General features: G+C 51.0%; 1 protein-coding gene across 1 annotated transcript; it reads left to right on the top strand.

Moving 5' to 3' along the window:
* Nucleotides 1–46,581: 46,581 nt before the first annotated feature.
* LOC134433446 (zinc finger and SCAN domain-containing protein 2-like) lies at nucleotides 46,582–257,214 on the top strand (the record flags this gene model as incomplete). The annotated part of the gene is made up of 2 exons (XM_063182297.1): nucleotides 46,582–47,083; nucleotides 256,646–257,214. Coding segments are annotated over 2 exons (981 nt in total), but the record flags the coding sequence as incomplete, so codon positions are not given.
* Between the last annotated feature and the right edge of the window lie 31,144 nt (nucleotides 257,215–288,358).

Below are 288,358 nucleotides of genomic sequence, written 5' to 3'. Positions count from 1 at the left end.
CTGATTGAAGCTCTCTGTGACTCTGTGCTGTGCCCAGGATGGCTGCAGGCAGTGTCCCAGCCCTGCTGGTCTGGCAGAAGAGCTGCTCATCAAGAGAAACGTGCTTTTGAAGCTCCTCTTTGTTACCAGGAGTTGCCTCTGAGCCAGGAGCCCAGCCCAGCTCAGCAGCACAGACACAGCACCAGGACTTGAATGAGCCTCTGGGGCTTTGTGCTCAGGCCCTGAACATCAGTCCCTGAGAGGGAGCTGAAGAAACTTCTCCAGAACTCCAAGTCAGAATCCAACTGCAAAGTTTCTTGGACTTTTAATGGGTTCCACTGAGGGACACAACTGAGAAAGTGTCCCCAGGCTCCAGGCAGAGCAGAGAACTCGAGGCAGTGATGACAGGTGGGGACAAAGAGAAGCCAAGTCTTGGTGCCCTGGGGCACAGCACGGTCTGTGCCACCAAGGCCTGGGAAGAGACACCTTGTCCTGAGGCACTGGGGCCTCCTTGCACAGCCTCAGCCTATGCCAGGCTGGGCACTGTCAGCCCCTTATCCTGCCCTCAGCAGGCTCCCCTAGCCCACATCCCAGTGGCCTCAAGGATCTGCTGGAAGGAGTCCCTGGGGAGCCTTGCTCAGCAATGGCCCTGGGGGCTCCTGAATGCTCCCAGGGACTGCAGGATTTTGAAAGAACTTTGGGTTTGGCTTTTGCCTTGAGTCTCTGAGATGTCTCTGCCATCCTGGCCTCCAAATATCTGCTGTACTTAGTCCCTGGAGAGGCTTTGTCAGTAACAACACTCAGTGGGGCTCATTAATACTACAGGGTACTTCAGTTATTTTAAGGTACTTGGTGTTTCCCTTTTAATACACATTGTGTGAGAGGTTTTACAATCATGGCCCCAATTATCTGCTTTAACAAGTCCCTTGAGAGCTTTGCACTGACACTCAGTAGGGCTCATTAGCACTTTGAGATACTCAAGGTTTTTAAGATACTTTATGGATTTAAGGATACTTTTAGGTACTTTTATGGATTTTTCTTCCAACACTGAGTCTCTGAGAGGGTTTTGTGTCATCCTGGCCTCCAATTCTCTCGTCCAAGGAGTCCATGACGATCCTGTGTTGGGTATCTTCCCCCTTTTCTCTTGTACAACAAAGATGGAACTGAAAGAATTTTGTAAGACTTTCTAAAAGCATCCAAACAAAAATGGGAAAATTAACAACACAACAACAACCACTAAGAGAATGAATAGTCCTGTTTTAGATAGACATCATCCAACCCGTTAGTCCTCAGGATTGGAAGAGTTTATTGAACCAATCTTTGTTTTCCACTTGAAGCTTCTTCAACCCTTCCTTCAGTACCTGAATGCTCTTGTGGATTGACTCGCTGTGGATGGAGAGGTTCATGCAACACATGCCCTCAGAGTCTACACAGCCATGCTTATGTGCGCAGAGTAAAAACTATCGCTCTTCTGCAAGGTGGCATGTTTGATGGTCTCTATGTCTGAGAGCAGGCCACTCAATGTGAGGGAGTAGCATTGCTTTGCTTACTTAACAGGCACCCAAGATGGTCTGATTGTCCTAAAGCTTTAGCTGCAGCCACTCAAGGCAGTCCACATTGGGAGTGCTACCATCCGATACCTGGATTAAAGCTTTCAAAGCCATCTCTTTGATATCATCCAATACTTCTCTCAGGACACCTGCTGCATGATCGTCTGGTAGGCTGTGTTGTCCTTCTCCAGCTGGATGATTGTTTGTCAATTCCGCCCTTGCCTCATTATTAGCATAGTCTGCTATTAATTGATTTAGTAAACACTTCCATCCCCCTTCCAGCAGGGTGTATTCTGTAGGAGACAACAACATGGTCCTAAGACATTTTAAATCATATGAGGTTGAGAAATGTGCTGTAAACATGGCCCTCATTAGTCCATTAAAACAAGGTAAGTCCTTCCTATGGTCTTTAGCTGCCCTACACAGATCCTTGAGTTCCCCGTAAACCAATGGCTGATACCTGGGATTCTGCCCCCTTCTTTCATAACATACCAGGGCAACAAGGAGTTTCGAGACTATTGGCCAGTCTCCTTCCTTTACTGCTTCTTTCTGGATCCTTTCCTGGGGATCTTCTGGGGTTGAGGGGCAAGGTGGCTCTGGGGAATCCAAACTGTCTTCCGGGGAGGAACAATAACTTGGAGGAGAAACATTTGGATTAGAAATAGTGTGACAGTTGGGCTTAGTATCTGTGACCATGGGGTTATATTTTTGCCGGAGGGTGAGGCAAAGGGCACTGCCATTTTGTCAGGTGTTGGGGAGGAAGGGTCTTGATTTAGGATGGCATACCCCTGGGCTGGCATTCTGGAGGCATGGCCCAGGCTGAAGGGGGAATGATTGAAAGTGGGGGCGTGACCTGCAGTTCTGGGGGTGGAGTCTGGAGGTTCATTCAGGGTGGAAGAGAAGGTTGTGGTAGCAGGAAGTGGAGGAGCCAAGATGGAGGGAGGACAGTCAGGCTCAGGGGCATCTGGAAAATTTTTAATGATCCACTTCACAATTGATATTTATTTTTTCTTTGAAGATATTTGGTCATGATCAGTGAGAATTAACTTAGAGCATCCACATGTGCACCTTTCTACTTTGGAGATTCGGATGCCCATTTTTCTCTTTCTCCACCTTAGGTGGAACAGCCACTGGAACACCCCAAATCAATAATGGGACTTGGGTGCATATTGTATAAACAGGGTGGCAAAATGGGCAATAATTGTCCTGCGTTTCCCTAAACCCACCTGCAATCCAACACAGGTGAAACTGTCATTGTCCCTGGGGATCCTGGCCGAGATCCCTCAAAACAATGATGAATCTGCCAGCCTGACACAATCCAACATCCTGGGGAGCACTGGTCTATCCATCAGCTAACCACTCTGACGAGACTAAATGTCAGGGTCTCTGTTTGGGCAGCAAAGGTCGCAATGAGGGTGGCTGTGACAAACCTTTCTGGTTCCCCAGCTTCAGGGCAAGGGTGGTGAAAACAAAAAGAAGCAGATGCTGGGGAAGATGAGACAGGAAAGCCTTATAAATATGATTGCCTGGCAAAAGATTTTGAGAATATGGAAACTATAAGTGAGATTAAAATGAAATCAAGCTTTGAGATACCAAGCCTTAGTTACCGAACAACTGGAAAAGAATGGTATGGCCAGCTGAAAGTAATCTTCCTTTGATGAAACAATACCCTCTGCTTGCAGACAGATCCAAGGGTCAGAGCAGACCCTACTAGCTTGGCAGAAGGAGTCCAAAGAGTTGTTTTTAGGGTTTAAAATGTAGCACAGTATGATAATGTAATCATTCTTATAGGCTGTATATAAATGCTATAAGATTTGTATCTTGTACTATATTGGTTAGTGAAAATTAGAATATACAGCACATAGTAATGGGAAGTCCCCTCCTCTTCTGGGCATCCATTTTGGGTGTCTCTTTCGGGCTCCTCTTTCGGGCCTGCTCCGAGCTGTGGCTGGCAGCTCCAAACAAGGCCCCTGGCAGCACCCACACCCTTTGCAATAAACCACAAGTTCCAAGACCTGCCTTCAGATATCTCTTGTCTCTGTCTGTCCCAACCGTCCTAGCCCCCAATGATCCTACATGCAGGATCAATGGAGTTGCCCAAAAAGAACTTTAGTAACAGGGTGAAAAACCATTAACATGGAGAAGTCAAGCACAGTGCAAAGGTTGGGATTCAAAGACCTGAGATAAAGGTGAAGCAACAATATAGTGACCAGTATCCTAATGGTCTATTCGTTTCCATGAAGCCTCGCTGTGTCCAATGGCCCCTTGGTTCCATTGGGGCTCAGTAGTGCAAAAATGATTCCCTTGGTTCCACAAGTTCCCAGAGTGTCACAATGGCCCCTTCCTTCCATGAGGCCCTGCAGGGTCACAATGGTCTCCATGATTCCATGGGGCCTTGCAATGCCACAATGCTCTCCATGGATCCATGGTGCCCTGCAGGATCACAATGGCCCTTTTACTCCATGAGGCCCTAAAATGCTACAATTGTCTTTTGGTTCCACAAAGCCTCATGGCTTCACACTGGCCCCTTGGGACCATGCAGCTCAACAGAGCCACAATTATGCCCATGGTTCCACAAGGCCCCACAGTGTCACCATGGCCCCCTGGATCCATGGTACCCTGCAGGATCAAAATGTTCCCCTTGGTTCCACAAGTTCCTACAGTGGATCAGGGTCCACAAGGGCCTGCAGTGTCACCATGGCCCATTGGTTCCACAATCCTCCACAGTGTCACAACAATCAACAATCTCCATAGGAAGGAAACAAGTGAGTCCCAGTGGTGCAGGGGCAGATGAGAGGCAGTCACCAGAGGCCAAGTCTAGCCAGGTTTGACTGTATGGGCAGATTTTGTCTGGGAGTAACCCTTGGATATAGAGAATTTTAGACATGGAATCCCAATTTTGGTGAAGGCACCTAGACAAGAAAGGCAGTTGTTTCCCACAGGAAGGAAAGCACAGAGCCCCCAGTGCTTCGCAGTCATATGGGAAGTGCCCCTTGACATGTCAAATTCAGTGGGACCTGCCAGACAGCTTCCAGGAGGCCAAACCAGGCAGACTTGTTCCATGTTCCTTTGATTTCATGGAGCCCCATACTGTCACAATGGTCTCATTATTCCTTGAGGTCTCACAATGTCACAATGGCGTCTTTGTATCATGAGCCCCAACAGAGTCACAAGGGTCCATTGTCTCCATGTAGCCCCGCTGTGTCACAATGGTTCCTTTTATATATTGGTCCCACAGTTTCATTATTGACCCTTCCTTCCACAGGGCCCCCTGAGTTGCACAACAGTACCCTTGATTCTTTGAGGTTCTGTAGTGTCACCATGGTGTCCTTGGACCTGCATTGTCACAACTGACCCATGAGGTTCCAGGTAGTGCCACCGTGGTCGCTGTCAGAGGCTGAATGAGATCAATGTCCCGAGACACCTTCGGATGCTCGGAACACCCATGTGGGGCCAGGGCTGGGTCAGGCCTTGGTTTGTGGTGGGACAGAACCCCACCCACAGCCCTGACCTGGCAGAGCTGTCAATCACATAGCAGATGCCGTGCCAACCCCACTCTGATTGGCTGAGCTGTCAGTCAATCACACACTACCAGCCGGTGCCTACCCTAAATCTGATTGGACAAGCAACTGGCAGTCCCACCCCAGGGGCAGGCCCATGAAGGCCCGCGGGGTTAAAAGCCAGAGCACGAGGCCAGCCCCTGGCCTGCATCCCAGTTTCTCCTGGGGTTCCTCTGTTGGTATAGCTGGAATCTGAGTAGTTGGTACCTATGTGTGTCTTTCTATGGATCTTCTGTCTTTCTGATGTTCTCTATTTGTTCTCCTTCTAATCCTACTTACCTGGAACGTTTTGGGTAACTAAACATCTTAAGGGTTGAAGGTCTTTAGGTTAAATGGGCTAAGTTAATGAAGTTAATGCTTTGATAAGAGTTTTATGTTAAAGTGGATGTTGTAATAAAGCCTTTGCCCAAGATCCTTGACTGTCGATATTTTGCCAGAAAAATTTTTTGTCATTTGGACATCTTAGCTCAGCTGGTTTTTGCATGGTGCTCGTGTCACTGAGGCGGTGGGTTCAATCCCTGTGTGGGCCATTCACTAAAGAGGTGGACTTGATGATTCTTGTGGGTCCCTTCCTACCAAGAATATTCTTTGCATCTGCCCATGTTGACAATATCTGGTTGATGTTTCTCCTGTGCACCAAACACAAGTCAAGGAACCTTTGGTTACCCCCAGCATTTCAGTGTTCTGGGGTGTTCCAGCCTTGTAGGCTCACAATGGCCTCTTGTTCCCAATAGGCCCCACAGTGTCACACTGGCCCCTTGGTTCCACGGGCCCCAACAGTGCCACAATGATCCCCTTGGTTCCACAACTTCCCACAGTGTCCCACTGGTCCCTTGGTTCCATAAGGATCTGGAGTGTCACACAGTTTTATGACATTCATCCTTGCTGCCCCTCACATGCCACTTGTGAGGGACAGGCCCTGCTGGCCCAGGCTGGGCTCAGGGCTTGGCCTTTCTGCTTTCCCCAGCCAGCCCAGGCCTTGCTCAGCATTGCAGTTCCCTGCTCAGAGCCTTTGGCTGCCTGCAATCCTGGCCTCAAGGATCTGCTCTCAGCAGTCCCTGGGGAGCCTTTGGCACTCCCTGCCCTCAGTGGGGCCCAGCGATGCTCCAAGGCACTTGGAGTTTTGCTTCTGACTCCTTGAGCAGCTTCTTCAGCCTTCTCTCAGTGCCTGAGGGTCCTGGACTCAACCCCAATTCCACTGTGGCAATCATCAAAACACAGAAAGCCCTCAGGAGCTCTTTTCCTTCCTTCCTTCCTTCCTTCCTTCCTTCCTTCCTTCCTTCCTTCCTTCCTTCCTTCCTTCCTTCCTTCCTTCCTTCCTTCCTTCCTTCCTTCCTTCCTTCCTTCCTTCCTTCCTTCCTTCCTTCCTTCCTTCCTTCCTTCCTTCCTTCCTTCCTTCCTTCCTTCCTTCCTTCCTTCCTTCCTTCCTTCCTTCCTTCCTTCCTTCCTTCCTTCCTTCCTTCCTTCCTTCCTTCCTTCCTTCCTTCCTTCCTTCCTTCCTCCCTTCCTCCCTTCCTCCCTTCCTTCCTTCCTCCCTTCCTTCCTTCCTTCCTTCCGTCTCCAGGGTTTGTGCAGCTGATTGGAGTCAGTTTGGAGTTCTGCTAAGGAGGAAGACTTCAAAATGCACCACATACTTTTTTTCTTTAATCAAGTGAGTATTTATTATTTTCCAGATCAGAGAAGAGCTGATGGAAGTATTCTCCAGGTGATCCTAATGCTGAATGTCTCCTTAGGAGGTCTGGGCCCAGAGAAGAATGAGCCCCTTGAGGGCTGACCCTGTTTGGACAAGCTGCTCCTCACCCCCAGCCTCACCATGTCTGACATGGCCCACCTGGCACAGACATCCCTGTGCCCTGCAGCAGAACCTTGTCCCCTGAGCTCTGCAGCTCCATGTCCCAGCCCATTGCACCATGTCCCACCTGCTCTCCTCAGGGCTCTACCTCCACACAGGCCCAGGAGAAGTTTTCCTTTTGGGAAAGAAAGAATGGAAAAGCCTGAGCAGGTTTCCTAAACAACAAACCCCACTCAGGAACCACCTGCTCAGTCCAGGCTGCCTGGAATGGTGTCACCTTTCTCCAAGGGACAGTGTGAGCAGAAATGATCTCTGGAAGCATAATTCTCTGAGTCTCCCAGCTGAATTCTCTGTCCCTGTCCTTTCCCTGGATCTCTGTTGCAGATGGAAGCTGCTGGTGCCATCCTCACCGTTAACATCTCTCTTGAATGCAAACAAATATTTCCAGGTGTATTAAGCAGGATTTTTCCTTGTTTCTACAAAACTTTTGTGTTCCTCAAGGAACAAAGAGGCCCTTTTTTGCAGTGAGGGGGTCACGTGGAAGCAAGGAGTCAATTGTGACACTCTAGTCCCATGGAACCAAGGGGCCATGGTGACACAGCAGAGCCACGTGGATCCAGTGGTCCATTGTGACACTGTGGATCCAAGGAGACCATGGAGACACCCCCAGAACTTCCTGGAACCAAGGAGTCCATGGTGACCCAGCGGGGCTGCATGGCGCCAATGGTCCATGGTGACACTGCCCATCCAAGGAGTCCATTGTGACACTGCAGAAGCTCATGGAGTGAGGGAGGCCATTGTGACACTGAAGAACTTCATGACACCAAATATCCATGGTGACACATCCATGGGAACCAAGGAACCACATTTGGCAGTAGGGAAACTCATGGAACCAGGGGCTGTTGTGGCACTGCAGAAGCAAAAGAGCTGCTGGGCCTTGTGCCCTGGCTCTGCACAGCTCCTTGGGAGGCACGGCAGGAGCAGCACCCTGGGAGCCTCAGGAATGCCCAGGATCCACGGCACACACTGCCAGGGGGTGGAATTCCAGTTCGCAGCCAGGAAAAGATTTTCCTGCCCTTGAAGACAAAGCTCTCAAGAAAGGGCTGAAAGCCAAGTGGAGTAAGATCCTACAGTGATATTTCACTGCCAGCCTTCATAACTTCATCCATGGTTGTTGTAGCTCGTGGATTGGAAATTAACTCAGGACAGGGTCTTTTGTGGGAGCTGCCCTTGGTCAAGGAAGACACTGGAGAGAAACAGAGCATGGAAAGAAAGGCAAGAGAGAAAGGAGTGCACAAACACAATCAGCTGAGAAGGTGGCATTCTGAAAAATAAACCAGAATTGAAGGAAAAGGAATGGGACAGAAATCAATAATTCTGGAAGTTTTATTTCCTATCAAAATAGATCACACACACCCAGGCCTACACAATCCTGATCCCACACCCTCAAATTATTATGCCACTTCTCCCAATCTCCTTCCAACCCCATCTCATCCTGGAGGCTATGGAACTGAGTGATTTTGGCATGGGACAGAGTTTTTTTGAGGTAGGAACAAGGCAATTTGAAGTTGGATTGAGCCCTTTGGGGTAAGATTGTGGTGTTTTCAGTAGGACTCAGTCGTTTTGAGGTGACAGATCAATCCATCTTGACTTTTGGAGTGCAAAGATATGGAGAACACTTCCTGAAATCCCCCAAGAACCCACAAATCTTCCAGAATATGCCCCAAAACAATTCCTGCTCAAGTAATTGTTAACTGATGGAACTTAAGATGTCTTTGATCAATATCTTTCATTTTAGTCCTATTTCAGGTGTTTTTAAGTGATAAAGAAAAATCAGAAGAAAATTTGGCCAGGGGCCAAACCAAAAGGATAACCAGCCAGGTGTCCTCCCAGTGCAAATCACAGGGAATGTAGGTCACCAGGGCTCTGCCTGACATGGATCCTCCCATGAGGGATGGAGCTGGAGCGGTGCACAAAGCTCTTCCTGCAATTGGGGCATTTGCAGGGCTTCCCTTACCGGTGCGTCCGTAGGTGTCTGGTCAAGTGAGAGCTCATGGAGAAGCTCTTCCCACACTGGGGACACTGGTAGGGCTTCTCCCCAGTGTTGATCCTTAGGTGGCAGATCAAGTGGGACTTCTGCCTGAAGCTCTACCAACATTACCCACACTCTTAGGGACATTCCCTGCTGTGGGTCCTCTGGTGGTAGATAAGGTTGGAGCTCTGGCTAAAGCTCATCCCACATTCCCGACACTCATAGGGCCTCTCCCCAGTGTGGATGCGCCACTGTCTGACAAGGTGGGATTTCTGCTTGAAGCCCATCCTGCAGTCGGGGCAGTGGAAGGGCCTCTGCTTGGTGTAAATCCGCTGGTGCAGGAGGAGATTTGAGCTGGTCGGAAACCTCTTCTGACACTTGGGACATTCATGGGTCCTGTTCCTGGTGTGGATGTGTTGATGGATGACGAGGATGGATCGGTAGCTGAAGGTCTTCCCACATTCCCCACACTCATAGGGCCATCCTCTGGTGTGGATCATCTGGTGGCTGATCAGGGTGCTGCTCTGCCTGAAGCTCTTCCCACACTCCAGGATCTTGTGGGGCTTCTCCCCATGATGAAGCTGCTCATGGACCACCAGCTTCGAGCTCTGGCTGAAGATCTCTCCACCTTCCTGGCTCAGGGTGGGTCTTTCCTCCTAAGAGCATCCTGTGCTCTGTTTGGAGCCCACCCTCATGCAGGATCTCTTTGGCTTTTCTTCCCTGTTGGATTCCGGTTCCCTGGAGTCACTCAAAATGGCCTCTTCCTTGAGGTTCTGCCATGGGGATTTGTCCTGCCTAGTCTCCACCCCCAGTTCCTTGTCTAGGGGAGGAAGGACAAGGAGACAATGGGATTTGCCTCCGTGCCAGAGGGAAGGGGAACGAGATTCCCCCAGTGCATCCCTGGGAGGACGGCATTGGCAGCAGGGTTGTCCTGCAGCTGGGGGCTGTGCTGGGCTGGGAGATGGAGCAGGAGAGAGAGGGAAAGGGGCACTGAATTCCTCCTCACCTGCCTGGGTATCCCAGGGCTCCTTCCTGTTCCTCGCATCCTCCTCCTCCATCTGGCAAAGGTTTGGGGATGGGAAATCCTGTTTAGGGAGGAAAACAAGGGATGAGCACACTGTTTTTTGTACTAGTTGTAAGGCAAACCTGGGGAGGGTCTAAACCAGAATTACAATTTAATAAAAAAATTTAGATCAAGACAATGATACAGAAACAAACACTGCCTTAAACTGACAGAGTCAGGATATAATCTGACACCCTGTTGGTCAGGGTGGTGGCAGCAGTCCCATTAAATGGTGCCTGCAGTCCTGTTGGGTGATCAAGGTGATTCTGTCAAAGCAGTGATCCTGCAGAAGGGTCTGGTCTTTCTCTCAAGGTCCAGTGGTGGTTATGGAGCTCTTGTCCTCTGGGAATCCAGTAGGCAAGCTGCTCCTGGTGCTTCAAGCCTTAGCTTATATCCAGGTAGGAATGCTTGGATCCTCCCCCTGGGTGGAGCCTCCCACAATGGGATGATGGAATTTTATCAGTCCTGCAGTGACATTCAATGGCCCATTCACAGAAGATGTCTCCCCTGGAGGGCGTTATCAGGGCTGAGTCATGGAAGAGATAAAGAACACTGCCCCACCTGTTTATAACAGTTGATGAAGATGGTGATTGAAAACATGCATTTGGTTACATCTTACATTTCAGCCTGAAACAGTGGGGTAATCCCTGCTCAGGGGGTGAACACCACCCCCCTTACCCAAACTGGCTCAGGTGTAAACCCCCACCCTGGGAAGGCCACACACACAGGGGACAATGTCACACTTGCACCCACGTCAGGGGAGTGCTCTGTCCCTCTCACTGCCTTGATCTTCCTCCTTTGCTCTTTCACAGGCTGGGGGCCTTTGTCAAATGTGACAATCATTTTTCTCTTTGTCCGTCCTTGTCCTGTCACCTTGTGACAGCTTGTCCTGGGGTGACATTATGATGCTTGTATCCCCATTCATCTGTTCGGTGCCTTTAAGACCGGCTCTGAAGAGTGGAAGTTGTTTTTGGGTTTCTCTTATCAGGGACACAGAGACTGGCAGTACACAGGGCTGTTTTTTGCTTCTTGCTTTTGGCTTGCTGCTTTGCTTGCCTCTTTCTACTCTCGCTTCTGCTCTGCTTTGGCCTCTGCTTATTAGCTAGCACTAGCTAAACAGTCCAAATTCCTTCCTGGACTCTTTCTCTTCTCCTTTTCTTCGACCATCTCGAACCTTCTCCGGACTGGGACCTGGGAACACCGAGGGTTGGCACCGTTTGGCTGCAGCAGCTGCCCCAGCGCCAGAGGGACTGAGAACAGAGCAACCACCTCCGAAAGAGACTTTCTGATTTTGACATCTTTCTCAGTGATGTCATCTGGTATTGTTCATTTTGTGTGCTGGGGGGTGCTGTGCCTGTCAATAAACAGGTTCTTTCCACCTCTCTCCAAGGAATTCTTCCCAAACCAGTTGGGGCGAGGGGCCGTGTGGGTTTGCTTTCTGGAGGGGCCCTCCTTTGCAGATTCTTTAACAAATTTGCCCTAAACCAGGACAAATATTGGCGCCCATCCTGGGGGCTCGAGAGAGTGGAAAAACCCTGTTTTGACTGCATTTTTGTTGCTATTATTCTGTGTTCATTTAAATCAGCTAATAGCCATGCTTTTTGAATTCATAATGTCTATTGGGGTGAAGGTTTGCATGCATTTCTGGTCCCTAGGGTTTTTTGAGATTTTAATACCTCTCTGGTCCCTAGGTTTATTTTCTTATCCAGAAATAGCTTTAGTATTGCCTCTAAGACATAGTTTTTACATCAGAGGGGCAGTGACCAGAGTAGCTATCCTCCTGGGCTTGGTGGCAATGATGTGCAAGAAGTTTATAAACATGCTAGGGTCTGCTCCAGGTATGAATGGTTCATGGCTGTGGTTATGCATCCAGTTTGTTGCAGGAGGAGCAGGAGGGAATGAGGTTTTTCAGCCTCTGCTTTCCTTCTCCTATGAATCTGTTGCATCACTAGTGAAGGATATTCAGTTTCCCCTCAATGTTAAAGAAACCATCTTCGTGGTATTCATTCTTGTAACCTTCCTCTATACAGCCTGCTGCTTCTCTAGAATGAGGGCTGAGATTTCTAGACAGGCTGATGAGACCCCTGACTCAGAAGTAAACCCCGGTGTGGAAAATCCTAAGTGGTGTGGGAAATGGGAGGATATGGGCCAAATCCTGAAGGAATTCTCTGACCCTATAGTCTGGGATTTTCCCCATGAACAAATTCAGGACCCACCTGGGCTGGCAAATATCTAAAAGAGAAGTACCAGGATGAGCCTAAGGAGAGGAAGGTCATTGCAGTGAGCTGGGCCCTGGCATATGCTTATCACACACTGCTAGATACTGTCAGGCAGCAGACAGAGGCAGGGGGGCAGGGAGATAAATCAGCAACTGTCCTGGTGACTCAGGCTGCAGCCAACAGCCCAGGCTCAAAGCCAGCATCTAAACCCATGGCTGTTGCTACCAGTACTAGAAGTGGGAAATGCACGGACAAGACCAATCGACCAGTGGATGATGATGATGATGATGAAGGAAAAGGAACCTCACTGCCTCCTGACACAAAATCAGGAGTCAAAGCAGCAGGTGCAAGATCAGATGCCAATATTGAATCCTTTTCCCTGAAGGACCTTGGTGGCCTACGGAAGGATTACACTCGAAGGTCTGATGAATCCATAATTAGTTGGCTCTGGGACGCTGCAGGCGAGGCTACAATTCTGGATGGCACTGAAGGCAGGCATTTGGGATCCCTGTCACAGGATCCTGTCATAGACCAAGGAATGATGAGGGGGGCTAACTCTCACAGCCTCTGGGAACGGGTCCTAAGAAGTGTAGCAGAAAGATACCTGCGTGCAGACGATCTCTATATGCAGCAAACTCAGTGGAAGACAATAGAGCAAGGGATCCAACGCCTGAGAGAAATGGCAGTGGCAGAGATTATCTTCTCAGATGATGTAATAACTAGGAACCCAGACTTGGTACCATGCACGTCTGTGATGTGGCGAAAACTCGTACGACTTGGGCCACATGACTATGCTGCTCCCTTAGCCATCATGAAGAGGGATGAGAGGGGTGAGACTGTGCTTGACATGGCAAGGAAGCTCCGAGCATATGCAGATGCTGTACATGGCCCGACACCTGCCAGAATCGCAGTGGTAGAAACACGTCTGCAGAATTTAGAGGATAAAATAGAGGATAATCATAAGAAGCTTAGAGAGGAGATTAAAGAAGACATTCTCCAAATTTCAGCCATACAGATCTGAGGTTCTGGTATCCAAGGCAGACGTTTCCCAGATGATGAGCAAAGGTACACCCCACGAGCTGAGCTGTGGTTTTACCTGCGTGATTGTGGGGAAACATGAGAAGGTGGGATAGGAGACCTACTGCTATTCTGGCATGACGGGTGCGTGAACTGAAGGAAGCCACCAGAAGGAAAGCAGCTCCAGTTGTCCGAACGGCCAGGTATGATGATGATGACATGTCTGACCCCCTCGAAGGAACATCCAAAACATACGTCCAGGGAAGGAAGGATAACCAGGCTTAGAGGGGCCCTGCCTCTAGCCAGGTAGAGGCTGGGGAAAATTGTGTTTTTTGGTCTGTGTGGTTTTGTTGGCCTGGCACATCGGAACCACAAGAGTACAAAGCTTTGGTGGATACTGCTGCACAATGCATATTGATCCCATCAAGACATGTGGTGACAGAGTCTGTTTCTATTGCTGGTGTGACAGGGGGATCCCAGGATTTCACTTTGGTGGAAGCTGATGTGAGCCTAACGAGAAATGAGTGGAAGAAGCATCCTATTGTGACTGGCCCAGAGGCCTCATGTATTTTGGGCATAGTCTACCTTTGGAGAGGGTACTTCAAAGACTCAAAAGGACTCAGATGGGCATTTGGAATAGCTTCTGTATTGACAGAGGGCATCCAGCAATTGAACACCTTGCCTGGGTTGTCTGAGAATCCATCTCCAGTAGGATGCTGATGGGAGAAGAGCAACGAGTGCCAATTGCCACTTCCATAGTGCATCGATGGCAGTATAGGACCACTCGAGATGCTGTGATCCCCATCCATAAGATGATCCGAGAGCTGGAGAGCCAAGGGGTGGTCAGCAAGACCCACTCACCCTTCAACAGCCCCATTTGGCCTGTGCGAAAATCTGAAGGAGAATGGAGATTGACTGCGGACTACCGTGCATTGAATGAAATGACTACACCAATGAGCGCTGCCGTGCCAGACATATTAGAGCTCAAGTACGAGATTGAGTCCAAGGCAGCAAAGTGGTATGCCACTATAGACATTGCCAATGCATTTTTCTCTATTCCTCTGGCAGCAGAATGCAAGCCTCATTTTGCCTTCACATGGAGGGGAGTGCAGTACACCTGGAACCGACTGCCCCAGGGGTGGAACACAGCCCCACCATCTGCCATGGACTGATCCAGACTGCACTAGAAAGGGGAGAGGCTCCAGAACATCTGCAGTATATTGATGACATCATTGTGTGGGGGAACACAGCTGCGGAAGTTTTTGAGAAAGGGAAGGAAATCATCCAGATCCTCCTGGGAGCTGGTTTCGCCATTAAAAAGAGCAAAGTAAAGGGACCAGCTCGTGAGATTCAATTCCTGGGAGTGAAGTGGCAAGATGGACGGCATAAGATTCCTACAGATGTCATCAACAAGATCACAGCAATGTCTCCACCCACCAATAAGAAAGAGACACAAGCTTTCTTGGGTGAAATAGGTTTTTGGAGGATGCATATTCCTGAGTACAGTCAGATCGTGAGCCCTCTTTACCTGGTCTCCCGCAAGAAGAACAATTTCCAGTGGGGCCCTGAGCAGCAACAAGCCTTTGTCCAGATCAAGCAGGAGATTGCTCATGCAGTAGCCCTTGGCCCAATCAGGACAGGACCAGAGGTAAAGATCATGCTCTACTCTGCAGCCGGGAACCATGGCTTGTCCTGGAGCCTTTGGCAGAAGGTGCCTGAGGAGACTCGGGGTTGACCACTGGGATTTTGGAGTCGTAGCTAGAGAGGCTCTGAAGCCAACTACACTCCAACAGAGAAAGAAATCCTGGCTGCCTATGAAGGAGTTCAGGTGCCTCAGAGGTAATAGGCACTGAAGCACAACTCCTCCTGGCACCCCGACTACCGGTGCTGGGGTGGATGTTCAAAGGCAAGGTTCCTTCCACTCACCATGCCACCAGTGCTACATGGAGCAAGTGGATTGCTCTCATCACTCAGCCCGTATAGGTAAACTGAATCACCCTGGGATTTTGGAGGTCATTACAAATTGGCCTGAAGGTGAGAATTTTGGTGTCACAGATGAAGAGGAACAAGAGCCAGTGACACGTGCTGAAGAGGCTCCTCCCTATAACCAACTGCCCCCAGAGGAAACACGCTACGCTCTTTTCACTGATGGTTCCTGTCGCATCGTAGGGATGAACCGGAAGTGGAAAGCAGCCGTATGGAGCCCCACACGACAGGTTGCACAAGCTACCGAAGGAGAAGGTGGATCAAGCCAACTTGCTGAACTCAAAGCTGTTCAACTGGCCCTGGACATTGCTGAGAGAGAGAAGTGGCCAAAGCTCTACCTCTACACTGATTCATGGATGGTAGCCAATGCTCTGTGGGGATGGCTGGAGAGGTGGAAAGAGGCTAACTGGCAACATAGAGGGAAACAAATTTGGGCTGCTGATGAGTGGAAAGACATTGCTACCAGGGTAGGGAGGCTACCTGCGAAAGTCCGCCATGTAGACGCCCATGTACCCAAGAGTAGAGCCAATGAGGAGCACCAAACCAATGAGCAGGTAGACCAAGCTGCAAAGATAGGGGTGTCCAAAATAGACTTAGATTGGGAACATAAGGGAGAGTTATTCCTAGCTTGATGGGCCCATGATGCCTCAGGCCATCAGGGCAGGGATGCCACCTATAAGTGGGCACGAGACCGAGGGGTGGATCTAACCATGGACAGTATTTCTCAGGTTATCCATGACTGTGAGACGTGTGCTGCCATCAAGCAGGCCAAGCAAGTGAAGCCCCTCTGGTACAGTGTGCAGTGGTCCGCACAAGTATGGGGAGGCCTGGCAGATTGACTACATCACACTGCCCCAGACACGCCAGGGCAAGCGCTGCATGTTGACCATGGTGGAAGCCACCACTGGATGGTTGGAAACCTACCCTGTTTCTCATGCTACAGCCTGGAACACCATCCTGGGCCTTGAAAAGCAAGTTCTGTGGAGACATGGCACTCCTGAGAGGATCAAGTCAGACAATAATTGGACTCATTTCAAGAACAGCCTTATCAACACCTGGGCTAGGGAACATGGCATTGAGTGCGTGTACCATATCCCCTACCATGCACCAGCTGCAGGAAAAGTGGAGAGGTACAACGGACTACTAAAAACCCAGTTGAAAGCTCTGGGTGGGGGATCTTTCAAGAATTGGGAGCAGCATTTAGCAAAGGCCACCTGGTTAGTTAACACCCGAGGTTCCACCAACCGAGCAGGTCCTTCCCAGTCTGAGTCCCTGAATGTAATAGAAGGAGACAAAGTCCCCGTGGTACATATCAGAGGTTTGTTAGGGAAGACTGTGTGGATCAATTCTGCCTCGAGTACAGACAAACCCATTCGTGGGGTTGTCTTTGCTCAGGGACCAGGCTGCACGTGGTGGATCATGCAAAGAGATGGAACAACACGATGTGTACCTCAGGGAGATCAGATTGTGGGGTAAGAATGATGTGCAATATCACTGTTCATTGGATGTTACTGCCATTGTCTGTACATTAAACCATACAGACATGAGATAGAGGGAAATGTGTAAGTGTTGAAGGTCTGGGCAAGTGGAAGAGGCAGAAGGAAATTTGTAAGTGTTGAAGGTCTGAGCAAGTGATAGATGGAGCTTTAAGTGACTGAAGTGAAAGAGGGGAATCCTGCAGCTCTGTAATATAGGGCCTGGATTCAGTGGTCCAGTGTGGGGATGTGATGAAGGCATGATGGGTATTGCTTGTAATTTTGGAGAAACAGATGGAAATATGAATAATGCATGATGTGTTGTAGTATGTTGATGATATGGGGATAAGGGGTGGAATGTCCTGGGGTGACGTTATGATGCTTGTATCCCCATTCATCTGTTCTGTGCCTTTAAGACCGGCTCTGAAGAGTGGAAGTTTTGTTTGGGTTTCTCTTATCAGGGACACAGAGACGGGCAGTACATAGGGCTGGTTTTTGCTTCTTGCTTTCAGCTTGCTGCTTTCCTTGCTCTCTTTTCTGCTCTTGCTTCTGCTCTGCTTTGGCCTCTGCTTATTAGCTAGTTTAGCTAAACAGTCCAAATTCCTTCCTGGACTGTTTCTCCTCTCCTGTTTCTGTGACCATCTCGAACCTGCTCCGGACTGGGACCTGGGAACACCGAAGGTTTGGCTGCAGCAGCTGCCCCAGCGCCGGAGGGACTGAGAACAGAGCAACCACCCCCGAAAGAGACTTTCTGATTTTGTCATCTTTCTCAGAGCGGTGTCATCGGGTATTGTTCATTTTGTGTGCTGGGGGGTGCTGTGCCTGAAATAAACAGGTTCTTTCCACCTCTCTTCAAGGAATTTTTTCCCAAACCAGTTGGGGCGAGGAGCCGTGTGGGTTTTACTTTCTGGATGGGCCCCCTTTGCAGCTTCTTTAACAAATTTGCCCTAAACCAGGACAGTCCCCAAGGTCCCCAATGTCCCCAGTGCCCTCAATGTCCCCAAGGTCCACAACCTCCCCAGTGCCCCCAATGTCCCCAATGTCCCCAAGGTCCCCATCACCCCAACATCTCCAATGTCCCCAGTGTCCCATCACCCCAACATCTCCAGGGTCCCCAATGTCCCCAATGTCCAAACATCTCCAATGTACCCGAGGTTTTCCAATGTCCCCAAGGTCCCTATCACACGAACATCTCCAATGTCCGCAGTGTCCCATCACCCCAACGTCTCCAAGGTCCAAACATCTCCAAGGTCCCCATCACCCCAACATCTCCAAGGTCCCCAATGTCCCCAATGGCCCCAACACCCTCCATGTTCGCAAGGTCCCCAAGGTCTCCAAGGTCCCAAACATCTCCAGTGTCCCCAAGGTCCCCATCATCCCAGTGTCCCCCAGGGTCCTAAAGGTCCCCATTGCTCCAACATCCCCAATCTCCCCAGTGTCCTCCATACTCCCAAGGTCCTCAAGGTCCCCAACATCTCCAATGTCCCCAAGGTCTCCAATGTCCTCAGTATCCCCAAGGTCCCATCACCCCAACATCTCCAGTGTCCCCAACGTTCTCCAATGTCCCCAAGGTCCCCAAGGCCCCATCACCCCAGTGCACCTGATGTTCCCAGTGCCCCCAATGTCCCCAAGGACCCACAGGTCTCTAACATCTCCGATGTCTCCAACGTTCCCAAGGTCCCCATTGCCCCAACATCTCCAATGTCCCCAGTGTTTTCCAATGTCTCCAATGTCCCATCACCCCAACATCTCCAGTGTGCCCAAGGTCCCCATCATCCCAATGTCCCCAAAGTCTCCAATGTCCCCATCACCCCAACATCTCCAATGTCTCCAACATCTCCAATGTCCCCAAGGTCCCAAAGTTCCCCAACATGTCCAATGTGCCCAACAACCTCCATATTCCCAAAGTCCCCAACGTCCTCAAGATTCCCAAGGTCTCCAACATCTCCAAGGTCCCCAAGATCCCCATCACCCCAACATCTCCAACATCTCCAAGGTCCCCAAGGTCTCCAAGGTCTCCTCACTCGTGTCCCCTCTCCCCCAGGCTCGTCCCCGGTGTCCTGCCACCCTGTCCTGGCGGGTGACGCGCTGCTCCTGGTGGTGGCCCAGCTGCCCCGGGTGTTCCCGTGGGGCACCGGTGGCTTCGCGCCGCACGCGGACATCCCGCACACGGACATCCCACACTGGGACATCCCGTCATGGGGACATCCGGCACAGGGACATCCCGCACTGGGACATGTGGTTATGGGGGTCCATCAGGGTTATGGGGTCATGTGGTTATGGGGGTCCATCAAGATCATGGGAGTAACCAGGGTCATGGTGTTATGGGGTTCCATCAGGGCCATGTGGTTATGGGGGTCCATCAGGGTCATGGGGTTATGGAGGTCCATCAAGGCTGTGGTGTTATGGGGGTCCATCAGGGTCATGGGGGTCCATCAGGGTCATGAGGGTCCATCAAGGTCATGGTGGGTCAGCAGGATCATGGGGTTATGGAGTTCCATCAGGGTCATGGGGTTATGGGGATCCACCAAGGTTATGTGGTTATGGGGGTCAATCAGGGTCATGGGGGTCCATCAAGGTCCTCAGGGTCCATCAAGGTCCTCGGGGTCCATCAAGGTCATGGGGTTATGGAGGTCCATCAAGGCCATGTGGTTATGGGGGTCCATCAGGGTGATGTGGTTATGGAGGTCCATCAAGGTTATGGGGTTATGGAGGTCCATCACGGTCATGTGGTTATGGGGTTCTGTTGCAGGAAAGAGACCAGGACACCAGGTGGTTCATCACAGGTCCAGTTTATTGAAGAAAGCATCAAACACTTATACAGCAAATAATAAGCTCATGAATATTCTGTAAGCCAAGCAATCTATTGGTTAAACTATTCCATGAACTCTTCCTCATTTCTTAGGGGTTACATCTCTCTTTTCTCATGTCTCTTTCACTATTTGTTATCCTACTACAGCCAGGCCCAAGGACACGCTATCTCACAGGTGCAGGACTTGGAATTAGCCACGGCTTTGTACTTTTCCAATCTCCAGCCTCCTAAATTTCCCAACACTTCCCCTGTTTTTATTTCTTATGAAAAGCAAAATTGTATGGGCTAACTGTGTCACACTCTTTGCAACACAAAAACAGGCAATTCTAACAACTAAACAGTATTTCAAACAGTATTCTCAGCTAGCAAGGTTTCTCCCTTACAAGGGATGTAAGCCAGGGAAACAAACAGAAAAGGCTGTCACTTTTTATAGGATATGCTATATAACAGATACAAAAAGAATTCTATGTGCTACAAGGCTCAAACCAAACTCAGGTGTGCTAATACAACCTACAAAAATAAGCTAAAGGAGTAACATGTGCGCAGGTTTCACCCGTGTCAATTGTCTGGTCAGTTTGCTTTTATTCTCAAACAGCAGATATACTTCAAACAGGAATGGCTCTACTCACAAATGTTTCTGATTGTCCTTTTTTAACTAGAGTTTCTCTGATGTTCACAACAACATTTTACACACAAGTCATAAAAATAAACGCCTATCATAAAAGGATAAATCTATCTAACATCACTTAAACTAATAGTACCTAGACTTAAAATACTTAAACTTAAAATATTTAAACTTAATAAAATTTAACATTACTTAAACCTATCTTTACTTAAACTTAACAGATTTTTAAATCAACAGAACTTACATGTAAAATCACTTAAATCTAACAAAACTTCAACAAAACTTAACTGACTTAAAATTCTACATAACTTAAACCTAATATAATTTAAACAGAATCTAGCTTTATTTAAAATTAATAACACGTAAACTTAACAGGAGATAAACTTAACAAAACTAAACCTTAACAGTATTTAACATTTAATGGCACTTAATAGATAATTTAACCTAAACTACTTAGACTCGGATAATACTTACTATAGAAATAAATTATAGCATTTACTATAACTTACTTACAGGCCTGATTCTAAAATACTAAACTAAAACAGTTTCTTCACATATTTGCTGCAGCATTTTTATACTTGAATGCACTTAAACATAAGAAGTTTGTTCAAGGTATACCTGTGGAGAAATTCTTTGAAATTCAGGCTTGCTTTTACTTTTATCACATCTAAACAAAGCTTAAAAAAAACAAAAAACACACTCATTACATCTTACTTCTATAACCACTTTAACACATTTTTAACATTTTAAATTTTTTTCAAAATATAATTTCAGAGTTTAATGTTCTACTGACTGAGTTAGTTGGGCTTCTGATATTTAAAGTCTCTTTCACAGTGTCTGCTAGGAAAAACAAAAAGTCCTTTTAACTTAGGTGAAAAACGTCTTGACCGTAATGGTCCTCGGTGTCCTTTGTTTATTATCACTGGCTTCTTAATTGCAGTAGGAATCTTTCTTTTGTTGACAAGGGTCACATTTATTATGCTGTTAGGTCTCACACTGAAACTTTTGCCGGCTGCGGGGCGGAGGGAGAGCGCTCCTGCTGGAAGAAGCGCTCCGGTCCCGCGGCGCTTGTGTCGGAGGGGGCGACCCCCCCGCGGCTGCCGCCGCTGCCGCCGCTGCAGCGCAGCATTTCAGGCGGCCGCTCGCCGCGGCTGCTCCCCATGGCGGAGCGCCCATGCCGAGTTCGGAGCAGCGCAGCCTCGCAGGCGTCCCGAGCCGCAGCTGCTGCTGTGCACTCAGAGACATGCTGAAGTGTATTGTATATCACCCGCCATGGCTTGCTCGGTTTCTTTGCTGACTTATCATCTTCTAACCCTGCTTCCCACAGTATATCCCCAGATTTTCTCCATTCCGAAAGTTCATGTGGGTTAAGGAAAGTTTCTTCAGCGTAAAGGTAGGCTAATAACAAATCTATCCCCTTTATCCCTCGCCATTCTAGATACGCGGCGGATAACTTATATGCTGCTTGCTTTTTCATACCTCTTTCGTGAGCGCTCTTGCAGCTTTCCAGGCTTCCAGCAGCACGTATGGCTCAGGTCACTGATGTGAACCCTGAGGGTGCTTCAAAATTCCGGCACCGTCCCGGCTGCTCAGGACCCAACCCCAAATCCCTCGACCGTGGCGTGTTCTCCCCCTTTTTCTTTTAGTGCGAGATGAGGGGTCAGCGTTTGAGGTCAACCATTTGTCGTAGGAAGGAGACCAGGACACCGGATGGTTCATCATAGGTCCAGTTTATTGAAGAAAGCATCAAACACTTATACAGCAAATAATAAGTTCATGAATATTCTGTAAGCCAAGCAATCTATTGGTTAAACTATACCATGAACTCTTCCTCATTCCTTAGGCATTACATCTCTCTTTTCTCATGTCTCTTTCACTATTTGTTATCCTACTACAGCTAGGCCCAAGGACACGCTATCTTACAGGTGCGGGACTTGGAATTAGCCACGGCTTTGTACTTTTCCAGTCTCCAGTCTCCTAAATTTCACAACAGGGTTCTATCAGGGTTATGGGGTCATGTGGTTATGGGGGCCGAACAAGGTCATGGAGTCATGTGGTTATGGGGTTCCATCAAGGCCATGTGGTTATGGAGGTCCATCAGGCTGATGTGGTTATGGAGGTCCATCATGGTTATGGGTTATGGGGTTCCATCAGGGTTATGGGATCCTGGGCTTATGGGGGTCCATCGTGGTTATGGGGTTATGGGGTTCCATCAAGGCCATGGGGTTGTGGAGGTCCATCATGATTATGGGATCATGGGGTTATGGGGGTCTATCAGGGTCATGGGTCCAGGGGGTTCCATCAGGGTTATGGGATCATGGGGTTCCATGAGGGTCATGTGGTTATGAAGGTCTGTCAGGGTCATGTGGTTCCATCATGGTTATGGGATCATGGGGGTCCATCAGGGTCATGAGGGTCCATCAAGGTCACGGTGGGTCAGCAGGATCATGGGGTTATGGAGGTCCATCAGGGTCATGGGGTTATGGGGGTCCATCAAGGTCATGTGGTTATGGAGGTCCATCAGGGTCATGTGGTTATGGGGTCCATCATGGTTATGGAGTTATGGGGTTCCATCAAGGTCATGGGGGTTCATCATGGTTATGGGCTTATGGGGGTCCATCAGGGTGATGTGGTTATGGAGGTCCATCAAGGTCATGGGGTCATGGGGGTTCATCAAGGTTATGGGGTTATGGAGTTCCATAATGGTTATGGGGTTATGGGGGTCCATCAGGGTGATGTGGTTATGGGGTTCCATCAGGGTCATGGGGTCATGGAGTTCCATCAAGGCCGTGTGACTATGGAGCTCCATCAGGGTCATGGGGTTATGGAGTTCCATCAAGGTCATGAGGTTATGGAGTTCCATCAAGGCCGTGTGGTTATGGAGCTCCATCAGGGTCATGGGGGTACATGGAGGTCATGGGGTTATGCAGTTCCATCAAGGTCATGGGGTCATGGGGTTCCATTAAGATCATGTGGTCAAGGGGGGTCACCAGGGCCATGCGGGTCCACCATGGTCATGATGGTCACCACATGGCCACGGGGGCCAACTGGGGTCATGTGAGCTACCTCTGATCCCCTGACCCCATGTGCAGGTAGGTGATGGTGCTGGGACGGCTCCAACCCCACCCAACCCAAACACCCCATGGTCCCACCACCCATCTCATGGGCCCACTGCTGACCCCATGGTCCCACCACCACCCCATGGTCCCACCACCACCCCATGGTCCCACCACCCATCCCATGGTCCCACCACCACCCCATGGTCCCACCACCCATCCCATGGTCCCACCACCACCCCATGGTCCCACCACCCATCCCATGGTCCCACCACCACCCCATGGTCCCACCACCCATCCCATGGTCCCACCACCACCCCATGGTCCCACCACCCATCCCATGGTCCCACCACCACCCCATGGTCCCACCACCCATCCCATGGTCCCACCACTGAGCCCAAAACCCAACCCAACCAACCCAACCCAACTCAACCCAACACAACCCAACTCAAATAAACCCAACCCAACCCAATGAACCCAACTCAATCCAACCAACCCAACCCAACCCAACTCAACTCAACCCAACCCATGCCATGGTCCCACCACCATCCCATGGTCCCACCACTGACCCTACCTTGTCCTGTTGATGCACTGGGGGCATTCCAACCCAACCCAACCCAACCAACCCAACTCAACCCAACCTGACCCAACCAAACCCAACCCAACCAACCCAACCCAACCAACCCAACTCAACCCAACTCAACCATCCCATGGTCCCACCACCCATCCCATGGTCCCACCACTGACCCTACCTTGTCCTGTTGATGCACTGGGGGCATTCCAACCCAACCAACCCAACCCAACCAACCCAACTCAACCCAACTCAACCATCCCATGGTCCCACCACCCATCCCATGACCCACCACCCATCCCATGGTCCCATCACCACCCCATGGTCCCATCACCACCCCATGACCCACCAGCACCCCATGGTCCCATGACCCACCACCCATCCCATGACCCCACCACTGATCTCATGACCCCATGGTCCCACCACCATCTCATGACCACCCTGGTGCCCAGGTGATGCTCTGGGAGGGCTCCAACCCAACCCAATGAACCCACCCCATGGTCCCACCACCCACCCCATGGTCTCACCACCATCTCGTGGTCCCACCACCATCTCGTGGTCCCACCTCATGCCCAAGTGATGCGCTGAGAGGGCTCCATGGCCACCACCAGCTTCAGGGGTGCCACGCAGATCTACACCCACGTCACCGAGGACATCGGCACCTAGGGGACCTGTGGTGGTGGCATCTGGAGGGATGTGGGGGTGGTGGCCACCATGATGTTTTGGATATGGGGACATTAAGAGACACCTGGGGACATCTGGAGGGACATAGGGATGGTGGCCACCACGGTGTTGTGGAGATGGGGACATCAGGGGACACCTGGGAACACATGGTGGCATCTGGAAGGACGTGGGGATGGTGGCCACCATGATCTTGTGGGGATGGGGACATCAGGAGACACCTGGGGACATCTGGAGGGACGTGGGCATGGTGGCCACCACGTCACCATGGAGATGGGGACATCAGGGGACATCAGGGGACACGTGGTGGTGGCATCTGGAGGGACATGGGGATGGTGGCTACCACATCACCATGGAGATGGGGACACCAGGGGACACATGGTGGTGGCTGGTGGGATGTGGGGATGGTGGCCACCACAACATCATGGAGATGGGGAGATCAGGGGACATCAGGGAACATGTGGTGGTGGCATCTGGAGGGATGTGGGGATGGTGGCCACCACATCGCCATGGAGCTGGGTACAATCAGGAGACACTTGATGGCATCTGGAGGGATGTGGGGATGGTGGCCACCAAGATCTTGTGGAGATGGGGACAGCTGGGAACACATGGTGGTGGCATCTGGTGGGATGTGGGGACAGTGGCCACCATGATATTTTGGAGATGGGGACATCAGGGGACACGTGGTGGTGGCTGGAAGGACATGGGGATGGTGGCCACCATGATCTTGTGGAGATGAGGACATCAGGGGAATCAGGAGACACGTAGTGGTGGCATCTGGAGGGACATGGGGACGGTGGCCACCACATCACCATGGAGATGGGGACATTCTGGGGACATCAGAGACATCAGGGGACACGTGGTGGCATCTGGAGGGACGTGGGGACGGTGGCCACCATGTTGTTGTGGAGATGGGGACATTCTGGGGACACCATGGGGACACCGTGGGGACGTTGCTGCCGCCACCGCGGCCTTGTGCAGCTGCAGGGACTGGGGGACGTCCCCTGGGCTCGGTCACCCAAGGGATGCGGGGACATCAGGGAGCGGACACAGCCGGACCTGGGGCCACCCTCACCCCCTGTCCCCACGGCCACCGGTGACCCGATGTCCCCAAGGCCACCCTCTCCCGGTGTCCCCAAGGCCACCAATGACCCGATGTCCCCAAGGCCACCCTCACCCGGTGTCCCCAAGGCCACCAATGACCCGATGTCCCCAAGGCCACCCTCACCCGGTTTCCCCACGGCCACCACTGACCCAATGTCCCCAAGGCCACCAATGACCCGATGTCCCCACGGCCAGCCTCACCCCAATGTCCCCAGAGCCACCCTCACTCAATGTCCCCAAGTCCACCAGTGACTCAGTTTCCTCAAAGGCACTGTCACCTTGATGTCCCCTCCTGGTGCCACCATGGCCACAATGTCCCCAAGGCCACCATTTACTCAATGTCCCCTCCTGGTGCCACCATTGTCCTGATGTCCCCAAGGCCACCACCACTGACCTGATGTCCCCACAGTCGCTGTCACCCCGATGTCACCCTTGGCTTTGTGTCCTCTCCTGGTGCCACCAATGTCCTGATGTCCCCAAGGCCACCATTGTCACCTCAGTGTCACCGCTGCTCTCGTGTCGTCTTCCGGTGCCACCATCGCCTCAGTGTCCCCAAGGCCACCACTGCTCCGATGTCCCCAAGGCCACCAATGACCCACGGTCCCCAAAGCCACTGTTATCTCAGTGTCCCCTCCTGGTTCCACCATGGCCCCCATGTCCCCAAGGCCACTGTCACCCTGTTGTCCCCAAGGCCACCATTGTCGCCTCAGTGTCACCTCTGCTCTCGTGTCCTCTTCTGGTGCCACCATCGCCTCAGTGTCCCCAAGGCCACGATGGCCCCAATGTCCCCAAGGCCACCAGTGACCTGATGCCACCTCCTGGTGCCACCATCACCCCCATGTCCCCAAGGCCACGATGGCCCCGATGTCCCCAAGGCCATGATGGCCCCGATGCCCCCTCCCGGTGCCACCGCTGTCCCCGTGTCCCCTCCCCCGGTGACCAAAATCCCATTTTTTCTTCCATTTTTATTCATTGCCTTTGCTGGGGACATTTGGGGACATTCTGGGGACATTTGGGGACATTCTGGGAATATTTGTGGCCATTTGGGGGCCATGTTGGGGATATTTTGGGACATTTAGGGATATTTGGGGGCCATTTTGGGGCCATTTGGGGACATTTGGGGCCATTTGGGGACATTTTAGGGACATTTTGGGGACATTTGGGGACATTTTGGGGACATTTTTGGGCCCTCCCAGTTTGTCCCAGTTTGTCACTCACCATACTGGAACGGACTGGAGGCACCTGGGGGGGAGGGGAGGGGTTGGAGACCAGGACGGACCAGTATGGACCAGTATGGACCAGTATAAACCAGTGTGGACCAGTATAAACCAGTATGGACCAGTATAAACCAGTACGGACCAGTACGGACCAGCATGGGCTAGTACAGACCCTCCCTCCCAGTATAAACCAGTATCCCCAGTTTGTCCCAGTCCCTCCCAGTATAAACCAGTTCCCTCCCAGTCCATCCCAGTCCCTCCCAGTAACCTCCCAGTATAAACCAGTCCCTCCCAGTTTGTCCCAGTTCATCCCAATCCATCCCAGTTCCCTCCCGGTATAACCCAAATCCCTCCCAGTTTGTCCCAGTTCCCTCCCAGTATAAACCAGTTCCATCCCAGTCCCTCCCAGTTCAATCCCAGTATAAACCAGTATCTCCCAGTCCCTCCCAATCCTCCCTCAGTTCCCTCCCAGTTCATCCCAGTTCCCTCCCAGTTTGTCCCAGTTCCTCCCAGTATCACCAGTGCCCGCAGCCGCTCTCACTTCATTCTGTGGCCTTTGAGGGAACTGGGAAAGACTGGAATGGACTGGGATGGACTGGGAGGGACTGGGATGAAACTGGGAGGGACTGGGATGCACTGGGAGGGAACTGGGACAGACTGGCGGATACTGGTTTATACTGGGAGGGACTGGGAGGGGATTGAGGGATACTGGGAGGAGGGAATGGGACAGACTGGGACAAACTGGGGGATACTGGGAGGGACTGGGATGAAACTGGGAGGGACTGGGATGCACTGGGAGGGAACTGGGACAGACTGGCGGATACTGGTTTATACTGGGAGGGACTGGGAGGGGATTGAGGGATACTGGGAGGAGGGAATGGGACAGACTGGGACAAACTGGGGGATACTGGGAGGGAACTGGGACAAACTGGGAGGGACTGGGGGGAACTGGGAGGGAACTGGGACAGACTGGCGGATACTGGTTTATACTGGGAGGGACTGGGAGGGGATTGAGGGATACTGGGAGGAGGGAATGGGACAGACTGGGACAAACTGGGGGATACTGGGAGGGAACTGGGACAAACTGGGAGGGACTGGGGGGAACTGGGAGGGACTGGGGGGGAATTGGGTGATACTGGGAGGGACTGGGATGGACTGGGAGTAACTGGGTTATACTGGGAGGGTATTGGGACAAACTGGGAGGAGACTGGTTTATACTGGGAGGGCACTGGGAGGGACTGGGTCATACTGGGAGGAAACTGGAATGGAACTGGGGTGAACTGGGAGGGACTGGGGAGGACTGGGAGGGCACTGGGTCATACTGGGAGGGGACTGGGATGGTTTTGGGGTTACTGGGACAAACTGGGAGGGAACTGGGAGGGAATTGGGATGGAGGGCTTATACTGGGAGGGGACTGGGGGATACTGGGAGGGGACTGGGATGGACTGGGAGGGAACGGGGACAGACTGGAGGGATACTGGGAGGGACTGGGGGGAACTGGGAATAGATGAAGGGGGAACTGGAGTGTCGACGGAAGGAGACCAGGACATCAATTAGATCATCACAGGCCCAATTTTATTGATCAGTACAGCAGGTTAAATAGAGTTCATAATGAGCTTCATACATATTGCAAAAGTTGAGCTCAGGATTGGTCAGTTACATATCAGCACCTACGCCTACTTCTGCATTCCTATGGTTCTACTTTTGATACTTTCTACATATTCTCAGGGAGAATCTCTCTTCCCTATCCTCATGTTGCGGCAAGGGCATTCTGTCCTTGCCTGTCATTGGTCACTGACTGCTGACTTCTCCTTTTAGCTTACTGACTGCTGACTTCCCTCTCTCAGCTTAACCAGCAGCATTATGTCAGTATGGCCTTTCTCAGCTAACCAATTATGAATAAATCTCTCCACATTTCCCCTGTTTTCTTCTTGAGCAAGGAGATTAGTTTGCCATGTTTTTGCTATTGTACGACTGACCATGTTTTGAATACAATTAAAAATACAAGGCAAAATAAGCAAAAACAGTAAAATTACACCCAGAAGTCCTATAGCATAGATCACAAGGTTCCTCAGCCATGGTCCAAGTCCTAAGCCTTTAAGCCATTCGTCAATTCCTAAACCTTCTTCCTCCTTAAGTTTGTGAAGTCCCTGTTGCAGCTCTTTTATCTTAGTGTGAATGGACACTGAATGATCAGACAGATTCATGCAAGACATTCCCTCGAACTCTTCACATCCATGCCCTAGTGCTAAGAGCAAAAAAATCTACAGCAGCCCTATTTTGCAAAACAGCATGGTTAACACTTTGCACATCTGCGGTTAGCATATCTAGAATTTGTGATGTCTTGTTCAGCTCATCCTTTGCCCAGCACCCTAATTGTTTTGCTAAATTCATGGCTTTATTGGCAGATCCTCCTGGTAAGATAGTTGAAACCACCACCTGTTTGAATGTGCCCCAAAACTGTGGATCTCCTATCTGGCTGCAGTCTAAGTCATGTATGCTGCGTCTCTTCCTGTTTGAATTTTAACTCAGCTGCATTAGCAAGGATACATTAGGGTGAAACAATGACAATTTTCCCAAAAACCAGGGTCCACCCTGTGGTTTAGCTGGTATACCATTCCACGCCCTGTCTCCACAAATCAAGAATATTCCTGTGGGTAATTTCATTGGTGCTGTGATATTTGTGCCGTTACATTGACTGTAATGCTGTGGAGAGAATTCACTCACATTCAGGGATGAATCTAGGGTGGCCCATGTTTCTTTAGGTTGGTTTAAATTCTGAGCACCCGAAGGTTTGAAGCTAAACCATCCACCAGCTGTAGTGTTAGATATGCTGGCATTTGTACTTCCAAAAAGATCCAATTCCTCAGGAGGAGAATGCAAAGAGGTGTTAAGTGATTGGATTAGTAAGCACTGACGATAGCCATCACTCTGACCTGCAGTATACCCTTGTTGCACCGGCAATGTGATGTTTGACATGTTAGACATACATAAGGTTTGATTGTTTATCAAACTGCAAAATTCTCCAGGAGACCACACCGGAAGTCCCACCAGGCATGTTCGAAATGGGTTAGTGACTCCTCCAAGACTAAGACAAAGTGATGATTGGTTAGTTTGATTAGCAAGTGTTACCCATAAATTTTCCCTTGGTTGATTAAAGTGTGTTACTCCTACTGCTTCACTTGCTACAGCATTGAGCAGTATTACAAAAACAAACCTCATTTTTCTTTCTGCTTACTTTGCTTCTCCTTTTCTTCCTTCTGCTTGCTTTGTTTTTCCTTTCTTCGCTGTCTTTTCCCTGGTTTGCTAGATTGTCTATTGTAAGGCTGAGTCAATTCTTGAATATACTGATCTAATTCTAAATCAGCATCCTTGCTCACAAGTATTGCACGAGGTAAGTTTGAAGGCAAATCAGCTTTGCAGCGAGCTGCTATGATGCGTGAGGCTTTAGTAATTTCAAATATTCTAAGGTTTTCCTGTAACTTCCACCTAAGATATGCTATAACCACTTGTTCTGCACTCTCAAAGAGCTGTAATCCTGTCCGTCCTGGCAGGCCAGTACTTTGTTCAAGAGCTCTAACCCAGATATGATTTCGAATCCACTTTCCAAAACAAGATGTACACCATAAATATCCCAATGACTTCTGTGAATACCAATAAACCTGATTACAATCTGCACAATGCAAAGCTACCCATGCATAGCATTTATCTTTATCCTTTTTGCAAACATAACAAGGAAGCGAATGTAAGTAAGGACCAGTATAAAATTCTGGTTCTTCAACCCAAAGCAACCAATTCAATGGTGGTGATCGCAAAGCCTCTTCAGCCTTTTTACTATATGAGGCTAACAGCTCAAGGTCTTTCTTTAACACAAGGTGTATCTTATTTCATAATCGTAGTTCTTGTTCGTTATCCTCCTCAACAACTATATCCTCCCGAGGGTCCCACAACAGTAAAATTGTTCTAATCATAGAAAATTAATTAGCAATCACTGATACCCCTATTCAAATGAGACCGTTCCCTTTTTTGCCTTCTTTTTCTTATCTGTCTTCAATCTTGCTGCTCCTAATTTCACTGGTCCTGCCACTTTCAAACTTAATTTTTTCAACTTATCAATGCAGCAATCTAATGCTCTATCAGGATCCCCTTGGAAGGGTCCTACAACTGAATGCTGTGTTAAAGGCACTAATTTCCTACACCTTATAGAAACTATACGTGATTTACTTTGAACCTTAATTCTATTTACAATACATTGTATTTCCCATCGATAATAAGCAAGAACCTTCTGTTCAGGAGACTCATAAAGATTTAAAGCTATATATGCGTTTTGCCCCATTTGTCTCCTTAATTCATCTTGCCAGCTTTTTCCCCACGTATGCTCGTGTTCACAAGTATGACACCACAAATCCCGTAATAATGATTGTTCTATCCAAAAAGTTCTTTTACAACCCCCACAACGTAGAGCTATCCAGGCAGCACAATGTGGATTGTGACAGTCAAGGCAATGAAGTTTTGCTGGATCTATTAAGTGAAAAGTTGATAATGAGTCAATGAAACGAATCAACTCCTGGGCTGTCCGATAGTGACGTGTCAGTGCTCTGTCCACCGCTTCCGAGTACCCCTTCAATTGAAACAGTAGTGGTTGTAGGACTAGAAGCAGTTTCTTCCCCAGTCGCTCCCTGTCCTCCTCCGTAAGGCGATCCACCGGAGGCTGCATCAAAAACAGATTTAGTCCACTTAGCAGGCACCCACAAAGGCCCTGTAGGTGAGGAAACACAAAGATACCCCCGACCCCAATATAATACCTTTGCAGGTTTTTCCCATAATCCTGTACTTGGGTTCTTATACTTAACCCAGACCTCTGTTTCCTTAGTATTTTCCTGACCTGACCTCGGATGATGTTTCATTGCAGGGGGGGTATCATCTTCCCCAAAAATGCATAAATGGTTAATCACATACAAAACCTTAGCCAAACATGCTTGTGGATCTGTCAAATCTTGATGTTTTTCAATATACTGCTTAAGGGTACCGTTTGCTCTTTCTCGTAAAGCTTTCCTTAACTGTATCAGTAACTCATACAATCGTTTATTATTCACTTCCTTAATTGCTGCTTCCTCTATTCGTTTGACTACTCCTGCAACATACATAGAGTCTGTGACCACATTTAAAGGCTCCTGTAAGTTGGACAGCGCCCATACTACTGCTAACAATTCCAAAGTTTGTAAGCTATCTGCAGGGTCTGCTGTGAGGAGTTGATGCTTCCATTGTCCTTTTTCTTGCCAGGTAACAGCAGCACGCCTTGATTTCTTTCCTGCATCTGTAAAAACTGTAATAGCTCCTTCTATGGGGTTTTCTTCTCTCAAAGGTCGAGTAATCCAGTTCCATTCTGTCATCCATTGCAAAACTCTAGGCACTAATTTACTAGTCTCTACTTTAGCAGGTGACATCAATAATGCTTCTTGTAAGTTCTTTGAATTTATCAAGTACCAGTCCAAGGTTTCTTTTTCCATAGGTAATCTAATAGTAGCAGGTTCTCTACCATCCACTTCAAGAATTCTGAGACGCCCCTTTTTGATTAATGCAGCCAATTGTTCAATTTTTGAAGATATTGTTTTCTTATGCTGTAGTGGTGGTGATAACCATTCCAACACCCGTATCTCCCCCGTTTTCTTTTGCAACTGAGAGAGAGCACCAAGCAAGTGGCAAGGGCTATTCCAAATAGTAAGGTCAATGGGGTGGTCGAGTTGTCGACGAGACACATACCCTTGCTGTACACAGTTACTAATTTGCTGCAAGGCAAGACGATGCTCCTTTGTCAGGTGTACAGGAGTAGTAGGGTCCACACCTTTTAACAAAGGCCGTAGGGCTTCTAATAAGTGATTTGGTATTCCCACAATAGGCTTCAGCCACTGTAAGTCTCCCAGCAACTTCTGTGCATCATGTAGAGTTTTAATGTCCAATTGTAATTCCAATTTTTGTGGTATCACTATTTGATCCGTCAAAGTCCATCCCAAATATTTCCAGGGCTTTGTAGTCTGAATTTTCTCTGCAGCAATAACAAGTGAATATGCAGCAAGAGTATTTATAATGGTGTTAATCTGTAAAGAGGAGAATGGCTGTTGCTGTGCAAACAAAATATCGTCCATGTAATGATATATTATAGTTGCTGGCCATTTACGACGTAGTGGCTGTAATGCTGCATCAACATAAAGCTGACATAAAGTGGGAGAGTTGCGCATGCCCTGCGGAAGAAATTTCCATTCAAATCTTTTATCTGGTTCCCCACGATTTATTGCTGGTAAAGTAAAAGCAAATCTCTTCATGTCATCAGGATGCAGGCCAATAGTGAAAAAACAATCCTTTAGGTCAATAATTAAAAGTGGCCAGTGTTCTGGAATCATAGCTGGATTTGGAAGACCAGGCTGTAAGGCCCCCATAGGTTCCATTTGGTCATTTACAGCCCTCAAATCATGTATCAAACGATATTTCCCTGATTTCTTTTTGATTACAAAAATAGGTGTATTCCAAGAGCTTGTGGACAGTCGCAGGTGTCCCTTTGTATATTGTTCCTGTACCAATTCATGGGCATGTATAAGACTCTCCCCTTTTAATGGCCATTGCTTAACCATCACCGGTGTATCCGTTTTCCAGGTGAGTGGAATGGGGAAAGTCCAAGCAATGGCAATTACCCCAAAGGGTGCTGATTAGTTAACACCACTCCCAATTGTGTTAAAATGTCCCTTCCAATTAAGCAGGAAACTGTAGGAGGCAGTTGAACAATTGAAAACACAGCAGATATTTGTTGATTCTCAATGCACACAGACAAAGACGGCGACCTGCTTGCCAATGTAAATCCTCCCACTCCTGTCAGCGTGTTTGATGAAGGAAATAGAGGCCAATGTTGTGGCCAGGCTTCTGGAGAAATGATGCTAGTATCTGCTCCTGTATCCAATAATCCATAAAGGGTTATGCTTTGATGCCCATAGGTAATTTCAACCTTTTGTTTTGGTCTATTTTGTAAATCCACAGTTAAAAGTGTAACACCAGTAGAGCCAAAACCTTTTTCATCCCGTGCTTGCCCAGTAAATGATTGTATTCCTGATGTCATTTGTGACAGTGGTACCAATTGTGCAATGTGTTGTCCTTTTGTAATTTTAATCGGAGGATAAAGGGTGTAAGCCATAATTTGTATTTCCCCTGTAAAGTCCGCATCGATAACACCAGGCAAAACAAATAATCCCAACATAGTTATAGAGGAACGTCCCAGCAATAATGCTCCACATGTTTGTCCATTTAGTATAAGAGGACCCTTTATTCCAGTGGGTATCCTCTCAGGTCGGTTTGTCATTAGTGTGACGTCTACTGCTGCTGCTAAGTCCAAGCCAAGGCTCCTGGTTGTTGCGGGTTGCAGACAGGAGGTGGCAGCGATGTCACGGCAGCAGCTGGTGTCTCCGATGTCACGGCGGCAACTTGTGTCTGTCCCTCATTGCCGCATCGGTAACACTTGATGAATGGTCTCCAGCCTCTTTACGTGACTGCCAGTGAGCCGCTTTGGAGAGGAGCAAGAGCAGCTAACACCTGATTTTGAGTAGACTATGCTTTTGCAACCCTAATCCTAATTCCTTTAAGGCTTCTGCTATAAATGCCTGTGAAGCTGTTGGCATTAATAGCATTCGCTCTAATGCTTCCTCAATAGTCTAATTTGCCCCTAAAGTAGCTAACACTCTTTGGGTTGCTGGATTGCTATTTTGCAAAGCACACCTGCTTCAATAGCGCCCTGCAACACCAGCCCGATCTATAGCAGTAGCTGTTCTATCGATAAAATTTCCAAATGATCCTTCCCTTCCTTGCTTAATACCCATATAAGCTGGTAACCCTCCTGGCTCTTTAACCATATCTATTGCAGCACGCACCAACCTCATAGACTCTCTAAGTTTATCAGCTCCCGATATCATCTGTGCCTCTGTTCGTAAATATGCCCCTAAGCCCATCAGCTCCTCTACTGTCACCCCATGTAATGGGTCTCCCTGGGCTCGTTGTACAGCAACCGATTCATTTACCAACGCGTGCCAATGGGCATTAAATAATAACTGCTGATGCTGAGTAAATATCAACCGAACTATTCCTCTTAAATCATTAGGACATAAAACCTGAGTATTAAAAAGATAATCTAACATTTGCTTAACAGGCTCACTTTTTACTCCAAACTGACTAACCGTAGAACGTAGCTGAGTTAACAGCTTCCAATCTAAGGGAGTATATTCTGCTATATTATGCGTAAGGTTCCCCTGTGCATCATACTGTGGTGTGTATGTGACCGGACATGCAAGACTAGAAGCTATTTCCACCGCCTCACCATCCCCCATTTGCATTACTTCTTTTGCCAAAGCAGCCCAAGCTTCCCTCCTCTGTTTAGCCATCTCCCCCCATGGATCACGGTGCGCCCCTGGGACGGGATCAGACTCTTTAAGGGTGCTATGCTGCTGGCCCTTCAGTGCAGACACCGAGGTTTCGCGCGGGGGGGGCAGTGAAGCAGAAGCTGGCTCGCATGGGGGAAGCGGCCCCCCCGCTGGAGCTGACAGTGAAACCGGAGCCGGCTCGAGTAGAGCCAGCTCGCGCGGGAGAATCAGCCCCCCCGCCAAAGCTGTAACCGGAGCCGGCTCACTGAGGGGAAGCGGCGGAGGCAAAGCTGGGGGCGGAGTCGAAGCTGGCTTGCTCCCACCCCCACCATCCGACCCGCCTGAAGCTGGTGGCGGAGGCAAAGCTGGTTTGCTCTTACCTCCACCATCCGACTCGCCCTCCCCCTCTGACAGGAAAGGTGCAGACGGTTCCACTGTGCCTGTAGGAAAATCCTCCACACCACTTTGCTGGGGACCCTTAGGCATAAGTATCATAGTTACAGAAGGTGCCAGGGGATCATCCTCACGACCATACCCTATATTCCTCTTATGAGCTTCTGTCGCCCTTTCTGCTGCCTTTCTCTCAGAGACCTGCTGAAGTAACGTGTTATACACCACCCGCCATAACTTCCCGAATTTCTTTGCTGACTTATCATCGTCTAACACTGTATCCCACAGTATTTCCCCAAACTTCTTCCACTCTGCTAGCTCATGAACTGTATGAGGGTTAGAAAAGATACCTTTAGCATGGCCATAGGCTAATAACCCTGGAAATTACTTTTTTAAATCTATCCCTTTTATTCCTCGCCGCTCTAAATAGGCGGTAAATAAATCATATGCCGCTGGCCTATCCATACCTATTAATCAGCGCGCGCTGTTGCAGCTCTCCAGGCTCCGGCGGCACGTATTGGCTTGAGTCACCTTTGTGAACCTTAAGGGTGCTTCAAATTCCGGCACCGTCCCAGCTGCAAGGACCCAAACCCAACTTCCTCGACCGTCGCGTAATCCCCTTTTTCTTTTAATCTGGGAAAAAAGGGCAGAGATTCGGCTTTGCCTGCATTCTCCACCATTTGTCGACGGAAGGAGACCAGGACATCAATTAGATCATCACAGGCCCAATTTTATTGATCAGTACGGCGGGTTAAATACAGTTCATAATGAGCTTCATACATATTGCAAAAGTTGAGCTCAGGATTGGTCAGTTACATATCAGCACCTACGCCTACTTCTGCATTCCTATGGTTCTACTTTTGATACTTTCTACATATTCTCAAGATATATTCAGGAATAATCTCTACTCCCTATCCTCATGTTGCAGCAAGGTCACTGCTGACCTCTCCTTTCAGCTTGCTGATTGCTGACTTTCCTCCTTCAGCTTAACCAGCGGCATTATGTCAGTGTGGCCTTTCTCAGCTAACCAATTATTAATAAATCTCTCCACATATTACAATTTACTCATTTCCATAAAACCCACCCCAAGTTCCCAGATTCAGTCCTTCAATTTTCTGTCGATACATTTTTGAGCCAGATGTCTTCTCTTCCAACCATCCTTGCTGGGAAAGCAGCCCCTGCATGCCTTGTTCCTGTACTGAAAGTTCACAGGCAGGGGAAAAATGGAATGAACCCTTTTGGTATGAGCCCCAGGCTTGTGTGGGCAGGCAGAGGCAGGCAGGAAGCAGAGCTGCCAGCGAAGGAAGGGCCCAGCCAGGTGGGGCAGCCGGGGCATGCTGAGAGCCTGCAGAGACAGAGGCGCAGGGCAGGGACACCGTGGGACAGCCTGGGCTGCACAGGGCACAGGGATGGGCAGCAGCTGCAAGACAGCCCTGCCAGAGCCGCTTTGGGCAGCACTTTGGCCATGGCTGCTGGGCCTGGGCCTGAGGCCATGAGGGGACAAGTGACCCTTGCAGGCCTGGGGCCTCATTGCCCCCTGCTCAGCAGCCTGGCAGGGGCTGCCCCATGCTCCTGCCCTTGGCATTGCACATCCCCACATGGCAGTGCCCATCGCTGGGACTGGGCAGAACCTGGGCTCAAACTGGGGGCAGCAGCAAAACACCTCTGGGCATCTGCATTTCTTGCTGCTGGGAAGGAGCAATGAAGTGAGTCGAGAAGTTCAGGTTTCTGTTTCTCCTGGTGGATTTTTCAATTTAATTCCACACTGCGGAGGCAATTTCTGTGATGGCTTCTGTCAGTTTATTCTATTTTAACAGTGCCAGCAACAGGGCTCTGTTGGAGCACTGCAAATATGGCCTGTGTGGCTTTAATTCCCCTCACTTTAGTGCTCAGGGCTGGTGGACATTCCAGTATCTGCTGATCTTTATGGCCGAGACAAAAATACTGACTTCACTGTCATGAAAGCACTGTGGGTAGCACCAACTGAAAGAGGCACTTGCATTTTTATGGATAAAATTCAGGTGGCAAGCAGAAGAGGGCCAAGAGCAGCCGTGATCTCCAATTGCGAAGGCAAAGGCACCAGCAGCCTCGTGCTGTCACCTCAGGGTGAGTCAAACAGAGCTGAAAACAGCGCTGGAACCCGATCCTTTCTTCCTCTGAGGGCTGGCTCAGGGCAGCACAGGCAGGCCCTGAGCAGTCCGGGCTCTGTGTGGGTGCTGGTTGCTCTGCTCCAGAATTGAGCTGGAAAAAGCCCTTGGGCGCCGAGGCAGGAGCAGGCGGGAAGGGGCCGGCGCTGCTGCTGCTCCTGGCCAGGAGCCCCAGCTGGGCCGGGCCGGCTGCCCCTGCGCTGCGGCTGCTGCTGCTGCCAGAGCCGGGCGGGACTCGGGGACAGGGAACAGACACGGGGGGACAGCAAAGGCCTGGCGGCTGCAGGGATGGTGGTGCTGGGGCCGGGGCCAGCACAGAGCTTCAGCCCGCAGTTAACCCTGAGGGAAATGCTGGGGAAAGGCTCCATTTCAGCCTTTCTGCACTCGTGGCTGTGAAGGGACTGAAATGAAAGCAGAACAAGCAGGGCCCGACCCCTTCTCCTTTTGGAGGAGCCCTGCACCTGGGGCTGTGAGGGACCACGAGGGGCTGTGAAGGGCCATCAGTCATGAGGCACCATGAAGGGCCTTGAGAGGCCATGAGGGGCCATGGGGAACTCTGAGAGGCCATAGGGGTCTGTGAGGGGCTGTGGGAGCCCAGGCACCTCATGCAACCAAGGGTCCATCATGTCCCAGCAGGGCCTTGTGCAACCAAAGGGACCATGGTGACACTATGGAGCCTCATGGTATCACAGGTCCATTGTTACACAGCTGCCACAGCACGACTGTAGAACCAAGGAGATCATTGTGACACTGCACAACTGTGCAAACCTGTGAGCCTACCAGGGAAAAGGCAGTAGCAATGTCCTGGAAAGACACACCACAGGCTCCAGGCACTCCTCACAGCTCAGAGTGAGAAAAAAGGCTTCCCCATGGTGCTCTGCAGCATTATGTTAATTTGTCCCAGTTCTGTCCTCTCCATTGGCCTTCTCTACCCCTTTTACACTTACATGTTCATGTTCTGGCGAGTTCTCCCTTCCCATTGGTGTGTAACCCTGTCCATCTACCCTGGATTTCCCTACTGGTCCCTTCCCACTGTACCACCCCTTAGCCCTCAGGATACCTGGTGCTCTCCCTTGCACCCTCTTTCCCTCCATTTATGCCCTGGACAATCCTTTCTCTTTGGCCTCTGGACACTTTCAGCGTTTCTCTCTCTCTCTCTCTCTCTCTCTCTCTCTCTGTGTGTGTGTGTGTGTGTGTGTGTGTGTGTGTGTGTGTCTGTGTGCTGGTGCTCTTATGGTTCCTACCCATTGCCACAAGACACTCTCGGGGAAGGTTTTGTCCAGACCAGACTGCAGCAATAACTCATTTTTTTCATTTACTCTGTGGTGTAAATAAACCATTCTGTCTAATCATGATCAGAAAAAATCAGAGCAGTATTTATGTAAATTTATCTGGTATTCTATGATTAATCCTGTGGGACAAATAGCATTAAAGTCCAATTCCAATGTCCAATCTTTTACACCTTTGAGAAAGACTGGGGGTGGGCTTCATCCAGCCACTCCCAGTCTCCTCTCTTAGAAGGAATTTTAGAAGTCTAGGGGCCCTGCACAAGTTTGAGGAACCATGATGGCTGTTGAGTGTCATTTTTCCACCTAACATCTCAGCAGGAGTTTCTCCAATAAAGAAATAAAGCTTTTGCCTGAAGCTCCCACTGTGCCCATGACAGGAACCCTGTGAGTGTCTGGGACATCCTGGCCCTTTGGCAGCCTGGAGACCCCTGGGATGTCACCATGGAGCCCCCGTGAGTGCCTGTGACAGATCGGTGCCTTTGCAGCACAAGGTCCCCTGGGATGTCACCATGGAATGGCTGAGACTACCTCTGACCACAGGGCTCTTTACCATCCCCAGAAAGCCCAGGGAGGTCTCCATGGGGCCCCTGTCTGTGCCTGTGACATTCCAGCTCTGGAACAGCCTGGAGACTCTTGGAAAGTCCCCATGGAATCCCTCTGAGGGCCTGTGACAAATCAGATCCATGGCAGGCAACGATCAGAAGCCCCTATTGCTATGGGCAGTTTCCGTTGCAACCATCCCCAGCTCCCTGTTGCTATGGTCAGTTTCCGTGGCAACAATCACCAGCCCCCTGTTGCTATGGTCAGTTTCCATGGAAACCATCACCAGTGCCCTGTTGCTATGGTCAGTCCCTCGGCAGCTCCATGGAGACGCCATGCCAGGGGTGGTTGCCATGGACACCAGCTCAGGCCTGCAGCCACAGCCCGTTGCCATGGCAACCACTGGCAGCCCCATCCCCAGGCTCATGGGATCCCAGAACCACAGAATTGGCTGAGCTGGGAGGGACCCATCAGGATCCTCCAGTCCAACTGCTGGCCCTGCACAGGACACCCCAACAATGCCAGCCTGGGCCTGGCAGTGCTGTCCAAACGCTGCTGAAGCTCAGAGAGCCCTGGAGCTGGGACCCTTCCCTGGGGAGCCTGGGCAGGGCCCCAGCAGCCTCTGGGCAAAAACCTTTTCCTGACATCCAACCGGAGCCTGCCCCGACTCAGCTGCAGCCGTTCCCTCCACTCCTGTCCCTGGGCACCAGAGGGAAGAGGTTCCCACAGCCCCAAACAGGGACCCGCTCCCAAGGCTGTTGCTATGGCCACCAGGGCTGGGACCAGCTGGGATGCTCGGTTTCCAGGGGCCGGGGTTCAGGAATGGGATTCCCCAATTTCCTGCTTTCGCTAAAACCGCACTGCCCTCGCTGCCCTCCCACCTCCCATGGAAACCACAAAAGGCAAAGATCCAGGCTGGGATAAGAACAATTTTTTGGGAACAACAATGAGATAAGGAACGAATGGAACAGAAACAATATTGATAACAGAGTGTATAAATTAAACTGTTTACAGGGAAACTAAAACACAACTTACTGGGTCTGCCTGGCCGCGTATTTCCTCCTGCCTGGAAAGGACACTCTTCTCCTCAGGGACAGAGAGAGAGAGAGAGAGAGAGAGTGTCCCTTTCCTGTCCCTGGTAATGACCTGAGGTGGGAGTGAATGTAATGACACAGTCATGGCCAGACCCTCATGTTCTTCCATCCCACATCATGTCATTGGCAGAGGCAGGAAAAGGGACAGGTGTCTTCCTAGCATGAATCAGAAGGAAAAATGGATCACCAGGGCTCTTCCCAACATGGATCCTCCAACTATGGATGAAGTTGGGGCAGTGCACAAAAGTCCTCCTGCATTGGGGCATTGGCAGAGCTTCCCTTACAGGTGCCTCCGTTGGTGTCTGGTTAAGACAGAGATCTGGGTGAAGCTTTTCCCACACTGGGGACACTCGTAGGGCCTCTCCCTCTCCCCAGTGTGGATGCGCCGGTGCCTGATGAGGTTGGAGTTGTGCTTGAAGCCCTTCCCGCACTCAGGGCAGCGCAAGGGCCTCTCATCCGTGTGAATCCGCTTGTGCCGGAGGAGACTGGAGCTGCTCTAAAACCTCTTCTGACACTGGGGACACTCGTAGGGCCTCTCCCCCGTGTGGATGCGTTGGTGTATGACAAGGGCAGAGCTGGAGCTAAAGCCCTTCCCACATTCCCCACACTCATAGGGCCATTCCCCAGCGTGGATCCTCTGGCTGATCAGGGTGCTGCTCTGCCTGAAGGTGTTCCCACACTCCAAGTACTTGTGGGGCTTCTGCCCATCATGAACCTGCCCCTGGACTACCAGCTCCGAGTTCTGGCTGAAGCTCTGTCCACCTTCCTGGCTCAGGGTGGGTCTTTCCTCCTCAGAGAACCCTGGGTTGGGTTTGGAGCCCCTCCTCCTCATGGGGGATCTCCAGGGCTTTTCCTCCCCATTGGATTCTTTTCCCATGGAGCCACTCAAACTGGTCTCTTCCATGTGGTTCTGCTGTGGGGATTTGTCGTCCCTGATCTTGATCCTCAGCTCCTTCTCTGGTAGAGGAAGGACAAGGACAGGATGGGATTTCCCTCCGTGCCAGAGGGAAGGGGAAGGAGATCCCCACAGTGCATTCCCAGCAGGATGGCGTTGGCAGCGGGGCTGTCCTGCAGCCAGGGGATTTTCTGGGCTGGGAGATGGAGCAGGAGAGAGGGGGAAAGGGGCACTGACTTCCTCCTCACCTCCCTGGGTGTCATGGGGCATCCTCATCTTCCTTGAGGTGTCTTCCGCCATCTGGCCAAGTTTTAGGAATGGGATATTCCTAAAACAAGGGAGGAAAACAAGGGATGAACACAATGAGCTTTGTACTGGTTTAAAAGCAAACCTGAGGAAGAGTCTAAGCCAGAATTCCAATTCAGTAACAAAATAAGGATCTAGGCAATGATACAGAAACACTGCCTTAAACTGATCGAGTCAGGATATAACCTGACACCCTGTTGTTCAGGGTGGTGGCAGCAGTCTCAGTAAATGGTTGTGCAGTCCTGTTGGAGAGATGAAGGTGATTCTGTTGAAGCAGTGATCCTGTAGAAGGGTCTGGTCTTCCTCTGGAGGTCCAGTGGTGGTTAGGGAGTTCTTGTCCTCTGGCAATCCAGTAGACAAACTGCTCCTGGTGTAGCAAAGTGTCAGCTTATATCCAGGTAGGAATGCTTGGATCCTCCCCCTGGGCGGAGCATCCCACAATGGGAGGATGGAATTTTATCAGTCCTGCAGTGACACTCAATGACCCATTCACAGGAGATATCTCCCCTGGAGGGCATTATCAGGGCTGAATCATGGAAGAGATAAAGAACACTGCCCCACCTGTTTATAATGGTTGTTGAAGGTGGGGATTGAAAACATGCATTTGGTTACATCTTGCATGGCAGCCTGAAACAGTGGGGTAATCCCTGCTCAGGTGGTGAACACCACCCCCTTACCCAAACTGGCTCAGCTGTAAAACCCCCACCCCAAAAAGGCCACACACACAGGGGACAATGACACACTTGGCCCCCTCCAGGGGAGGTCTGTTTCACAGGCTGGGGGACTTTTCCAAATGTTAGAATAATTTTTCTCTTTGTCCCTGTCACCTTTGTGACAGCTACGCATAGCTTCCCCTTCCTTTTCATAATCCGTATTGGGCCTATTTTCCACTTTTCTTTTTTTAGAATGTGCCAGCAGCTGAGCTGGAGCTGTGCAAGACCAAAGGAATTTGGATTTGCCACAAAATAGCTTCTATTAAAGTTTATAAAATTTTGGGATTTATTTGCCTTTCCATCACAAGTGACTTGTGGGAAGAATAAATTCAAGGCATTTTATCTAGGGTCAATTTTGATTTCTGACAAGAAACAACATTACTTTGTCCAGTGCCCAGGGGATGCTTGTGAAGCCTCTGTTCCTCTTGCCCTTGGAGATGCTTGGAGGGGTTTTTCCCTGTCCCTGTCACCCCAGGCCATTCCCCAGGGGGTCTCCATCATTCTCACCCCAGAGAATGCCTGGAGGGTCTCCCTCCCTCTCATACCCTGTGCCAGGGGTTACTCAGGGCAGTCTCTGTCCCTCTCAGCCCAGGGGATGCTCGGGGATCTCTGTCCCCTCACCCTGGGGGATGCTTGGGGGGTCTCCATCCCTCTGGCCTCAGGCAATGCCTGTGCAGGGCTGGGGACCAGGGGCTCTGTGTCCCTCTCACCGCTGAGGGTGCTCGGGGCTGGGGGGGCTCTCCGAACTTCTCACACCTGGGGAGGCCGGGGGAGTCTCTGTCCCTCTCAGCCCTGCTGTGACCCCACCCAAACATCATCGGGCTCAGAGGGACAGAGACACCCCCAAACCCCCAGAAGGGCTGAACCTGGGATTTGGTTTGGGGCTGAGGATTTAGGAAGGGGCTGGAATTTGGGCTGGGATTGGAGTTGGGGCTGAGATTTGGATTAGCGCTGGGATTGGGGTTAAGGCTAGACATGGGATTGGCTTTAGGGCTGGGGTTGGGGTTGGGTCTTGGGATAGACAAGTCTGAAACTGGGATGAGAATAAATACAGAACTGTGAGTGTGTCTAAATGTGGAGTGAGACTGAGACCAGGATCAGGGTTTGGGATTGAGCTCACCCAGAGCCCAATGATGTTTGGGTGGGGTCACAGCAGGGCTGAGAGGGACAGAGACCCCCCCGGCCTCCCCAGGTGTGAGAAAGTCGGAGAGCCCCCCCAGCCCCGAGCACTCAGCGGTGAGAGGGACACAAAGCCCCTGGTCCCCAGCCCTGCACAGGCATTGCCTGAGGCCAGAGGGATGGAGACCCTCCGAGCATCCCCCAGGGTGAGGGGACAGAGACCCCTGAGCATCCCCTGGGCTGAGAGGGACAGAGACTGCCCTGAGTAACCCCTGGCACAGGGGTGAGAGGGAGGGAGACCCTCCAGGCATTCTCTGGGGTGAGAATGATGGAGACCCCCTGGGGAATGGCCTGGGGTGACAGGGACAGGGACAACCCCCCAAACCCCTCCCAAGCATCCCCCAGGGCGAGAGGCACAGAAACCCCTCGAGCATCCCCTGGGCACTGGGAAAATAAATTTGGCAGAAATCAAACTTGACTCTGCATAAATCACTTTGATGAATATTTGATTTTCCCACAAGTCAGATGTGATGAAAATGCAAACAAATCCCAAACATTAATAAACTGACAGTACAAGTCATTTTGTGGGAATTCCAAGTTCCACTGGTTCCTGCACAGCTCCAGCTCAGCTGCTAGCACGTTCTGATAAAAGTGTAAATTCAGCCCAATACAGATATCATTAAAAGGAAAGTAAACTCTGTAACTGTCACAAAGGCGAACAGGGATGAAGAGAAAAATGATTCTCACATTTCGCAAAGCACTCAAGCCTGGGAATTCAGGAGTTATTTGGGAATTTAGCTACTTGAGCTGAGCTTCTTGTAGGACTTTTAGCAGCCTTGTGTTCCTCACCATGAGGTGAATGAACCTTGTCAGTCTCGCTGGTATCATTTGCTCCCTTTCCTCCTGTGATTTTAAAAATACATTTCAAGGAAGGATGTCACAGACATTTTTTCATAAAATCCTCTCTTTTAGGATTTGTCCTTTCTGTGAAGCTGGGGCCCCAGAAGAAAAATGCAAACAATAATTATCTGCTGATGTGGAATGTAACAGGAGCATCTGTGATTGGTCTTCTGTGAGTGTTTGGATTTGCTGACCACTCACGGGAGAGTCGGTCCTTGCTTTCTGCTGGACACAGAACTTTGTTATTCATTCTCTTCTTTCTATTCTTAGCTTAGCAAGCCTCTGCAACTTTTCTCTTTATTCCTTTTAGTATAGTTATAATGTATTATATATCATATATCAATAAATCCAGCCTTCTGATCATGAACCAAGATTCTCGTCCACTTCTCTCACCCTGAAGACCTTCATCAGGTCGCTGTAATAGAAGGATAACAAAATATTTTCTTTACACTCCGGGCCCACAAGGCGATTTACCTCATTGGTTCTCCCATAAGTCACTCAGAGGAATCTGCAGCCCAGTTTCAAAGAGTTCCTCCAGAGAGAACCAAAACTTCCTCAGAGGAGGGAACCATGCTGTTGTCAAAGGCACTTGGGGTCAGAGAACAGTGCCTAAACTCACTGTGCAAAAATAATTTCACAGTCTGGTGAGTCTGGTTAAGAAAAGTGTTAGAGAGATTCCTCTGCCCCAATTAAGGTGATAATGAGACCAAACCCAAAATGAATTTTATTGAAAAGTAAATGGGATAGAAAAGGGGGGACAGGAAGGGAATGACATGAAAAAGAGCCCTCCCCTCTCAAGTGTGACATTGTCCCCTATGTGTGTGGCCTTTTTGGAGTGAGGGTTTTACAGCTGAGCCAGTTTGGGTAAGGGGGATGGTGTTCACCCCCTGAGCAGGGATTGCCCCACTGTTTCAGGCTGCCATGCAAGATGTAACCAAATGCATGTTTTCAATCCCCACCTTCAGCAACTGTTATAAACAGGTGGGGCAATGTTCTTTATCTCTTCCATGACTCAGCCCTGATAATGCCCTCCAGGGGAGATATCTTCTGTGAATGGGCCATTGAGTGTCACTGCAGGACTGATAAAATTCCATCCTCCCATTGTGGGATGCTCCGCCCAGGGGCAGGATCCAAGCATTCCTACCTGGATATAAGCTGACACTTTGCTACACCAGGAGCAGCTTGCCTACTGGATTCCCAGAGGACAAGAGCTCCAGAACCACCACTGGGCCTCCAGAGGAAGACCAGACCCTTCTACAGGATCACTGCTTCAACAGAATCACCTTCATCTCTCCAACAGGACTGCAACCACCATTTACTGGGACTGCTGCCACCACCCTGAACAACAGGGTGTCAGGTTATATCCTGACTCTGTCCGTTTAAGGCAGTGTTTCTGTATCATTGCCTTGATCTTCATTTTCTTTTAAATTGTAATTCTGGTTTAGACCCTCCCCAGGTTTGCCTTCAAACCAGTACAAAAGACAATGTGCACACCCTTTGTTTCTTCCCAGAACAGGATTTCCCATTCCCAAACCTTGATTGGATGGAGAAGGAGGCTGTGAGGAAGAGGAAGGACACCCAGATAGGTGAGGAGGAAGTCAGTTCCTATTTCCCCCTCTCTCCTGCTCCATCTCCCAGCCCAGCACAGCCCCTGGCTGCAGGACAACCCTGCTGCCAAAGCCATCCTGCCGGGGATGCACTGGGGGAATCTCCTTCCCCTTCCCTCTGGCATGGAGGCGAATCCCATCCTGTCCTTGTCCTTCCTTCCCCAGGGAAGGAACTGAGGATGGAGACCAGGGAGGAAAAATCTGCATGGCAGAACCTCGTGAAAGAGGCCATTTTGAGTGATTTTAACGCACAGGAATCCAACAGGGAAGAAAAACCTCAGACATCCCCCATGAGGAGGGGCTCCAAACCCAGCCCAGGGTGCTCTGAAGAAGAAAGAGCCACCCTGAGCCAGGAAGGTGGGCAGAGCTTCAGCCAGAGTTCAGAGCTGGTGGTCCATGAGCAGCTTCATGATGGGGAGAAGCCCCACAAGTGCTTGGAGTGTGGGAAGAGCTTTAGGTGGAGCTCCCACCTGATCAGGCACCAGAGGATCCACACCAGGGAATGGCCCTACGAGTGTGGGGAGTGTGGGAAGGGCTTCAGCTACAGATCCAACCTTGTGACCCACCAACGCATCCACACTGGGGAGAAGCCCTACGAGTGTCCCCAGTGTCAGAAGAGGTTTCCGAGCAGCTCCGGTCTCCTCCAGCACCAGCGGATTCACACAGATGAGAGGCCCTTCCTCTGCCCTGAGCGCGGGAAGGGCTTCAAGCACAACTCGGACCTCATCAAGCACCGGCGCATCCACACTGGGGAGAGGCCCTACCAATGCGCCACATGTGGGAAGAGGTTTCAGACCAGCTCCAGTCTCCTCCAGCATCAGCGGATTCACACAGATGAGAGGCCCTTCCACTGCCCTGAGTGCGGAAAGGGCTTCAAGCACAACTTCACCCTCATCATCCACCGACGCATCCACACAGGGGAGAGGCCCTACGAGTGTCCCCAGTGTGGGAAGAGCTTCACCACCAGCTCTCACTTGACCAGTCACCAACGGAGCCACCAGTAAGCGATCCCTGCAAATGCCACAAATGCAGGAACAGCTTCATCCACCACTCCAGCTTCATCCCCCATGGGAGAACCCACATTGGGAAGAACCCTGGTGATCCATGTTCCCCATGATCCATGCTGGGAAGACACCAGTCCCTTTCCCTGCCCCTACCAGTGTCATGATGTAGCTTTCCATGGGAGCCGGGAGGGCAGTGAGGGCAGCGTGGTTTTAGCGGGGGCAGGAAATTGGGGAATCCCATTCCTGAACCCCGGCGCCTGGAAACCGAGCATCCCAGCTGGTGCCAGCCCTGGTGGCCGTGAAAACAGCCTTGGGAACGGGTCCCTGGCTGGGGCATTGGGAACCTCTTCCCTCTGGTGCCCAGGGACAGGAGTGGAGGGAACGGCTGCAGCTGAGTCGGGGCAGGCTCCGGTTGGATGTCAGGAAAAGGTTTTTGCCCAGAGGCTGCTGGGGCCCTGCCCAGGCTCCCCAGGGAAGGGTCCCAGCTCCAGGGCTCTCTGAGCTCCAGTAGCGTTTGGACAGCGCTGCCAGGCCCTGGCTGGCATTGTTGGGGTGTCCTGTGCAGGGCCAGCAGTTGGACTGGAGGATCCTGATGGGTCCCTCCCAGCTCAGCCAATTCTGTGGTTCTGGGATCCCATGAGCCTGGGGATGGGGCTGCCAGTGGTTGCCATGGCAACGGGCTGTGGCTGCAGGCCTGAGCTGGTGTCCATGGCAACCACCCCGGCATGGGGTCTCCATGGAGCTGCCGAGGGACTGACCATAGCAACAGGGGGCTGGGGATGGTTGCCATGGAAACTGACCATAGCAACAGGGAGCTGGTGATGGTTGCCATGGAAACTGACCATAGCAACAGGGGTCTGGTGATGGTTGCCACGGAAACATCCCATAGCAACAGGGGTCTGGTGATGGTTGCCATGGAAACTGACCATAGCAACAGGGGGCTGGGGATGGTTGCCATGGAAACTGACCATAGCAACAGAGGGCTGGGAATGGTTGCCATGGAAACTGACCATAGCAACAGGGGTCTGGTGATGGTTGCCACGGAAACATCCCATAGCAACAGGGGTCTGGTGATGGTTGCCATGGAAACTGACCATAGCAACAGGGGTCTGGTGATGGTTGCCATGGAAACTGACCACAGCAACAGGGGGCTGGTGATCGTTTCCTGCTTAGGATCAGATTTGTCACAGGTCCTCAGAGGGGTTCCTTGGGGACCTTCCAAGAGTCTCCAGGCTGTTCCAGAGCTGGAATGTCACAGGCACAGACAGGGGCTCCATGGAGACTTCCCAGGGCTTTCTGGGGATGGTAAAGAGCCCTGTGCTCAGAGGCAGTCACAGCCATTCCATGGTGACATCCCAGGGGACCTTGGGCTGCAAAGGCACCGATCTGTCACAGGCACTCATGGGGGCTCCACAGTGACATCCCAGGAGTCCCCAGGCTGCCAAAGGGCCAGGATGTCCCAGACACTCACAGGGGTTCCTGTCATGGGCAGATATATTTATATAAATATATTTTCTCTATTATGGTAATGATTAGACAAAATTTCCTTAATCAGAAATATTCATGCCAGGATGCAAGAGACGTAAAATATATTATACAGAGCACTAGGAAATTATTTCAAAGCAACTGTATTAAGGAAAATCTGTAATTAAGCAGAGATTTATGTCACTCCCCCAGACCAATGACCATGGGCAATTCCCTTTGGCTCAGCCTGCAGCAGTGACCTTCAGGGTGTCCCCACCACTGGGAGGAATCCTCACACCCCTCAAGAAGGGAAATGTCAGGAGATGCTGCCATTAAAATTTGGGATGGGGCTTTTCTCATCTGAAGTGCTGCCCTGTCAGTCAGATGTGCCCAGGCTGGGCCAGCTCAGCAGCGCTGCACAAGCTCTCAGTGGTGTCACTTGGTTGTTCCTTTCTCTGGGGATTTTTCCAGCTCTTCCACAGTTTCAGCTCCCTCTGAGGATGTTGAACTTTGAGATGGAGGAGTCAGGCCGGTTTCAGCATTATTCACCCCCAAAGCAGTGTGACTGCCCTCCTTCATTGCTTACTGGGGGCTTTGCAAACAGGACCTTGCTGGAATTGTTGGAGCCCATTGGAGGCAGAGCCTCCTGCTCCAGCAGGAACTGCCTTTCCTGTGCCATCAGCAGGGCAGGTCCCACTGCAGGAAAAGCCCCAGGCCAGCCCCAGCACAGGGAAGGGCTCGGGCACAAGGGCAGAGTGCCGTGCTGGGAGCTGTGCCAGGGAGAGCCTGAGGCACCAAAGGCACCTTGGCAGCAGCAGCTGCTTGCAGGCCATGGCCAGAAGCCTCCCTTGGCAGCCCAGCCTGGTGGCCACCACTGCAGAGCTGCTGCCTCAGGGCTCATTCCTGGCTGGGCTCTGAAAAGCCACTTCTGCCCCAGGAGCCTGACTGGGAAGCCATTGGCCCCAGCACCTTGGGGACAAGATATTAATGACAAAACTCTTCATGGCAGCAGAGCCAAGGCAGGGGCAGAGGAAAGGGCAGAGCCAGGCCCAGGGGACAGGGCTACCATGGTGATGGCTTTGAGGTCACTGCCCCAGCAGCAGCCTGGCTGCCCTCAGCAGACATTCTGGCCAGAAGCCTTGTGAGGGCACCCAGCACATCAGAGAACCCACAATGCAGGAATTCTGTCACTGGGGATGAGCGGGTTTCAATGGGAGAGGTTGCACAAAGCTCCTGCTCTTGGACAATTCCAGGGATGGGGAATCCACTTCTCTGGAAAAACAGCTGCAGTTTCCTGCCACTTTCTTAATTGTAAAATATTTCCTCCTTCTAACAAATGTTATTTTGTCCCCATTCAGTTTAAAGATACTGACCCATTTTCTGTCACGGTAGGATTTAGGAGAAAATAACTAAAAATGCTATTTTTCCCTTTTCACAGACCTTGGAGAGGACTCAAAAATCTCCCAGAATGGGGTTTGGAGGCCTCATCACAAAACCAGCAGGGAGAGTCTGCGGCCTCTGTGGTCAGTGGTGTAGAGACTGAGGACTGAAAGGGAATAGCCTGGGAGGGATGGATGGGTGGTTTCAGAGAGGCTGGAGCTTTTCTTCATAGTAGGAATAAGACTGAAGAAGACCTAATAGCACCAAGTGCAGCTTGGGAGGTCCAGACTGAACACCAGCAGAAAGGAATTTCCCTGTCAGGGCAGGGCTGTGGTGCAGCATGTCCCCAGCAGGAGCCTGGAGCAGCCCCAGGCTTTGTGTGGGCAGGCAGAGGCAGGCAGGAGGCAGAGCTGTCAGCAAAGGAAGGGCCCAGCCAGGTGGGGCAGCCGGGGATATTGACAGCCTGCAGGGACAGAGGCGAAGGTTTGCTCAGCAGCAGAGACACCTTTCCCTTGCTTGTCCCCTGCTGTCATCACTGCCACCAGTGTTCTTCTCTACCTGGAACCTGGGGACATTTTCTCAGTCCTGTCTCTCAGATGGATCTATTTAAAGTATGAGAAACTTCAGTGTTTCACCCTCTTTTTGAGTCCCTGAGAAGGTTTTTGGAGCACACTTTGAGGGACTGAGTCTGATGCAAAGAGCACCAAAGCCCCAGAGGCTCAATAAAGTCCCTGTGCTGTGTCTGTGCTGCTGAGCTGGGCCGGGCTCCTGGCCCAGAGGCAGCTCCTGGCAAGGGCAGCGCTGCAGAGAGACAGCTCTGGCCAGGAGCAGCTCCTGTGCACAGCCCAGCAGGGCTGGGGCACTGCCAGGGCCCCTCAGGGACACCAGCAGGGCACAGACAGAGCTCACAGGGGCTCAGCACTGGCAGGGGCTGTGGGATGGCCCAGAGGGGGCTGTGTCACAGCAGCACCTCTGTGGCTGTCTCATAGAGGCACAGAGCAGCTGCGATGTCAGCAAGGGGCTGAGTGACAGCACAGAGTGGGCTGTGTGAGGTCACAGACTGGGCTATGACATCACAGAATTTGTTGTGTGAGGTCACTGAGCAGCTACAGCGTCATAGAGGGGACTTTGTGACATCACAGAACAGGCTGTGAGATCATGGCATGGCTGCATGTCATCATTGAGCTGGCATTGAGGTCAAAGTATGTGCTGTGACCTTACAGAGTGTCAGTATGACATCACAGAGAGGGTTTTGTGACATCACTGAGGGGGGTTGTTACATCACAGAGCTGGCTGTGACATAATAGAGTGTGAGGCCATAGAGCAGATCCTGCCATCATAGAAGGTGGCTCTGTGACATCAGGGAGTGGGCTGTGACAACACTGGGTGGCTGTGTAACATCACAGAGCAGCTGTATCACATCATAGCGTGGAGTCTCAGAGTTGGCTCTGGGATATCACAGGGGCAGTGTGACATCACAGGGGCTGTGTGACATCACAGGGGCAGTGTGACATCACGGGGGCAGTGTGACATCACGGGGGTAGTGTGACATCACAGGGGCAATGTGACATCACAGGGGCTGTGTGAGGTCCCTGGGGAGGTCACTCTGCCCCAGCCCCCCTCACAGTTCCCCCCAGAGCAGTCCAACCCTGTTCGTGCACAGCAGGGTCCCCTGTCCCCCCGGGTCCCCCCGCCCCCAGTCCCACAGCCTCCCCCAGAGGATGTTCCACGAGATCGACCCCAGAGCCTGACACGGGGACGGGGGGACGGGGCCCTGAGGTGGAATAGAGGGACAGGGACCCCCCGGCAGCGTCCCCGTGTCCCCCAGGGCCAGAGCCTGGGCCAGGGCTCCTTCACCCTGTTACCAACGAGGCCTTGAGAGCGCTGAAAAAATCCCCAGCAAGGGAGCAGCAAAAACCAGACTGAATATTAAGGGACAGCAGCACAAAGTTCCTTGGCAAGAGTCACTCTGCTGGTGACTGGACACTTCAGGCACAACAATGAAACAAAGCAACAACAAAACCAAACAGAATCCAAACAATCAAACCAGAAATTTACTGAGAACTGGGGCTTTCATTCCTAAGGAAAAGAACTGTCCTTCTTATCTAGGTGCCCATGGCCAGAATTGGGATTTCACCTCCAGTATTCCCTATTGTGACAGAGTGGAGGAGTTTCTTGGCTCAAGACATTTCCTGTGTGGGGAGTGTTGCAGTGTGTTGCAATTTCCTGTTTTAAACTTCCCAGCCCCTTCCCAGGTGTGGCAATATCTCTCTTCCCCTTCCCCCTCGCCCCCTGCGGGGCTGTCAATCAGTCTTAACATTCCAGCAAGGTGGTTGCTCAGGTTCAAAAGATGCCCCTGTGCCCAGAGGTCATTGGTCTGTCTGGGTGTCATCGTTGCCTGAGACCCTGCCCCTCCCCCCTGGTTGGTGGCTCACCTGTCCCTTCCCTCCCCCTTCCCCCGGAGCCTAAAAAGTCACTCAGGCCATGCGGTGAGGATTCTGTTGGAGATGTTACCTAAGATTCAGACGTCTGTGACCATGGAATAAACTCTTGATATTAACCCTCCGGCAGAATCTGTCTCCTTTTCCTCCTCACCTTAGCCTGAAGCCTTCTCACCTGAGGCAAACTGAGTTTCTACAAGCCAGGACTTGTTTCGGTGCTCAGCTGCACCATCCAGCCAGCCAAAAGTGTCTCTGAGGTGAAACACCACAGTTGCCGCCTTTGGCCCAGGAGCAGGGGTCAGAGGAGCCCAGGCACAATCTACCTGGTAATATTGGATCTTATTCCAATAGGGGAGGAAGGGGCAGGTCCAGCCCTCCCCTGCCCTGGAACCCCAGCCCTGCCCTGCCCTGGAACCCCAATCCCCCCAGAGCCTCTATCCCAGCCCAGCAGTGGCTGCCAGTCCCTGGCACAGCACAGGCAATGCTCCACAGCCACCTCTGCAGCCCCCAGCCCAGCTCCTGAGGGACCAAATGAGCCCAAGGCCCACCTGGGGGAAGGGCCCAGGGAAACCAACGGGTATTGAAGGCTGACCACAAGGCAAGCACACATCTTGACCCTACCTCCTCTTGGAATTTCCATCTGAACGCTACTGGAATCCAGGAGTTGGTACGTCTGTGTATGCTCCTCTGTATCCTTTTTGCCTCTCTCTCTTTCTGTCCTTTTCTTCTATTTTGTTCCTTTTGCAAATTTGAGAATTGTAAAATTCAAATAGCTCAGAGTTTGTGAAGTTGAAAGGGCCAAGTCATTGCTTTAAGAAGTGTTCTGTGTTGATTGAATGTCATATTAAATATTTTGCCAAAAATTCTCTGATTTTCTAAAGTTACCAGTAAAGACTGTTTTGTTCTTTTGAGCTCCTGAGGATCTCTTGTTGGTATTTCTCCAGGAAGTCCAATTCAGAATACAGAAACAATTGTAATTCCTTTTAAATATCTCCTTGACAGAGTTTTCTACTGGATGGAATTCAAGGCTTTTGTGCCCTGCTTGGCCCAACCCAGGCAGTGCTTTCCCAGCCCCATTCCACACTCCATTTCCCAGCTGGAGCCGCTGGTGCCTCTGAGTTGTGCTGCCCCAGCCCCAGGGACGCTCTCCTTGTCTGCCCATTCCCCCACGGTCTCTGGGCAGGGATGGCCTCAGTGGGGGCTGCTGACATCCTCAGCAACTTGAAGGCTGCTGCTGAATTTTCCTGCTCCAGAGGCTTGTTCAGCCTTCAGCTCTTCAGTGCAGGAATTCAGTGTCCCAGGGCTCATTAACATTCAGAACAGCTAAACAAGCTAAGCTTCTCGGAATAATTTGATTTCATTAATAATTTGTTCAAATCAAATGTGTGGTTAATTAGTCAGATTTCAGAAGCCAATTCAATGTGAATACCCTGAATTTAAAAAAACAGCAAGAAAATATTTTTTAGGTCCTGTAATTTTTTTTTTACTAGTAATTCATTGAAATGTGCAATCTCCAATTGACATTGAATCCAAGTACCTCCTCATGCAGTTTGACTGGGTATGAAAATCAGGACCTTTCATGGCTGATAATCAATCAGACTCTGTCCCTACCCCCACCCCACCATTTTCCCCATCCAAGGCTGGCACTCAGAGCAGCCTTGTGCAAATCTGAGCTCCCTCCAGCCCACACTGGACCTAGCCAACAGACCACAGCTGAACAGGATATAACTTAGTAAAAATTACTATATTAAAATAACAATCACACAATTACAAACTCTTCCCTGAACTATGTGCAATGTCCCAGCATGTCTGATGAGTCCACTGTTCACAACTGATTTGCATACTAAAATTAATTTTTGACTATTGTGGTTCTGTGATAGATATAAACACAATTAAGTTCTTGTATCAGGATTCTTGTCCTGGACTGAGGACAGAACAGCTCAAACAATTCCTGATTTGCAAATCTATCAGTGGTGGATGGAGAAGGGAGGTCAGGCTGCTCTTGGTGTTGAGGAAATGCTGAAAGCAGCCTGACTCATTTCATCTGCTCATGCCCTGGCTGATCTCCCCTCTTTCCCCTTCCACCCATTGGCTTTTGTCTCCCCCCAGCCCCCTGTGAAGAGCCTGGCTCTGTGTTCTCCATCCCCTCCTTGCTGGCACTGCCAGGCTGGGATGAGGAGCCCCTCAGCCTTCCCTGCTCTGGGCTGCACAAGCCCAACTCCCTCAGCTTCTGCCCACAGCCCAAGGGCTCCAGCCCCACCTTGGAGGCCCTTCCCAGACCCTGCTCCAGCTGCCAGACATCTCTCCTGCCCTGGGGAACCCAACCCAGGCCCCAGTGACCTGGATAATCCCCGTCCTTGATGTCCTGGTCACACAGCCCTGGCCCCTTGTCCCCTGTCAGGCTCTGGGGTGGATCCTGTGGAACATCCTTTGGTGGAGGCTGTGGCTCCAGGTGGGCCGGGGGGATCCTGGGGGACAGGGACCCTGCTGGGCATGAACAGCATTGGAGTTGTTGGGAGAAACTGTGAGGGGGAGCTGGGGCAGAATGACCAACCCAGTGACCTGACAGAGCCCTGCTGGGATGTCACACAGTGCCTCTGTGATGTCACACAGCCCCTCTGCGAGGTCACAGCCTCCTCTGTGATGTCACAGCCCATTCTCCAATGTCACACAGCTGGTCTATGATGTCACACCAGAGTCTGTGATGTCATTGTTTGCACTGTGATGTCAGACCTCTGCCCTGTGATGTCAGAGCTGGATCTCTGATGTCACAGAGGCAGACTATGATGCCATGGCTGCTCGATGACCTCACATAACCCACTCTGTGATGTCATAGCCCACTCTGTGACCACATGGTACCAGATGATAAATTGTCTTCACCAGGTGAGCTCACACCTGGAGCTTGTTCTCCACAACCCCAGGCCTGTGGAAACCACACAATGCCCATTGTGTGAGAAGGGGAACTGGAAGTTCAGCAGCCTCAGTGTCCTGCCAGCTCAGCCAGGCCCACTGGAACATTGGGATCCACGACCACCAGGGACCACCAGGGAGACCCCCAGTACAGGAGAATGCCTGGGTAAAGGGGAGGGGAAATATATTAATGATTTCAGGGAAATGATTATCATATGTATTTTTAGTCCAGGACAATCAATTAATATGTATGCAAAATACAGAATATAAACAGAAACTTTCCTGTACTCAGCATGCACAGCTTTGGGAGGAGCTCTCCCCCATGCATCCAGCTGAATAAAGAATGCTGCTTCTTAATGCTACATTGGGGTTAAGGAATTTTCTGTTTTACTAAATTTTTGGTAACACTCCCACTGCCAAGGAAAGCTCTGTCTGCTGCTGTTCACAAACAGAGAAGGGCTGGTGGCAGATGTGTGGCTCAGAGTCTGCCTGGGGCACAGTGACCATGAAATAATGAAGTGTTCAATGTTCTGTGAAAGAGGGAGGGGCAGCAACAAAAATTCTGCACTGGAAATAGGAAGGGCAGACTTTAGCCTGTTTAAGCTGCAGATTTGGGGAATACCAAATCAGGTACTGATTGCTTTAAGGGAAACAGCCCTTAACAACAAAGGGATCCAGGAAGAATGGACACATTTCAAGAAAGTAATCATAAGGGGGAAGAAGCAGCCTGTCCCAGTGTGGCAGAAGATGAGCTAGTGAGGAAAATGACTGGCCTGGCTGCCCATGGAGCTTTTCTGGAGACTCAGGGGTGGAAAAAGGACCAGCAACTCAGGAAGTCTTTAAGGGTGTTGCTGGGTCATACAGAAAGAAAAGCTGAGAGTTGAAAACTCTAATAAAACTTAACCTGGAGGGTTCAGCAAAAAGAATAAAAATGTTTTCATAAAAAAAATAACAGCAAAAAGGAGGAGTAGGAGAACCTCTACTCTTTATTGGTTGCAGTAAAGAATATAGTAACACAAGATAAGGAAAAGGCTGAGCTACTTTACCCCTAGTTTGTTTCAATTTTCAATATTAGGGGAGGTTATCCTCAGGACAAGTGTTCTCCTGAGGTGGTAGATGGGCACAGGGAGCAGAACAGCCCCTGGAATCCAGGAGGAAGCAGTGGGTGACCTGCTGAGCCACTCAGATGTTCACAGGTGTATGGGAATGGATGGGATCCATCCTAGGGCAATGAGGGAGCTGTGGATGAGCTCCCCAGGCTGCACTCCATCATTTACCATCAGTCCTGGCTCAGCAGGGAGTTCCCAGAGGACTGGAGGTGCCAGTGTGAGCCCATCCCCAAGAAGGGCTGGAAGGAGGATCTGGGGACCTCCAGGCCTGTCAGCCTGACCTGGGTGCCCAGCAAGGTTATGGAACAGATCATCCTGAGTGCCATCACAGGGCACCCCCAGCTGATGGGAACAAACTTTATGGCTGAGTGCAGAGGCCAAGACAAACCTGGGTGGTTTCCTGCCATCCCCCAGCCCTTGCTGGCCCCAGAGCTGATGGCATTTGTGCTCCCTCAGGTTCATGTCCCACACCAACAGCATGGGGGTGCTCCCCCTGCTCTGTGCAATGCAAACAGGGGCTGCTGAGCCAGTGCTGCCGTGTCTGTGCCTGCAAGGATGGGGCACCTGTGTGAGCTGGGGGAGAGGCCAGGGCTGCAGAGGGGGGATGTTGTTGGCAGCTCCATGGGGACGCTATGGGACACTGCCCTGGGCTGTGCAGCGCACTGGGGATGGATCAGCCCCTGCTCTGCTGCTCCTTCCCATCTGCCCCAGGGCCCTTGCAGAGCACCAGCTGTTGCTGCCCTCAGCTGCATGGCAACCCTGGGACAAAGCGGTTCCAGGGCTGTTCCAGGTACAATTGCAGTGACACTCGTTGGTGCCACCAGGTGCCATGGCAACGGCCACGGGGACCCGTTCCTTGGTTTGGTGCCATGGCAACCAATGCCCGGAGCTGTTGTGATGGTTGGTGGCCATGGGAAGCTGCCCTGGCCCCTGGCTCAGGGCTGGTGTCAGTGCCCAGAGCCAGAGGGGATCCCTTGCTGGGGGCTGTGCCATGGCCACCTGCCCTGTGCCGCGCTGGCCGCTCGGGCACCAGGAACCAGCAGCCACCGGCACTGCCAGGGCCAAAGGCCAGGTCAGCCAGACAGAAAGGGGCGGGGCTGGGCACTGTTTCCATGGCAACCGGCACTGGGGGGACACCTGGGTCACCTGGCCTGGCAGTTGCCATGGAAACCCCTGGCAGGGACTGAGGGCACAGCCCCTGGCACTGAGACACTGCTGGGCCGGGTGCTGAGCACAGGGCTGGGCACGCAGAGATGGTTTTGTTCTTGCTGAGCTGCAGCACAGCCAAGGCCTGTCCTGCCCCTCGTCAGCCACGCTGGGGAGGGGCTGGGGCTGCGGGGGAGCTGGGCAGGGGACACAGCCAGGACAGGGGACGCCAACTGACCCGGGCACACCCCAGACCAGAGCACATCATGCTCAGGGTGTGAAGGGGGAAATTTTGGAGGGAGGGCTTTTGCCTTGCCAGGTAACACTTAGGCAAGAGGGGGCCCTGTGTCCCCAGTGGGCAGGGTCACTACCAAAGACACAGACACCAACTGAAGGAATTGTGTCATTTATATCATGCACAGTTGCAAAGAATTACAAAAGGATAAGCTCAGCAATCCATCATAACTCATCATTACATTTTGATGACCAATCCCTTGGTGAAACACTGGAGGTGTTTGTGACAGACAAAGATTCTGGCTGACTTTCAAGGTACACCTTACAGACATCAGGAGTACTTTAGTGACACCGTTCTTCATTCTTTTTTCTCAATCCCATTGGAGTTAGGAACAAGAATTCTGTTGTGCCTGGAGCTGGCACTTTTTTAATTCCAGAATAATGCCCCCAGGCCCTTTGCTGTTCAGCTTTCCCATGCTGTCTGTGGCTAACAAGGCCTGGGGGGCCCTTTCCCCTCTGGCTGGAAGGGGCCGGGTCCCAGTCCCTGAGGGACACCCAGGCTCCTGGATGGAATTCCTGTGCAAGTCCCTCAGTGTCACAGCAGCCTTCCCATGGAGCCCTGTGGATCAGAGCATTTTCCACAGGGGCCCTTGGGGCAAACAGGGAGATCTGGTCTGGCAGGATGTGTAAAACAGTATCCTGGCAGATCTACTTGTTCTCACACAGAATCCTTGGCTGCAGGGACACATTCCCATTGTTCCTGCCCAGGTTCCAGGACTCAGAGTTGTCTTTCCTAGGAGCTGCTCCTTCAGCTGCCTCGGAAGGGCCTTTTGGCCTCTGGACCCACAATCTGGCTCCATTATCAGGTCTGCTGCATCCAAACCCTTTATCTCCACAAACGGTGGTGACTGGAGGTGGATCTCCGTTTTTCAAAATCGTTCTTAATATTGCAAGATCAATAATTGTGCTACCCTGTCATGGGGTTGAATAATCCAATCCTGGTCACTATAGCTTAACAGAATTACTGTAATTTCTCCTTAATATTCTGCATCAATTCCTCCTGCCATGACAGGAACGCTTTGCAAGGCCAAGCTCCAAGGGAGCAGTTACCAAAGCAAAGTGTCCTGGAGGAATCTGAACTCCTGTTTCAGTACTGATAGCTCTCATTTGCTTTGAATTTCTCCTAATGAATTCCAATGCATGAAGGCCCAGCCCTGCAGCCTCTGGGCTGGCCCTGCCAGGGGCCATCACAGCCAGAACAATTTCCCAGGCAGCCCAAGTCTCACTGCCCATGGCTGGATTTGCAAACTGGGGGCAGCCGTGCACAGCCAGGGGGTTTCCATTTCCCCAGTGGGCCATTGTGAAGGGCATGGAGCACATCTGGGAGATGGGTTCTCCATGGGCAAAGGTTCCCATCTCCTCATTTTTCCAACTGCTCTTTTAACTACCCCTTCACCCGTGCAACCAATCCTGCAGCTTGTGCATAATCTGGTACATGAAAAACCCTGCAGGCTTAATCACTGTATTTTTCATAGGAACAGACAAAGCACTCTGCATCACAGTATCAGCAAACGCTGAAAAAATAGCCAGTTTCCTCCCTTCCTCCTTTTTCATTGTATACAATCTCACAAAGTTGGCAACTGACATTAAGGTCCTGGCCAATCCTGTTCTGTAGGGTATTTAGTGTTACATCCTTGAGCAGCCAAAGATACCAAATTAGTATTGTCAGCACTATTTCACATTATTCTTATTTTATATGTACATATTGTTATAGAAATATAGATATAGATATGTAGATATAGACACATATATATATAAATCCATAAATATAAACATGAAGGTCTTATTATCCTATAAATATGTATATACTTATTTATTATATTATTATTTCACTTGCACAGGTGCATATGGGCTAAGATTAAAACCTTCTTCTGTTGATCCATGTGGGAGCATTCCAACAATAATTGTTCCTTCTGAAGGTGCTGTGTCCAATGGACTCTTAACAAATTCATCTTTGTCTGCCTAAACCCACAAGGTCTTTTCCTTTTCCATTTGCAATTTTTGGGTGCATTTGAAGCCATCCAGGGGTGCAGCTTCTTTTACCCGACTGCCCCACTGCCCACACAGGGCTCCAACCTCAGCCCATTCCAGAGCCAGGGAAGTCCAGGGAAGGGCTTCCCAGCTGGGAATTTCTGATGGGACTGATTCCTCACATTTACATTGAACAAGTGACATTTTGTTGGGATCTGGCCAGACTGTGCCAGTTTTGTTTTACCAGTGGGCAAAGTCAGCACCAGAGACACTGACTCCAACTGAAGGAATCAGTGTCATTCACTGCAGTTCAGAGCAGCAAAGAATCACAAAAGGAGCAGCTCAGCAATGCACCCAACCATCCCCACCACAGATTGCCTGCAGTGATTAAGAAAGGTCCAGCAGCATTTACCCTCAGCCTTTACCATCCCCCAGACCCACACAGCAGCTGGGGAAGCTGTCACAGCCAAGGGCTGCAGAGCCACTCCTGGGCACTGGGAATCCCTGCAGGTGCCTCCAGCCCCAGGAGAGGCTCCAACCCCGCTGGGAGAGGGCCCAGCTCTGACAGTGCTGAATGAACAAACTGACAGCACTGCTAGGGTGGCAACATCTGCTTTCATCCTCCTCTTGGGTCCCTCCCAAAGCCTGGCCAGGGCTCAAGGAGGAACCAAGGGAGCTGACTTTGATCCTTCAGCCCCAAACAAGGCCAGATGTCAGATTTCATGGCCTTGTCTGGCTTCTAAATACACAAAGGTCAATACATGTCTCACTAATGAGTGGCTACATCTATTACAGGGCCTAATGACCATGCATATTTCATCAGGGAGCAGATACAAAGATAACCTTTGCTTGGAAGGTTCATCCAGAGGCCACCTTTGGCTCAGGGCCTGCTGTCCAGGCCTCACTCAGGGCTGGTGTCCAGGCCTTGGCACTTCAGGGACGTGCTTTAGTGCTGGGCTTGGCACTGCTGGGTGAGCGGCTGCACTGGGCGAGCTCAGAGGGCTTTTCCAACAGAAAGGATTCTGTGATTCCATGATTCTATCCACTGCATTCAGTAGGGGCTATTTTAGCAGCATTCCTTTGCTCCAAAAGTTCCCTCTTGCCCAGCTCCTGTGGCCTGAGGCTTCAGCTCCTTCAGCTCCTGGTGCTGAGCTGCTCATGCTGAACGAGACGGCTTGGAGAGAAGAACACAGTCCATGCAATTCCTTCTGGGATACGGAGAGGGGAGGCTGTGCAAACAGGAGCATTGTTTGCTGTGGCCTCCTCTCTGCCCTTTACGCCTTTCAGCGCTTTGAACCAGCCAAGAGTTTTCTCCAAGAGTGCAATGGAGCAGCTGCTCCTGCTCCCGGGCCTGGCTCTCTCCAGTCTCTGCCCTTGCCTGGTTCTGTCCCTCGTGCTGTGCCCTCTGTTGCCCCAGGGCTCGCTGGCTGCTGCCCAGGACTGTGGCACTGGCACAGATCCAGTGCTCCAGAGCCTCCTTTCTGTGCCCTTGCAGCTGCCTGGGCACAGCAGCGTTATCCATCTGGAAGCTCCCCATGGACAGGGAGTGCCCAGCTCCGTTCCTTGCACAGCCTCCAGGAGCCCAGGGCTGCCATCTCCAGTCCCTGCTGGCACTGGGGGCTCCCAGGTGCCTCAGGCTGCTGTGACACCGCTGCACACGGGAGGGAAGAGGGGCAGGAGCTGTGCTCAAAGTCAGCTCCATCTGCTGCTGCTGCTGCTGCTGCTGTGGGGTCATTTGTGCAGTCCTGGCCCAGAGTCAGGGATCCGATCCTGCCAGTCTCTTCCAGCCCTGGCTGCTCAGAGTTTGGGCCTTGGAGCCTCAGGTGGCCAAAGGCAGCTGCTGCTGGTCCCTCTGTGTGCCCGTGTTCAGCAGTGCTGCTCCATCAGTCTGTGCCCAGCAACGGGGAAAAGCCTCAGCCCTGCAGGGCCAGGAGCTGCCGGGCTCTGCCTGAGCAGCTCAGCCAGCAGGAAGGGAGCTGCTCCACACGGGAACCAGGAGCAAAGGACATTTCTTCTGTAGGACATGTTTTCTATTTAGAGGGAAAAAAAAGGAAAAAGGAAAAAAATAGGTAAATTGTAAAAGATAAGAATAAAATCCAAGTGTTAGTGAAAAAACATAACACAATGTTAGTGAAAAAACCAAAATATAAATGCAAAGTTACATTCTTTGCATTAAGAGGTAAATGATCTTTTTCAAAAGAGAACTCAGTTCTTTACATTGTAAATGTGCTGATGGCATGGATCCATCTTACTGACCTCAGCAGCCTCTTAAAAGATTTTGGGCTTTGTTCCCAACACTGGTATTTGAAATTGTGGTCAAAGCAAGAGGAAATCGCTTTGTGCCCTTCCAGCTCCAAGCCAGATAGGGAATGGAAACTCTGTCAAAGCCCAAATCCTTTAGAAGATGACCTTCCTTCTCAGCCTGGGAATGAGCTGCACATTCCCTTTGAAACTGCCAAGAGTTTCTTAGAGACACAAAGTCCCACTTACGGCTTTTTGCTCTGGTTTGGAAGTGCAGAAGGGCAATTCTCCATCCACCAGCTCCAGACTGCACTGCCTCAGGAGCACGGCCCACTTGCCAGCTTTGGCCCACTCGTGGCACTGCTAGAGGAGGAACAAACTGCAATTGCACAATTCCAGCCAGTCAAGAAGGAAGAATGGGACAGACAAAACACCCTGTGCAGATCCAGGCGTTCAGCTGGGACTGTGGAGAGTTTGGGTCCTTGCCAGTTGGATGTGTGTCCCCAGCTGCAATCTCTGGGCCTGCAGCAGAGTCTCACTCACCTGCCAAAGCAGAAAGCTCAGGCGCTGTGCTCACAATGGGCTCGTCTGATGCAGAGCTGTGAGAGCAATGTGAGGGCAGAGCCAGCCCAGCTGGGCCCAGGGCTGAGCCCATCAGAGCCCTGGCAGAGCCCAGAGCAGCCTCAGCACCCGCAGAGCCCGGCTGCAAGGAGAGAAAGCAGAAAGCGCCCGTCAGCTGAGGGCTCCTGTGCCCTTGTGCCAAGGTCTGCGGTGCCCAGGCCATGCTGGCTGTGCCCAGAGCTGTGCCCAGAGCTGCCCATCCCTGCTGCCTTTGGCAGCAGAGCAGGAGGGCAGCACATGTGCCCAGCCTGCAGCCAGCCACGGCACATCCAGCCCTCAGCAGCTGCCCAGAGCAGGATGTCCCTGTGCTCGCTGCCATCTCCCAAAAGCTCTGATCCCACCCTGCCAAGCACACAGGGACCCACCTCACGCCAGCCACAGCTGCAAGAAAAGCTGCTCCCAAACCATGGCCCCAGCCTTCTCCAAGGGCACGGCCCATCCACGCCACAGCTGCTCCCCAGCACTTCCCCATCCACACTGGACCACCTGGAATGCTTCCTCTGGAAAAACAAACAACACATTATTGAAAAGAGATTAGATGCAAAAAGGGAAAACAAGGAAAAATGGAAAAACTCTTATCTCTGTCAGAGCCTTGAGGAAGGCCCAACTCCTACATGGTAGGGAAAAACCCAGCCATGGCTGAGGAAATCCCACATTTTCTCTCTTCCCCCCTGCACTGCCCCCCAAAATCACAGTGATCCCAAAGCAAACAAGGGCTGCTTGTGGCCTCTGATAGCCCATTGCTCAGGGCTTGCCAGCGCCCCAGCCCCTCAGGGGCTGCCCCAGCCCGGCCAAGCTGCCCGGCAGCAGCGCCGCAGCCCCACAGCAGCTCCAGAGCAGCCCCATCCAGAGGCACCTGGGAGCCCTCAGCAAGGCAGCCAGCACCACACGGGCAGGAGGATACAGAGGGTGGTTCCTTCCTGGCACAGGGCTTGTGGCCATCTCCAGGCACCGCTCTCACAGGGATCCCCGCAGCCCCGGGCCCTGCCCAGCCGCTCTGTGGGCAGCACAAAGGCTTCAGCAGAACCACCACAGGACAAGGGGCTTCTGGCCATTTTCCCTTGACCACTGCACGCCTGGGCAGCTGGCTGAGCGCAAGCACCCTTTTCCCCCTGCAGGGCCTCAGGACCCCTCAGCCTGCTGTGCTGCTGAGCACAAGCTCCCTTTTCACCCTTTCCTGCCTCTTGCCCTGCAGACCCTGGGCAGCAAAGAAAAGCTCCTGGCAGTCTGTGTATCATAACACATTCTAGAATTGAATTATTTACAATAATCTATAATATATACAAATATATATCATGACATATACTCTATATTATTTATTTACAAACTAGATAAAAAAGGGAAAAGAAGAAAAGAAAAATCTTCAAGAAAAGGAAAATTACCCCTGGCTCAGGTTGCCCCAGCAAAGACAGCCTCCCAGATCAGCTCCCCTCCTCAGTCATCTGGCAGTGCAGCAGCCGAGCCCCGACAGGCGAGGCCGACTCCGCCATGCCCTGTGCAGCTGATCATGCAGCCTCCAGATGGTGGAATATCGCCCACGCTGTATTGCCCGGAGGACATGCAGTGTTTCAAGTGCCAGCTGCGACACGGCACTGCTCGTGTCCTCTGTCAGGGGTTCCAGGGCTGCAAGAGGGAGGAACAGAGGCACGGTCAGAGCCGGATCTGCGGGGAGCCCAGGAGAGCCCCCTGCCAAGACCATCCCAGCCGGGTCTTGCAATGGCCAGGAGGGAGCAGGGAGCAAGGGGATCAGCCCAAAGCTGCTGTCCACCAATGGCCCACGTGGCCCTGAAAGCTCCGTGTGCTCTGCCCACGGGAGCAGAGCCCTCCGCAGCTGGGGCAGGGCTTGCAGCTGCCCCGGCAGCCCCCGCTGTCAGCCGGCTGCCCTCACTCACCAGTGCAGATCAGCTGCAGCTCCTGCTGCTGCCCTCTCAGGCGCCGCCCGGCCATGCCTGTGAACACAGAGCCTGTCACGGCCCCAGCGGCACAGCTCCCTGCCAGCGGCGCTGCCGGCGCTGTGGCCACACGGGCTGCTGGCCCGGCAGGGCTCAGCCCGGCCCTGTCCGCACGCTGCCGCCCCAGGGCACAGCTGCCAGAGGGCGGAAGCAGCGATGCCCAGGCCAGGTGGGGCTGCACGGCGCCCCAGGGCACGGCTGGCGCTGCCAGGGCAGCAGGCGGGGCTGGGGCCGAGCTGCGGCGGGCCGGGGAGGGGAGGGGCAGCCCGGGCTCGGGACTCACCCATGAACCTGATGGCCGCCTCTCGCAGGGGCTCCTGTGGGCTCTCGAGGTAGCGCATGGCCTGGCGCAGGTGCTCGGCCGCTCGGCTCCTGTCCTCTGCCAGCTGCAGAGAGCGACAGGAGGGAAGGGTTGGCGCGGGCTCAGCCCCTGGGCCCGGCGCTGCCTGCACCCAGCCCCGGCCCCCCCTCCCCGCACAGCCCTGAGGCGCGGCCAGCAGCCGCTGGCCAAGGGCTCCCGAGGGGAGGGGGCAGCGGGCCGGCTGCTGCCCGGGGAGCCGCGGTGCCGCCCTGCAGCCCCGCCGGGCCGGGGCTCCGTGGGCACCCGGCTCGGGCCCACGGGAGCCTGGAGAAGAGCCCGCGCGGCCTCTGCGTGCAGCACCGGGCCGGGACACAGCTGCCAGCCCCGCACACTGAGCACCGTCCTCAGGGGCCTTCTCCAGGCTGAGGCTGGGGCTTGCAGGCCATCCTTACCAGGAGCTCAGTGAACTTGGAGAGTTTCTCTTTCTTCACAGTTTTTTCAAGAGCTTTCCTTTTCAGGAACTTGACCGCACAAAGGAGCGTTTCCCGAGAAGTCTGGAGAACAGCAGAGATGCGGAGATGGCCCCAGAGCCCAGGGCACAGGAGCTGCAGCCTGGAGGAGGCTGCAGTCCAACAGGCGCAGGGCAGGAAGCAGCCGAGCCCCCTGCCAGGGGGACAGCAGCAGCCCACGAGTCCTCACCTGTGCCACAAGCAGATTCTCATTATGGCAATGGAAGAGCAGTGGCAGCAGGCTCTCACACACTTGTGTCATCAGGAGCGTTTTTCCTTCTTCTTCTACAGCAGACATCAAGTTTTGAAAGACAGTCATGGAGAGCTGCTGCACCTGGCTGTCACCCTGTAGAACAGGAAGGCAGCAAGAGCTCTGCAGCAGCTGATTCTGGACCACATTGGCACAGGCCTGCATCTGCACAGGGCACCAAGTGTCCGGGCAGCAGCCAGTGGCCGTGGCTGGGGGCACAGAGCCTTACGTTGTCAAAGAGTGGCAGGAACACCTTAGCCAGCTGCAGGGCCATGGGGCTGGGTATTGGGGCACCATTATCCAGGAACAGATAGTCCAGTAGCATGGTGGTCACCCTGACCTGCGGGAGCTCCACGAGCCCTTCAGTCAGGCCCCGCATTCTTTCGGCCTGCGTGGAAGGCAAGTTTGTGAAAGGCCACCCTGCTGCCGCAGGGCCCAGAGGCCAAAGGCCTGTCCTGAAGCACTGGGGCAGCTGAAGCGGGAGGCAGGAGAGCTGGGGGCAGCTGCCCCAGCGCACAAAGCCCAGGCAGGGCCAAGCGACTGCGTTGCCCAGCCCCACGCTGCCTGCACGGCTTCTGCCACTGCCCCCTTCTCACCAGTGGGGAATGGTCCCTGCGCGGGAGGAGGACCCTGAGCAGCTGGCTGCCAATGTCTGCACGCTCCCTCCGCAGCTGCCATGACAAGACAACCATGATGCTGTCCCTGCAGTCCTTCAAGTCCAGGCACTCGAGGACCTGCAAGGCACAGGGCAGTGACGGGGGAGCCGGCCGGCAGGAGCCCGGAGCCGCATGGGGCTGGGCCCAGGCAGCAGCACAGGGCACGGGCACCGTCCCAGGCGGCTGAGAGGGCAGAGAGCTGGGAGGCAGCTCAGCCAGGTCATGCTGGCCTTCAGGCTCACCTCCGCAAGGAATGCCAGGGCAGGGAAATCCCAGTATGGCATCTCTTCACTGAGCATGTCAAGGAGGCAGCATAAGATGCTTTTACACAAGGGCCTGGATGCATGGCACATCTCCCTGCAAGGCAGAAAATGGCATTAAGATCCTGAGCCAGGGGGCAGGGGGGGGAAGCCTCTCCCAGCACTGACTCACATGGTTCTTGTCTTTCCCCACCACCCACTGCCAGGGGACCTGGGCCCTTTGAGGTGTGGCCGCTCCTGGGCACCCCCTTTCCCAGCCTTTTCCAGTCTGCTTGGCTGTCGCTCGTCCCTTTGGCCCCAGCCACGGGGACTGTGTGGGACAGCCCGGGCACAGGGCACAAATGCCAGGAGCAATGGGGAGAAGGGGGTTCTAACCCGGCCAGCAGAGCCACGGCAGAGTGATGGGTATCGACGCAGAGCAGCGTGTCCCAGCCACACTTGCCTTCCATTGAAACCACCACCTGCTCACACTGGAGAAGGCAGAGCAGAGACTGCAGGGTCTGCACTGCAAACCTGTGGGCAGAGAGCAAAGCCCAGGTCACACTGGCAGCACTGGCTCCTTTGCAGGCCACATGGCAGGGACAGGAGGAGTGGGATGGAGCACCTGTTGGGGCTGGTGGCAAGGCCGTGCTCTTCCTGGCATTTCTTCCAGAAGGTATCCACCTCCTCTGGCATCTCTTCTGTGCTGAAGAACACTTGGAAGAGCAGATGCACAAACAGGTGGGGGAAATACAGCATCACTACACGTGGGACACGGGGCTCCTGGAGGATCTTCCACATCACCACGGTTGCCTGCAATGGACAAAGCCCCACGAGACAGCGCTCAGTGCCCAGGTGTCTGTGTGGCAGAGCCTGAGCAGGGCAGGGAGAGACCCCGAGAGACCTTGGCAGGGGGAGCACGGGGCCTGGTGGGCCTGAAGCTGCCACTGGGGCAGGTTTCAGGCCAGCGCCTGAGGCAGGGAGATGCAGTGGGGGAAGGAGGAAGGAGAGCTGCTGGAGAGGCAGCCTTGGGGCCAGCAAAGGCCAGTGTCAGAAACTCACAGCAAGGCCAAAGACACCCGTTTCGTCCCCATCGGAGGTGCACGTGCTGCGCTCTGGCCAGCTCCCCAGCACATCCAGGAGTATCAGCTGCACTGGCTCTGCAGTCCTGGGCAAGCACAGGATGGTCTTCCACATGGTGATGGCAGCTCTGCAGGGTTAGAGCTCTGTCTCAGGGCGGGTCTCAGACACAGCACCGTGGCCTGGGCATCCCCAGGGGCCCGGGCTGACCACCGGCTCTGCCTCTGCCCACTGGCCCTGGCCAGCAGCAGCCAGGCAGCCCAGCCCTGTGGGGACAGAGCCCTGAGGGGCGGCAAGGGAGCATGGCAGCAGGCTTGGGGGCTGACATGCCAGGGCTGGGAAAGGCAGCAGCCAGAGGGCCCTGGAACTCTCTGTTGGTCACACACCTGGGCCAGGTGGTACAGGTTGATGGGCTGGGGAGGCCTGAGCCCTCTGGGCAGGTGGGCCCCATACCTGTCACAGGACGGGGCCACACGCAGGAGCGTCACCACTGCGCCATCCGGGTGTGCTCTGGTGAGATTCAGCAGGGCCTTGTCCAGCCTCTGCTCGGCAGAATCATTGGCCACAAGCCACTGGTGGATGTACCTCACCATGGCAGGCACCTGGAGAAGGCAGGGGACACTTGGAAAGCTGCCAGAGGGAGGAATGTCCCCAGCTGCCCCAGAGAAGTGCTTCCCTTGCCTCCACACTGCCATGGCCTCAAGGCTTACAGTAAGCAGCAGGCGTGGCTTGGGAGGCCAAGCAATTGTTGGGAGGATGGAAGTCAGGCCACAGGCTGCTTACTTGCTTTGCACTGGAAGGACCCTCCTCCACAAGCATATCCAGCAGGGCAGCACTGGTGTTGGTTTTGAAGATGGGAGGGTATGCTCTGAGCTCAGTGCCCATGACGCTGGTCTCTTCCTCCCGAATCCTCTTCATGAATTTGCCAACAATCTGTAGCAGAAGGGCAAGAAGCCGGGGATGTTGCATGGAGTGCTGCACACACGGTGCTGGGCTGAGCAGGGACAACAAGCCCAGCCCAGGTGGGGGTGGCTGCAGGTACCTGCGCTGTGCTGCGGAAGAGGCCACGGGTGCGTTCCTGCTCCCGTGTGCGCTCCAGGGCTGCATCTGGCAAAGAGCGAGCACAGCCAGAGCTGAGGGGCTGCAGGAGAGGCCAGAGAATACAGCCCAGCACTGTGCTACCCCGGCAGGGAGAGCCCCGGGATGCTCCAGGGCGATGGAGCACGGCCCCTGCAGGGTGTATGCCCGGCCCCTCTTCTGTCCTGTCCGTGGGCATTTGTCCAGGGGATGGGATCGGATGGGATGGGGTGGGATGGGATGGGATTGGATGGGGCCAAGTTGGCTGCAGGCTCCAGCCCTGCAGCCCAGCTCTGCCACTCACCCTCCTGCGGTGGAATGAACGGCACCACCTCTTCAATCTCCTGCGCTGGGGTAGCTCCAGGGCCTTCTTCCTCCTCCTCCACCCAGGCCAGCTTGGGCGCTCTCGGGGCTCTCTGCTCCATGGCTGTGCCTGGAGCGCGCCCCAGCAGCGAGCCCAGCCGGTGCCGCTCCTGCCGGGCCTCCTGCGCCTCACCTGCGGGCGGGACGCGGCGGTCAGCGCTCGGCCCGGGGCCAGCAACGGCCCCCGAGCGCCCCTCACCCGCCCCGGGGCGGCCATGCCCAGGCGTTCCATCTTCGGAACGCGGCACGGGAGGCTCGGGGCCGCCGGCCGCGCTGCCGAGCGGCGGAGCTCGGGCCGGGGAAGCCGCAGCGGAGGCGGCGGGAGCGGCCGCGCCGCCTGTGTCCTCCGCGGGCCCCGGGAGGAGCCGGGGCCGGGACCGGGGCCGGGACTGGAGCCTGCCTCGGGGCCGGAGCCGGGCTCGGGCCAGGCGGAGCCGAAGGGCGGCGGTGCTGCCCCGGCCCCCGGCACCGATGCCCGCCCGGCAGCGCCACCGCCAGCACGGCCAGAGCCGGACGGAGGCGAGACCGCGGTGAGACGGCCTGGGCCGGGCACGGGGCAGCCCCGCCCGGGGCCGGGGGCGGGCCGGGGGCATGGCCCAGCCCTGCAGGGGAGAGGGAGGCGGGGAGAGGAGAGGGACGCCGGGCAAGGGACCCCGAGGGAAGGGTGCCCGACAGAGGGAAAGGGAGAGAGAGGGAAAGAAAGAGAATAAGAGAAAGAAAGAGAGAAAACGAATCTGTTTTTGCTGCTTCTTCCGCTGCTGCTGCCGCCGCTGCTGCCGCCGCTGCTGCCGCCGCTGCCGCCACTGCAACTGAAGCACCGGGGCCGTTCGTCCCCGTGTCCGTTCCCCGCTCGCCCCACGAGCCCCACGTTCGAGCCCCGCGCGCCCCGGGGACAGCCCCTCCGTCTGCCCAAACACGGGAACTTTGCAGCGCTGAGCCCGGATGCAGAGCCCTGACTCCTGCACACTGGCACAGCGATCCCCTCGCTTGCTGCTGTGCATTGTCCTTGCTGAGGGTCAAACACTGTCGGGCCGCCTTCCCTTGGGGTAGGATTCCTACCTGACCCAAGCACTGCACTGACACCTCCAGTGTTGCTTTCCAGTAAAAACAGGGGAAGGAAAACTGTGTGTGGCTCATGGTATTTTAGAGTGTCTAAAAATCACTAAGTCACAGATCTTAGAGGTGCAGTGCATCTGGAATTACTGGGATGGAGAAGTAGTGCAACATGGAAAAGGGGAGCATAGAAATTAATAGAGGAAAACATCTTCGATTGTTTGTTTCATTTTCATTTCCCTTCTGGAAAGCTGTTTCAGTTTTCCAGGAATCTTCTCCTGTCTGCTCTTCCAAGAATCTCTCATGGAGAGCAATGTCGAGCTTCGGTCACAAGACTTTCCATCAGGAAATTATGCCACTGGTGAAATTTTCATTGTGACTGTTTGTGCTGGTTTAGGGCAAATTTTGGGAGGAAACCTCCAAAAGGGGTCCGTCTAGAAAGCAAGTTCAAGCGGCCTCTCCCCCTACTAGTTCAGGAAAAGACTTCCCTGGAGAAAAGGGAAAAAACCCCAGTTTATTTCACAAGTAAAGTATTCACAAGCATGAAAAATGAATAATATTAAATCAAACTTCTGACAGTGCTGAAGAGATGGCAGATTCAGAAAGTCCTTTTTGTGGGTTTTAGTTGGCTCACTCGGTCTCTCCTGAGTCCCTCTGGTGCTGGAATGCAGCGTCCCAGAGCTCGGTGGGCCACGGGTGTGAGCTGCTGCCGGTGTTTTTCTGGGTTTTCAGTCCAGAGCAGGTTTAAACAATTCCAAGAGAAAGGAAAGTCACAGTCCAAAGGAACTTCTCTGCCTAAGCTACCTAAAACCAAATTGCTAGACCTGGGCTGTGAAGGCATCGGGAAATTTCCAAATCTGGGCACTGGCAGTCCCAGCAAATACCAGAGCTGGATGGTGCTGGAGCCAGAACGTGCAAATTTCAAAATTATGGCTTTCTGTGCCAGCAAATCACTGGACTTGGGCTGTGCTGGCACCAGGTATTTTCCAAATCTGGGTACTGGGGCAGCAAACACAAGATGTAGTCGGTGCCAGACCCTGTAGCAGAAAGTTGCCGGGTTTTGGCTTTCTGTGCCAGCAAATTGCTGCACTTGGGCAATTTCCCACTTGGAAATTCCCAGATCTGGGCACTTGCGCAGCAAACACCAGATCTGGGTGGTGCTGGTGGCAGCACTGCGAAGCTGCTGGGTTCTGGCTTTCTTTGCCAGAAAATTGCTGCATTTGGGTTGTGCTGGCACTGAGAAATTGCCAAAAATTAACTTACTGTGCCAGGAAATTGCTGGAATTATGCTGTGCAGCCATCTGAAAAGTTCCAGATCTGGGCACTGACGGTGTCAGCAAACACAAGATTGGAGTAGTGTAGGCACCAGGTATTTGCCTGGTTTTGCTTTCTTTGCCAGCAAATTGCTGCACTTGGGCTGTGGCGGCACAGGGAAATGTCCAGATCTGGGCATGGGCGGTGCCATCAAACACCAGGTCTGGGTGGTGACAGTCTTGGCACCAGGAAATTGCTGCCTTTTGTCTTCTTTTTCCAAAAAATTGCTGCACTTGGGCTGTGTTGGAATAAGAAATGTCCAGACTGGGGTACGGGCAGTGGCAGCAAACACCAGATCATGGCATTGCCGGTGCCGGCAGCAGAAATTGCCAGATTTTGGCTTTCTTTACCAGAAAATTGCTGGACTTGGCTCTGCCAGAACAAGGGAATTTCCAGATCTGGGCACTGGTGGTGGCAGCAAACACCAGATCTGGGCGGTGCCAGGCCCAGTAATGTTGGAAATGAATTTGTAGAGAATTTTTAAGGTTTGATAGAAGGTTTCTATAGTATGTATACAAGTGTCACGATCCGTTCTTACAAACGGGTTTTGTGGTAGTTTGTGGGTTGATCTCACAGTGCAAAAAACACCGACATGGTGCAGGGAGTTGCTGCTATAACCAAAACAAATGTACCTTTATTGAATAACCACAGCAAAATGCATTGAGGAGGAACTGGGGGAAAAGGGAAAAATAAGGAAAAAGAGGGAGGAAGAGAAAGGAAGGTATAGAGCTACCAACTGTTTTACTAGGCCAGGACTAGACCCAGAGCTAAGCAAGCACATGCAGCCAGGTGACATTCTGTAACATCAGAAGCTGGCAACCATGAGGACTTTGCTGCCAAAAGGTTACAGTTTGCACTGGGCCCAGAAGTGTTTTTACCTAAGGCAAAGCAAATTGAAATGTGAAGTTTAAAAGCTTCAAATGACTATGAAAGGAAACTGCAGAATAATTTCTGGAAGGGCAGCATTGTCAATGATCATGCAGCCCACCAACAGCTGGAGCTGAATCCAGAATTGCTTCTTCCAGCTGTGCAGGAATTCATTCCACTGGCAAGCACTGGTCCATGGGAACAAATGATCCCCTAGCTCTGGGCTGAATGGCACCCAGGCTGCAGTGCAGCTTGGAGGAACCCTTGTCACTTGTTATTGGCCTCCCAGTGCACTCATCCTTCTGCAAACAAGGTGCAAACAACACAGCTGGAGTGCTGTCCCGGGTAAATATACATACAGGTGATTGCCAAAGCAGTGCATCATTTCCCAGTGAAATTCATGACCTCTTCTTACCTATGGAATTGTGATTGAAGACACCTGTGAGCCAGATCTGTGGGAGACTGCAAAGGAGCAAAGCTTTGGGATTTGGGCACACTTCTCTTGGTTTCTTTGCTCAGGCCGTTGGTGAGCACAGAACACACCTAGGTAGAAAACCTTTGACTAGACAGGATCTTTTGGATCCATTGTCCCCCAAACATGTCAATGTGTGGCCCTGTTACAATGACAAGTTGAAAACAGCAGCACAAATGACACAAAGAAACCATGGCCAAAGAGGAAGAGGAGAGGCCCAATGAGGAAGGGATGTGGTGAGACACTGGCACACTGAATGAGCTGCACTCCCATAATCTCTAGGCTAGCAGGTCATGGTCTCACATTCTCCTCCTGGTTTATTTAAATGTTTGTTTTTTTTGTTTTTTTTGTTTTTCATCATCAAAATAAAATATATACCATTAAAAGTATGTCATCAAAACTTAAAGACAGAATCAAAACACATTAATTCAAAACTACATCTAAAGATCAGAACATATGTATAGCTGTAGCTATCAAGCCTAACGCATCAATCCTATTCTTCAAACACTCTCCATACAGGCGGCAGCTTCTTCCTGAGCTTGGAGGAAAGAGAGCTCTTCTGGACGGGAGGCGAGGACTTGGTGGGTGAGAGAACATTGGAAGTGTCCCAAGGAAACTTCTCGGTAAGACGGTAACCAGTCAGATCTGCAAAGCGGAGACACAAAGTTTAACAGAGGCCACCATGCAAACCTAAAGCATCTGAAGCTCCATAATTCCTGGGACACATTTCCTGGAAATGTCCAAACAGCTGCACAGGGAAACATGCTCCTGCTGGCAGACACTGAGGCAGGCCAGGGCAAACCCTGAGCCACTTGCCCAGATGTGGCACAGGCACAGCCTGGCCTCTGGGCTGCCCTGGGACAGCAGGGAGCCCAGAGCCCTGTGCTCTCCAGGAATGGCTCAGCTGCACATGCACCCTCCTGCTCCTCTGCCTGCCCCACAGCTCAGCAGCCCCACAGCTCCAGGGGCACTGGCAGCAGCACAGCTCATTGCAGGGGCACGTGCAGGGCACAGCTGTTCCCTGGCAATGTGCGCAGCCTCTCTGGGCTGCCACAAGACCCTTCCTGCCAGCAGAGATTGGCCCAGCTCCCCCCTCACCTCTGTGTGAGGCTCAGCCATGATTGCCTTCACCTTGTCCTCAATCTGGAGCAGCTTCAGGCCCCCCATGCCATGAGTAGGAAGGGCAATGGAGAGAACAGGGGCAGATGCACACCACAGAGACCTGCAGCAGGACTGAGGCTCTTTTCACCCATGTATCCCGAAATCTGCAGAGTTTTGGAAAACAACAAATGCAGGGAAAACACGTGGTGGGCTGTGAAGTTGCAGAATATCCAGCAATGCAGCCTGTTTCTTCTGTGGGGCTTGGCAATGGATCCATCTGAATGTTTTACCCTATTGCAAAGCTGAGGAAAGGGTGGCAGGCAGTTTAGCCAGGCTGTCCTGTTCTAGAGAGTGTCTCTTGGGAACTATCAGGCCCAGCACCAACATTTAAGGCAGCATTTGCTTCAACTGTCCCATGGCAGTCAGCCTGTGAAGGTGCCTGTAAAGTGATTTATCATCTCAAGGCTAACATGAAACATCACTTTGAATAGAAAGTAGAGCTCTAAGGCCATGACAGTCATACAAGACTCCTTTGGCAGGAGCTGCACCTGCTGTGCAGGCTGTGCCACACCCAGCAGATTGTCCCCCATGTGCTCCATGAGGGCAAGGATGCTCTTCGTTTCCCAAGTTAGTGGCATCATGAGGAGACGTGGTTTTCCCAGGGCCTCAGTGGTTAGCACTGTGAAATACAAAACACTGCTCACAGCTGCAATTGCAATTGTCCCTCTGCCCACAAAAGCACAAGGCTCTATCCTTGGCCTTTGCAGGCACTTTCCCTTCCCCATCAGTCACCACATCTAGGAAAATCTGACAGGCTGGGAGAACTCCAGGAAGCAGCAGGAAGCTGAGTCAGAGGAGCTTTAGTTTGGATATCAGGAAAAAGGGTTTTTCACCCAGAGGGTGGCTGGGCACTGGAACAGGCTCCCCAGGGCAGTGGTCACAGCACCAAGCCTGACAGGGCTGAAGGAGCATTTGGACAGCAATCTCAGGCACTTGGTGTGACCCTTGGGCTGTTCTGGGCAAGGCCAGGAGCTGGACTCCATGGTCCTGATGGGCCCATCCAACTCCCCATATTCTACACTTCTGTAATTCTGAGAACTGATGGGCTGCAGGAGGGCAGAAATAGGTGACAAGAGGAAAGAAGTGAGGTTGGTTGGAGAATCAAGTCACTGAGTCCACAGAAGATGCAGGATACAGGACTGAAGCCCTAAAACAGATAGCCTTCCAGAAGTAATGGGTTAAAACATGGAATGAGAGGCATGTAAAGAAGGACCTAGCACTAGAACACACGGAGAAAGCACAGCACTAGGAAAACAGAGCAACAAATTAGATAAGAGGTAGAGCATCATGACAGGAGAAGAGATAGGTATAGGAGAAACTAATGGGCTAAGCAGGTTTAGAGCCAGCAATGTCGAAACGACCCTAAGGGTTTTGCCAAGCCACGGGATCTAAGCCAAATACACCGGGAATTGACCAAATTAGGAAAGGAGTTCAAAAGTTTAAAGAGGAAGACTCATCGGAAAGACCCCGTCTATGATGAAGGCAACAGGAACGACCACCTGAAAATTCCCCAAAAGAGATGTCTCCACCTACGCTCCGCCCACGCTCCACCTACATCACGCCCCATATGAATATGCATGATTATGTATCTGATCTGATGTAATCCTATACCCAAAAATGTATATAAGGCTTGCTTTTGCTATGTGAACTCAGAAATCCATTTTGTGATTTCTCCGACGCGTCGCTAATAAAAATACCTCCTGCTTAATTGACTTAAGCTGAGTCTGATTAGGCAGTCACTCTGCCTGTTTGGGGCAAAATTTGGCATCATTTCTGGCGACCCAGATGGGACCAGACAGGAGATCCAGGACTTGAGGGGTCCTCCCCGAGCCGGGTCCGGGGTCGGGACCCTCGGGCGCCCCTGACTAAGGTTTGTCAGAAGAGACTCCCCCCCGGACCAGTGCTTTCGGTGGACGAAGAGTACCCTGCATCTCCTGCTCCAATTAAGAGGTATTTAAATTCTTTATTGGTTTCGGAATAAAGCGCTTTTATTGGGAAACGGGGGTCAGACGTGACCGCCCGAAGGGAAAGCTGGGGGACGCCCCAGTAAAGAATCCCAGCTGGGTTGAAATCCTAGCATTGGTTTGCTAGCATTGGTTTGCTAGCATTGGTTTGCTAGCATTGGTTTGCTAGCATTGGTTAGCTAGCATTGGTTGGCTAGCATTGGTTTTACTGGGGTTAAAAATCCCAGCTTCGGTTAAAATTAATTGGGAGAAAACACAGGTTAAAGTCCTGCCGGAGGGAGTATTTGTTTATCTTGGTATCTTCGATCTGTTTTTACTGTGTGGGAACTGTTTTAAACATTGTGCACTGTGTTATAACACTGTGGATTGCTTTCTGAGAGGTCTGTCAGCCAGAGATCCTTTTGTGTCTGTTCTATGTGCCTGTTGCAAAATCTTACAGGAAATATCTTGTCGCTCTCTCTGTAATCTTTTAGAAAAGACTAAGTTGATAGACGTCCGGCAAGAAATTTGTCACCCCCTGCAGTTGTTATACTGTCTACAGTTGTGATTGCATGAGTCTGGCAAACCGGTATCTCGCGGTCAATAGGCGACCTCTCGTGACCAAACCTGGTAAAACAGTCTGTTCTGACATAAGACCATAAGGTAGGAGCCTTTCACTGTACGGGTGTGTGTGTGGAGTGAGTGAGACGCAGCATCGCTGCGAAACGAGAGCGGAGTCCCGATCCGCATTTTCTGGACGAAGCGAATGGAAATTGTGTGAATGAAGTGTTAAGGTATATTGGCATATAGTACTTGTGGAAAAGAGCACGAATACAGAGAATAGCCATGGGAAGCCAACAGAGTAAAGATATAAATATGAAAACCCCTTTAGGATGTATCCTAAAACACTGGAAGGACCTGGGAGGGATTCCAGGGGGAAACATAAGTAAAAAGACACTTCTTAAGTATTGCACACAATGGTGGCCCCTGTACCATCTTGATGACGGAGAAAAATGGCCACCAGAGGGGACAACTAACTATAATACCATTTTGCAACTTATGCTCTTCCTCCGGCGGCTCAATAAATGGGATGAGGTAATATACGCAGACATGTTTTTCACCCTAAGGAATAAACCTGAGTGGCAAAAGGAATGTGGAATTAATGTAGCCCCTCAGGACCCCCTAGTATTGGCTTTGGAAAGAGATAAGAAGGGTCCGAAGTCAAAGGACCGTTGCTGTGATGCATGCAGTATTGGACAGCAGTGTCTCAAGTTAACAAGGAGAGATAGTGGAAAGGAGAGCGAAATAAGCTTGTGGGAATACCATCCATTCGCTCCAGGGCGGGAAGGACCCCTTCCCAGACCAAAAGAGGAACAAGGGGATCCTAGCCCATTAAAGGAATTGGAGCAGTGGTGGAAATCTAAGTTTGGATGCAGCCTTCAGAAGCTAGACAACGGCTGGGAGGAGGGTAGCCCATCAAAATCGGGGATTAGCGAGAGGAAAGGCAGCCCTCAGGAACCAGGTAGCCCACAGGGGTCGGGGAGCTATGCTGACAGCCCACCCAGACTGGAACTCGAAAGGGAAGAAGGCAGTCCGTCGGGAGTAGAGAGCCGGGGGGAGACACGCAGCCCGCCCGAGCTTAGTCCATATGGGGATAGTAACACATCCAGAAATGGGGGTAACTGTAGAATAGAAACTAGCACACCAAGGACTGGTGTTTGCAGAATGGAAACCAGCACACCAAAGGCTGGGGACAAGAGCGGCTCATTGGGGGGCGACGTCTCTGAATTAAAATATAGTAAGGGGAGTGGTAATGTGACATGCGAAAAGGAGACAGAGAACAACTCACAGAGACTGAGTATAATAATACAGATAGAGGATAAAAGAGATGGGAAAGCAGCAGAGGACGAGAGGGGTAGTAGCCCGGGGCAGGATAGGAGCCGACAGATATTAGGGGGACGACAGACCCAGGACGGGAGTCAGACGGACTGTGTAATAGAGATAGGAGGTGAAAATGAGGAACTGGACATAGAGGCACAGGAAGAGGACCCCGGGGCAAGGACCAGTCACTCGTATTATACCAGATCTGTGGCACGAGGGGAAGCAAAGCGAAGAGAGGAGGGGAACCATACGATAGCTCCTCTCCGACAAATTATGCCAATGGTAGGGGAAAAGACTAGAGTAAAGGTGCCGTTCTCGACAAGTGATTTGAACAATTGGAGGGATGAAGCAAGAAACTTCAGGAGGAATCCAGAGGGAGTAGCAAAGAGGTTTGAGCTAATGGCGAAGAATTTAGATATTGACTGGGAAGATATAGAGGTGATGCTGTCAGAACTGACAGATACAGAAAGGGAACTCGTATTGGAAACAGGAAAACGACATGCCCAAGTATTGTCAGGGAGACTAGAGGATAATTTCCCCAGCAGTAAACCAGAATGGGACCCGGGCAACGAAGAACACTATCGACGACTGGTGCAGTATAGAAAGCTGATCGCGATGGGCCTGCGTAATGCGATCCCTAAGGCTATCAATTGGTCGATGCTATATGACATTAGGCAGGGAAAGGATGAGACCCCGTCAGAGTTTTTGGATAGACTTAGGGCAGCCATGAGACAATACACACCCCTGGACCCAGCAACGGAAGAAGGAAAACAACACCTGCTGGGATTAATGATGGGACAGAGTAACCCAGACATTAGGAAGAAATTGCAAAAACTTGAGCATCCAGAAAATAAAAACCTGGAGGCCTTGCTGAATGAGGCATGGAAGGTATATAATAACAGAGAAGTTGAGGAGAAGAAAAGAGAGGACAGGAGGATAGCTCGAGTAGTGGCTGTGGCAGTAGCAGCTCAGAAGACAGGTTACCCGGAACCTGGAGCCAGGGGTAGGGGTAGAGGTTACCCAGTGAAAGGGGGAGGGAGGTTCCAACCCCACCCAGCTAGAGTAGGGCCAGATCAATGTGCATACTGCCTACAGACTGGGCACTGGAAACAAGAATGCCCCCAATTAAAGAAAAGGCTAATGGCCACTACTACCACCACACGGCAAGAAAGTGAATGAGGGGGACCGGTGGGCCATACCCTAGCAGACCCACTGGTTAAAATGGAGCTAGGGGAAGGTAAACAGGAATTGGACTTATTGATTGATACGAGAGCGACTTTTTCGGTTTTAAATCAACAACTGGTACCTAAAAGTGATGAATTTGTACAAGTTGTGGGAGCAACAGGCCAACCAGAAAAAGCTTACTTTTTGAAACCTATCAAATACAAAATTGGGAAACAAATGGGAATTCACCAGTTCCTGTATTTGCCAAATTCACCAAAGCCTCTATTAGGGAGAGATTTATTAGAGAACTTGGGAGCCAAAATAAAATTCAATAAAGATAAATTGGAATTTCAAGTAAACGATGAACAACTGATTACAGCCCTAAGCCTAACAATCAGTTGTGTGGAACCCAAACCTGAGAACCACAACTTCGAGCGAATCCTGAGCAAGACTTATCCATTAGTATGGGCTACGGATATACCTGGAAAATCAAAACGAGCGACACCGATTGTTGTCGAACTTAAGGTCGGGGCAAGACCGGTGGTAAGAAAACAATACCCTCTGAGGATGGAAGACAGAAAGGGAATTGAGCCCATAATCAAAAGGTTTTTAGAACTGGGGTTATTGGTAGAATGTGAATCGGATTTTAATACACCGATCTTGCCAGTAAAGAAACCTAATGGAACGTATAGGCTCGTTCAGGATCTGAGGGCAGTAAACGAAATAACCAAGACATTACACCCGGTGGTTGCTAATCCATATACGCTTTTAACTAGGCTAAAGGATAGCCTGGCCTGGTTCACTGTATTAGATTTGAAAGACGCATTCTTCTGCCTTCCCTTAGCCCCCGAGAGTCAAAGGATTTTTGCCTTTGAGTGGGAATCAGTAGATAGGGGGAGAAAGACCCAACTTACCTGGACACGGTTGCCCCAAGGCTGGTCTAACTCGCCCACGATCTTTGGGAATCAGTTAGCCAAAGAATTAGAACAATGGGAAGGGCCACCGGGAGATGGCGCCCTCCTGCAGTACGTAGACGACCTCCTAATAGCGACAGTGACGGAGGAAGAATGCATTGAATGGACTATTTCCTTGTTGAATTTCCTGGGTTTAAGTGGATATCGAGTCTCTCAACAGAAAGCACAACTGGTGCAAAAGGAAGTGGTGTACCTGGGATACGAAATCTCCAGAGGACAGCGATCCCTGGGAGCAGCCAGGAAAGAGGCCATCTGCCAGATGCCCAAACCAGAGACGGTGAGAGACCTGCGCGCCTTTCTGGGGATGACAGGTTGGTGTCGGCTATGGATCTATCAGTATGGGATACTCGCTAAACCACTGTATGATTTGCTGAAGGAAACCAAGAATGTCCTAGTTTGGACTCCCGAGGCGGAAGGGGCCTTCAAGAGGCTGAAGCGGGAGCTGATGAGAGCACCAGCCTTAGGTCTCCCAGATGTGTCAAAACCATTCTGGCTATTTTCCCATGAGCGGCAAGGGATGGCCCTAGGAGTACTAGCACAACAGTTGGGACCACACAAGAGAGCTGTGGCCTACTTCTCCAAGCGATTGGATGAAGTAAGTAAAGGATGGCCAGGCTGTCTGAGGGCAGTGGCCGCAGTGATAATTAACATAGAAGAGGCCAGGAAGCTTACGCTGGGCCAAAAGGTGACTGTGTTAGTATCCCACACTGTGTCAGCTCTGCTGGAACAGAAAGGCAACCATTGGTTGTCGCCTTCCAGATTCTTAAAGTATCAGGCCATCCTGGCTGAATCAGATGATGTAACCATTCAGGTAACTAATATTGTGAACCCAGCTTCATTCTTAGAAGGAAGAGCCCCAGCAGAACCCATCGAACATGACTGCCTGGAAACAATTGAAGCCGTCTACTCCAGTCGCCCAGATCTCAAAGAAGAGCCGTTCGAAGACGCAGACAACTGGTTTTCGGATGGCAGCAGCTTCGTGAAGCAAGGGGTAAGAATGGCTGGCTATGCAGTCACCACTACAGAAAGGGTAATTGAGTCAAACCCCCTGCCTGCAGGGACTTCAGCTCAAAAGGCAGAGCTGATAGCTCTGACCCGAGCCCTGGAATTAGCAGAGAACATGCAAATTAATATATGGACAGACTCTAAATATGCCTTTTCTGTCGTACATGCTCATGGAGCCATCTGGAAAGAAAGAGGACTGTTGACTACACAAGGAAAAACAGTCAAACATGCAGAAGAGGTTCTGCGACTGCTGGAGGCGGTCCAACTCCCAACACAGGTGGCCATAATGCATTGCAAGGGGCATTTGAAAGGTAATACTATTCCAGAAATAGGGAACAGGAAGGCAGATACAGAAGCTAAATTGGCGGCCGCAAGAAATAGGGAAGCGGAAATAGCGGCCCTAATACCAGGGGAGCTGGATATCAATATCCAGCCAGATTACCAAGAATCAGATCATAGGTGGATTCAAAAGAATAAGGGCAAAATACTAGAAAATGGTTGGGGTCAATTAGAAACAGGACAGTTAGTGATACCAGGAAACGTGATGTGGCAGTTTGTGAAGGCAGAACATGAGAAGGCCCATTGGGGCCTAGATTCGCTTTACCAATATTTGCAGACCAGAATAGCAGGACCAAAATTATTTACTACTATAAAACACGTTACGTCCCAGTGTGAACGGTGTCTGAAGAACAACCCGAATACAGGGACCAAAGTACACCAAGGAGCCATAAACCGAGGTAAATTCGCAGGTGAGGTATGGCAAATTGATTTTTCTGAACTCCCAAGAAAAGGGGGGTTTCGGTACTTGTTGGTATTAACTGACACATTTTCTGGGTGGCCTGAAGCATTCCCCTGTAGGACAAATAAGGAAAGAGAGGCAACTAGACTACTGTTGAATGAAATTATTCCACGGTTTGGGGTACCGAAGAGCATTTCTTCGGATAGAGGTACACATTTCTGTGCAAAAGTAGTAAGAGCAATAAGCAAAGCATTACAAATCAAATGGCAATTGCACACACCCTACCGTCCACAGGCCAGTGGGCAAGTGGAAAAGATGAATCATCTCATCAAACAGCAAATTGCTAAAATATGCCAAGACACTAATTTGCAGTAGTATCAAGCTTTGCCTATTGTTCTGCTGAGGCTGAGAGTCAAACCAAGATCAAAGGAAAAGTTAAGTCCTTTTGAAATTCTGTATGGTAGACCTTATGCTATGCAAGTTGTAAATGGGGATGTCATAGACCAGATCGGTAATCAATACATTTACGATTATGTAATTGCGGTGGGGAAACAGTTTGATAAGAATGCTACTGTGATGATCGAGCACCAACCTAAGCAACCTGATTGTAAATTGCATCCGTTTAACCCCGGTGATTGGGTGTATGTTAAGAATCTTTTAGGAAAACCCCTACAAGAAAAGTGGGAGGGACCTTTCCAAGTGCTGCTGACTATCTTCACCGCGGTTCGGATCAAGGAACGACCTACGTGGATCCACTATTCACAGGTCAAGAGAGCTCCGGAAAACAAACAAGAGGAGCTTAAACCTGCCCTAGATGTACAGACTTCTGAGTCAGCTGTCTCCGCAGGATCACATGAGAATCCAACATAAACTAACATTGACTTTGCCAAAACCTTTATCTCTCATAGCAGAATTTAATGCCGAAGCTAGAGCTGCATTGCGTAGCACGCCAATACAGTGGATAGGGTGGGTTGAAACATACAGTCAACAAGGACCTGACCCACAGGACCCTATTCACGATCAGCCGTGTTTTGGGTGTGGGAAAAAAAATTGTGTGGGACTAATTGGATTTCTTTGTGGAGGTTGTGATAGAAAATTTTGGAACGTACAAAGTTGTTTACTGGACCTCCAATGTTACGAGTGTAGCTGCAAAGAAGCAAGGGAAAATGACGACTATTTGGCCTTAGAGAAATTCGCCAACAGACCCATTTTAGAGGCTAGGGAATTGTTTGAAGCTCCTGAACAAATTGTATTAGGGTGGTGCCATTGGAAGGTACACCGCTGGTTACAATATTGTTTGAAACTTAGTCGTTCTAAGGTTTTATCGACTCGTTGCTATTCTTCTGTCCCACGACATCCACTAACAAGTGACCAAATTGGACCCTTTAAAAAACAAAGAGATTTAGACACTGAACTAGAAAAGGTTATTTTACGGGTAGAACAAATTCACATCAAGCAACAAGAGCGCCAAAAGAAACAAAATTGACAGCCAGACATCATGACCCCGACTCCATCTCAAACCTTTACAACTCTGATCATTGGACTCTCGATAAGTATAGCTCTTCCCCAAGACCCTTCCCCAATAGACCCATGGTCTCAGGCACACCAGTGTATCCATCCAGAACTGGGAATGAGGAAACTCTATTTCGAGGTTTATGCCTTACGTAACAACCAGCCATTTCCAAGTGAAACATGGGAGCAGCTCTCCATGGTAGCGAACAAGGGAGACCAGATTCAGGTTGGGTGTCGAGAGCTTGACCCGGTAGAAGGACCGGTAGAAGGAAAAACGAGGCGACTAGTATTAACCATTCAACCCTCGAACCCAGACTCTGAAAATGACATAATCACCTATAGTCCAGTGAAGATGGGCAAGCCCACTATTTGGACCCAGCATAAGGGCCCAATTTCATGTCAGTGGGCCGATTTCAGGGGAGATCCACCCGGGTCCCAGCCCCGAACCTCAGTAATTTATAGAGAGGATTCGCTTGGGGAACTACGTCCCCAAAACATAACCTATAACCCTCACCCCCTTCTCCATCTTCCGGGAGAAATTGTAGCATCTAGTGGCCCAAAGGAAGGGAAAGCCCAGTGTGAGATGGCATTCAGATTAGATCAGGCAATGATGTTCACGTGTGAAAGGGAATCGAAGACACTGAAACAGGGTTCTTTCTTCCCTAAGCGTAATGGTGCATATGAGGTGGGCGTGATCCCATCGGATCCGGATGTAAACTCGACCCAAGAAACCACCCTACCAGTGGAATGTAAAGCAGTACATAACCTAACCCTTATAGGGCCTCAGGTGATAAGAAAATCTAACGAACTAAAATTATTGTTAGACCCCACTTATTCCCTGAAAAAGGTGCAAATGAACATTCACACCGATATTACTTATTTGCAAAAGGATTGCCGACCATTTATACAGCAAAGCCTTAAGGGATGGAATGCATAGCTAGTGACAAGGTCTCATCACAAAAGAACAAAAAGAGATCTAAGTGGGTGGATTGGCACCGGATTTGGCATAGTAAACACAATAGATCAAGAGGTATTAGTAAACAAATTAAGTACCGTCACATCAAGCTTAGGAAAGCTTAAGATGCCCCTCAGTTCATCCATGCTTACATTAGCTGAAACACAATCACTAGTGGTGAAATTACTAACCATGGTAGCAAACCATACTGCAGAAGATTTTGTAAAGCTCGCTGACTACACAGGGGAACTTAGCAGAGACATTGCACTCGCTATCCAATGCTCTCAGATGCAACAATGGGTGCAATCAGTAGCGGCAGGAATAATGAGAGAAGGAACGTCAGGTATATTACCTCAAGAAATAAGGGAAACAATATTAAAAGACAATCATACTACACAATTTGAGAGGGACCATCAGGCTTGGTGGCAATTAGTGAACTTCACTTATGAGCCTCAACAAGAACACATTGAAGCTTATGTCCTCACCATTAGTGCGGCAGAGGAAAGAGCTATCTTTCCCATTCTCACCCTAGGGACAATACACCAAGATGTCATTGTCAGGCCAATAGACCATAATGTCTGGGCCAGTTATGATTACACCAAAAATAGGTGGCAATCGGTTAGCACAGAAGCATGTATCCCTAGAGGACAATTAGGCTATGTTTGCGAAAATGCTGTGGTAGAAGCCGAAGATTTATGCTTAGATGCTGAAAATAGTGTATGTACCTTAGAAATGCTTCCGCATGATAGAACACAATCACAAGTTTACTATATAAGAAATGGGTGTGCTTGCGTAAGGACGGCTTGTGACAATGTCACTATAGATAATTGCCAAGAAGAGACTAACAATACTAACTTTTGTGTATGCAACTTTGCCAAGATCGTAGGTTGTGATTTCCATTACACTGTCCCAATAACTACCCAACAGCTAATTAATGCAAATTTCAACCTATATCAAGAGATACCGAAATTACAAATAGGGATGGACGTCAAGATTCTTAAAGCAATGCTTGCACACCCTGAAGTAAAGAAATTGGTGCAAAAGGTGAATCAAACAACTAAACGAATGGTATGGCAGATAGAACACAATTCAGAAAGAATAAAGAATGTCCTGACCGAAGTAGAACAAGTAGGCCAGCATCACTGGTGGGACATCTTTACAGGATATTCCCCAACAGCTACACAGGTCTTCCATTACCTGGTGCACCCAATGCTAGTAGTAATTGTAGCTTTGTTATTACTAACTCTTACAAACATTTGTTTGTGGTGGAGACTAAGGAGCATAATGAAAAGAACCCAAATGATTTGGGCAATGGTACGAACCTATCAGCGTCCTGTGGGACCAGAACTTGACGAAAGAATTCATAAGTTACAAGAAAAAGGGGGGAAATGAAGCCCTAAAACAGATAGCCTTCCAGAAGTAATGGGTTAAAACATGGAATGAGAGGCATGTAAAGAAGGGCCTAGCACTAGAACACACGGAGAAAGCACAGCACTAGGAAAACAGAGCAACAAATTAGATACGAGGTAGAGCATCATGACAGGAGAAGAGATAGGTATAGGAGAAACTAATGGGCTAAGCAGGTTTAGAGCCAGCAATGTCGAAACGACCTTAAGGGTTTTGCCAAGCCACGGGATCTAAGCCAAATACACCGGGAATTGACCAAATTAGGAAAGGAGTTCAAAAGTTTAAAGAGGAAGACTCATCGGAAAGACCCCGTCTATGATGAAGGCAACAGGAACGACCACCTGAAAATTCCCCAAAAGAGATGTCTCCACCTACGCTCCACCCACGCTCCGCCTACATCACGCCCCATATGAATATGCATGATTATGCATCTGATCTGATGTAATCCTATACCCAAAAATGTATATAAGGCTTGCTTTTGCTATGTGAACTCAGAAATCCATTTTGTGATTTCTCCGACGCGTCGCTAATAAAAATACCTCCTGCTTAATTGACTTAAGCTGAGTCTGATTAGGCAGTCACTCTGCCTGTTTGGGGCAAAATTTGGCATCAGGACCCTTCCCTCCAACCATTCCCATTGTCTGTCTCATCCCTTCTCCCTCCCCCACACACAAAGGTGAAGAACATCACTAAAAGAAGAAGAACCTACTTGACTCCCATGTCCATGAGTGCAGTCTTTGCTCGTGCAGGAGTCACATTCTCCACCATGATCCCCAGGGTCTGACTGGCTGCTTTCTGAACAAATTCTGGGGAGTTGGACACCATCTGGAGAAGGACCCGAGCAACCTCATCCACCTCAGAGTCCATGTCCTTCTTCAAGGTCACAGAGAGCTCTCCCAGAGTGACAATGGCAGAGCAGGACACCTTGGAACCGAGGTTGGTCACCTGGGGAAGCCATGAGGGGAAACATAAGAATCACCTTGGAAAGAAAACCAGTTGCCTTCAACAGAAGTCCCAGGAAATGACAACACTTCCCATTGTGTCCAGAGGAACATACAAGGACAGAAGAGCAGGAGAGCACAAGCACAGAAAGGCACTTACTCTGGCACCAATTTCTGGCTTCAGACCTGCTTACTGCAGGCGTAAATAAAAATTTCATTAGGTGTTCTATTTAACCCTTCTTAAATGTCCACATCTTTGTTTTTAGGCCCTTTTACTAGAAAATAAATAAAGAGCTGCTTTCAAATCATGAAGGCAAAAGTCATAAAGATAAAAGAGTCAGGTTCTCCTGTTCAAAAAATCAACACCAGCAGCTGAAGCACTCAGCCAGGAAACAGAAAACACAGGCTCAGGTCTACAGAATAATTTGCAGTGTTGAATTATAGCTTGGGCAGAGACTGGGACTCTGGAAACTAACATCATTAGTGTCTCAGTTTCTGCATTTGCACATTGCATTATGAAGGCACCACACTCAAAGATGAGTGTCAGATACCCGAGCTGCCAGTAAATACAGCTGCATGTGCCCACAGATCCTACAGACAGCTGACAGACATTGGAAATCTCAGGTCTAAAACCAGAAATTAAGGCAGACCCTGAGCACACATGGAGGTTAGCAAGCACATACCTACTCTACACACTGTGTATGAAGTATGGGGGACAATTCAGAACAATGTTCTCACCTTGCTGGCAATTGCCAAGCAAACCTCACCAAGTCTGCAAAGCAGGACCTCTGAATGGGACCCAGCCAGGTGTTGGATGGTGAAGAGTCCCTCCTCCTTCAGCTCCCTGAAAGGCAGAAGATTGATTTTTCTCTGCACCAAGGCAGCACCCTCTGAAATGACCAGGCTGGCAGCTCAGTTGAACAATGGGAGGTGCTTTTCAAGGAGCGCTTAATGAAATCATGGAATGCGTTGCCCCAGGATGCGGTGGCTGTCGAAAGCACACACAAACCCAAGAGGCAAAGAGAGGGGTTTTAGAGTGGCCATTTGAGAAGACAGCCTTTCTGAAACCTCTGGCACATGAGGCCCCTCTGTCATTGCTTCCTAGGAGCTGTGCGACCGAGCCATGCTGCTGTTTGTTGTCACCTCCCTGTACCGGTCCCTGAGACACAGTGCCACCGGGCTGTTATTGGGGCCTTTTCCTTCTTTGCCAGCCCCAGCAGGCATTTAGCAGAGAGAGTGTGCACTGCCACTCTGGAGCTGAGTTTCCACTCTATGATCTCGGCCTCTCTGTCACCCCCTCCACTCCCCCTCACACATTCCCCAAAAAAGCAGCAGGATGTCTGCTGGGACCACCTCAGCCTGCAGGAAGGCCAAGTGGGTCCTGGCCTCTCCTGACCCACAGCACAGCTTTCTTTCATCCCAGCATGGAAATATAAAAACTGTATTATCACATCACACAGAGGGCCAGGAGCTTTTTATTTTGGCTGCAAGTGTCCACAGGGGATTGGGGAAGAGAAGAAAAAGAGTGCTTTGCAGCAAGCAACCCAGCTACTCAGGCAGGATGGTAGGAAAGTGTCTGGGAGCTGCTTTTTAGGACTTTGGTTGTTCTGCTGAAGCTTCTGACAAAGCTGATGGGCAGATCCCAGAGCTGTGGAGAGTTCCTGGGAAACTGGTCCTTGGATATGCCTATGAATGCTCTCCTAGCCATGAACTGCCATCTGTGTCCTGTCCATATGTTACTGCCTTGACTGTTGAGTGTCTGAGGTGCTCTTGAGGCTGCTATGGACCTCCTTCACCAAGGAATGGATTGTGATACAACATCCCTTTCTGCTTATGTTTGGGCACTGACAGAGCCTGGACCACTCTGCCTCGAGCTTGGGCTCTGGCCAAGCAGGATTGCCAATGAGAGCAGCTCATGGTCCTCAGCTCTTCCCTGCTGCTGGGACAGACAGACATGGCCATGGGGACAGAATTGAGCTGCCCCATCTGCCAGGGCACTAAGAAGGATGTGAATTTTTCTCTGCCCTGTCACCACCAGTTCTGCCTGGGCTGCATCCTGCAGTGGGCAAAGAGAAATCCAGCGTGCCAACTCTGCAGAAGAATGATAGAAGCTTTCATGTTTTCTGAGTAGGATGAACAGGACTACATACAATTTGCCACCAGCTCCCCCAAACAACTGCTAGAGTCCAGCAGGGAGAGAGCCTGGCCACCTTGCTGAAAGCAGCCCCCCAGACCCTGTGATGGCTGCTCCATCTTCCCCACAGGGAACACTGTCCCCAGCTGAGCAGGGGGCTGCAGGACCAGAGCCTGTGGATGGTCTCCTGCCCAAGGAGTGGGCCGAATTTTTCAAATAACAATGTCATCTACTGGACCAAAGGTGGCCCTGGCTGCACCAGAAGCTGGAGGGAATATGCCAGCACCAGAGATGGCTGGTTAAGGAATTCATAGAGCAGCATCCTGCACGCCCTCTGTGCCTATGGTCAAGTTGCCAAAACCTTGGTGCCAGTACTGCAGCTTCTCCTCTGTAGCAGTCTGAATTGCTGCTAGCATAGTCCAGGGTAAAGAAGCAAAAAGGACCTTTGCATGATCTCCACAGATGTTTTATTCAGCTGTGCAGGGAGATGTTCAGCTCCCAGCAGCCACACACAGAGGGTCTCACTTTGTCTCCACAGGGGCCTGGGGGCTGACCCTGATCTCGGGGCAGTACAAAGATAAGGGGGCCAATCAGGGAATAGGGAAGGTGTGGCTCAGGAACACAGGAACAGACATAGGAACAGGGGAAGGAGCCAATGGGGTCTAACAGCTTTTTGGGGGAAGCTTCTTGTGTCTCCCTAGACCAGGGAATGCCCCCCCAGGGTCTCCACAATTTCTCCTGTTTTATATTATTAGGAAAGCTTCTCTGAAGGATCAACTGAATCAACACAAAATGACAAAAACCATCAAAAGCGCTCATAGGACAATTGTTCAAAATGCAAACAATTCTGAGCTCCCAAAGTGCCAACAGATTTCTTGGAGTGTCTTAGATCTGGCAGGAGGGATGCAGGTTTTTCTTAGCACAGTTTATCAGGAAACTGAGTCATGCATACTGAACCTCTGCTCCATGGCCTCCTCACTGCCATCATGCAGCAAGGAGGCCCAGAGGCTGCTGTGCTCTGGGCCTGCCAGGGATGAACACAGCGGCTCTGTGGCCAGCTCCAGCTCCAGCAGCTCACAAGAGGAGACTCCTTCCAGAAGCTCTGCTGGCTCCAGTGTGGCAGACCAGCAGAGCCCACTGGAAGCCACCCTGCATTGCAGCCACCCCCAGCTGCGCCCATCATCGCTGCAGAGCAGGAGCTGCCCCAGAGGAGCCGCGGCAGGAGCTCATGGCAGTGGCAGGTCCCTGTGCCCAGGGCAGAGCCACAGAACCTCTGCTCCTGGCTGGGACAGGGGCTGCTCACCCTGGTGTGCCACCGAGAGGAGGGATCCTGGGCCCCAAACTCTGCCCAGCCCTGCAAAAGGCCACCCCACCAGCAGTGCCAGCAAGGTTCCTGCAGCCATTCAGTCAAATCAGAGGAACAAATTTCTCTTCAGCTGACACAGTCTCTGCACACAGCTTTCTCCCCTTCTCCTGGTGCCTTTCCCTGACTCCAGCAAGAGCTGCAGGAAATGCTGTGTGAGCCATGATGATGGAAGAGCTACTGATAAAAACAATGGGGTGATGTTTTCAGAGGAGTCATGAATGGAAGATTGACCAACCTTCCAGGCAATGATATGCCAAAAGTTTCCATTCTTTAAATAATAGACTGCAATAAATTAGTAAAAAGAAAGATATGGAAACAAATCTCCCACAGCTGCTGGCTTTCCTCAGGCTCCATGGTCTATGTATTTCTAGACTTACTTCATCTAGGCAGAATATTAACTGCCCTGACTTGTTGGAGACTGACCACAAGGTCTCATCTGTGGTGAGCAGTCACTAAAATTAGCTCAGCAGAGGCATCTTCAGCTGTCCAAGTGTAGCAGAAATACATATTCTCTGCTTCATGGCTGTGTGGCAGCAGCTGCTGGTGTGGATTTGTCAGCGTTGCTTCATGGATTACTCCTGGGAAGGAATTGTGTGCACAGGCACAGTATGATGGCTTCCATCTCCTCTAATTACTCCAATCAGATGATGGCCAAAACTTTTAGGCAAAAAGCATCATAACAGAATAATTTACAATATTCTTCAAACTACTCCTGTGGTTTGGATTTTCTTACTGATTAGGTTCAGTGTCTGGCCTCAAGAAATCAGTCCAGAAAGAACAGGCAAACCTCAGCTTGCAAGCTAGAGTGCAAGTCTTTAATCTGCTGGTTTTGCAGCATGTACAAACAACTTTCCAGCATATTTGCAAAAAAACTCTTAGTTTTTGCTATACCTATCCAGAACCTGACTCTCTCCTCATTTTATTTTGATTTGAGATCCAAGCATGATTTTTTTATGGACAGGAAGGTAAGAACCAGCTGCAAATACAGACTACAAGTGTGCATCTATACTGCAGGAACTGAGCTGTAGCTTGGAATTAAAGGCAAGAAGTGATGCCATGGTAAATGTGAACGTTTAGTGCTGGCATAGGAGCCTTCTGCAATGCCCCACCAACCCATGGTTCACATTGCTACAAATTCTCTTTCTGATGTTACAAAGAGTGTTGAAGAGCTGGTTGTAAGTAAAAAAAAAAAAAACAGCCAGAATGTTAATTTTTGTTAATATGGCAAACAATGACTATCTAATACATCAGAGCTCATAGGAGTGAGTATTCAGATTTCCACTTAGTATGTGCTGGCAGTTTTAATTTGTAATCAACAGGTTTATCCAAATCAAGTTATCCATAGGAATTAATTTGCTCTTTGATCTACCTAAAAATGCCTCATTGTCTGATAAATTTAGTAGAAATTTGCAAAGTCAAAAGTCCACAGATTTTCATTTCTTGTTTAGTGGCTATTCTGCAGGAAGGCTTTTACAGACTAATCAGTTTGGATGTAATTAAAATGCCAGTACATTTCATCTAGCCATCTTGGTATTAGAACAAAACCATATGACTGTGCAGCCTTTTAAAAATATTTTCAAATAAATTTTCAGATCAACAGTCTTAGTAGGACTCAGAATAAAAACTCTACCAAACTTCAACTCCATTGGAAGATTCCCTTGTCACCCTGTGAATCAGCTCTACATTCAGAAGATTAAAAGTCCCAATGATGGTGGTTTTGGTATGGTTAGGAATTGGGGAAGGATCTTCCTTCTCAGCTCCATGCTGCAGTGCCTTTGGGATGTGGCCTGCTGGTCGTTGTTTGTGCAGCCCTGGTGTTTCTCCATGAGGCAGAAAGTGCAATTGCATTTCCAGCCCAGAGCCCGTGAGGAGTGGGGCGTGCAGAGCTGTGCCAGACCCAGGCCAGCAGCTGTGCCCCAGAGGGTTTTGGTTCCTGCCCAGTGCAGCTGGTGCCTCTCTGCCGTGAGTGCCTCCCCTTGCCAGGTGCCCATGGACAGCAGGTGCAGGGTTCTGCAAGGGGCATGGAACAGGGTGGGGATGTCTGCTGGCAACAGAGTGCAGCGGAGAGCAAACAGTCCAGGATGTTCCTGCAGTGTGTGACAGAGAACTCCTGACACAGCTGGTGACTGAGCCAGTGAGGGAAGGCACTGCTGGGCCTGCTGTTTGTGAGGAGAGAAGGGCTGCTGGGTGACAGGAGGGTTGGAGGCAGCCTTGGGCTCAGGGATCACAAAATGCTTGTGTTTGATTCCCAGAGAAGGAACGAGAGACATTGGGGAAGTGTTGACCTGCAACAAATTGTGAATTTGTTAAGCTTTAACAGGCAGTGCTTAGTTGTACCTTCCCTCACACCAGTGGTTAATGTGTGCAAGTGGATGTCTTAGCCTTGAGAATAAAGACAGTGGGCCTACTGAGGAGGTAGCTGCAATGCATTCAAGGAGAAGAAGGCTCTTAACCATGGAAGGAGAATTTGAGGAACAGGATGTTCACCCCGTGACCACCAGAGACCCTCAAGAGACCCCTACTCTAAATGTCAGTAATTTTGGGGAAGTGATTTAAACATGTCAAACACTTTGTGAGAATGTTTAGCCTGTGAGTTTGAGCAAAGGAATGAATAAAAGTAATGAAAGTAATGTCTTAGTTCCGTGGATACTAACACGTGGGTATGCATGTTTCAGGGAAGTGATTCCTCACGTACCCAGCACTGAAATAAAGTAATGCCTCTTTTCTCACACTGAGCTGGCAGTGTGGATCGGGCCCTGCTCGGTGACGTTCATTTTGGTCATTTCTATTGAAGCATAAGGAATGGTTCAAATGAAATCTTTTCCAGCTGTTTCCCTTTGGTTTACCTGTTTGAGGGTTAAAATTGTGTGCTGCAGGTGTGCTGGGTGTGTGCAGAGCAGTGGAGCTCCAGCAACCCCTTGGCTTGCCCAAAGGTTGTCATGCCTTGTTGCCAGGTGTGCCCAGCTGTGGCAGGAGAAGGAGCCCGCAGCGCAGTGGGCACCGTGCCCTGCCCAGCCGGGGCTCTCTGGCACAGAGCAGCAGCAGTGCCAGCACTGTTCAACCCGCTCCTGCCTTGGCTTCCCCTGGCACACAGAAGCCTCTGGAAATCAGCAGCACCAGTGGCGTTCCCAGCTTGGAGCAGCTGCTGCTGGCGGGCAGATGCTGCCATTTCAACTGCTGCCAAAGGGGAAGAAAGGCAGAGATGTGTCCGCACCGGAGCCCTGGGCATGTCCAATAACGGTGCAAATATGTGGGGAGATTTGTTAGGAAACATTTCAGCTGTGATGCCAACAGTGGCTTCTCTCCTGGTTCTGTGTGTTCTAGACGAGTAATGCAATGGTTGGCTCTGACAATTAAGAAGCAGATGTTATGTGGATGTTCAAATGTGTAGTGATGGTATTGTAATATATCCTCCCATAGTCCTCTTTCCTGTCCCCCTTGTAATAGCCTTGGTAGTCAGGGCATTTGGGGAGGGCTGGCTTGTGACCAGCAGGCAGGGTGTAACAACACCTGACCTCCAGTCAGGATGCAAGAAAGTAATCTCCACCAATGGACAGCAGAGAAAGAGTTGACTGACAAAACTTTTGGAGGGGCTAAGGGTATAAAAGGCAGAACATCCTTTTTGTAGATGAGAACGTGGCTACTAGTCACAGAGACTTCCAATGCTGCAATTTTTCCTTATTCAGTCCTTTCTTAAGGTTTACTAAACCTTTAAAATGTTAAAAGTGAGAGTCATTTCTCACATGTGCAATGCTGTGGGCCATTGTCTTGGTCTGGTTTCATTTGCTTGGGTCCCATCTGAGTGCTCAGCTGGGGTACAGGCTGTAGGTGCTTGAGGCACTCTTGGAGTTCCTCTTGGATCCCCTGAACAACAGGGTTTGGCCCATGAGGGGAATTTGTGGTGCTTTGTGACAGAGAAGAACTTCCCAGGCTCTTTTGTGTTTGCTGTAGGGAAGGTTGATTATTGCTTTGCATAAATTCACAGACCAACATGCTTTGTGATGCTTTTCTTTGTCATACTTTGCTTTGTGATGTCATGGCATGGTTGCCACATCGTTGTGGTGACATCAGAAGGTTGCCTTGTGCACAGAAGGCCTGAGTGTCAGAGCAGCCTTGCTCACATCAGGAGAACCCTCCTGGTTGGAGCATTGGTCAGTGGGTAGTTGCACTCTGAGAGGCCATTTGTTTTTCTAGTGTTGGAGAAGACTGGCACAGCTCTGGGAATATGATCCACCATGTGGCCACAGCAGCTTTTGCTGCTTATGGTGTTTGTTTTTCCGCGTATTACGTTACACACTTTGCACGTAAGTAGAGTTTTCCATTCTACTTAGGTTAGGGTGTATCCTAACCTGGCTTTTGTATGTCTTCCTGCTGGTGGCTGAGTTTCTGATTTTGAAAGAGAAAGAGCATTAGGATGCCACTGGTGTGGTAAAGCTCCTGTCATGACATTCAGCTAAAAAGGGGGGGTCTGTAGCCACAGGGGCAGCATTTGCAGGGGAACCTGCAGGGCTTCCGTTCCCTCCAGGGGAGAGTCTGTGGCAGCAGAGTCTGCCATTTCCTCAGTTTGCTGGGACAAGCAAGACACCTTTGAGATTGTAGACTGGCAGAGCTTCTTGGAAGGCCTTCTAAAAACTCTGCAGTTGTTCCCAGAATTCAGAGAAAGTTTATTTCTTTTTAAATTTTATCAGGAAAGGATTTTACTGTCTAACTTGACCTTTTTCAAAGTACTAAAATAGTAATTCCCTTTGCAAGGAAATGCAAACTCCAAAGCAGTGAGTGTCTGCCACAGCTCAGGGGGATTTTAGGGAAGCTTTTCTGAGCAACTGTTTCAAGCAAGTTAATGAGAACCGGTGCATGCAACTGATTAAAAAAAAAAAAAAGAACCTCAAGGAGAGGATTTCAGAAGCTGTTTTATGTCTTTGGTAGAACAGGAGCACTGAGTGTTAAAGAACAATTTGCATTTTCTTGGTCATATTTGTATTCATTTACTGGCAAAACAGGCCAAATTGTACGCACAGGCAAGAATATTGTCCTGATCCCTTGCTGGCTGTGTGAATGAAATGTGTCTGCTGGAGGGATGTTGTGAAACGGGAAATCATCTCTGTTTGGGTTGACTTGTTCTGTGGGATTCAGCAGCCCAGGCAGTTTTCTGACAGCATCTGGTTCATTTTCCCTTCCCACTACAGGTCACCTGAAGCGTGTATTCAGCAGTGCTGAAGATCCTGAGGTGAGTGAGAAAGGAACATTTCATGCTCCTGGTGTTTAAGAATTGTGGAGCAAGCTGAGAGCTTGGCCAGTAGCAACAGAGTGTAGAGAGCCAGCTAGGAAGGCTGAAAGAAAATCCATTTTCATGCCTGAAGAAAAATAACAAAGTGCGAAATGGATATTTTAAATTTCTATATCAGTGCCTTGAAGAACTACAAACCTAGTGTTGCAGAGAGAACCTTGCTTGCTGACGACAGATAGGGTGAAATATTTACTTAGGAGCAATTTCCTGTACAGTTGAATTAGAACATTTTAATTTAGTCAGAGTCCCTTAGAATTCTATTCCTATCAAACTTTATGATATCTACTTCGAAGATGTCGTTGTAGAACAGGAAGGCCATCTTGCAATGGTGCCTGCTGTATCTGAAGTGCAATGGGCACCTTTGTGGCTGGGGAGCTGCGTGGGCCCAAAGGACGCAGGGCTGGCGGCCGTGAGCAGCTGAAGATGAGGCAGCGTGGGGCCAGGGGGCCCAGAAGGCCAAGGGCACGGTGGCTGTGCCAGCAGCAGTGGGGCAGCAGGAGCAGGGCAGGGAGCGTGGCCCTGTGCTGGGCAGCGCTGCGGCCACAGCTGGAGTGCTGTGTGCAGCTGTGGGCCCTGGGAAGCAGAAAGTCATGGAGGGGCTGCAGCGTGGGCACAGAGGGACAGGGGAGCTGGGCAAGGGGCGCAGCACAAGGCCAGGGAGGAGGTGCTGAGGGAGCTTTAGCCTGGACAATGGGGGCTCTTGAGGGACCTTCAGGCAGACTGCCATAGATCCCTGCCTTGGATCCATAGAGCCAATGCTCAGCACGAGGGCTTTTTCCCTGCCAAACATCCCTTCACTGCATCCAAGTGCTTTAGACACTGGAGTGGGTAACACTTTCATATTTTGTTGTTTATTTGTTTGTTTGTTTGCTAGAAGGAGAAGCCTTGTGCAATTTCTCCTTCTCCAGGGAGCAAGGGAGCTTTTACTCAATCTTTCCTGCCCTTTTCCAGCACTGGCAGAAACACATCACTTTCAGGTTAATGGCTCCTGTGTCTTTTGGCAGCCCAGGGAATCAGTGTGTGTTGTGTTTGGGAATTGAGCAGGAAATCAATGCCCTTGCATTACAGCTGGTGCTCAGAGATTAGAGGAGCTGGGAGGGGCTGGGCTGCATTTCTGATTCCAGCCACTTTAGCACCATCAGTGTGGTCAAGTCCAAGAGAAGAACTTGCCCAAGCACAGATGCACAAAGAGTGCAGTTCCCAGTGCAATGCTTTGTGTCTGGTTGCATTCCATAGGGACTCACACACTCCAGATTCCCCAAGAGTGTGGCTTAGTGAAGCAACAGGAGAGCAAGTTCAGGATGGCTGCTGATTGGGGCACTGCTACCGAGTGCTGATGTGTGTAGCGACAGAAAGGACAGGATTGATTCATGGTGACCCCCCCGTGGGGAATAATGTGCTTTGATTCTATGATTTAGAAGGTTAAAGAAATGCTTTCTCAAGCTATGTTATATTACACTAGTACTATATTAAAACTATACTATAGAGATACTATACTAAAAAGCTACTAAAGAAAAACTCATGACTGTCTCCAGACAGTCACAACACAGCTTTTATCTAATTAGCTAATCAAGCTAAACAACTATCACTAAAATCCAATTAACAAATCACTTTCAGTAAACAATCACTATAACACATTCTACATGTACTAAACAACAAGACCAGCAAGTAGAGATAACAATTGTTTTCTCTTCTTCTCTAAGTTTCTCATTACCTTCCCTTAAAAAACCCCTAGGAGAGAGAATTATATCTCTCTCTGTTCAAAGAATGTAAATACCACAGCACAGTAAAGAGAGATTATAAAAGTGAGATCTGTCTATCTGTCTGTCTATTTGAATCTTCCTGGCTCTGCTCCAAAGCAGTGGAAGATGCAAAACTCACCTAAAGGCATCCCTTCAGGAGAGGAGTAGAGACAAGTTCCACTGACTGATCCTGAGCAGGCAGAGATGTTTCCCCCTCCAGAGATGGTTGTTTTTTCCCCTCATGTTTTCCTGCACCTGCCTTTTCTGACCTGAAGCCTTCATTTGTCCTTTAAATTTTTGCATGTCCTAAGGGAGTGGAACTATCCCATGCTGTAGCTGGGGTCTGGTGACTCTGGTCATACATGCCATGCCATACATGGCACATGGTTTCCTTCACTGGCATCCCCAGGGCTGTGTAAGTGCATTCATTAATGGGGCCTTATGAGAAACTCTGTTACTGCTGGTCAGAAATCTCAGTCGACAAAAGAGGGAGAAGAAACACCTTGGTCCTCCTCCATATACTGAGGTGGCCATAGGGGTTCTCTGACTTCCATCAGAGATCTTTGCATGCATCCTTATCTCCTGAATGACCCGGTTTTCTAACAAGAGTGTAGATGTCAGGAAGGCAGAAATGCTGGCGCAGGCCTGAAGAGAACGTGAACTCCAGAAGTGTCTCTCACGAGGAGTGAGCTCACCCAGGAAGCCCCTGCAGAGCCAGGATGGAGCTGTGGGACAGGGCGGGGAGTCAGTCACTACTGAGAGACAAACAGGACACGGCAGAAGCAGAGGGAGGCCCTCACCAGACCCTTGAGAAATGCCACCCCTTCCCTGTCAGCTGCCTGAGAGGCTGCTGGAGCTTCAGTCCCAGATGGCTCCTGATTGTAGGGCCAGGGTCACTTTGGAATCTGCGCCTCCCCTCGGGCAGAGAACGACCCAGGAGAGCAGCAGCACAGTGCTTTGGGAATGTGTGAGCCCAGCAGTCTGTGAGTCTTGGCCCACAAAGGGCGTATGGGAAGTTGAAACCCATCTTCTCTTGCTTTCTGTGCAGGTGCTTCTAGAGAAAGAGCAGGAGCACACTGCCTCATCTGAGCTGCCATGCCAGACTCAGGGAGAGCTGTTCCCTGCCCGAGAGCAGGAAGAGCAGCTCAGGCAGCAGGTGGAAGAGCCACAGGAGAATGGCCAGGTGAGCCTGACTGGCCAGGGCACAGAGGGAAGGGCAGGGAGAGGGGCATAAACCAGAGCTCTTGGGACTGAGGAGGCCAGGAGTCCCACAGGCAATGGAAGCACAGAGCCTTGGAATCTGCAGAGATCAGCCCTGGGACAGGAGGTTTGCAATGGAGGCAGATGTGGGGAGGGAAGCAGAAAGAAGGGGCTGAATAAATGTGATTTTGAGGCTGCAAGAGGAAAAAAGCTGAGCCTGATGGCAGCTCTCAGTCCCTTGCTCTGCTTTTGTATGTACAGAACATCAAGGCAGAGCCACAAGCAGAGCTGCCCGAAGCTCAGAGTGACATCATGGCAGTGAAGAGAAAGAACAAGGAAGACATGGGAAGAATTCAAGAGGAGAATCTCCATCAGCAGAGGGGCGATCATCAAAACCAGGTGAATGAAAGAGTGGCAGCCACTCCACTCATGAAATGTCCTCTCTTTTGTTTATTAGAGAACATGAAGGAACAGCTGGATGCAGAGCTTCAGACAGCTCACAGTTTGATCAAGGCAAGGCATAAGAAGCTGGAGGAAGAAATGAAAATCATCAGAGAGAAACTTAATTGCTTCCGTCAGTCTCTGCAAAACCAAGTGAGTGAAAGAGGGATGCAGCCACTGCAGTCCCCAATCTGGTGGTTTCTGCCCTTCTTGCCTTTCCAGTGCAGAGCAGCAGGGAGTGGGGCCATGCCTCTGAGTGCCATGCTGCTGTAGTGTGTGTATCACAGTCACTCTGAAGGACATTTCCCGGTGTGCTGAATCTCAACATCTGCCCTGGACAGTGAAACTTGTCCTTGGCCTTTTGGCCAGCAGTCATCCAAATTGATTCCTGCTGGCCTGTTCCTGCTCTCCTTTTTCTTGAGGTGTTTTTACAGGTGGAACTTGGTGACCCAGATGGAGGATTGAAACAAGCTGTTGTATCCCCTGTCAATCTGTTCTTTGCCTTTCCTCACAGTCGATGACTCCTGGCTGACAGGGACAAGCTGTAGTGTCTGACTGCTTTGTTCTGTTTGACTTGAGGTGCAAGTGTTGACATCTCACCGGGCAGCCTGCGAAGACTTGCAGGGAATGTGTGGCAATGAAGAACCCCAAGTTAAGAGTGAGGCACAGGAACAGTGCCCACCAGAAATGCTCCAGGTCCAGCACATCATGGGCTCTGAACCTGCTGCTGCAGCAGCATCACCTGGAGGAAGCCCTTCTGTGAAACCTGGGAACTCAGGCTCGGGCACATCCCGGGAACAGGAGATTGAGGAGGAGTACCTGGAGCTGCTGGGTACGTCTGGGGTGTTTCTTATCTGAGGGACAGTGTGTTGTGTGCAGGTGTCAGCAGAGCTGTACCAAATGCTCCTCCTGAGCTCGGTGTCACAGGGCCATTTAGGACTCCCCAGAGGCAGTGCTGTGCTCCGAGGCAGCGAGAGAGCTCTGGGTGTTCCTGCTGCCTCTGAGGGCACCTGGGACTGGCTTGGCTTTGCCTGAGCTTCCCTCTCTGCTAAAGGCTGAAGCAGGGATTGTTCTTGGATCAGCAGAAGGCTGTGACCTAGCAAATGATCTAGGCCAGTCCTGTGTGCTAGTGGCCAAACTGAACAGCATTTTTAGCTTCCTAAATTCTCCTTAGACTCCTGACTTCCAACCAGTCATCACAACAAAAAAACTTCACAGAAATGGACTGACTTTGGAGTTTTGTCTTTTTGGTTGGGGATTTTTTTTTGGGGGGGGGGGGTGGGGTGGGATTGCTTTTCTGTTGTTCATTTTTGGTGGGGGTTTTTTGTTGTGTTTTTCTCCATCCTGAAGGAGCCCTTCTACCCCACATTTTACTGATGTCATTTTTATGACTGTTACTGTTACCACTACTACATCTGCAGTTTATTTTCATGAGAATGCTATATTTTTGTCAATAAGAGAATGCTATCTTTTTGTCAATAAGAACTACTTTGAAAGAACATCAGGTTACAGGACAAATAGAGAGCACAAGGTATTTTCCATGTGCCGCCAAAGGAAAAACAGAGACTTTGATAACAAACTTTATTTAATCTTCTAGTTTTATGCTTATCAAGATGTGTCCAGGAGACACATCCAAGTGGCGTGATCAGATAAAACTGTACTGCAGGCATTTCTCAGGAGAGAGCCTCCAGCCCAGCCATGGTATATCCCTCAGATCCATGGCACTTTTCCATACCTGATTCCCACTCTTTCCCATGACTGTTAGAATCCTACCCATTGGCCCAGACCCTGCTCAGATCAGTCTCTAGGAAAACACATCAAGTCCTTTGTGATTCTGCAGCACAACCCAATGAATCTGCTTCTTGCCCGTAACAGCTGCCAGTGCTGTGCTCTCAGATAAGAGACCTGGTGGGGCTGAGACCAGAGCCCAGTGGATTCTGTGTCTGCCATCACCTGTTGGGACAAAAAGGGCACTGATCTGTGCCTCGGTGTGGCTGATCTCAAAGCCCATCCTGTTGTGTCCTGAATGGGGGTAACAGCTTGTCTGGGGCTCAGGCTGACTCTGGCTTCTTCCCATCAGTGCCTGTCAGTGCTCATGCTTGGGCTTTGCCAGCCTTGTTGTGGTCGCTGCCCTGTCCCTGAGGGCTGGAGGGACTGCAGAGGCTGGAGCCTTCCTTAGCTGGGAGAGGGGCATCTTTGAGCTCAGCCTGCTCACAAACAGGTCAGGGTCCTGATATTGAAAGCCCCGTCAGGATCGGTTACAGCTGGAGCTGCTCTGGTTTACAAATGGGAAGGCATTCCTTTGGCAAACTGCTGAAAGGTGGGGAAGATGTCCTCCTCTCCTGGGATTGTATGTCCCTGTGCTTTGTTTCCTGTCAAGAGAACTCTTCAAAAGACTGTACAAATCAGTCTCTGTGCTGGCCACCTGTGCTGCAGGGCTGTCTGCCTGGTTGTGGTTGTTGCTACCCAGCCGACCACAAAAGGCTCAGAGCTCCAGGCGCTGGGGCTGCCTTTTGTATCTCCTGGAAGCTGGAATCTCTGCTTTAAAGTCAGCATCTTGCATTTTGTTTCCCTCAGGGAGAATGGTGAACACCACTGAAAATCCCCTGATGAAATACAGGCATCTGAATTATATTGGCAGCGGGTGAGTCCAACAGCAGTTACTCCTGCACAACCATGGGCCAGGTGTTTTTGGGGTGGAATGTCTATCCAGCGTGAAGTCAGGACAGCTGCAAAGATGATCACACACTGGGGATAGATTGTCCCATCTCTCAATGCTGCTCAGAATTTGTGAGTGGGCTCAGAAGGCATTGTCAGAGATGCCTTGCTACCGAGGTCTTGCCTGCATCAAGGAACAGGACCTGGAAGGTCTCCTTGTCTCTCAAGTGTGGGACAGCTCTGTGTTAATTTCTTTAGCATTTTTTGTGTGTCTCAAAATCATACTGGCACACTAATGAAAAGAGAAGAAACTTGCTTGCCTGAAAGAGCAACCTATGCCCTATCAAAGCTGTGAGATAACAGTTCCCAGGAACAATTCTTTCCCCTGGTTTGAAGAGGGAAACACTCTGTGGTCAGGATAGGAACCACACTGTTTAGACAGTGAAACCCAAGAGGAAAGACTTAACTCCCTTTAGAAGTTGGACCCCAGTGCTTCAGGAACAGGCCCAGTGCCCATGCACTTGAGAGGAAAATGCATCATCTCCCTTCTGGCAGAGCCCTCCTGCATCCTGCAGGTTTTGACACTTCCAGCAGAGATCTCCTGTGTGGGCTGGCTTTCACTGCAAGATCTAAACAGCTTCTCCTTTCTCTGCTTCTGTTTTTTTTTTCTAGGACTTTTGGAGATGTTTATAGAGCACTCGACAGTGCCACAGGAGGAGAGGTAAATGTCAACAGCCCCTGCAGGCTCTGCTGCACTCGAGGGCTTTCCCCTCTGGTGTGAGCTGTGGCTGGAGCTTTGGGCAGAGCTGTGCTGAAAAGGCACAAGAAGCACAGACTGGTGCCAGCCCACAGAACACATTTGGGACTTTGTCCTCCTCAGCTGCCGGAAGGAAGGCACGGAGGGCAGCGGTTCCTTTCAGAGAAGGCCGCGCTCACTCGCTCTCCATTGCTAAAACAAAGGTGGTGCCTGCGAGCACCTCACTGCTCTTTGGGGCTACAGCTTCAGAGTCCTGAATTCTCATTTCTGGCTGCCAGCAAATCCATCTGAAAGTTACTGGTAGTTCCTTAGCCACCTGCAGTGCTTCACTTGGGAACTGCACATAGGTAGAGATCTGCAAGGCGTCCTTGAAAGCCCTAAGCCCTGCCCATATCACAAGATGTATCCACAGAGTATTAAGGCATGGATTCCTTCTTCTGAGTCCCAAACAAAGCAGCAGAGAGTGCGGTCAGAGGTTTGTGGGTGATAACTGAGACACCGTTGTTACCAAGTGGTCAAGGCAAAATGTCAGTGGCCCCACGTGTCCTGTAACTGGCTCCCAAGGGAGCAGAGAAATGGGCTGTTGGAATGTCAGTTCCTGATTACTGCAGTGCCTAATCACAAGGCAGTTTGGCACAGCTCAGCTGTGTCATTGCAAAATCACTCGCTCCACGTGCCTTGTGGTCTCGTGCCACCAACCCCTCAAGTTACTGATTTTCAATGTCATTTTAGGTCGCAATAAAAAAAATAAATCTTCAAGGAGTGAGGAGGAAGGAGCTAACCTTTAATGAAATAATGATCATGAAGAGGTATAGGAGTCCCAATGTTGTGAATTATTTAGACAGGTGAGAGGTCATGGTCTTATCCCATGGATGTGTGTTTACATAAAGCAAACATGAGAGGTTAAAAACCCACTTTGGTCAGTGGCAGCAAGTAAAGCTGTTAATTTTTATTTATTCATATTTCTCTACTCATCTCCAATGGATGAGAAGAGAGTGCATCTTGTCTGCATGAGTCTTCCCTGGCACACCTAGTTTGATAATTACTCCAAAATTATTCAAAACCTGGATCAGCTGTATCTTCCTAACTCAATAGCCTCAAAGTTCACTGCCTCCACATTTATGTGGGATTGATTTTTTAAAGTTTCTTAAGTGCAGATGAACCATCCTAAAGTGGATTTCCCTTGGATTGTTGCCCCTCTTTGCCATTGCTATGCATGCCTGGAAGACTAGGTGCTTATTTCCAGAAACACCATGCCTGACATGTTTTTTATCTGGGCTGTTTCTAAACTGCACTTTTCATTTGCTGCCCATCTAAGATATCTCCTTTTTCACAGATGTGTCTTTCTCTATGAGACTGCACAGATTGCAAATAATGCACAGCCAAGAGGGAATGTCTATTCCTTTGATTCTGCCCTTGTCACAAAGGCATCTGGAAATAAGAAACCTGGAAGCAAAAAATCAACGTAGCCATGCATGTTCATCTCTACCCCCTTGTTTCCTTCTTTCAGCTACCTTCTGGGCGAGGAACTCTTGCTGGTTATAGAGTACATGGATGGAGGTGTCCTGAGCGACATCGTCAGCCAGACCTGCCTGTCGGAAGATGAGATGGCAGCCATCAGTTGGGAGGTCAGCAATCCCATCTGTGTTTCCAGGGGCTTGGGCAGGATTGTCTGGGAAACAGGGGCTCAGAACAGGAGAGGTTTCCTGTGCCGAGCTTTGTTTCTGTGTTGCTGGTATGCTATGGGCAAGTAAAAGCATCTCAAGGGAAAGGCCTGCCAGTGCCCCTGCACTCCCTGTACTCAGTGGCAGTACTGTTATCTCCTGCTGTTGTATTCTCGCTCTGTCTCTTGTATTTGTAGTTGCTGTTCTCCACCTTGCCTCTCTAAATGTTTGCCTGGAGTCTGTCTTCACTGCATTCCTTGCCTGTAAAAGCAAAGGTGCTGGTGGCAGGATTTGAAACAAACAGCAAAGAAAGAAGAGAGAGACTCGTTTCTCTCAGTGCTCAGCTAAAAAGGATAGGAGCGCAGCCAGAATGCTCTTTGCTTCTGAGCACATGCGCTGCAGCAGGAATCATCCTGGCTGGTTGGCAGGGGACAGCCTACAACAGCAGGTGCTGTTGCTCTTTCAAAAGCTAACGTGACTTTCCTCAGAAAGGTCCTGCTCTGCAAGTGTTGGAGCAGCAAGCTCTTCCTCTCAGTGGCCATTACTGTTCTGCCATTACTTCCCATTCCCCTGGAGAGGGAATCTTTTCGATTCTTTGTTTCCTTTCTTGTGTGATGAAATCACATCACTCATTTTTGCCCTTCTGTTTCTGTTTTCTCGCTCAGTGCCTGCAAGGACTGGATTTTCTTCATGCAAACGATGTGATCCATCGAGACGTGAAGAGTGACAACATCCTTCTCAGAACGGATGGTTCTGTCAAACTGGGTCAGTATATTCTTGGTGAGGTGCAGCTTTCCAGGGATGTGGGTGTGGGGCTGCTTGGTGTGACTGCCAGCTCCCCAAAAATGGTGCTGGTGGCAGTGCAGGGGCCCCTGCTGCGAGCTGAGGGCACAGTTGCAACGTGCACAGAGGTAGAAGGAGCCACAAGCAGTCAAGAGTGGCCTTGCTCTGTGTGGGTCCCTTCCAGAGGGAGGGAGTTACAAGTCTAAAGTTTCCAAAGAACAAAAGCCACTGCTAGAGGCAGTGTAAAACATGGGGGGATTTTTAAAGTCGCCAATGCCAGGAGATTCAACAGTGCAATTTCAAACTTCTACTGGGGAATTCTTTTGCTTGCTTTCCTAATTGCACAGAATTCAGATAAAACCAGTATTTTGTTTTCTCCTCAGCTGATTTTGGCCTCGCTACTCAGCTCAGCCCTGAGCAGAGCAGACGGTGCTCGGTAACCGGGACTCCTTGGTGGATGGCGCCTGAAGTGGTGACAGGTCAACCATATGGCCCCAAAGTGGACATATGGTCTTTTGGAATTGTGGGAATTGAAATGATAGAACAAGAACCTCCTTACTTGGGCGAAAGTTCTGGCACGGTAAGGAGCAAATACTCACTGATCCCACTGTCTTTCTCACCTGTCCCATGTCCTGTGTGCCACTGGACAAAATCCCATTGCCATCTGCTGGAACTACTTCCACCAAGGTCCCCTCCTACAAATGTCCCTGCAACACATCAGCATCTGCTGGACTTTTGGTTGCATCAGTGGGGGAACTCAAGCCTTACCACATGCAAACAAACTCCAAACAAACTCCATTCTCACTCAACACTTTCCTTTGGGTTAAGTGGTTCCAGTGCTTTTGTCTGTGTAGATGGCCTTAATAACAGGGAAAAAGCATCTTAAAAGTGTTGTTATCTTTCCAGAAATGAAGGAAGGAAACCCAAACCCAACAAAGTTTCTAAAAGTGTGGTCTTTAGAGAGGAACCTAACCCTGTGTGCAGTTTCTTCTCACTGGAAAACATGGGCATGAGGGTGTAATGCACAGAGTCTCTTCGGCTTCTTGTGCAGTGCTGCTGAAACACTCAGTGACCGTGTTTCTCTCCTAGCCCAAGCAACATTCTGCACGTCACCAAGGCAGAGCCTGGTGATGTGGAGAGCCTGCCAAAACCTCCTGTTTGTTTCCTGGCACTTTCTGGCATGGGCCTACCATTAATGCATTGACTCGAGCAGCCAAATGACTAGAGGGTGTCCATAGGGATGGAACCTCTCCTTCTTCTGACCTAGACAATTTTTCTTTGGCTGCAAAAATGGGAAGCTGAAATTTTCAGACTGCTGAGAGACAGAGCTGCAAGTGGCTCCTGTGTGCCCAAGCAGGCATTTTCATCCCAATACATTTGTGCAGGCATCTTAATGTGTCTGTGTTGAAGAGGAGATTGTCAATGTTTGTTTCCCTACCTGGGTATTAACTGATGGATTTCCTTTCTTTTCTTTCAATTCCCATTGTTTTCAAGAACAGCACAAAAAGCTTGATGAGTTTTGTTCTAGGGCACATGCGCTTAAAGGACCAACAGGCACTGCAGAGATGCCTTTCATGTACTAACCCTTGAAATTAGTTAGTATAGCAAAGTCCCTCTTTCAAAAACCATCTCAAGCTGGCATGAATCCTCAGAGAAGCAAATGTCCTTTTGCTGATGTAGTTCCCACTAACTAGGTCAGGCAATGAAATCAGCTGCAAAGGCAAGATCTGCAGGATGGTGGAAAAGCTGTGGCTGCATCGGGATTTGGGTTTTTGGTTGGTAAAGGAAAGTCATCTCTGGGTCTGTGCTCTGTGCCAGGGCAGAAACTGCCACTGAAGAACAGAGGTTAAACAAAGGGATCTGGGAGAGCCTTAGAGATGTGAAAGCAGGAGGTGGAGCCTGGTGTCTCCTTTCTCTCCAGGCTACATACCTGATAGCCACAGTAGGGACTCCACAGCTGCGGCAGCCCAAGCTCCTCTCGGCTTTGCTGCGTGACTTCCTGAGCTGCTGCCTGCAGAGAGACGAGGCGCGGCGCTGGTCTGCCAAGGAGCTCCTGCAGGTAAAATGTGAAGGGGCTGCAGGTGAAACAGGCTCTGAGGGATGGGCTTCTCCTCCACTCAAGCCCAAGGCAGCAGATGAGCCCCCTTCCTCCTCACCTCCACTCTTGCTGCTCTTCAAATGAAAATGGTGAGGAATCCTAGACTGGGCTGGGCTGGCAGGGCCCTGTAAATGTCCTCTGGTGCAAGTGTCCTGCAATGTGCAGGGACATCTTTAAAGAGATCAGGTTGCTCAGAGCCCGTTGCCACCGGAGCCGGAATGGTTGCAGGGATGGGACACCTACAAGCTCTTGGGGCAAGCTGTGCCAGTGTGGCACCATGCTCTGAGTACACAAGTTCTTCCTTAGACCTACTCTGATTAGATGCCCTTAGTGTTTAAAAATATTTGTCCATATCCTATTGTAACTGGCCCTTTTAAAAAAGATGTCCCGCACTTTCTTCAAAGCCACTCTGAAGTCTTGGAAAGTGGCAATAAAGTCTCCCTGGGGCCTGTCCTTCACAAAACTGAATAACTCCAGCTCCCTCTGCATTTCCTGTGAGGAGAGGTGCTCTGTCCTCTGACTGTGTCTGTTGCCCTCTTTTGTGATTTGGTGGAGTGTTCAGTTTTAACTAATGGCAAAAAAATTGAAGTAGAGCAATGCAGGGTACAGAGACATGAAATGGTGGTGGAGGAACCCAAGGAAGCCAGTCCCAGCCTAGGGGTCAGAGATTTGGCTGTGGGCAGGAGGGGCTGTGGGGGGCTCACTGTGAGCCTCTGAGGGGCCCTGGTTGGTGCCCCCCAGCCCACCCTCAGAGGTTTCTGCCATGCAAACAGGGACAGCTGGGAGGGACTTGTCCCAGCCCCATCTGCTGCCTGGCACGCTCAAGCAGACGGGAACTGTGCCAGGGTTACTGCCAGGCTGTGTGGCAGAGAGGGAACTTCAGGGCCCAGTGCCACTGGGCTGGCCCTGCTGGGAAGGAAGGTGCCATCCAGCACACGAGGGGCAGGGCATGGAAAGGCAGACACTGCTTTCTGTCCCTGTGGCAATCAGCACAGTGCCTGTCTTTCAAAGGCAGGGACCTATGTGAGTCATTGGAGTTTCCTGAAAGGAAGAAAACCCCGGGACAGAAAGCACCATTTCTAGAGCGCTGGCAGGGCAAAAATCCCAGCATGATGAAGACATCACAATAAACAGATGAGTGGGATTCTGGGCCAGGTTTGCCTGTGATGGCAAGGTCTTGCACATTGGAGATGACTGGGGAGCAGATGGTCCCATTGCTCTTCTTTCTGGGTCTTTCCAGGAACTTGATGTATCCTGATTGAGACCCTGAAGCAATGAGCTTGGAAAGTAATGGTTCACTGTTCTTTGTTTTTTGTTTTTTTTTCTGGTGCACAGCATCCATTTGTAACTTCAGCCAAGCCACCATTCATCCTGGCACAAGTCATCAACTCAGTGAAGAAGACGAATAACCCTAACCCTAAACTCTAAACCTAAAACCTAACCCTAACCTTAAATGCTAACCCAAACCCTAACCCTATCCCTATCTCTATCCCTTACCCTTTCCCTTACCCTTTCCCTAACCCCAACCCTAAACCTAAGCCAAAACCTAAACCTAAACCCAAACCTGAACCTAAGTATAAGCCTAAACCTAAGCCTAAGCCTAAGCCTAAACCTAAGCCTAAACCTAAGCCTAAGCCTAAACCTAACCCTAACCCTAGGAGACGAGAACATAGCAATCATGTCAAGATGTTATCTCTGTTACCAGTTTAGAGTAGGATTGTAGAGTAGGGTTGCTAAAGAGATTTGTAGCATAGAATTATAGATTAGAGTTGTAATTAATAAAGTTTCTGAAACATCAACTCACTTGGAAGATTCTCCTCCTTCTGACCCCTTCAGAAAATTCAACATTTTTTCTGAATTACTAATTGTTTTTTATTGGTACTAAGTCACACATATGGCTTTTTTTGTATGGTTTCATAAGTGAGGAGGGCTCTTCTTCATTCATCCTCTCCAGACCGCACTGCCTTTGGAATATGACCCACTGGCTGGTTATGGCGCAGCTGTGGTATTTCTAGTTGAGGCAGAAACAGCAATGGCATTTGAAGGCAAAACCAAAGGAAGAATGAGGCAGCCCAAACATCTTGTGCAGATGCAGGCCTTCAGCTGTGACTGGAGAGCAATGGGGTTCCTGCCACTTGGATTTGTATCCCTAAATGCAATAATCTCTTTGGCTGGAGGAGAGCCAAGTGAGAAAGCAGAAAGATCAGAGAGGGTGCTCGGGAAGGTCTCCTGTGGCGCAGAGCTGTCAGCGCCTGTGAGGTGAGAGCGGGCCCGGCCTTGCCCGGGCTGGAGCCCCAGCAGAGCCCCGGCAGAGGCTGGAGCAGCCTGAGCCCCGGCAGAGGCAGGCTGGAAGGAGGCCCTTGGAGCTGCAAGAGGCAGCAGCCGGGCCCTGGGTGCCTCTTGCTGGGAGTGGGCGAATCCTCCACCCTCAGAGCCCAGGTGGCAGCTGGCTGCTGCCGAGGGGAAGCGCAGCCGTGCGGGGCACAGCCCGGCCTGGAGGCCATGGCCGTCTGGAGTGTGCCCAGGAGCAGAGAAAGGCCAAGGGCAGCCGCGGGCCGTTGGGCTGCCTGAGGATTCCTCCTCTTCTGCCGGCTGCCCTGCAACTCCTGGCAAAGGCCAGCAGTGTGTGCAGCACTCTGGGCACCGGGGCAGGGAGCCGGGCTGCTCGGCAGGCTGGAGCACAGGGCAGCTCCTTCAGGCCCGGCACTTGTGCCAGGGAAGCGAGGCCAGCGTGAGGCAGGGACAGCTTGGCAGGGCCCATCTGCAGGAGCCAGCGCCTCACGCAGCTCTGGGAGGAAGCGCCTGCAACCCTGCAGTTCTGCACTGAGCCAGAGCAAAGGTGTGAGATGCAGAGTGTTTGGCAGAAATATTCAGGCCCACCAGGCCAGCCTGCTTTGTGCTCTGTGGTGCACAGTAAGCGCTGTGCAATGCAGCTCTGAGCTGCTGGGAGAGAGGCAGTCGGGGATGTGCCTGAGGTGTGTCAAGGGCTTAGCTGAAAATGTAATGAGGAAAATTGAAAAGTGCAGATGGGTCGAGGGCCCAGCTGGGAATAGAATTGGGATAGTAGAAGATTGCATATTTTAGTTAAGATTTTAAAATGAGGTAAGAAGCTAAGTTAGTAATACAAGTAGCAGAAATCATGTGCCTTAGTTAAAGAGTACCAAATATATTAGGAACATAAAGCTAGGAGTGACAGGGATAGAGGAAGCAATTGTGAAGAAGCTGAGACCATAGAAAGACCTTGCCTTAAGAATAATTGGACAGTTAGGAGAGGCTTGGACCATGAGGTCAAAAGGTCAAAAGGTCTTGCCAACTGGCTATGGGAGGAGAGTTCACCATGAGGAAGACTGCTTTCTTCCTCCCATACAACCACTCCCTCATTTCAAAATCCCACCAATCCACTTAAGGGAATACAATTGTGCAGCTGTAATAGATATTCAGCTGATAAAAATGCGAAGCAGGCAGGTAATAATTATGTATTATGGGTCCTTAGAAACCTAATGTAAAACCTTTTCTGTAGAAATAGAGAGCAGGAGTCTGCAACTCCTTGCACATGTCTCTGGAAACTAGTTCACATGTGACCACGGCTGCAATAAATACCCTTCTTTTCTACTATAATTAGTTGAAGAGTCATCTGTCCGTGCTTCAAGGGTTATGCTGGAGTAGTGAACTGATTTGGATGGGAGCAGAAGAGTTTCAGCAGGCAATTTTTGGAAGAGATGGAAGGCTCTTGTGACTGAAGGGAAAGCCATTTGGAATGGAGAAATAATCCCAAAGTCCATCCAATTGTATCTTTGTGTCTGAATTGAAATCAGAATGATTATAGATAGCTTCATGCAATTTGTCTACAAATTTATCAAAGTCTTCATTCTTTCTTTGACAAATCTGTGTAAAAGACATAGTGTGTAACCCTTCTGGAAGTGCAAGAAATGTATTGCATGCTAGTTGTTGGCTCATCTGTAAGACTTGATCAATGCTCCTAACCTGGGCAGTGGCAGTAGCCCCGGGCCCTTTGCCAAGTAACTGTTGTGCTGTTGAACCATACAGAGGATCACCCTGCACTCTAGCTCTTGCAGCTTCTTGAGCACACTTTTCCTCCCAGCTTTTATGAAACATCACCTGCTGATAGGGTGGCATTATAAGTCATATTAGGGTATGCACATCAGCTGGAATTAATGTGTTAGATGGAAAAATATACTGCAGAAGTGACTGTGCAAGTTGGCATTTTCAACCAAATTGTGAAATTACAGCTCTCAACTTTTCTAAAATCTTCCAATTGAAAGGTTTTCAAACTCTACTGGCAGTATTAGTTACTACAGGAAAACTTTCTACAACATTTGAGAGAAAAGTCCCTTGTACAATAGCTTCTGCAATAACTTTTTTCTACTTTCATTTCTGAGCTGCTTCTATTTCAGGGTTACATTCCAACTCTAATTCCACATTCTTTACAGTGTGAGAGGGAGGATTTTGTTTAACTGGCTCAAATGCTGGCTCAGAGACAGAATGGAGGAGTTTTTGCAAGAGAGTGGCCATATTCAGCCAATGCACAATCCAGCCTGCTTGTAATAATGGACAATGAACACGTTCACAAAGAATGAATTATGGACATATTCAGAAATGGGCTCAGTATATCCTTGAAAAAGATACAAGAAGAAGAGTCATCAGGACTCAGCAAGTTTGTCAGCAAGTTTGGGAAAGTGAGCCATCGGTGGGCCAGACAACCCCAGCCAGACGTGTGAAAAATTAGGTGATCCAATCAGCATTCTATTTTAGACGTGTGAACAGCTAGGATTAACCAATCATGTATTAGCTAGAGACACGTGGACAGTAAAGATTTATTATAAATAGAGTATTTTTAGGAATAATAAATTTAGCTTCACTGGATCATATTGGTTATGTTGTGATGTCCCTGAACCTCCGCACCACGCACTTAAGGGTGGGTTGGTGTTGCCCATGAAATGTACACATCTGGGGAAGTGCCCTTGGCAGAGAGGGGCTGGATTGCCAAGGAAACTGCTTCCCCAGGAGCCCCCAGTGAGACAGGTGCAAGTGTCTCCATTTGACTCCCTGTGTTTCCTTCAGTCCTTGAGGCCCCTTGCACTTGGCAGAGGGGCATGCAAAGGGAGAAGGCTGTGAAGAAATACCAATTATGTTCTCTTGATGCAGAGTGTGATTTTATACACTCTCTCCTATGCTGCAGATGCTCTTCATTTCTACTGTGTTGATTATTCTTATCAATACATATTTTAATTTGCTCTGGCATTCTTCCCATAGAAAAGCTTTCTTTGTGTATTTGATTTATGTCTGCAAATGTTGATACGTAACTTTAGGTACCTGAATTTAGCCCATTTCTCCTCTCGCTTTAATTTCAGAAAATGTCAGAATTACAGATGTACGCACTAAAGTATCCAAGATTTCTGTGCAACAGAAAGATGAGTAAGCAGTAGTACAGTTCAATCTACATTACCTTTAGCAGTTACCAAAGCCAGTAGGTATTTAGAAAAGTGTGCCTTCTTTCAGCAATATTACAAATAGATTGTTATATCAAAATTATAATACTGGCCTTACAGAAATATTAAAATGGATTCTATATGTGTGATGTTAAAGTTGTGATCTTTATAACTTTGTTATAAAGATATAGTTTTTATTTCTGTTGTTAATTAAAGCTTAGAGAGCTCCCAAGGCCTTGAACATACTTGAGACTGATTTTGTAATAAACTATCTTTTAAGACTCTGTTTGGAAAGCAGAAGGTAGGAACATCAGTCGTGTTATGTTGAGTTTGACTTTAATGTTATTTGAGATTGTAGTAAATACTGAGCATGAGCTGGGATGCAGATTGTAATTGCTCATCTTTCCAAAGATAGATATGGATACTATTAACATGTGCCCTGTTTATTGTTCCTAACTGACTAATTTACTGCAGTAGTTTTATAGTGCATTTTTATTGTTGTAATGTCTAAATGTAGTGGGACAATATATATTTGACTTGGGGTACTTTGGCTTTTGTTTTTCAAATAATAAAACCACTCTCTTCAGCCTGGTGAAGAAGAAATCTGCTTCTGTCCTTGTGTACAGCTATGGGTTTGTTTACATAGCTTCTCCTTCCCTTTTCTGCCTAGGCTTTCTCACCTGCAGTTTTCAGTAGAAAAGCAACAAACCTTTGAAAGGCTAAACCTCAACATAACTGTGAACCTCAATCAATACTTCCTTCTTCCAATTTCTTAAGATCTCTTTGTCCTGGGCACTCAGTATGGCCTTTTTCCTCAAAGTTCTTTAGCTGTCTTGAATGCTTACAGCGTAAAAGGTAAGCCCTGATCTATTTTCAACTCCCTGCTCAGATGCACACTGCTGGAAGGGAGTTAGGACTGGTACTGGAGACCTGGCAGCTTGTCCAGGAAGCAAAATTTTTGAAATAATGGAAATGTGGAGAAGCATGCAAGTCCGGGTGGTGAACTCAAATATGCAAGTACTTGCAGTTTCCTGACAGGACTTTACAGTTCAAGGGTATGGTCTCTTCTTATTTCTGTCCCTTAATGCTCAATCCTTGCCACATTTCTTCAACTTCTTTTGCATTGTCATCTTCTCTGTTTTCTTCCTCTCTTCTTCTCTCTGTGACTTTCTATGTAGGACAGATAACCTGTCATACAGTGTCAGCTTGCTCAGTGACCTGAGTAGTGATATGATGGTGTAGAAATTGTAGGTGCACAGTAGGCAGATGTGTCATGCTTCTGTGTGCCCTCTGCCGGCAGACCTGCTTCCCAAACCTTCAGTCAGACTTGGAAAAAAGGCTTGTCACCACTACTTTGTTGTGGTTTATGCATTGATGAAGAAACATTTCCATCTCAGCCCACTTAAGCCACTGCAGAGCAGGAGTTGTTGCTTTGGTAGCAGATGTGCTGTCAGGGTCCTTACAGCTCCACAAGATGTGCCTCTCCTAGAACAGATTTTTGCATTTTTGTACAATAAAAACTATGCTTTAAATTGCACCAGTGTGAGTCATGCACTCCTGTAGATGTGTTTTCAGACATAGATATTTACATATATATGCCTAGTGAATGGCCTCCTGGGGAGCAGGAACAAATGAGGAAGGAAACTGGGCTGATAAAACATGCTTCTGCTTCAAGAAAAACCCCCCAGTCTTCCCTTTCCAGAGAAGGCTGTAAACTTTTTCTTGATTGGCCTAAAGGGGATAAACAAGTCCCTCCATGTCCTGATCTTTTACTAGTCTCAAATTATTTAGAAAAGTTTTAATTTCTATTTCTGCACTTCAGACCTGTTCTCCCAGCAGCCAGGGACCTACAGCTGCTGTGGGTGGGGCAGGTGCTCAGGTAATTACCAACAGGTGCTTGGTAATTGCTAACAGCAGTTGAGGTGAGAAGTTGGCTTGTGCCTGGCTGAGGGCTTGAGGACTGTGGTGAGAGAAGGGATAGGGAGTGGAGTGGAAAAAATCAGTTACACACGCAAATCTGAGGTGTAGGTGGAATTTAACTGGATTAGGTACTGCATTTCATGGACTTGATCACATGAAGAACTGAACATTTAACTATGAGATAGGACTATTTAGTTGTTATTCTAAATGCTGCATTTACTAATATGTAATGTAGTTTCTTTGTATTTTGCTCAGAAGCTGTCCCAAAAACATTGAAGTCCAACTAAAGTCTTCATAAACACAAGTTAATAGCTTACTTTTTGTTAAAAACAGAAGCTGAAAGGGCCAATGGCTCTTGCATTCAGTAATTCACACATTTTAAAGGAAGTGGCTCTCTCTTCTTCCTGTGGCTAGCTTGTCTCTTCAGGCTAGAAAACATTTCTGGGAGCATTTCCTTGCTGCTCCTATATCTCTATGCCCTTGGAATCTGATGCTAATACTATATTTTTCTAAAATCAGAAAATTTTAAATTTCTGTAGGCCCTTTCATTTTGTAATTTGCACCTGTCACTCGGGGGGGGGGGGGGGGGAAGTCTGATAAGTTTTTTTTCTTGTAGGCCTGTCAAATTGCAGTCCATTGCATTTAGCTGCAAAATCCTAGGTCATGCTAGGATTGCCTAGCATGCACAGAATGCCTGAAATGGACACTGGTAGAGGGTAAAAATATTGCCTGATACAGATGCTATCAACTATTTTTAGTTCCTGACAGTCCAGTATTTCCCTTACCTAAGGGATACCTGTTCATATTTCTTTCTCTTTTTCTTGCAGCTCTCAGTTCTGTGATGACTGAGAAACAAAAATACAAAGTAAGGGTGTGCAGAGTAGATGGACTTTATGAGAATTAGGGGGCAATTTGACCATACACTGATCTGTATGATTGCCTTCTGTGAGATTGTAGTGATGTTGTAATATATGTTGGGAAATAATTCATGCTATAAAAGCGTGTATTTCATAAAGATTGCAAAATCCAAACAAGTCTCTGACCACAAGCAGCCTGAGAGGCAGATGTCTATTCAAATTCCAAAATTCCTGAAGGTGGCCAGATAAGATCGGCACTTTAGCCCAAGAATAGACACACCCAGCACAATGATCACCATTATCCCGAGACATCGTCATCCTCATGTCATCGGAAGACGCCCAAGAGTGATCATTGCCCTGTTGATAACATCGATCAAGATAGCCAAAGTTGCCAGAAAGATACCTGTGAATACCTGACTTCCCTGAATCCGATCAGTGCTGGCTATCAACAAGGAAATGGCGATTGTCCAGCTCTGCACAGGGAAAGAACCAACTATGAATATGCAGAGTTACAAAAGAAACTGGGACTTCTTCGCTCAGGCATAATAAACTGTATAAAGCATCCCTGCAAGAAGTGGCGCTCGTGAATGGTGGAGGGTCCGATGCAATAGAGGTGGGATCCAGGTTCACCAAGCACCAACCCCGGGCTCGACACTGTCTCTTTGGCTGTGGTGGTTTTGAAGACCATATTTTAGTCGTGGAAAAAGATAAAGAAATCTTTTCAGATTTTTTACTAATTTGGCTTTCGATTGATCATTCATAACAGTTCATGATAAGCACCAGTACAAGCTGGACTTCCCTAAGCAGCCAACTGAAAGAATCTGAAAAGAAATGCAGGAAATGCCTTGGTAAACCTTGCCTGGAAGATGGGTGACTTTTTTTTCAGTAATCTATAATCCATTCCCTTGGCCTTTGCCTTTCTTAACAAGGCCATTTGCATCCCAGATTCCCCATGAAGTGCAAAGCCTGAGCTTGTGGAAGTGGCTGAAAGATGCCCTGTTTCTCTGCAGGGACATTCAACTGGAACAGGAGCCAGAGCGCTGTCTGGGGCAGCCTCCTCCAAGCTGGAATTTGTGCCGCGCTGGGAGAGGAGGAGGAGGGGGAGAAGGCTGGCGCTGTGTGGCAGGAGCAGGAGGTTTGGGCCGCAGGACATTCCGTCTGCGCCGCTGCTCCACAATGGGTGGCCGTGTCCGGGGCCCTAGGCCTGGCCCCACATGCACTGAGCTCCCTGGGCTGGGCTCAGGTTCCCACTGGGACTGGGCAGAGCCTGGGCTCAAACTGGGGGCAGCAGCAGTGCAAAACACCTCTGGGCATCTGCGTTTCCTGCTGCTGGGAAGGAGCAATGAAGCGAGTTTAGAAGTTCTGGTTTCTGCTTCTCCTGGTTGATTTTTTAATTTAACTCCACACTGCGGAGGCGAATTCTGTGACAGCCACTGTCAGCTTATTCTATTTCAACAGTGCCAGCAACAGGGCTCTGTTTGAGCCCTGCAAATGTGGCCTGTGAAGCTTTAATTCCCCTCATCTTAGTGTTTAGGAGCTGGTGAGCATTCCAGTATCTGCTGATCTTTATGCCTGTGACAAAAATACTGACTTCACTGTCATGAAAGCATCGTGGGTAGCACCAACTGAAAGCAGCACTTGCAGTTTCATGGATAAAATTCAGGTTGCAAGCAGAAGAGGGCCAAGAGCAGCCATGATCTGCAATTCCCAAGGCAGAGGCACCAGCAGTCTCCTCCTGTCACCTCAGGGTGAGTCAAACAGAGGTGGAAACAGTGCTGGAACCCAATCCTTTCTTCCTCTGAGGGCTGGCTCAGGGCAGCACAGGCAGGCCCTGAGCAGTCAGGGCTGTGTGTGGGCGCTGGCTGCTCTGCTCCAGAATTGAGCTGGAAAAAGCCCTTGGGAGCCGAGGCAGGAGCAGGCGGGAAGGGCCGGCGCTGCTGCTACTCCTGGCCGGGAGCCCCGGCTGGGCCGGGCCGGCGCCCCCTGCGCTGCGGCTGCTGCTGGTGCCAGAGCCGGGCGGGACTCGGGGACAGGGAACGGACACGGGGGAACAGCAAAGGCCTGGCGGCTGCAGGGATGGTGGCGCTGGGGCCAGGGCCAGCACAGAGCTTCAGCCCGCAGTTAACCCCGAGGGAAACGCCGGGGAAAGGCTCCATTTCAGCCTTTCTGCACTTGTGGCTGTGAAAGGACTGAAATGAAAGGAGAACAATCAGGGCCTGACACCTTCTCCTTTGGGAGGAGCCCTGCGTCTGGGGCTGTGAGGGGCCATGGGGAACTGTGAGGGGCCATGAGAGGCTCTGAGGGGCCGTGAGGGGCCGCGAGGGGCCATGGGGAACTGTGAAGGGGTTGTGAGGGGCCATGAGGGGCTATGAGGTGTCACTCTTGAGTCGAGAATGTCACAGGAACAGGCAGGAGGCAGTTGTGTAGAGAGAGTGAAAGAAGGTTTTATTCAAGAGAACTGTGCAGTTTTTATAGAGAAACAGAAAGACAAAGTAGAACAACACCACCTGCAGATTGTTTATACTTAACAAGTTATTACATCCCTACCATACCCTAAAAATTCTCACATGCTGCTGTGAGAAACACTTGCTGTTTCTCTCTCTCTCTTCCAGGGCATCCACAGTGAGAGTCTGTGAGGGATCTTGGGGAACTCTGAGGGGCCATGAGCTGTGGGAGGCTGTGAGGGGCCATGAGGGGCCATGGGGAGCTGTGAGGGGCTGTGGGAGGCCAGGCTCCTCATGGAACCAAGGATCCATTGTGACTGCAGTACCAAGGAAATCATTGTTGACAGTACAGAACCTCATGGAACCAAGGGGCCATTGTGGCCCAGCAAGGCCTTGTGGAACCAAAGGGACCATGGTGACACTATGGAACCTCATGGTACCACAGATCCATTGTTACACAGCAGCCACAGCAGGGCCGCAGAACCAAGGAGATCATTGTGACACTGCACAACCTCATGGAATCAAGGCGTCTGTGTTACACTACTGAACCTCGTGGAGCAAAGGGTCCATTGTGACACTGTGGAACCAAGGAGACTGTTGTTGGCAGTAGGAAAGCTCGTGGAACCAAAAGTCCATTGTGACATTGTGGGGTGTCATGGAACCATGGAGACCATTAGGACACTTCAGGACCACTGGAATCAAGGGGCTATTGTGACACTGCAGGGCCTTGTATAACCAAGGGGTCCTTGTAGCATGGCAGGGCCTCATGGACTCAAGGGGATCAAAGTGACACTGTGGGGTTCCATAAGGGGCTTTGGAGCTCCATAAGGGGCTGTGGGGGCTCCATGAGACCACAGGGCCATTCTGACGGTGGAACCAAGGATACCGTTGTTACACTACAGAATAAAGAAGGCCACTGTGAACCAGCAGGGGAACCCACTGGGACTATTGTGACACTTCAAGGGCATTGTGGAACAGCAGAGCCTCGTGGAAGTGATGAGACCATTGTGACATCCCAGGGCCTCATGGGAGCAAGGGGCCATTGGGACACTGTGGGTCCTCATGGAAGCAAGGGGCCAGTGTAACACATCCAGGCCTGCTGGAACCAAGGGGCCAGTGTAACACATCCTGGGGAACCCAATAGAACCAAGGGGCCATTTGGAGAATCTGTGACCTCATGGAAGCAAGGGGCCATTGTGGCATTGTGCAGTCCCATGGCAAGAAGGAAACCATTTGGACACTGCAAGGCCACTTGGAAAGCAAGGGGCCATTGTGCCACTGCAGAGCCAAGGAGACCATTGTTATATCACTGGGCCTCATGGAAAGCAAGATCTGTGGTGATCCTACAGGGCCTCATGGAACCAAGGGGCAATTTTGATGCTGCAGGGCCCCAAGGATCCAAGAATATGGAAAAGGTCTGGGTGGCTGGGCCTCCTGGGGGCTGCTTGACTGGTCCAGCTGGCCTTGGCATGTTGAGAGTTGCTTCTTATCAACCCCTGAAACCCTGGAATTCTGTGCATTCCTTCCTGTAGGAAAGAACTGTCCTTCTCCAGGGATTCAAGGCTGAAATTGGGATTCCTCCTCCAAATTTGATTATATCAAAGGAATTATTCCCATATGAAACCTGCCAGGACAGACAGCTCTGGCTGGCCTTGGCCTCTTGGGGGCCACTCCTCATCTGCCTTCAAAACACTGGGGGCCCGTTCTTTTATTCCCATTGAAAAAAACACTTTCAAGTCCAGCAATCCATGGCCAAAATTGAGAATCCGCCTCCAAAATTTCTTATATCCAAAGGTAGCTCCCAGACAAAAGCTGCCAGGGCTATCTAGGTTCCCTTGGCTGCCCTGGTGGCCCTGGTGTTGCTGTAGGGCCTGAGTGCTCTCAGGGCCGGGCACAGCCCTGGGGGTGGCAGTGCCAGGGCTGCAGCAGGGACAGCACATGGGCACTGCTGGGGCAGCGCTGACGCCTCAGGCCAGGCCCTGGGGGCTCCAGGCTCCTTGCCCAGGCTCTCTCAAGGACACACCCAGGCCAATGCTCAGCACAGAAAACCCCCGTAAGCAGGCCCAGGCTGGCCGTGGGCAGGCTGGGGGGCAAACAGCATGGCTGGGGCTCTGCAAGGGCCCTGGGGCAGATGGGAAGGAGCAGCAGAGCAGGGGCTGATCCATCCCCAGTGCGCTGGACAGCCCAGGGCAGCGTCCCAGAGCGTCCTGATGGAGCTGCCAACAACATCCCCCCTCTGCAGCCCTGGCCTCTCCCCCAGCTCACACAGGTGCCCCATCCTTGCAGGCACAGACACGGCAGCACTGGCTCAGCAGCCCCTGTTTGCATTGCACAGAGCAGGGGGAGCACCCCCATGCTGTTGGTGTGGGGACATGAACCTGAGGGAGCACAAATGCCATCAGCCCCTGGGGCCAGCAAGGGCTGGGGAACACCAGGGAATCCACTCAGCTTTGTCCTGGCCTCTGCAGACAGCCAGAAAGTTTGTTCCCATAAGCTGGGAGTTTCCTGTCCCACTGCAGGCACTGTTGCTCAGGGCCAGGGGTGCCTGGCAGCCACCCCCAAACTGCCCTGAGCATTTCCTTGGCTTCACCTTTGTTTTCTTTCCTCTTCCTGATACAAATGTCTTCCCATTGCCCACCCCTGTTCCCTCCCCTGCAAACAGCCCATCCCTGGTTGCCCTTTCCTTTCTGGCCCCATTCTCCATTGCAGTTCCTGACTTGGCCCCATGGGAACGTCCCTTGGGCAGCAGTATCATCCTACAAGTGCTGCAGGAATTGTCTGCAGGCTCCTGCAGTGCCTCGTGCTGCTCCCTTGCCAGAGGCACCCCAGGCCAGGGGGGCATATCTGGGCTGCTGTGTCTGGCTCTGGGGCTCCCTGTTCTGGGCAGTGAGGAGGAGCTGCAGAGGCTCTGCAGGACTGACAGGATGGGCTTTGGGGCTGGCAGGAGAAGCTGAGGTACCTGGGCTGCTGGAGCTCCCCAAGAGGAGGCCCAGGGCTCCTCCTGCATCCCAGAATCAGCAAGGTTGGAAAAGACCTTGGAGATCATCAAGTCCACCCTGTGCCCTGACACTGCCTTGTCTCCTCTCAGCCTCCTCCAGGATAAACAACCCCAGCTCCCTCAGCCCCTCCTCAAAGCTCTTGTGCTCCAGACCCCTCCCCAGCCTTGTTGCCCTTCTCTGGACATGCTCCAGCCCCTCCATGTCCTTCCTAAACTGGGGCCCCAGAACTGGACACAGCAGTCCAGGTGCTGCCCAAGCAGTGCTGAGCACAGGGGAAGAATCTTTGCCCTGCTCCTGCTGGCCACACCATTCCTGATCCAGGCCAGGAGCCATTGGCCTCCTTGGCCACCTGGGCACACTGCTGGCTCATGTCCAGCCTGCTGCCCATCAGTCCCTGCAGGTCCCTTTCTGCCTGGCTGCTGTCCAGCCCCTCTGGCACCTTGTTGAGGGAGGGAGGTAGGGACGGAACGGGTCCAGATCAAATCCTTCCTGAAATGTGGCGTTTGCTGGCACTGCCAGTTCCCAGATCTTGATATTTCCCTATTCTGGTACAGCCCAAGTGCAGCAACTTGCTGGCAAAGAAAGCCAAAACCAAGCAAAACCTGCTACCTACAGCAACCCGATCTTGGGTTTGCTGACACTGCCAGTACCCAGATCGGGAATGTTTCAGATGCCGCACAGCCTAATTCCAGCAGTTTGCTGCCACAGAAAATTAGCATCTGGAAATTTCTCAGTGCCAGCAAAACCTAAATGCAGCAATTTTCTGGCAAAGAAAGCCAGAACTCAGCAACTTCCCAGTGCTGCCACCAGCACCACCCAGGTCTGGTGTTTGCTGCACAAATGCCCAGATCTGGAAATTTCCCAATGCTGGCACAGCCCAAGTCCAGCAATTTGCTGGCACAGAAAGCCAGAATCTGGCAATTTCCTGATGCCAATACAGGTGCCCAGACCTGGTGTTTGCTGCCACTGCCAGTGCTCACATCTGGATATTTCCCTGTTCTGGCAAAGCCAAATCCATCAATTTTCTGGTAAAGAAAGCCACAATCTGGCAATTCCCTGCTACCGTCATTGGCAATGCCAAGATCCGGTGATTGCTGGCACCACCAGTGCCCAGATGCGGGAATTTCCCAGTGCCAGCACAGCCCAAGTCTTGTAATTTCTGGCAAAGAAAGCCAAAACCTTGCAAATACCTGGTACCTACAGCAACCCAATCTTGTGTTTGCTGACACCACAGTGTCCAGATCCAGAATTTTTCAGGTTCCTGCACAGCATAATTCCAGCAATATGCTGGCATTGAAAGTTAGCATTTGGCAATTTCCTGGTGCTGGCACATTCCCCACCCAGATCTGGTGTGCGCTGGCACTGCCAGTGCCCACATCTGGCAATTTCCCTGTTCCGGCATCGCCCATGTCCAGCAATTTTCTGGCAAAGAAAGCTAAAACCTGGCAATTTCCCCTTGCCAGCACTGGCCAGTCTGGGGTTTCCTGGCAGTGGGATCCCAAGAAAAAGGAAGGAAAGAAGAAAGGAGGAAGGGGTCCAGATCCAGTCCTTCCTGGAGCCTGGAGCCTGAAATGAGCTGTTTGCTGGCACTGCCAGTGCCCAGATCTGGAATTTCCCTATTCTGGCACAGCCCAAGTGCAGCAATTTGCTGGAACAGAAATCCAAAACCTGTGGCAGCTTCCTGCTACTGGCTCTGGCACCACCCACATCTTGTGTTTCATGTAACCAGAACCCAGATTTGGAAATTTCTCAGTGCCAGCAGAGCCCAAATCTGGCTGATTTCTGGCAATGACACCACCCACATCTGGTGTTTGCTGGCAGTGCCAGCGCCCAGATCGGAAAACTTCCTGGTGCTGGCACAGCCCAAGCCCAGTGATTTGCTGGCACAGAAAGCCAAAGTTTGGAAATCTGCAGGTTCTGGCTCCAGCGCCACCATGATCTGGTGTTTGCTGGGACCGCCAGTGCCCAGATTTGGAAATTTCCCGATGCCTTCACAGCCCAGGTCCAGCAATTTGATTTTAGCCACCTTAGGAAGAGAAGTTCCTCAGACTGTGACTTTCCTTTTTCTTGGAACTGTTTAAACCTGCTCTGGACTGAAAACCCAGACAAACACCGGCAGCTCACACCTGTGGCCCCCCGAGCTCTGGGACACTGCATTCCAGCACCAGAGGGACTTAGAAGAGACCGAGTGAGCCAACTACAACCCACAAAAAAGACTTTCTGAATTTGCCATCTCTTAAGCACTGCCAGAGGTTTAATTTAATATTATTCATTTTTCATGCTTGTGAATACTTTACTTGTGAAATAAACTGGGGTTTTTTTTCACTTTTCTCGAGGGAAGTCTTTTCCTGAACTAGTAGGGGGAGAGGCCGCTTGAACTTGCTTTCTAGACGGACCCCTTTTGGAGGTTTCCTCCCAAAATTTGCCCTAAACCAGCACAAACAGTCACAATGAAAATTTCACCAGTGGCATAATTTCCTGGTGGAAAGTCTTGTGACCGAAGCTCGACCTTGCTCTCCATGAGAGATTCTTGGGAAGAGCAGACAGGAGAAGATTCCTGGAAAACTGAAACAGCTTTCCAGAAGGGAAATGAAAATGAAACAAACAATCCAAGATGTTTTCCTCTATTAAATTCTATGCTCCCCTTTTCTATGTTGCACTACTTCTCCATCCCAGTAATTCCAGATGCACTGCACCTCTAAGATCTGTGACTTAGTGATTTTTAGACACTCTAAAATACCATGAGCCACACACAGTTTTCCTTCCCCTGTTTTTACTGGAAAGCAACACTGGAAGTGTAAGTGCAGTGCTGGGGTCAGGTAGGAATCCTACCCCAAGGGAAGGTGGCCCGACAGTGTTTGCCCCTCAGCAAGGACAATGCCCAGCAGCAAGCGAGGGGATCGCTGTGCCAGTGTGCAGGAGTCAGGGCTCTGCATCCGGGCTCAAGGCTGCAAAGTTCCCGTGTTTGGGCAGACGGAGGGGCTGTCCCCGGGGCGCGCGGGGCTCGAACGTGGGGCTCGTGGGGCGAGCGGGGAACGGACACGGGGACGAACGGCCCCGGTGCCTCAGTTGCAGCGGCAGCAGCAGCGGCGGCGGCAGCAGCAGCGGCGGCAGCAGCAGCGGAAGAAGCAGCAAAAACAGATTCGTTTTCTCTCTTTCTTTCTCTTATTCTCTTTCTTTCTCTCTCTCCCTTTCCCTCTGTCGGGCACCCTTCTCTCGGGGTCCCTTGCCCGGCGTCCCTCCCCTCTCCCCGCCTCCCTCTCCCCGTGATGGGCCGGGCCATGCCCCCGGCCCGCCCCCGGCCCCGGGCGGGGCTGCCCCGTGCCCGGCCCCGGCCGTCCCGCCGCGGTCTCGCCTCCGTCCGGCTCTGGCCGTGCTGGCGGTGGCGCTGCTGGGCGGGCATCGGTGCCGGGGGCCGGGGCGGCACCGCCGCCCTTCGGCTCCGCCTGGCCCGAGCCCGGCCCCGGCCCCGAGGCAGGCTCCAGTCCCGGCCCCGGCCCCGGCCCCGGCTCCTCCCGGGGCCCGCGGAGGACACAGGCGGCGCGGCCGCTCCCGCCGCCTCCGCTGCGGCTTCCCCGGCCCGAGCTCCGCCGCTCGGCAGCGCGGCCGCCGGCCCCGAGCCTCCCGTGCCGCGTTCCGAAGATGGAACGCCGGGGCATGGCCGGCCCGGGGCGGGTGAGGGGCGCTCGGGGGCCGTTGCTGGCCCCGGGCCGAGCGCTGACCGCCGCGTCCCGCCCGCAGGTGAGGCGCAGGAGGCCCTGCAGGAGCGGCACCGGCTGGGCTCGCTGCTGGGGCGCGCTCCAGGCACAGCCTTGGAGCAGAGAGCCCCGAGAGCGCCCAAGTTGGCCTGGGTGGAGAAGGAGGAGGAAGAAGGCCCTGGAGCTACCCCAGCGCAGGAGATTGAAGAGGTGGTGCCGTTCATTCCACCGCAGGAGGGTGAGTGGCAGAGCTGGGCTGCAGGGCTGGAGCCTGCAGCCAACTTGGCCCCATCCCCTGGGGAAATGCCCACGGACAGGACAGAAGAGGGGCCGGGGGTACACCCTGCAGGGGCCGTGCTCCATCGCCCTGGAGCATCCCGGGGCTCTCCCTGCCGGGGTAGCGCAGGGCTGGGCTGTGTTCTCCGGCCTCTCCTGCAGCCCCTCAGCTCTGGCTGCGCTCGCTCTTTGCCAGATGCAGCCCTGGAGCGCACACAGGAGCAGGAACGCACCCGTGGCCTCTTCCGCAGCACAGCGCAGGTACCTGCAGCCACCCCCACCTGGGCTGGGCTTGTTGTCCCTGCTCAGCCCAGCACCGTGTGTGCAGCACTCCATGCAACATCCCCGGCTTCTTGCCCTTCTGCTACAGATGGTTGGCAAATTCATGAAGAGGATTCGGGAGGAAGAGACCAGCGTCATGGGCACTGAGCTCAGAGCATACCCTCCCATCTTCAAAACCAACACCAGTGCTGCCCTGCTGGATATGCTTGTGGAGGAGGGTCCTTCCCGTGCAAAGCAAGTAAGCAGCCTTTGGCCTGACTTCCATCCTCCCAACAATTGCTTGGCCTCCCAAGCCACACCTGCTGCTTACTGTAAGCCTTGAGGCCATGGCAGTGTGGAGGCAAGGGAAGTACTTTTCTGGGGCAGCTGGGCACATGACTCCCTCTGGCAGCTTTCCAAGTCTCCCCTGCCTTCTCCAGGTGCCCGCCATGGTGAGGTACATCCACCAGTGGCTTGTGGCCAATGATTCTGCCGAGCAGAGGCTGGACAAGGCCCTGCTGAATCTCACCAGAGCACACCCAGATGACGCAGTGGTGACGCTCCTGCGTGTGGCCCCGTCCTGTGACAGGTATGGGCCCCACCTGCCCAGAGGGCTCAGGCCTCCCCAGCCCATCACCCTGTACCGCCTGGCCCAGGTGTGTGACCAACAGAGAGTTCCAGGGCCCTCTGGCTGCTGCCTTTCCTAGCCCTGGTACATCAGCCCCCAAGCCTGCTGCCATGCTCCCTTGCCGCCCCTCAGGGCTCTGTCCCCACAGGGCTGGGCTGCCTGGCTGCTGCTGGCAAGGGCCAGTGGGCAGAGGCAGAGCCGGTGGTCAGCCCGGGCCCCTAGGGATGCCCAGGCCACGGTGCTGTGTCTGAGACCCGCCCTGAGACAGAGCTCTAACCCTGCAGAGCTGCCATCACCATGTGGAAGACCATCATGTGCTCGCCCAGGACTGCAGAGCCAGTGCAGCTGATACTCCTGGATGTGCTGGGGAGCTGGCCAGAGTGCAGCATGTGCACCTCCGATAGGGACAAAACGGGTGTCTTTGGCCTGGCTGTGAGTTTCTGACACTGGCCTTTGCTGGCCCCAAGGCTGCCTCTCCAGCAGCTCTCCTTCCTCCTTCCCCCACTGCATCTCCCTGCCTCAGGCGCTGGCCTGAAACCTGCCCCAGTGGCAGCTTCAGGCCCACCAGGCCCCGTGCTCCCCCTGCATCTCTCTGAGCCTCTCCCTGCCCTGCTCAGGCTCTGCCACACAGACACCTGGGCACTGAGCGCTGTCTCGGGGGGCTTTGTCCCTTGCAGGCAACCGTGGTGATGTGGAAGATCCTCCAGGAGCCCCGTGTCCCACGTGTAGTGATGCTGTATTTCCCCCACCTGTTTGTGCATCTGCTCTTCCAAGTGTTCTTCAGCACAGAAGAGATGCCAGAGGAGGTTGATACCTTCTGGAAAAAATGCCAGGAAGAGCACGGCCTTGCCACCAGCCCCAACAGGTGCTCCATGCCACTCCTCCTGTCCCTGCCACGTGGCCTGTGAAGGAGCCAGTGCTGCCAGTGTGACCTGGGCTTTGCTCTCTGCCCACAGGTTTGCAGTGCAGACCCTGCAGTCTCTGCTCTGCCTTCTCCAGTGTGAGCAGGTGGTGGTGTCAATGGAAGGCAAGCATGGCTGGGACACGCTGCTCTGCCTTGATACCCACCATTCTGCCGTGGCTCTGCTGGCCCGGTGAGACCCCCCTTCTCCCCATTGCTCCTGGCATTTGTGCCCCGTGCCTGGGCTGTCCCACACAGTCCCCGTGGCTGGGGCCAAAGGGACGAGGGACAGCCAAACAGACTGGTAAAGGCTGGGAAAAGAGGCTGCCTAGGAGCAGCCACATCTCAAAGGGCCCAGGTCCCCTGGCAGTGGGTGGTGGGGAAAGACAAGAACCGTGTGAGTCAGTGCTGGGAGAGGCTTCCCCCCACCGCCCCCCGGCTCAGGATCTTAATGCCATTTTCTGCCTTGCAGGGAGATGCGCCATGCATCCAGGCCCTTGTGTAAAAGCATCTTATGCTGCCTCCTTGACATGCTCAGTGAAGAGATGCCATACTGGGATTTCCCTGCCCTGGCATTCCTTGCGGAGGTGAGCCTGAAGGCCAGCATGACCTGGCTGAGCTGCCTCCCAGCTCTCTGCCCTCTCAGACGCCTGGGACGGTGCCCGTGCCCTGCGCTGCTGCCTGGGCCCAGCCCTGTGCGGCTCCGGGCTCCTGCCGGCCGGCTCCCCCGTCACTGCCCTGTGCCTTGCAGGTCCTCGAGTGCCTGGACTTGAAGGACTGCAGGGACAGCATCATGGATGTCTTGTCATGGGAGCTGCGGAGGGAGCGTGCAGACATTGGCAGCCAGCTGCTCAGGGTCCTCCTCCCGCGCAGGGACCATTCCCCGCTGGTGAGAAGGGGGCAGTGACTGAAGCCGTGCAGGTAGTGTGGGGCTGGGCAACGCAGTCGCTTGGCCCTGCCTGGGCTTTGGGCGCTGGGGCAGCTGCTCCCAGCTCTCCTGCCTCCCGCTTCAGCTGCCCCAGTGCTTCAGGACAGGCCTTTGGCCTCTGGGCCCTGCGGCAGCAGGGTGGCCTTTCACAAACTTGCCTTCCACGCAGGCCGAAAGAATGCGGGGCCTGACTGAAGGGCTCGTGGAGCTCCCGCAGGTCAGGGTGACCACCATGCTACTGGACTATCTGTTCCTGGATAACGGTGCCCCAATACCCAGCCCCATGGCCCTGCAGCTGGCTAAGGTGTTCCTGCCACTCTTTGACCACGTAAGGCTCTGTAAGGCCCCCAGCCACGGACACTGGCTGCTGCCTGCACACTTGGGTGCCCCGTGGAGATGCAGGCCTGTGCCAATGTGGACCAGAATCAGCTGCTGCTGAGCTCTTGCTGCCTTCCTGTTCTACAGGGTGACAGCCAGGTGCAGCAGCTCTCCATGACTGTCTTTCAAAACTTGATGTCTGCTGTAGAAGAAGAAGGAAAAACGCCCCTGATGACACAAGTGTGTGAGAGCCTGCTCCCACTGCTCTTCCACTGCCATAATGAGAATCTGCGTGTGGCAGAGGTGAGGACTCGTGGGCTGCTGCTGTCCCCCTGGCAGGGGGCTCGGCTGCCTCCTGCCCTGCGCCTGTTGGACTGCAGCCTCCTCCAGGCTGCAGCTCCTGTGCCTTGGCCTCTGGGGCCATCTCCGCATCTCTGCTGCTCTCCAGACTTCTCGGGAAACGCTGCTTTGTGCGGTCAAGTTCCTGAAAAGGAAAGCTCTTGAAAAAACTGTGAAGAAAGAGAAACTCTCAAAGTTCACTGAGCTCCTGGTAAGGAGGGCCTGCAAGCCCCAGCCTCACTCTGGAGAAGCCCCTCAAGCGCGGTGCTCAGTGTGCGGGGCTGGCAGCTGTGCCCCTGCCCGGTGCTGCACGCAGAGGCCCCGCGGGCTCTTCTCCAGGCTCCCGTGGGCCCGAGCCAGGTGCCCATGGAGCCCTGGCCCGGCGGGGCTGCGGGGCAGCACCGTGGCTCCCCAGGCAGCAGCCGGCCCTCTGCCCCCTCCCCTCGGGAGCCCTTGGCCAGCGGCTGCTGGCCGCGCCCCAGGGCTGCGCGGGCAGGGGAGGCCGGGGCCGGGCGCAGGCAGCGCCCGGCCCAGGGGCTGAGCCCGCGCCAACCCTTCCCTCCTGCCGCTCTCTGCAGCTGGCAGAGGACAGGAGCCGAGCGGCCGAGCACCTGCGCCGGGCCCTGCCCTACCTGCAGAGTCCACAGGAGTCCCTGCGAGAGGCGGCCATCAGGTTCATGGGTGAGTCCCGAGCCCGGGCTGCCCCTCCCCTCCCCGGCCCGCCGCAGCTCGGCCCCAGCTCCGCCTGCTGCCCCGGCAGCGCCAGCCATGCCCTCGGGCGCCGTGGAGCCCCGCCTGGCCCGGGCATTGCTGCTGCCGCCCTCTGGCAGCCGTGCCCTGGGGCGGCAGCGTGCGGCAAGGGCCGGGCTGAGCCCTGCCGGGCCAGCAGCCCGTGTGGCCACAGCGCCGGCAGCGCCGCTGGCAGGGAGCTGTGCCGCTGGGGCCGTGACAGGCTCTGTGTTCACAGGCATGGCCGGGCGGCGCCTGAGGGGGCAGCAGCAAGAGCTGCAGCTGATCTGCACTGGTGAGTGAGGGCAGCGGGCTGACAGCGGGGGCTGCCGAGGGGAGCTGCAAGCCCTGCCCCAGCTGCAGAGGGCTCTGCTCCCGTGGGCAGAGTACACGGAGGTTTCAGGGCCACGTGGGCCATTGGTGGCCAGCAGCTTCGGGCTGATCCCCTTGCTCCCTGCTCCCTCCTGGCCATGGCAAGACCCGGCTGGGATGGCCCTGGCAAAGGGCTCTCCTGGGCTCCCCACAGATCCGGCTCTGACCGTGCCTCTGTCTCCCTCTCTTGCAGCCCTGGACCCCCTGACAGAGGACACGAGCAGTGCCGTGTCGCAGCTGGCACTTGAAACACTGCATGTCCTCCGGGCAATACAGCGTGGGCGATATTCCACCATCTGGAGGCTGCACAATCAGCTGCGCAGGGCATGGCGGACTCGGCCTCGCCTGCCGGGGCTTGGCTGCTGCACTGCCGGATGACTGAGGAGGGGAGCTGATCTGGGAGGCTGTCTTTGCTGGGGCAACCTGAGCCAGGGGTAATTTTCCTTTTCTTGAAGATTTTTCTTTTCTTCTTTTCCATTTTTTATCTAGATTGTAAATAAATAATATAGAGTATATTTCATTATATATATATTTGTATATATTATAGATTATTGTAAATAACTCAATTCTAGAATGTGTTATGATACACAGACTGCCAGGAGCTTTTCTTTGATGCCCAGGGTCTGCAGGGCAAGAGGCAGGAAAGGGGGAAAAGGGTGCTTGCGCTCAGCCAGCTGCCCAGGCGTGCAGTGGGTAAAGGGAAATGGCCAGAAGCCCCTTGTCCTGTGATGGTTCTGCTGAAGCCTTTGTGCTGCCCACAGAGCGGCTAGGCAGGGCCCGGGGCTGCGGGGATCCCTGTGAGAGCGGTGCCTGGAGATGGCCACAAGCCCTGTGCCAGGAAGGAACCACCCTCTGTATCCTCCTGCCCGGGTGCTGCTGGCTGCCTTGCTGAGGGCTCCCAGGTGCCTCTGGATGGGGCTGCTCTGGAGCTGCTGTGGGGCTGCGGCGCTGCTGCCGGGCAGCTTGGCCGGGCTGGGGCAGCCCCTGAGGGGCTGGGGCGCTGGCAAGCCCTGAGCAATGGGCTGTCAGAGGCCACAAGCAGCCCTTGTTTGCTTTGGGATCACCGTGATTTTGGGGGGCAGTGCAGGGGGGAAGAGAGAAAATGTGGGCTTTCCTCAGCCATGGCTGGGTTTTTCCCTACCATGTAGGAGTTGGGCCTTCCTCAAGGCTCTGACAGAGATAAGAGTTTTTCCATTTTTCCTTGTTTTCCCTTTTTGCATCTAATCTCTTTTCAATAATGTGTTGTTTGTTTTTCCAGAGGAAGCGTTCCAGGTGGTCCAGTGTGGATGGGGAAGTGCTGGGGAGCAGCTGTGGCGTGGATGGGCCGTGCCCTTGGAGAAGGCAGAGGCCATGGTTTGGGAGCAGCTTTTCTTGCAGATGTGGCTGGCGTGAGGTGGGTCCCTGTGTGCTTGGCATGGTGGGATCAGAGCTTTTGGGAGCTGGCAGCGAGCACAGGAGCATCCTGCTCTGGGCAGCTGCTGAGGGCTGGATGTGCCGTGGCTGGCTGCAGGCTGGGCACATGTGCTGCCCTCCTGCTCTGCTGCCAAAGGCAGCAGGGATGGGCAGCTCTGGGCACAGCTCTGGGCACAGCCAGCATGGCCTGGGCACCGCAGACCTTGGCACAAGGGCACAGGAGCCCTCAGCTGACGGGCGCTTTCTGCTTTCTCTCCTTGCAGCCGGGCTCTGCGGGTGCTGAGGCTGCTCTGGGCTCTGCCAGGGCTCTGCTGGGCTCAGCCCTGGGCCCAGCTGGGCTGGCTCTGCCCTCACATTGCTCTGACAGCTCTGCATCAGACAAGCCCGTTGCGAGCACAGCGCCTGAGCTTTCTGCTTTGGCAGGTGAGTGAGACTCTGCTGCAGGCCCAGAGATTGCAGCTGGGGACACACATCCAACTGGCAAGGACCCAAACTCTCCACAGTCCCGGCTGAATGCCTGGATCTCCCCAGGATGCTTTGTCTGTCCCATTCTTCCTTCTTGATTAGCTGGAATTGTGCAACTGAACTTTCTTCCTCCTCTAGCAGTGCCACGAGTGGGCCAAAGCTGGCGAGTAGGCCGTGCTGCTGAGGCAGTGCAGTCTGGAGCTGGTGGATGGAGAATTGCCCTTCTGCACTGCCAAACCAGAGCAAAAAGCCGTAAGTGGGACTTAGTTTCTCTTTGAAATCCCTGACAGTTTCAAAGGGAATGTGCAGCTCATTCCCAGGCTGAGAAGGAAGGTCATCTAAGGGATTTGGGCTTTAGTTTCCATTCCCAGTCCTGCTTGGAGCTGGAAGGGCACAAAGCAATTTCCTCTTGCTTCGACCACAGTTTCAAATACCAATGTTGGAAACAAAGCCCAAAATCTTTTAAGAGGTTGCTGAGGTCAGCAAGGTGGATCCATGCCATCAGCACATTTTCAATGGAAATAACTGAGTTCTCTTTTTCAAAAGATCATTTACTTCTTAATGCAAAGAATGTAACTTTGCATTTATGTTTTGGTTTTTTCACTAACATTATGTTATGTTTTTTCACTAAAACTTGGATTTTATTCTTATCTTTTACAATTAACTTAATTTTTTCTTTTTTCCTATTTTTTCCTTTCAATAGAAAACATGTCCTATCAAAGGAATGTCCGTTGCTCCTGGTTCCCGTGTGGAGCAGCTCCCTTCCTGCTGGCTGAGCTGCTCAGGCAGAGCCCGGCAGCTCCTGGCCCTGCAGGGCTGAGGCTTTTCCCCGTTGCTGGGCACAGACTGATGGAGCAGCACTGCTGAACACGGGCACACAGAGGGACCAGCAGCAGCTGCCTTTGGCCACCTGAGGCTCCAAGGCCCAAACTCTGAGCAGCCAGGGCTGGAAGAGACTGGCAGGATCGGATCCCTGACTCTGGGCCAGGGCTGCACAAATGACCCCACAGCAGCAGCAGCAGCAGCAGCAGCAGCAGATGGAGCTGACTTTGAGCACAGCCCCTGCCCCTCTTGCCTCCCGTGTGCAGCGGTGTCACAGCAGCCTGAGGCACCTGGGAGCCCCCAGTGCCAGCAGGGACTGGAGATGGCAGCCCTGGGCTCCTGGAGGCTGTGCAAGGAACGGAGCTGGGCACACCCTGTGCATGGGGAGCTTCCAGATGGAAAAGGCTGCTGTGCCCAGGCAGCTCCAAGGGCACAGAAAGGAGGCTCTGGAGCACTGGATCTGTGCCAGTGCCACAGTCCTGGGCAGCAGCCTGCGAGCCCTGGGGGAACAGAGGGCACAGCACGAGGGACAGAACCAGGCAAGGGCAGAGACTGGAGAGAGCCAGGCCCGGAAGCAGGAACAGCTGCTCCATTGCACTCTTGGAGAAAGCTCTTGGCTGGTTCAAAGTGCTGAAAGGCGTGAAGGGCAGAGAGGAGGCCACAGCAAACAATGCTCCTGCTTGCACAGCCTCCCCTCTCCGTGTCCCAGAAGGAATTGCGTGGACTGTGTTCTTCTCTCCAAGCCGTCTCGTTCAGCATGAGCAGCTCAGCACCAGGAGCTGAAGGAGCTGAAGCCTCAGGCCACAGGAGCTGGGCAAGAGGGAGCTTTTGGAGCAAAGGAATGCTGTTAAAATAGCCCCAGCTGAATGCAGTGGATATAATCATGGAATCACAGAATCCTTTCTGTTGGAAAAGCCCTCTGAGCTCACCCCAGCAGCCGCTCACCCAGCAGTGCCAAGCCCAGCACTAAACCACGTCCCTGAAGTGCCAAGGCCTGGACACCAGCCCTGAGTGAGGCCTGGACATCAGGCCCTGAGCCAAAGGTGGCCTCTGGATGAACCTTCCAAGCAAAGGTTATCTTTGTATCTGCTCCCTAATGAAATATGCATGGTCATTAGGCCCTGTAATAGATGTAGCCACTCATTAGTGAGACATGTATTGACCTTTGTGTATTTAGAAGCCAGACAAGGCCATGAAATCTGACATCTGGCCTTATTTGAGGCTGTATGGTCTAAGTCAGCTCCCTTGGTTCCTCTTTGAACCCTGGCCAGGCTTTGGGAGGGACCCCAGAGAAGGATGAAACCAGATGTTGCCACACCAGCAGTGCTGTCAGTTTGTTCATTCAGCACTGTCAGAGCTGGGCCCTCTCCCAGCAGGGTTGGAGCCTCTCCTGGGGCTGGAGGCACCTGCAGGGATTCCCAGTGCCCTGGAGTGGCTCTGCAGCCCTTGGCTGTGACAGCTTCCCCAGCTGCTGTGTCGGTCTGGGGGATGGTAAAGGCTGAGGGTAAATGCTGCTGGATCTTTGTTAATCACTGCTGCAATCTATGGTGGGGATGGTTGGGTGCATTGCTGAGCTGCTCCTTTTGTGATTCTTTGCTGCTTGGAGCTGCAGGAAATGACACTGATTCCTTCACTTGGAGTCTGTGTCTTTGGTGCTGACCCTGCCCTCTGGCAAAACAAAACTGGCACAGTCTGGCCAGATCCCAACAAAATGTCACTTGTTCAATGTAAATGTGAGGAATCAGTCCCATCAGAATTTCCCAGCTGGGAAGCCCTTCCCTGGAGTTCCCTGGCTCTGGAGTGGGCTGAGGTCGGAGCCCCGTGTGAGCAGTGGGGCAGTCGGGTAAAAGAAGCTGCACCCCTGGATGGCTTCAAATGCATCCGAAAATTGCAAATGGAAAAGGAAAAGACCTTGTGGGTTTGGGCAGACAAAGATGAATTTGTTAAGAGTACATTGGAAACAGCACCTTCAGAAAGAACAATTATTGTTGGAATGCTCCCACATGGAGCAACAGAAGAAGGTTCTAATCTGGAGCTCAGATGCATTTGTGCAAGTGAAATATTAATATAATAAATAACTATATATATATATTTATAGGATAATAATACCTTAATATATATATTTATCTTTTATATATGTCCATATCAATTTATATCTATATTTCTCTATCACTGTCTACATGTAAAATTATCATAATGTGAAGTAGTGCTGACAATGCTAATTTGGTAGTTTTGGTTGCTGAGGGATGTAACACTAAATACCCTGCAGAACAGGATTGGCCAGGACCCTAATGTCAGTGGCCAACTTTGTGAGATTGTGTACAATGAAAAAGGAGGAAGGGAGGAAATTGGCTATTTTTACAGGGTATGCTGATTCTGTGATGCAGAGTGCTTTGTTTGTTCCTATGAACAGTGATTAAGCCTGCAGGGTGTTTCATGTACCAAACTATGCACAAGCTACAGGACTGGTTGAACAGGTTGTTTAAAGAGCAGTGTGAAAAATGAGGAGATGGAACCTTTGCCCATGGAGAACCCATGTCCCAGATGTGCTCCATGCCCTTCACAATGGCCCACGGGGGAAATGGAACCCCCTGGCTGTGCACAGCTGCCCCCAATTTGCAAATCCAGCCATGGGCAGTGAGACTTGGGCTGCCTGGGAAATTGTTCTGGCTGTGATGGCCCCTGGCAGGGCCAGCCCAGAGGCTGCAGGGCTGGGCCTTCATGCATTGGAATTCATTAGGATAAATTCAAAGCAAATGAGAGCTATCAATCCTGAAACAGGAATTCAGATTCCTCCAGGACACTTTGCTTTGGTAACTGCTCCCTTGGAGCTTGGCCTTGCAAAGTGTTCCTGTCATGGCAGGAGGAATTGATGCAGAATATCAAGGAGAAATTACAGTAATTCTGTTAAACTATAGTGACCAGGATTGGATTATTCAACCCCATGACAGGGTAGCACAATTACTGATCTTGCAATTTTAAGAACGATTTTGCTAAAAGGAGATGCACCTCCAGTCACCACCGTTTGTAGAGATAAAGGGTTTGGATGCAGCAGCCCTGATAATGGAGCCAGAGTGTGGGTCCAGAGGCCAAAAGGCCCTTCCGAGGCAGCTGAAGGAGCAGCTCCTGGGAAAGACAACTCTGAGTCCTGAACCCTGGGCAGGAACAATGGGAATGTGTCCCTGCAGCCAGGGATTCTGTGTGAGAACAAGTAGATCTGACAGGAGATTGTTTTACACATCCTGCCAGACCAAATCTCCCTGTTTGCCCCAAGGGCCCCTGTGGAAAATGCTCTGATCCATGGGGCTCCATGGGAAGGCTGCTGTGACACTGAGGGACTTGCACAGGAATTCCGTCCAGGAGGCTGGGTGCCCCTCAGGGACTGGGACCCGGCCCCTTCCAGCCAGAGGGGAAAGGGCCCCCCAAGCCTTGTTAGCCACAGACAGCATGGGAAAGCTGAACAACAAAGGGCCTCGGGGCATTATTCTGGAATTAAAAAGGTGCCAGCTCCATGGGCAACAGAATTCTTGTTCCTAACTCCAATGGGATTGAGAAAAAAGAATGAAGAACGTTGTCACTAAAGTACTGCTGATGTCTGTAAGGTGTACCTTGAAAGTCAGCCAGAATCTTTGTCTGTCACAAACCCCTCCAGTGTTTCACCAAGGGATTGGTCATCAAAATGTAATGATGAGTTATGATGGATTGCTGAGCTTATCCTTTTGTAATTCTTTGCAACTGTGCATGATATAAATGACACAATTCCTTCAGTTGGTGTCTGTGTCTTTGGTAGTGACCCTGCCCACTGGGGACACAGGGCCCCCTCTTGCCTAAGTGTTCCCTGGCAAGGCAAAAGCCCTCCCTCCAAAATTTCCCCCTTCACACCCTGAGCATGATGTGCTCTGGTCTGGGGTGTGCCCGGGTCAGTTGGCGTCCCCTGTCCTGGCTGTGTCCCCTGCCCAGCTCCCCCGCAGCCCCAGCCCCTCCCCAGCGTGGCTGACGAGGGGCAGGACAGGCCTTGGCTGTGCTGCAGCTCAGCAAGAACAAAACCATCTCTGCGTGCTCAGCGCTGTGCTCAGCACCCGGCCCAGCAGTGTCTCAGTGCCAGGGGCTGTGCCCTCAGTGCCTGCTAGGGGTTTCCATGGCAACTGCCAGGCCAGGTGACCCAGGTGTCCCCCCAGTGCCGGTTGCCATGGAAACAGTGCCCAGCCCTGCCCCTTTCTGTCTGGCTGACCTGGCCTTTGGCCCTGGCAGTGCCGGTGGCTGCTGGTTCCTGGTGCCAGAGCGGCCAGCGCGGCACAGGGCAGGTGGCCATGGCACAGCCCCCAGCAAGGGATCCCCTCTGGCTCTGGGCACTGACACCAGCCCTGAGCACGGGCCCAGGGCAGCTTTCCATGGCCACCAATCATCACAACGGCTCCGGGCATTGGTTGCCATGGCACCAAACCAAGGAACGGGTCCCCATGGCCATTGCTATGGCACCAACAAGTGTCACTGCAATGGTACCTGGAACAGCCCTGGCACCACTTTGTCCTCAGGGTTGCCATGGCAGCCGAGGGCAGCAATAGCTCTGCAGGCAAGTGGTCATGGAACCTGGCTGCAGAAATGGCTCCTTGGGCTGGTTTCCAGGGAAACCTGAACTGATGGGGGTTGCCATGGCACCCAAACCCAGCAGTGGGGTCCTTGCAGTGTCCATGGCAACAGTCCCTTGCAATGGCACCACTGCATGTTGGGATGATGATGCACCCTCACAGCTGGCCCGGGACAGGTCTGGAGTGCTCTGGGTGGCACCTTGGGCTTGACACACACTTGAGGAGGATGTCTGTTTGCAATGGGGAAACTCAGTTTTAGATTGCTTCAAAAACAAATGAAGGAAAATCCCTCTTTGGCTGTGTGCAGCCACTTCTCCAAGCAAAGCAGGTCCCAGGGGAGTGAGGACAGACACGATGGGCTTGAGGAATGTGGAGCGAGGTTGTCCACACTGGCTCAGAGCTCAAGGCACAGCTTCTGTGAGCAGGCCAGACCTCCTTAGTAGAGTCCCTGCATCAATATCAGTCACTGAATGCTGCAATCATCTCTTGTGTAATAAGAACAGCAATAAAAGACACCCTTTAAAATAGGACTACATATTTCCTGGAAGCTCTTTGAACTATTTCTTCATAACTGTCAAAGGAAGACCTCCTAATCAACTACACTGGAGCAGAGGGAAATCAAGGCAGAGCCAGGGTTTGTCAGGACGTGCTTGATCCTCATGAGCCTCACTGTGCATTTGGAGTGAGCCCTTGAACATCAGGGCCTGGGAGGAGATTGCACAAACCTTGCCAGGAGTCAAAGGCAGAGGAAACACCCAAAGTGTCTCCAGGCATTCATGGCTCCCACTGAGGTCCCTCTCCAACACAGGCTCCTCATGGACTCCTTGGAGGAGAGAATTGGTGGCTAGGATGGCACAGAAACCTCTCAGACACTCAGTGTGGGAAGGAAAATCCAAAGTACCTTCAACACATTGAGTGTCTCAAAGCATTAATTGAGGCCCCTGGGATGTGGGCTAGGGGAGGATGCTGAGGGCAGGACAAGGGGCTAACAGTGCCCAGCCTGGCTGGGGCTGTGCCAGGAGGCCCAAGGGCCTCAGGACAAGGTGTCTACTCACAGCCCTTGGTGGCACAGACCCTGCTGTGCCCCAGGGCACCAAGACTTGGCTTCTCTTTGTCCCCACCTGTCATCACTACCTCCAGTTCTCTGCTCTGCCTGGGGCCTGGGGACACTTTCTCAGTCGTGTCCCTGACAGGGATCTCTTCAAAGTACAAGAAACTTCAGTGTTTCAATGGAACTGAGTTCTTGAGGGTTCTTGCGGGTTCTGTGACACCACAGAGCTGGTGGTGACATCACAGAGCTGGCTGTGATATTACAGACCAGGATGTGAGGCCATAGAGCAGAGTGTGCCATCATAGAGGGTGGCTCTGAGGCATCAGAGAGTGGGTTGTGACATCACCTGGTGGCTGTGTAACATCATAGAGGAGGCTATGACATCACAGAACAGATTGTGACATCACAGGGTGACTTTGTGACATCAGTCTTCTGTGATGTCACAGCACTGCTGTATGAAATTACAGGGTGACATAGAGTTGGCCCTGTGACATCACAGGGTCAGTGTGACATCACAGGGGTTGTGTGGCATCACAGAAGGCTGTGTGATATCAAAGGGGCAGTGTGACATCACAGGGGCATAGTGACATCCCAGGGGCAGTGTGACATCACAGGGGCTGTGTGACATCACAGGGGTTGTGTGAGGGCACTGGGGAGGTCACTCTGCCCCGGCCCCCCTCACAGTTCCCCCCAGAGCAGTCCAACCCTGCTCGTGCACAGTGGGGTCCCCTGTCTCCCCGGGTCCCCCCGCCCCCGGCGCTGCAGCCTCCCCCAGAGGATGTTCCACGAGATCGACCCCAGAGCCTGACACGGGGACGGGGGGACGGGGCCCTGGGGGTGGCACAGGGGGACAGGGACCCCCTGGCAGCATCCCCGTGTCCCCCAGGGCCAGAGCCTGGGCCAGGGCTCCTTCACCCTGTTACCAACGAGGGCTTGGGAGCGCTGAAAGAATCCCCGGCAAGGGATCAACAAAAAACAGATTTAATATTAAGGGACAGCAGCACAAAGTTCCTTGGCAAGAGCCACTCTGCTCCTGACTGGACACTTCAGGCACAGCAGGGAAACAAAGCAACAAAAAAAACAAACAGAATCCAGGCAATCAAACCAGAAATGAACTGAGAAATATCCCTGTGTGTGTGTGTGTGACACAAGTGAGGGTAAGGATAAAAGGAATATGGCCTAAAGGCTTAACAGGCCTCACACTTAACAGGACTTAAATTACACCTTAAATGTGACCATTACCTTAAACATCAAAGTTTAGCAAAACAACAGTACTTAACACTTTTTAACCTTACTTATAACCTATGAGGTAGCAATTTAAAAGAGGAATAACACTTAACAATATTTAATTTAACCAATAACTTAAATAAAATGTAACAATTTAGCAAAAGAACAACTCTTAGCAGCATTTAATTTAGCTTAGACCTTGTGACTTAACCTTACTTACTGATATCTGGATATCTGACTGACTCAGCTATCCAAGGCACTCCAAGCCCTCAGAGAGCAGCATTTCTGCCACATTTCCCCAGCACAGGCGCTCCTGTGTGCACACAGACACAAAGAATCAGTGCAAGGCACCTGTGAGCAATTCCCCTGAGGGCAGGAAATGCTCACTGTGGATCCTTTGGCATCTCCCCAGCAGGTGAAGAGCTGAGCCTGGAGGAGTGGGGGGATCGGCCCAGGCTCTGTGGTTGTTCAGGATCCCCGAGTGCAGCAAACGGGAGAGTTCCCGGCTGGGAGAGGCCCCACTCAGAGGGAGTTGTTGGCCCAGGAGAGCTCCAAGGGCTCCTTTTGGAGCGCTGTTTGCAGGGCCCCAAGAGAGGGGCTTCAGTCCCAGCAATGGCTCATCCTGGCCACACTTGGCACCAACAGCTTTCTTTGGCACGGTGAGAACAGGGATGTTGTGCCACTGAGGGAACAAAAACAGTTCCCAGAGCTGCTCCTAGAGAAAGCAGGAGCTGGTTGGGCAGCAGCAGTGCCTGGAGCAGACAGTGTTTGTGATGAGCTGCAGAGGAGCTGAGCCCAGGGGCTGTTGGCCAAGGCTGAGGCCCAAGGAGCATTTCTCAGCTGGCAGAGCGGCCTGAGAAGGGGAGGGGGGAATGCAGCAGCACAGGGCCCATGGAACCAAGGGACCATTGTGACACTGTGGGGCCCTGTGAGACCAAGGGACCATTGTGACACTGGGGGACCCTGTGAGACCAAGGGACCATAGTGACACTGTGGGGCCTCATGGAATCATGGAGAGCACTATGACATTGTTGGGCCTCATGGAACCAAGGGGACTGTACTGACACTGTGTAGCTCCATGGAGTGTAGCGATCATTGTGACACTCTGTGACCCCATCAAACCAAGGGTCCATTGTGACACTGCGGGGCCTCATGGCACCATGGAGACCATTGTGACACTTTGGGGTGTCATGGGACCAAGGGGCCATTGTGACACTGCGAGACTCCATGGAGCCAAAGGTCCATTATGACATTGCAGGGCCTCATGAAACCATGGGGAGACCATTAAGACACTTCACACCCTCATGGAACCAGAGAGCCATTGTGACACTGAGGGGACTCATGGAATCATGGAGACCATTGTGATACTGCAGGGCCTTATGAAACCTAGGGACGATTGTGACACTGCTGGACCCCTTGGAAACAAGTCACCATTATGGCACTGTTTTTATGACCCCATAAAAACAAGGTAACACAGAACAGCTCTGGCTGATTTGGCCTCCCAGGGACCATCTGACTGGTCCAGCTGACCTTCGCATGTTGAGGGTCTCTTCTCTTCTGCTGCTGAAACACTGGGGCTCCATGTTTTCCTTCCTATGAAAATGATCTCTCCTCCTCCAAGCACCTATGTCCAGAATTGGGATTTCACCTTTGAATTTCCTTATATCCAGTGATTGTTCCAATAGGAAAATTGCCAGGAAAAGTCTGTCTTGCAGGGGTTTCACAAGGGTCACTTCCCATCTGTCCTCAAACCACTGGGGAAGGCTCCATGCTTTCCTTCCCATGGAAAAGAACTGTCCTGCTTCTCCAGGTGCCTATGGCCAAGATTGGGCTTCCACCTCCAAAATTCCCTAAATCCAAAGACTGCTCCCAGACAAAATCTGCCATTCCTGACAAGTCTGGCTGGCCTTGGCCTAGTCAGTCTCTCACCTGCCTTACAAACATTAGGCTCTGTGCTTTCCTTCCTATGGAAAAGAACTGTTCTGCACCTCTAGGCACCCATGGCCAGAATTGGGATTTCACCTCCAACATTCCCTATTCTGATAGACTGGAGGAGATTGTTGGCTGGAAACATTTCATATGTGCGGAGGAAGGGGCAGGTCCAGCCTTGCCCTGCCCTGTAAGCCCAGCCCGGCCCTGCCCTGGAACCCCAATCCCCCCAGAGCCTCTATCCCAGCCCAGCAGTGGCTGCCAGTCCCTGGCACAGCACAGGCAATGCTCCACAGCCACCTCTGCAGCCCCAGCCCAGCACCTGAGGGACCAAATGAGCCCAGGTCCTGGGGGAAGGGCCCAGGATGACCAAGGGGAATTGAAGGCTGACCACAAGGCAAGCACACATCTTGGCCCTACCTCCTCTTGGAATATCCATCTTACCAGTGCTGGAATCCAGGAGCTGGTGCCTGTGTATGTGCTTCTCTGGATCTTTTTTGCCTTTCTCTCTTTCTGTGTCTTCTTCTTCTGTTTCTGTGCTCCTGGAAATGTTGAGTAACTTAAAATTGAACAGGCTTAGAGTTTGTGAAGTTGAATGGGCCAAGTCAATGCTTTCAGAAGTGTTTTTTGTTGATTGATTATCTGTCGTAGTTTGACATGAGAAGAATTTTATAAAGTAATACAAAACTTTTTGTGTAACTGACAATCTGTTAAACCACTAAGATACTGAACACACCTCTGTTAAACACAAATGTTAAAGACAAAAAGCCCAGGACCCTCCTCTTTCTTTTCCAGTCAACAAAGAAGCAGCAAGCCCTGGCCCTGGCCCGCATCTCAACCAAACCAAACCAAACCAAACCAAACCAAACCAAACCAAACCAAACCAAACCAAACCAAACCAAACCAAACCAAACCAAACCAAACCAAACCAAACCAAACCAAACCAAACCAAACCAAACCAAGCAACCCTGCTGTGGGCTGAGCCCCTTTCCTCCTCCCCAGGCTGCCCCTCTCCCCATCAGCCCCATTCTAACCAAACCAAACCCCAACAACTACCAAACAGAAAAACAAAAGAGGCTACAAAACCCCAACCAAAACAAAGCTAGCCACAGCTATTAAAATCTTACCATCAAGTCCCTTTCCTCCAACACAACTCAAACCAAAAACTCCTACAACCCACAACCCAGAAAAAATAACCCTGCAACTAAAAACTTAAACACAAAAAAAAAGTCAAAAACAAACCATAAAACCAATCCTAACACAGCCAAACCACAACTTCCACCACAACTTACTGGCAGGTCAGGTGTCAGTCCTTTCAAAACATAAATCCTCCCTTGAGTATAGGAAAAAAACAAAATATAAGCATATAAAAAACAACATGAAACCATCAAAGTCAGTAAAGAAGAAAATAAATCCCAAATAAAAAAAGAAGAAAAATTACCTAAATCTAAAAACTATAATCCTCCTATAAACTATAAAGAAAAAACTCTTTTTCTTTAAAACACAAAAAAAAAAATTTAAAATATTTTCAAAAGATTATCAAACAAAAACCTCCATACTAAAATAAACAAATGTTAAAATAACTGGAATTTCATCAAAAGTTTAAACAGGAAAAAAAGTCCAGTATCCTCAAGAGAAAATCTCTATTCCCAGAGATAAAAATAATTTCAAAAGTAAATATTAAAAATTTTACCTTTAAACAACTCATCTTTTAAACAATACCCCATAAGTCAACATGGCCCATCAGCAAACTGTAAAAAAGCTTGTAGCAATAAAAACAACTTCACAATAACTAACTTCTGCCAGTAACTGCTATCCATGACCAAATAAAGAACCACAAAAGCCTTATTTTTTCCTCTTGTAAAAAAATCTCCATAAGCTTAACACCAAAACTTCTCTCTCAAGGTAATCTAAAAAAAAGACTATTCTAGAAATAGTAAACTAACTAGAAATTTTAAGATTAGTTTCTCCAATTGTCAGTAAAAAGTTGTAAAGACAAAAAAAGTGTAATAAAGAATTTATTTTAATTCTTTCTACTCTTTTCTTTTTTAATTTACTTTTAATAACATTTTCTTTATACCCGTTTTAAATTTTAGGCATACTTTACCTTTCTTGTAATCCTATCTTACAACAAAATACATACATAAATAATTAACCAACAATAAAACCCACCACATTCACAAGTCCATTATTAAGAAATCTCAAGATTAGAAAAATCTTGAATTAACAAACCAAAACCACTACAAAGTAATAAAGAACCTTTTGCCAAAGTTTCTCTGATTTTGTAAAGTTACCAGTAAAAGCTGTTTGGTTGTTTTGAGCTCCTGAGAATCTCCTGTTGGTATTTCTCCAGGGAGTCCAACTCACAGTACACAAACAATTGTAATTCCTTTCAAATGTCTCAGTGAGAGATTTATTTCAGGGATGGCAATCAGGGCTTGTGTGTCCTGCTTGGCACAGCCCAGGCAGGGCTTTCCCAGCCACATTCCACACTCCATTTCCCAGCTGGAGCCGCTGGTGCCTCTGAGTTGTGCTGCCCCAGCCCCAGGGACGCTCTCCTTGTCTGCCCATTCCCCCACGGTCTCTGGGCAGGGATGGCCTCACTGGGGGCTGCTGACATCCTGAGCACCTTGGAGGCTGCTGCTGAATTTTCCTGCTCCAGAGGCTTGTTCAGCCTTCAGCTCTTCAGTGCAGGAATTCAGTGTCCCAGGGCTCATTAACATTCAGAACACCTTAACAAGTTAAGCTTCTGGGAATAATTTGATTTAAGTGTTCAAATCAAATGTGTGGTTAATTAGTCGGATTTCAGAAGCCAATTCAATGTGAACACCCTGAATTTAATAAAACAGCAAGAAAATATTTTTTTTAGGTCCTGTAATTTTTTTTTTACTAGTAATTCATTGAAATGTGCAATCTCCAATTGACATTGAATCCAAGTACCTCCTCATGCAGTTTGACTGGGTATGAAAATCAGGACCTTTCATGGCTGACAATCAATCAGACTCTGTCCCTACCCCCACCCCACCATTTTCCCCATCCAAGGCTGGCACTCAGAGCAGCCTTGTGCCAATCTGAGCTCCCTCCAGCCCACACTGGACCTAGCCAACAGACCACAGTTGAACAGGATATAACTTAATAAAAATTACACCATTAAAATAACAATCACACAATTCCAAACTCTTCTCTGAGCTATGTGCAATGTCCCAGCATGTCTGATGAGTCCACTGTTCACAACTGATTTGCATATTAAAATTAATTTTTGACTAGTGTGGGTCTGTGATAGATATAAACACAATTGAGTTCTAGTATCAGGATTCTTGTCCTGGACTGAGGACAGAACAGCTCAAACAATTCCTGATTTGCAAATCTATCAGTGGTGGATGGAGAAGGGAGGTCAGGCTGCTCTTGGTGTTGACGAAATGCTGAAACCAGCCTGACTCATTTCATCTGCTCATGCCCTGGCTGATCTCCCCTCTTTCCCCTTCCACCCATCGGCTTTTGTCTCCCCCCAGCCCCCTGTGAAGAGCCTGGCACTGTGTTCTCCATCCCCTCCTCGCTGGCACTGCCAGGCTGGCATGAGGAGCCCCTCAGCCTTCCCTGCTCCAGGCTGGACCAGCCCAGCTCCCTCAGCCTCTGCTCACAGCCCAAGGGCTCCAGCCCCACCTTGGAGGCCCTTCCCAGACCCTGCTCCAGCTGCCAGACATCTTTCCTGCCCTGGGGAACCCAAACCAGGCCCCAGTGACCTGGATAATCCCAGTCCTTAATGTCCTGGTCACACAGCCCTGGCCCCTTGTCCCCTGTCAGGCTCTGGGGTGGATCTGTGGGACATCCTTTGGTGGAGGCTGTGGCTCCAGGTGGGCCAGGGGGATCCCAGGGGACAGGGACCCTGCTGGGCATGAACAGCATTGGAGTTGTTGGGAGAAACTGTGAGGGGGAGCTGGGGCAGAGTGACCAACCCAGTGACCTGACACAGCCCTGCTGGGATGTCACACAGCCCCTCTGGGATGTCACTGCCTGCTCTGTGATGTCACAGCCCATTCTCTAATGTCACACAGCTGGTCTCTGATGTCATAGTCTGCTCTGTGATGTTATAGTCTGCTCTGTGATGTCAGAGCTCTGCCCTGTGATGTCACAGCTGGCTCTGTGATGTTCACATAGGCTGTCTGTGATGTCATCCCTTTTAAATGACCTCACCTAACCCACTCTGTGATGTCATAGCCCACTCTGTGACCTCATACTACCAGATGATGAATTGTCTCCACCAGCTGAGCTCACACCTGGGGTTTGTTCTCCACAACCCCAGGCCTGTGGAAACCACACAATGCCCATTGTGTGAGAAGGGAACTGGAAGTTCAGCAGCCTCAGTGTCCTGCCAGCTCAGCCAGGCCCATGGGAACATTGGGGTCCACGACCACCAGGGACCACCAGAGAGACCCCAGGACAGAACAACACATGGGTAATAGGGACAGGAAATGTGTTAATGATTTTGGGGAAATGATTATCACATGTATTTTTAGTCCAGGACAATCAATGAATATGTGAGCAAAATACAGAAAATAAACAGAAACTTTCCTGTACTCAGCATGCATGGCTTTGGGAGGAGCTCTCCCTCGTGCATCCAGCTGAATAAAGAATGCAGCTTCTTAATGCTACACTGGGGTTAAGGAGTTTTCTATTTCACCAAATTTTTGGTAGCGCTCCCATTGCCAAGGAAAGCTCTGTCTCCTGCTGTTCACAAACAGAGAAGGGCTGGTGGCAGATGGGGCTTGGAGGCTGCCTGGGGCACAGTGACCATGAAATAACCAAGTTTTCAATGTTCTGTGAAAGAAGGAGGGGCAGCAACAAAACCTCTGCCCAGGAATTAGGAAGGGCAGACTTTGGCCTGTTCAGGATGCTGATTTGGGGAGTATCAAATCAGGTACTGATGTTTTTAAGGAAACATCAGGTACTGATGTTTTAAAACTGATATTTTTAAAAACAAAGGGGTCAAGGCTGGATGGACATGCTTTACGAAGTAATCTTACGGGGGAAGGAGCAGCCTGTCCCAGTGTGGCAAGAGATTGTTAGCGTTCCAAAACACATAATCACGGAGGGATTATATGCGGTGCTTTTTATTTAAGAGCTCTGGGTGCCAGGGGTATATTCAACCCAAATATGACTCCGACCATACATCCTAAATGATCATGTTTTATACTCTATCGTTACATAACTTTCATGTTAATTACTAAACATATATTGTTCTATTCTATACATAAATTTAGCCCCCCTCTGAATTTCCAACATAGTTTCTCATTATTGTACTTATGGTTATATAATAATTATATTTAATTACTCAACAATCATCACATCTAACAATTATATAATTTATCATACTGCTTACGTAGGTGCAGTTGATCTGGGAAAACACAAAGCTTAACATTTTAGATTCTATCTTTAACTTTTTCCAGAGCTTCACTATCAAGATGAGCTAGAGAGGAAAATGACTGGCCTGGCTGCCCATGGAGATTTTGTGGGAACTCAGGGGAAAAAGGACTGGCAGCTCAGGAAGTGTTTAAGGATGTCCTTAGATTATGCGAAAGAAAATTAGAGAGGTGAAAGCTCAATCAGAACTTAACCTGGCCCATTCTGTAAAAAAAAAAAAAAATAGTTTTTTTTAAAAAGTGTATAGCAAAAGGAGGGAGGAGAACGTCTACTCTTTATTGGATGCAGTGAAGAATATAGAAACTAAAGACAAGGAAAATGCTGAGCTACTTAATACCTTGTTTTTCTCAACTTTCAATATTAGGACTGGTTGTCCTCAGGACAAGTGTTCTCCTGAGCTGGTAGATGGGTACAGGGAGCAGAACAGCCCCTGTAATTCAGGAGGAAGCAGTTGGTGACCAGCTGAGCCACTCAGATGCTCACAAATGTCTCTCAAACTACATGGGATCCATCCTAGTGGGATGAGGGAGCTGGTGGATGAGCTCCACAAGCTGCTCTCCATCATTTACCATCAGTCCTGGCTCAGTAGGGAGATCCCAGAGGACTGGAGGTTCCAGTGTGAGCCCATTCCCAAGAAAGGGCTGGAAGGAAGATCTGGGGAACTCCAGGCCTGTCAGCCTGACCTGGGTGCTTGGCAAGGTTATGGAACAGATCACCTTGAGTGCCATTGCAGGGCACCCACAGGATGGCTGTGGGATCAGAGCCAGCCAGCATGGATTTCAGTATCTGCACTGATGAGCTGCATGTGGGGACTGAGTTCACCATCAGCAAATTTGCAGATGACACCAAGCTGGGTGTGAGTGTGGATATGCTGGAGGGTAGAAGAGCTCGCAAAGGGCCCTGGACAGGCTCGATCCAGGGTCCAAATCCAACAAGGTGAGGTTTAACAAGTCCAAGTGCTGGGCCCTGCACTTTGGCCGCAACAACCCCTGCAGCACTACAGGCTGGGGACAGCGTGGCTGGACAGCAGCCAGACAGAAAGGGATCTGCAGGGACTGATGGACAGCAGGCTGGACATGAGCCAGCAGTGTGCCCAGGTGGGCAAGAAGGCCAAAGGATCCTGACATGGATCAGGAATAATGTGGCCAGCAGGACTACGGCAGTGATTCTTCCACTGCACTTGGGGGCACTGGTTGGGTAGCATCTCATGGGCTGTGTCAGGTTCTAGGCCCCCTGGGGAGGGAAATTAGAAGAAATTTGTAGCAGGAGGTGTAAAGAAAGCAAAGGTGAAGCCAACGAAATGCTCAGGGCAGTTTTGGGGTGGCTGCCAGGCAGCCCTGGCTCTGAGAAAGAGTGTCTGCAGTGGCACTGGAAACTCCCAGCTGATGGGAACAAACTTTCTGGCTGACTGCAGAAGCCAGGACAAAGCTGAGTGGTCTCCCTGGTGTCCCCCAGCCCTTGCTGGCCTCAGGGCTGATGGCATTTGTGCTCCCTCAGGTTCATGTCCCACAGCAACAGCATGGGGGTGCTCCCCCGGCTGTGTGCAATGCAAACAGGGGCTGCTGAGCCAGTGCTGCCGTGTCTGTGCCTGCAAGGATGGGGCACCTTTGTGAGCTGGGGGAGAGGCCAGGACTGCAGAGGGGGGATGTTGTTGGCAGCTCCATCAGGACGCTCTGGGACGCTGCCCTGAGCTGTGCAGCGCACTGGGGGTGGGTCAGTTCCTGCTCTGCTGCTCCTTCCCATCTCCCCCAGGGCCCTTGCAGAGCCCCAGCCATGCTGTTTGTCCCCAGCCTGCCCACAGCCAACCTGGGGCTGCCCACGGGGCTTTTCTGTGCTGAGCACTTGCCTGGGCGTGTTCTTGAGAGAGCCTGGGCAAGGAGCCTGCAGCCCCCAGGCCCTGGGCTGAGGCGTCAGCGCTCCCCCAGCAGTGCCCATGGCCTGTCCCTGCTGCAGCCCCGGCACTGCCACCCCCAGGGCTGTGCCCGGCCCTGAGAGCACTCAGGCCCTGCAGCAACACCAGGGCCACCAGGGCAGCACCAGGGCAAGGCCACGGCAGCAGCACTGGCAACACCAAGTGCTGCTGCTGCAGCTGCTGGGCACAGCTGCTTGGACAGCCCTTATCTGCCCCCAGCTCTGCACACAGACATTGCTGCTTCAACCCCAGAAAAGTCAATAAAAGGACATCTCTGCAGAAAACTCTGCTGGGACATCCTTCAGTTCCTTAAAGTCCCTGAGAGCACAGCCCCTCGTTGACACAGTCTGTGGCCACAGGGAAGGTGGAGAGAAACAAAATGAGAAATTGCAAAAACAATGACATCTCTTTGTAGACAATATGAAAAAAAAAATTCAAGGGATAAAATACACCACAACCAAACCAACAAGAAGTATCAAGGATGAGTTTTATTAAAAATCATTTGTAGAATGTGGCCAGCAGTTTAATGTTTCATAAACCATCCATTCATCAGTCTCCACACTGCAGCCTTGAGCTCCTGGTTCCTCAGGCTGTAGATGAGGGGGTTCAGGGCTGGAGGCAGCACCGAGTACAGAATTGACAGTGCCAGATCCAGTGATGGGGAGGAGATGGAAGGGGGTTTCAGGTAGGTAAATATGCCAGTACTGACAGACAGAGAGACCACAGCCAGGTGAGGGAGGCAGGTGGAAAAGGCTTTGTGACGTCCCTGCTCAGAGGGGATCCTCAGCACAGCCCTGAAGATCTGCACATAGGAGAAAACCATGAACACAAAACAACCAAAACCTAAACAGGCACTTACAGCAATGAGCCCAATCTCTATGAGGAAGCTGGAGTGTGAGCAGGAGAGCTTGAGGATCTGGGGGATTTCACAGAAGAACTGGCCCAGGGCATTACCATGGCAGAGGGGAAGGGAAAATGTATTGGCTGTGTGCATGAGAGCATTGAGAAGGGCACTGGCCCAGGCAGCTGCTGCCATGTGGGCACAAGCTCTGCTGCCCAGGAGGGTCCCGTAGTGCAGGGGTTTGCAGATGGACACGTAGCGGTCGTAGCACATGATGGTCAGGAGGGAAAACTCTGCTGCAATAAAGAAGAGAAAGAAAAAGAGCTGAGCAGCACATCCTGTGTAGGAGATGATCCTGGTGTCCCAGAGGGAATTGTGCATGGCTTTGGGGACAGTGGTGCAGATGAAGCCCAGGTCGCTGAGGGCCAGGTTGAGCAGGAAGAAGAACATGGGCGTGTGCAGGTGGTGGCCGCAGGCTACGGCGCTGATGATGAGGCCGTTGCCCAGGAGGGCAGCCAGGGAGATGCCCAGCAAGAGGCAGAAGTGCAGGAGCTGCAGCTGCCACATGTCTGCCAATGCCAGCAGGAGGAAGTGCCTGATGGAGCTGCTGTTGGACATTTGCCGGGGCTGCACATGTGCACCTGTTCATGGAGACACGATAGTGAAGAGTTAGAGGAGATACCTGCAATAAAAATTAAAGCCCGTTCTCATATACCCCCCCTGTAACACACAGACACTCTTTTGTGTTTAAGAGTTCTGTTGGTTTTTTTTGTAAGGTCCCCTGTATCTTTGCTGCTGTTCACCCTCAGCATTTCTGCTGCCCCCAGGGAGAAGAGAGGAAGTTCTGTGAGGCAAATGATGAGTGGAGAGTGAGGGGTGATGGTCTGTCATTGTAACCTGTTCTGAATTTCACTGGGCCTTAAATTTCACTGGCCTCCACCCTCTTGGAGGGGATGATCAGGTTCACATGCTTCTCCTAAAAAAACCCAGGTACCGCTGAGAGCAAATGGATCCACCACAGGTCAGCCTCACATTGGTAGCCAAGGACTCACATTGCTCATTTCACCAACCAAGCAGCATTTTCAGTGTCAGAACAGCTATGCCTTTCCCCATCAATCTTAGAACTCAGAGATGTTCTAGGACAGCTTTTCACCCTGGATTGAAGCTCCCAACTTGGACTGAAATCTCAGGGAGACTTCCAAGTGTCCTCATGATGGCATTGGATGAAGGGAGATGCAGCTCCTTCCCTGGCTGCCCTGACAGCATTGCCAAGAACCGAGCACTGGGGGCCGCATCACCCTGAGCCAGCTGTGCCCCCTGCCAGAGCCCCCAGGGCCAGGCAGCTGCTCCCAGCCCTGTGCTCTGCAGAGGGAACTGGGCCTGCGGCTGAAGAGTTGCCCCATGGCTCTGATGCAGCTCTGCCTGCACAGGAGGGGCTGCACGCCTTGGAGCCCTGGCCCTGAGGGCAGAGGCTGGGCTGGGGGCACAGGAGGGAGGGGGCTTGTTCAGAGGGAGGGGCTGCACTGGAGAGGATTCTGTGGGCATCTCTAAACTGTCCCTGCCACAGCATTTCTGGGTTTTGTTTTCTCTCATTGCCTGATCTTCTCTCTGCTTCCTGGAGATTTTTCTTATACAAGTGTTTCCCTGTGTCTGATCTTCCTGTGCCACCACTCACAGACCCCAAATCTCTGTGCACTCTCCTTGGCCCTACAGCATCCTCTCTGTTTGCAGAGCAGTGGCTGGGGGCAGGTTCTGTTTGCAGCTTGGAGAAAGGACAGCTCAGACTGAGCCTGATGGGTCCAGCAAAGGTGATGCTGGTGCTGTCCATAGCCACTTTCAGAATGGCTGAAAGTTCATAAGGGATCTCCTGGTAACCTATTGATCAGTAAAAGTAGCACTTCAGATGTTTCTGGCACTTGTCAAAAATAATAATAAGAATTCATAAGTAACCTTTAATATTTATCTCCTGTTGGCTGCCATTCTCCAATAGCAGGAAATAGGATACCCACTTAGTTATTGTAAATGTCCTGATTTTTGTAAAATTCAGTATTTTGAAAATATTCTATGACTGATGTAAACCCCTCAGCATGCCAGAGTTTCATGAGCATTTCACCTCCCCTGCACCAGAAATACTCAGAGTTGTACTCACAGCGTCTGTAGGCATTGAGATGTTCCAGCTTGAGGAGATGGCTCCAGGAGCTGCAGCTGCATTGTCCTGCAGCCAGAGGTTCCTGTGCCAAGGGCTGACAGTAATGCTGCCCCAGGCACTTCTCAGCACCTTCCCAGCCCTGACTGACTGAAACTCTCTGTGCCTCTGTGCTGTGCCCGGGGTGGCTGCAAGCAGTGCCACAGCCCTGCTGGGCTGGCAAAAGAGCTACTCATCAAGAGAAATGTGCTTTTGAAGCTCTTCTTGGTTACCAGGAGCTGCCTCTGTGTCAGGAGCCCAGCCCGACTCAGCAGCACAGACATAGCACAAGGACTTTAATGAGCCTCCGGGGCTTTGTGCTCAGGCCCTGAACATCAGTCCCTGAGAGGGAGCTGAAGAAACCTCTCCAGAACTCCAAGTCAGAATCACACTCCAAAGTTTCTTGGACTTTTAATGGGTCCCACTGAGGGACACCACTGAGAAAGTGTCCCCAGGCCCCAGGCAGAGCAGAGAAGTGCAGGCAGTGATGACAGGTGGGGACAAAGAGAAGCCAGGTCTTGGTGCCCTAGGGCACAGCAGGGTCTGTGCCTCGAAGGGCTGTTAGGAGACACCTTGTCCTGAGGCCCTGGGGCCTCCTTGCACAGCCCCAGCCAGGCTGGGCACTGTCAGCCTCTTGACCTGCCCTCAGCTTCCCCCCCTAGCCCACATCCCAGTGGCCTCAAGGATCTGCAGGAAGGAGTCCCTGGGGAGCCTTGCTCAGGAATGGCCCTGGGGGCTCCTGAATGCTCCCTGAAGGGACTGCAGATTTTTTAAAGGACTTTGGGTTTGGCTTTTGCCTTGGAGGCTCTGAGAGGTTTGTGCTATCATGGCTTCCAATTACCTGCTTTAATTAGTCCCTGGAGAAGCTTTGTCAGTAACAACACTCATTGGGGCTCATTAATACTTCAAGGTACTTCAGTTATTTTATGGTACGTGGTGTTTCCCTTTTGATACAGACTCTGTGAGAGGTTTGTGCAATCATGGCCCCAATTATCTGTTTAACCAGTCCCTTGAGGGCTTTGTACTGACACTCAGTGGGGCTCATTATTGTTTTGAGATACTCAAGGTTTTTAAGGTAGTATCGATTTTGCCTTTCTACACTGAATTTCTCAGAGAATTTTTTTGCCATCCTGGGCTCCAATTCTCTCCTCCAATGAGTCCATGAGGGGCCTGTGTTGGGGATGGACCTCAATGAGACCCATTCATGCTTTGAGACACTTTGGGGTTTTTCTCTGACTTTGACTCCTGGAAAGGTTTGTGCAATCTTCTCTCAGGCCCTGATGTTCAAGGGCTTAGCTCCAAATGCACCACGGGGCTCATTAGGATCAAGCCTGTCCTGACAAACCATGGCTCTGCCTTGATTTCTCTCTGGTCTGGAGCAGTTCTTTAGGAAGTATTCCTTTGACAGTTATGGAGAATTATTTTAAACAGCTTCTAAGAAATATGTATTCCTATCTTAAAGGGTGTCTTTTATTGCTGTTCTTATTATACAAGATGTGATTGCAGCATTCTGTGATTGATATTGATCCAGGGTCTCTCCTAAGTTGGTCTGGCCAGGTCAGTGAAGTTGTACCTTGGAGCTGACCCAGTGTGGACAACCTTGCCCTACATTCCCCAACCCCATGTGAGAAACAATTATTACTTTCAAATATCTTAAATGGTTTATTAAGGCCATATCAAAATACAACAGAAGACTGAATAAAGAAAAGAATACAGCACCAGGACAAAGGATTCAGTCACTATGTGCTCATCTACAAAATGGATGCTCTGTCTTTTGTACCTCTAGCCCCTCCCAAGGTCTTGTCAATCAACTCCTTCACTGTCCACTGTTGGAGATCACTGTCTTACACCTTGATTGGAGGTCAGGTGCTGCCAGAGTAACAAGCCAACCCTCCTAAATGCCCCGACTACTGAGGCCATCCTGTGATAACAATGCAAGGGAAGGGGAAGGATAACTATACATCTACAAAACTTTTCTTAACATGTATTTAATATTCACCCCTTAATTGTGATAGTCAACCATAACATTACTAATCTATAACAAGCTCCCCTTTTCTTTTTCTCTAAGTCATTTTGCTTGAACAATTAGGTAAAAACTTTCTCTCTCTCTTGAATGAGTCATACCAGCATCTGTTGATGTGGGCAAAGACAGTGGGACAGGAGAAAAAATCTCAGGTTTTTCTTAGACACACTTATTTGGAATGGACAAAAGGGCATTCCAGAGGTCCAGTATGGCTTTGACTCCCATCTGCCGTGCCTATGTGGCTGCTACCCATAGTCAGTGTACCTTAGGGGTGAGTACAGAGGCCAACTCGGTCCTGCCCTCCAGTCTCTGTTGAATTAAAAGGCAACTGAGCAATGATAGAGGTCTGGTATGGCCTTTGTCCCCACCTTACCATGCCTACGGGGTTGCTACCCACAGCAGGGCTATGGAGCCTTCTTGGTAGTGAACAAAGGAGCCAACCCGGTCTTGCCTTCTATTCCTTGTCTTACTTCTTAAGGATCCTGCCCCATTACCTTTTACAGTCCCTTGTGTAATTCTCCTCAACAGATGCTGGTAATTCTCACCCACTAAAAAAGGAAGACAGTTCTTGAGCTGGTTGGTGGAAGCTTGACTCTACTTTTTGGGCGTCTTGGTGTTTTTTTCTGGTTGTCTATCAGTCTCTGCTTGAAAGTCAATCGTGTTTCACCCAGCCTGGACGTTACAGTCCACTCTTTGGGTTCTCCTACTGGGCCTTTGATTCTGTTGGCATGAGTCCATCCCAGCTCTGCAGTTTGCACGGCCGATTCGGTGGTGAGCAGTGCCTGAAAGGGACCTTCCCACTGAGGAGTTAGAGGCTGATCTCTCCATGACTTGATCATCACCCAATCCCCAGGATTAATATTATGGATTCTGAAATCCAGGGTGGTAGTTTGAGGAATTTCCCCTTTATGCCTTAGCCCTTCTAAGGTTTGTGCTATAGACATTTCTTGGCATTGGCTTCCCTTTCCTGATAGGTGGCAACCTTCTGGGGTGAGGTCAGGAAGGGTAACCCAAACATAATTTCATGGGGTGACACCCCCAGATCTGACTGGGATTGGGTTCTAATTCTTAATAAGGCCAAAGTGAAACATTTTATCCATGACATTTGGGTTTCAATCGTTAGCTTAACTGGAGCTCTTTTAAGAATTTGATTCATTCTCTCTACCAACCAGAACTCTGTGGATGCCATGGAGTGTGTAATTCCCATTTTATTCCCAGGGCCTGAACAACTTTCTGCAATATCTTCGATGTGAAATGAGTTCCCTGGTCTGAATCAATCCTATTTGCCATCCCATATTGGGGAATGATTGATTCTAGAAGTGTTTTACTCATAACACTGGCACTGGCTTTCACAGTGGGTACCACCTCTACCCAATGAGTCACGTGATCTACTATCACTGGCAAAAACTTCCACTGTTGTACCTGGGGAAGCTCGGTAAAGTCTACTTGGATGTTTTGAAAGGGCCTTAAGGATAGTTCTCACCCTCCTCTGGGTCTTTTCCTCACGATTTTCTTACTCACTTTTTGACATGTCATACACCATTCACTTACTTGCTTAGCTATTCTGAAAATTCCTATGCAGCCCAAATCCCTTAGAAACTGATCTCTTAGCACTTGTGTACCCCAATGTGTTGTTCCACTTATGCCTTCTAACATTTACCTGGCAAGGGCTTTATTCAATATTTGCCTCCCATCTGCTCATCTCCACTTCCCTTTGTTATCTTTCTTGACTCCTATTTTAAGGAGTTCTTCCTTTCCTGTCCCACTGAATATGGGGACTTTTTGCATTTGTCTCATGGGTGTTAACACCATTATTAGTTTATCTGTCTCTGATTCAGTTGCATTTTTAGCTTCAAAATCAGATAAATTGTTCCCTCATGCCTCCTGAGTTGCCTCTTTTTGATGCCCTTTAACATACACCACTGCTACTTCTTCTGGCAATTGTAAGGTTTCTAACTCCTCTAAGACAAAAGTTTCGTGAATCAGTCCCTTTCCTTTTGAATTTAATAGCCCCCTCTCTTCCCAAATTTTTCCAAAGTTATGCACTATTCCAAAAGTGTATTTTGAGTCCTGTATCTATTGTTCCCCTTTTCCATGCTAATGTTTCCAGAGCTCGTTTTAGGGCACACAACTCACACCTTGGGCTGACCAGTTGGAAGGTAACTTTCTCTTTTCTATGGCTACCAACCCTTCGTGCACTATAGCGTATCCCAATACTCTGTGCACCTTTATTACCCGTGAAGATCCATCAATGTACAATTGTTTTCCACCTTGGAGTGGTTGATCTGTTACGTCCTCTCTTACTCTAGTTTGACAGTTTATAACCTCTAGGCAATTATGTATTAGTTTCTCATCTCTTTCTCCATCCAAAAACTGGGCAGGGTTGAGTTGGTTACTCATGATTAGCTCTAAACCCTTATCGATTTAGATGGCTTCATACTGTAGCCTTCGGGAATCAGTGAGTCATTTCTCAGCCTTTTGGCTCCGGATACTCCTTACTGATTTTGGGATACTTATCTTCAATTGTTCCCCAAAAGGGTAATTTTTTGCTTTCTGCCACGAGTAGGGCAGTCACTGCCACAGCCTGAATGCAGGTTGGCCATCTCCGGCTGACAGGGTCTAGTAAATTTGATAAATAGGCCACTGGTTTCCTGGATCCTCTCCAGTCCTGGGCTAATAATCCATGTGCTACCCCTTTTTCTATATCCACAAACAGATAGACGGCAGGAAGACTGAGTGCACTGACTAATTTTTGCTTTAAAGCTTCAAACTTTTGTTCATCATCTTTTCCCCACCTAATCTCTTCTTCCACTAAATTTTCATACAAGAACTGGATGGCCTGCATGTATCCTTCAATCCATAGCCTACAATATCCCAACAAGCCTAGACACCTTCTGACTTCTCTCTTTGTTTTTGCTGGTGGGAGTGAGACTAACCCCGTAATTCTCTCAGGGTTCAGCCGCCAGCTCCCTTGACAAATCACATGTCCTAGGGAATTTTACTTCCCTCTCTACAAATTTGAGTTTCCCTGTTGATACCCAAAATCCTTGGTCCCTCAGAAAATTTAACAACACTATAATGGATTCCCAAATTTCTTTTTCTTCCTGTCCTGTGAAAAGGAAATAATTTGCATATTGGATGAGCTTTATCTCAGGTTTGATGGAGAAGAATTGTGTTACTTCTCCTAGGGTTTGACCGAAGAGGTTTGGAGATTTGGAAAACCCTTGGGGTAACCTAATCCACCAAAGTGATTGCTTCCTCCCAGAATCGGGGTCCTCTGATTCAAAAGCAAACCTATCCCTGCTTTTCTCTGCCAGCAGATCTGCCCAAAAAGCATCTTTTAGGTCTATGACACTAAACCACTGGTGTGCTGGGGGGATATTAGTCAGTAGTGTATAGGGGTTAGGCACTACTGGGTACCAATTCACTGTTTTTTTTGTTCACTTCTCTCAAATCTTGGACAAGCCTGTAAGTCCCATCTGACTTCTTTACTGGTAATATGGGTGTATTATGGGGCGACATACACGGTTCTAATGTCTCATCCTGGTTCTAAGGTCTCATCCTCAAGTAGGTCCTGGATCAGTGGCTGCAGTCTTCGTCTCCCTTCCAGCGAGAGTGGGTATTGTCATACACAGACTGGATAGCTGTCATCAATTAATTTTATTACTGTAGGTTTCACGTTCAATTTGCCTCAATTTTTTGGTTTTGCCCACACCATCTCATGAATTTTGCCCTCATCCTCTTCCCTTATTCGAGAAGTTTAACCACCATTTTTCCTTCCTCTGGGCGTATTAAAATGCTTAACTGCACTTGTAAATCTCACCCTAATATATTGCATCCTGCTTCTTGAACTAATAGAACATGCCCAATTCCTATTTTATTTGTTCCTTCAAACTTTATTTGCATTATAACTGAGGCTTTGAACCTTCCTTTAGAACCTACTACTTGCACAGTATCTTGATCCTTTTTGCACCCCTTTGGGATTCTACAAACACAAGTTCTTTCAGCCCCTGTGCCTACTAACAATCCAAATACTTCCTCATGGGGATCTATTTTTAAAGTTATCAAGGGTTCCTGATGGTATTCTGTCCCCAGGAGGTAGAGCCCCTGACACCCCTGGACTCCAACTTCTCCTTTTTGCTCAGTCTCATAGACCTTCAGCTCCTTTTCCATCTGGGGTCAATTCTTTCTGATATGCCCACTGTACAGTAAAATCAAACTCGTCCTAGGTTCCCCCATTTACCAAACTCTCCTTTTTGTGCCCAGTCCCAAGGAGCTGCTTCCCCCCTCCATCTATCTTCCTGCACTTGGAATCCCTCTCCCTTACCTGGGTAGTACCTTATGTGCTGGTTTCCTTCCCTAATGGCAGTTCCCATTACCTTGGCTTTTGCTTTGGCTTTCTCTTCATCCCTCTTTACATACTCCTTCTGTGCTTCTCTTAAAAGATCCTCTAATCTCCTTTCTCGCCAACCATCCAGCTTTCTAACTTTCTCCGTATATCTGGCCAGGCATGAGTGACAAAATTTATCTTTAGTAAAATTTGTCTGGCCACCGTGTCAGGGTCAACTCCTGAATATTGCCTCATATTTTTCCTCAACCTTTCTAACCACTCTGTTGGGGTTTCTTCCCTCTGTTTCTGCTCATCAAAAGCCTTACGGGCATTTTGATTACATGGAGTTGCCTCTTTGATACCACTTGTAATCAGTGTTCTGTATTCCTCCATGTCTTTCTTTCCCCCAGTGCTGTTGTAGTCCCAGGTGGGGTGCACTATGGGCATTTTCAGGACCACGGGAGGTCCTTTCACATGCTCCCTTTCCCATATCCATACCTCAGCCACTTGGATCAAGTTTTGTGGTGTCCTTCTTCTGATGTGAACTGTTTTTCCTCTGATGTTGTACTGGGGTGACATTATGATGCTTGTATCCCCATTTATGTGTTCTGTGCCTTTAAGACCAGCTCTGAAGAGTGAAAGTTTTGTTTGGGTTTCTCTTATCAGCGATACAGAGAAGGGCAGTACATAGGGCTGGTTTCGCTTTTTGCTTTCTGCTTTGCTCGCTCTCTCCCTGCTCTCACTTCTGCTTGCTTTTGCTTCTGCTTATTAGCTAGTTCTAGCTAAACAGTCCAAATTCCTTCCTGGACTGTTTGTCCTCTCCTTTTTCTTCAGCCATCTCGAACCTGCTCCAGACTGGGACCTGGGAACACCGAGGGTTTGCACCGTTTGGCTGCAGCAGCTGCCCCAGCGCCGGAGGGACTAACAGAGCAACCACCCCCGAAAGACACTTTCTGATTTTGTCACCTTTCTCAGAGTGGTATCATCCAATATTGTTCCTTTTGTGTGCTGGGGGGTGCTGTGCCTGTTAAATAAACAGGTTCTTTCCACTTCTTTCTGAGGAATTCTTCCCGAACTGGTTGGGGGGAGGGGCGGTGTGGGTTTGCTTTCTGGAGGGGCCCTCCTTTGGAGATTCTCTACCAAATTCGCCCTAAACCAGGACAAAATCTTGGCACCCAACACGGGGCTTGAGAGAATGGAAAAAACCCTGTTTTGACTGCATTTTGGTTGCTATTACTCTGTGTTTGTTTAAAGCAGCTAATAGCCATGCTTTTTGAATTCATAATGTCTATTGGGGTGAAGGTTTGCATGCATTTATGGTCCCTAGGGTTTTTTGAGATTTTAATACCTCTATAGTCCCTAGGTTTATTTTCTTATCCAGAAATAGCTTTAGTATTGCCCCTAATACATAGTTTTTACATCAGAGGGGCAGTGACCAGAATAGCTATCCTGCTTTGCTTGGTGGCAATGATTTGAAAGAAGTTCATAAACATGCTTAGGTCTGCTCCAGGTATGAATGGTTCATGGCTATGGTTATGCATCTAGTTTGTTAGAGGAGGAGCAGGGGATGAGGTTTTTCAGACTCTGCTTTCCTTCTTCGCCTATGAATTGGTTGCATCACTAGTGAAGGATGTTCAGTTTCCCCTCAATGTTAAAGAAACCATCTTTCTGGTATTCAATCTGGTAACCTTCCTCTATACAGCCTGCTGCTTCTCTAGAATGAGGGCTGAGATTTCTAGACAGGCTGATGAGACCCCTGACTCAGGAGTAGACCCTGGTGTGGAAAATCCTAAGTGGTGTGGGAAATAGGAGGATATGGGCCAAATCCTGAAGGAATTCTCTGACCCTATAGTCTGGGATTTTCCCCATGAACAAATTCAGAACCCAGCTGAGGTGGGGAAATATCTGAAAGAGAAGTACCAGGATGAGCCTAAGGAGAGGAAGGTCATTGCAGTGAGCTGGGCCCTGGCATATACTTATCGCACGCTGCTAGATACTGTCGGGCAGCAGACAGAGGCAGGGGGGCAGGGAGATAAATCAGAAACTATCCCGGTGATTCAGGCTGCAGCCAACAGCCCAGGCTCGAAGCCAGCAGCCAAACCAGAGAGTGAGCCTAAGCCAGCAGCTAAACCAATGGCTGTTGCTACCAGCACTAGAAGTGCGAAATGCAGGACAAGACCAATCGACCAGTGGATGATGATGATGATGATGATGAAGGAGAAGGAACCTCAATGCCTCCTGACATAAAATCAGGAGTCAAAGCAGCAGATGCAAGATCAGTTGCAAATATTGAGTCCTTTTCCCTGAAGGACCTTTGTGGCTTTTAGAAGGATTACACTCGACAACCTGATGAATCCATAATTAGTTGGCTGGTCCATCTCTGGGATGCTGCAGGTGAGGCTACAATTCTGTATGGCACTGAAGCCAGGCATTTGGGATCCCTGTCACAGGATCCTGTCATAGACCAAGGAACGATGAGCGGGGCTAACCCTCACAGCCTCTGGGCACGGGTCTTGGACAGTGTTGCACGAAGATACCTGTGTGCAGATGATCTCTATATGCAACAAGCCCAGTGGAAGACAATAGAGCAAGGGATTCAACGCCTGAGAGAAATGGCAGTGGCAGAGATTGTGTTCTCAGATGATGTAACTAGGAACCCAGACTTAGTACCATGCACGTCTGTGATGTGGCGAAAACTTGTACGACTTGGGCCACATGAATATGCTTCTGCCTTAGCCATCATGAAGAGGGATGAGAGGGATGATACTGTGCTTGACATGGCAAGGAAGCTCCAAGCCTATGCAGATTCTGTATATGGCCCGACACATGCCAGAATCGCAGTGGTAGAAACACGTCTGCAGAACTTAGAGGATAAATAGAGGAGAATCCTAAGAAGTTTAGAGAGGAGATTAAAGAAGACCTTCTCCAAATTTCAGCAGTACAGATCAGAGGTTTTGGTATCCAAGGCAGACGTCTCCCAGATGGTGAGAGACGGTACACCCCACGAGCTGAGCTGTGGTTCTACCTGCGTGATTGTTGGGAGAACATGAGAAGGTGGGATAGGAAACCTATTGCTGTTCTGGCACGATAGGTGCATGAACTGAAGGAAGCCAGCAGAAGAAAAGCAGCTCCAGTTGCCCGTAGACGAACGGCCAGGTATGATAATGATGATATGTCTGATCCCCTCGAAGGAAAATCCAAAACATATGCCCAGGGAAAGGAGGATAACCAGGCTTAGAGGGACCCTGCCTCCAGCCAGGTAGAGGCCAGGGAAAATCATGTTTTCTGGTCTGTGTAGATTCGTTGGCCTGGCACATCGGAACCACAAGAATACAAAGCTTTGGTTGATACTGGTGCGCAATGTACATTAATCCCATCAAGACATGTGGGGACAGGGTCTGTTTCTATTGATGGTGTGACAGGGGGATCTCAGGATTTCACTTTGGTGGAAGCTGATGTGAGCCTAATGGGAAATGAGTGGAAGAAGCGTCCTATTACAGAGGCCCCATGTATTTTGGGCATAGACTACCTTCAAAGTGGGCATTTCAAAGACCCAAAAGTACTCAGATGGGCATTTGGAATAGCAGCTGTAGAGACAGAGGGCATCCAGCAATTGAACACCTTGCCTGGGTTGTCTGAGAATGCATCTGCAGTAGGACGCCTGATGGGAGAAGAGCAACAGGTGCCAATTGCCACTTCCATAGCGCATTTCCGACAGTATAGAACTGAAGCCCTAAAGCAGATAGCCTTCCAGAAGTAATGGGTTAAAACATGGAATGTGAGGTATGTAAAGCAGGGCCTAGCACTAGAACACACGGAGAAAGCACAGTACAGCACTAGGAAAACAGAGCAATGAATTAAATGAGAGGTAGAGCATCATGACAGGGGAAGAGATAAGTATAGGAGAAACTAATGGGCTAAGCAGGTTTAGAGCCAGCAATGTCGAAACGACCCTAAGGGTTTTGCCAAGCCACGGGATCTAAGCCAAATACACCGGGAATTGACCAAATTAGGAAAGGAGTTCAAAAGTTTAAAGAGGAAGACTCACCGGAAAGACCCCGTCTATGATGAAGGCAACAGGAACGACCACCTGAGAATCCCCCAAAAGAGATGTCTCCACCTACGCTCCGCCCACGCTCCGCCTACATCACGCCCCATATGAATATGCATGATTATGTATCTGATCTGATGTAATCCTATACCCAAAAATGTATATAAGGCTTGCTTTTGCTATGTGAACTCAGAAATCCATTTTGTGATTTCTCCGACGCGTCGCTAATAAAAATACCTCCTGCTTAATTGACTTAAGCTGAGTCTGATTAGGCAGTCACTCTGCCTGTTTGGGGCAAAATTCGGCATCAGAACCACTCGAGATGCTGTGTTCCCCATCCATAAGATGATCCAAGAGCTGGAGAGCCAAGGGGTGGTCAGCAAGACCCACTCACCCTTCAACAGCCCCATTTGGCCTGTGCAAAAATCTGAAGGAGAATGGAGATTGACTGTGGACTACCGTGCATTGAATGAAGTGACTCCACCACTGAGTGCTGCCATGCCAGACATATTAGAGCTCCAGTACGAGCTTGAGTCCAAGGCAGCAAAGTGGTATGCCACTATAGACATTGCCAATGCATTTTTCTCCATTCCTCTGGCAGCAGAATGCAGGCCTCAGTTTACTTTCACATGGAGGGGAGTGCAGTACACCTGGAACCGACAGCCCCAGGGGTGGAAGCACAGCCCCACCATCTGCCATGGACTGATCCAGACTGCACTAGGAAGGGGAGAGGCTCCAGAACATCTGCAGTATATTGATGACATCATTGTGTGGGGGAACACAGCTGCGGAAGTGTTTGAGAAAGGGAAGGAAATCATCCAGATCCTCCTGGGAGCTGGTTTCGCCATTAAAAAGAGCAAAGTAAAGGGACCAGCTCGTGAGATTCAATTCCTGGGAGTGAAGTGGCAAGATGGACAGCGTCAGATTCCTACAGATGTCATCAACAAGATCACAGCAATGTCTCCACCCACCAATAAGAAAGAGACACAAGCTTTCCTGGGTGCCATAGGTTTTTGGAGGATGCCTATCCCTGAGCACAGTCAGGTCGTGAGCCCTCTTTACCTGGTCACCCGCAAGAAGAACAATTTCCAGTGGGGCCCTGAGCAGCAACAAGCCTTTTTCCAGATTAAGCAGGAGATTGCTCATGCAGTAGCCCAGAAGTAAAGAATATGCTCTACTCTGCAGCCGGGAACCGTGGCTTGTCCTGGAGCCTTTGGCAGAAGGTGCCTGAGGAGACTCGGGGTCGACCACTGGGATTTTGGAGTCGAGGCTGCAGAGGCTCTGAAGCCAACTACATTCCAACAGAGAAGGAAATCTTGGCTGCCTATGAAGGAGTCCAGGCTGCCTCAGAGGTAATAGGCACTGAAGCACAAAATTCTCCTGGCACCCCGACTACTGGTGCTGGGGTGGATGATCAAAGGCAAGGTTCCTTCCACTCACCATGCCACCAGTGCTACTTGGAGCAAGTGGATTGCTCTTATCACTCAGTGCGCCCGTATAGGTAAACTGATTTGCCCTGGGATTTTGGAGGTCATTACAAATTGGCCCGAAGGTGAGAATTTTGGTGTCACAGATGAAGAGGAACAAGAACCAGTGACACGGGCTGAAGAAGCTCCTCCCTATAACCAACTGCCACCAGAGGAAACACGCTACGCTCTTTTCACTGATGGTTCCTGTCGCATCGTAGGGATGAACCGGAAGTGGAAAGCAGCCGTATGGAGCCCCACACGACAGGTTGCACAAGCTACCGAAGGAGAAGTTGGGTCAAGCCAACTTGCTGAACTCAAAGCTGTTCAACTGGCCCTAGACATTGCAGAAAGGGAGAAGTGGCCAAAGCTCTACCTCTACACTGATTCATGGATGGTAGCCAATGCTGTGCGGGGATGGCTGGAGAGTTGGAAAAAGGCTAACTGGCAACGTAGAGGAAAATCAATCTGGGCTGCTGATGAGTGGAAAGACATCGCTACCAGGGTAGGAGGCTACCTGTGAAAGTCCGCCATGTAGATGCCCATGTACCCAAGAGTAGGGCCAATGAGGAGCACCAAAACAATGAGCAGGTAGACCAAGCTTGTCATGGTTTGGGCCTGGCATAGAGTCAGTGCCCCCATGAGTATACCGTCTCCCTGGTATCTGCTGTGAGATGTGACCAGGAATAAGCAAAGCAGGCTCCAGCTTAGAAATAAAGAAAACTTTATTACCTAAACTACAAGAAAAGAAGGAAAAAAACTATAAGGGAAAAAATTGAAAACCTTACAAAAAACACTTTCCTCCTCCTCACCACCAAAAATTTCCCAATCTGATACATTCCCCCAAATCACCAACTGCCCAGTCTGGCACCACCCTTTAGAATACTCAAACTTCAGTCCATGAAGAGGAGAGGAGTCCTTCTTGCACCATAGGCTTCCCCTGGAAACACGCTGAAACCTCGTGTGCTTCCATGTCACTCAGCACCGCCCGGAAAGTCCTTTTGCCATTTGTGACATGTTCCTTCCATGCTCAGTTCTCTCACCACTGTGCATGGACCAGAGCTGCTTTTTGGGTTGTTTTTTAAGGATGCCTTGTCTCACTCCAAAAAAGGCACAGTCTTTGCTTTGGGACATCTGTCCTCCCCATTTTTTCCACCCCCTGGGGCGGAGGGGTCCCCACAATGAACCCTCCTGGTTCTGAGGCACTGCCTCCCCCTAAATGCAGTCTTTGTGTCACAGGAATAAAACTGGGTCAGTCTATGGCCAACAAGAAAAGTCCAGCCAAAAGGCCACTCCAATCATCTCTCCCCACTCAGCCAGTCTTCTCCACGTCCCTCGGGCCTAGTTCTTGGTTATCTCATTTCCTATCTTTCTTCTTATTCAGCTCTGAGGAGGATCAGCATTTTTTCAAGGTCCCAGTCATGTAAGAAAAAGGGTTAAAAATTTCAGTCTCTGTCTGTCACAGAGCTCCGGCACTCCCACACTCGCTGCTGCTCCGGCTGGGCACCTTCTCGCTGCACTCACCCCCTTCTCCTCCTTGGCTGGCTGCTATCACATTCCGTTGTCGCCGGCTCTCCCTCTCTCTCTCCTGCGGGGGGGGGGGGGGGGGGGAAATGGCTGCCCGATATCTCTTGGGGCTCTTCCACCCTTCCATCCTCAAGGGCCTCCTCACCCCCCATCTCTGTCCAGGCCCAGGCGTACCACATGGCTGCCCCTCCCCCACCCAGCAGCAGCAGCTGAACAGGGGAGGGAGGTCTGACCTCTTTCCCTCAAAGTCCCAAGAGAGCCTCCCAGGGCTGAAACTCTGGTTTTTAACCCCTGTATGTTCTCAAAGGTGTGTCCAAACCCCACTGGCCACACCAGGTGCCAATATCAAAATCCGAGCACCCATTGGTTTGACCACAGCATCCCAGAATTCCCACTTCTTCCTTGTCAAACCACCACAAAGATAGGGGTGTCCAAAACAGACCTAGATTGGGAACATAAGGGAGAGTTATTCCTAGCTCAATGGGTCCACGATGCCTCAGGCCATCAGGGCAGGGATGCCACCTATAAGGGGGCACAAGACTGAGGGCTGGGTTTAACCATGGACAGTATTTCTCAGGTTATCCATGACTGTGAGACGTGTGCTGCCATCAAGCAGGCCAAGCGAGTGAAGCCCCTATGATACCATAGTGGGCGGTGGTCCAAGTACAGGTATGGGGAGGCCTGGCAGATTGACTACATCACACTGCCCCAGACACGCCAGGGCAAGCGCTACATGCTGACCATGGTGGAGGCCACCACTGGTTGGTTGGAAACCTACCCTGTGTCTCATGCTACTGCCCGGAACACCATCCTGGGCCTGGAAAAGCAAGTCATGTGGACACATGGTACCCCTGAGAGGATTGAGTCAGACAGCGGGACTCATTTCAAGAACAGCCTTATCAACACCTGGGCTAGGGAACATGGCATTGAGTGGGTGTACCATATCCCCTACCATCTAGCAGCTGCAAGAAAGGTAGAGAGGTATAAAGGACTACTAAAAACCCATTTGAAAGCTTTGGGTGGGGGATCTTTCAAAAATTGGGAGCAGCATTTAGCAAAGGCCACCTGGTTAGTTAACATCCGAGGTTCCACCAACCGAGCAGGTCCTGCCCAGTCTGAGTCCCTGAATATAATAGAAGGAGACAAAGTCCCAGTGGTACATATCAGAGGTTTGTTAGGGAAGACTGTGTGGATCAATTCTGTCTCGAGTACAGACAAACCCATTCGTGGGGTTGTCTTTGCTCAGGGACCAGGTTGCGCATGGTGGATAATGCAAAGAGATGGAACGACACGATATGTACCCCGGGGAGATCTGATTGTGGGGTAAGAATGATATGCAATATCACTGTTCATTGGATGTTACTGCCATTGTCTGTACATTAAACCATACAGACATGAGATAGAAGGAAATGTGTAAGTGTTGAAGGTCTGAGCAAGTAATAGATGGAGCTTTAAGTGAGTAAAGTGAAAGGGGGGAATCCTGCAGCTCTGTAGTATAGGGCCTGGATTCAGTGGTCCAGTGTGGGGATGTGATGACGGCATGATGGGTATTTCTTGTAAATTTTGGGGGAACAGATGGAAATTTTGTATGAATAATGCATGATGTGTGGTAGTATGTTGATGATATAGGGATAAGGGGTGGAATGTCCTGGGGTGACATTATGATGCTTGTATCCTCATTCATATGTTCTGTGCCTTTAAGACCGGCTCTGAAGAGTGAAAGTTTTGTTTGGGTTTCTCTTATCAGGGACACAGAGATGGGCAGTACATAGGGCTGTTTTCACTTCTTGCTTTTGTCTTTCTGCTTTGCTGGCTCTCTCTCTGCTCTCGCTTCTGCTTGCTTTTGCTTCTGCTTCTGCTTATTAGCTAGTTCTAGCTAAACAGTCCAAATTCCTTTCTGGACTGTTTCTCCTTTCCTCTTTCTGTGACCATCTCGGACCTGCTCCAGACTGGGACCCGGGAACACTGAGGGTTTGCACCGTTTGGCTGCAGCAGCTGCCCCAGCGCCAGAGGGACTAACAGAGCAACCACCCCCGAAAGAGACTTTCGGATTTTGCCATCTTTCTCAGAGTGGTGTCATCCGGTATTGTTCATTTTGTGTGCTGGGGGGTGCTGTGCCTGTTAAATCAACAGGTTCTTTCCACTTCTCTCTGAGGAATTCTTCCCGAACCAGTTAGGGAGAGGGGCCGTGTGGGTTTGCTTTCTGGAGGGGCCCTCCTTTTGAGATTCTCTACTGAATTCGCCTTCAACCAGGACACAGGGCCTTGTAGAAGAAGGGGTCCTTCCCAAACGTGCAGCATGACAGTGCTAACCTGCCTTCAGCGAGCTCGCCTGTGTAAATTGAAAAACATCCGGGCTCTTTTTGCTGGCAAAAGCAGCAGGTTCTTCCTTGACCTCAGAGCAGAGCCATCAACTTGAGCTACAAACGGAGCCTTTTCAACAATTCATCCCCAATTTTCCACCCTCTGGGCGCTGCTACCCAGGAGGAAACACAGCACCCCTGGACTGGGAGCAGACATGGAGATACAGGCATGGGGACAAAGAAATTTTAATGGCATTAGTCCACCACCTATGTTTCACTCCCCAGTGTTCAGGGCTGGGGATGAAAGGTGCTCTCCATTTTCTCCAGCAGAAAATAAAAGACAGTTTTCCTCCAAGAAAGATGAAGGGAAGAAGCAGAGCAGTGACAGGCTTTCAGCACAGCAACAGGAAGATGCCAGCAAGCCTAATGGGGACATTTTGCTCTGTGCTACAATAGAAAATCATAAAATCTTAAGATCATAATCACAGAATGATTTGGGTTGGAAGGATCATCACGTTCCAACCCCTTACCATGGGCAGGAACACTTTCCACTACACCAGGGTGCTCCAAGCCCCATCCAATATGGCCTGAAACACTTCCAGGGATCCAGGGGCAACCACAGATTCTCAGGGTCTCCCCACCCTCACAGGGAAGATTTTCTTCCTAAAATCTAATCTAACCCTGCCCTCTCTCAGTGTAAAGCCAAAAATATGGGTAAAACATCACATGGGACTTACTACAAACACCTTCCAGGAAAAGTAGCTCTCTGAGATGATGGGGACAGGCCCAGAGGTGGTGGAAATAGAAGATGCACATGGTGCTGCAGGCCAAGAGCTGGGACATACAGTGGGTAGATGCAGGACCATGTCAGGTTGGAAACTTTGCACCAGCCTTGGCACATCCACCCTGTTCCTGGGAGGCCATAGGGAGCATCCCTCTCCTGATACTCCTGATGCTCCTCTGCTAGGGCACAGCACAGGACACAGAGGTGTGGGTGCACATAGGCCTTCCCATCTATTCATTTCATGTGTGAGGGAAGGGGGTTTTTTTGGGTTGCAGCCTCTTTGCTGCAGTCAGGATCTGTCAGCGGGACGTGATGTACGGCACTGTGGGACAGCTCTGCTCCCTGTGCTCCCCTCACACAGCAGGAATGTCTCTTGTTTTCTCTGCTCCAGACCATGTCAGAGCTGAGAGCATCCAGCTGGGATGGCTCAAGGCACAGGGAGATCAGGCAGCTGCCTAAAGCAGCCAGGGCCTCCCTGCCTGTGCTGGAGTGCTGGAACACCGCTGGGCTCCTGCCACTGGGGGAGCATCCATCACTTCCTGCACCAGCAGCCATCAGGGCAGCACACAAAGGTCTTCTCCCACTCCCCTTCCTCACCCTGACTCTCCTCCTGAAGACTGACAGGCGTAGATTGAGAAGCTCTGAGCTGCATTTGTCCCTTGCCACACTGCTTACACCTAAAGGTCTTGTGCTGCATGGTGGATTTTTTGGGTGTCCTGTGTCTATGTCCTTAATCCTCCATCCATAGGTCATTTCTGATGTAAAGCATAGACTGTGTTTGTGATGATCAAGGTTTAATTCCTCCCACATCACACAGGCTGAGACTGGGGTTGGAGCCTATTCTTGGCCAGGTACAGCTGGGTTAGACAGAGCTGGTCTGAGCTGGTCCAAGACCTTGTCCAGTCCCAGCCTCTGGCTGTGCACAGCAGCAGGCACAGGTGAGGCTTGCTGGTCTCCTGGGCCCAAGGTGATACTGGAGTGAGCACCTGCAGCTTTGTAGTCCCTGGCATGCTCTTCTTGCTTGCCTCATCCCTGGGTTTTCATGGAAATTCCACTGACACATCCAAGACCTGCAGAGAATGGCACTTGCTGGGGTTTATCCACTGAGGTCTCCACTTTTTCTGTATTGACCATCTCAATCCAAATGACCAAAGTGTTCCCCAAAACTGGATTTATTTCCATACTTGCCTTCACCCTCTGCCATCACATTTTCCCATCAGGACATAGATGATTCTCCCAGCCCTGTGCTGCCCACCAGGGCTGTCTCTGCCCAGGCCTCAAAACCAAACACTTCTGCTCCAAATTCAATTTGAGGGGGTGATGCCTCCTGCAAAGAAGAGTTTTATCTGCTGAGGACCAGCATTGGTGCCTGAAGTCTGAAATGGGTGCAACATATTCATGGAAACCATCTGTCCCAGCCTGTATCAAGGCAAAGGCAGAAAACATAGGAGCATGGCTTTGCCTCATTTTGTGTTTTTAAAATCAAAACATGTCCAAGCAGAATTGCTTTATCCAACAGGGAAACTCTGGCCATGATGTCTGTCACCTTCTATGTCAGTGCAATGCCTGTCTCCCATCTCCTGCTGGTCACTAAAAACCTGAGCCTGTGAATCCCACATCTCCAAAAAGAGGATTCAGTATTTCCATCTCATCGCAGGTGCCACACTTTGGTAACATCTAATGGTTCATGCTTCTCATGCAATGGGTGACAAGATGATTTAAAATGCTAATAAAATAAACAAGAAAGGTCATTTATGTTCAATTATATAATAATAATAATAATAATAATAATAATAATAATAATAATAATAATAATAATAATAATAATAATAATAATAATAATAACAATAATAACAATAACAACCATGATTATTATCATGATGATGTTCTTGCTTAATCCAGAAAGGTGGAATCTGTTGCTCTTAAGAGCAAAGATTCATAGCTGGAATAAAGAGTGTTCAGCCCAGCTGTTTCTACTGTGAGGCCGTATTTCATCCCCCTTGAAAGTCCTTCATGTTTCCACAGAAAACTGTCCTTGCACAGCCCAATAAATTCCATCACCTCAGCTGGTCAAACAACCACCATGGTTAGGTGGGGTCTGACCAGCTTCCAGGATACCAACCAGCTTCAGGAGCTTAATTTTACACCTCCTCTTCTCCCAGTGAATACCTACCACCATAACTATGGATCACTGGCCTGGCCAGCACAGGCCTAATATTTGCATCAGCCAGGAGGAGCTGCTCTGCCTGGCTGTCTGTCTCAGTCTCAGCACAGAGACCCCAGATGCCTCCATTCTGGCCCAATCCCTCCTGGTGCTGAGTATAAAAAGTTGCGCAGACAAAAGCAGGGAGGGAATCTCGCCAGCCGTTTATCACCTCAGCAACAAGACCTTGGTAACAGGCTGTTATCTTTAGCAGAAAGCAGCAGCAGAAAGGAGACACCAGATCACCAGCCCCAGGTGATGCCTCTGGTGGTGTCCTCACCAGTTTTCAGTGTCTGCAGCTCTCCAGGAGCTCAGAGAGCAATGCAGATCATCTTACCTGCAGATCATCTTACCCATCCACCCAAAACCACAGCCAGCTGTGTGCTCCTGCCCACCAGCACGTGCCAAGGCACAGGGTGGGATTCTTGGGGAGGTGTCCTCTGCTGGGTCAGGAGTTGGACTTGGTGATCCTTGTGGATCCTTTCCAACCCAGGATATTTTGTGATTCTAAAGCTTTGGCCAGCCCAGGTTTCAACCACCTCCCTGATCCATGTGTGATTTACCCCAAAACAGATCTTCCCTCTGTCTGCACTCCCAGTGAAAGGAACATGTTGCATCTACCCCAGCCCTTCTGCTTGTGTCTGATGGATCATGGTGGGACGACTCACATAACTGGAGTACTGCACTGGATGGATACAAGCTCTTCAGGAGAGACAGGAAAGGAAGAAGAGGTGGAGGGGTGGCCCTTTATATTAAGCAAACTTTTGATGCCATCGAAATTGAAACTAAGGAAGATGGAGTTGAATGTCTATGGGTAAGAATAAAGGGGAAGGCCAACAAGGCTGACACCATACTGGGAGTCTGTTATCATCCACCCGACCAGGAAGAAGAGGCAGATCACTTATTCTATAGGCAGCTAGGTAATGTTTCAAGATCATCAGCCCTTGTTCTTGTGGGTGACTTCAACCTACCAGACATCTGCTGGGAACTTAATACAGCAATAATGAGGCAGTTCAGGAAATTCTTAGAATGTATGGAGGACAACTTTTTGTTGCAGCTGTTGGATGAACCCACCAGGGGAGAGACTATGTTAGATCTGCTGTTTGCAAACAGAGATGGGCTGGTGGGAGATGTGGTGGTTGGAGGTCGCTTGGGGCAGAGTGATCACGAAATAACAGAGTTCTCAATATTTGGTGAAGTCAGGAAGAGCACCAGTAAAACTCTTGCATTGGACTTCTGGAGGGCAGACTTTAGGAGTTTAGGAGTTTTAGGAGACTTATTCAGAGCATCCATTGGGAAACAGTCCTAAAAAACAAAGGAGTTCAGGAAGAGTGGGCATACCTCAAAACAGAGATCCTGAGGACACAGGAACAGACCATCCTTGTGTGCCGAAAGATCAGTCAACAGGGTAAACGTCCAGCCTGGCTGGGCAAGGAGATTTTGGAGGAACTTAAGAATAAAAAGATGATGTATCAGCATTAGAAGGAGGGTCAGGTCTCTAAGGAAGTGTTCAGGAAGGCTGCTAGAGCATGCAGACAAAAAATTAGGGAGGCCAAAGCTCAGTTTGTACTTAGAATGGCAACTTCTGTAAAGGATAATAAAAAATGTTTTTACAAATACATTAATGGTAGAAGGAAAGGTAAGACCAGCCTTTGTTCTTTATTGGACAAAGGAGGGAACTTAGTATCTGAAGATGAGGAAAAGGCAGAAGTGCTTAATGCCTATTTTGCCTCAGTTTTTAGTGGGAAGATGACTTGCCCTCAAGACATCTGCCCTCCTGGGCTGGTTGATGGTGTCAGGGAGTAGAATGGTCCCCCCCATTATCCAAGAGGAGGCAGTCATACAACTACTGAAATGCCTGGATGTTCATAAATCTATGGGACCAGATGGGATCCACCCCAGGGTTATGAGAGAGCTGGCAAATGAGATTGCAAAGCCATTGCAAAGGTTCCGGATAACTGGAAGCTGGCCAATGTGATACCCATTCACAAAAAGGGTGCAAAGGAGGATCTTGGTAATTATAGACCAGTCAGCCTGAACTCAGTACCTGGCAAAATAATGAAACAGTTAATATTAAGTGCCATCACACAGAATTTACAGGATGGCCAGGGTATCAGACCCAGCCAGCATGGGTTTAGGAGGGGTAGGTCATGTTTAACTGACCTGGTCACCTTTTATGACCAGGTAACCCACCCAGTGGATGCAGGGAAGGCTGCAGATATTGTTTATTTGGATTTCAGCAAGGCCTTTAACACTGTCTCCCACAGCATACTCCTAGACAAGCTGGCAGCCCATGGCTTGGACAGGAGCACTCTTTGCTGGGTTAGGAACTTGCTGCATGGCTGGGCTCAGAGAGTGATGGTGAATGGTGCTGCATCCAGCTGGTCGCCAGTCACCAGTTGTGTCCCTCAAGGGTCTGTGCTGGGGCCAGTTCTGTTTAATATTTTTACTGATGACATGGATGAGGGTTTAGCGTCTTTCATTAGCAAATTGGCAGATGACACTAAGCTGGGAGCGTGTGTTGATCTGTTAGAGGGACAGAGGGCTTTGCAGAGGGACTTGGAATGGTTGGATGGATGGGCAGAATCTAATGGGATGAAGTTCAATAAGTCCAAGTGCCGAGTCCTGCACTTTGGCCACAATAACCCCCTGCAACGATATAAGCTGGGGACGCCGTGGCTAGACATTGCTCAGGAGGAAAGAGACCTGGGGGTGCTGGTTGACAGTCGGCTGAATACAAGCCAGCAATGCGCCCAGGTGGCCAAGAAGGCCAATGGCATCCTGGCTAGTATCAGGAATAGCATGGCCAGCAGGAGCAGGGAGGTCATTTTTCCCCTGTACGCGACACTGGTGATGCCACACCTTGAGTACTGCCTCCAGTTCTGGGCCCCTCAGTTTAGGAGGGATGTTGAGATGCTTGAGCGTGTCCAAAGGAGAGCAATGAGGCTGGTGAGGGGCTTGGAACACAAGCCGTATGAATAAGGACTGAGGGAGATGGGGTTGTTCAGCCTGGAGAAAAGGAGACTCAGAGGTGACCTTATCACCCTGATGCTGAATTTTGCCCCAAAAGGCGAGAATAACTGCTTAAGAGACTCAGCTTAAGTCAGATAAGCAGGAGGTATTTTATTTCGACGGGTCGGAGAAATCACAAAATGGATTTCTGAGTTTCCCGTAACAAAGGCAGGCCTTTTATACAGTTTTTGGATATAAGATTACATCAGATCATATACATAATCATATCTTTGCATGAATATTCATATGGGGTGTGGTGTAGGTGGAGCGTGGCCGGGGATACCTCTTTTGAGGATCGTCTTGGTGGTCGTTCCGGTTGCCTTCATCATGGGCTGGGGTCTCCTGATGAGTCTTCCTCCTTAAACTTTTGAACTTCTTTCCTAATGTGGCCAATTCCCGGTGTGCTTGGCTTGGTTCCTATGGCTTGGCAAGGTTCTTAGGGTCAGTTTGACATTGTTGGCTCTGAACATGCTTAGCCCATCAGTTCCCCTATCCCTATCTCTCTTTCCTGTCATTGTGTTCCATGCTTTAGCTGATTAATTGCTCTATGTGTTTCCTAATGCTATGCTTTCTTCAAATGCCTCACATTCTATGTTTTAACTCATTATTTCTTGAAGGCTACCTGTTTTGGGGCTTCATTCCCCCCTTTTTCTTATAACTTACGAATTCTTTCGTCAAATTCTAATCCTATAGGGCGCTGATACGCTCGTACCATAGCCCAAACCATTTGGGTCCTTTTCATTATGATTCTTAGTCTCCACCACATGCAAATATTTGTGAGAGGTAATAGTAACAGAACTACAATTACTATTAGCATTGGGTGCACCAGATAGTTGAAGACCTGTGTAGCTGTTGGGGAGTATCCTGTAAAGATATCAACCAATGATGCTGGCCTACTTGTTCTACTTCGGTCAGGACATTCTTTATTTTTTCTGAATTATGTTCTACCTGCCATACCATTCGTTTAGTCATTTGATTCACCTTTTGCACCTATTCCTTTACTTTAGGATGTGCGAGCATTGCTTTAAGAATCTTGACGTCCATCCCTATTTGTAATTTCGGTATCTCTTGATATAGGTTAAAATCTGCGTTAATTAGCTGTTGAGTAGTTATTGGGACAGTATAATGAAAATCACAACCTACGATCTTGGTGAAGTTGCATACACAGAAGTTAGTATTGTTAGTCTCTTCTTGGCAATTATCTATAGTGACGTTGTCACAAGCTGTCCTTACACAAGCACACCCATTCCCTATATAGTAAACTTGTGATTGTGTTCTATCATGCGGAAGAATTTCTAAGGTACATACACTATTTTCGGCATCTAAGCATAAATCTTCTGCTTCTACCATAGCCTAGTTGTCCTCTAGGAATACATGCTTCTGTGCTAACCGATTGCCACCTATTTTTGGTATAATCATAACTGGCCCAGACATTATGGTCTATTGGCCTGACAATGACATCTTGATGTATTGTCCCTAGAGTGAGGATGGGAAAGATAGCTCTTTCCTCTGCCGCACTAATGGTAAGGACATAAACTTCAATGTGTTCTTGTTGAGGCTCATAAGTGAAGTTTACTAATTGCCACCAAGCTTGGTGGTCCTTTTCAAATTGTGTAGTATGATTGTCCTTTAATATTGTTTCCCTTATTTCTTGAGGTAATATACCTGATGTTCCTTCTCTCATTATTCCTGCCGCTACTGATTGTACCCATTTTTGTGTCTGAGAGCATTGGATAGCGAGTGCAATGTCTCTGCTAAGTTCCCCTGTGTAGTCATCGAGCTTTACAAAATCCTCTGCAGTATGGTTTGCTACCATGGTTAGTAATTTTACTACTAGCTATTGTGTTTCAGCTAATGTAAGCATGGATGAACTGAGGGGCATCTTAAGCTTTCCTAAGTTTGACGTGACGGTACTTAATTTGTTCACTAATACCTCTTGATCTATCGTGTTTACTATACCAAATCCGGTGCCAATCCACCCACTTAGATCTCTTTTTGCTCTTCTGTGATGAGACCTTGTCGCTAGCCATGCATTCCATCCCTTAAGGCTTTGCTGTATAAATGGTCGGCAATCCTTTTGCAAGTACGTAATGTCGGCGTGAATGTTCATCTGCACCTTTTTCAGGGAATAAGTGGGGTCTAACAATAATTTTAGTTCGTTAGATTTTCTTATCACCTGAGGCCCTATAAAGGTTAGGTTATGTACTGCTTTGCATTCCACCGGTCGAGTGGTTTCTTGGGGCAAGTCTAAATCTGGATACAATGAAATCACGTCTCTCGGTAATTCTACCTTATACATGGTGACACGCCTAGGGAAGTTGAAACCCCGTTCAAGCGTTTTCAACTCCCTTTCACATGTGAACGTCATCGACTGATCCAATCTAAATGCCATCTCACACTGTGCTTTCCCTTCCTCAGGACCACTAGATGCTACAATCTTTCCTGCAGGATAGAGAAGGGGGTGGGGGTTATAGGTTATGTTTTGAGGATGTAGCTCCCCAAGTGGATCTTCTCTATAAATTACCGAGTTTCGGGGTTGTGATCCGGGTGGATCTTCCCTGAAGTCACTCCACTGACATGAAATTGGGCCCTTTTGGTGGATCCAGACAGTGGGCTTGCCCATTTTCACTGGACTGAAGGTAATTAGGTTATGTTCAGAGGCTGGCATCAAGGGTTCAATTGTTAGTACTAGCCGCCTTGTTTTTCCTTCTACTGGGTCAAGCTCTCGACACCCAATTTGGATTTGGTCTCCCTCGTATGCTACCATGGAGGACTGATCCCATATTTCACTCGCGTATGGCTGATTGTTACGTAAGGCATAAACCTCGAAATAGGGTCCCCTCATTCCCAACTCCGGGTGGATACACTGGTGTGCATGAGACCATGGGTCTATTGGGGCAGAGTCTTGGGGAAGAGCTATACTTATCGAGAGTCCAATGATCAGAGTTGTAAAGGTTTGAGGTGGAGTCAGGATCATGACATCTGCTCCTCTTGTTTGTTCTCCGGAGCTTTCTTGACCCGTGAATAATGGATCCACGTAAGTCGCTCCTTGATCCGAACCGCGGTGAAGGTAGTCAGCAGCACTTGGAAAGGTCCCTCCCACTTCTCTTGTAGGGGTTTTCCTAAAAGATTCTTAACATACACCCAATCACCGAGATTAAACGGATGCAATTTGCAATCAGGTTGTTTGGGTTGGTGCTCTATCATCACAGTAGCATTTTTATCAAACTGTTTCCCCACCGTAATTACATAATCATAAATGTATTGATTACCGATTTGGTCTATGGCGTCCCCATTTACAACTTGCATAGCATAAGGTCTACCATACAAAATTTCAAATGGGCTTAACTTTTCTTTTGACCTTGGTTTGACTCTCAGCCTCAGCAGAGCAATAGGCAAAGCTTGATACCACTGCAAATTAGTCTCCTGGCATATTTTGGCAATTTGCTGTTTGATAAGATGATTCATCTTTTCCACTTGCCCATTGGCCTGTGGACGGTAAGGCGTGTGTAATTGCCATTTGATTTGTAATGCTTTACTTATTGCTCTCACTACTTTTGCACAGAAATGTGTACCCCTATCCGAAGAAATGCTCTTCGGTACCCCAAACCGTGGAATAATTTAATTCAACAGTACTTTAGTTACCTCTCTTTCCTTATTTGTCCTACAAGGGAATGCTTCAGGCCATCCAGAAAATGTATCAGTTAATACCAACAAATACCGAAACCCCCCTTTTCTTGGGAGTTCAGAAAAATCAATTTGCCATACTTCACCTGGGAATTTACCTGGATTTATGGCTCCTTGGTGTATCTTGGTTGCCGTATTCGGGTTGTTTTTCAGACACCGCTCGCACTGGGACGTAACGTGTTTTACAGTAGTAAATAATTTTGGTCCTGCTATCCTGGTTTGCAAATATTGGTAAAGCGGATCTAGACCCCAGTGGCCCTTCTCATGTTCTGCTTTTACAAACTGCCACATCACATTTCCTGGTACTACTAACTGTCCCGTTTCCAATTGACCCCAACCATTTTCTAATATTTTGCCCTTATTTCTTTGAATCCATCTATGATCTGATTCCTGGTAATCTGGCTGGATATTGGTATCCAGCTCTCCTGGTATTAGGGCCACTATTACCACTTTCCTAGTTCTTGTGGCAGCCAATTTAGCTTCCGTATCTGCCTTCCTGTTCCCTATTTCTGGAATAGTGTTACCTTTCACATGTCCCTTGCAATGCATTATGGCCACTTGTGCTGGGAGTTGTACCGCCTCTAGCAATCGCAGAACCTCCTCTGCATGTTTGACTGTTTTTCCTTGTGTAGTCAACAGTCCTCTTTCTTTCCAGATGGCCCCATGAGCATGTACAACGGAAAAGGCATATTTAGAGTCTGTCCATATATTAATTTGCATGTTCTCCGCCAATTCCAGGGCTCGAGTCAGAGCTATCAGCTCTGCCTTTTGAGCTGAAGTCCCTGCAGGCAAGGGGTTCGACTCAATTACCCTTTCTGTAGTAGTGACTGCATAGCCAGCCATTCTTACTCCTCGCTTCACGAAGCTACTGCCATCCAAGAACCAATTGTCCAGCGACTGGAGTAGATGGCCCCAATTGTTTCCAGGCAGTCGTGTTAGATGGGTTCTGCTGGGGCTCTCCCTTCTAGCGAGTATACTGGTAGATCCATGGCCGACACCAACCTGTCATCCCCAGAAAGGCGCGCAGATCTCTCACCGTCTCTGGTTTAGGCATCTGGCAGATGGCCTCTTTTCTAGCTGCTCCCAGGGATCGCTGTCCTCTGGAGACTTCGTATCCCAGGTACACCACTTCTTTTTGCACCAGCTGTGCTTTCTGTTGAGAGACTCGATATCCACTTAAAGCCAGGAAATTTAACAAGGAAATAGTCCATTCAATGCATTCTTTCTCTGTCACTGTTGCTATTAGGAGGTCGTCTACGTACTGCAGAAGGGTGCCATCTCCCAGCGGCCTTTCCCACTGTTCTAAGGCAAAAATCTTTTGACTCTCGGGAGCTAAGGGAAGGCAGAAGAATGCGTCTTTCAAATCTAATACGGTGAACCAGGCCAAGTTGTCCTTCAGTCTAGTTAAAAGCGTGTATGGGTTAGCAACTACCGGATGTAATGTCTTGGTTATTTCGTTTACTGCTCTCAGATCCTGAACTAGTCTATAAGCTCCATTAGGTTTCTTTACTGGCAGGATTGATGTATTAAAATCTGGTTCGCATTCTATCAATAACCCCAGTTCCAAAACCTTTTGATTATGGGCTCAATCCCCTTCCTTTCTTCTATCCTCAGAGGGTATTGTTTTCTTACCACCGGTCTTGCCCCAATTTTAAGTTCAACAAAAATCGGTGCTGCTTGTTTTGATTTCAGGGGGAATTGTGGAAGGGGCTAGCAGCGGGCCTGTTAGCTAAAGGAGCGAGAAGAAGAAGAAGCTGATAAGGAGCTTTCTCCAAGGCCTTGGCAGCTTTCCTAGAAGCTTTGGCAGCTTTCCCAGAAGCCTTGGTACCCAGCCCACAAGCTCTGGCAGCCTTCCCGGAAGCTTTGGCAGCTTTCCCAGAAGCTCTGGTAGCATGCCAGGTAACTCCCATGGCATCCGAGCTTTTCTTCACTAAGTTCCCCATCAGAGCCCCCTTCTACCTCAGCCCCCCCCGTCAGGTATCAGCCCCGACTCTTTGTCCGCATCTTGCTCCGTTTCTCTCTCTATTCTCCATTCCTTTAAAGCCTCAAAGAGCGAGTTCCAGGTTACTGCTAAATCAACAGCTGTTTTATCTCCCGCTCAAGCAGTAGCCCAGACTAATGGGTGAGTCTCGCTCAGGATTCGCTCAAAATTGTGATTCTCAGGTTAAGGTTCCACACAACTGATTGTTAGGCTTAGAGCTGTAATCAGTTGTACCTCATTTACTTGAAATTCCAATTTGTCCTTGTTGAACTTTATTATGGCTCCCAAGTTCTCCAATAGGTCTCTTCCCAATAAGGGCTTTGGCGAATTTAGTAAATACAAGAACTGATGAATTCCCATTTGTTTCCCAATTTTCTATTTAATGGGTTTCAAAAAGTAAGCCTTTTCTGGTTGGCCTGTTGCTCCCACAACTTGTACAGATTCATCTCTTTTAGGTACCAATTCCTGATTTAAAACCGAAAAAGTTGCTCCCATATCAATCAAAAAGTACTGTTTTAACTGTAGTCCAAGCCACTGGAAATGCTTTAACCCACTGAGTTAATTGATCTATTATAATTAACAAATATTTCTACCGACCTACTTTAAACAAATCTAGAAAATCAACCTGGATCTTTTGAAATAGCTGCTAGGCTATTTTGCATCTTCCAGAGGGAGGGCTTTTAAACACCTTCTTATTTACCTTTTAACAGGTGAGACACCCCTGGGTAATTTGCTTTCTAATTTCAAATATCCTCATACACCAAAAAATTTTAAGAAGTGATCACAAAAGACTCTTGTTGCCCAGTATGTCCGTCTATACAAGTTATCTAAGATCTAATGTGCCACTGGTTTTGGCATCATAATTCTATCATCAGGAAAAACTCACTTTTCCTCCTTAAATGTTGTTCTTAATTTCCTTATAGCTGCCAATTCTACTAGCGGAAGGGAAAGAGTGTCCTGCTGAATTTCTATTTTTTTGTAAGGTCATGATTTCAGTATCTCCCTATTTCAGTATCTCCCTTTCTTAAGGTCACTCTTTTTGCTTCTTTATCAGCCAAATTATTTCTCTGACTCTAATATCCTTCCCCCTCTGGTGTTCTTTTTTTTTTTTTTTTTTTTAAATTATCAACCCCCATATATTAACCCCTTCCTTTGAGTGTTTATAAGTCCCCTTTCCTTCCAAATTTCTCTAAAAGTATGTACTACACTAAAAACATATTTGGAGTCTGTATAAATAGTCCCTTCTTGCCTTTTTAAAATTCACAGGCTTGTGCTGACCAGGAGGGACTAAGGGGACCAGACTCCTTCACCCTAAACTTTTTCCCACTTCACCTGAATGCCAACCCGTGTCATTATTTTCTAGATTATCTTCTTCAGGTAAAGAATGAATTTCAAGTTTTCCTTCACAGGGTTTTATCTGTAAATTTAGGGCTATTATTAGATCTCTGCCTAACAGATTCTCCTCGGCCTCTGGTATTAACAATAAATCATTTACTCCAAATTTGTCATTTGTTTCAATTTTCACTCCTTTTATTACAGGAACAGGGAAAGCTTCTCCTGTAATTCCGATTACTGAAACTCGCTCACAACTTATCTCACATCCCTGGGGTAATTTTGTCACTGTTGACCGAGAAACTCCTGTATTTACTAAAAATACAAATTCTTCACTCTGAGGACCTACTCTTATCTTCATTATCAAGGGCTCTTCTGGGTGTAATTCGGTCCTCTTCGTTAAAAAAAACTCTTGCCCTCTCTGATTCTCCTGAAAAGTCTTCTCATCTTGCTGTTTCTTTCTGCAATTTTTTTGCAGGTGCCCCTTTTTATGACAATAAAAACAGGTAGGTCCCGCACCCTTCTTTTTCTCATTTCTACTACATGCATCACAGCAACGTTCCTTGGGCTTTGGACCCTTCTTATCCCTTTCCAGGGCTAGTACTAGGGGATCCTGAGGGGCTACATTAATTTCGCATTCTTTTTGCCACTCAGGTTTATTCCTTAGGGTGAAGAACATGTCTGCATACGTTATCTCATCCCATTTATTGAGCTGGCGGAGGAAGAGCATTAGTTGTAAAATAGTGTTATAATTAGTTGTTCCCTCCGGCGGCCATCTCTCATTGTCATCTAACTTATACAATGGCCACCACTGTGTACAATATTTAAGGAGTGTCTTTTTACTTATGCTTCCCCCTGAAATCCCTCCCAAGTCCTTCCAGTGCTTTAAGATACATCCTAAGGGGGTTTTCATATTTGTGTCCTTACTCTGTTGACCTCCCACGGCTATTTCCTATGTCTGTTTAACCAGATCAGTCTCTTTCTCGCAAGTACTGTATGCCAATTTATTTTAACACTTCCTACACACATTTTTCAATAGTTTTGTCCTTTTCCGACCTGGCTTCTCGCGAAGAACAGGAAATGCGGAGTGGGACTCCCTCTCGCTTCGCAGCGATGCTGCGTCTCATTTACTCTCACCCATACCTACACACCTTTATGAAATAGTTCCTACCTTATGGTCTATATCAGAACAGACTGTTTTACCAGGTTTGGTCACGAGAGGTCGCCTACAGACCGTGAGATACCGGTTTGCCAGATTCATGCAATCGCAACCGTAGACAGTATAACAATTGCAGGGGGTGACAAATTTCTTCCCAGGTGTCTATCAACTTATTCTCTTCTAAAAGATTACAGAGAGAGCGGCAAGATGTTTCCTGTAAGATTTTGCAACAGACACATAGAACAGACACAAGAAGATCACCGGCTGACAGACCTCTCAGAGAGCAATCTTAGTTCTTGACCCTTAATTCACAGTATTATAACATTAAACACAATGTTAAAACAGTTTCCCACACAGTAAAAATGAACCAAAGATACCAAGATAAACAAATACTCCTTCAAGCAGGACTTTAACCTGCGTTTTCTCTCTCTTTTTTTTTTTTTTTTTTTTTTTTTTTTTTTTTTTTTTTTTTTGCGATCACAAAACCAATGCTGGGAATTTAACCCTAGCAAAACCAAAGCTAGCAAAACCAATGCTGGGAATTTAACCCTAGCAAAACCAATGCTGGGACTCTAACCCAGCTGGGATTCTTTACCGGGGCATCCCCCAGCTTTCCCTTCGGGCGGTCACGTCTGACCCCCGTTTCCCAAAAAAGCGCTTTATCCCAAAACCAATAAACAATTAAAATACCTCTTAATTGGAGCAGGAGATGCAGGGAACCCTTCGTCCACCGAAAAGCGCTGGTCCGGGGGGGAGTCTCTTCTGACAAAAATTCGTCAGGGGCGCCCAGAGGGTCCCGACCCCGGACTCGGCTCGGGAGGACCCCTCAAGGCCTGGATCTCCTGTCTGGTCCCATCTGGGTCGCCAGAAAATGATGCCGAATTTTGCCCCAAAAGGCGAGAATAACTGCTTAAGAGACTCAGCCTAAGTCAGATAAGCAGGAGGTATTTTATTGCGACGCGTCGGAGAAATCACAAAATGGATTTCTGAGTTTCCCGTAACAAAGGCAGGCCTTTTATACAGTTTTTGGATATAAGATTACATCAGATCATATACATAATCATATATTTGCATGAGTATTCATATGGGGCGTGGTGTAGGCGGAGCATGGGCGGGGACACCTCTTTTGGGGATCATCTTGGTGGTCGTTCCGGTTGCCTTCATCATGGGCTGGGGTCTCCTGATGAGTCTTCCTCCTTAAACTTTTGAACTCCTTTCCAAATCTGGTCAATTCCCGGTGTACTTGGCTTGGTCTCTATGGCTTGGCAAAGTTCTTAGGGTCAGTTTGACATTGTTGGCTCTGAACATGCTTAGCCCATCAGCTCTCCTATCCCTATCTCTCTTTCCTGTCATTGTGTTTCATACTTTAGCTGATTTATTGCTTTATGTGTTTCCTAATGCTATGCTTTCTTCAAATGCCTCACATTCCATGTTTTAACTCATTATTTCTTGAAGGCTATCTGTTTTGGGGCTTCAGGTCTGCCTTTTCAGAGCATGTGTGTTTCTCGGCTGTGGTTTTGGCTCCTTCTCTTTATCACCTCCAGCTTTTGGGCCTTGGTGAACTCTGCCTTCAGACGGGGAGTGCTGATGGTTGGCAGATCTGTACACGTGTCCTCATCCTGTGTGCATTGGATGTTATCCCATCCAAGCAGGCAGTTTAACACAAGCAGCTATTCCACTGAGCTTAATTAACAACAGAAATAAAAACTATAGAACAATATTACTTAAACAAATGGACCCAGCCCATATTTGCTCCCAGTCTGTGTCATCCTGATCCATATGGTCCCACTCCCTAGGATCCCAGCCCAGTCTGTGTGGTCCCAGTCCATACAGTCCCAATCCATATTTGATCCCATTGCAGGCTATCCCAGTCTGGAGGGTTCTGATCCACGTGATCCCAGTCCAGGTGATCCCAGCCCATATTTGATCCCAGTCTGTGTGGTCCTGCACATACTCCCAGGGTCTGGAATTCCAGTTCCCAGCCAGGAAAAAATGTTCCTGCCCTTGAACTTCCTTCCTATCATCTTAAAAAATTAGGATGAAATCATAAAGAAAAAGATAATTTTAAAATGAAATCATTTTAATGAAAACAAAATATAGTAATTTCAACTCTTACTTACAATACTCCAATAATGATTCAATCCAAAACAACAACTATTACTATAACATGACCAATAAATATAAATAAATTATGTACCAAGAAATAACTTTTGAAAGTTTTAACTTGACGACTAATACAGTTGAGATAAAAAATATCTAAAAAAACTAACATGCAATCTAACACACCTTGGTAAACCAATTTATATTACAAATACACTAAACACAAAACCAAACACCACTATAATTTCTCAAACATTTTAACTAAACAATTAAACTTCAATAACATCCTTAAGTACTCTTGAAAAATTAAAATTATTTTAAAAAATTGTGTGTGGGTGGTTTTGTTTGGATATTGGTTTTTGGATTGTTTGGGTTACGTGATTTTAAAAGGGGGATTTTTATAGAAATTGAATCAGCTGAGAAGGCAGCACTCTGCAAACAGAACTGACTGAAAATGAATGGGACAGAAACCATACAGTCTGAAAGTTTTATTTGCTATCAAATACATCCCACACACCCCGCCCGCCCCACACAATCCCCATCGCATTGCTCCAAATTGAGATCCCAATTCTACCAATCTCCTCCCAACTCCATCTCACCCTGGCAGCTGTGCAATGGAGAGTTTGGCATGGGAATGAGTTTTTTTCAGGAGGGAAAAAGCAATGTGAGGTGGAATTGAGCCCTTTTGGGGTAAAATTCAGGTTTTGAAGTGACAGATTGATCCCTCTTGGCTTCTAGAGTGGAAAAACAAGGAGAAGAGAAAAAAATTAAGGTTGAACCAAAAGGAAAACCAGACAGGTGTGTTGCCAACATGGATCACAGGGAATGTGAGTGACCCGGGCTGTGCCCAGAGTGCCTCCTCCAGTGGGGGATGGAGCTGGAGCAGCGCACGAAGCTCTTCCCGCACTCGGGGCCCTCGTTGGTGTTGGGTCAAGTCAGAGCTGCTGGAGAAGCTCTTCCCACACTGGGGACACTCGCAGGGCCTCTCCCCAGTGTGGATGCGCCGGTGCCTGACGAGGATGGAGTTGTGCTGGAATCCCTTCCCACAGTCGGGGCATTGGAAGGGCCTCTCCTCTCTGTGTGAATCTGATAGTGCCGGAGGAGATGGGAGCTGGTCAGAAACCTCTTTCTGCATTTATCACACTCATAGAGCCTCTCCCCAGTGTGGATCTTTTGGTGGCGGATCAGGTGGGAGCTCTGTGAGAAGCTCTTCCCACATTCCCCACATTCGTAGGGCCGTTCCCCTGTGTGGATGTGCCAGTGCTGGACCAGGGTGGAGCTCTCCCTGAAGCTCATCCCACACTCCTCACACTGATGGGGCCGTTCCCCAGTGTGGGTCCTCTGGTGCCTGATCAGGTTGGAGCTCTGGTTGAAGCTCTTCCCACATTCCTCACACTCGTGGGGCCTCTCCCCAGTATGGATGCGTCGGTGCCTGACAAGACAGATATATTGCCTGAAGCCCTTCCTGCTGTCGGGGCAGTGGAAGGGTCTCTCCTCTGTGTGCGTGCGCTGGTGCTTGAGGAGATCACAGCTGGTCTGAAACCTCTTCCTGCACTGATCACACTCGTAGGGCCGTTCCCCAGTGTGGATCCTCTGGTGCAAGATCAGGTCGCAGTTCTGCCTGAAGCTCTTCCCACACTCCACGCACATGTGAGGCTTCTCCCCATCATGGAGCTGCTCATGGAGCACCAGCTCCGAGCTCTGGCTCCATCTCTGGCCACCTTCCCGGCCCAGGCTGGCTCTTTCCCCCTCAGATCCCCGCCAGCTGCGTTTGCAGCCCCTCCTCATGCGGCATCTCCGGGGCTTTTCCTCCCCGTTGGCTTCCTGCGCCGTGGAGCCACTCAAAACGGCCTCTTCCACCAGGTTCTGCCGTGGGCATTTGTCCTCCCTGCTCTCCATGCTCAGCTCCTGCTCTGGGGGAGGAAGGACAAGGACAGGATGGGATTTGCCTCCATGCCACAGGCAAGGGCAAGGAGATTCCCCCAGGGCTGAGCTGCAGCCGGGGCCGTGCTGGGCTGGGAGATGGAGCAGCACAGAGGGGAAAGGCGCACTGACTTCCTCCTCACCTGCCTCAGTGTCCCGGGGCATCTTCCTCTTCCTCGCAGCCTGCCAAGGGTTGGCAATGGGAAATCTTGGTTTGGGGAAAACAAGGGATGAGCACGGTGAGTTTGAAGGTACCTCTGCACCAGTCCATCTCTACAAGTCACTGGACATCTGGGCTCCAGAAAACCTCTCAAACACCAAGATTCAGCCCTGAAAAAGCCTCCCAGGTCCCTCGCCTCTGGTGTTACAGTGTTCCCCCCTGTCCCAGCTGCTGGGGTCATGCTCGGATTGGGGGTCCCCCTTCTCCTCGGTGCCCGCCCTGCCCAGGCTGCTGGCAGTCCCAGCGATCCCAAAAGCTCCCCCTTCTTGGCTCTCCCCATTTCGGGATGCTGGGGCTGTTTGGGCTCCCGGGCTCCCTTCTCCCCTCATTCTCTGCTCGGGGCTGCAGCGGCTCCAAGGAGTCCCCCCTGCCCCTCTCCAGGCTCTTGAGGCTCCCGCCCATGGCGGCGCTCCCCCCTCTCTGGGCTCCCCACTTTGGGCTCCTGGGGCACACAGGGCTCTGCTCCTCCAGGCTGCCTCTGCCAGCACCGCCACCGGCACCTCCCGATGTCCCCCCGAGGGGCCTTTTCCGCTCAGCCTTGGACTGCTTCATTCTCCAAACATCCCCCCAAAAACCCAACCCAGGGACCCCCCGGGATGTCTGGGCCGGGTCCCCCTCCCTGCTCACCGGCGCGACGGGGGGGGGGGGGGGGGGGGGGGGCGATGATCCCACAGGTGGGGCCTGCAAGTTCAGGCAGGGCTCCAGCGCATGGTTCCATCTGCTCAGCCTTGATCCGCCTTTGTCCCTCCTCTTCCTCTTCATCCCTCTCCTCCTGTTCCATCCCCTCTCCTCCTCCTTCTCCCTCACTGCACCTCCTTCTCCTCTTCCATCCCTCCTCCCTCTCCTCTTTCCCCACCTCCTTCTCCTCCTTTGTCCCTCCCTTTCCCTCCCTCCTCCTCCTCCTCCTCCCTGACCCTCCCTCCTTCTCCTCCTTCTTCCCTCCCATTTTACCCCTCCTCCTCCTCCTGCTCCTCCCTAACCCCATCTTCTCCTCTTTTTTCCATCCTTTCTCCATCTCCGTTATCCCTCCTCTTCCATGCCATCCCTGTATTTCCAGTCCTGGTCCATGCGATCCCAGTTTGGTCAGATCCCAGTCCATAGAATCTCAGACCAGTTTATCCCAGTGTGTATGGCCCGGATCCATAGGGTCCCAGTCTGTGCAGTCCCAGTCTATAGGATCCCATTTCACAGGGTTCCAGTTTATACACTCCCAATCCCTATTTGGTGCCATTCCAGTTTATCCCAGTCCAGTTTATCCTTTTCCGTAGGATCCCAGTGCAGGCTATCCCAGTCCAGTTTATCCCAGTCCATAGGATCCCAGTTCCATATAATCCCAGTCCATAGGATCCCAGTCTGGGCTATCCAATTCCAGTTTGTCCCAGTGCATAGGATTCCAGTCTCTCAGGCATCCGCTGAGTAGGGAACTGGGATAACTGGGGGGCACAGGATAGCAGGGTGGGGGGGAACTGGGAAAACGGGGGAAACTGGGATAAAAGGAAAAATGGGATGAGGGGGAACTGGGATAATGTGGGGGACTGGGATAATGGGGGGAACTGGGATAATGGGAATTCCGGGATAACAGAAATTCCAGGATAATGGGAATTCTGGGATCAAGGGGAAATTTGGGATAACGGGAATTCCGGGCTAACAGAAATTCCAGGTTAATGGGAAATTTGGGATAATGGGGAAATTTGGGATAATGAGAATTTTGGGATAACAGAAATTCCAGAATTATGGGAATTTTTGGATAATGAGGAAATTCAGGATAGTACATATGATCCCAGTCCCTATTTGATCCCAGTCCCTATTTGATCTCAATCCATTTGATCCCAGTCCATATCTGATGCCAGTCTGTATTGCTCAGGATACATTCCAAAAGTCTGGAATTCCAGCTCCCAGACAGGAAAAGATGTTCCTGCCCTTGAAGGCAAATGGAGCAAAATCCTACAGAGACATTTCCCTGCCAGCCTTCAGGACTTCAGCTCCTGGGACTGGGAATTAAAATAATATTTGGGAAATAAAATAATAAATAATATGGGCAGGGTCTTTGGTGGCAGAGGGGTCAATTAAAATAGGGCAGAGGTCAATTAAATCAGGGAATGAGTCAATTGAATCAGGGCAGAATCCTTGGTGGTCACTGGGGCAATAAATCAAAGGAGGGTATTTGGTGGTCCCTGAGGCAATTAAATATAGGGAGGGTCTCTGGGGGTGCCTGGGTCAATTAAATCAGGGGAGGATCTATGGTGGTCCCTGGGTCAAGGGAGACACTGAGAGAGAAACAGAGCAGGCAAAGAGAGGCAGGAGAGAATAGGGGACACAGACACAATGAGCTGAGAAAGCGGCACTCTGCAAACAGAACTGCAACGGTCTGAACATGAACAGGAGAGAAATCAGTAAGTCTGAGAATTTTATTTGCTATCAAATGCATCCCACACACCCAGCTCCACACAATCCTCATCCTACCACTCTAACTGAGATCCCACTTCTCCCAATCTCCTCCCAGCCCCATCTTACCCTGGTGGCTGAGGAATCAAGTGAGTTTGGTACGGCACTGAGTTTTTTTGAGGTGGGATTGAGCCCTTTTGGGTAAGATTGAGTTGTTTTCACTGGGATTTCAGTGGTTTTCAGGTGACAGATCCATCTCTCTTGACTTTTGGAGTGCAAAGAGATAGAGAAGCTAGAAACATTAGGGCCAAAACAAAAGTAAAAGCTGCCAGGTGTGTTGCCAACATGGATCACAGGGAATGTGAGTGACCAGGGCTGTGCCCAAAGTGCCTCCTCCAGTGGGGGATGGAGCTGGAGCAGCGCACGAAGCTCTGCCCGCACTCAGGGCACTCGCAGGGCTTCCCTTACCGGTGCCTCCGTTGGTGTCGGGTCAAGTGAGAGCTGCTGGAGAAGCTCTTCGCACACTGGGGACACTCGTAGGGCCTCTCCCCGGTGTGGATGCGCCGGTGCCTGACGAGGTGGAAGTTCTGCCTGAATCCCTTCCCGCACTCGGGGCAGCGGAAGGGCCTCTCCTCTCTGTGTGAATCCGATAGTGCTGGAGGAGATTGGGGCTGGTCTGAAACCTCTTCCTGCATTTATCACACTCGTAGGGCCTCTCCGCGGTGTGGATGTGCCTGTGCCTGACGAGGTGGGAGTTCCACCTGAATCCCTTCCCACAGTTGGGGCATTGGAAGGGCCTCTCCTCTGTGTGACTCTGATAGTGCCGGACGAGATGGGAGCTGGTCTGAAACCCCTTCCCATACTTGGAACACTCGTAGGGCCTCTCCCCAGTGTGGGTCCTCTGGTGCGAGATCAGGTGGGAGCGCTGGCTGAAGCTCTGTCCACACTCCCCGCACTCGAAGGGCCGTTCTCCAGTGGGGATCCTCTGGTGCTTGATCAGGCTGGAGCTCTCTCTGAAGCTCTTCCCACACTCCCCACACTCGTAGGGCTTCTCCCCAGTGTGGGTCCTCTGGTGCACAATCAGGTCGCAGTTCCACCTGAAGTTCTTCCCACACTCCTTGCACGTGTGGGGCTTCTCCCCATCATGGAGCTGCTCATGGAGCACCAGCTCCGAGCTCTGGCTCCATCTCCAGCCACCTTCCCGGCCCAGGCTGGCTCTTTCCCCCTCAGATCCCCGCCGGCTGCGTTTGCAGCCCCTCCTCATGCGGCATCTCCGGGGCTTTTCCTCCCCGTTGGCTTCCTGCGCCGTGGAGCCACTCAAAACGGCCTCTTCCACCAGGTTCTGCCGCGGGCATTTGTCCTCCCTGCTCTCCATGCTCAGCTCCTGCTCTGGGGGAGGAAGGACAAGGACAGGATGGGATTTGCTTCCGTGCCACAGGCAAGGGCAAGGAGATCCCCCAGGGCTGAGCTGCAGCCGGGGCCGTGCTGGGCTGGGAGATGGAGATGCACAGAAGGGAAAGGGGCACTGACTTCCTCCTCACCTGCCTCAGTGTCCCAGGGCATCTTCCTCTTCCTCGCAGCCTCCCAGGGGTTGGCAATGGGAAATCCTGGTTTGGGGAAAACAAGGGATGAGCACGTTTGTAGGAGCGTTGAGGGGTAGGACGGTCGGGACACATGGAGACGAGAGATCTCTGCAGCCAGGTCATGGAACTTGCGGTTTATTGCAAAGGCCCTGGGTGCAGGGCCCTGCTTGGAGCTGCCAGCCACAGGTCGGAGCAGGCCCGAGAGAAGAGAGGGGTAGAGAGGATGAGAGGGTGAGAGAGTAAGAGGGGAAGAGCGTAAGAGAGTAAGCTTCCCATTACAATACAATAAATCTTCTTCTCTGTTGAATATTCTATTTCTCACTAACCAATCTAGTTCATGATACAAATCCTAGAGCATTTACATACAGCCTGTAAGAATCATTACATCATGATACTGTGTTACATTTTAAACCCTAAAAACACCGCTTTGGACCCCTTCTGCTGCTTCTCTGACCCCTGGGTCTGTCTGCACGCAGAGGGAATTGTTTCAACAAAAGGGCATTACCTTCAGTCAAGCCACACCATTGTTTTCCAGTTGTTCACTAAGGTATCTCAAAACTTGCTTCCATCTCAATCTTGCTTAGAGTTTCAATATTCTCAAATTCTTTTGCCAGACAATCATATTTATGAGGCTTCCCTGTTTCATCTTCCCCAACACATGTTCAGTTTCAATGTCCCTCTGCCCAAGTCCCTCTCTACAAGTCACTGGCCACATGGGCTATATAAAAACTCCCCAAACACCAAGATTCAGCCCTGGAAAAGCCTCCCAGGAGTTCCCCGTCCCTGGTCCCTCCCCTCTGGTGTTCGGGGGTTCCCCCCAGTCCCAGCTGCTGGGGTCACACTGGGATTGGGGGTCCCCCTTCTCCTCAGTGCCCACCCTGCCCAGGCTGCTGGCAGTCCCAGCAATGCCAAAAGCTCCCCCCTCTTGGCTCTCCCCATTTCGGGATGCCGGGGCTGTTTGGGCTCCCGAGCTCCCTTCTCCCCTCATTCTCTGCTGGGGGCTGCAGCGGCTCCAAGGAGTCCCCCCTGTCCCTCTCCAGGCTCTTGAGGCTCCCGCCCATGGCGGCGCTCCCCCCTCTCTGGGCTCCCCACTTTGGGCTCCTGGGGCACACAGGGCTCTGCTCCTCCAGGCTGCCTCTGACAGCACCGCCACCGGCACCTCCCGATGTCCCCCCGAGGGGCCTTTTCCGCTCAGCCTTGGACTGCTTCATTCTCCAAACATCCCCCCAAAAACCCAACCCAGGGACTCCCCGGGATATCTGGGCCGGGCTCCCCCTCCCCGCTAACCGGCGCAACGGGGGGGGGGGGCGATGATCCCACGGGTGGGGGCTGCGAATTCAGGCAGGGCTGCAGCGCGGTTCCTTCTGTTCAGCCTTGATCAACCTTTGTCCCGCCTCTTCCTCCCGCTCCTCCTCTGTCTTATCCCCACCTCCTTCTCCTCCTCCATCCCTCCTCCCTCTCCTCCTCCCCTGTAACCCCGCCTCCTTCCCTCCTCTTTCTCCTCCCGCTCCTCCTCTTCCATCCCTCCTCGAGCTCCTCTGTGTTATACCCACCTCCTTCTCCTCTTCCATTCTGCCCCTTCCATTCCTTCTCCTCCTCCTCCTCCCTTATCCCTCCTCCTCCTCCCCCTTCATCCCTACCCTTCCCTCCCTCCTCCTCCTCCCCCAGCAGCAGCCACACCCTCGGTGCCCATTCCTGCAGCCCTCGCAGCCCGCGGCAGGAGCGGGGATGGAGCCGGGACAGGTCGGGATGGGCAGCGCGGGGCTCTCGGCTGCTCCCAGCCGCTGCGGGCGGGGGGAGCCTGGCCCGGGCCAAAGGAGAGGCAAACTGGGGGCTGCACATCCCAACTGGGCCTTGCTGGGGACCCTGCCTGGCCACTGCCAGCCCTTGGGGCTCCTCTCGGCACATCCGCCAGGGGGGAACGCACACAGGGCTGGGGGATCCCAGCAGTGGCAGCACTGCCAGGGACTGGGCTGCACTGGGATCCTACTGGGAGTGACTGGGACTGTACTGGCTTTGTACTGGGATCATACTGGGATCGTACCGGGAGTGACTGGGACTGTATTTGCTATGTACTGACATCATGCTGGGATCATAGTGCCATGTCAGGCCAGAATGTGATCGCACTGATGGAGACTGGGATCATACTGGGATCATACTGGGAGTGAGTAGGAGCCTGCAGGGAGCAATTGTGACCCTGTTAGGGAGAAATGGGATAAACTGGGAGTGACAGGGATGGTGCTGAGTGTGACTGGGAATAGCTGTGAGTAACTGGGAGTGACTGGGTGCATGCTGGTGGTGATTGGAAACTGCTGGACTTCAACTGGGATGAACTGGGATAATGCTGGAGGTGACTGGGATAATACTGGCAGTGAGTGCCACTACACTGAGGCTGACTGGGAGTGCTTGTGAGCAAATGGGATCATACTGGAAGGAACTGGAAAGATGCTGGAGGAAACTGGGGTACACTGGGAGATACTGGGAGTGACTGGAAAAAAAGTGAGGGTGAAAGAGAGCAACTGGAACCATGTGGAGCACAACTGGTTCATACTGGCAGGGACTGGGAGCACACTGGGCTAATCTTTGGATCATACTGGCAGGGACAGGACTAATACTGGGAGTGTCTGAGAGCGACTGGGAACACACCCTGCACATCATCCCCCATGCTGGGCCTGACTGGGAGCAACTGGGAGCATGCTGGGAGCAAATGGCATCATACTGGGACTGACTGGGCTGATCTAGGAAGCAACTGGGAACCATGCTGGAGGCGGCTGGGACCATACTGGGAGAGAAGGAAGCATCTGGGATTATACTGGGACCACACTGGGAGAGCGGGCATGTGACAGGGATCAAACTGGAGCTTACTGGGATCATATTGGTATTGAATGGGAGTGACTGGGATCACACTTTGGGCTACTGGGAGCAAGTGAGGGAAACTGGGATGATGCTGCAAGCAAACTGGAGGAATTGGAAAGGACTGGATGCATGCTGGAAGCAACTGGGATATACTGGGCATGACTGGGGGATCATACTGGGAGAACCGAGACCTTACTGGGGCCACTAGCAGTGCCTGGAAATGACTACAGACATGCTGGGGGCAACTGGGATATACTGGGAGTGTCTGTCACCATACTGGGGTGACTGGAACCACACTGGGAAGAAGAGGGACCATGCTGGGGAGAACGGGGCCCACACTGGGGGCAATTGGGAGTGAGTGGGTATAGCAGGAGTCCTAGTAAAATCTATGTATTGTATAAGTGGCCGTGCCCTGATCCTAATTGTAAATGGGCTGCAGCTGTGATGTCCTTAATTGGGTGGCTGCTGTGGCTAATGAAGATAACTGGGATAAAAGGGAGTGGGTTGGCCATGCAGGGAGAGTCTTGGAGGAGCCCTGACCAAGAAGCAGGAGCAACACTGCTGTGAAGAGCTGTGTGTGAGAAGAGCACCCTGAAGGTACGGGACTCTAGAAATATAACAACAGCAATACAAGATAGGACAGCCGAGAGCTGTGGCAGCCTGAGAGCTGGGACTCCAGAAATATAATAACAACAACTGGGACCATGCTGGGAGGGACTGGGATCATCTGGGGAGTAACTGGGACCAGAGCAGGGACAACTGGGTTCAACTGGGACCATACTGGGAGTGTCTGTAACCACAGTGGAGTGATGGAAGCACACTGGGAACAGCTGGGCCCATGCTGGGAGCAACTGGGATCACAGTGGGGGCACTGGCATCAGCGTGGGAGTGACTGGGAGCAACTGGGATTAGACTGCAAGTGACTGGGATCATACTGGGAGTAGACTGCAGTCATACTGGGATTACACTGGGAGTGAATGGAACCTGACTCGGGGTTACTGGGAGCTACCGGGCCCATGTTGGGAGGAAAATGTGACACACTGGGAGCAACTGGGATCAGCTGGAAGGTTCTGGAACCATGCTGAGAGCACTGAGACTATAACTGGGGCAACTGGGTTCATACTGGGAGCAACTGGGGCCACCCTTTGAGTACAGATAGAAACTGGGATTGTGCTAGAGGAAACTGGGAGCAACTGGGAAAGACTGGGATCATTCTGAGGAAACTAAAACCCACTGGGAGTGTCTCTAACCATACTGGGGGGACTGGAACCACACTGGGATCATGCTGGGAGCACCTGGGACGATGCTAGGGGAAACTGAATCTACCCTGGAGGCAACTGGGCACCACTGGGACCCTGCTGGGAGGGACTGGGACTGTTATTGGGGCAACTGGGATCATAATGGGAGGAACTGGGAACAACTGGAATTATGCTGGGAGCAACTGGGATCACAGTGAGAGCAGCTGAGTCCATACTGGGTTACACTGGGACCGCATTGAGAGCGACTGGAATCATACTGGCATTGACTGGGAGTGGCTGGTTTTGTGGATTTTGGGGGGGTTTGGATTTTGGGGGATTTTATTGGCATGTTGAGGGGGAGTTTTTCTGGGGTGTTTGGGGGTTTATTGAATTTTTTGTGGCTTCTTTTGAATTTTGTTTGTTTTACTGAGATTTTGTTGGGATTTTTTGGGATTCTCAATGATTCTGGGGGTTTTATTGGGATTTTTAGGAGATTTTGGGGCATTTTATTGGCATTGTGGAGCCATTTAGTGGGGTTCATTGGGATTTTGGGTTTTTTTGGGATTTTTGGTGGGATTTGATGGGTTTTGTGTGGTTTTTTTGTGTGTTGCCAGAATTTCTTTGGATCTTGGGGGAGATTTTGTGGGACTTTTTATGGTTTTGTGGACATTTTTGGGGGACTTGAGGAGTTGAATCAGGATTATTGGGATTTCAAAGGATTTTGTGGGCTTTTATTGGGATTCTAGGGTGTTCTTATGAGATTCTGAGAGATTTAATTGGGATTTAGTGGGTTTTATTTGGACTTTGGGAGTTTTAAGGAGATTTTGGTGCCTCTCAGCTCTTCCCCACACCAAGGGAATGCCCCAAAAGCCCCCCAAAATTCCATGAAAATCCCACAAAATCCCCCCTAATTACAAGAAAACCCTCGAAAACCCCAGAGAATCTCTGAAAATCCCAGTGGAACTCACCAAGATTAAAAAATACTCCAAATAATTTCAATAAGTCCTTTCTCAAGAAACCCCTCACAACCCCAATAAAATCCCCCAAAATACAAAAGCCTGAAAATCACGCAATTCTCGCCCAATTACATCCCAAAACCTCAAATAATTCCTTAGAAACTGACAATAAAATCCCCCAAAGCCCAAAAAAGTCATCCCAAAATCCCCAAAACCCTCGCAAAATCCCCACAAACCCCCCCAGAATCCCCCAGACTCAGTGGGCCCGTCCTGGATCAGGGGTGTGAGAGGCAAAGCTGTGTTTCGTGTCAGGTACAAACAGGTGACGTGTGTACTTGCGAATGGGAAATGTGTGGACATCGACAACGGGATAGTTGTGAATTCTAATAATAACAACTGAGGAAAATAAAGCATGGAAAAAGGCCTTTGAACCTCTCTTTTGTTTGCAATTAACCCTAGTTGATTTAGGAGCATTGGAATTAAGGTGTTAAGGATGTTCCTTTTTGCTTGCATTTCATCCATAAAAAAGCTCTGCAATAATAACCTTCTGAAGTATAATTTTAGAATTTTACTTGTATCCTTGAAACTATAGCTTTGGAATATATATAAAGGAAATATGCTTATCTCACGCCTTTTTGAAGCAGAGAAAAACACCTTGAGAAAGGAAGATGAACATCACCTCAAGGGTTTATGGTTTCAACCAAAGAGAAGCTGGACATCACTGTAATGAGACTGGGATCATACTGGGAGCATACTGGGAGTGAGTAGGAGCCTGCAGGGAGCAATTGTGACCCTGTTAGGGAGAAATGGGATAAACTGGGAGTGACAGGGATGGTGCTTAGTGTGACTGGGAGCAGCTGTGAGCAACTGGGAACATGCTAGGAGCAACTGGGAGGAACTGGGAGTGACTGGGTGCATGCTGGTGGTGATTGGAAACTTCTGGACTTCAACTGGGATGAACTGGGATCATGCTGGAGGTGACTGGGATAATACTGGCAGTGATGCCACTACACTGAGGCTGACTGGGAGTGCTTGGGAGCAAATGGGATCATACTGGAAGGAACTGGAAAGACGGTGGAGGAAACTGGGGTACACTGGGAGATACTGGGAGTGACTGGAACAAAAGTGAGGGTGAAAGAGAGCAACTGGAACCATGTGGAGCACAACTGGTTGATACTGTCAGGGACTGGGAGCACACTGGGCTCATCTTTGGATCATACTGGGAGGGACTGGACTAATACTGGGAGTGTCTGAGAGCGACTGGGAACACACCCTGCATATCATCCCCCATGCTGGGCCTGACTGGGAGCAACTGGGAGCACGCTGGGAGCAAATGGCATCATACTGAGACTGACTGGGCTGATCTAGGAAGCAACTGGAACCATGCTGGAGGCGGCTGGGACCATACTGGGAGAGACTGGAAGCAACTGGGATTATACTGGGACCACACTGGGAGAGCAGGCATGTGACTGGGATCAAACTGGAGCTTACTGGGATGATACAGGGGTTGAAAGGGAGCAACTGGGATCACACTTTGGGCTACTGGGAGCAAGTGAGAGAGACTGGGATGATGCTGCAAGCAAACTGGAGAAACTGGGAAGGACTGGATGCATGCTGGGGGCAACTGGGATATACTGGGAGTGACTGTCACCATACTGGGGGGATTGGAACCACACTGGGAACAACTGGGACCATGCTGGGGAGAACGGGGCCCACACTGGGGGCAACTGGGAGTGAGTGGGTATAGTAGGAGTCCTAGTAAAATCTATGTATTGTATAAGTGGCCGTGCCCTGATCCTAATTGTAAATGGGCTGCAGCTGTGATGTCCTTAATTGGGTGGCTGCTGTGGCTAATGAAGATAACTGGGATAAAAGGGAGTGGGTTGGCTGTGCAGGGAGAGTCTTGGAGGAGCCCTGACCAAGAAGCAGGAGCAACACTGCTGTGAAGAGCTGTGTGTGAGAAGAGCACCCTGAAGGTACGGGACTCTAGAAATATAACAACAGCAATACAAGATAGGACAGCCGAGAGCTGTGGCAGCCTGAGAGCTGGGACTCCAGAAATATAACAACAACAACTGGGACCATGCTGGGAGGGACTGGGATCATCTCGGGAGGGACTGGGACTGGAGCAGGGACAACTGGGTTCAACTGGGACCATACTGGGAGTGTCTGTAACCACAGTGGAGTGATGGAAGCACACTGGGAACAGCTGGGCACATGCTGGGAGCAACTGGGATCACAGTGGGGGCACTGGCATCAGCGTGGGAGTGACTGGGAGCAACTGGGATTAGACTGCAAGTGACTGGGATCATACTGGGAGTAGACTGCAGTCATACTGGGATTACACTGGGAGTGAATGGAACCTGACTCGGGGTTACTGGGAGCTACTGGGCCCATGTTGGGAGGAAAATGTGACACACTGGGAGCAACTGGGATCAGCTGGAAGGTTCTGGAACCATGCTGAGAGCACTGAGACTATAACTGGGGCAACTGGGTTCATACTGGGAGCAACTGGGGCCACCCTTTGAGTACAGATGGAAACTGGGATTGTGCTAGAGGAAACTGGGAGCAACTGGGAAAGACTGGGATCATTCTGAGGAAACTAAAACCCACTGGGAGTGTCTCTAACCATACTGGGGGGACTGGAACCACACTGGGATCATGCTGGGAGCACCTGGGACGATGCTAGGGGAAACTGAATCTACCCTGGAGGCAACTGGGCACCACTGGGACCCTGCTGGGAGGGACTGGGACTGTTATTGGGGCAACTGGGATCATAATGGGAGGAACTGGGAACAACTGGAATTATGCTGGGAGCAACTGGGATCACAGTGAGAGCAGCTGAGTCCATACTGGGTTACACTGGGACCGCATTGAGAGCGACTGGAATCATACTGGCATTGACTGGGAGTGGCTGGTTTTGTGGATTTTGGGGGGTTTGAATTTTGGGGGATTTTACTGGCATTTTGAGGGGGAGTTTTTCTCGGGGTGTTTGGGGGTTTATTGAATTTTTTGTGGCTTCTTTTGAATTTTGTTTGTTTTACTGAGATTTTGTTGGGATTTTTTGGGATTCTCAATGATTCTGGGGGTTTTATTGGGATTTTTAGGAGATGTTGGGGCATTTTATTGGAATAGTGGAGCCATTTAGTGGGGTTCATTGGGGTTTTGGGGTTTTTTGGGATTTTTGGTGGGATTTCAGGGGTTTTGTGTGGTTTTTTGGGTATTGCCAGTATTTCTTTGGATCTTGGGCAAGATTTTGTGGGACTATTTATGGTTTTGGGGACATTTGTGGGGGATTTGAGGAGTTTAATCAGGATTTTTGGGATTTCAAAGGATTTTGTGGGCTTTTATTGGGATTCTAGGGTGTTCTAATGAGATTCTGAGAGATTTAATTGGGATTTAGTGGATTTTATTTGGACTTTTGGGGGTTTTAAGGAGATTTTGGTGCCTCTCAGCTCTTCCCCACACCAAGGGAATGCCCCAAAAGCCCCCCAAAATTCCATGAAAATCCCACAAAATCCCCCATAATTACAAGAAAACCCTCAAAAACCCCAGAGAATCTCTGAAAATCCCAGTGGAACCCACCAAAATTAAAAAATACTCCAAATAATTTCAATAAATCCTTTCTCAAGAAACCCCTCACAACCCCAATGAAAGCCCCCAAAATACAAAAGCCCGAAAATCACGCAATTCTCACCCAGTAATTACATCCCAAAACCTCCAATAATTCCTTCGAAACTGACAATAAAATCCCCCAAAGCCCAAAAAGTCACCCCGAAATCCCCAAAACCCTCGCAAAATCCCCACAAACCCTTCCAGAACCCCCCAGACTCAGCGGGCCCGTCCTGGATCAGGGGTGTGAGATGCAAAGCTGTGTTTCGTGTCAGGTACAAACAGGCGACGTGTGTACTCGTGAATGCGAAATGTGTGGACATCAACAATGGGATAGTTGTGAATTCTGAAAATAACTGAGGAAAATAAAGCATGGAAAAAGGCCTTTGAACCTATATTTTGTTTGCAATTAATCCTAGTTGATTTAGGAGCATTGGAATTAAGGTGTTAAGGATGTTGCTTTTTGCTTGCATTTAATCCATAAAAAGCTCTGCAATAATAACCTTCTGAAGTATAATTTTAGAATATTACTTGTATCCTTGAAACTATAGCTTTGGAATATATATAAAGGAAATATGCTTATCTCATGCCTTATTGAAGCAGAGAAAAGTAGCTTGAGAAAGGAAGATGAACATCACCTCAAGGGTTTATGGTTTCGACCAAAGGGAAGCTGGACATCACTGTTACGAGATTTATGGTCTCTGCAATTAAAAGGTGGACACACATCTGGGGAGCTGGACCCCACCAGATGGGATTCGTCTTTCTTCTTTTGGAAACTGGACTGTCACCATCTGGGGATACTCCTTTGAAAGTACATCCTGAGAAATTAAAATCACAATAGTGTATAGAATTGTGATGTAATAATTTGGAATAAAAATTGCTGATGAGTAGAAGATTAGAAATAGAAACTACTGAAAAAAGCCGATGACTACCCCTATAAATACCTGTAACCATCAATTATCGGTGTGCAGTTGGCGGGAAAATTTCCCCCACTGTACCCGGCGCTGTATTGCTCATACTTTACCATATTAAATAATAAATTGATTGCTGCTTGAATATTGGCCTAGTCAAGCTTCTTATTCTTAACAGATTTGGTGCGTTGGCCAGGAATTTCCAAATCCATTGTGGGAGACTCCTGATCTCGGGGAGGCGCCCCACCTTGGAGGCTTCTGCCTCCGGCGGCCCTGAGTGACAGGGAAATCTCTCAGGGAAGAGGAAATCCATAAGGAAATTATGAGCAAAAAATTTTGAACTCCCGGAGTAGAGTGCAGTAAATTCACTTGTAAAAACTCATGCATGAAGACCCAGGTGAGAAAAAGAAGCTGTAAGTATCGCTTGGTTAGGTGGGATAAGAACGGGTGTAGATGTGTAAGAGTGTGAATGGTGTGTGTATGAGACATGACCTAGTCACGACACGAGCGAGGAGTTCTTCTAACCTCGGTTCCGCTACCCCGCGAGGGGCGTGGCAGGTGAAGGAACAAAGCGTGTGGAAAAGGATTCTCTGTATGTAAAAGGTCAGGGGTGGTGAGATAATAGTTACAAAGAGGAATTTGTTTTCTTTTCCTGGTAGAGAATCAGAGGCGGGAGGCATTAGAAGGGACTTTTTATTAAGGAAATTCCTGACAAGAAAGGACTAAGGTTTGAACGAGTGAGGTTAGAGCGAGTGAGGGTACACCCATTCAGTGGAAAAATGGGTCAATGCCAGAGCAAATACCCAAGAGCTGGTATAAACCAGCAGGAAAATAAAGGCACTGAAAGTACTGGAAAAAGAGGGAGCATTTTGCCAGAAATACCCCAGGACAGCCCCCTTGGGGTAATGTTAAAATTGTGGGACAAATGTGAATCCAGGAGAGGAAAAAGTAAAGAGAAAATGATACAATATTGTATGGTAGAATGGACTAAGGAAATGATACGACCTGATAATTTATACTGGCCAATGTACGAGTCGTCTGAAGAGTAGATCTGTAAGGCCTTGAATGCCTACGTAAATAAAAAAGACCCTATTAACCAAGAAGAAAGCGATTATGCTGCTTTATGGCATGGTCCTGGTCTACTCCCCTGTATGCATTAAAAACCTAAAAGAAAAGGGATCAGTGGGACCCTTTAGATAACCTTCCCCCCCTTATGTACCACAGCCAGCTGCACTGGCAGAGGTGCCTCATCCAGCACCCTAACCCGGCACCCTTTGCACCCATTCCAGCACCCCTGCACCGCAAGCCCTGGTGGTTCCACTCCCGCTGCCACAAGCCCCGGTGGCTCCGCTCCCGGTACTTGATTCACCACCAGCACACAGAACGAGAAGCCAGGAAAGGGCATGAGCAGACAGCAGTGCGGATAGCAATAAATTAAAAGAAAAATGCTGATGTGAAATGAACAGGAAATTCCTTCACCTGTAAAATATACAATACTAACAAATCACTAAAACAATCCTACAATCTAGAAAAATGCAAAAACAATGCAAAGAGAATTCAAGTCCATGCAGCTGAGTTTCAGGAACAGTCCATCAGCTGAAGTTGTTTCTTTTGGACATCTGAGAGTCCTTTTTGGTCCTGAAAACAAACTTGCTGCAAAAGTCCCATCAATAGCTATCAAAAAACCATTGACAGTCTTACAACAATTTCAAAAAATTTGAACAATTTTTGGAATGTCCTTTTCTGGCCCTTCAATGCTTCAGTGCTTCAGAGCTGCTGCCCGCTATTTTCAATCTTTTTTATTTAATTAAAAATTTTTTTTTTTTTTTGATCGAAAAGCAAAAGAGCAGCAGCCGAGCAGAGCACTGCCAGAGAAGGAAAGGCCCTGGGGGCCCTGGCCCATGCTCGACCAGGAACCCCAAAACTGGCCCACAAAGGGGGACCAGGACCGGTAGGAGGAACCAGAATTCCCAGAAACATAAGGAGGCCACGCAGTGGGCCCGGCCCAGGAACTTCCTGAGCCCAACGGCCCAGGCCAAACCCATGAGGAAGGCTCTGCATTCCCACAGGCCTGCACCCTGCTGCCAGCACAATGGCAGCACGGGTGGTGAGATGCTTCCTTTCCCCAATACCACTGAGGCATGCCAGCAGCAGGGTAATAGAAGCCTTCCCCAGAAATGCCATCTGGGGTCTGGAGATGTTTGTTCCCTACAGCAAACCAGCTATGGTCTCCTCCAACTGTGCCCTCTCCCTCTGCAATGCATCGGGTTTTTCTCTCATCCTCCCCGTGGTATCATCCCCATCCCCTCCAGGCTGGGGATCAGAAGCAGAACTCTCAGGATGCATCTGCCCCCCCATGCCACTAGGATGCAGGAGAGGTGGCAGCCTCCATGGGACCATCCCCGAAAAACCACCCCCCAAACCGCCAAGAATGCTGATCTTAAAAACAGGCAGCTGGACTGCCGCAACAGTCAGCTGGTGAGCAGCCCCCGCTCCACGGAAGGAGAGATCCCCCGCCGGGGCGGCTGCTACCGGGATGGTCCGAGCTAGAACAAGCCGCCGGTTCCAGGGCAGTCTCTGACGCCGACACGGAGGGCAGAGCCTCCAACAACGGCAGAGCCGCTGGGACGGCCAGTGGAAGCAGCGGGGGGGAAGCCCGAAACCGGGGAGGGAATCATGCTGAGTGTAAGATCAGCCACGGGCTGCCCCGAGGTTCCTGCGGATTTGGGGCCGTCTTCCACACCATCCTGAACAGGGACTGTCTCGGCTTGAGGCGGTGAGGAGGCGGATGGAAGCGGTGGAGGGGCCGAAGGAAGCGGCGGAGAGAACAACTCCGCTGAGTCGGAAGCTGGAGACGCGTCGTCGTTGCCTAGCAACCCAACAGGGACCGGAAGTGCTGTCTCTGCAGTCTGCGACGCAGGCGCTGGCAGGGGCGGGGAGGCCGGTGAAGCCGTGGGCGGGACCGCCTGGAGAGGCGGAGACGGGATCTCCTGGAGAGACGGAGCTGGCAGGGGCGGGGAAACCTCGGAGACCAGTGCCGCCCCCATGTCTGAACGAGGCGGAGTCTGAGAGACCGGCTTTGGCAGCACCGCCTCCTCCCATTCTCCCGGAGAAAAGCGGGGGGAGGAGAAAATCCCATCTGCGCAGGCTCGGGAGAAAAAGTAAAAAAACTTCGCGCGGCAAAGTTTCAGCCCCCCCCGCCGCGAAGCAAGGGGGGCTGGGAAGCAGAATCTCATCCCCCACCGGGTCTTCTCCCAGGGACGATGGAAACGGAACCTGCCCATAGCAGTTAGAAATCCATTGAAAGACAGCTGCTCTGTGTTTCAGAACTGGGAAGAGCTTTATAAATGCTGGGTAGATAGAAGGAAGGACACATCCCTGGCTCCAGACGAACTGGAGAATCGAGTCCATGCACTCCCAGACAAAAACATCCAAAGCGTATAGGATATCAGCAAAGAACCCAAAAAGCTTTGCCCATGGAAAGAACTCATAGAGATCTGTTTTTAACAAAAAAAAATCCGTCCTCTCTACACCAGCTTTGCCAGAGGGCAATAATTTTCTCCTCTGAAGGAGTAAAGTGAACCTCTTCCTGCAAGGCATGTGTTTGCCATATGAACAGCCACAGACTACGAAGGGCTGAATCCTCAGGGATAGAAAAATGAACAGTACCTTTTGAAAGAGTCCAGCTTGCTCTGGCCAGCTCCACGGGTCTGCTGCTCTTTCCAAACATCTTCCTGAAGGTTTTCCAGAAGAAGGTTCTCTTTGTGGTCAGCCTTGGCTGTGAACTCTGTCCAAATCAGGATCTTCAGTTCTTCAGCTCCTGGCTTGAATCCACTTCTGTGGTCACTTAAGAGCAACCATCACATGCTACACATACAGGATTTTTACCCAGTGCAGCAATTTTGCTCCTCTGGTCTTATCAAATTAATTTTTGTTCTGACACGAGGGGTCACCAAATATTACAGCATCCTGAGCGGGTCGCTGGAGGTGAGAGAGAGATGAGAATCTTGTTTCTTGATCAGAAGGCTGGATTTATTGATATATGATATATAATACATTATAACTATACTAAATAGAATAAAGAGAGAAGTTTGCAGATGCTTGCTAAGCTAAGAATAGAAAGAAAGAATCTATTACAAAGTTGTGTCCAGGGACTCTGTCCCTAGCTTGCACTTGTGATTGGCCCTTAATTTTAAACATGGGAACATGAACCAATCACCAATCAAAATAGGTGCATCCTATTACATTCCACAGCAGCTGATAACAATTGTTTACATTCTCTTCTGAGGCCTCTGCCTTCCAGAAGACGCAGAAATCTGAAAGAAAGGATTTCTCTGAAAAAATGTCTGCAACACTCTGGGACGCTGCCCTGGGCTGTCCAGCGCACTGGGGATGGATCAGCCCCTGCTCTGCTGCTCCTTTCCGTCTGCCCCAGGGCCCTTGCAGAGCCCCAGCCATGCTGTTTGCCCCCAGCCTGCCCACAGCCAGCCTGGGGCTGCTCATGGGGCTTTTCTGTGCTGAGCATTGGCCTGGCCGTGTTCTTGAGAGAGGCTGGGCAAGGAGCCTGGAGCCCCCAGGTCCTGGCCTGAGGTGTCAGCGCTGCCCCAGCAGTGCCCATGGCCTGTCCCTGCTGCAGCCCTGGCACTGCCACCCCCAGGGCTGTGCCCGGCCCTGAGAGCACTCAGGCCCTACAGCAACACCAGGGCCAGCAGGGCAGTGGGGCAGGGCCACGGCAGCAGCACTGGCAACACCAAGTGCTGCTGCTGCTGCTGGGCACAGCTGCTGGGCCTGCACTGATCTGCCCCCAGCTTTGCACACAGACATTGCTGCTGCAGCTCCAGAGAAGGCAACAAAAGGGCAATCTCCCTTGAAAATATTGCTGAGAGATCCCTTATTTCATTTGAAGCCACTGAGAACACAGGTCCTGTTGATACAGTCTGGGGCCACAGGGAAGGTGGAGAGAAAAAAAACTAAAAATGGCAGAAACAATGGCCTTGGTTTAGGGAGAATATTAAAAAATTAAAACAGACGGGAAAATAACCAATCCAACAAATGTGCCAAATATTACTTTTATTACAAGAGATACAAACAAATTGGCAACCAGTTTAATGTTTTCTAAATTTTCCAGTCATCAGTCTCCACACTGCAGCCTTGAGCTCCTGGTTCCTCAGGCTGTAGATGAGGGGATTCAGGGCTGGAGGCACCACCGAGTACAGAACTGACACGGCCAGATCCAGGGATGGAGAGGAGATGGAGGAGGGCTTCAAGTAGGCAAATGTAGCAGTGCTGAGAAACAGAGAGACCACGACCAGGTGAGGGAGGCAGGTGGAAAAGGCTTTGTGCCGTCCCTGCTCAGAGGGGATCCTCAGCACAGCCCTGAAGATCTGCACATAGGAGAAAACCATGAACACAAAACAACCAAAACCTAAACAGGCAGCAAGCAATGACATCCAAATTTTTCTAAAGTTGGAGTGTGAGCAGGACAGCTTGAGGATCTGTGGAACCTCGCAGAAGAACTGGCCCAGGCTATTGCCATGGCACAGGGGCAGGGAAAATGTATTGGCTGTGTGCATGAGAGCATTGAGAAAGGCACTGGCCCAGGCAGCTGCTGCCATGTGGGCACAAGCTCTGCTGCCCAGGAGGGTCCCGTAGTGCAGGGGTTTGCAGATGGACACGTAGCGGTCGTAGCACATGATGGTCAGGAGAGAAAATTCTGTAGAAATGAAAAACAAAACCATAAAGAGCTGTGCAGCACATCCTGTGTAGGAGATGTCCCTGGTGTCCCAGAGGGAATTGTGCATGGCTTTGGGGACAGTGGTGCAGATGGAGCCCAGGTCAGTGAGGGCCAGGTTGAGCAGGAAGAAGAACATGGGCGTGTGCAGGTGGCGGCTGCAGGCTACGGCGCTGATGATGAGGCCATTGCCCAGGAGGGCAGCCAGGGAGATGCCCAGCAAGAGGCAGAAGTGCAGGAGCTGCAGCTGCCGTGTGTCTGCCAATGCCAGCAGGAGGAAGTGCCTGATGGAGCTGCTGTTGGACATTTGCTGTGTGTGCACACTTCAACCTACAGAAGGAGGAAAAACAGGGAAATGGAGGGGAGATTTCTCACAGAAAAATGAAAGCCTTTTCTCACAGACATTTTCCTCCCACTAAACACCTACCCCTTGTCTATGTCTAGGAGACCTTGCTTCACCTTTTTTTCTGGATCCCTGATTGCTTCTGGCCAATGTTGTGTGAGGAGCTGGACCTTGTCTTGAAGGATAACTGGGGGTCAGTCCTGAACCCCATTCAGTGCACAGGAACAGTGAGGGCAGGGGCCAGTCCTGGTGTTGGGCCTTGGATAAAGAATGTTCAGCTAAGGCAGAGGAGCTGCCTGCGTGAAGGGATGGGGATGGCAGGAGGCAGAATGAGAGATTCTGCTTCACTGTGGAAGAACAGAGACTCCAGAGAGGAAGGAGGGTTGTCTAAGGCTTAGGGCAGACTGAGGGGAGCTGCTCCGTCCCTCTCTCCTGTTCCAGCTGCCCTGGACTTGCACGTTTCTGAAATCCACTCCATTGTTACCCTGGACAGCCAGGAGACACTGCTGAGAGCAGAGGGATCCCTGGTGCACAAAGTGGCTCCTGCCTTTCCCAGAGTCAGGACAGTGGGCTCATTGCCAGCCCCCAGCTCTGCCCTGCCCAGAGCTGCCCGGGCACAGGGAGCTGGGACACCCCATTGCTGTGCTCAGCCTGCACAGGAGGAGCCCAAGGGCTGGGCCTGGCCCTGCAGCTGGAACTGCCATTCCAGAGAGCCCCTCAGCAATGCCAGCAGCACCTGGGCAAGGCAAGGAGAGAGAGAGAGCTGGGCCTGAGGAAAAGCCTTTCCCTGCCCAGCCTTGCCCAGCCCCTGCCAGGCAGCAGCAGGGCAGGACAGTGGCCCTCAGGCCCTGGTCAGCAGGGAATGGGCACAGGGCCAGAGAGATGCCCTTCATCTCTGGGGCTGCTCTGCTGGCCCAGGAGGGACTGAGGGCCCCGAGCCCCCGGGCTGAGGGCTGTGCTGGCTGCGAGGGGACACAAGAGCTGTGCTGCTCAGGGCAGTCTCTGCCCTGCAGGGCAGGCCTGGCAGGTGCCACATCTGCCCTGCAGCAGGGCTTCCCTCAGCACTGCCTCCCTCCCTGCCTGCCCACGGCTCTGCTGCTGGAGCTGTCCCAGCCCCAGCTGCTCCTGTGGCCCCGGGCTCCTTCCCTGCCAGAGCTGCCAGAGCCCAGCCCAGCCCCTGGGCCAGCCCTGCCCTGCAGCTGCTTGGCCCTGCAGGGATTAAAGAACAGCCTCCCCAGCCTGGGCACCATGGAAAGGTGATGCTGCATGGATCTGGAGGCTGGGCAGGTGCAGACACTTGCTGAGATGCCCAGGAATCCTCAGGGTGATGGTTTAAGAGTCTCAGCCCCTGCTGTGCCCTGCCCAGCTGAGTTTCCATTGCCACCAAGCTGAGCCAGGGAAAAGTGGGAGCACAGATTCAGGAAAGCAGAGACCCAAGCAGGAAACTCCTGCCCTGAATGAGTTCATAAAAGTCCCCTCAGAAATGAGCTGGGCATGGGCTGGAGCTCTGAGTAGCCCTGGCTGCAGCCCCAGCTTCACCCCCTGCAGCCATCCCTGGCAGCAGGAGCCGTCCTGCCCTGTCCCTCTGGTGGTGCCCAGGGCAGCCCCGCTCTGCAGCATATCCTCCTCCTGCTCCTGTGCCACAGAGAAACTGGGAGAGTCCTCCTGACACATCCCCCAGGCTGTGGAATGTGCTGTCTTCAGGAGATCCCTCCAGGAGCACAGGGGACATTGCCCTGTACCCACAGACTCACCATGCACTGGGCTGTGAAGATCTTTCCCCAAGTGAAGTCTCAGCTCAATGTCTTCCCAATCCTGATTGCCTTCAGCCTTTCTCTGCCTGGCTTCTGTCCCCTCAGTGCCTGCAGGCAGAGCCCTCAGCCCTGCTGGGCTGGGAGAGGAGCTGGCCCTGGGAAGAGCTGTTTCTTTAAAGCTCAGCAGCACAGACACAGAAAAAGGACTTTAATGAGCCTCTCAGGGATTTGGTGTTGTTTACATCAAACTCAGTCCCTGAGAAATTGTTCAAAAAACTTCTCAAGAACTCAAACTTAAATTGGAACTCTGAAGTTTCTTCAAGTTTTAACAGGTCCCAGTGAGGGATACAACTGAGAAAGTGTCCCCAGGTTCCAGTTAGAGCAGAACACCGGTGGCAGTGATGACAGCTGGGGACAAACAAGGCAAAGGTGTCTCTGGTGCTGAGCAAAGCTGGATGTGTTTCAGGAATGCAAAGGGCCAAGGCCTGAGCCCCAGCCCCTGGCCAGGCACATCCTGTCCCTCCCTCCTTGCTCAGGGCTCTTCCCGGGATGGGCACTGGCATGTGGGGATGTGCAATGGCAAGGGCAGGAGCAGGGGGCGGCCCCTGCCAGGCTGCTAAGCAGGGACAAGGCCTGCAAGGGTCACTTGTCTCCTGCTCCTGCCTCAGTGCTTTCCTTTTTATGGAAAGGAACCATCCCTCCTTCCCAGGCACCCATTGTGGGGAAACAGGACTCCCATACAACTAACCAATATGATTAAGCAGAAGCTATTTATTGTTTCCATTATGCACTTATTTATACGTTTATATATATATATACATTTGTATGAATATATTTATTCATTCATTCTAACCCTACTGCATACACCGATCACACTCTTCTTCATTGGTGCCTCTGCGTTGTCCATGTGTCCTGCACTCACTTCTCAGAGTTTGTGATTGGTTACAGTCCAGGCGGTTCACAGCATTCTGTTATCTAGTTCTTGTGGTCTTGGTATTCTGTTTCTCAGCCTTTTCTTTCTTCATTTAGCACATTTTATGTTTTAGTAACGTTGATGAATTCCAGAGGGCTCTGATAAGAATAACTACAAGTGGTATGGCTGGTGCACAGTGTGGCCCAAGTCGTTTAGATACATTGCTATAATTCCCCTTTCTTCATCTTGCACCAGCCAAATCCTTCTCAATGTATTTTCTGCCAATTTTCTGTCACCAATTTCACTATGCGTGGAATAGCACAAAGCAATATAATAATAACTACTAGTAATAACAAAGTTCCCTTTAAGATATCTTTCAATCATCCATTTATTACCCATTCCTCAAACCATTCATCCAAGCCCAAATCATTTAGAGTCAATTTCTTCATGTTTCTTGTAGTTGTTTGAGTTTCTTGTGAATGGAAAGAGGAGGTTCATGAAACACATTCCTTCAAAATTCTCACACCTGTGTCCATGTGCTAACAGCAATAAATCTATAGCAGCTCTATTTTGCAGTGTGCCATATCTAATACTATCTACATCAGTGAGCATTTGGTTTAAAATAGCTCAACTTGTGTTCAGTGTGGGACTCCACAAAATCAGAGGGTTTTGGGGAAGCTGCAAAAGGCAGGCCTCAGAGACAGCAGAACTGTGGTTAGAGCTAAGCAGTAGCCATGAGATAGGTCAGCAGAAGAATTATTTAAAAAGTAGAAAAGTAAGGGCAAATAGAACAATGGTCTGTGTATTAATGCTTGTCTAGAATAACTCCCTAAGATACAGAAAAGTTTATTTAGCAAGATATTAGGAAGTTTGAAGCTTAATAATGGAGCTCTGTGCATTATTGTGTTTTAAGGCTCACAAGCAGCTATTGTATTCGAAATAGGCAAGCACTGTTTTAACCAAAAGTACTTGTGCTTACAGTGGTTGGATAGAACTACTGTCAATATGCTTTTGCTTTGTGTGATTGGTCAAAAAACTTATAAAGTAAGTTATAACATTAAGTTCTTCATCTGCTGCTTAGGATGTGAGCTGCTGGCATCTTCCTATTGTCATACCCACGTAATGAGACTGATGCTGAAACATAAAACAGCTCAAGGCATGTTCCACAGCAGTCCCGTCCCATTTGTGATTTGTACATAGCCCCCAGCTGGTGATATCATCCACATCATCAATAAAGAGATTTCACTGACCTGGCCTAAATCCTGAGCCCTGGGGACACCCCTGGATGTGGCTCCATTCCTCAGCTGCTCTGAGTGCCAGGGGTTGGATGGGGGAAATGGTGGGGAGGGGGTAGGGACAAAGTGTGATTGATTGTCAGCCATGAAGGGTCTTGATTTTCATATCTGTTCAGACTGCATGAGGAGGTGCTGGGGATCAATATCAACTCAGGACTGCTGATACCAATCTATAAACAGGAAAGGAAACTAAACAGGACAAAACAATTCTCTATTCATTGTTTTCAATATAGTAGGTTCACTTTGAAAACACTTCTGAAATCTGTGTTACCACAGAAGAACTGAAGATTTGAATTATTCCAATGAGCTTGTCTTGCTTGGATGTTTTGAACAAATGTTAATCAGCTTTTCTCGCTGAATTCCTGAACTGAAGAGATCAAGAAAGAAGAGACCTCTGGAAAAGCAAAATTCATCACCAACTGTTGGGAAGGATGAAAGTTTGACAAGAAAGTCTCACACGTGTGTATGTTTAGCAGAAAGAATTTTAAATGTAGAATCTGAAGAAGGAATAGAAATGAAAGCAAGTTTTGATATGCAAGAAAAGAATTTTTGAACCAGTCTTACTGGCTAACCAAGGAGGCAAAGGGTATGTTAGTTATAAGGGGTTTTTATGGCTTAGAGCAAAGGATAAACCCACCTCAATCGCCCTGGACACTGGAAATTTTGGAGAAGGAATCATGTTTTGGTCATGGATGCTTCAATGAGAAGAGCAGTTCTTTTCCATTTGAAGGAAAGCCCAGAGCCCCAGGGTTTCAGGGGTACATGGGAAGAGACCCTCGACATGCCAAGGGCAGTTGGACCAGTCAGGCCAAGCCAACCAGACCTGTTCCCTGTTCCCTTGTTTCCATGGGGCCCTGCAGTGTCACAGTGGTGGTGTCATATTGGATCCTTGGTTCCATGAGGCCCAGATGTGTCACACTGGCCTCTGGTTTCCATGGGGCTCCACAGTGTCACAATGGTCCCTTGCTTCCATGAGGCCTTGCAGTGTCAACGGGGTTTCCCTGGTGCCACATTGTCACAATGGACTCTTGGTTCCATGGGGACTCACAGTGTCAGAAGGGTCTCCTTCGTTCCATATGGCCCTGCAGAGCCCCTTGATTCAACGAGGCCTCCAAGTGTCATCATGGCCTCCAGGATTCCATGAGGCCCCGCAATGTCACAATGGACCTTTGGTTCCATGGGGTCCTCCACCGTTCCATGGATCCTTAGTTCCATGGAGCCCTGCAGTGTCACAATGGCCTCCTTGGTTCCATGGTGCCACACAGTGTGACAACTGCCCCTTGGCCTGCCAAGACTCCACAGTGTCACAATGGTTCCTTGGTACAATGGGGCCTGTAGTGTCACTGTGGTCTCCATGATCCCATAAGGCCTTGCAGAGTCACCACAGACCATTGGTTTAATGCAGCTTCACAGTGTCACAATGGTCCCCTCGGCTCCACAAGGCCCTGAAGTGCCACAATGGCCCTTTGATTCCACAAGGCCTCCAAGTGTAAAAATGGCCTCCATGGTTCCATGAGGCCCTGCTGTGTCACAATGCACCTTTGGTTCCAAGATGCCCAGAGTGTCACAATGGTATCCTTGGTCCCACGGTGTCAGAATGGACCCTTCATCCCATGGAGACCCACAGTGTTCACTGCAGTCCCCTTGATTCTACCAGGCCCTGCCATGCTATAATAGCCCCTTGGTTTCAGTGGGTCCCAAAGTGTCAGAACAGTCTCCATTGTTCCATGAGGCCTCACAAGGTCACTGTGCTCCCCTTGGTTCCACAGGTCCCCACAGTGGGACAATGGACTCTTGGTTCCATGAGGTTCCTCAGTCCCAATGGTCTCCTTGGATCCGCAGTGTCACAGTGGTCCCTTGGCTCTATGTGGCCACGCTGTGTCACAATGGCTCATGGTTCCAGGAAGCCACACAGTTTACCATGGGACCCTTGGTTCCATCAGGCCTTGCTGTGTCACAAGGGATGTGTAGTTCCATGAGCTCTCACACTGCCAGCAGCAGTCTCCTTTGTTCTGCAGTGTCACCATGGACCCTTTGTTCCATGATGTTCCTCAGTAGAACACGGTCACCTTTGTTCCGTGAGGTTCTGCAGTGTCACAAGGGACCCATGGATCCACCAGTCCACGCTGGCTGTGTCACAATGGCCCCTTGGTTCCAAGAGTTTTCTCAGGGTCATAATGGTCTTGTTGGATCCGCACTATCACAATGGACTATTGGTTCAATGTGGCCCCAAGGTGCCAAAATGGATTTTGGTTCCAGGAAGTTCTGCTGTGCCACAATGGACGCTTTGTTCCATGAGTTTGCACAGTGTCACAGCTGACTCCTTGTTTCTGTGAGGTCCCACTGTCAAAAAACCTCTGAAATATCAGAATAAGTGTCCTGAATACTAATTTGCTATTTCAGAGAGAATCATTTATTCAGGCCTGAGGTCTAGGAGGCAGAACTCTCAACCTCATATGGACATGTAATTCTGCCAGTTGGCCCTGCCAGAGCCAACTTGGGCAGCACTTTGGCCATGGCTGCTGGGTCTGGGCCTGAGGCAGGAGCAGGAGACAAGTGACCCTTGTAGGCCTGGGGCCTCATTGCCTCCTTGTCCCTGCTCAGCAGCCTGGCAGGGGCCGCCCCATGCTCCTGCCCTTGCCATTGCACATCCCCACATGCCAGTGCCCATCCCGGGAAGAGCCCTGAGCAAGGAGAGAGGGACAGGATCTGCCTGGCCAGGGGCTGGGGCTCAGGCCTTGGCCCTTTGCATTCCTGAAACACATCCAGCTTTGCTCAGCACCAGAGACACCTTTGCCTTGTTTGTCCGCAGCTGGCATCACTGCCACCAGTGTTCTGCTCTACCTGGAACCTGGGGACACTTTCTCAGTTGTGTTTCTCAGTGGGACCCATTAAAACTTCAAGAAATTTCAGTTTTTCAATTTAACTTTGAGTTCTTGAGAAGTTTTTTGAAGATGTTCTCAGGGACTGAGTTTGATGTAAACAACACAAAAGCCCTGAGAGGGTCATTAAAGTTTTCCTAGTCCAGTTATGGAGAAAGATTTAAAGGATCTTGTCAGAAATACACATTCCAATTTTAAAGGATGTATTTTATTTTATTTTATTTTATTTTATTTTATTTTATTTTATTTTATTTTATTTTATTTTATTTTATTTTATTTTATTTTATTTTATTTTATTTTATTTTATTTTATTTTATTTTATTTCTCTTTAGAGCAGAGGTGAATGCAGCATTCTGTGATTGATACTGACCCAGGGTCTCTCCTCAGCAGCTCTGGCCTGCTCACAAAAGCTGTGCCTTGAGCTCTAACCCAGTGTGGACAGCCTTGCTCCACATTGCCCAGCCCCATCCTGTCTGTCCTCACTGCCCTGGGCCCTGCTGTGCTTGCAGAGCTGGCTGCACCCAGCCTCAGAGGGGTTCTCCCTTTTTGGTTTTTTTTTAAGTAATCTGAAACTCCTGAGTTTCCCCAGTGCAAACAGACACACTGCTGAGGTGTGTGCCAGCCCCAGGTGCCACCAAAGGCACTGCAGAGCTGCCCTGGGCCAGCTGTGAGGGTGGATCATCAGCCCAAGCTGCAGTGGGCACTGCAAGGGGCTGTGGCCATGGGCACTGCACTGACCCCACTGCTGGGTTTGGCTGCCACGGCCACCGTGTGAAATGAAACTGTCCTTGGAAATGCTGGGGAGGACTGGGACATACTGGAGGCATTGGGAATGCTGTGGGAGACACTGGGATGTACTGGAAGTGACACTGGGGAGGACTGGGACAACCTGGGAACACGAGGAATGCTGAGGGGGAATGTGGGGGGACTGGGATGGACTGCGGGGGTACACTGGGACATACTGGGAGTGATACTGGAGCAAACTGGGGACACTGGGGGCATTGCGGGGAAGACTGGGGACACTGGGGCATCCTCTGGATGAAACTGAGGTGCACTTAAAGGGAGTGGGAATAAACTCAGGTGTATTGAGAGGGATTGGGCTGTACTGGGAGGGATTGGAGGGGCACTGGGGTAGTACTGGTCTGTACCGAGGATGAACTGGTCTGTACTGGGAGGGACTGGAGGAGGTTGAATGGGCTGTTCCCGCCTCCACTGCATCCCATTTGCTGATGCTCCCGCCCATCACCTATCGCAACCAATCAGCACCAGGGACCCGGCTGTGGGGGTGGTGCCTAGATGGGTGGCTTTTATTTTTTTATTTTTTTGCCTACAACTCCCATCATGCCCCACGGCCTGACTGAGCCCAATTAGAGCCAGAATTAGAACTCCCGTCATGCCCGGCTTTCCACAGAACCCCAGGATCACCCCCATCTGTCCCATTAGTGTCCCCCAGACCCTCCAGGATCTCTCAGTGCCCCCTCAGTGCCCATTCGGGACCCCCAAAAGCGTCCCCCGACCCTGTGAGTGCTCCCAACCCCACAGATGCCTGGAACAGCCACTTCTGGGAATTCATCCCGCGGCCTCAGAGCCCCTCAGAACACAGTCCCGCGCCTGAAACTCCTGCCGTGCCCTGCGCCCTAAAGAGCCCAGTTGGAGCTCCCTGAGCTCCCACCAAGTGCTCTTGAACTGTTTAAGTTCCTCCGAGGACCTCAAGTTGCGACTCGGACGCAGAAGTGTCCCCCAAAAGCCTTCCCGGACCCCTAAACATCATGTTCGAGCCACTTCCAGAGCTACAACTCCAATCATGCTCCGCAGTGCACGTCCAGCACTATTCCAGCCTGGACTTCATCTCCCGTCATGCCCCGCGCCCCACTGAGACCCATTGCAGCTGCGCCTTGAACTCCCGTGATGCTCCGCGGCTCTCTTAAACCATATGATACCCGCGCTTACAACTCCCATCACCCCCCGTGCCCAGAGAGCCCCGTTCAAGTCCCCCAAGGACCTGCCCGCACCCCGAAGGGCCCCAAATTCCCCTCCCTGACCTCCAAGGGCCCCCCCAGATCTGCAAGTGCTGCCCCGGACCCCGAACTGTCTCCCAGAATCCCTGAGTGCCCCTGCAAGTGCCCACCCGGCTCCCCCAAGTGTCCTCCAGACCCTCAAGTTCTGTCTGAATTCCCTCCCCAGGCACAAAACTGCCCTGAATGTGCCCCAGAAATGTATCCAGGGACCCCTAAGTGTCTCCTTTTACCCTGTCTGTGAAAATTATTAAAAAGATGACAAAAGGATTTTAAATAGGACTAATTAGCATAAAGAAGGAGAAATCAATAGCCAACACTGGTCAATGAATTAATGAAGGGAATTGCGTTACGTAGAACCAATGACCAATAAATCTTTTGCTTGCTAAAAATGTACGGATTTTCAAAGATAAATATAAAATTCAGTAATACAAATATAGAATAACACTATAATAAATAAATTAAAAAGTAATTATAATTTATTATTTCATTACTTTTTTTTACAGGAAAATGCATGAAGATTTTATGCTTTGGATTGTCATTCTGTAAAAGACGGTCCAAAGATCCCTCATCTGCATCTCAACTGCTGTCAAGGACAGAGATTGAAGCCCTCCCCAAGGACTGAGATGACACCCTTTAAAATTCTAACCCAGGGGTGCTAGCCTGACTGGAGCAGGATGTCTGCCATAGGAAGCAGGAGGTTTCCTATAGGAACCAGTCCTGAAACAGCAGGCCCTACTCACTTCTGGCACCGGTTTGTGCTGTTCAGAACTGGACTGTCTGTACCTGTTCTCAATGGATTTATTCTCCACTGTGCCCTCTGTGCCATCCTGCTCCCCTCCCGGCGGTAGATTATAAAAGACCTCTGAGTTAACCAGAAACTTGAGCCCCAGCCCCTGGCCAGGCAGATCCTGTCCCTCCCTCCTTGCTCAGGGCTCTTCCCGGAATGGGCACTGGCATGTGGGGATGTGCAATGGCAAGGACAGGAGCATGGGGCGGCCCCTGCCAGGCTGCTGAGCAGGGACAAGGAGGCAACGAGGCCCCAGCCCTGCAAGGGTCACTTGTCCCCTCGTGGCCTCAGGCCCAGGCCCAGCAGCCATGGCCAAAGTGCTGCCCAAGTTGGCTCTGGCAGGGCTGTCTTGCAGCTGCTGCCCATCCCTGTGCCCTGTGCAGCCCAGGCTGTCCCACGGTGTCCCTGCCCTGCGCCTCTGTCCCTGCAGGCTGTCGGCATTCCCCGGCTTCCCCACCTGGCTGGGCCCTTCCTTTGCTGACAGCTCTGCCTCCTGCCTGCCTCTGCCTGCCCACACAAAGCCTGGGGCTGATACCAAAAGGGTTCATTCCATGTTTACCCTGCCTATGAACTTTCAGCACAGGAACAAGGCATGCAGGGGCTGCTTTCCCAGCAAGGATGGTTGGAAGAGAAGAAGAAGACATCTGGCTCAGGGGTGCAGGGATAAAGAAAACAAGGACTGAATCTGGGAACGAACTTGGGGTGGGTTTTATGAAAATGGGTAAATTATAATTCACATTTAGTGACTGTATATGAGCAACACACTGGTAGAATTACATGTCCTCATAACCTTAGGAGTCATCCCATGTTGGACCTTAGGCCTCAATAATTGATACCCTCTGAAAAGACAAATTATTGTTAAGGAGCCTTATTCTGATATTTTGGACATTTGGTGACAGCAGAGGCTCACAGAACCAAGGACTCGGCTGTGACACTGTGGAACCCCATAGAACAAAGGGTCCATTGTGGTGCAGTGGAACTCCATGAAACCAAAAGTCCATTGTATCAGAGCAAGGCCTCCTGGAACTAAGGAGACTATTGCTGACACTGTGGAAGCTCCTGGACCCATGGGGTCATTGTGACAGTGTGGGGCTCCATGGAACCAATGGTCCATGTGACACTGCAGAACATTCTGGAATCAAGGGGATCATGTTATGCTATGGAACCTCATGGAACAAAGGATCCATGGTGACACTGCAGTGCTCAGACAATTGTTGACAGTGTGAAAGCTCCTGGAACCAGAAGTCCATTGTGACACAGCAAGGCCTCCTGGAACCAAGGGTTCATTGTGGCTCTGTGGGGCTTCCAAGAGCCAAGGAGACCATTTGGACACTGTGGGGCCTCATGGGACCACCTGACACTGTTACACAGCAGGGCCACATGGAGCCAAGGGGCCGCTGAGACACTGAGGAACCTCATGGAACCAAAGGTCCATTGTTACACTGAGGGGCCCTGTGGAACCAACAGGATCGTGGTGACACTGTGGTGCTCCATGGAACCAAGGGGCCATTCTGATTCTGCTTTGCCTCATGGAGCCAAGGGGACACCATGACACTGCAGGGCCTGGTGGAACTAAGGCAGCCTTGTGACACTGCAGGTCCATTGGAAGATTGCAGGGCCTCATGGAACCATGGAGAACATTATGGCCCTTTGTAACCCATTGGAACCAAGGGGCCATTGTGACACTGCAGGGCCTCATGGAATCAAGGGGACCACAGTGACACTGTGGGGCTCCATGGTACAAAGGGGCCATTCTGACACTATGGAACAAAGGAGACCATTGCTCTGCTGCAGGACACCATAGAACCATGGAGGCCATTGTGACACAGCAAAGCCTCATTGAACCAAGGGCACAGTAGTGACACTGTGGAGCTCCAGGAGACCAAGAGGAGGATTCTTAAAGTGCAGAACAAAGGAGACCACTATGACACTCTGGGGCATCATAGAACCAAAGTCCATTTTGACACAGAAGGGCCTCATGGAACCATGGAGGCCATTTCTACACTTTGAGGCCTTGAGAAACCATAGGGCCATTGTGGCACTTTGTGTCCCCATGGAACCAAGGAGTCCGTTGTGACACTACGAGGCCCTGTTGGGCCAAAGGGCAATTGTCACACTGTGTGGCACCATGGAACCAAGGGACCATTGTGACACTACCGGGCCCCATGGAACTAAGGATTCTTGGAACAATGTGGGACTTGTTGAACCAAAGGTCCATTGTGACATTGCAGGGCCTCATTGGAACAAAGGAACCATTGCTGACAGTACAGAAACTCATGGAACCAAGGGGCTGTCTTGACACAGCAGGGCCACATGGAACCCAGGAGACCAGTGACATTTAGGGAGCTCATGGAACCAAGGTCCATTGTGACACTGCAGAAACAAGGAGACCATTGTTGATGCTGTGGAAGGTCTTGGAACCAAGCAGCCATTGTGACACTCCAGGGTCTCGTTGAACCAGGCAGACCATTGTGACACCACAGAACCTCATGGCACTGAGGGTTTATTGTGACACAGCAGGGACATGGAGCCCATTGTCCATTGTGACAATGAGGATCTGAGGAGACCATGGTGACACCATGGAAGCTCATGGAGCCACGGGTCCATTGTGACAAAACAAGGCCTCATGGAACCAAGGAGACCATTGTGACATCATGGAACCTTGTGGAACCAAGGGTCCATTGTTACAGTCCAGAACCAAGGAGACCATGGTGACAGTAGAGAACCTCACAGGAACAAGATTCCATTGTTATGCAGTGGGGCTTCATGGAACCAGGGAACCAGTGCGACACAGCAGGGCCACATGGAACCAATGGTCCATGGAGATACTGTGGATCCAAGGAGACCATGGTGATGCTGTGGAACCTCATGGAACCAAGGGGCCGTTGTGACACTGGGGAACCTCTTGGAATCAAGGCAACCATGTTAGACTGTGGAACTTCATGGAATGAAGGGGCCAGTGTGGCACTGTGTGGCCTCATAGGAACAAAGGACATGGTTGATTGGACAGAAGCTCCTGGAAACAATGGAACATTGTGACACTGCAGAGCCTCATGGAACCAAGGAGACTACTGGGACACTGAGGAGCCTTATGGAACCAAGCAGCCGTTTTCACACCACAGAACCAAGGAGACCATTGTGACATCATGGAACCTCATGGAACCAAGGGTCCATTGTTACAGTCCAGAACCAAGGAGACCATTGCTGACAGTACAGAACCTCACGGGACCAATACTCCATTGTTATGCAGTGGGGCTTCATGGAATCAAGGAGCCACTATGACACATCAGGGTCACATGGAACCAATGGTCCATGGAGATACTACAGATCCAAGTAGACCATGGTGATGCTGTGGAACCTCGTGGATCCAAGAAACCACTGTGACACTCTGGGTCCCCATGGAACCAAATTATCATGGTGTCACAGCAGGGCTGCTTGTGACCAATTGTCTATTGTGACACTGCAGATCCAAGAGACCAGGGTGACACTCTGGCAGTTGATGGAACGAAGGGGCTGTTGTGACACACCAAGGCCTCGTGGAACCAAGAAGAACATTGTGGCAGTGCAGAACCAAGGAGGCCATTTTGACAGTACAGAACCCAATGGAACCAAGGGTCCATTGTTATAGAGGAGGGCCTCATGGAAACAAGGGGCCATTGTGAAACTGTGGGGCATAAGGGAGTCAAGGACACCACTGATACTGAAACCCACTGGACAGAAACTTCTGAACACTTTTGAGTATTTGAAAGCAGGTATTCTTTATTATAGCATGGTCGTCACTTGGGCCGTCCTTCCTCCATTGGAGTGCACTGAGCATCAAATGAACAGAGCTTTTATCACACACGTTGATTATGTATCCATTAGCTGTCCCCACTTCCTTTGAGTTTATTTGACATAGCTTCACCCCTTATCTTTGGGTTTTTTCTTCAACATCCAGTGTCCTTTTAGGTGGCTGTTCCTTGACCCCCCCACTTTTGAGTATGGCAATATTATTGTTTTGCACAACTTCTGCTTTGTCAGCCTTGCAGAGCTGAGCTGGCATCCTGCTTGCATTTTGTGTGACTTCTGTTTGCCAGAGGTACATCCTCAATCACTTTCTCCAAGGCTGTACTGTTCTGTTCTACTGTCCTTGACAAGAGTAAATGTTGTTCTGTTCTCCTGTCCTTGTCTCAGTGCTCACCCCGCATGAGGCATCTGCAACCCCCCAACCTATGGACCTGGGGTGGGCAAGTGTTCCTGGGGAACAGGGATGGGACAGCTGGGCTGGACTGACCCAAGGGATGTTCCATTCCATGTCACACCATGATCAGCAATCAACTGAGAGAAGCAGAGGGGCAAGTAGGGTATGGGATTAATTTCTTATTTAAGATATTTTTCTTTCAAAACAGCACCTACACATACAGGATCCCCTCCTGCCACAAGGTGGTTAAATATCTTCTGCTGATAGGAGATTTCTTGTGAATTTGCTTTTCTTCTTTTTTTGACCTTTTCTTTTTGTGGTTAGTTTGTTTGTGTTGTTTTTGTGTTGTTGTGGGTGGATCATGCTTTGGGTTTGGGGTTTGTATTTTTTGGTTGGGTTTGGGTTTTTCCCTATTGAACTGCCTTTCTTCTGTTGTATAAGTTTTTTCTTCTCTTTCTTGTAGCTTGCTTGCCACCTGATGGCAAGACAAATTTACCCAACTCAATCATCTTGCCCAATTACATTTTGCAGTCACCATTAACTCAATGAGTTCAGTCACAGACTCCCTGCAATTTGGCAGCATCCACAAAGGAATTGAAAGTACATTTCATGCCATTTTAGAGACAATAGAAATATTCCACAGTGGTGGCCAAGGGCTGGTCACTGAGGGATGTCACCAGCGTGTGGCTACCAAGAGGACTCTGTACCATAGATGACATTTGACCCTCAATGTTCAGCCAAATTCCTACCCAGCCCATGTTCCACTCCTTCAGCCCAGCTCTCTCCAGTCTGGCTCTGAGGAGACCACATCAGATCCTGTCCCAGGCCTGGCTGAAGTCTGGGCACACAACATCCCCTTCTTTTCCCTCCCACGTGGGTTCTGCAGTCCCTGCCCTGTCCTGCCAGTGCCTGGTATGGCTGCAGGAGGATTTGCCACATCCCCTTCCCTGCTGAGCTGTGACTCTCCCTGTCCCCGTCCCTGCCCTGTTTGCAGACTGGTTTCACGTCTGTCCTTCCCAAGTGCCCAGGACTCTCTGGGATGGCTCTGGCCTTTCCAAGGGGTTTGAGAGAGGTCCCACAGTGACACTGCCCAGCCGTCTCAACAGCCCTGATACCAAAAAGCTGTTCCAGTGGAGTGCCCAGGACACAGCCCTGTCCTGCTGTCCCTGTCATGAGGGTCAGTTTTTATGGGTGACTCTGGTGTGTTATTCCCCCACTCAGAGCTGCCCTGAGCACTTTTCTCAGTGCCTCTCTAAGCCCATCCTTTCTGCTCCACAGACTGCAGATGAGAGGATTCAGCAGGAGGGAGGACTGTGTTTTAAAAATGCTCTGTCAGAATATCTCAGGAGACACAACTGATCTGGGCACTGGTGACACTGAAAATCATGAGGATGCCCCAGAAAACTGAGGCACTGCGAAGTAAAAGGAGGAGGTAGAGAAAACCTTCCCCAGCCATCGGCCCTGGCACAAGCTGCAGAGCCCCAGGAAGGTTCAGCACAGACCATTCACCATCTGATGGGCACTGGCCACCCACAAGGAAAACCTGACCCAGACCTGAGTCCCTTGTAAGTGAAACAGGGACCCTGATCTGATCCCACTGAGCCCTGGGAGAACAATGAGCCTCTTTAGAATCCATCCCTTGGCATGTTCTTGAGACAGACTGTGGCAGAAGCCCTCAGGCACTGGGCTGAGGAGATCCGTTTGCTGATGGCAGTGCTGGAATGGAGGTCAGCTCTCTCAAAAAAGCTGTCATTGCGGTCCCTGCTTCCAGAGCTCTCAGACCTCAGAGCACAACAAGGGCTCCAAAGGGGAGTGTGGAGGAGTTGAGAGGAGCTCTGAAAAGATCACATGCTGGTGTGATCTCCCTGTCTGTGCTGCTGTGCTGCAAAGCATCACAGCTTTTACAAAAGTCTCAGTGGAAGGGTAGTAGAGAAAGCATTTGAAGCAGGGTCCTTTATTTTGTTAAAAAAACCAAAGCACAATTCCCAATTTTAAAAAATCTCTGAGTCAAATTCAAGAGGAAAACACTTAAATAGAAGAGGAATGAATAATAAGATTATGTTGTGATCAAGATAATCACAAGAAAAACAAAACTATTTACCCACCACACTACCAATACATGAAAAGGTAGACTGAGTCTGAGTTACACTCTAAATCTTATGCTATACAAAAGGGGTACTTTATTCCTTCTGAAAAGCATCCAGTCATCATTTTTCTTATGCCATGCTTGAGCTCCTGGTTCCTCAGGCTGTAGATGAGGGGGTTCAGGGCTGGAGGCACCACTGAGTACAGAACGGACACGGCCAGATACAGGGATGGGGAGGAGATGGAGGGGGGCTTCAAGTGTGCAAATATATCAGTGCTGAGGAACAGAAAGAGCACAGCCAGGTGAGGGAGGCAGGTGGAAAAGGCTTTCCCTGCTCAGAGGGGATCCTCAGCACAGCCCTGAAGATCTGCACATAGGAGAAAACCATGAACACAAAACAACCAAATAACAGAAAAGCACTAACTACAATGAGCCCAAGTTCCCTGAGGTAGGATTTGGAGCAGGAGAGCTTGAGGATCTGGGGGGTTTCACAGAAGAACTGGCCCAGGGCATTGCCATGGCACAGGGGCACGGAAAATGTATTGGCTGTGTGCTTGAGAGCATGGAGAAAGGCAGTGGCCCAGGCAGCTGCTGCCATGTGGGCACAAGCTCTGCTGCCCAGGAGGGTCCCATAGTGCAGGGGTTTGCAGATGGATACATAGCAGTCATAGCACATGATGGTCCGGAGGGAAAATTCTGCAGAAATGAAAAATACAAACAGAAAGAGCTGTGCAGCACATCCTGTGTAGGAGATGTCCCTGGTGTCCCAGAGGGAATTGTGCATGGCTTTGGGGACAGTGGTGCAGATGGAGCCCAGGTCGCTGAGGGCCAGGTTGAGCAGGAAGAAGAACATGGGCGTGTGCAGGTGGTGGCCGCAGGCTATGGCGCTGATGATGAGGCTGTTGCCCAGGAGGGCAGCCAGGGAGATGCCCAGCAAGAGGCAGAAGTGCAGGAGCTGCAGCTGCCCTGTGTCTGCCAATGCCAGCAGGAGGAAGTGCCTGATGGAGCTGCTGTTGGACATTTGTTCATTTTGGCATCGTGGGCTGTTGAAAGAAGACACTGATAAGCTGGGAAAGAATTAATTGTTTATACTTATCCTTTTTTATTACAAATTCCCTCAAATATACTTCCTTTTTTGGGGAATTTGCTGAAACTTTTTATCTCTGAGCCCAGGTTTGTGCTGCTGCCTTGTCTTGCGCATCGCTCTGTGCCAGAGCACCGGGGAGCCCAGAGGGAAAACAGGGCTCCCTGTGCCCCAGCACAATCAGACCCACTCGTCCCACACAGGTGCGCTTTGCTCATTTTACCTCACACTATTTCACGGTGATTGCACTTATAACTTGATTGAACAAAAAGTTTAACTTTTGAATTCTCCAGTTTAAAAATAATTTTCTCCAAATCCTTCTCTCTTTCCTTGTCCATCTCAATGGAAGGGATACCAAGGGCTGGTCTGGCTCTCTGCTTCCTGAAGTTGTGCCTACTGGGAGCAGTTTCTCCATATCCAAGCCTTATCCCTGCCAGTGATGCCAGAGTCCAGCCCAGCCCTGGGGGCTCAGCTCGACCCTGCAGACCCCTCCCAGCACAAGGACTGCCCAGGGGCATCTCCCTGGCAGCAGGGCCTTAAGGGCAGGCCAGACAGACAGAGATGCTGCAAGCCAAGGGGCTGCTGCTGCTGTCTGTAGGGAGAGGAGGCTGAGAAGGCACTTTCTGAGGGAGATCTGAGGCACATCTGCTGATGCCCAGGGTGACAGTGCAGGAGTCTCAGTGACACAGCCAAAGCTGGCAGCCCCTTTCCCTTCCGTTTAGGAGAAAGGTGAGAGCAGCCCTGGCCATGCAGCACCATCTCCACAGCAGGAGGAATCTGCCCTGATGGGGGTGGCTCCTTCCACCTCCAACTTCTCCCCTGCAGTGTCCATGGGGAGCTGCCAGGCAGGCTGAGAGCTACCCCTGGCAGGTGGCACATGCCCTGGGCTAGCCAAGAGCCCTGAGGGCTGCAGGAGCTGCTCTGCAGGACAGCCCTGGGCAGCCCTGGCTGCAGCCCCAGCTTCACCCCCTGCAGCCATCCCTGGCAGCAGGAGCCATCCTGCCCTGTCCCTCTGGTGGTGCCCAGGGCAGCCCTGTTCTGCAGCATATCCTCCTCCTGCTCCTGTTCCACAGAGAAACTGGGAGAGTCCTCCTGACACATCCCCCAGGCTGTGGGGTGTGCTGCCTTCAGGAGATCCCTCCAGGAGCACAGGGGGCATTGCCCTGCACCCACACACTCACCATGCACAGGGCTGTGGAGATCTTCCTCCAAGTAAAGTCTCAGCTCAGTGTCTTCCCAATCCTGATTGCCTTCAGCCTGACTCTGCCTGGCTCCTGTCCCCTCAGTGCCTGCAGGCAGAGCCCTCAGCCCTGCTGGGCTGGGAGAGGAGCTGGTCCTGGGAAGAGCTGTTCCTTTAAAGCTCAGCAGCACAGGCACAGCACAAGGATTTTAATGAGCCTCTTGGGGCTTTGGTGTTCTTTACATCAGACTCAGTCCCTGAGAGAGTGTTCAAAAAACTTCTCAACAACTAAAAATTCAAGTGAAATTCCAAAGTTTCTTGAAGTTTTAATGCGTCCCACTGAGAGACACGACTGGGAAAGTGTCTCCAGGTTCCAGTTAGAGCAGAACACTGGAGGCAGTGAGGACAGCTGGGGACAAACAAGGCAAAGGTGTCTCTGGTGCTGAGCCCACCTAGATGTGTTTAATGAATGCCAAGGGCCAAGGCCTGAGCCCCAGCCCCTGGCCAGGCAGATCCTGTCCCTCCCTCCTTGCTCAGGGCTCTTTGCCAGGATGGGCACTGGCATGTGGGGATGTGCATTGCCAAGGGCAGGAGCATGGGGCGGCCCCTGCCAGGCTGCTGAGCAGGGACAAGGAGGCAATGAGGCCCCAGCCCTGCAAGGGTCACTTGTCCCCTTGTGGCCTCAGGCCCAGGCCCAGCAGCCATGGCCAAAGTGCTGCCCAAGTTGGCTCTGGCAGGGCTGTCTTGCAGCTGCTGCCCATCCCTGTGCCCTGTGCAGCCCAGGCTGTCCCACGGTGTCCCTGCCCTGCGCCTCTGTCCCTGCAGGCTGTCGGCATCCCCCGGCTGCCCCACCTGGCTGGGCCCTTCCTTTGCTGACAGCTCTGCCTCCTGCCTGCCTCTGCCTGCCCACACAGAGCCTTGGGCTGACCCAAAATCGTTCTGGCAGATGTGTTGTGCCACAGCCCTGCCCTGGGAGGGAAATTCATCTCTCTTGGTTTCCATTCTGGGTCTTCACAGCTGCATTTGTTGACATTATTTTTATCTCAGGCTCATTTCCACTATGAAGAAGAGGTCCAATATATTTGAATCTACCTTTGTAGTCATCACTGGCTGTTTTCAATCTTTCCTCAATCTCCACACAGTTGAACCCACAATTTCCAGCTGCCATAAAGTGATCATGTTTGGGGCCTCCAAAGCACATCCTGGGAGATCTCTGGGCCCTCTCAAATATGCTCGACCTTGGAGATGTGATTTACATCCAAGAATGGCTGTGTACCTTTTTGCCTAAAAGTCTTTTTGGGGAATATAATACAGATTAATATACTGTACCTTTAAACTAACTGAGGGCACATTTAGATTTTCTGTAGGGATAAAATATTTTATGATGATGGTGGCAGAACACTGGCACTGGTTGCCCTTTAAATAGAAATCCCACCCCTGGAAATGTTTAGGTCAGGGGCTTTGTACAACCTGAATGAGTGAAGGTGTTCCTGGGTCATGGAAGGGGAGTTTTACCAGAGGCTTTTTAGGTCTCTTCTAACTCAAAGCATTTTACAATTCTTTGATTCTTATATCCCATCTGCTTCTGCACAGGGCTGCAAGTACCTATGCACACCATGCCAGCATTTTAATCTGGCCAAATTCTCATTCTCTTGTCCATATCATGGACAAGAATTGCCTTTTTTATGGAGGAACCATTAAAAGGCTAAAAAGTAAAGAAACTGAAAGGAAGGACCAACATCTCAGTGTGAAAGATTCACAAAGTGGGACAATGGCAGAGACTCTAATGGTGACCTCCATGCTTTGGATGGGCATTTCTGCTTTGGGGTCTGAGTAGCAGGATGGAAGGTTGCTCCCAGGAGGAGTCCCTGTGCATTTCCCTCCCCCATGGCTCTGCCCTTCCTGATCCAGCAGCTGTGGGGCGGCACAGCTGGGGTAGTGCAGGGACAGGGCCGGTTCTGACAGGGCTGTTGTGGTTTAGGAATGGTGCTCTCCCATTTCCTACTCCCACTAGCAAGACCATGTGCCTCCCCACATTCATATTCCCACCATTGTCCCCCATACCACAGGGGCTTTACCTGCCTGGTCGTGCTTGATCTTAGCCCACATTTCACAGTCAGGGATAACCTGGAGATGGTGTCCAGGGTTAAATCCACCCCTCGCTCATGAGCCCATCTGGAGGTTGCATCTCTTCCCTGATGATCTGAGGTGTCCAGAAATAACTCACCCTTGTGTGGCCAGTCCAGACCCTCAGACACTTAAATCCTGGCAGTCCCGTTCTCCTGTCCATTGTTGTGATGCTCTTCAGTGCCCGACTCTTGGGCACATGAGCATCCACAGGAGGGACTTTCACAGCCAACTTCTCCTCCAGACAGCAATGTCTTGCCCCACTCCAGCAGCCCAGCTAGGTTTCCCTCTGCACAGCCAATTGTCCTTTTTCCATCCTTCCAGCCACCCCACAGAGCATTTCCCACCATCCCCGAGTCAGTGCAGAGATGCAGCACTGGCCATTTCTCTCGTTTAGAGCTCCAGGGATGGTCCCAGTGCTGCAGTGATTGCAGGAAAGGGGACCCCACAATGGGACATATACAGACAGGAAGAGTGACAAACTGTCTGTGACTCAGGTTTTGGCCTGGAAGCCCCTGCCATGGTTTGCAGGGAGCTGCAGTGTGGCCTGGCCCTGGCAGTGCCCAGCAGTTCTGGCCTGGGAGAAGGTGTTGGTGCCAGCTGGCCCAGGGAGCTGCAGCATTTGGGGAACGAGTTCCTCCTGGCCTCCTGCCCCAGGGTGACATTGCAGGGCCTCATGGAGCCGAGGGGCCATTGTAGCACTTCAGGGCCCCATGGAATTAAGGAGACTGTTTGGACATTTTGGGGTCTTGTGGGACTGAGGCAATTGTGACACTTGAGAATCAAGGGGCCACTGTGAAACTGTGGGGCCTTGAGGAACTGATACTGAAATCACCCAAATAGCAACTTTCTACACAATTTGAGTATTAGAAAGCAGCCATTCTTTATAGTAGCATTGATCACTTGGAGGATCCTTCCTCCATTCGAGTGCCCCAAGCGTCAGGTGAGCAGAGGTTTTATCACACACATTGATCACATATTCATGAGCTATTCTTCTGTGGTGGTCTACAGATGGTCTATAGGCCTCACAGTATAAATAATTCCAACTTTATAACTGAAATAAGTGATTTATTATATAATTACCTTACTTATGTAATTTGACCATTAGGAGCAGGCCCAGGCCATTGGGGACTCAGGCTGCTATTGGCTGGTTAGCTGAGTAGTAACTGGCTTTGCCAATGAGGATTAACCTCATGGGCCTTTTTATTTATATAAGAAAGTAGGATCTCAAGCTGGCTGTTGCTGCATGAACATGGAGTGTCTAGTCACCTGTCTCCTATCACTACAGGATACCGCTGCACACAAAGTGAAGAAAAAAGGGAAGTTTAATTTCTGACTCCAACATTTATAGTTTTGCAAAAGTGACAGTGGATTGGAGGGTGACAGTGCCACCTCTCCAATGACACTGGACAAACCAACAGTCCATCAAATTTCTCCTCCATAAAAGAATGCAAAACCATGAGTTATTTACAGAAAGTGTGTGAGAAAGTTCATTACAAGAATGTGAACATCAGAAGGCTTAGAAAATCTTAAAAAATCAGGACGACATCTCACCCATTTCCATTAAAAAAAAAAAAAAAGAAAAAGAGAAAAGAAAATGAACAATGTAAAAGAGAAGGCATGAACAATGTTCTGTGTCCATTTGCAGAGGAATCATCGGAGTATTCACTCTCATCACCTGCATCTGAGTCATCACTCAATGATTCACCCACTTGATGCCTTTCATGTTGGTCATGGTTTCCATTTTGCCCATTGGCTGGATTCTTTGTCTGCTGTTGCAGGTCAGGACAAAGACACTTCAAAGGTACCCAGCGTACCCCAGTATCTGTGGATACACAAGCATACCTGTGCCCCGAAGCAATAAGGTCATAGGGATCTTCTCCCTGTTTGATGACTAAATTCTGCACCCAAACCTTTGCTTGAGGCTGATGTGCCTCGTCCGCAGCCTGCAACGAGAGATGGTGATTCAAAATGACAGGGTTATTTGAGTTCTGCGGCACAGTGAGATGATTGTGCACAAAGCTTTTGCCAACTGACTGTGCAGGGTTTCACCCTGCATTCCCCTTTTTTGTTTTTGAAGAACCCGCTTCAAAGTACCGTGAGCACATTCAACAATAGCTTGACCAGTCGGAGAAAGAAGGATACCAAACTTGTGTGAGACACCCACAACTGCAGGAACTGCTGCACCTTTTGCGATGCATAAGCAGGACCAGTGTCGGTTTTCACAGCAGAAGGTATGCCCAGAACGGAAAAGGCCTGCCTCCACTGGGCAAGGACATCATGGGCCTTCTTCCCAATGTGAGCAGAAGCCCACATCCCAGAGGAGAACGTGTCCACAGTGACACGCACACGCTTGAGCCGGCCAAACTCAGCAATCTGGGTGACATCGGTCTGCCAAAGCTCCAAGGCCTGAAGGTCTCTGGGGTTTACCCCAGCCGGCAAAAGCAGAGCAAGTGCGTGGCAGTCATCACATGACTCAACAATGTCACAAGCCTCAGTTGGTGTCAGCTGAAACTGCTTCTGCAGGGTATGTGCATTTTGGTGGAAAAGCCCATGTGATGCTTTGTTCTGCACGAGTGTATCAGGTTGAGGCGCTACCCACGCTGGGTTAGCCAACTTGTCAGCCCTTGCGTTACCTTCCACTATAAAGTCTGGCAAATTGGTGTGACTCCTCACATGCAGAACATAAAATGGATGAACCTGGGGCTGAATGGCACACCACAAGGTCTTCAGCAAATGAAACAAAGCAGGATTACTGACCTCCTTCAAAACTGAATGACCCAACTGCTGTGTGATATTGGCCACAGAGGTGTAATCCGTGACCAAGTTGAAAGGTTCCTGGGAAAATTTCTCAAATGCCATGACAGCAGCCCTCAATTCAACCAACTGGGCTGACCCATCCTCATGACCGTCCAGAACTTGCCACTCTGATCCGTCCCTCCAAGTAACAATTGCCTTTCCTGTTTTCCCTGAACCGTCAGTGAAGATGGTGGGTCCTTGCACGGGTTCCTGACTATTTTTGGGCTGCAAAGGGATTTGTGCGAATTTTGCCATATGCAGTAGCCTATGGCTGGGCAGATGATAAGTGATCTGCTCTGAAAAGTTTTCCATAGCACTCTGCAGGGACACAAAGTTGGCAAAGCTCCAGTCAAATCCTCCTGCTGTACCGGGAGTATGATCTTTGCGGGACCCACACCCATCAATTGCAAATACCGTTGCCGGCATTTGATTATCAAGCAAGCAATCAGCTCAAGCAATGGGGTTGCCGTCTTCTGTGGCTGATGGGGCAGGAAAACCTATTTCAAGATGAGCAAGGAATGGACCATTTGTCACTCCATTGGCCAATGATGCCTGTGGGATGTGAATCTGGAGTGGTGATGAACACAGTGACATCAACGGAGGGATCAATGCGATGAACTTGGCAAGCATAAACAGCTTGCTGAACCACCTCCAGCACCTGATGTGCCTCCAGGGTGAATGTGCGAGGTGACTTTTGACCAGAGTCCCCTTTTGACAAATCAAACAGAGGAGACAGCTGTGCGTCAGTTAGTCCCAAGTATGGACGTAACCAAGTGATGACACATACCAATTTCTGAGCATCATTCAGTGTCTTCACAGAATGCACAAATTGCACTTCCTGGTGACGCACCGTCTGTTCCAGAATTTTGACCCCCAAATACTTCCAAGGCAGCTGAACCTTTTCTGGAGCCACCTGCAGCCCATGAGAATGCAAAATGTTGAGTAACCGCAGCTGAATCCTCAGCAGTTCATCCTGGGTGGACGTGGCCACCAAAATGTTGTCCATATAATGGTACAGATGCGCATCAGGAAACTGTTTGCCAACTCCAGACAAGGCCCGGGCCACATACCACTGGCATATAGCCAGAGAATTGCGCATGTCCTGTCTCCATTGAAATCTCTGTGCGGGCTCAGCCTCGTTAATTGCTTGCATTGAGAAGGCAAATTTCGGTCTGTCATTGGGATGCAAAGGAATGAAAAAGAAACAATCCTTCAGATCCACAATGAGGATCGGCCAGTCTGCGGGAAGCATGGTAGGCGATGGCATGCACACCTGCTATGTTCCCATGCTTTCCATCACAGCATTGACCTTTCAGAGGTCTTGCAACAAACTCCATTTCCCAGATTTTTTTTCTTGATGCAGAAGACAGGAGTGTTCCAGGGACTGGTAGAAGGCTCCAGATGATCCTGGTCCAACTGATCCTGCACCAGATTCCAAAGGGCCACCAATTTATCTTGAGGGAGGGGCCACTGGTTCTCCCAGACAGGTTTGTCCATCAGCCACCGTATAGGGGGCATAGGACACTCTGCACCCTTCATCACAGTGGCCCCCATCAAAAATCTCTCCCAATGTGCACCTCCCAGTGCAGACAGAACATCCCTCCCCCAGAGGTTGGCAGAACTAACATGAGGCCTAACCCAGGCTGTCTGTCCCTCCATGTTCGCAACCAGCACGGGCCGCTGGCTCACATAACATTGCGGCTTTCCTCCTAGGCCTGCGACAGCCATCTCCACCAGATTCAGGGGCCACTCCGGGGGCCAGGAGGCAAGGGAGAGAACCGTGACGTCAGCACCGCTGCCAAGAAGCCTGCAGAGGCAGATCTCTGTCGGCATCACACCAGGAAGGGACAGGGTCCACAGCATCTCGGGACATTCTTTGGTCAGGACAGCAGTCCAATGAACTTGAGGCAGCCCCATGGATCCAAAGCCACCAGCTCCATGTGACCGGTCACCTGTCCTGCGAACAGAGGACTTAAAGGCACAAGTTGAGAAAGTCACGTCCCTTTTGGGATCGTGATGGGGAGGGTGGGTGTGGAGACCATGGCACAAATCTGCCCTGTAAAATCTGCATCAATGAGCCCCAGGTGCACAATGATGCCCTCTAGAGACACTAGACCTCCCCATCAGGAGAGCACTCATGCCCCCACCCAAGGGACCAAAGGCAATCTTGTGTATTTAACAAGATTCTAAAACAACTGTTGCTGTGGTGCAGACATCAACACCTGCTGAGCCACGGGTGTTGGCTGCAAGCTGGCCAAGCAAACCTCCATCGGCTCCAGGGTCTGGAGAGAAGCTTGTGTCTGGGCATGTCTTTCCTTTGCGCTCCGCTCCTCATTTCCCAAGCCCAGCAAAGCTTGGCCATTAACATGAACAGTCACCTTACAGACATTTGCAGTATGGTTCAGCCTTCCACACCGACCACACAAGAACATGGGAATTTTGATTTTCTGTGCTTTCTTCCCCTGTTTCTTGCTGGCCTGAGCATTCCCCTGCTGTGGCCACCTGCCCTGAGGCACTGCCCAGATTGGTTGCACAGCAGTAGCCAAGGCAGCCGTCTTCTGAACTGGGGAGCCTTTGTTTGCACAGGCCTCTGCCATGTGGGAGACAGTAGGCTCACCAGGAAGAGCCTCTATGATTCTCTTACAATTGTCATTGCAGTTACTTCTCACAAGGTTTGCAATCACAAGTCTCCTGGCCACAGGAATCTGCCAATTGCCTCTCCACAGAGGCAGTCAGCATCCCTGCAAATTTCATGAAAGACTCATCAGCCCCCTGGACAACAGTCGCAAATGGCTACTTTGGAGCAGTCATTTCCAGGGTCCAAACCATTGCTGCAATGCCAATTGTCTGGAACTGGTCAAGAAGGAGGGGATCAAAGCCAGCTTGCCCCAAAGGATCAGCATGATTTCCTGTGCCCAACAGCATGTTAGTGCCAATCACACACCTGGGATCCTGCAGTCCCAGCATAGCATTCTGCTCCTCTGCACTGGCTGCCAAACGCGCCCACTTGGTCTCACTGGAGTGGGGCCTGACGGAACACCGACCACCGCCCCAGCCCTGGCAGCTTCCATTGCCTGCACCTGCCCGACACACTGTGCAGACTCAGAGACGGGTGAAGCTGCCCCCCTTGTCGAAGAGCCCAACTCGGAGGCAGGTGAACCCGCTCCCGCCGTGCCCAGGGGGAATGTTGTGGAATCACCACAATTCAGACAAGGAGTTGTCATCGAATCAGACTCAGTCAGAGGCGGAGGCTGATCCAGAGGCTCCCCGCCGCCCCTAAGCACCAGAAATGCACTAAGAGAGGGTGGGGGAGGGTCCCCCACACCCCACCGCCCACACGACACGGGGCAGAGTGGGGACAGCTGAGCCGATTCCACAGAGCCCCCACAAGCCCGTGGGTCTCCGCACCCTGGACTCGGGGCCAGCTGGCTGGGAGCCCAATCCACCCCGGGGGAAACAAACGTCACCCTCCAAGCCAGACCCATCCCCCAGCTCACCATCCTGGGATGGGTGGAAGGGTCATCGCACAGAAACTCAAACTCCCCCTCGTCCACCTCCAAGATGGAAAGGTCCCTGTGGAAATTCTGAGAGCTACAAAAGCCAGTCCCCCACCAAATATCGTCAAACTTTTTCCACTGCACCAGCAGTGAACCCACATCTACAGAGCAATCATCAAGCAGGGCATCCATGAGATGGTCTCCCACAAGAGACCACACCTCCCTGGAGAACACCTCCGCAGGGTTTGAAAAAAACCCTTGTCTGGCCCACAAAAAAATTCTTTCAAAATCACTCTAGAAAACAGAAACTTGTTTCCACTCCAGGAGATTCCTCCAGAGGTCCAAAACTAGAGAATCCTCCACAAAACCCACAGAGGTTGCCATCACCACAAGAGCAGCAGACAAAGCACCAAACTGGGAGGGGGGTAAACGACACAACCTCACCGGCAGTGCGGACTCTGTGCCTCGCCCTAGGCTGCAGTTCACGGCGGCGGTCACCAGATGTCGCTAAAGCACACAAAAGAACACAAGCGCACACTGCTACTCTCAAGGTGAAGGAAAAAGGAAAGTTTATTTTCTGACTCCAACATTTATAGTTTTCCAAAAGTGACAGTGGATTGGAAAGTGACAGTGCCACCTCTCCAATGACACTGGACAAACCAAACATCAGCTTTCTCCTCCTCCATAAAGGAATGCAAAACAATGAGTTATTAACAGAAAGTGTGTGAGAAAGTTCACTACAAGAATGTCAACATCAGAAGGCTTAGAAAATCTTAAAAAAACAGGATGACACCCCTTCTCTGCTACCCCCACCCACGGGTGTTCTTGTTGGGCTGGCTGCCCCAGCCCCAGTTCTGGGCAGAGTGGTGGGCAAAGGCTGCCATCACAGCTGGAAGCTGGCTCCCCACTCAGCCCTGCTCAAAAAAAAACTCAGCTGAAGACTCAGTGCCACTCAGGGCAGCAAAAGAACCCTGCTGCCACACCCAGCTTGGGTTCTTCCCCGCCTGGCACGGCCCAGCTTCTGCCGCTGGCCCCGCTCACTCACCAGCTCGCCCCAGTGCTGGACGCGCTTCCGTGGCACCCTTTTGATGGCCAACTGCAAGCTAAAGGCAACAGTGGGCTCAGCTCGCCGCCCGCCCTGCCCAGACCCATCCTCTGCCCTCCTTCTCCTGCGGCCGCCGGCGGCGCCGCTGTTCACAGAGGCGCTGTCCGAGAGCCGCGTGGCCACAAAGACGCTGCTGAAGCCGCCGCGCCCCAGCAGCGAACCCAGCCTGTCCTGCTCCTTCAGGCCCGGCTGCGCCTTCCCTGCGGGTGGGACGCGACTGTCTGCACTCGGCCCGGGGCCAGCAACGGCCCCCGAGCACCCCTCACCCGCCCCGGGCCGGCCATGCCCAGGCGTTCGCTCCCAGGAACGCGGCACAGGAGGCTCGGGCCCAGTGGCCGCGCTGCCGAGCAGCGGAGCTCGGGCCGGGGAAGCCGCAGCGGAGGCGGCGGGAGCGGCCGCGCCGCATATGTCCTCCACGGGCCGAGGCCGGGACTGGACCCTGTGCCGAGTCATGCGCCGGGCTCTGGCCAGGCGGAGGCAAAGGGCGGCCATGCCGCCCCCGCCCCAGGCACTGATGCCCACCCGGCAGCACCACCGCCAGTATGGCCAGAGCCGGCCGGAGGCGAGACCGCGGTGGGACGGCCGGGACCAGGCACGGGGCAGCCCCACCCAGGGCCAGGGGTGGGCCAGGGGCATGGCCCGGCCGGGCATGGGGGGAGAGAGAGAGACTGGGAGAGGAGGGGACACCGGGAAAGGGAGACCGGGAGAGGGTGCGGGACTGCTGGAGAGGGAGAGGAGAAGTGAGAGGGAGTTGACAAAGTCGCTTCTTTCGCTGCTGCTGCTGCCGCTGCCACTGCAACTGAATCTCTGGGGCCGTTTTTCCCCGTGTCTGTTTGTCCGTTGCCTGCTCACCCCCACGCTGAGCCCCGCGCTCCCCGGGGGCAGCCCCTGAGCCTGTCCAAACACAGGAACTTTGCCAAGTTCAGCCAAGACCCAGAGTCTGGACTCCTGCACAGCGTCACAGGAATCCCCTCGGTCACTCCTGTGCATTGCATTGTCCCTGCTGAGGGTCAAACACTATTTGAGCCCGTTCCCTGAATGCAGAATTTGTACCCGACCCAAGCACTGCATTTACCTCTCCAGTATTGTTTTACAAAAAAAAAAAGAAAAAAAGCAGGGGAAGGCAAACTGTGTATAGCTCGTGGTATTTTACAGTGTCTAAAACATGCCAAGTCATGGATCTTCAAGGTGAGATCCATTTGGAATTAATGGGATGGAGAAGTAGTGCAAAGAGGAGCATGAAAATAAATAGAGTAAAACATCTTGGTTTGTTTCTTTCTGTTTTGATTTCATTTCTTGAAAACTGTTTCAGTTCTTCCAGAATCTTGTCCACAGTCCTGTTTGCTCTTTCCAAGAACCTTTCCTGGAGAATGAGATGCAGCTTCTGTCACAAGATGTGCCAGCAACTGCATCTTCTCTTGGCTTTCCACACCATGCGTGCAGCATGACTCTTGCAGCAAAGCAGGACAAATGTTTGAAGAAATTTACAGCTTGTTCTTTCCATTCCTTGTGGACGGGGCAGTTGTGCCATTGGTAAGGTTTTCATTGTTACTGTTCTACCCTAAGAAAACATGAGGGGCTATCAGGAATTGTTAGGGGAATGCAAGCCTGACTGAATGCAGAGGAAGAATCTCCAGAGCCTGCAGCCAGAAATGGAGAGCTGTGTGATAATCATTCCAACATCCCCATGGACATCTTGAAAGTGATCAAGAACATGAAAATGGGTTGACAGAAGGAGTTTGTTTCAGTGTTCTGTTCAGCTGCTTCCACATCTCATGCATTGATATAAATCAAGAGTTACAGTCAGTTCATGAAAGGCACCAGAACAAGCTGGACCTCTCAGGAGATGACTGAAAGAATGTGAAAAGGAGAACTTCAGGGAATGACTTAGTGAGCTTTGCCCATACAAAGGATCATTTTTCCTAATAATTTCCAATCCATTTCCTCTGCTTTTGTCCTTCTTAACAAGTCCATTTTCATCCCAGATTCCTCATGAAATGGGAAACCTGAGCTTGTGGAAGTGCCTGAAAGATGCCCTGTTCCTCTGCAGGGACACTCAGGCTGAAACAGGAGCTGGAGCCCTCTCTGGGGAAGCCTTCTCCGAGCTGGAATTTGTGCTGTGCTGGGAGAGGAGGAGGAGGGGGAGAAGGCTGGTGCTGTGTGGCAGGAGCAGGAGGTTTGGACATTCTGTCTGCGCTGCTGCCCCGCAATGGGCGGCCGTGCCCGGGGCTCTAGGCCTGGCCCTGCGTGTGCTGAGCTCCCGACACTGTGGGAGCTCCCCGGACTAGGCTCAGCTTCCCGCTGGGCCTGGGCAGCAGAACTTCCTAATATCTCGCTAGATATACTTTTCTGTAGCTTCAGGAGTTATTCTACCAAGCATTAATACACAGACCATTGTTCTATTTGATCTTACTTTCTACTTCTAATAAAATTTTTCTGCTGACAAATCTTATGGCTTCCGCTTAGCTCTAAGCACAGTTCTGCTGCCTCTGAGGCCTGCATTTTGCAGCTTTCCCAAAACCCTCTGATTTGAAGGATTCCTAAAATTCACTGTCACTAAAGCACTATGGGTAATGCTGATCAAAAAAGGCAGTTGCAGTGTTACAGATAAATTTCAAGTGGCAAGCTGAAGAGTGGAAAGAGCAGCCAGGATCTCCAATTCGCAAGGCAAAGGCACCATCAGCCTCCTGCTGTCAGCTCAGGCTGAGTAAAACTGTGCTGAAAACAGTGCTGGAACCCGATCCTTTCTTCCTCTGAGGGCTGGCTCAGGGCAGCACAGGTGGGCCCTGAGCAGTCAGGGCTGTGTGTGGGTGATTGCCGCTCTAGTCCAGAATTGAGCTGGAAAAAGCCCTTGGGAGCCGAGGCAGGAGCAGGCAGGAAGGGGCCGGCGCTGCTGCTGCTCCTGGCCGGGAGCCCCGGCTGGGCCGGGCTGGCGCCCCCTGCGCTGCGGCTGCTGCTGCTGCCAGAGCCGGGCGGGACTCGGGGACAGGGAACGGACACGGGGGGACAGCAAAGCCTGGCGGCTGCAGGGATGGTGGCGCTCAGGCCAGCACCAGCACAGAGCTTCAGCCTATAGTTAACCCCGAGGGAAACACTCGGGAAAGGCTCCATTTCAGTCATTCTGCACTCGTGGCTGTGAAATGACTGAAATGAAAGGAGAACAAGCAGGGCCCGACCCCTCCTCCTTTGGGAGGAGCCACAGGCCTGGGGCTGTGAGGGGCCATGATGGGCTGTGAGGGGCCGTGAGGGGCTGTGAGCAGCTGGGAGGGGCTCTGGGATGGGCCATGACGGGCTGTGAGGAGCTGTGGGAGGCTGTCAGGGACTGTGATGGGCCATGATGGAACTGTGAGGTGTCATGAGGGGCCAGGAGGAGTTTTGAGGGGCCATGAAGGGCTGTTGGGGACCTTGAGGGGGAGAAGGTCTCTGAGAGGCTGTGGGAGGCCAGGCACGTCATGGAACAAAGGATCCATTATGACATGTGGAGACAAGGAGAATGTTGTAGGCTGTACAAAAGCTCATGGAACCAAAAGGCCATCGTGACATTCCGGGGCCTCATGGAACCATGGAGACCATTATGACACTTCAGGTCCCAATGGAACCAAGGGGCCCTTGTGATACTGCAGAGCCTCATTTAACTAAGGGGTCATTGTAGCACAGCAGGGCCTCATGGAATCAAGGGGATCGTAGTGGGGCTCTATGAGACCACGGGGACATTCTGACTCTCTGGAACCAAGGAGACCACTGTGACACTGCAGAGCTCGGTGGAACCAGGAACTCATGTAACAGTGAGAAGCCCAAAGGAATCAAGAGGCCATTCCATACTTCAGGGCTTCATGGAGCCCTGTGACACTGCTGGGCCTCACGGAATCCTGGAGAACATTATGGCATTTTGAGGCCTTGTTGAGTCAAGGGGCTCTGCAGGGCCTTGTGGAACCAAGGAGCTCTTTGTGACACTGCAGGGCCTCATAAAAGCAATGAGACTATTCTGGCACTCTGAGTCCCCATGGCACCAAGGGGCCAGTGTGACACCACAGGGTCTCATAGAACCAAAGCAATTGTGACACTGCAAGATTTCATGGAAGCAAGAGGCCAGTGTGTCACAGCCATGCCTTTTGGAACCAAGGGTTCATTGTGATCCTGGGGAGCCCAACAGAACCAAGGGGCCATTGTGGTACTCTGCACAGTCCCCTGGAACCAAGGAAACTATTTTGACACTGCAAGGCCTCATGGAAGCAAGGGGCCATTGTGCCAATGGGGACCCAAAGAGACCATGGTGACATCATTGGACTTGGGGAAACAAAGATCTGTTGTGATACTACGGGGCCTCATGGAACCAATGGGCAATTTTGATGCTGCTGGGCCCCAAGGATCCAAGAACATGGAAAAGTTCTGGTTGGCTTGGCCTGACTGGTCCAGCTGACCTTGGCATGTTGAGTGTTGGTTCTCATCTGACCCTAAAACCCTGGACTTCTGTGCTTTCCTTCCTGTGGGAAAGAACTCTCCTTTTCCTCCAGAGGTTCATGGCTGAAATTGGGATTCCATGTCCAAATTCAGTTATATCGAAGGATGATTCCTGTATGAAAACTGCCAGAACAGACAACTCTGGGTGGCCTTGGCATCTTGGAGGCCACTTCTCATCTGCCTTCAAAACACTGGGGGTCTGTGCTTTTCTTTCCATGGAAAAATCATCTTTCAAGTGCAGGTGTTCGTAGCCAAAATCGGGAATCTGCCTCCAAAATTCCTTGTATCCAAGGACAGCTCCCAGACAAAAGCTGCCAGGACTGTCTAGGTTTCCTTGGCTTCCTGAAGGCCAGCTCTTATCTGCCTTTGAAACTCTGGGGCTCTGTACTTTCCTTCCTATGGAGAAGAACTGTCATTCTTGTCCAGGTGCTCATGGACAAAACTGGAATTTGGCTTCCCAAAATCTATCTACCCAAAGACTGCTCCCACACAAAAGTTGCCAAGACAAACAGGTCTGGCTGGCCTTGGCCTCCTTGGGTCTGCCTGTAATCAGCCTTTGAAACACTGGGGCTCTGCCCTTTCCTTCCTGTGGAGAACTGCCATTCTGTTCCAAGCAATCATGGCTTAAATGGAATTGCACCTCCAAAACTCCACAAATATCCAAGGGTTGTTTTCAGACAAAAGCTGTAAGGAAAGACAGGTCTGGCTGGCCTTGGCCTCTGGTGACTCCCTCTGATCTGCCTTAAAAACCCTGGGGCTCTGTAGGTTCCTTCCTGTAGAAAAGAACTGTGCCTCTTCTCCAGGCACCCTGGACTCTAGCACATGAGCACTGTATAGGGCTAAAGTGCTCAGTGGGGTGGAAACTGAGGACATCAGAGGAGAGCCCTGGGAGGGACTGAAGGGTGCTTTCAGAGTTGGTGAATAATTCTGACAAAGTAGAGAAAAGCCTGAATAGAAAAAATCAATGCCAAGGGTGGCTGGGGAGGCCCAGATTGGGAACAAGGAGAAAGGAATTTCCCTCCCTGGGCAGGGCCGTGGTGCAGCACATCCTCAGCAGGAGCCTGGAGCAGCCCAAGGCTCTGTGTGGGCAGGCAGAGGCAGGCAGGAGCCAGAGCTGTCAGCAAAGGAAGGGCCCAGCCAGGTGGGGCAGCCGGGGGATGCCGACAGCCTGCAGGGACAGAGGCGCAGGGCAGGGACACCGTGGGACAGCCTGGGCTGCACAGGGCACAGGGATGGGCAGCAGCTGCAAGACAGCCCTGCCAGAGCCAACTTGGGCAGCACTTTGGCCATGGCTGCTGGGCCTGGGCCTGAGGCCACGAGGGGACAAGTGACCCTTGCAGGGCTGGGACCTCATTGCCTCCTTGTCCCTGCTCAGCAGCCTGGCAGGGGCCGCCCCATGCTCCTGCCCTTGCCATTGCACATCCCCACATGCCAGTGCCCATCTGGGAAGAGCCCTGAGCAAGGAGGGAGGGACAGGATCAGCCTGGCCAGGGGCTGGGGCTCAGGCCTGGGCCCTTTGCATTCCTCAAACACATCCAGGTGTGCTCAGCACCAGAGACACTTTTGCCTTCTTTGTTCCCAGCTGTCATCACTGCCTCCAGTGTTCTGCACTAACTGGAACTTGGGGACACTTTCTCAGTCGTGTTCCTCAGTGGGAACCATTAAATCTTCAAGAAGTTTCAGAGTTTCAATTTAATTTTGAGTTCTTGAGAAGTTTTTGAGCAATCTCTGGGACTTAGTCTGATGTAAACAACACCAAAGTCCCAAAAGGTTCATTAAAGTCCTTGTGCTGTGTCTGTACTGCTGAGCTTTAAAGGAACAGCTCTTCCCAGGACCAGCTCCTCTCCCAGCCCAGCAGGGCTGAGGGCTCTGCCTGCAGGCACTGAGGGGAGAGGAGCCAGGCAGAGACAGGCTGAAGGCAATCAGGATTGGGAAGACATTGAGCTGAGACTTCACCTGGGGAAAGATTTTCACAGCCCTGTGCATGGTGAGTGTGTGGGTGCAGGGCAATATCCCCTGTGCTCCTGGAGGGATCTCCTGAAGCCAACACACCCCACAGCCTGGGGGATGTGTCAGGAGGACTCTCCCCGTTTCTCTGTGGCACAGGAGCAGGAGGAGGAGGATGTGCTGCAGAGCCAGGCTTCCCTGGGCACCACCAGAGGGAGAGGGCAAGACGGCCTGGGACGGCTGCAGGGGGTGAAGCTGGGGCTGCAGCCAGGGCTGCCCAGGGCTGTCCTGCAGAGCAGCTCCTGCAGCCCTCAGGGCTCTTGGCCAGCCCAGGGCATGTGCCACCTGCCAGGGGCAGCTCTCAGCCTGCCTGGCAGCTCCCCATGGACACTGCAGGGGAGAAGTTGGAGGTGGAAGGAGCCACCCCCATCAGGGCAGACTCCTGCTCTGGAGATGGTGCTGTATGGCCAGGGCTGCTCTCACCTTTCTCCTAAACGGAAGGGAAAGGGGCTGTCAGCTTTGGCTGTGTCACTGACACTCCTGCACTGTCACCCTGGGCATGAGCAGATGAGCCTCAGATCTCCCTCAGAAAGTGCCTTCTCAGCCTCCTCTCCCTACAGACAGCAGCAGCAGTCCCTTGGCTTGCAGCATCTCTGTCTGTCTGGCCTGCCCTTAAGGCCCTGCTGCCAGGGAGATGCCCCTGGGCAGTGCCCTGTGCTGGGAGGGGTCTGCAGGGCAGAGCTGAGCCCCCAGAGCTGGGCTGGGCTCTGGCAGCACTGGCAGGGACAAGGCTTGGATAGAGAGAAACAACTCCCAGTAGGCACAACTCGAGGCAGCAGAGAGCCAGACCAACCCTTGGCATCCCTCCCTGCCCAGCTGCGTAGGGAAAGAGAGAAGGGTTTAGATAAATTGACTTTTAAACTGGAGTCTTTAAAAACTCGACTGAATTTTTCTAGCTCAGTTTATGTTGGATCACCCTGAACTAGAGGGAGATGGAATCGGCAAAGTGCACCTGTGTGTGGACCAGCAGGTCTGACTGCAATGGGGCAGAGGGAGCCCTGTTTTCCCTGTGGGCTTCCCCAGGGTTCAGGCTGAGAGCAGTGCCTAAGATGAATCAGTAAATCAGGAGCATAAACCCAAGCTCAAGAATAAACATATTGAGTGAAGTTTCCCCACAGGTAAAGAAGTAGTTTTGAGGGAATTCCTAAAATAACCCTATAGGGTTGATTCCAAGAGCTTGGTCTCAGCTTTCCAATGTCTTGTTTCTACAGTCCACAATGCCCAGAGTTAGGAATGTCCAACAGCAGCTCCATCAGGCACTTCCTCCTGCTGGCATTGGCAGACACGCGGCAGCTGCAGCTCCTGCACTTCTGCCTCTTGCTGGGCATCTCCCTGGCTGCCCTCCTGGGCAACGGCCTCATCATCAGCGCCATAGCCTGCGGCCACCACCTGCACACGCCCATGTTCTTCTTCCTGCTCAACCTGGCCCTCAGCGACCTGGGCATGATCTGCACCACTGTCCCCAAAGCCATGCACAATTCCCTCTGGGACACCAGGAACATCTCCTACACTGGATGTGCTGCTCAGCTCTTTTTCTTTACATTCTTCATTGGAGCAGAGTTTTATCTCCTGACCATCATGTGCTATGACCGCTACGTTTCCATCTGCAAACCCCTGCACTACGGGACCCTCCTGGGCAGCAGAGCTTGTGCCCACATGGCAGCAGCTGCCTGGGCCAGTGCCTTTCTCTATTCACTGCTGCACACAGCCAATACATTTTCCCTGCCCCTGTGCCGTGGCAATGCCCTGGGCCAGTTCTTCTGTGAAATCCCACAGATCCTGAAGCTTTCCTGCTACAAATCCTACCTCAGGGAACTTGAGCTTCTTGTGCTAAGTGCTCTTCTATTCTTTGCTTGTTTTGTTTTCATTGTTTTCTCCTATGTGCAGATCTTCAGGGCTGTGCTGAGGATCCCCTCTGAGCAGGGACGGCACAAAGCCTTTTCCACCTGCCTCCCTCACCTGGCCGTGGTCTCCCTGTTTCTCAGCACTGGGTTTTTTGCCTACCTGAAGCCCCCCTCCATCTCCTCCCCATCTCTGTATCTGGCCCTGTCACTTCTGTACTCAGTGGTGCCTCCAGCCCTGAACCCCCTCATCTACAGCCTGAGGAACCAGGAGCTCAAGGAGGCCCTGAGAAAATTGATTGTACTGTATTTTCAGAAGCATTTCAGGACCATTTTCTGATGCAGAGCCTTTAGAATGTAACTCTTTAGAATCTCATCCTTTTTCCCCCTATGTCTCTGTTTTTATTTTGTAACTTTTTTCTATTGTTGGTATGTTTTTTACAAAATACTGCAGTATTGCACTTAGCATTTCTACATTAATATCTACCTTCTTTTGAAATATGAAGACTTGCAAGAGGCTTTTTCCCTTGAGATTTAAATAAAAACAAGTGCTTGCCCTGACATGTGTGCCCGGAATTCTTCCTGAGCCCTTCTCTTTCCCTGCAGGGGCAGTGCCTGTGAGCAGGGCTGCAGGGTAGAGACTCCCAGCACAGCAGCACAGCCAGGGACAATGGCCCTGGCTCTTCCCACATCTGCTCTGCCCAACTGCACCCTGTCCTTGCCAGCCCTGCTGTGGTTGTAAGGCCGGAGTGCTCCTGCAGCTTGGTCACTGTCCTGCTGCGTGTCCCTGCTGTGGCCACAGGCTGGGCCAGGCCGTGGGCACTGCTGGGACACAGCTGGGCTCCAGCACAGCAGCTCCAGCAGCAAAGGGCATCTCCTGAGGGCAGGGCAGGGGGGCTTCGCTCTGCTCCAGAGCTGCTGTCAGCAATGTGCCCCAGGAATGCCCTGGCACCGCTGAGCCCAGTGCCTGGGGCAGGGGGGGAGTGTGCAAGGGGAGCTCACAGCAGTGTCCTGGCACAGCCAGAGCTCCTGGCATGGACCTGAGGAAGCAGAAGAGCAGGGCCTGGGCCGTGTCTTTGTTCTGGGCCAGCCTGGGAAGGTGCCCCAGGGCAATTGTCCCACACCAGCCCCTGCAACCACCATTGCCAGCACTGGCCTCTCCCCACCTGCAGGAGGTTCTTTGTCCCTGTGACCAGTGACCAGGCCAGCAGGCCATGTTTGCTCTGTGCTGAGGAGATCTCAGCAGTGCATTATGTGTGTGTGGGGAGAGGAACCCCAGTGAGCACAAACACCATCAGCAGCACCCGGGGGTGGCACAATTCCAGTGGCACAAACAGGGCCTTGAGGCCACTTCACTCTGAGAGTAACGTCCTCTGGGCAAACATCTGAATCCTTTGCTGGGTTGTGGTTAGGACTGCACAGAGAGAAATATCCCAGGCAGGGAGGCTCCCGGAAAAAAATCCTCAGGGCAGCCATGGACTGCACAAAGGGACATTGGATAGAGTGAGGGTCTGTGGGGAGAAATTAGAGCTGCCTCCCTTCTGAACCAGCCCGAGGACCTGGACAGGGCTGTGCTGTGTTCTGGGCACTGACCTGGAACTGAGGGAGGTGGAAAAGGCCTTTGGTGTCAGGGCTGTTGAGAAGGCTGGGCAGTGTCACTGTGGGACCTGTCTCAAACCCTTGGAAAGGCCAGAGCCATCCCAGAGGGTCCTGGGCACTTGGGAAGGGCAGACATGGAACCAGTCTGCACACAGGGCAGGGAGAGGCAGTGGGAGAGTCACAGCCTGGTCAGGCTCAGCAGGGAAGGGGATGTGGCAAATCCTCCTGCAGCCATTCCAGGCACTGGCAGGACAGGGCAGGGACTGCAGAACCCACGTGGGAGGGAAAAGGAGGGGATGTTGTGTGCCCAGAGTTCAGCCAGGCCTGGGACAGGCTCTGCTGTGGTGTCCTCAGAGCCAGACTGGAGAGAGCTGGGCTGAAGGAGTGGAACATGGGCTGGGTGGGAGTTTGGCTGAACAATGAGGGTCAAATGTCATCCATGGTACAGAGTCCTCTTTGCAGCCACACCCTGGTGACATCCCTCAGTGACCAGCCCTTGGCCACTACTGTGGAATATTTCTATTGTGTCTACAATGCCATGAAATGTACTTTCAATTCCTTTGTGGATGCTGCCAAATTGCAGGGAGTCTGTGACTGAACTCATCTCATTAATGGTGACTGCAAAATGTAATTGGGCAAGATGACTGATTTGGGTAAATTTATCTTGCCATCAGGTGCCAAGCAAGCCACAAGAAAGGGCAGAAAATACGTATGCTTCAAAAGAAAGTAATTTCAACAGGGTAAAACCCCAACCCAATGAAAAAATGAAAAACTTAAACCAAATCAAAAAACCCAAAGCAACACCTACCCACAACAACACAAAAACCCCACAAACAAACCAACCAGAAAAAGAAAAAGCCACAGAAGAAAAGCAAATCCACAGGAAATCTCCTACTAGCAGAAAATGTTTAACCACCCTGTGGCATGTGAGGATTCTGCATGTGTAGGTGCTGTTTTGAAAGAAAAATGTCTTAAAAAAGAAATTATTCCCTACCTCCCATGTCCCCCCGCTTCTCTCAGATGATTTCTGATCATGGTGTGACATGGAATGGAACATCCCTTGGGTCCGTCCAGCCCAACTGTCCCATCCCTGTTCCCCAGGAACACTTGCCCACCCCAGACCCATAGGTTGGGGGGTTGCAGACGCCTCATGCAGGGTGAGCACTGAGACAAGGACAGGAGAACAGAACATTTACTCTTGTCAAGGACAGTAGAACAGAACAGCCCAGCCTTGGAGAAACTGATTAAGGATGTACCACTGGCAAACAGAAGTCCCAAGAAATGCAAGCAGGATGCCAGCTCAGCTCTGCAAGGCTGACAAAACAGAAGTTATGCAGAACAATAATATTACCCTTACTCAAAAGGGGATCAAGGAACAGCCATCTGAAAACGACTCCAGATGTTGAAGACAAAACCCAAAGAACCATAAAAGCATTTGTGATAAGGGGTGCAACTATGTCAAATAAACGCAAAGGAAGTGGGGATAGCTAATGGATACATAATCAGTGTGTGTGATAAAAACTGTTCATTCAATGCTTAATGCACTCCAATGGAGGAAGGATGGCCCAAGTGATCACAATGCTGTAGTAAAGAATACCTGCTTTCAAATACTCAAAACTGTGTTCAGAAGTTTCTATCCAGTGGATTTCAGTATGAGTGGTATCCTTGACTCCATTATGCCCCACACAATTGTCCCTTGGTTCCATGAGGCCCTGCTGTAGAAGAATGGACCCTTGGTTCCATTGGGTTCTGTCAAAATGGCCTCCTTGGCTCTGCACTGCCACAATGCTCTCCTTTGTTCCAACGAGGCCCTGCTGTGTCACAATGGACCCTGGGTTCCATGAAATTCTTCAGTGTCACAATGGCCCCTTGGATCCATGAGATGCCACAGTGTCTCCATGGTCTCCTTGGATCTACACAGCAATAATGGACCATTGTTTCAGCTGGAATAGATGCTAATAAAGCCCAGGGTAGGGAAGCAAAAAGGGCATTTGCATGGTATCCACAGATGTTTAATTCAGCTGTGTGGTGAGATATTCAGGGTCACAAGGCAGGACTCCTGAGGGGAATCCAGGTTTCTGTATCTCGAGAGGAAGGGGCTGATCAGTGCCGGGGGGGCAGTACAAAGATGGGGCCAGTGGGAAAATAGGGAGGGAGTGGCTGAGGGACAGAGAATAAGGTGATGGAGCCAATGGGGTCAAACAGCTTTCGAGGGAAGCTTCTTGTGTCTCCCTAAGCCAGGGAATGCATCTCAGGGTCTCCACAGCTGCAGAGTGTCAAAATGGCCCCTTGGTTCTTTTGGGTTCCTCAGGATCCCAGTGGCCCCCTGGCTGCGTGAGGCCCAGTTGTGTCACACTGGCCCCTTGCTTCCATTGGGCCCCACAGTGTCACAACTGTCCCTCCCCTTAGTTCCATGAGGCCTTGCAAAGTCACAATGGACCTCTGGTTCCATGAGTCTTACATTTTTCCATGAATCCTTAGTTCCACGGGGACGTAACATCCTTAGTTCCTGTAGTGTCACAATGGTCCCTTGGTTACATGGTGCCACACAGTGCCACAATTGCCCAACAGGGCCTCATAGTGTCACAACGGACTCCTTGGTTCCATGGAGACACAAAGTGCCACAATGGCCCTTTGGTTTCACAAGCACTCAAGGTGTAGAAATGGCCTCCATGGTTTCCTGCAGCCATGCTGTGTCACAAAGGACCTGTGGTTCCATGATGCCCCAGAGTGTCACAATGGTCTCCTTGATTCTGCACTTTAAGAATGTCCCCTTGGTCACACAGAGCCCCACAGTGTCATTATTGTGCCCTTGGTACAATGAGGCCTTGCTGTGTCAAAATGCTCCCTTGGTTCCATGAGGCCCCATGCGTCATAATGGTCTCCACGGTTCCATGAGGCATTCCTGTGTCACACTGGACTCTTGTTTCCATGGGGCTCCCGAGTGTCACAATGCTCCCTGGCTTCCATGAGGGCTGGCAGTGTCACAGGGGTCTCCTTGGTGGTGCAGTGTCACAATGGACCCTTTCTTCCATGGGGACTCACGATGTCAGAAAGGTCTCCTTGGTTCCATGAGGCCCTGCAGAGCCCCTTGATCCAACGAGGCCTCCAAGTGTCATCATGGCCTCCAGGATTCCATGAGTCTCCGCAATGTCCCAATGGACCTTTAATCCCATGGGGTCCTGCACTGTTCCATGAATCCTTAGTTCTATGGGCCCTGGAGTGTCACAATGGCCTCCTTGGTTCCATGGTGCCACACAGTGTGACAACTGCCCCTTGGCCTGCCAAGACTCCACAGTGTCACAATGGTTCCATTCTTCCATGAGGCCTTGTAGTGTCAGAATGGTCTCCATGATCCCATAAGGCCTTGCAGTGTCACCACAGACCATTGGTTTCATGGAGCCCCACAGTGTCACTATAGTCCTCTTGGCTCCACAAGGCTCTGAAGTGCCACAATGGCCCTTTGGTTCCACAAGGCCTCCAAGTATAAAATGGCCTCCATGGTTCCATGAGGCCCTGCTGTGTCACAATGGACCTTTGGTTCCATGATGCGCAAGAGTGTCCCACGGTGTCAGAATGGACCCTTCATCCCATGGACACCCACAGTGTTTCCTGCAATCCCCTTGATTCCACCAGGCCCTGCCATGCTCTAATGGCCCCTTGGTTCCATGTGGGTCCCAAAGTGTCAGAACAGTCTCCATTGTTCCATGAGGCCCTGCAATGTCGCTGTGCTCCCCTTGGTTCCACAGGGCCCCGCAGTGGAACAATGGGCTCTTGGTTTCATGAGGTTCCTCAGTCCCAATGGTCTCCTTGGATCCACAGTGTCACAGTGGCCCCTTGGCTCCATGTGGCCATGCTGTGTCACAATGGCTCATGGTTCCATGAGGCCACACAGTTTAACAAGGGACCCTTGGCTCCATCAGGCCTTGCTGTGTCACAATGGACTTGTGGTTCCATGCACTCTCACACTGCCAGCAGCAGTCTCCTTTGTTCTGCAGTGTCACCATGGACCCTTTGTTCCATGAGGTTTCGCCATTGAACACGGTCACCTTGGTTCCGTGAGGTTCTGCAGTGTCACAATGGACCCATGGTTCCACCAGGCCCTGCTGTGTCACAATGGCCCCTTGGTTCCAAGAAGTTTCTCAGGGTCACAATGGTCTCCTTGGATCCGCAGTATCACAACAGGCCATTGGTTCAATGTGGCCCCAATGTGCCAAAATGGATTTTGTTTCCAGGGGGCTCTGCTGTGTCACCATGGAGCCTTTGTTCCATGAGTTTTCACAGTGTCACAGCTGACTCCTTAGTTCTGTAAGGAACCACAGAGAGCAAACCTCTGAAATATCAGAATAAGGCTCCTTAACACTGATTTGCTATTTCACAGGGTATCAGTAATTCAGGCGTGAGGTCTGGTGAGGGATAATTCCTAACCTTACATGGACATGTGATTCTACCAGTATGTTGCTTATACAGTCACTAAATATGAATTACAATTTACTCATTTTCATAAAACCCAGCCCAAGTTCCCAGATTCACTCCTTGTTTTCTCTATCCCTGCACCCTTGAGCCAGATGTCTTCTCTTCCAACCATCCTTGCTGGGAAAGCAGCCCCTGCATGCTGTGTTCCTGTGCTAAAAGTTCACAGGCACAGTAAAAATTAAATTAATCCTTTTGATATCAAGGCCAAGGCTTTGTGTGGGCAGGCAGAGGCAGGCAGAAGGCAGAGCTGGGTGCAAAGGAAGGGCCCAGCCAGGTGGGGCAGCCGGGGGATGCCGACAGCCTGCAGGGACAGAGGCGCCGGGCAGGGACACCGTGGGACAGCCTGGGCTGCACAGGGCACAGGGATGGGCAGCAGCTGCAAGGCAGCCCTGCCAGAGCCAACTTGGGCAGCACTTTGGCCATGGCTGCTGGGCCTGGGCCTGAGGCAGGAGCAGGGGACAAGTGACCCTTGCAGGGCTGGGGCCTCATTGCCTTCTTGTCCCTGCTCAGCAGCCTGGCAGGGGCCGCCCCATGCTCCTGCCCTTGGAATTGCACATCCCCACACGCCAGTGCCCATCCCGGGAAGAGCCCTGAGCAAGGAGGGAGGGACAGGATCAGCCTGGCCAGGGGCTGGGGCTCAGGCCTTGGCCCTTTGCATTCCTCAAACACATCCAGGTGTGCTCAGCACCAGAGACACCTTGGCCTTGTTTGTCCCCAGCTGCCATGACTGCCCCCAGTGTTCTGCTCTAAATGGAACCTGGGGACACTTTCCCAGTCATGTCCCTCAGTGGCACCCTTTAAAACTTCAAGAAACTTTGGCGTCTAAATTTAACTTTGAGTTCTTGAGAAGTTTTTTGAAGACACTCTCAGGGACTGAGTCTGATGTAAACAACATCAAAGCCCTGAGAGACTCATTAAAATTTTCCAAGTCCTGTTATGGGGAAAGATTTCAAACACCTTGTAAAAAAATACACATTCCTATTTTAAAGGAAGTATTTTATTTTATTTCTCTTTACAGCAGAGGTGATTGCAGCATTCTGTGATTGATATTGACCCAGGGTCTCTCCTCAGCAGCTCTGGCCTGCTCACAGAAGCTGTGCCTAGAGCTCTGACGCAGTGTGGCCAACCTTGCTCCTCATTGCCAAGCCCCATCCTGTCTGTCCTCACTGCCCTGGGCCCTGCTGTGCTTGCAGAGCTGGCTGCCCTCAGCCTCAGAGGGGATTTCCCTTTTTGGGGTTTTTTGAAGCAGTCTGAAACTGCTGAGTTTCCCCAGTGCAAACAGACACACTGCTCAGGTGTGTGCCAGCCCCAGGTGCCACCAAAGGCACTGCAGAGCTGCCCTGGGCCAGCTGTGAGGGTGGATCATCAGCCCAAGCTGCACTGGGCCCCTGCAAGGGGCTGTGGCCATGGGCACTGCACTGACCCCACTGCTGGGTTTGGCTGCCACGGCCACCGTGAGAAATGAAACTGTCCTTGGAAACACTGGGGAGGACTGGGACATACTGGGAACACTGGGAACGCTGTGGGAGAGACTGGGACATACTGGGAGTGACACTGGGGAGGACTGGGAAAACTTGGGAACGCTGGGAACACTGTGGGAGAGACTGGGACATACTGGGAGTGACACTGGGGAGGACTGGGAAAACTTGGGAACACGAGGAATGCTGAGGGGGAAACTGGGTCGACTGGGATGGACTGTAGGGTACATTGAGACAGACTGGGACATACCAGGACATACTGGGAGTGATACTGGGACAAACTGGGGACAGGGAAGACATTGCAGGGAAGAATGGAGACACAGGACATACTGTAGATGACATTGGCATGAACTGGGCTGTACTGGAAAAGAACTCAGGTGTATTGGGAGGGACAGGGCTGTACTGGGAGGGATTGGAGGAGCACTGGGGTTGTACTGGTCTGTACTGGAAATAAAGTGGTCTGTAGTGGCAGGGACTGCAGAGGTTGAATGGGCTGTTGCCACCTCCCATTTGCTGATGCTTCCGCCCATCACGGCCTGAAAAAATCAGCTTAGGGACCGGAGACTTCGGGGCGGTGCCTAGGGTGGGCGCCATATTTTCTTTTTCCTACAACTCCCGTCATGCCACGCGGCCCGATTGAGCTCAATTGCAGCCAGGATTACAAAGCCCGTCATGCCCCGCGCTCCACAGAACCCCGGGATCGTCCCCCGTCTGTTCCATAAGTGTCCCCCAGACCCTCCAGGATCCCTCAGTGTCCCCTCAGCGCCCATTTGGGACCCCTCAAAGCGTCCCTGGCCCCCCTGGGGGCTCCCAACCCCACAGATGCCCAATACAGCCACTTCTCAGAATTCATCTCCTCTCATTCCCCGCAGCCCCAGAGCCCCTCATAACACAGTCCCGCGCCTAAAACTCCTGCCGTGCCCCGCGCCATACTGAGCCCGGTTAGAGATCCCCGAGTTCCCCGCAAGTGCGCCCGAACCGTTTACGTTCCCCCGAGGATCTCAAGTCGCGGCTCGGACGCAGAAGTGTCCGCCAGGAGCCTTCCCGGACCCCCAAACAAAGCGTTGGAGCCACTTCAGGGACTTCAGCTCCCATCATGCTCCGGGGTGCACGCCCAGTCGTGTTCCAGCCGGAACTTCATCTCCCGTCATTCCCCGCTCCGCCCCTGAGAGCCATTGTAGCTGCGCCTCAGACTCCCGTGATGCTCCACGGCCCCGTTTAACCATATTAGACCAGCGACTACAACTCCCATCACCCCCCGCGCCCCAGAGAGACCCGTCAGACCCCCTCCCCAAGGGCTCGCTGGGACCCCGAAGGGCCCCAAATTCCCCTCCCTGATCTCCAAGGGCCCCCCTGGATCTCCATGTGCTGCCCCGGACCCCGAACTGTCCCTCGGAATCCCTGAGTGCCCCTCTAAGCGCCGACCCGGCTCCCCCAAGTGTCCTCCAGACCCTCAAGTTCTCTCTGAATTCCCTCTCCAGACCTATAACTGCCCCAAATGTGCCCCAGAAATGTCTCCATGGACCGCAAAGTGGCCCCTTTTATCCTGTCTTTGAAAATGATAAAAAAGATGACAAAAGGATTTAAAATAGGACTGATTAGCATAAAGAAGAAACAATCAATAGCCACACTGGTCAATGAATTAATGAAGGGAATTGCGTTACTTAGAACAATGACCAATAAATTTTTTGCTTGCTAAAAAGCTGTGGATTTTTAAAAACAAATATTAAAATTTTGTAATACAAATATAGAATAATCCTATAATAAAAGATTTATAATTTTCCTAATTCCATAAATTTTCTTTTTAAGCGGAAATGCATATTTATTTTTATGTTTTACAATGTCAGTCTGTAAGAGATGGTCCAAAGATCCCTCCTCTGCCTCACAGCCGCCATCAAGGATGGAGATTAAAGCCCTCCCCAAGGACTGAGACTGAGACCCTTCAAATTCTAACCCAGGGGTGCTGGCCTGACAGGAGCGGGATGTCTGCCATAGGAAGCGGGATGTTTCCCATTGAAACCAGTCCTGAAACAACGGGCTCCGCTCACTGCTGGCACCGGTTTGTGCTGTTCAGAACTGGGCTGTCTCTGCCTGTTCCCAATGGATTTATTCTCCACTGTTCCCTCCATGTGCCGTCCTGGTCCCCCCGCCCGGCGGTAGGTTATAAAAGAGCCCTGAGTTAACCAAAGACTTTGAGATTCTCCCCGATGTGACCAGACGGATCTATTGGCCAGACAACGAGGATTTCATCTCTCTGTTGGCAGCCATTCCCCCCCTCCTTTTCTCTGTCTCTCTGTCCTTTATCTCCTTTCTAATCCTTCCGTTGCATTTAGTGGGCAATCACTAAAAGGTGCATTTGTTTTGGTTAATACTGAAAGTCCCCTGCTGTGTGTCTTTGCACCCTGAGATCAGTGAAACGAACCATCGTGACCCCCCTTGTACCAGGGGATGGTGGCACGGCCTGATGGGGTTGCTGCCCACAGCATGTGAACGTGATCTTCTTGGTGGCGACTGCACTGCTTCATCTGCTCTTGCTTTCTGGTCTCCCTATCCCAGAATTACCTTTGCCACCTGCCTTTCTTATATTGTGGTTCTCTGTAGTTCCTTCAATAGTCAGCCCTTCTTAAGTTCACTCTTGGAATAGGGGATCATCACCTCCCCATCATAGTGAGTGCATTTGAATGCACTTGAATGCATTTGGCTGCATTCCAAATATGGTCCCTGTTTTTGATTTACTGTGGAATCCCTGTTTGTATTTTCTACCTCTGTGGAGGCTGGGATTGAAGGTATTTGAGATGATATTTCACGTTCAGATTCAGGTGGTTTTTGTTTCTTATCAGTGACACAGCCTCACAAGCATGGGTTCTGCAGCCTTTCATCTAAGGCACAAAATGGCTCACTGTCTCTTGTTACAAGGCCTGGATGGTGCCAAGGAGACCATGGTGATACTGGGGATCCAAGGAGACTGTGGTGACACCATGGACACTCATGGAACTATGGGCATTGTGACACAGCAGGGCTTCATGGAACCAAGGAGTCAATTGGGATTCTACCAAACCTCATGGAACCAAGGGCCCATTGTGACACTGGAGAACTTCAGGGAACCAAGAGTCTCTTGTGACACAGGGGGTACTCATGAAACCCTGGAGACCATTTTGAAACTTCAAGGCCTGATGGAACCAAAGGGTCCTTCTGGCACTTCTGAGCCTTGGAAGCAAAGGCACCACAGTGACACAGTGGGGCTCTGTGGAACCAAAGGCCGTGGTGACATTGTGGAGTGTCATTGAACCAACTGCCCATGGTGGCACTGCAGGGCCTGATGGAATCATGGGCACCATTGTGACACTACAGGGCGTCATGGAAGCAAGAGGCCATTGTCACACTCTGGGGCCTCTTGGGATCCAAGGGCACTTGGGATACCATGGAAATTATGGCAACTGTGGCACCATGAAACCAAGGAGACCATTGTGACCCTACAGGACCCCATGGAACTAAGGATTCATGGAACAGTGCAGGACACATGGAACCCAGGGGCCATTGTGAAGCTGCGGAACCAAAAGAGCCCATTGTGACACTGTGGGCCCCATGGATCCAAATGTCCATTTTGACATTACAGGGCCCCATGGAATCCTGGAGACCACTGTGAAACTCTGGGGCCTTGTTGAATGATGAAGTGTCCCTGCAGGGCCTGATGGAACCAATGAGACCCCATAGAGCCAAGGGTCCATTGTGACCCTGTGGTACCAAGGTGTCATGGGTTGACCCAGGCCAAATGCCAGGCATCCATGTGGGCTGCTCACTCACTCCCCTCTGCAGCTGGACAAAGAGAATTTAATAAAGGGTTTGTGGGTTGAAATAAGGACTGGGCGAGATCACTCATCAAATACTGTCCTGGGCAAAACAGGCTTAGCTTAGAAATGTTAAATTCATTTATTACTAACAAAGTCAGAGCAGGAAAAAGGGAAATAAAATAAGCTCCTCACCTCCCTCCTTCCCAGCTCTGCCTCCCACCCCAGCAGTGGAGGGAGTCGGGGAATGGGGGTTATGGTCAGTTCATCACCCATGGCTTCTGCCCCTGCTCAGGGAGAGGAGTGGTTCCCCTGCTGCACCGTGGGTCCCTCCCAAGGGAGACAGTTCTGCAGGAGCTTCTCCCATGTGAGTCCATTTCAGGGGCAGCAGCCCTCTGCAAACTGCTGCAGTGTGAGTCCCTGCCAGGGACAACAGTCCTTCCCAAACTGCTGCAGCATGGGTCACTCTTCCAGGGGGTGCATTCCTCCAGGGACAGGCTGCTCCAGCCTGGGAGCAGGGCCCCTCTCTCCATGGCTCTCCTGCAGGGTGCCTGGGTCTCCAGTGCCTGGAGCACCTCCTGCCCCTCCTTCTGCACTGACCTTGATGTCTGCAGAGTTTTTCTTCTCACATGTTCTCCCTCTGCTCTCCTCTGACTGGAGTTAAAACTGCGCCACAATCTCTATTTAGATTTCTTTTTCAGTCTCCTATCAGAGAGGCATTGCCACCATTTGTAACTGGCCCAGCCTTTGCCAGCAGAAGGTCCATCTTTGAAGCCACCAGGAATTGGCTGTGCCAGACATGGTGGAAGCTTCCAGCAGCTTCTCACAGGAGCCATCCCTGTGCCCCCCTGTGAAATACAAAGCTGTGTTTCGTGTCAGGTACATACAGGCAACGTGGTATTTGTGATTGTAATATGTGTGGAAACTGACCATGGGACAGGTATAAAGATGAATTCTAATAATTACTGAGGAAAGTAAAGCATGGAAGAAGGCCTTTGAACCTATCCTTTGTTTGTAATTAACCTCTAAAAGTCTTAAGTTGATTTAGGAGCATTTGAATTAAAGCTTTAAGTATGTTGCTTTCTGACAGGAACTTTCTGCTTGTAGCTAAGCCTTAAAGAGTTTTGCAGTAACAACCTTTTGAAGTATAATTTTAGAATATTGCTTGTAGTAAGGATCTTTGAAATTATAGTTTTAGAATATATATAAAGGAAAAGTGAAAAGCAGCTTGAGAAAGGAAGATGAACATCAACTCAAGGATTTATAGTTTCGACCAAGCAAAGCTGGACATCACTGTTAGGAGGTTTATAGTCCTTGCAATCAAAAGGTGGACACATATCTGGAGAGCTGGACCTCACCAGATGGGAGACTTCTTCCTTCTTTCAGAAACCGAACCACCACCATCTGGGGATACTCCTTTCTGGGATAGATCCTGAGAAAAACTAAATCAAGTAGTGTATAGAATTATAATGTAAAAATTGGGAATAGAAACTGCTGTTGAGTAAAAATTTGGAATAGAAACTGCTGAGAAAGCTGATGAGTACCCCTATAAATATCTGTAAGCCTCAACTATCGGTGTGCAGTTGGAGGGAAAACCTCCCTCACTGTACCCAGTGCTGTATTGCTCATACTTTACCATTTTAATTAATAAATATATTGCTGCTTGAATATTTGCCTAGTCAAGCTTCTCATTTATAACACAGTGCTCAGTGGATGCTTGAGGGGTCTCTGTACCTCATGCCCTGGGAATGCTTGGGAGGGCCTGGAGGGGTTGTCCCTATCCCTGTCACCCCAGGCCATTCCCCAGGGGCTCTCCATCATTCTCACCCCAGGAAATGCCTGGGGGGTCTTCCTCCCTCTCACCCTGTGCCAGGGGGTGCTCGGGGCAGTCTCTCTCCCTCTCAGCCCAGGGGATGCTCGGGGGTCTCTGTCCCCTCACCCTGGGGGATCTCGAGGGGTCTCCATCCCTCTGGCCTCAGGCAATGCCTGTGCAGGGCTGGGGACCAGGGGCTCTGTGTCCCTCTCTCCGCTGAGGGTGCTCGGGGCTGGGGAGGCTCTCCGACCTTCTCACACCTGAGTGAAGGTGCAAATGAGACCATGGGAACACAACCTGTCGATCTGCTCGAACTTGGATTGTACTGAACAAGAAATGGAACGGAGTGAGGGAGAGAAAGAAATCAGAAATGTTCTCAGAGAGAAAGAAATAGGAAAAGGCTCCAGATGGACTCTGCAGCTCCCGGGGACACCCGCAGGGCGCAGCTCCTTTCACAATTCTAGCCAATCAGAAGAGGCACTAACCAATTTCCAGCCAACCAGAGCATTTCTCGCCGATGACTCACCGGTTGCCAGGCGGGCCCGCAGAGCCCGGCGGCCCCGGAGCGGAATTTGGGGCTCGGGCCGGGGGACGGATCCGCCCCGGGGGGGTCCCCGAGCCCCTGCCCAGCCCTGGGGCCGATCGGGGGCTCCCCCACCCAGCAGCCGGTGCTGCGGGGCCGCGGGGCAGAGCGGTGGGAAAGGGGGGTCCGGGCTGGCAGCGGAGGAAAAGCGGGAGGAAGAGGAGGGAGAGGAGGAGCAGGAGCGGGAGCGGGAGAATCGCGGCGCTCGCAGCGCCCGCACGCCGAGCCTGCAGCACCCCCTGCCCCGGGAGCATCGCCCCCAGCCCCGAGCCGCAGGGGAGGGCGGAGGCCGAGCTCGCCCCGGCTCCAGCCAGGGGTCTCCGGGAGGATTTTTTGGAGAGTGTTCGGAGCCGGCAGATCCCGGACTCGAGCCCCGGATATCTCCGGGCTCCCCAAGAGGAGCTTTTTCGCGGGGAGAGGAGCCGCGATCGCCCCTCGAGAGGGTCCTGGGGGGTCCACGTGGGGATGGCCCGGTACCGACGGGGCGGGACATTGGTTTTGGGGATCCCCGTGAGAGCCGGGGCTGTGGAACAGGGGAGCCCCGGGACGGGGAGAGGGGAAGGGGCGATACCGGAGCTGGGGGACCCCCGGCAGCCCGGAGATGAGGCGGGGACGGGACCCCCTGACCCTGACAGGGGCGTGTCCTGGGGTGACTTCATGATGCTCGTACCCCATCAGTCTGTTTAGCCCAGAAATGAGTTCTGCACCTTGAAGGCTGGTTCTGAGAGCGAAGGGGAGGAGGAAAAAGCTGCAGTTTGTTTTCATACACTGCACTAACTCCTCCACATTCCGGCTCCTGGACTGTTGTGATGCCTTAAGGAGCTGGAACAGAGGCCACATGGAGTAAAGAGGAATAAAGTTGATTTTTATTGAAGTGCCTTCAAAGGCCACACCCTGGCAGCAGAGGAGCCACAGCTGTGGCTCTGCCTGGATGGCTCCAAGATGGGAGCAAAAGAGGGCTTGCTCATGAGATCTCACATTTTTATGAGTTTTAGTCCATTTGTATATAGAAGTTAACTGCTCAATTAATAGTTTCAAATTATGAAGTTGCATCTTTCTTGCTTGCTTGCCTGCTGTCCTCTTTTCATGTTGTTTATGCTTTGGGCCTGAAGTTTTAAGAGATTGTCCTTGAGTCTCCAGCTAGAACAGGATTGTTTTGTCTTCACCACCCTGTGAAAAGATCCCAGTAACATTTAACATAAAGCTAAGAGCTGCACATCAAAACAGAATGGAAAAATTTAAAACCTAAGGTATTGGTTGTCTGCAGTTGGACAGACAGCAGGACAGAGCTCTCCTTTGCTTTTAGTTAGTTTTAGCTCGCTGAGGCAGAGAAGTTCCCCCAACTGTGGTTTTTCTATTTCTTTGGAGCTGTTTAAAGCTGCTCTGGACTGAACAACCAGAACACCACGGGCACCTCACACCTGTGGCCCACCAGGCTGAGCCTGGGCTGTGGCAGTTCCAGTGCTGGAGGGGCCATTAACAGACTGATAAGAGACTGATAAGAGACTGAGTGAGCGGAGCTACAGCCCACGGAGGGACTTTCTGAGTTTGTCATCTCTTTTGGAGCGGCAAGAGGTTTTATTTTTTAATATTGTTCATTTTTTGTGCTGGTGAATGCTTTGCCTGTTAAATAAACCAGTTTACCCCCTTTTCTCCATGGAAATATTTTCTCGATCTGGTTGGAGGAGGCGCCTCTTGAATCTGCTTTCTAGAGGAAACGCTTTTGGAGATTTTCTCCCAAATTTGCCCTAAACCAGGAGAGGGTGGTGGGAAGAGGGGAGAGCCCCTAGTGACAGGACTGGGGTGAGGCTGGAGAAGGGAACCCCAAAACCCCCCAGCATCCCTAAGCAGGACCCTAGAGAGGGGGAATCCCCAGTGCCCATGGGATCTCCAACAGCCCTGAGACAGGGGACCACCAGAACCCCAGAGACTGGAAATTGGAAAATCCTGGTGGCTTTTTTTGATTCACTCTTGATTTTTGAAGGATTTTATGGACACCAGATGACTTCTAGTGATGGACTTGGGTGGGAGGAATCTCCAACCCAAGGCATTCACACCTTGTTTTTCCCCAAACCAGGATTTCCCATTCCCAAACCTTGGCAAGATGGAGGAGGAGAAGGCTTGGGAGGAAGAGGAAGATGGCCCGGGACACCCAGGCAGGTGAGGAGGAAGTCAGTGCCCCTTTCCCCCTCTCTCCTGCTCTATCCCCCAGCCCAGCACAGCCCCCGGCTGCAGGACAACCCTGCTGCCAAGCCCGTCCTGCTGGGCATGCACTGGGGGGATCTCCTTCCCCTTTCGGGTGGCAAGGAGGCAAATCCCATCCTCTCTTTGTCCTTCTTTCCCCAGGGAAGGAGCTGAGGATGGAGACCAGGGAGGACAAATCCCCACAGCAGAACCTCATGGAAGAGGCTGTTTTGAGTGACTCCACAGTGCAGGAACCCAATGTGGAGGAAAAGCCCCGGCAATTCCACACAAGGAGGGGCTGCAAACCCAGCCCAGGGTGCTCTGAGGAGGAAAGACCCACCCTGAGCCAGGAAGGTGGACAGAGCTTCAGCCAGAGCTCAGAGCTGGTGGCCCATGAGCAGCTTCATGCCAGCGAGAGGCCGTATGAGTGCTTGGAGTGTGGGAAGAGCTTCAGGAAGAGATTCAACCTGATCTGCCACCAGAGGATCCACACTGGGGAACGGCCCTACGAGTGCTCGGAATGTGGGATGAGCTTCAGCCACAGGTCTGACCTGGTTGTCCACCAGAGGTTCCACACCGGGGAGAGGCCCTACGAGTGTCCCCAGTGTCAGAAGAGGTTTCACACCAGCACCCACCTCCTTGTACATGAGCGGATTCACACAGGGGAGAGGCCCTTCTGCTGCCCCAACTGCGGGATGGGCTTCAGGCACAAATCCACCCTCGTCACCCACCGGCGCATCCACACTGGGGAGAGGCCCTACGAGTGTCCCCAGTGTGGGAAGAGCTTCTCAGACCGCTCGTTCTTTACCCGACACCAACGGAGGCACCGGTAAGGGCAGCCCTGTGAGTGCCCCAGCTGCAGGGGGAGCTTCATGCACTGCTCCAGCTTCATCCCCCATGGGAGGACCCACGTTGGTCAGAGCCCTGGCCATCCACATTCCTGGTGATCTGCATTGGGAAGGCGGCTGGACTTTCTTTTTTTTTGACCCTAATTTTCTTTGGATTCATCTTCATCTCTTTAAAACAGAGAAAATTGGGGTAAAACTCAATAAATTCATCAAGGGCATCTAAAGCCTCACTTTTTACTTGTGTTTCAGGGCAATCTGGGATTCAGGGAGATAATTGGGAGAATTTGGGGGTATTTGATGTACTTGTTTCCCTTTCTTGGCACTAAAAGAGACAAGAGGGTTCAATCTGTCAACTCAATGCCACTGAAAACTACTCAATCCCACCCCAAAATTCCTTGATTCCACAGCTCTTTGGTGTGGAATGGGGTTGGAAGGGGATTGAGCAAAGTGGCCTTCAAATCAGGAGGCTTGACATGGGCATTAGGTGGGGCAGGATGGGTGGGACGGGGTTTGGGAGGTGGGAAATGGGGGAACATATGGCTTGGGAAGGGGGCGTTGATGTCCAGGAGGGGTGGGATGGGTTGGGGATTGACTGGGGAGGTGGGCTGGGGTCTGGAATGAGACAGCCAAAGTTTGGGGATGATGAAGGGAGGGGAGCCCATTACTGAATGAGTTCTTGAATAATCCACATTCCTGAAGAGATTTTGGAGTATCTCATGTTTCTTAGGCAGTTTTGGGCACTCCCCAGCTCTTGGGGGTCTTTCCTGAGAGCAGCTCCATGAAGCCCCATTGCCAGGGGTGGTTGCCTTGGGCACGAGCTCAGAGCTGTAGCCAGAGTCTGTTGCCTTGGTGCTGGAGAGCAGAGAAATGATGAACGGCCCCACACATCTCCAGTCTGTGTTTGGGGGCAGGGAGAGTTCTGCATAGGTGGGGTGGTCACTGCCCCACCCCAGCCACTGCAGCCTCTGGTGCAGCCCCAAAGTGGCAGCCAAGCCCCTGGCACCCCAAAAACCCCACCTGAGAGAGGGACCAGAGCAGGTCAGGCTGTGACACGGGTGTGACACTGACACGTCCCATGGCCCTGGAGCTCACAGCAGCTGAGATCCATGACTGACTGTGGATCTCTGTCTCCCTCTCTCTCTTCTCCTGACTTCATCTTCTCGAAATCTGGATAAGTTGAAGTTGGACAGGTTAGAGTTTGCTAAGTCAGTGCTTTATGAAGTGATTTACTGCAATTCAATGCTATTTAAGATTTCCCAAGTACCTCATTCTCTGAAGTTTGCAACTAAATTTTGTTCTCCACCCTCCTGAGAAGATGTTTTCTCCCCCTGGCCATCTGTCCTGCAGGCTGTGCCCCCTGTGTGTGCTGCTCCTCTGCCCTGGCCGGCTGCACTCGCCCATCTCGCTGTGCCCCAGCATTTCTCACCCAGCGTTTCTGTGCCCTCCCTGGGCTCCCTGCACCCAGCGCTGCCGGCTCCTGGCACACAGAGCCAGGGCAGGAGCCCACCCTGCCAAGGGGCTCTGGAGCAGGGCGGGGGCTGCGATGGCTTCTGAGCTCAGCAGCTGCTCCTGGCATGGTTCCATGGAGACGGAGCACAGCAACGCTGCTGAGCATTGTCCCTGCTGAGGGTCACACACTGCCGGGGCACATTCCCTGCCTGCAGGATTGCTGAGCATTGTCCCTGCTGAGGGTCACACACTGCCGGGGCACATTCCCTGCCTGCAGGATTGCTGAGCATTGTCGCTGCTGAGGGTCACACACTGCCGGGGCACATTCCCTGCCTGCAGGATTGCTGAGCACTGTCCCTGCTGAGGGTCACACACTGCCGGGGCACATTCCCTGCCTGCAGGATTGCTGAGCACTGTCCCTGCTGAGGGTCACACATTGCTGGGGCACATTCCCTGCCTGCAGGATTGCTGAGCATTGTCCCTGCTGAGGGTCACACACTGCCGGGGCACATTCCCTGCCTGCAGGATTCGGGCCCGACCCAAGCGCTGAACTTGTGTCTGCAGCGTTGCTTTCCAACAAAAACAGGGGAAGGCAAACTGTGCTGGTCATGGTATTTTAGTGTGTCTAAAACTCGCTAAGTTATTGATCTTAGAGGTGAGATGCATTTAGAACTCATGGCATGGAGAAGTATTGCAAGATGGAAAAGAGGAGCATAGAAATAAACTGAGGAAAACATTTCAGATTATTTCTTTCCATTTTCATTTCACTTCTGGAATGCTGGTTCAGTTTTCCAGGAATCTTCTCTGTGATCCTGTCTGCTCTTCTCAGAAACCTTTCCTGGAGAATGAGGTTGAGCTCTTGTCACAAGATGTGCCACCAACTGCGGCTTCTCTTGGCTTTCCACACTGTGTGCAGCAGGACTCTTGCAGCAAAACAGGACAAAAGTTTTGAGGACTTGACAACTTGTCCTTTCTTTTCCTGGTGGACTGGGGAGTTGTGCTATGGGTAAGGTTTTCATTGTTGCTTTTCTAGGCTAAGAAAATAGGGGGTGGTACAAAGAATTGTTAGGGAATACAAGCCTGGCTGAATGCAGAGAAAGAATCTCCAGAGCCTGCAGCCTCAAGTGGAGGCTTGTGTGATGATCGTTCCAACCTGTCACTGGACATCTTGAAAATTATCTGGAATGTGAAAATGCTCTGACAGAGGGAGTTTGTTTCTGAATTCCACATCTGGTGCCTTGGTGCATAAATCAAGAGCACAATCAGTTCATGATAAGTACCAGAACAAGATGGGCCTCTCAGAGTAGCTGACTGAAACAATCTGAAAAGGAGAAATGCAGGGAATGACCGAGTGAACCTTGCCTGGAAGAAGGGTAAATTTTTCTAATAATTACTAATCCATTCCCTCATCTTTTGGCTTTCTTAGCAAGGCCATTTGCATCCCAGATTCCCTATGAAGTGAGAAGCGTAAGCTTGTGGAAGTGGCTGAAAGATGCCCTGTTCCTCTGCAGAGACACTCAGGCTGGAAGAGGAGCTGAAGCCCTCTCTGGGGCAGCCTCCTCTGAGCTGGAATTTGTGCCGTGCTGGGAGAGGAGGAGGAGGGGGAGAAGGCTGGCACTGTGTGGCAGGAGCAGGAGGTTTGGGCCGCAGGACATTCCGTCTGCGCCGTTGCCCCGCAATGGGCGGCCGTGCCCGGGGCTCTGGGCCTGGCCCCACGTGCGCTGAGCTCCCTGGGCTGGGCTCAGGTTCCCGCTGGGACTGGGCAGAGCCTGGGCTCAAACTGGGGGCAGCAGCAGTGCAAAACACCTCTGGGCATCTGCATTTCCTGCTGCTGGGAAGGAGCAATGAAGCGAGTCAAGAAGTTCTGGTTTCTGTTTCTCCTGGTGGATTTTTTTATTTAATTCCACATTGCGGAGGCAAATTCTGTGACAGCGTCTGTCAGCTTATTCTATTTCAACAATGCCAGCAACACGGCTGTATTTGAGCGCTGCAAATGTGGCCTGTGTGGCTTTAATTCCCCTCATCTTAGTGTTCAGGGGCTGGTGAGCATTTCAGTATCTGCTGATCTTTATGCCTGTGACAAAAATACTGACTTCACTGTCATGAAAGCACCGTGGGTAGCACCAACTGAAAGAGGCACTTGCATTTTTATGGATAAAATTCAGGTGGCAAGCAGAAGAGGGCCAAGAGCAGCCATGATCTGCAGTTCCCAAGGCAAAGGCACCAGTGTCACAGACATTTTTTCACAGAAATACTTTATTTCAGATTTCTGCATTTTCTGGGAAGCTGAGGGCCCCAGAGGAAGAGAATGTAAACAATTGTTATCAGCTGCTGTGGAATGCAATAGGATGCACCTGTGATTGGTTCATGTTCTGATGTTTATAATTAAGAGCCAATCACAGGAGCAAGCTGGGGACAGAGTCCCTGGACACAACTTTGTTATAGATTCTTTCTTTCTATTCTTAGCTTAGCTTAGCAGCTCTGCAACTTCTCTCTTTATTCCTATTAGTATAGTCATAATGTATTATATATCATATATCAATAAATCCAGCCTTCTGATCAAGAAACAAGATTCTCGTCTTTCTCTCACCACCCCAGCGACCCACTCAGGTTGCTGTAATACACCAGCAGCCTCTTCCTGTCACCTCAGGGTGAGTCAAACAGAGCTGGAAACAGTGCTGGAACCCAATCCTTTCTTCCTCTGAGGGCTGGCTCAGGGCAGCACAGGTGGGCCCTGAGCAGTCAGGGCTCTGTGTGGGTGATTGCTGCTCTAGTCCAGAATTGAGCTGGAAAAAGCCCTTGGGAGCTGAGGCAGGAGCAGGCGGGAAGGGGCCGGCGCTGCTGCTGCTCCTGGCCGGGAGCCCCGGCTGGGCCGGGCCGGCGCCCCCTGCGCTGCGGCTGCTGCTGCTGCCAGAGCCGGGCGGGACTCGGGGACAGGGAACGGACACGGGGGGACAGCAAAGCCTGGCGGCTGCAGGGATGGTGGCGCTCAGGCCAGCACCAGCACAGAGCTTCAGCCTACAGTTAACCCCGAGGGAAGCGCTGGGGAAAGACTCCATTTCAGCCTTTCTGCACTCATGGCTGTGAAGGGACTGAAATGAAAGCAGAACAAGTAGGGCCCAACCTGTTCACCTGCCTTGGGTGGAGCCCCAGGCCTGAGGCTGAGAGGGGCTGTGAGGGGCTGTGAGGGGCCATCTGTCATGAGTGAAATAAACAGGGCCAGGAGACTTCTTCTCCTTTTTAATGCCTTTATTAACAGTGATCAGCTCAGGACTGGGCAGCTCGGCAGGGCTGCAGTCCCTGTCGTGGCTCCCAGGGCGACTCAGAGGAGGAGGATATGCACAGCTCTGTCCACAAGGGGCAGAGCTGGGGGATCCGGTCCTCGTGGGAGCCTTTAGGGCGTGGTGTCCCCATCAGATGTTGGTTTGGTCTGGGTCTCGCTTCCTCCCAGACCTGCCCCGGGGGCTCTCGAAGACAGGGTGAGGAACAATGAAGGCTTCAAGCATCTCTGCAGGCCCAGCACTCCGCTCCTCGCATCCAGACATCACTCCAGTCTCTCAACTCTTATTTGGCTCGTTGTTTTTGGGGTTTTCTCAGTACATTCGGAGCGGGGGACCCACACAGAATGCTGGTCTTGGAGTCACTTTGCATAACCCCCCCACCTTCTCGGGTGTCTTCACTATTCTGGGAAAGGTATAACTTAGCCTCGGGCAAGGCTCTGCTAATACAAAAGGAGCGATTAGCCACAACGACCCGTGATTACAATAACAAAACACACAGAACTTCGGCAGCCACAGTGCTCTGGCTGCCTTTTTGTAACTTTTTCTCACAAAAAAATATTAACCGAATTTTTGTTCATAACAATGAGGGGCCATGAAGGGCCTTGAGAGGCCATGAGGGGCCATGGGGAACTCGGAGAGAACTTAAGGCCCTGTGAGGGGCTGTGGGAGCCAGGCCCCTCATGGAACCAAGGGTCCATCATGTCCCAGCAGGGCCTTGTGGAACCAAAGGGACCATGGTGCCACTATGGAGCCTCATGGTACCACAGGTCCATTGTTACACAGCAGCCACAGCATGGCTGCAGAGCCAAGGAGATCATTGTGACACTGCACAACTGTGCAAACCTGTGAGCCTACCAGGGAAAAGCCAGCAGAAATGCCCTGGAGAGACACACTGTAGGCTCTGGGCATTCCTCACAGCTCAGGGCGAGGAAAGAGGCTTCCCCATGGTGCTCTGCAGCACTATGTTAATTTTTCCCAGTTCTGTACTGTCCCTTGGCCTTCTCTACCCGTTTAACTCTTATATGTTCATGTTCTGGTGAGTTCTCCCTTCCCTGTTTTCCCACTAGTGTGTAACCCTGCCCATCCACACTGGCATTTACTATTGGTCCCTTCCATGTGTACCGCCCCTGAACCCTCAGAGCATTGGATCCCCGGTGCTCTACTCTGCCCCCTCTTTCCCTGTATTTGTACCCTGGACTCTCCTTTGTCTTTGTTTTTGGCCCCTGGACACTTTCAGCATTTCTGTGTGTGTGTGTATGTGTGTGTATGTGTGTCTGTGTGTGTGTCTGTCTGTGTCTATGTGCTGGTGCTCTCGTGGTTCCTACCCATTGGCACAAGAAAATCTTGGGGACGGTTGTGTGCAGACCACCTCAGACTGAAACAATAACTCCTTTTTTCATTTACTTTGTGGTGGGAATGAACCATTCTGTCTAATCATGATCAGAATAAATCAGAGCTGTATTTATATAAATTTATCTGGTATTCAATCTTTAATGCTGGGGGGAAAATTGCATTAAAGTTCAATTCCACCTGTCTAATCTTTAACACCTTTGACAAAGTCTGGGGCTGGGATTGGATCCAACCGTTTCCAGTCTCCTCTCTTTGAAGGAATTTTAGAAGTCTAGGGGCCCTGCAGGGGTTTGAGGATCCACGGTGGCTGTTAGGTGTCATTTCTCCACCTCATGTCTCAGCAGAAGTTTCTCCAATAAAGGAATAAAGGTTTTGCCTGAAGCTCCTTTTGTGCCCATGACAGGAACCCCTGTGAATGTCTGGAACATCTCAGCTCTTTGGCAGCCTGGGGACTCCTGGGATGTCACCGTGGAGCCCCCATGAGTGCCTGTGAGAGATTGGTGCCTTTGCGGCTCAAGGTGCCCTGGGATGTCACCATGGCTGTGACTGCCTCTGACCACAAGGCTCTTTACCATCCCAGTAATCCCCTGGGAGGTCTCCATGGAGCCCCTGTCTCTGCCTGTGACATTCCAGCTTTGGAACAGCCTGGGGACTCTTGGAAAGTCCCCATGGAACACCTTGGAAGGCCTGTGACAAAACTGATCCTTAGCAGGCAATGATCACCAGCCTCCTGTTGCTATGGTCAGTTTCCATGGCAACCATCACCAGCCCCCTGTTGCTATGGTCAGTTTCCATGGCAACCATCACCAGCTCCCTGTTGCTATGGTCATTCCCTTGGCAGCTCCATGGAGACCCCATGCCAGGGTGGTTGCCATGGACACCAGCTCAGGCCTGCAGCCACAGCCCGTTGCCATGGCAACCATTGGCAGCCCCATCCCCAGGCTCATGGGATCCCAGAACCACAGAATTGGCTGAGCTGGGAGGGACCCATCAGGATCCTCCAGTCCAACTGCTGGCCCTGCCCAGGACACCCCAACAATGCCAGCCTGGGCCTGGCAGCGCTGTCCAAACGCTGCTGCAGCTCAGAGAGCCCTGGAGCTGGGACCCTTCCCTGGGGAGCCTGGGCAGGGCCCCAGCAGCCTCTGGGCAAAAACCTTTCCCTGACATCCAACCGGAGCCTGCCCTGACTCAGCTGCAGCCGTTCCCTCCACTCCTGTCCCTGAGCACCAGAGGGAAGAGGTTCCCACAGCCCCAGCCAGGGACCCGCTCCCAAGGCTGTTGCCATGGCCACCAGGGCTGGGACCAGCTGGGATGCTCGGTTTCCACGGGCCGGGGTTCAGGAATGGGATTCTGCAATTTCCTGCTCTTGCTAAAACCGCGCTGCCCTCACTGCCCTCCCACCTCCCATGGAAAGCACAAAAGGCAAATATCCCGGGCTGGGATAAGAACCATTTATTGGGAACAGCAATGAGATAAGGAACAAACAGGAACAAAAACAATATTGATAACAGAAGGGACAAATAAAACTGTTTACAGGGAAAATTAAACACAACTCACTGGGTCTTCCTGGCCACAATTTCCCATGCCTGGAAATTTCACCCTTCTCCTCAGGGAGAGAGAGAGTCCCTTTCCTGCCCCTGGCAATAACCTGAGGTGGGAGTAAATGTAATGACAGGGCCATGGCCAGACCCTCATGTTCTTCCATCCCACATCATGTCATTGGCAGGGGCAAGAAAAGGTACAGGTGTCTTCCCAGCATGGATCAGAGGGAACATGGATCAGCAGGGCTCTTCCCAACATGGGTTCTCCCATGGGGCATAAAGCTGCAGCTGGGCATGAAAGTCTTCCTGCAGCTGGGGCATGGGCAGGGTTTCTTTTACTGGTGACTCCGTTCGTGTCTGGTCAAGTGAGAGTTGCTGGTGAAGCTCTTCCCACACTGGGGACACTCGTAGGGCCTCTCCCCAGTGTGGATGCGCCGGTGGGTGATGAGGGTGGAGTTGTGCTTGAAGCCCTTCCCGCAGTCAGGGCAGCGGAAGGGTCTCTCATCTGTGTGAATCCATTGGTGCTGGAGGAGATGAGAACTGGTGTGAAACTTCTTCTGACACTCAGGGCACTTGTAGGGCTTCTCCCCATGTGGTCATTTCGTGGATGATCAGCTGGGGCCTCCTACTAAAGGTCATCCCCCATTCCCCACACTTGTATGGCCTTTCCCCAGTGTGGATCCTCTGGTGGCAGCTCCAGAGAGACTTCTGCCTGAAGCTCTTCCCACAGTCCCCACATTCATAGGGCCATTGCCTGGTGTGGGTCTTCTGGTGGGAGATCAGGTTAGAGTTCTGGCTAAAGCTCATCCCACATTCCTTACACTCGTTGGGCCTCTCCCCAGTGTGAATCTGCTGGTGCTAGAGGAGACTGGACTTGGTCTGAAACCTCTTCTGACACTGGGGACACTCGTAGGGCCTCTCCCCAGTGTGGATGCGTTGGTGGGTGATGAGGGCGGAGCTTCAGCTGAAGCTCTTCGGACATTCCCCACACTTATAGGGCCATTCCCTTGTGTGGATCATCTGGTGGCTGATCAGGGTGCTGCTGTGCCTGAAGCTCTTCCCACACTCTGAGCACTTGTGGGGATTCTCCCCATCATGAAGCTGCTCACGAACCACCAGCTCTGTGCTCTGGCTGAAGCTCTGTCCACCTTCCTGGCTCAGGGTGGGTCTTCTCTCCTCAAAGCACCCTGGGCTGGGTTTGCAGCCCCTACTCCTGTGGGATCTCTGAGGCATTTCCTCCCAGCTGTAATTCTGCACCATGGCACTGCTCAAAATGGCCTCTTCCACAAGGTTCTGCTCGGGAGATTTGTCCTCCCTGGTCTCCATCCTCAGCTCCTTCTCTGGGGGAGGAAGGACAAGGAGAGGATGGGATTTGCCCCCATGCCAGAGGGAAATGGAAGGAGATCCCCTCAGTGCATCCCTGGAAGGATGGCATTGGCAGCAGAGTTGTCCTGCAGCCAGGGGCCGTGCTGGGCTGGGAGATGGAGCAGGAGAGAGGGGGAAAGGGGCACTGACTTCCTCCTCACCTGCCTGGGTGTCCTGGGGCATCTTCCTCTTCCTTGCAGTCTCTCCCTCCATCTGGCTAAGTTTTAGGAATGGGAAATTCTGTTTTGGGAGGAAAACAAGAAATGAGCACACTAAATTTTGTACCGGATTGAAGGTGAACCAGGTGGAGAGTCTAAGTCAGAATTCCAATTCAAAAACAAAATTAGGATCAAGGCAATGATACAGAAACACTGCCTTAAACTGACAGAGTCGGGATATAACCTGACACCATGTTGGTCAGGGTGGTGGCTGCAGTCCTATTGGAGTGATGAACGTGATTCTGTCCAAGAAGTGATGCTGTAGAAGAATCTGGTCTTCCTCTGAAGGTCCACTGGTGGTTCTGGAGCTCTTGTCCTCTGGGAATCCAGTAGGCAAGGTTGCAGATGGTGTTGTCAACCTCAGCTTATATCCAGGTAGGAATTCTTGGATCCTTCCTCTGGGCGGAGCATCCCACAATGGGATGATCAAATTTTATCAGTCCTGCAGTGACACTCAATGGCCCATTCACAGGAGATATCTCCCCTGGAGGGCGTTATCAGGGGTGAGTCATGGAAGAGATAAAGAACAGTGCCCCGCCCGTTTATAGCAGTTGATGAACATGGGGATTGAAAACATGCATTTGGTTACATCTTGCATTGCAACTTGAAACACTGGGGTAATCCCTGCTCAGGGGGTGAACACCACCCCCCTTACCCAAACTGGCTCAGGTGTAAAACCCCCACCCTGGGAAGGCCACACACACAGGGGACAATGTCACACTTGCCCTGCCCCAGGTGAGGTCTCTGTCCCTGTCACTCTCTTTCAAAGGCTGGAGGCTTTGTCAAATGTTAGAATAATTTTTCTCTTTGCCCCTGTCACCTTTGTGACAGCTACACAGAGCTTCCCCTTCCTTTTCATAATCTGTATTGGGCCTAATTTCAAAGTTTCTTTCATCAGAATATGCCAGCAGCTGAGCTGGAACTGTGCAGGACCAATGGAATTTGGATTTGCCACAAAATAGCTTCTAGTGTAAGTTTATAAAATTTTGGGATTTGTTTGCATTTCCATCACAAGTGACTTGTGGGAAAAGCAAATTCAAGGCATTTTATCTAGGATTAATTTTGATTTCTGACAAGAAACAACATTACTTTGTCCAGTGCCCAGGGTTGATCGAGGAGCCTCTGTGCCTCTCACTCTGGGGTGTGCTTCGGGAGGTTTTACCCTGTCCCAGACCATTCCCTAGGGGTTTTGTCCCAGTCCCTATCACCCCAGGCCATTCCTCAGGGGGTCTCCATCATTCTCACCCCAGGAAATGCCTGGGGGGTCTCCCTCCCTCTCACCCGTGTGCCAGGGGGTGCTCGGGGCAGTCTCTGTCCCTCTCAGCCCAGGGGATGCTCAGGGGTCTCTGTCCCCTCACCCTGGGGAATGCTCGGGGGGTCTCCATCCCTCTGGCCTCAGGCAATGCCTGTGCAGGGCTGGGGACCAGGGGCTCTGTGTCCCTCTCTCCGCTGAGGGTGCTCGGGGCTGGGGGGACTCTCTGACCTTCTCACACCTGGGGAGGCCGGGGGGTCTCTGTCCCTCTCAGCCCTGCTGTGACCCCACCCAAACATCATCAGGCTCAGAGGGACAGAGACACCCCCAAAGCCCCAGAACGGCTAAACCTGGGATTTGGTTTGGGGCTGAGGATTTAGGAAGGGGCTGGAATTGGGGCTTGGCTTGGAGTTGAGGCTGAGATTTGGATTAGAGCTGGGATTGGGGTTAAGGCTAGACATGGGATTGGCTTTAGGGCTGGGGTTGTGATTGAGTCTGGGGCTAAACAAGTTTGGCACTGGGATGAGAATAAATACCGAACTGTGAGTGTGTCTAAACATGGAGTGAGATTGAGACCAGGATCAGGGTCAGGTTTGGGACTGAGCTCACCCAGCGTGGGACAGGGGGGATGTCACTGCGGGATGTCCCTGGCATTGTCCCAGCCCTCCTCAGGCACCTCCACACAGGGGGGGCAGCTGGGTGCTCCAAGATCCAGGTGCTCCCACTCTCCCACTTCAATATGAGGTGAGCATTCCCTGAGGGCAGCCCTGACTTTGACCCTTGGGGCTCTGATATCAGCTGTCACATCCCTGTGGGAGCAGCTACAGACAGGAGGAGAGATTTCCCCCCCACCTAATTCAAGTGGAAAGATGAAGCCCAGCTGCCCTTTTCTTCTGGTGCCTCCTCCTCTCCTTTTGGCAAGGATGTCAAACTCACCAGAAGCAGGAAAATCCCCATTCCCTGTGTCCTGGAAGGCTTGGGAATGCCCCTCTGGGATCCATGGCACACACTCCCACGGGCTGGAATTCCAGTTCCCTGCCAGGAAAAGATGTTCCTGCCCTGGAAGGAAAAGCTCTCAAGAAGGAGCCAAAAGCCAAGTGGAGCAAGATCCTACAGTGATGTTTCACTGCCAGCCTTCATATCTTCACCCATGGTTGTTGTCGGTCCTGGATTGGGAATTAAATCAGGGCAGGGTCTTTGGTGGGAGCTGCCCTGGGTCAAGGGAGATGCTGAGAGAGAAACAGAGCAGGCAAAGAAAGGTAGGAGAGAAAGGAAGGCACAAACACAATCAGCTGAGAAGGTGGCACTCTGAAAACAAACCAGAACTGACTGAAAAGGAATATGTCAGAACAAAATAATTTTGCACAATTCATTTACTATCAAAACACAATTTCTTCCCATTCTCACAAACCTCTTGCCATTGTCATTCAGCAGAGCTATCAGAAAATTCTTCACTCTGAGTGGATGTTCCAGGCTGCAGCTACAAGGAAACAGGGAATGGGGATTTTCCTGCTCCTGGGGAGTTTGACATCCTCAGCTGAGGAGAGGAGGAGGCACCAGAAGAAAAGGGCAGCTGGGCTTTTTCCATCCACAAGTTCAGCCCTTCTGGGGCTTTGGGCGTCTCTCTGTCCCTCTGACCCCAATGATGTTTGGGTGGGGTCACAGCAGGGCTGAGAGGGACAGAGACCCCCCCGGCCTCCCCAGGTGTGAGAAGGTCAGAGAGTCCCCCCAGCCCCGAGCACCCTCAGCGGAGAGAGGGACACAGAGCCCCTGGTCCCCAGCCCTGCACAGGCATTGCCTGAGGCCAGAGGGATGGAGACCCCCCAAGCATCCCCCAGGGTGAGGGGACAGAGACATCTGAGCATCCCCTGGGCTGAGAGGGACAGAGACTGCCCCGAGCACCCCCTGGCACACGGGTGAGAGGGAGGGAGACCCCCCAGGCATTTCCTGGGGTGAGAATGATGGAGACCCCCTGAGGAATGGCCTGGGGTGATAGGGACTGGGACAAAACCCCTAGGGAATGGTCTGGGACAGGGTAAAACCTCCCGAAGCACACCCCAGAGTGAGAGGCACAGAGGCTCCTCGATCAACCCTGGGCACTGGACAAAGTAATGTTGTTTCTTGTCAGAAATCAAAATTAATCCTAGATAAAATGCCTTGAATTTGCTTTTCCCACAAGTCACTTGTGATGGAAATGCAAACAAATCCCAAAATTTTATGAAATTACAATAGAAGCTATTTTGTGGCAAATCCAAATTCCATTGGTCCTGCACAGCTCCAGCTCAGCTGCTGGCATATTCTGATGAAAGAAACGTTGAAATTAGGCCCAATACGGATTATGAAAAGGAAGGGGAAGCTCTGTGTAGCTGTCACAAAGGTGACAGGGACAAAGAGAAAAATTATTCAAACATTTGGCAAAGCCTCCAGCCTTTGAAAGAGAGTGACAGGGACAGAGACCTCACCTGGGGCAGGGCAAGTGTGTGACATTGTCCCATGTGTGTGTGGCCTTCCTGGGATGGGGGTTTTACACCTGAGCCAGTTTGGGTAAGGGGGGTGGTGTTCACTCCCTGAGCAGGATTACCCCGATGTTTCAGGTTGCAATGCAAGATGTAACCAAATGCATGTTTTCAATCCCCATGTTCATCAACTGCTATAAGCAGGTGGGGCAGTGTTCTTTATCTCTTCCATGACTCACACCTGATAATGCCCTCCAGGGGAGATATCTTCTGTGAATGGGCCATTGAGTGTCACTGCAGGACTGATAAAATTCCATCATCCCATTGTGGGATGCTCCACCCAGGGGGAGGATCCAAGAATTCCTACCTGGATATAAGCTGAGGCTTGCAGCAGCTTGCCTACTGGGTTCCCAGAGGACAAGAGCTCCAGAACCACCACTGGACCTTCAGAGGAAGACCAGACCCTTCTACAGCATCACTTCTTGGACAGAATCATGTTCATCACTCCAACAGGACTGCAGCCACCATTTAATGGGACTGCAGCCAGCACCCTGACCAACAGGGTGTCAGGTTATATCCTGACGCTGTCAGTTTAAGGCAGTGTTTCTGTATCATTGCCTTGATCCTAATTTTGTTTTTGAATTGGCATTCTGACTTAGACTCTCCCCCTGGTTTGCCTTCAATCCGGTACAAAATTTAGTGTGCTCATTTCTTGTTTTCCTCCCAAAACAGAATTTCCCATTCCTAAAATTTAGCCAGATGGAGGGAGAGACTGCAAGGAAGAGGAAGATGCCCCAGGACACCCAGGCAGGTGAGGAGGAAGTGAGTGCCCCTTTCCCCCTCTCTCCTGCTTCATCTCCCAGCCCAGCACGGCCCCTGGCGCAGGACAACCCTGCTGCCAACGCCGTCCTTCCAGGGATGCACTGAGGGGATCTCCTTCCCCTTCCCTCTGGCACGGAGGCAAATCCCATCCTCTCCTTGTCCTTCCTCCCCCAGAGAAGGAGCTGAGGATGGAGACCAAGAAGGACACATCCGCACGGCAGAACCTTGTGGAAGAGGCCGTTTTGAGCAGGGCCACGGTGCAGAATTGCAACTGGGAGGAAATGTGTCAGAGATTCCACAGGAGTAGGGGCTGCAAACCCAGCCCAGTGTGCTCTGAGGAGGAAAGACCCACCCTGAGGCATGAAGGTGGACAGAGCTTCAGCCAGAGCTCAGAGCTGGTGGTCCATGAGCAGCTTCATGATCGGGAGAATCCCCACAAGTGCTCAGAGTGTGGGAAGAGCTTCAGGCACAGCAGCACCCTGATCAGCCACCAGATGACCCACACTGGGGAATGGCCCTACAAGTGTGGGGAGTGTGTGAAGGGCTTCAGCTGCAGCTCCGCCCTCATCACCCACCAACGCATCCACATTGGGGAGAGGCCCTACGAGTGTCCCCAGTGTCAGAAGAGGTTTCAGACCAAGTCCAGTCTCCTCTAGCACCAGCAGATTCACACTGGGGAGAGGCCCAACGAGTGTAAGGAATGTGGGATGAGCTTTAGCCAGAACTCTAACCTGATCTCCCACCAGAAGACCCACACCAGGCAATGGCCCTATGAATGTGGGGAATGTGGGAAGAGCTTCAGGCAGAAGTCTCTCTGGAGCTGCCACCAGAGGATCCACACTGGGGAAAGACCATACAAGTGTGGGGAATGTGGGATGACCTTTAGTAGGAGGCCTCAACTGATCATCCACCAAATGACCACATGGGGAGAAGCCCTACAAGTGCCCTGAGTGTCAGAAGAAGTTTCACACCAGTTCTCATCTCCTCCAGCACCAATGGATTCACACAGATGAGAGACCCTTCCGCTGCCCTGACTGCGGGAAGGGCTTCAAGCACAACTCCACCCTCATCACCCACCGGCGCATCCACACTGGGGAGAGGCCCTTTGAGTGTCCCCAGTGTGGGAAGAGCTTCACCAGCAGCTCTCACTTGACCAGACACGAACGGAGTCACCAGTAAAAGAAACCCTGCCCATGCCCCAACTGCAGGAAGACTTTCATGCCCAGCTCCAGCTTTATCCCCCATGGGAGAACCCACATTGGGAAGAGCCCTGGTGATCCATGTTCCCTGTGATCCATGCTGGGAAGACACCTGTACCTTTTCTTGCCCCTGCCAATGTATGATGTGGGATGGAAGAACATGAGGGTCTGGCTATGGCCCTGTCATTACATTTACTCCCACCTCAGGCCATTGCCAGGGGCAGGAAAGGGACTCTCTCTCTCCCTGAGGAGAAGGGTGAAATTTCCAGGCTTGGGAAATTGTGGCCAGGAATACCCAGTGAGTTATGTTTAGTTTTCCCTGTAAACAGTTTTATTTATCCCTTCTGTTATCAATATTGTTTTTGTTCCTGTTTGTTCCTTATCTCGTTGGTGTTTCCACTAAATTGTTCTTATGCCAGCCCAGAATCTTTGCCTTTTTTGCTTTCCATGGGAGACGGGAGGGCAGCGAAGGCAGGGCGGTTTTAGTGGGGGCAGGAAATTGCGGAATCCCATTCCTGAACCCCGGCCCGTTGACACCAAGCATCCCAGCTGGTCCCAGCCCTGGTGGCCATGGCAACAGCCTTGGGAGCGGGTCCCTGGCTGGGGCTGTGGGAACCTCTTCCCTCTGGTGCCCAGGGACAGCAGTGGAGGGAACGGCTGCAGCTGAGTCGAGGCAGGCTCAGGTTGGATGTCAGGAAAAGGTTTTTGCTCAGAGGCTGCTGGGGCCCTGCCCAGGCTCCCCAGGGAAGGGTCCCAGCTCCAGGGCTCTCTGAGCTGCAGCAGCGTTTGGACAGCGCTGCCAGGCCCAGGCTGGCATTGTTGGGGTGTCCTGTGCAGGGCCAGCAGTTGGACTGGAGGATCCTGATGGGTCCCTCCCAGCTCAGCCAATTCTGTGGTTCTAGGATCCCATGAGCCTGGGGATGGGGCTGCCAATGGTCACCATGGCAACAGGCTCTGGCTGCAGGCCTGAGCTGGTGTCCATGGCAACCACCCCTGGCATGGGGTCTCCATGGAGAAGAGCAACTCTGCAGACATCAAGGTCAGTGCAGAAGGAGGGGCAGGAGGTGCTCCAGGCACTGGAGACCCAGGCACCCTGCAGGAGAGCCATGGAGAGAGGGGCCCTGCTCCCAGGCTGGAGCAGCCTGTCCCTGGAGGAATGCACCCCCTGGAAGAGTGACCCATGCTGCAGCAGTTTGGGAAGGACTGTTGTCCCTGGCATGGACTCACACTGCAGCAGTTTGCAGAGGGCTGCTGCCCCTGAAATGGACTCACATGGGAGAAGCTCCTGCAGAACTGTCTCCCTTGGGAGGGACCCACGGTGCAGCAGGGGAACCACTCCTCTCCCTGAGCAGGGGCAGAGGTCATGGGTGATGAACTGACCATAACCCCCATTCCCTGTCTCCCTGCACTGCTGAGGTGGGAGGCAGAGCTGGAAGGAGGGAGGTGAGGGGCTTATTTTATTTCCCCTTTTCCTGCTCTGACCTTGTTAGTAATAAATGATTTTCATATCTTTAAGCTAAGCCTGTTTTCCCAGGACAGTATTTGATGAGTGATCTCGCCCAGTCCTTATCTCAACCCACGAACCCTTTATTAAATTTTCTTTGTCCAGCTGCAGAGGGGAGTGAGTGAGCAGCCCACATGGATGCCTGGCATTTGGCCTGGGTCAGTCCACGACACCTTGGTACCACAGGGTCTCAATGGACCCTTGGCTCTATGGAGTCTCTTTGGTTCCACCAGGCCCTGCAGGGCCACTTAATTCAACAAGGACCCAAAGTTTCCCAGTGGTCTCCAGGATTCCATGAGGGCCTGCAATGACAAAATGGACCTTTGGATCCATGGGGGCTCACAGTGTCACAATGGGCTCTTTTGGTCCTACAGCTTCACAATGGCCCCTGGGTTCCATGTGTCCTGCACTGTTCCATGAATCCTTAGTTCCATGGGGTCCTCTAGGGTCACAATGGTCTCCTTGGTTTCATGGTGCCACAGTTGCCATAATTTCCATGGTATCACAACAGCCCTTGGATCCCAAGAGGCCCCAGAGTGTGACAATGGTCCCTTGCTTCCATGACGCCCGGTAGTGTCCCAATGGTGTCCATGATTCCATCAGGCCCTGCAGTGTCACCATGGACAGTTGGTTCAGTGACACTCCACACTGTCACCGTGGCCCCTTCATTCCACAGAGCCCCACTGTGTCACTGTGGTCTCTTTGCTTTCAAGGCTCAGAAGTGCCACAATGACCCTTTGGTTCCATCAGGCCTTGAAGTTTCAAAATGGTGTCCAGGGTTTCATGAGTACCCCCTGTGTCACAAGAGACTCTTGGTTCCCTGAAGTTCTTCAGTGTCACGATGGGCCCTTGGTTCCATGAGGTTTGGTAGAGTCACAATTGACTCCTTGGTTCCATGAAGCCCTGCTGTGTCACAATGCCCATGGTTCCATGAGTGTCCATGGTGTCACCGCGGTCTCCTTGGATCCCCAGTATCACCATGGTCTCCTTGGTACCATCCAGGCCTTGTAACAAGAGACAGTGAGTCATTTTGTGCCTTAGATGAAAGGCTGCAGCACTCATGGTTGTGAGGCTGTGTCCCTGATTAGAAACAAAAACCACCTGAATCTGAACGTGAAATATCATCTCAAGTACCTTCAATACCAGCCTCGACAGAGGTAGAAAATACAAACAGGGATTCCCCCGTAAATCAAAAACAGGGACCATATTTGGAATGCAGCCAAATGCATTCAAGTGCATTCAAATGCACTCGATATGATGGGGAGGTGATAATCCCCTATTCCAAGAGTGAACCCTAGGAAGGGCTGACTATTGAAGGAACTACAGAGAACCACAATATAAGAAACGCAGGTGGCAAAGGTAATTCTGGGATAGGGAGACCAGAAAGCAAGAGCAGATGAGGCAGTGCAGTCGCCACCAAGAAGATCACGTTCACATGCTGTGGGCAGCAACCCCATCAGGCCGTGCCACCATCCCCTGGTATAAGAGGGGTTACGATGGTTCGTTTCACTGATCTCAGGGTGCAAAGACACACAGCAGGGGACTTTCAGTATTAACCAAAACAAATGCACCTTTTATGGAGTGCCCACAGCAGATGCAACACAAGGATTAGAAAGGAGATAAAGGATAGAGAGACAGAGAAAAGGAAGGGGGGGAATAGCTGCCAACAGAGAGATGAAATCCTCGTGGTCGGGCCAATAGATCCGTCTGGTCACATCGGAGAGAGTCTCAAAGTCTTTGGTTAACTCAGGGCTCTTTTATAATCCACCGCCAAGAGGGGAGGAGGACGGCACATGGAGGGAACAGTGGAGAATAAATCCATTGGGAACAGGTACAGACAGTCCAGTTCTGAACAGCACAAACCGGGGCCAGCAGTGAGCGGGGCCCGTGGTTTCAGGACTGGTTCCTATGGGAAACATCCCGCTTCCCATGGCAGACATCCCGCTCCAGTCAGGCCAGCACCCCTGGGTTAGAATTTGAAGGGTCTCAGTCTCAGTCCTTGGGGAGGGCTTCAATCTCCGTCCTTGACGGCAGCTGTGAGGCAGATGAGGGATCTTTGGACCATCTCTTACAGACTGACATCCCAACACATAAAAATAATTATGCCTTTCCCCTTAAAAAGAAAATTTACTGAATTCATAAAATTTAAATTATTTTTCCTATTTATAATAGTATTATTCTTTATTTGTATTACCAAATTGTAATATTTATATTTTAAAGTCCATACCTTTTTAGCAAGCAAAAAAATTATTGGTCATTGGTTCTAGAGTAACATAATTCCCTTCATTAATTCATTGAGCACTGTGGCTATTGATTTCTTCTTCTTTATGCTAATTAGTACCATTTAAAATCCTTCTGTGATTTTTTTTTATCATTTTCACAGACACAGTAAAAAGGGCCATTTGGGGTCTGTGCAGAACTTTCTGGGGCACATTTGGGGCAGTTTTGTGTCTGGGGAGGGAATTCAGAGAGAACTTGAGGGTCTGGAGGACACTTGGGGGAGCCGGGTCGGCACTTGGAGGGGCACTCAGGATTCCGAGGGACAGTTCGGGGTCCGGGGCAGCACTTAGGGGTCCAGGGGCGCCCTTGGAGGTCAGGGAGGTGAATCTGGGGCCCTTAAGGGTCCGGGCGGGCCCTTGGGGGGCTCTGGCGGGCCTCTGTGGGGCGCGGGGCGTGATGGGAGTTGAAGGCGCGGGTGTATTGCAGTTTATCATGGCCGCCGAGCATCACGGGAGTTCAAGGCGCAGCTGCAATGGCTCTCAGTGAAGGCGCTGTGCATGACGGGAGATGAAGTCCCGGCTCCAACAGCACTGGACATGCGCCGCGGAGCATGATGGGAGCCGTAGTCCCGAAAGTGGCTCGAACGCGGCGTTTGCAGGCGCAGGAAGGCTCTTCGGGGAAACTTCTGCGTCCGAGCCACGACTTGAGGTCCTCGGGGGAACGCAAACGGTTCGGGAGCACTTGCGGGGATCTTGGGGAGCTCTAACCGGGCTCTTTAGGACGCAGCGCACGGCAGGAGTTTTAGGCGCCGGACGGTGTTCTGAGGGGCTCGAGGAGAGGAGAGGAGAGGAGAGGAGAGGAGAGGAGAGGAGAGGAGAGGAGAGGAGAGGAGAGGAGAGGAGAGGAGAGGAGAGGAGAGGAGAGGAGAGGAGAGGAAGTGGCTGTACCGGGCATCTGTGGGGTTGGGAAAACTCAGGGGGTCCGGGGACGCTTTTGGGATGTCCCGAATGGGCGCTGAGAGATCCTGGAGGGTCTGGGGGATACTTAAGGGACAAAGGGGGGGCGGATCCTGGGGTTCTGTGGAGTGCGGGGCATGACGGGAGTTGCAGTCCCAACTCCAATGGGGCTCAATCGGGCCGCGGGGCATGACGGGAGTTGTGGCTACCGTGGGCGCCGTCCCCGAGTCTGCGTTCTGTGGCGCTGATTGGATTCGGGCGATGATGGGCGGGAGTCTCAGCAAATGGGATACTGGATTCGGGCGATGATGGGCGGGAGTCTCAGCAAATGGGATGCGGTGGAGGCGGGAACAGCCCATTCAACCTCTCCAGTCCCTCCCAGTACAGCCCAGTCCCTCCCAATACACCTGAGTTGATTACCAGTCCCTCCCAGTTCCCCCCAGTGTCATCGACACGATGCCCCAGTGTCCCCAGTCCTCCCTGCAATGGCCCCAGTGTCTCCAGTTTGACCCAGTATCCCCCAGTATTACTCCCAGTATGTCCTGGTATGTCCCAGTCTGTCTCAGTGCACCCCCAGAGTCCATTCCCAGTACACAGAGATTCCCCTTCAGCACTCCCCGTGTTCGCAGGTTGTCCCAATATCCCCCAGTGTCACTCCCAGTATGTCCCAGTCTCTCCCACAACGTTCCCAGTGTTCCCCAGTATGTCCCAGTCCTCCCCAGTGTCACTCCCAGTATGTCCCAGTGTCTCCCACAGCATTCCCAGTGTCCCCAGTTTGTCCCAATATCCCCCAGTGTTCCCCAGTATGTCCCAGTCCTCCCCAGTGTTTCCAAGGACAGTTTCATTTCTCTCGGTGGCCGTGGCAGCCAAACCCAGCAGTGGGGTCAGTGCAGTGCCCATGGCCACAGCCCCTTGCAGGGCCCAGTGCAGCTTGGGCTGATGATCCACCCTCACAACTGGCCCAGGGCAGCTCTGCAGTGCCTTTGGTGGCACCTGGGGCTGGCACACACCTGAGCAGTGTGTCTGTTTGCAGTGGGGAAACTCAGCAGTTTGAGATGGCTGCAAAAAGTACAAAAAGGGAAAACCCCTCTGAGGCTGAGTGCAGCCAGCTCTGCAAGCACAGCAGGGCCCAGGGCAGTGAGCACAGACAGGATGGGGCTGGGAAATGTGGAGCAAGGTTGTCCACACTGGGTCAGAGCTCCAGGCACAGCTTCTGTGAGCAGGCCAGAGCTGCTGAGGAGAGACCCTGGGTCAATATCAATCCCAGAATGCTGCAATCACCTCTGCTCTAAAGAGAAATTTAATCAAAGACACCCTTTAAAATAGGAATGTATATTTTATTACTGCTCTTTGAAATCTTTCTCCATAACTGGACTAGGAAAACTTTAATGACCCTCTCAGGGCTTTGCTGTTGTTTACATCAGACTCAGTCCTTGTGAGTGTCTTCAAAACACTTCTCAAGAACTCAAAGTTAAATTTAAACTCCAAATTTTCTTGAAGGTTTAATGGGTCCCACAGAGGGACACGACTGAGAAATTGTCCCCAGGTTCCAGGCAGAGCAGAACGTTGGAGGCAGTGATGCCAGCTGGGGACAAGCAAGGCAAAGGTGTCTCAGTGCTGAGCAAACCTGGATGTGTTTGAGGAATGCAAAGTGTGGAGAGCCTGGTTCAAACATGGCTTAACGAAAAAGGCCATGAAGGTATACAGCTGATGGAAAAGTAAAAGGCAGCTGTAAAGCAGCAGTTCTCAGGCTTGATTCTGTAAATAATTAGGTTCTCAAGCACATTTTTTATAAACAACAAGATTCTCAGACAGTCTTCTCATAACAGGTAAACATTCTGTCCGTGGCTGCTCTGGGAACTGATAGCTGCTCTGGGAACAGATATGAAGGTTTTGAGAACTTTTCATATCACGGTGAGAACACTGGTCTTGGTTTCAATAAACAAGCCACAGGTATTGTAAACAAAAGGAGGGGTTAGAGTTTTCTCTGTAGCCTATCGTGAGCTCGAATTTTGCAATATGCATGAAGTTAATTAAAACTGTTATAAAAAGTGACTGATTTGATCAATAAATTGGAGTCGATGCTGATCAACAAAGATGGGTCATCTCCCTTCGCTTCCAACAGCAAAGGGCCAAGGCCTGAGCCCCAGCCCCTGGCCAGGCAGATCCTGTCCCTCCCTCCTTGTTCAGGGCTCTTCCCGGGATGGGCACTGGCATGTGGGGATGTGCAATGCCAAGGGCAGGAGCATGGGGCGGCCCCTGCTAGGCTGCTGAGCAGGGACAAGGAGGCAATGAGGGCCCAGGCCTGCAAGGGTCACTTGTCTCCTGCTCCTGCCTCAGGCCCAGGCCCAGCAGCCATGGCCAAAGTGCTGCCCAAGTTGGCTCTGGCAGGGCTGTCTTGCAGCTGCTGCCCATCCCTGTGCCCTGTGCAGCCCAGGCTGTCCCACGGTGTCCCTGCCCTGTGTCTCTGTCCCTGCAGGCTGTCGGCATTCCCCGGCTGCACCACCTGGCTGGGCCCTTCCTTTGCTGACAGCTCTGCCTCCTGCCTGCCTCTGCCTGCCCACACAAAGCCTGGGGCTGATACCAAAAGGGTTCATTCCATTTTTAGCCGGCCTGTGAACTTTCAGCACAGGAACAAGGCATGCAGGGGCTGCTTTCCCAGCAAGGATGGTTGGAAGAGAAGAAGAAGACATCTGGCTCAAGGGTGCAGGGATTGAGAAAAGAAGGACTGAATCTGGGAACTTGGGGTGGGTTTTATGGAAATGGGTAAGTTGTAATTCACATTTAGGGACTGTATATAAGCAACACACTGGTAGAATTCCATGTCCACATAAGGTTAGGAGTTATCCCATGTTGAACCTTAAGCCTGAATAAATGATTCTCTCTGAAATAGCAAATTAGTGTTTGGTAGCCTTATTCTGATATTTCAGAGATTTGGTGACAGCAGGGCCTCAGAGAACCAAGGAGTCAGCTGTGACACTGAGCAAACTCATGGAACAAAGGGTCCTTTGTGACACAGCAGAACCCCATGGAACCAAAATCCAGTTTGGCACATTGGGGCCACATTGAACCAATGGTCCATTGTGACACTGTGGATCCAAGGAGACCATTGTGACCCTGAGAAACCTCTTGGAACCAAGGGGCCATTGTGACACAGCAGGGCCTGGTGGAACCACAGGTCCATTGTGACACTGCAGAACCTCACGGAACCAAGGTGACCGTGTTCTACTGCGGAACCTCATGGAACAAAGGGTCCATGGTGACACTGCAGAACCAAGGAGACTGCTGCTGGCAGTGTGAGAGCTCATGGAACCACAACTCCATTGTGACACAGGACAGCCTGATGGATCCATGGGTCCCATGTTAAACTGTGTGGCCTCATGGAACCATGAGCCATTGTGACACAGCAGGGCCACATGGAGCCAAGGGGCCACTGTGACACTGCGGATTCAAGGAGACCATTGGGACTGAGGAACCTCATGGAACCAAGAGTCCATTGTCCCACGGGGCGGGGTGGTCAGGGAGAGCCTTGGAGAGGAGCCCTGACCGAGAAGCAACAACACCACTGCTGTGAAGATCTGCTGTGAGAAAACCACCAAGAAGGTATGAGACTCAGGAAATATAATTATACAACAATATGAATACAACACATATCTGTATATATTTACATGGCACAATTCTCAGAATAAATTAGATTTTAATCATAAATTGATATTTCTGTGTTTCTATATTGGTAGCACAGGTGTTGCAATTTAAAATAAATTTCATTTTTAAACATAAGTTAATGTTTGTGTATTTGTACATTAGTAGTGTGGGTGTAACTATCTGCAAGAAATGCAATGTTTCAACTGAAGTAAGTGTAGATTTGTGCTACCCAAAGCCATGAGTAGATGTAAATGCTGGAGGATTTTGGCCACGCAAATCTCCGGCCATGCCCAGCACATGCCCCACCTGCACTCGGGCTGGGCAGGGGAAGCGCAGATTTGGGCTGGCAGCAGAGCCCCACGTTGGCTCAGAACTCGCTGCAGAGGCAGCTGAGAAAACTCCAGGGCTCCATGAGCACAGAATCCAAGCAGGAGCCACCCAGGGAGGACAAATCACTCATCCCACGGGCAGCTCTTTAGGAAAGTGCTCCAAGTGTCCCCCTGAAGCTCATCCCAGAGACCAGAAGCCAGCAGGGATCCTGATCCAGCTTTGGCAAATGAGCTGCAGCAAGGGGGAGGCAGCAGCAACTGTGACTGCTGCAGGCTGGGGATGAAGGGAGGGCCATGGACACAAGTGCTGAGATGCCCCAAAATCCAGAAGGAGGCTGGAGAGCTGGGAATCAACTTGGCATTTCAGTGCCAAGCTCTCACAGGCACTGAAATGATGGAATCCCTTTGTGTGAAGTGACCTGGAAAAACTGACAGGGAGTTGCTGCTAGGATCAGCAGTAGCAGAAAGCAAAAATGTACAAACACTAGGAGATCATCTAATATTCCCCACAAGCAATGGCTTCAAAAATGATCTCATATATTCAATATATTATAATATTTATAATATGTTATTATATTATATTATTATATATTATTAATTATGTTATATTATATTATATTAGTCAAAATATATACAATATAATATGCATGAAATTTAATGCACATGTATTTTTGGACAATTTTTTTTTAATATAGATTTTCATTTAACATATATGTTTGAAATAGTCTTTCAGCTTGGGAGAGTGAAGATTTACAACAGTGCAAAACCATCTGCCCACACAGCAGTCAGCCCCTGGGTGCATGCATGCACACCCACCCACTGTGCTTGCTCTTCTCAGCATCTCGGGGCTGCTGTTTGGAAACAATTGGGATGAATTTAACTCGACAGAGCCCCGAGTGGGGTGTCCAGCTTGTCATGAACACTCATGTGGCAATGAACAACACAGAGCTCTCAAATCACATTATCACAGGTTATTTCATTCCTGCTGTCCACTGTGGAACTCTTAAAAGACACAGAAAAGGGGTGGAAAACATTGGCATCATGCTACTGCTGGTATCCTCCTGGAGGAAAATCTCTTGGGTTTCTTAAGGTGGTAGCTTTCCAAAACCTACGAAAACTGCTCAGCACTGGTAGCCCAATTGTGAATGGTTTTCTTGACTTGGCAAAGCTGGGGTGTTACCAATGGACTCCGTCCTTGGTCCAAATCACCTGCCCTCACCTGCAGACAAAAGCACCACCACCACCACCAGCAGCTACATCAGTCAGTTTTCTCAAAAAGCTGTGTTAAACTTGGGAGAGGAAAGGAAAACACATCAGACACTGTGGATTAATGACAAGACTCTGAGGAACAGTTCCAAAGCAAAGGGCAGCAGCTTCTCTCTGGGCCACTCCTTGTGCCCCAAGGCAGCCGGGCTGCCCTGGCTGCCCAGGACCCTGCGCCCCGCGGGCTCTGCAGAGCTGCACAGCGGGGAGGCAGCTTCGGGCACCTCAGCCCCTGGGCAGGAGGGGCTGCTTGCTCTGCAGGGCTGCCTGGGGGCAAAAGCAGGGTGCTGGCCTTCTGCTCTGGGCCCAGCCTGGCCTTGCAGGGCTAATCCTGTTCCCTGTCTCAAATGTGCTAAGGACAGACTTGTTTGTTTCCAGCTCTGCACAGATGTGATTTGCACCACAAAATACTGAAGGGCCTGAACAACAGACCCTGACTGAAGCCTCAACAACAGGACCTGAGCCAAAGCTGCCCTCTAGGTGACCTTCCCAAGCCAATGTTCAATGTACCTGCTCCTTGACCAAGTGTTATTATCAAAAGGATTGTTGCATCCATTCACTGGTGAAACACGTCTCCACCTTTCTGCAGGAGGAAAATGGACAAGGCCACACCTGGCCTTGGTTCCTCCTTGAGCCCTGCGCAGGCTCGGGGAGAAAAGCAAGAGGAGAATGACACCAGCTGTGCCCCAGCAGAAGCTCTGGCACATTGCTCGTCCAGCACTGTCGGAGCCGGGCTACTCTCACAGCGCTCTCGGGAGCCTCGTGGCCGCCAAAGGTGGAGGCACCGCAGGATTTCCCGGTTCCCGGCCGTGGCTCTGCAGGGCTGGGCTGGGACAGCTTCCCCCAGCTGATGTGCAGCTCTGGATGAAGGGGAAACCATTGGGCTACCTGGTGATGGATCTTCCTTAATCACCAGAAGGACCCTATTGTAATAATGCTGAGGTGCATTGCTTAGCTTATCCTTTCCTGACTCTTTTTTGCACTTTTGCATTACAGTAAATCACATTATTCCTTCAGCTGGTGTCTGTGTCTGCATCTCTGACCCTCTCCACCATCAAAACAAACACACAGCCAGTTTAGCATGAGACCTGCCTCTCTGCCAGCCCATCTCTTGGCAAACACCCCTGGCGGCCGTCTCCACAAATGAAATTCCCAATTTGCTACTTCCTTTTCTGCAGGCAGGTGAGAAAAGGAGCCACTCCCAGTCCTGGACACCTCCAGAAACCAGCTGCTTTCAGCAGTCACCACCCTGAAGTATCAACCTCCTTCCTTAACCTGCCACAGAGAGCTCCCACCAAAAGGCCTTTTGTCCAAGGATACCCACAGAAGAGCTGGAGAAGGGAGCAGTTTGAAACACAACTGCTTCAGAGTTTAAACCTGCCTTTATCAAATGAGCACACACCAACCTGTCCCAAAGGGAAAGCAGGCAGGAAAGAGAAGCTCCTCTCCCACAACAGCAAACTCTGTGCTTCCTTCTGTTCCAGCTGGAGAGTGGAGTCCATGGGCTGCACCTCACTTTGGGAAGGAGCCCTGGGAATTGGCCTGGTCTGGGAGGACAGCAAAAGGAATTTCCCAAAAAGTAGGAAAAGATTCTCTGGAAGCATTAGATTATGACAGTATTTCTGGAGGAAAGGAAAAAAAATAAAAAGAACGGGGAACTTCAAAAAGTTCCCAGACTGAAATTTGTTTGCCAATACACCAACCCCAAAGTCTCTGTGGTGTGTCAGGAAGCTCAGGAATGTAGAGAGCATTTTGAGCAGACACTGGATAGAAGCAAGATGCACAACCCTGCATAGGTTGCCTTAGACCAGAAGCATGCTGCCCTTGGGCAAACAGTATAAAGAAGTTTGCCAAGATGTACCCCAGGAAAAGAGATGTGAAGCAAGATGTTCTAGGGATGTGAAGAGAAGATACGGGGCAGAATGTTCTGCTGACACTTTTGCCAATCTGTGTACCTGACCAAAGATATGTTAGCTCTTTGTCCTACACGTAACACTTTGTAACCACTTATAAGTATTCTCCCGTTGCTGAACCCTGCATTGCATATAAATGTACCCTGAGATTTGCAATAAACTGAGCATCGATCATTACCTCCATGAAGATTGATCTCTGCCTGTGGAGGGCTCCTTTCTCTATAACCCCTCTCCTTTTCCCCGTCTCTCTCCCATACACCTTGTTTCTCTGTCTGGCGTCCGTATACTTTCTTTCTTTACAGGAATGAACTTGCAAGGCTTGGATAAACACCACTGGTGTCCGTCCCCCAGAGCACGAGCAGCTCCCCAACAAGACTTTAAGGGACAAAGCTTCCCCCTTCAGCTCTCCACAGCAGCTCTAGGGAGTCTCTCCCCACTGCCAGATCTCCTTTGTCAGTCCACAGTGACAAGTGTTGGCTGCAGGAGGCATTTGCATTGGAGCTCTCCCCAAATTGGGGGGAAAAAAAGGAAGAGGTGATTCCTGTGGAAATACAAAGGCAACGCTGCTTGGGAAGACACCAGTGTGAGTTTGCTACAGCTCTAGGCCAAAAATCCCTTGAAGAAAGCAACATCCATCCATGGGGCAGCACTTTGGCTTTGATATCAATGCTAACAAAATTGCTTCCCATTCCTGCTGCTGTAGCTGACTCCGAATCACGAGAAATGTGCCAACTCTGCCAAAGACAGGCAGACATAGTGAAATAAAACCAGCTAGTCTGTGGAAAAGGAGACCAAATGAATGTTTTCTAATCACCCCTTTTCATCCTTTTCCCAGCCAAAACAGAGCAATGTCCTTCCTCTCTGTCCCCGATGGTGACCCAGGCACGGGATGCAGAGTGGGGATAACCTGCTGTGCTGTGCCGTGCCGTGCCGTGCCGTGCAGAGCCGAGCCGAGCCGAGCCGAGCCGAGCCGAGCCGAGCCCGGCCAGCCCCGGAGCCGCCCCGCCCGCGCTGTGCCCGCAGCCCCGGCTCTGTCACGCGCGGCCCCGCGGGCCCGAGCGCAGTGCTCCCCTCAGGCCGCGCGCCGCCGGCGCAGCCGCGGCCGTTGCGCTGCGGGCGTTGTGGCCACAGTCGGCGATCGATGCCATGGCGGAGCTGCCGCTGCCCGCCGGGCTCAGCGCCCGCACCTTCCCCGCCAAGCTCTGGCGCCTGGTGAACAGCCCCCGCGTCCGCTCCGTGCGCTGGGACAGCCGCGCCCAGGGGCTGCTCATCGACCGCTCCCTCTTGGAGCGAGAGCTGCTCAGCTCGGGCCGCGCCCACAGGGGCCGTGGCCATGGGCCGGCCCCGGTGCCGCTCACCTTCAGGGCCACGCAGTTCCGCAGCTTCGTGCGGCAGCTCTACCGCTACGGCTTCCGCAAGGTGCCGGGCTGGCTCGGCTCGGCTGCGCCGGGTGATGCCGGGGCCTGGCTCCACTACAGCAACCCCTGCTTTCGCCGCGACCGCCCCGACCTCCTGCTCCGCATCAAGCGCCGGAGCTCGGCCAACAGGCAGCGGCCGGCGGCGGGCCGGGATGGCCGCAGGCGCCCGCCCCGCGGCTCCCAGCAGCTCCCCGGAGCGCGGCCGCTGCCGGTCGGGCGGCACGGGCGCGGTCGCTTCACGCCGCTGCCCAGGGAGCGGCCGCCGCTGCCGGCCGGGCGCCCGCCCAGCGGCTTCCTCCTGCTGCATAGGGAGCGGGCGCTGCCGGACGGGCGGGAGCTGCGCAGCCCCCGGCCCGGCCGCCTCCAGCAGCACCCCGTGGAGCGGCCGCTGCTCACCCGGCGCCCGCCCTGCGGCTTCCACCTGCTGCACAGAGAGCGGCCGCTGCCGGCCCGGCGGGAGGGGCCGAGCCGCTTCCAGGAGCTCTACGGGGAGCGGCCGCCGCCCGCCGAGCGGGCGGTGCTCGGCATCCCGCCCTGCCACTTGCTCGGGCTCCACGGGGAGCGGCCGCTGCCGCTCGGGCGGGCGGGGCCCCGCAGCCGCTCGCAGGAGCTCTACGGGGAGCAGCTGCCTCCGGCCGAGCGGGAGGTGCTCGCCATCCAGCCCTGCAGCTTCCAGCAGCTCCACAGGGAGCAGCAGCCCCCAGCCTACGACGCAAGAGGTAAGAAAAGAGTTGTACCCTTGTTTTTCCAAAAGGTCCTGAAAAGTGACCGTTTGAAGTATTTTCCCACATGGCTCTGCCATTCTCGGCCAGAAGTTGTCAAGCCTACTAGGAAGGGGCACCTAGGAGGCCAAAAGATTCTCTGCCTGGTTTTGCTGTGTGCTTCCCGTGATGTTTGGTCCACAGCAGCACTAGAGCTCTGTGTCCCACAGCCACGTTGTGGAGCCTGACCAATGTGTTTGGATTCTTGCAGCCACCCCGGGCACTTCAGGGCCCAGCACCCCACCCGGCAGTGCAGCCTGTGCAGCATGGACAGCCTCCAGCTCAGCACAGAACGCACCTGGGGAGGAGGAATGGCCACCAGCCGATCTAGGCCTTGCCGTAGAGAAAATGATTCGGGAGATCAGGAGGGCCCTGTCTGAAAGATCTCCCTCTGTGCAGGTAATTCCATTGGATTGGGATAAAAGGGCTGGACTGAGAGCTTTTGAATGTTGTTACACGGTTGAGAAGCAAAGGCTTCTTTAATTGAAATTACTTCATTATTATTTAGCTATTGAATTATTCTTGGTATTGAATTCTTCTTGGATTTCTAAAAGAGGGGATGAAAAAGAAATGAAGAAGAGGTTTTACTTGCTGGGAAAGAGGAGAAGAGTGTTTGGAGAAGTGGAACTGAAGGCCAAATGTCCCGTGCAGGGAGGGGCATGCCAGAAGTGCCTCTGTTGCAGCTGCAGTAGATGTGGGCTGTGCCTCTTTTGGGTGGGAAGGCCAAGGCAAAGCAAGGGCTGGGCTGTAGCTGCTGCTTCCTGGAGCCTTCTACTACTTCCCCATGTGTGTCCTCCAGGCATCACCTTGGCCCCCTGAATCCTGAGTTTAAAAGGCTTGTCATGTGAACCATGTGGGCAGTGTTCCCTCCTCTGTGCTCCATGTCCTTTAGGAGTGGAGAAGGACACTTATTGTATCCCTGATATGATTCCAGCAAAATAGTGAGTGATCTTTGGGTTCCTTTCTTTCTGTTTTTCTGTTCAGGGCAATGTTGGTGTTGCCCCTGATTCTTCAGGAGGGGAGCCTGTGAACAGAGCTGCAGCAGAGGAAGCTTCATCTGGCACCGAGAGCTGCAGGAACAGTTCCCAGGAGCCCGAGGAGCCTGGTAAGGACAGAGCCCACACTGGTTTAGAGAGCTGTGAGATGGCTGCTCTGAGCAGGGTTGGTGCTTCCTGGTGCCTTGAGTTCAAATCCTGTGCTGGCACAATCTCCCTGAGCCCTGCCCTCCAGGCTTCTCCAGAGGCTCTGACACGGAGTCCTCTGCTGGGGCAGAGAGCAGGGAATAAACCTGACCTTGTGCGAGTTGTGTCACCAAGCCAGGTGTCCCAGTTTTGTGCTGAAGTTGGTGGATAAATTTACTGCAGGGTGCCAGGGAAGGCCAGGCTGAGCGACACTTGAAGGAGCAGGGGAAAAAAAGAGCAAAAAGTCAGGGTAGAAGTCCAAATCACTGACTAAATGTAGTACCAGTCTGCTGGTATTGGTCCTGGCCCACAAGAAAAACAAGGAGCACAACATCAGAGGCCAGCCAATTGAAAAATCACTGTAACTCCAGTATGAGAAGGAAAAGCTTGAATGACCCCTGATTAGGGAGGCCTAAGAGGTGAGAAGGAGCACTGTGGATCCATTCCTAAGCCCAGCTGGTGTAGCCTGCAGGCCTAGTAGGGAGCTCTGTCCCTCCCAGCCCTTGCTGCCAGAGCTGATGGTCGAGTTGGAGCAGCTGCTGCTCCCTGCAGAGGGCACTTTGTAGATGGCAGGTAATGGAGCTGGTTCATGACTCAGCTCCCAGCACCTTCAGCTTCAGCCATTTCAGTGAGGACTGAGGTCTCTCTGTCAGCTCAGAGAAAGAACAAGGCTGGGCTTCCTTGTGGCAGGTGGGACTGTCTGTGTTTCAAGCTCTCCTGGGTGCCCTTTGCACTGCAGGGGCTGAGACTTCATTGAGATACTTCAATGTTTTGAAGCACACTTTTGAACCCTTGGAATGGTCCCTGTTCTTTTAAGGGCAGATTGCTTCAAAGTGCCAAGTGGGAGTCTGCATTTCAGGCCATCTTTGACAGCCCCTGGTAGAAGGACAATTGCTGCCCAAAGGAAAGGTGCACAAGGGCCAATATTGACTGAGCGTTCCCTTTGCTTCCCAGATGCCATCTGACCAACATCTCCAGGAGGGCTGCCCTGCATGGCAGGAAGAGACAGGGGAGAGCCTGTGACCATCAGGCAGGTAGAACTCCTCTGCTTGTAGATATGTTTATAGATTTCTATGGTTATTTATTAGTGGTTATA

The sequence above is a fragment of the Melospiza melodia genome, unplaced genomic scaffold (assembly GCF_035770615.1).
Source record: "Melospiza melodia melodia isolate bMelMel2 unplaced genomic scaffold, bMelMel2.pri scaffold_18, whole genome shotgun sequence".
NCBI lineage: Eukaryota > Metazoa > Chordata > Aves > Passeriformes > Passerellidae > Melospiza > Melospiza melodia.
This window is presented reverse-complemented; position numbering and strand designations above follow the sequence as displayed.